The sequence below is a fragment of the Vicugna pacos genome, chromosome 5, assembly GCF_048564905.1.
Source record: "Vicugna pacos chromosome 5, VicPac4, whole genome shotgun sequence".
NCBI lineage: Eukaryota > Metazoa > Chordata > Mammalia > Artiodactyla > Camelidae > Vicugna > Vicugna pacos.
This window is the reverse complement of record NC_132991.1, coordinates 85054316-85342673: the sequence shown is the minus strand read 5'-3', so window position 1 is coordinate 85342673 and position 288358 is coordinate 85054316. Positions and strand designations below refer to the sequence as shown.

The following is a 288358-nucleotide window of genomic DNA, read 5'->3' as shown; positions in this document are numbered from 1 at the left end:
GCAGCTCAGAGATCACACAAGCGGCACAGTGATGAAGTCATGAGTGGGCAGAAGTGAGATGCTGGTGTCTCTATTTTCTCCTAGAAATTCCCTGACTCTTCCTACGTCCCCAGTCTACAGAATGGTAAATCTTTAATTCTTGCTTTGGCCAAAAACCAGAGGCAAGTTGAAATCATTTCTTACGACCACCATAAGCCAAGTGCCTGAGGCTGGATGGCTTAAAGCAACAGAAGTGTGTTATCGGTTTATCTGCTTCATATCTGCTATCATTATATTCAGTGGCTTGTAATAACCTGTAATGAAAAAGAATCTATATGTATAACTGAATCACTATGCTGTGCACCAGAAACTAACACGATATTGTTAATCAAATATACTTGAATAAAAATACAAAACATCAACCAACCAATTAAATAAGAAATTTATTATCTGACTATTCTGGAAGTTAAAACTCAAATATCAAAATGTTGGCAGGGCCGTGCTCTCACCTCAGCCTCTACAGGAAGAGCCTTCCTTGCCTTGTCCATTTTCTAGTGGCCCAGGCAATCCCTGGCGTGTGGCAGTGCAACACCATTCTCTGCTTCAGGCTTCACATGGCTGACTTCCCTCTGTGCTGTGTCTCCGTGGCCCCTTTCTCTCTCGTGTAAGGGCCCTCGTCATATTGGACTAAGGGCCCACCCTTCTTCAGTATGAGCTTATCAAAACTAATTATATCTGCAATAAACTTATTTCCAAATAAGGCCACATTTTAAGGTTCCAGAAAAGACTTGGATTTGGAGGGATACACGTTTCAACCCAGTACACAAGACTTAAGCTTCTTAAGGCTTAATATCTTTGGATATGAACTTGAAATAATAAGTTCTTCATAAACAAATAAGAAATGACCTTCCCTCTCCCAAGGTTGTTTCACTTTTTTTCCTGTGGAAGTTCTTTTTGAAGGCTTTTCTTCCTAACAAAGATACAACTGTCATTCACTTTAGGATTACCACCTTGCTCTCTTTGCAAGATTGAGCACATTCTCAGAAACCAGGGGCTCCTTCAGTACTTGTGTGCACGTACCTATCGAGAGAGCAGAATATAAAGCTCCTGGGAAGGCAACATTTCATTTTCCTTCACTTGCTAAAAGAAAAACTTTTACAGGGAAGGAATGAAATGACCAGCAAAGGGGTGAGGAGTAAGTCTCCCTAATTTTTTTTTAACCTTTTTTTAAATACTCAAGTCTGATGAGTATCACTCATTAAGTTTCAAAGAGTAAAAAGCAACGTTGATTCATAACAATCCTGAAAAGAGATTTTTTTTGAGGGGGAGTGGGGGGGACACAAATAAAAGAAACTCTAGAAAGTCCAGGTGATAATTTTGTTTCCTGAGACCAAGAGATCACAAAAGCCATGGAGAGTGTTAGACCCACGGAGTTCAGATCTCAGCTCTCATTTTCGGAGTAGAGAAGGGTTGTAATGTGTTTATTCAAAAACATGCATAAAAATTACTCAGAATTCAGATTCTCCTTGATCTTACCTCATCACCACATAACCTCCTGCACTTCATTCTTTTTAGGGAATAAAGTTCAAGTTTCATTTAACTCAGAGAAATTCCCTTGAATGGTATTCTAATTTCTGTAAGCCTAAAAATCAATCCTTTGTGCTCGAGTTTCTTCGGAGTCCTCAGGGCCCCCAGCCACGTCATTTTGACTCTCAGTTGTATTGTGTACGTAACATCACCCTAATCGATTAAATCCCAGCAATTTAAAAACTGCCCTAGAAACTCACTTTTTTTTTTTAAAAAGTGCTTTCACAATGATCTATCTTGAAGTTTCCAGGATATTTCTGATCCTGCTGCTTCTCAGTGTTGCCTTTAAAGGACTGGAGAGGCACAGATTAACTGTCACAACCAAGGGTTTATGAAGGAAATGGCTGTGCCCTTATAAATTGTTCTAATCATAATTTATAGACTTGGATACTGAAACGCTCTCATAATGTTTTCCAAGTGGTCAGAAATATGTGCATGTTAGATAGTTTAAAAATCATAGGTCCAAAAGCTGATCTCCCTTTACAGATACAAATTTTCCATTTATGGATAAGAGAGATGATTTGGAGTGTCTTTTCCATAAATATTCCACTAACTGTTTCAAGCCTTATCAATAACAGGAAGAGTTGGATGTATGTCATACCACTTTATTATGTCATTGAAAGAACATAGATTTTTAGGTAATGTCAAATAGAAAATAATGGTTAAGCAAAAATGACCCAAGGTTTCCATGTGCGTCAGATAATGTGGTCTATAGACGGTCTGGTAATTCTAACTTCTTCTACTTAAATCCTGTTCAATCAATGCATGCAAGCATGATAACCAAGGCATATGAAAGCATTTGGTAAAACATAAAGTAATCTTCATAATTAAGGTTCTCTGTGGTCGTGGTTCTTAAGCCTTGGTATGCTCTGCAATCAACTGGGAAAATTTTTAAAACTTCAGTGAATGAAGACACTAGTGAGTGGAGAAATGAATTGTGATATAAATGACCATACAGCAGAATACTGCATAGCATTCTCAATGGAGCATCAAGAAATGAACTTCTGTTATATTCGACAATGCGATGACTCTCCAAAATATCATGTTATGTGAAAGAAATCAGTGCCCAAGACCAAGTTCTCTGATTACATTTGCATGACATTCTGGAAAAGGCATGACTGTCGGGACAGAAATTACTTTAAAATGAATAAGTTTGATTGTATGTAAAGCATAACTCAAAAAATCTTGGGGAAAAATTAGATTCCCAAATCTGCCCCCACCTCCAGAGATTTGAATTCATTGGTTCTGGAACTCAGGCAAGCGTAATTTTTAAACTCTCCCAGGTGAGTCCAACGTGGGGGTTGAAACCTACTGCTCTGTGCTGTTCATATTAGAAGCCCCAGTTCCTCTGGGATATAGCGTCACAGTCCTATGCAAGGAAGGTTAGCTGCTCTACAAAGAGAACATAATGCAATCTCCTTTATTAATGAACGTCTATCTATTGATTCATCACTTGATTTATTTAATGCATTTATTACTCAATACAATGGTCTGTTTTTATCTTTTTTCCCTTTGAAGGTCACATTCGGGTATTTAACATCACTCAAGAGCATTGGTGAGCACAGGCAGTCAATATCTAAACACATTTACCTACGATAACACACAATTTTGGTTAAACTCGGGCTGAGGCCTCCATGAGTCAAGATTTTGATATGATTATTCAAATAGCTAAGGCAGCCTCAGTTTAACAGAAAATATATATGAAGAATGTACTGTTTAAAAGGCAGCACCACTGCCAAGGAATGTTCACTCCAGTGTGAGAAATAGGGCATGCGTATTCAGAACTAGAACACAGGGCGGGTGTGGACTGGTGCTGTAATTATAATCTCCACAGTCTGGCGAGGGAGGGAAAAGATCCCCCCACTTGTAACTCTCACCTAGTTGCCTTCCCCCATTTCTCCCGCATCGAAGTCACCCATTACATTGGCACCAGACTGAATTTCCTAATCTACAGATCTGGTCACGTGACATCCCCGCCTGAAATCATTCAACGGTGTTTCCTCCCTCACAGGATACACATCAAATTCCAGCACGTTGTATGAAGTTTTGCACAATCTAGTCCCTGACTGTGGTCCCGGCTTCAACCCTCTGCTGCCCACTTTCCCTCCCCCTACTTCTCCAGTTTGTGTTTCAAGCCCAGTGAATACTACCTTTGGGAGACTAGAGGGGAAAATTGAATGTTTTTTGATCTTGCACCATGTTACTGTATATCGAGACTTGTGCTAATATGGAGCTGACTTCGTTGGCAGGAATTTTGTGCGTTAGCACACAGTCCCGGGCTGAGAAAGACAGCCAGGCTTGGTTTAATAATCTCCTGTTGCCATCTTGAAATTCTTAATTATTTTGTCTTCGACCTTGTGTTTTGGCAATGCGGTCCCAAAGGACAATGGAGCATAACGGGGTCACCCTGGTGGCAGTGTGAGCACGGAGTTAGGGTCCAGCAGGTACACATAGCATTTGATCCCACGTACTTATGCAGACCTCAGGCAGTCCTGGGCATCCCTCTTTAGTTTTGAAACAACGTTTTCTCTGCCCGGAATGCACACTTGTAACCCTTTGCACCCTCACCAACACACTCTCCGTTATCTAAATATTGGAGAAACTCCTCTGCGCACTTCAAGGCTCAACTGAACGATCGTTTCTTATATGAAAGCTTCCTCACATTCTGCAAGAGCTCATCAGTTCCTCTTTCGAGCCACCACTAGCCCTAGCACTAACCTCTATCCAGCATGTGTCATGAATGTCGTACAATTATTCACAGATGCCTTTGCCCTCGGTAAATTGTAGACCCTAAAGAAAAGAATTCCTTTTCCTAATCTCTGGTATTCCCAACGCTGAGCACAGCACTCAAGTATCAATGGCTTTCAGCGTTTCCCTGAATTAAACTACAGGCACTTTCTTAGCAAATGTGCTTCCTGCTGATGGACAGTGAATGTGTGGTTAAAAGATCCTCTTTGTCAGCTGGGAATGGGGAACAGTGTAGTCAGAAGGGACACCCAATACATTTGGCATGTTCTAAACTTTCCATCAACCCACCAATGCCTACTCAGATGAACCTAGCTGGTTCCACGCTAATGAGCCTTTGCTTTCATCTGCTCTGTTCTCTTTGCTTTATCACTTATTCTCAGTCTCTTTCATGTGAAATTAAACAGTATCTCAGATACACATGGGAGTGGGTTTTTTCCCCAGATGACTGAGTTTAATGTTGCAGTGTTTACTTTTTGGCTTTCTGTTGAGGATTTAAATCCAGGTGTTTACAATATGGAGCTCTTCTCTAATTTTTGTTTTTTCCAAGTAGATTTTTCTGAAGCAGCTGGTGGCAGGTATGTAAACAAAATCAAAATATTTGTTTAAATTTTCCTAGGGTTTTCCATCTACTGGACCTAGTGACAGAAGATGTTTATTTTACAGTTGGCTGTGAATGATGTAATTGAGATCATATTGCCTGGGAAATATAAACCAACTAAAATAGGATGTATAAATGTACATAACTATTAGGGTGTATTAATGTAAAATAGGGAATAATTATTGATATGGTGGTTTAAATAAAGCTGAAAAAGACACATCTAGATATTACTAGCAATGGTGCATTTTACTGAGCATCCATTATGAGTTAGATGCAAAGTTCAACCAAGTTAATATACTGTGTGTTTTGTGGGCTAAGGAAAGCAGACACACTTGGGAGTAGATTGTACATTTGTAAATTATTTCGGCACAACTCATCTAGTATATTCTCTAACCAGTTGTTCTTAATAGCTTCTCATCATGACTGATTTTCTTAAATGTAATAAGTCAAATCCTCTTTTAAGAGAGATTTTTTGACTTAGTGGGAAGGATGAACTGCGCAGGAAAGACACAGGAAAAGAATCTGTGAAGGCAGAGGATGGGCATGAGGGAAGCTTCTGAACTCCACATAGCCCGTAACTGTGGGCTGCCAGGCACAGCGCTGGACCCTGGAGGACAGTGCAGGGTGAAACAGACACGATTCTTGTCAGTGAGGGCTAGATTTGTATTAAGCAATCACGTAATTCTATGTAAAATTGCACCTGGGGAAATGCTATGAAGAAGAGTCATCCGCTGAGGTGAACACCTGTTCCAGGAATTGATGTAATCCGGAAATCTGGGTGAGAGAATCAGATAAAGAGAACAACGTGTGCAAAGAAGAGCAGATTTAGGCTTCTGATTAGACCAGAGGGAGTGTTCCTTGAACAGGGAGGTAAGGACCTGCAGAGAACAAAGAAATTGGGTCTTTATGTGGAAAGTCATGGGAAGTCCTTGCATGTTAGCAATGGAGTAAGCCAGTCAGACCTGATAAAGTCCATCTGGCTTCTGGGGGTGGCGGGCAGAAGGAAAGCTTGGAGAAAGGGGGTCAAGAGAAGTCTCTCCACCAATCTTTGTTGTTTGCAGTGGCTGTCATCTGACCCCAGAGTCCAAACGTAATGGACAAGGAGACGGTCAATACTGGATACTCTAATATACCATATATAGTGTTAATTATTCAATACTCCCTTCTAAAGACCCAGAAGTGATCCACAATCATTTGTCAATAGTGAAAAATATCCACACTAACAATCTTAAAGCAAGTCCAGGGACAGCAGAGCCAGCAGGGCTTTGCAAGGTCACACAGCTGCTCAGTGGAATGGCTCTATCCCACAGGGCATGGCCCCGGCACAAGAAACAGAAACAGTTCTGGGCATTCCTTAGTTATTCTCGAGGAAGCTGGCAGCGGCGCACAAGGGCAGGCCAGCCAGGTTCAAGAAGCATCTGTGTGTGTCGAGGAATGTATAGAAACATAAGCCAGCTGAGCACTTGATTACTTTTCTATTCTGAATGATGGAGCACATTTCTGTGTGAATTCATGTTTGTGCCTCTTGCTAATCAAAGACACCTGAGTGGGAGAAACACAGACGTCATTTCCTAATTGAAAACCGTTTGAGAAGCTAAACACGGGTTGATCCACTCCCACCCTCCCTAATGAACTACTTGAAGCCTTCCCAACATGCAGAATGAAGGGTGGCTGTAAGATAAACTTCTGCTGGGTGAGATGTCAAACATCAGTCACTGCAGGAAGAACACGACCCATTCCCTGTGCTAGATGGCACAGAAGTCTTTCTGGGATAAATTACTACAGATGCTGATAATTTCAATTGAAATCTTCCTATAGGATGATTGAGCTTTGGGATATTTTCATTGAATACCTACAAAATAATTGCCAGATGTATCTTTTGAGTTCCTTCATTCAGCCTGCATTTCTTGTACACCACATCAAAAGCCAAATTTTCTGTTAAGTTCTGGAGACAAAAAGACAAATGACACACAGAACTTACCCTTAAGGAGCTTCTAAACTGATGATAGAGATGGACTTGTAAACAAGTAGGACATTTGATAAAAGTCTGTGCTTGATGTTGAGTACAATGAGGCACCAGTGAGGGAACTGTAGGCTCTCACTGCACCTGGTGGGTTTCCATTGTCTTCTGTTCTTATCATCTACTTGTCCCCTTGGGATCATTGGCCTTGTTTCAGACAGCTACCCTTGCATTTTGTTAAGACTCCAGTTGCTATTTAGATCAATGCACAGCAGCCTAACGTAAGATAAGGAGGCCCCTCCCCACCAACCTTACAGGGAAGCCCAAGAGATGATTCCATTCATTCTCCAACCCTTCTCATCCTCTATCCCCCCAACTTGAAGGATGAAGCATTATTTGAAAAGGAAGTGAAATCATATTAACAGAAAGTAAATTTAAAGCATCCTTCTCATGTTTTACAGGCTGTAAATTTTCCAACTGGCCCAGTACTAATGAAGACTTAATCTCTACCTCCTGTTTTAATCGTTTGTGTAACTATATACCCATATTGTTTTTTTTTTAATGTATCACTGTACACACAGAACCTAAAAAGGACAAATGAAATGATAGCCTCATTAATACAAAAGATAAAACTTTATTGCAAATAAACACCCACTTCAAATCATGCAGTGGTACCTTATAACCATTCCTTGGAAATAAAAATGTGAAAATGTGAATATCATTGATGAAGAAGAATCAACAATCATATACATTCAGACCTCTGTATCCACAGGTTTCACGTCCATGGGTTCCACCAACCACAGATCCAATTTCATTCACCATATTGTATAAGAGACTTGAGCATCTGTGGATTTTAGTATCCAGAGGGGTCCTGTGACCAATTCCCCACGGGTACAGAGGGAGTACTGCATGAGTGTGTGCATGACTGTGTGTGTGTGTGTGTACAAATTTTATGTTCAATTTTTAATTACTGCTTCAACTCTCTTGGCCCCTGTTTTTTATTAGCCACTCTGCTCCTCCACATAAGTCTCCAAATATATAGCAATCCTTCAGTACATTGTATTCCCTCCTACACCTTGAATACTGAGTGATGCAAGAGTCAGTGGCATTTGGTGTACAGTCTGGTGCTGACAGTTCATGGTTATCAGTCCCATCTGGAGCTTCAACGCCATTTGTCATTTGTCTTGTTGCAATGACCAGTCCCTCTTATTGCTGTTAAAAATTTCACATGAGCCTCAAATATCCTGCCAAATCCTCTCCTCTCATTGTAAACCAATTTACTCACCTAAATAAATGAATGGAGCATCAATGGTGGAAGCCACTTCATCTTATAATACTGCATTCTCTGGACCAGTCTCCTCTTCAATTTCTTCCTACTTTCTTGAACAGATTCTCCTCCTCTTCCTGCATCTTAAAGGTTGGCAGTACACAGAGTTCTGTTCCCCTCTGTCTTCTTTCTTCTCAGTTGACACTGGCTGGGAAGCCAACTCTGAGATGGAGATGAGTGGGCAGGGGCTTCACTAGGGTGTGATCTTCGACTCAGCATCCATGGAGGGGAAGAGAGCAGGAGTGGGCATGGAGGGCTTTTGAAACTCCCCTAAATTGGAGTGGGAGGGACAGGCTTTTATACCCTCTGGCTCATCCTGTCATCAGAGGCTGATGCTGGCTATCCTGGGAAGAGACTATGACCTTGGGAGAGGTGGGTCTCTCCTCGGGAGGCGATCTCCAAAAGTGGCTGCAGAAGAGGGTGCCAGCAGCACTCCCAGAAGTTGCATCATGAGCCCTTTCTTCATGAAGAAGGTTCTGAGCCGTGTCCCGTCATTGAGTCCAGACAGGTCCCCCTCCTTCCCCTGGATACACACACACAAACACACACACACACACACAGATACACAGACACACACACAGATACACACCAAGTCCTTGTGACTTTACCTCACATCTCTATCTCAGATCTAACCTACTCTACCATGCTTTTAGCCTCTTGGACCCTGAAGATGGAGAATACAAAACTTAGGAACTGACTTTCCTGTTCCTCTCTTCTTGGGGAAGGTGCATCCATGCTGATGAACTGGAAGCAGAGTCTGAAGGAGTGATCTGAGAGTGTTCAAGTCTTCATGTCCCAGGTGTCCCTCAAGTCCAACTCCCTTCCCATGGTAATAGGAAATTCCCGCCTTGTCTTCTTCTTTTCCTTCCCTAATCCAAGCAGTGGCTCTGAGGCTCGGAATGCAAAGAGCTACGACTAAGACTGGTGATGCCCAAAGGCTAAACCAAGCCAGATCCCAGTGGGTCATTGTGTCCTTCAGGCTGGGTAGCACCTGCCCGAGAAACTTGTCTTGGTTTTTGTTCTGTCTGGCTGGCTTGTGCCAACATGAATAAGCCCTACTGCATTTTACCTACCCCCATGCTTGCTTTCTTCCCTTTATTTTATTTTAATATGCTAGGTTTAAACAGCGCCTGCCTTTCTCATGCAGGTGACAGGGTGACTCATTTCCCAGAAGTGTTTATACCTCTTTTATCAGAAAGAAAAGAAATGGGGGTGGGGAGAAGCTTTGGAATTAATTTTAGACACTCACTTGTATCTCCACGCCCAACAGGTAACTGCTCACCAACACACTTAAAGAGCTGTCCTTCAACAGCACGTATCTGTCCCAGGGCACAGCAGAAGGGGAGGCGAGAAGAACTCATCTGACTCATCTTGTACATGACGAGAAATAAGGGGAATGGGGCGTGTATCTACCTGTGTGTGTGAGTTTGTACTTATGCATAAAATAGGGGCTTTTTAGGGTGAGGAGGCTGGGAAGTGAACTGGTTGTCTAAAGAAGCCTTCTCCACCCAACAGACCATCCATCCACCTCTTAGAGATTAACTGACCCTTGTGGGCAACCACTATCTTTAGAAACAAGCTAACTTTAAAGTAGCTAATGCTTCAATGATGTTGATTCTTGAAACAACAAAGTAAAAAGATGTAAGGAATATACAACTTAACTCATGGACTGGTATTTAAATTGTATTCACTTGTATATTCTTGCCTCCTTTGTCGAAGATGAGTTGACCAAAAGTTTGTGGGTTCATTTCTGGGCTCTCTATTCTGTTCCATTGGTCTATATGTCTGTTTTGGTACCAATACCATGCTGTCTTGATGACTGTAGCTCTATAGTATTGTCTGAAGTCTGGGAGAGTTATTCCTCCAGCCTCTTTCTTTCTCTTCAGTAATGCTTTAGCAATTCTAGGTCTTTGATGGTTCCATATAAATTTTATTATGATTTGTTCTAGTTCTGTGAAATATGTCCTGGGTAATTGGATAGGGATCGCATTAAATCTGTAGATTGCCTTGGGCAGTGTGACCATTTTAACAATATTGATTCTTCCAATCCAAGAGCATGGAATATCTTTCCATTTTTTTAAAGTCTTCCTTAATTTCCTTCATCAGTGGTTTATAGTTTTCTGTATATAATTCTTTCACCTCCTTGGTTAGATTTATTCCCAGATATTTTATTACTTTGGGTGCTATTTTAAAGGGGATTGTTTCTTTATTTTCTTTTTCTGTTGATTTATCGTTAGTGTAAAGAAATGCAACTGATTTTTGAACGTTAATTTTGTAACCTGCTACCTTGCTGAATTCTTCAATCAGCTCTAGTAGCTTTTGTGTGGACCTTTTAGGGTTTTCTATATATAGTAACATGTCGTCAGCATATAATGACACTTTTACCTCTTCTTTTCCAATTTGGATCCCTTTTATTTCTTTCTCTTGCCTGACTGCTGTGGCTAGGACTTCCAGGACTATGTTGAATAGGAGTGGTGATAGTGGGCATCCTTGTCTTGTCCCAGATTTTAGTGGGAAACTTTTGAGTTTTTCACCGTTGAGTACTAGGCTGGCTGTAGGTTTGTCATATATAGCTTTTATTATGTTGAGATATGTTCCCTCTATACCCACTTTGGCGAGATTTTTTGTCATAAATGGATGTTGAATTTTATCAAATGCTTTTTCTGCATCGATTGAGATGATCATGTGGTTTTTGTCCTTTCTCTTGTTGATGTGATGTATTACATTGATTGATTTGCGTATGTTGAACCAGCCTTGTGTCCCTGGGATGAACCCCACTTGGTCATGATGTATAATCTTTTTTATGTGTTGTTGGATTCTATTTGCTAAAATTTTGGTGAGGATTTTGGCGTCTATGTTCATCAGTGATATTGGCCTATAATTCTCTTTTTTTGTAATGTCTTTGCCTGGTTTTGGGATCAGGGTGATGGTGGCTTCATAGAATGAGTTTGGGAGTATTCCCTACTTTTCAATCATCTGGAAGAGTTTGAGAAGGACTGGTATGAGTTCTTCTTTGTATGTTTGGTAGAATTCCCCGGTGAAGCCATCCGGTCCTGGACTTTTATTTGTAGGGAGGTTTTTAATTGCTATTTCTATTTCTTTTCTAGTGATCGGATTGTTCAAGTGTTCAGTTTCTTCTTGATTCAGTTTTGGTGGACAGTATGTTTCCAGAAACTTGTCCATCTCCTCTAGGTTATCCAGTTTGGTTCCATATAGTTTTTCATAATATTCTCGTATGGAATAAAGACAGTCTCTTCAGCAAATGGTGTTGGGAAAACTGGACAGCAGCATGTAAAACAGTGAAGCTAGAACACTCCCTTACACCATATACAAAAATCAACTCAAAATGGATTAAAGACTTAAACATAAGACAAGATACAATAAATCTCCTAGAGGAAAACATAGGCAAAACATTATCTGACATACATTTCAAAAATTTTCTCCTAGAAGAAATAAAAGCAAGAATAAACAAATGGGACCTAATGAAACTTACAAGCTTCTGCACAGCAAAGGAAACCAGAAGTAAAACAAGAAGAAAACCTACGGAATGGGAGAAAATTTTTGCAAGTGAAACCGACAAAGGCTTGATCTCCAGAATATATAAGCAGCTCATACGACTCAATAAGAAAAAAATAAACAACCCAATCCAAAAATGGGCAGAAGACCTAAACAAGCAATTCTCCAAGGAAGACATACAAATGATCAAAAAGCACATGAAAAAATGCTCAATATCACTAATTATCAGAGAAATGCAAATCAAAACTACAATGAGGTATCACCTCACACCAGTCAGAATGGCCATCATTCAAAAATCCACAAATGACAAATGCTGGAGAGGCTGTGGAGAAAGGGGAACCCTCCTACACTGCTGGTGGGGATGCAGTTTGGTGCAGCCACTATGGAAAACAGTGTGGAGATTCCTCAAAAGACTAGGAATAGACTTACCATATGAGCCAGGAGTCCCACTCCTGGGCTTGTATCCAGAAGGAAATCTACTTCAGGATGACACCTGCACCCCAATGTTCATAGCAGCACTATTTACAATAGCCAAAACATGGAAACAGCCTAAATGTCCATCAACAGGTGACTGGATAAAGAAGATGTGATATATTTATATAATGGAATACTACTCAGCCATAAAAACCGACAACATAACACCATTTGCAGCAACATGGATGCTCCTGGAGAATGTCATTCGAAGCGAAGTAAGCCAGAAAGAGAAAGAAAAATACCATATGAGATTGCTCATATGTGGAATCTAAAAAAACCAAAAACCAAAAACAAACAAACAAACAAAAACAAAGCATAAATACAGGACAGAAATAGACTCATGGACAGAGAATACAGACTTGTGGTTACCAGGGGGGGTAAAGGGTGGGAAGGAATAGACTGGGATTTCAAAATTGTAGAATAGATAAATAAGATTACACTGTATAGCACAGGGAAATATACACAAAATGTTATGATAAATCACAGAGAAAAAAATGTGACAATGAGTGTGTATATGTCCATGAATGACTGAAAAATTGTGCTGAACACTGGAATTTGACACAACATTGTAAAATGATTATAAATCAATTAAAAATGTTAAAAAAATAAATAAATAAATTGTATTCACTTTAAACCTGACTTTCTCCCAACCACTGAGGAAAACAACTTTTTCCTAAAGCAGAGAATTGATGAGAGACACATCACCACTGTCTCTCTTGTTCAACTCTGAATTCCAGTTTATAATTGATTTCTAGGAATCATAAAACAAAAAACATGAGTAGCACACTTTACACTGCGTCATTCGCACACATTATCCCTTGTTTCTTTTCAGTGCTATATGAAGTTTTGAGGTGTAGTCAACTTTCCCAGGTTAGAAATTTACAAACTAAGACCAAGGGGTATGAAAAGAAATGCCCAAGGTGACATTACAAGGAGAGGGAAGAGTGGACATCACTTGAGTTTTCTGACACCAGAGACTAAAATTCATCTAACACTAAGTGGGGAATAAATGGGGAAGAGTTGGGTTTCTCTGAAATTACATACACACACACACACATGCGCACACACACACACACAAGCCCATTAACAATCCACTCATAATGAAAGGAAAAAGAAACTTTTCTGTCTCTAGAAAAAGAGCTGGAGAATTCATTCAACAAATATTTATTGAGCCCTTACCGCGTGTCTAGCTATTTTCCCATCACCCAACTACCTTGACCTGGCTTCTCTGACAGACTCTTCATAAAGTTGAGTCCACAGACCACTTGCTCAGAAATACTGGTAAAGTCTGTGAAAAAAAAAATTTTGTGTCACATCAGAATCCATGGGGTTGGAAGTGGAGAATATGCACTTTTAACATATGTGCTGGGTAGCATGAATTTTAGATGGTAAAGCTTGAAAATCCTGGTTTACAAATCTTGACTCAGACTCCCAAATAAGTTGGAATTTATCCTTTTCTCATTTCCCATACACAAGGTAAATACTGCCAGAGAAATGAGTGCCACTTTCACTCTCAATTATTAGCTTTGAAATAATATTTTCCAGGGGGAAGGTATAACTCAGTGGTAGAGCACAAGCCTCGCATGCACAAGGTCTTAGGTTCAATCCCCAGTACCTCCTCTAAAAATAAGTCAATAAACCTAATTACCACCACCACCACCCCAGAAAAGAATTAGCGAAATAACATTTTCCCTCTGAAGCAATGACATGATTGGTGCTGATAATTGAGAACCATGGGATCAAGTACCTAAGTATAGGAAAATCTGGCTGTGTTTGTTAGAGAAATCTACCAGGGTGGTCCAACTATGAGGTTTTTTTTTTTTTTTTTTTTTTTTTTTTGCTTTGGCAATCATCCCATCAGTTTCTCTGACTAAAGTTAGTGCCTATATTTTAATGACTCATCCTCTTCTTCTCTGTCCCATGAATTGCTTGGCAGAATTTCTGCTAATTTGGAACATCCCATGTCAAGGGGCTGGTAGTAGATTGTGTGCATGTGCATTTCAAGATGAGCAGATGCAAACTCTGAACTACTTGTTCTTTTATAGACCTCTCAGGGTGGCCTTATTTTCCCAACACCTTAAGTTTAAAATCAGAACCCAGACTTCACATTCTTTAATATCAACTTTAACCTTTAAACTTCCAGAGAATTAAATGAGATAGTAACAAGTATTGACAGAGATCCAGAGTGATGAAATTCTGTGTGCACCCAGAAGGCAAGGGAAGCTTTTCTTGTTTAGCTTGTGACTATGTGATCTGTGAATTCTGCTCACCAGGGATCTGTTTCTGTGGGGAATGAATCCTTCTTTAAGTCCATGTAAGGGAAGCAAGGTGCAAAGAATTCAAGAAGGTCAAGAACTTGTTAGGTCTGTAAAAAAAAGGCCAAATTGTTTTTTTTTTAACATTTTTTATTGATTTATAATCACTTTACAATGTTGTGTCAAATTCCAGTGTAGAGCACAATCTTTCAGTTATATGTGAACATACAGATATTCATTGTCACATTCCTTTCTCTGTGAGCTACCATAAGATCTTGTATATATTTCCCTGTGCTATACAGTATAATCTTGTTTATCTATTCTACAATTTTGAAATCCCAGTCTATCCCTTCCCACCCTCTGCCCCCTTGGCAACCACAAGTTTATATTCTATGTCTATGAGTCTGTTTCTGTTTTGTATTTATGCTTTGTTTGTGGTTTTTTTTTTTTTTTTTAGATTCCACATATGAGCAATCTCACATGGTATTGTTCTTTCTCTTTCTGGCTTACTTCACTTAGAATGACATTCTCCAGGAGCATCCATGTTGCTGCAAATGGTGCTATGTTGTCGGTTTTTATGGCTGAGTAGTATTCCATTGTATAAATATAGCACATCTTCTTTATCCAGTCATCTGTTGATGGACATTTAGGTTGTTTCCATGTCTTGCTATTGTAAATAGTGCTGCTATGAACACTGGAGGGCAGGTGTCATTTTGAAGTAGGGTTCCTTCTGGATATATGCCCAGGAGCGGGATTCCTGAGTCATAGGGTAAGTCTATTCTAGTCTTTTGAGGAATCTCCATAGTGTTTTCCCCAGTGGCTGCACCAAACTGCATTCCCACTAGCAATGAAGGAGGGTTCAAAAAGGCCAAATTCTTGCAATCAATCTGAGACAGAACTAATAGACTAACAACTATTCATTAATATTAGTAACCCTTACGTTCTTTTTTGCAATATGAAATATGGCTTCTTTTCCACCTCAGAGTTCCAGTTACACATCCACTGTTTGAGGTGGGAGGCGAGTTTGGCAGGGAGGGCTAATAGAGAGAAATACAAGAGCTGTTTACCAATGCACAGGATGCAGAATATTTTAAGGCATGGAGAAGGAATACTTTCTAAAGTTCTCCGTTTAGGGTCAGGAATTTATGTTGCATTGTGATATAATTGCTGATGAGCATATCCAACCTGGTACTTCTTAACCTCACTATTATTGCAATCAGATCATTTTTGGTTGCCGGGGGCTGCCCTGTGTGTTCTGGGATGTTTAGCAGCATCTTTGGTCTCTATCTATTAGATTCCAATGCACCTCTTTTCCCTCATGACAATAAAAAAAATCATCAGATATTTTCAAATGTCCCCTGATAGGGAGGTGGGAATCACCCGCTACTGAGAACCACTGAGCTAGTGGGACTGGATCTGCCACGTGCATCACGCTCCATATGTGAGGTGGCACCCAGCCTCTGCCCAGGCCACATTGCCCCACTCACAAGGGGTAACTGCTGGGATCCAGCCCTGTCAGTTCCATTGTCACTGCTCTGGAGCTCCAGATGGCATCCTCTTCACACTGTATTAGAGGTGAAAACTCTTACTAAAAGGCTGATGTGGGGGAAGTTATTGCTACAACTGAACACAAAACAGGAAGCAAATTAATATTGAACACTTGACATCAGAATGAATTAAATATATTGGCCAACTGTGTTACTCACAAGCTATTTTTCTCCTACCATGGTCTGGGCTCCCTGCCTTGTCCTGAGAGGTCTTCTCTGGCTGGCTCTTGTCTCCTGACCCAGTTGATGAATTGCTCCCAAATTTACTTGCTACCATCACATGTCTACACAGACCAATTTAGCTCTGAGCCTCAAGCTTCTGGACTTACCTTTGCTGTACACACACACACACACGCACAAACTTACGTTAGCATATATGTGTTAGCATGCATGCATTTGCATAGAAGAATATGTATGTGCACACAGTCGTACAGAAATAAAGCCATTTTTCTAAACCAAAAGAAAATATACCCCTGACCTTCACCTCCATGCGATATAGCTCAGGCACATTTTCTCACAAACCTCCATCTCCTATCAAGCAGTGGAAAGTTCAGGAATTAAGCAAGAAGTGATAAATGCTTGGGTTACCTTAGTGTGGCAGTTGGCTTTTTATCTCTTCTACACTTAACCCTCTGCCTACCCAGGTTAAGTCAGTAGAAAGCATTTTTTCTATGATTCAGTGTAAAGCAAGGGATGGAGACACACTGGTAGCTTCGTATGGGACAGACACTGTAGAAACAAGAGGTTCGTCCTCACTGTGTACAAGTTTCATTGTCACTTAAGTGACAATGCATCAAAGTCAAACTATATGACCTCTGTAAGTTCCTTATGCCCTTTTCCTTCTTCATATCAAGATCCAAAGTGTCCCCTCCTCCCATGGAGCAGGGCTCTGGGTGGGACTAGGAAAATGCCTGAGACCCTGGATGCTGGATAAGCTGGGGCAGGACCTCACAGAGAGGAAAGAGGCCAAAGAGAAAGATAGAGACACGCAGAAATGATGATCCCTGCTCACCACACGTCCTGCAAATGGTTTCCCTGCAATCAAATGCTCAGACCACAGATCTACCGACATAACTTAAGGAGAAGTAGTATGTAAAAATAAATACAAGAGAATAAAATTGAAAAAATAAGCAGACCTTGTATGGGTTGGATATATTGCCTCAACTGGAAATAAACTTCCAAATTTTACCTGGAACACTGTCTTCTGGAGCAATGTAAAACAGGTATTTTCTATAACTAAGGGTTATTTCTGGGATCATGTCAATTGACTTTACATTATACTTAGAGTATCCCAGGCTAGTCTGCAATTTCTTATGCCATATTGGGATATCCAAGAACTGGGACATTATTAACAGTCCCCATACTACTGATGATTAATTAAACAAATAATGAAAGGATTTTGATTATTTTAGGCTACCCTATAATAAATCCAGAGCGTAACATCATTTCTAATTGGGTCTAATGGCATTGACTTGAGTTTTATTGTGTCTTCAATAATTTTTTATTTGAAATGCTGGAAGAACTTTCTCTACTCAAAACAATAGTATGTGTTCCCCCAAGGAGGTGTGTTTTAGGCAAAGGAGAGAGGATTACGCCACGGATGTGAATTGGTCGGCGCAAATTTCCAGGCAGCTACGTCTGAGTCTGGTGGTTGTTTTGCCTTCTCATTTAGCAGACTACAGTTATTAAACTCAGGCTCTATGCTTTAGAACTTCGAAGTCCCAAATATTCCCTCACTGTTGTTGGAGAGGGGTCTAAACTGCACATTTGGAAAAAAAATCACAAATAAGCTTTATCTCAGACTAACTCACAGGTTAGCCAAGAAATTTATATGTTTGTGTATATGTTTATATAAAGAATAAATATATACTTGCATATATATGTATATAAAGCATATATTGTATATACACACATTATACATACATATTATATATGCATGTGTAATAAGCATATATACATAGACTTACATTTAAGTGATGTTTGTGCATGTGTAACATATGACAGCTGCATTTTGCTCGTATGATGTGACACAAGCTACTGTCTGAACAACTTCAAGTCAGAAAAACTTACACCAATAAATAGCCTGTGGGGTATGTACTCCTCATGGAAATAACCCAGAATCCCTGTTGTGTGAGAAAAGAGCCCAAGTCTTAATACAGTATCTAACAGTGGAGTACAGGTTGAACGTCAAGAACTATGATGAGCAGGGGTGATTTTAGAAGCCTTGTTAAGTACTGAAGTCTTTGACGCTTTCCCTCATTTCTTTCTGCTGTGTGTTCCCCTTCTTTTCTCTATGTTAGAGGTCCAGCCTGCCTGACGCCTTTTCTCCCAGCGCCTGCATCCTCCCTGCTTACAGGATCTCACAAGAAGACTAACTACTGGCCCTTTAGCTTTAAGCCAGAGCTTCCTGTCCTCAAACTTGGGAATGGTCCGTCCAAACGCCTTCTGGATCTCCCCATCTGCATGCCCTACAGCCTCCAAAATCGACTCTTTCAAGATCTTTCTAACCATGTATCATCTACTGCTCCCTTCCTAGAAACAGGCATCACCAAAGTCAGTGAAAGCTTGTCAAGGTTAATTTTAAATAGTACATGTAATGAAAATAATAAATAAATGACTCGCTCTCTAAAGAGCACAGTTCACCCCCTTCCCAAGGGAGGCTCTCCTGCCATGGTGGCCCTGGTTTTCCCTGGCTCCATGGTTGCCTTCCTTAATCCACTATCCATGTGCTGCCAAACAGCTATCAAAACTAAAATGAACAAATCTGTATCTTTCCTCTGCTTCAGCCCTTCCATGGCGTGTACATGGCTTAAAGCCTGGTTTCTCCCGTACCCAGCCAAACCCTCTGCAAGCAGGCTGCATACCCTCTTCCCTTCCTGGCTTGACCAAAGCAGTGTCCAGTTTATGGAAGAGGCCATTTTATGTTGCTACTACCAGCATAAAAGGAAAAGGGAAAAGACTCTTTTAGCGAAATGGTTCACACTTTTTCCAAGGACCGGCCACTCTTGGCTAGATAAAAGCTGCTTGAAATTGAGGAAACTCAGTAAACTGTTATTTCTTTGCCTCTTCTCCTTGCAGAGAGTCACAGCTGCAGAGTGTGGGATGCCCCAGGTCAGGGCAGGGGTGGAGACAGTGAGGAAAGGGCCCCAGAGGAGAGAGAGCCCATTTGGAAGCAATGCTGGAGGGTAGAAAGTTAGGCCCCACCTCAGGATCCAAGCAGTGGGTGAGGACAGCTGAAGAAGGTCCCTGAGAGATCCTCTACTCCCTGCCCACAGAGAACTCTGTCTGGTCCACACCTGAAGTAAAGTCCCATTTTCTGCATCCTTTGATAATCCATGTGTGAAAGATACATAGAGCATCTTTTTGGGGGAAAGAGGAGGTTGAGATATGCCACTCTATAGTGTCAAGGATACAGGAAAGGCGTGGTACACTTTTGAAATCATTCAAGAATCCTAAGATGCCTTAAAAAGCTTTCCATATCACCGTCTCTCTCTGCTTCTGAAGACTAATTTTCTGGCTCCTGCTGCTTGATAGTTTAGTGGCTCTCAATACACCTGAACTCCAGTGTTCAAACACCTGCTGTTATCTGTGCTTTTGCTCGTGTGTCCCTTTGCCTGAAATGTCCTTTGTTTCTACCCCCTGCTCTGTACTGCTAAACTCTGCTCATCACTTAAGGTGACAGGAGTGGTTACTTCACATTTTCTCTCAACTTGAGTTCAGTGTTCCCTACTATTCACGTCTCAATAAATACACATATTGTAATATAATTGCAAGTAGATATATTTATCCCTTCCACCAAGTTGAGCTATGAGTAGCTGTAATAACTGTATACTATTAATCTTTCAGGTATCTCCTCCAGCCCCCACTGGATAGTCAGTAAACATTTATTGAAGAAGAAGATACTAGTTATAAATATTCTGGGTTAGTTTTTCTTAGAATAAATAAATGGAAGTTTCTTTTCATTATAAACGAAGTTTGATTTTTATGGTGTTATGGCAGGGCAAGTTTTTTCTGGCACCACTAAAAAGTCGCCATGACACAGATTGATTGTTGATAAGGAGATGTCTGGCAACTTCAAGTGCTCTTCAAGTGATGCTGATTCTTTACCTGGGGCCAGGGCATCCCAAGATGCTCATGCTCCCCTTGGAAATCTGCCAAAAGCACACCTGAAACTGGGTTTTTGCCACACCTGCTTCACCTGCTTTCTGGGGCTATGATTAAAATCTTTGATATACTAAGAGTCAAGTGTAAATAACACTATGAAATGTGGGTGTCTTCAAGGAAGCATTTGTTCCCAAGGGTCTGCAAGCAATGTCTTTGTTCTGACAGCCTACAAATCTCAGCACAACTAAGTTATTTATGTGAAAAATTAAACATCTGGTCCCTAGGAAGAGTGATTTTTTTTCTGTCTCTTTATACAAGAAATGTATTTTTGAGCTTTCTTATAACTTAGCCCTGACACTGAACATTGTTTTTTCCTATGTTATATTATGAGCCCATGCCCGGTTGTCAAATTCTACTTAAATATTTAAGTATGGAATACAGCAGATTATGTTTGTTGCACACTTTGGTGAATATCACCTATCATATTAAAGTTACTTAATCCAATCCGATGATAAATCACCAGCTGCCTTCTTGTGGGATGAAGGTTTTTCTGGATGAGATCATGAACCTATGATTGGAGCAAACTGTCTATGTAATCCACCCTCAGATAGTTTGCATATTTGTAAATTAAGGAGTAGAAGCCTAGTTTAAAACATTGGAAGAGAAGTCACAGGGAGCATTCCCTGAGTGGCATCAGTGACAGTATCAGGGCCAAGGGGAAACAAAGTTGATCACTCAGTCACTCTGCTTTGATTCTCAAACACCAGCTTCGAGGAGTTTTCTGCAAGGCCTTGACAACATTGTAATTTACATACGGCTCATTTGTTCACGCACGCTCACCCTTACTATGTGTCGAGTGGTTTCCCAGGAACTGAAAATGTAGCAGTGAGCAAAACGGACAGGGTCCCTGCACCCGTGGAGTTTGAATTCTAGTGTGGGATATCAGAAAAATAAATGAAGAACAGTATTTCTGACAAGCACATTTAAGAAAACAGACACAGTGATGACGTAGAGTGTTACTCGGAGCAGAAGAGAAGGACCAAACATCAAATGAGACTCTCGGAGAAGGCCATGACGGTGACTCCTGAGCTCAGATCCGAAAGATGAGAACAAACAGTTGCTGAGAAGCATCTGAAGAAGAGAAAGCAGCAAGCACTAGTGCACTGAGGGAGAGTTAAACTTGGCAGAAATCGGATCACTACGACTGAACCTCAGTGATCGGGAACAGATGGGAAATGATAAGGGCACATGGAGATTTATGGATTTAAAAAAGAAATTGGATTTTATGCCAAAGGCAAGAAGCTATAGTAAGAGCATGTCATTCTGTGGCTTGAAGATCAGAATCCAGTTTTTGGCAGTGTAGAAGGAATTGCCTTCTACACTGGTGATCTTCAAGCCACAGAATGACATGCTCTTACTAGTACTTGTGAAAGCTCACTCTTCCTGCCAATGTTAAGGTCCAAACAGAACATCCAGAGCAATAATATTTTACTTTACTTTATTTCTGGCCGACTAATTTATAAACCCATGGCGCATTAAGTGTAATTAGTAGCTTGAATTGTGACTTCGTTTTTGAAAACTATCTTTGTATTTAATTTTTATTTTCAGTCATCATCATAATTATTAATGCTATCTATAATTATTAGGGAATTCCTTCTACACTGCCAAAAACTGGATTCTAAATAACTGGAGTTTTACTGTACTTTTGTTCCCCAGAATATGGGCCTTAATATCTTTAATATTTCAACTCTATATATAATAGAATTATATTTCTATTATAATTTCCCTTTTTTGCCTATCAATGGATGTTAATTTTTATATAAAAACAAAGCAGTATTTGAGCTAATATAAAATATTTCAAGTTTTTCAAAATCCTTTCAAAGTGACTGACCACTGAAAATACAGGGCTAACCTCTCAAATTGCCAAAGCTCAGACCAAGCAATAAACTTGATTCAAGAAAAAATAATTGACAGGGCAATAGGTTATACACTTATATAAAGAAACGTTATTCAATATTGGATTTTGTGTTGAAAAATGTGTGTAAAGTTCAGAAATGAAAAATACTGCTCTTTCACTGCATTTTTCTGTTTTTAATTTAAAAAATAGTTCAAACTTATTATTAGGAGTAAGGAAGAGCTAGAAAATGATACTGGTATGGAAGGGAAAAGAAAATAATACTAGTAAATCAAAGATATTTATCTTAAAACCTCTGTCACCTTGATCACTATATCCTGTAACAGGAAAGAAAATATCAGGAGACTTAGAAAGTCAAAAAGTAAAAGGTCCCAGGTTGTTTTGTTTTGAATATATATATTCATATATTGTTTTGAATATATATATATATATATATATATAAAGAGAGAGAGAGAGAGATTTATTATAAGGAATTGCCTTATATGATTTTGGAGGCTGACAAGTCCCAAGTCTGCAGTTGGTAACTGGAGACTCAGGAGAACCAATGTTTCAGTTCAAGTCTGAAGACAGGAAAAATGGATGTCCGAAATCAAAGGTAGTCAGATAGGAGCTGATCTTTCTTACTTGAGGAAAGGCCAGTCTTTTTGTTCTATTCAGGTCTTCAACTGATTGGATGAGACCCACCCACACTGGGGTGGGCAATCTGCTTTATTCAGTCTACCAATTTAAATGTCAAACTCATCCAAAACCAACCTCACAGAAACACCCAAATTAATGTTTGATCTAATATCTGGGCATCTCATGATCCACTTAAGTTGACACATAAAATTAACCATCACAAGTGATACTTAAAGCTTAGGCCAGAATTCACTTATCTATTCATCCTACCAACATTTATTGATACCCTGATAAGCATCAGGTCTACTCTAGATGCTGGGAATTCAATGAGATAAAATAAATAATCTCTGACTTCAATGGATTCAAAGGCCCTTGGGAAACAAGAAAATACAAATGCAACCAAAATGCAGTGAGAGGTTACCAAAAGGAATGGGTTGGAAATACAGCCTGAAATCACAAGCCTTGAGTGGGTATTCGAGAGATTTAACTTTAAAATTTAGAGAATGGTAATGAGGTTATCTTCAAAGAGGAAATAAGGCTTCCAGAAAGAGGAAGTGTTCTGTCTAAAGAAATGTGTAGCATCAGAAAGGACACAGTGGGGAATGCAAGGGGACTGGGGAGCCAAGAGAAGACTGAGTGATCAGGAAAAGTTCAAGTGGCTGTGGGAGTTTATGTCATAAAAGACTACATGCACTGAGCATCGCTCCTTGATTGTAACCACAAGCCAAGCATGGAGTTTTCACTGGATGAAAGGGAACTCAACAGCTCACACAGACTCTTACTCCATTTTCAGAAAACTTTAGCTAATTTTTGCTTGCGTCTTGCCAAAATCTTTTTTGTTGTTGTTGTCACCAACTGTTAACACTTATTCTGCCTTTTGATCACTTGTTTTGTCAAACAATCAGCCTTGAAATTTATTATCATCACTTTTTTTTTCAGCCCATTAATTAAGTGCCAGTCATGTCAGGTACAGTGCGATGAAGTGGTAGATTACAGTGGACATAACAGATGTGGTCCATGAGGAATATGAAGCTGAAAGTCTTCTAGGGAGGAAAGAAAATAGAGAACCATAAATACAAATATACAATTTTCAAAGTGATTCCTGCAATGAATGCGAAGTTTAGCTATGAGATGGTTATCAAGACTAAAGACAAGCCTCGACAACAGAATCCCAGGGAGACCTACGGAAATCTTAGGCTATTTCATCTCGCAGAACCAGTGACATAATTGCTAAGGTCCAAACCAACTCACAGGCCTGCTTTAAAGTACACATAAACCCATGGTCTTGTCCAGGCACAACCTATTATTGTAAATGTCATCTCCACCTGGAAACAAGAAATACATTTTAAGTTCTTTCTTGATTTCATGATCTGACTCATTCATTAATTGCTTCTGCTTGTTATCGGTCACTGATTGAACCACTCCCTCTTCTGCATTTTGTTTATTTGACTTAGAAATTATATCCTGAGCCTATGTTGTCAAAATCCAAGAAGAGGCATAAGGAGTAAGAATAAAGTTTGTCACAGTTTTCTGCCTCTAGGCAATTAGATTTTTATAGCATCTTCCTATAACTAAATGAGAAACATAAATTCTATAATTGAAATGAGATGAACTCATTTGCCTACCTGAAGACCAAGCTGTTTTTCTTCATTCCAATGCCACTCAGAGGCTCCCGACACCCCAAAACTCAAATGGAAAGCAACAGATGTGCACTTCCAGCCTTTAGTGAATTACCACCAAAATGATTTTAATTTTGAAAGGATGAGGGGGAATAAAAGAAACCCAGAAGCTGGCAGCTGATTCATACCCACCAACCTCTGGTCCAGTTCTCCTGGTTGGCCCTGGTATTAACAACATTTGCAAGCTGCAGTAATTGCAGCCCAAACAATGTGTTGAGGACTCCCCTTATCTGCCTTGCACATACAGTCAGATCTTGCCACAGAGTTCCTCTACTAGCCCTACTGCTGCTGCTGGATGGCAGCCAACACCACTCACCATCCCGCATTAATCACACACCCGCTTCCAGCTGCCGGGGCTTCAGCCCCCTCTGCTTTAGAAAAATCTGCCTTCACAGCATCCATGCCCCCCGGGTGATGTGACCACTACCCTTTGCAACTCCTGGGGAGCCGGGATCCTTGTATCATTCCTGTAGCAAGAACAAATAAAGGCTGAAAAGGAGACGAATGTTTAGGGATGAACGCTTGTAATAGAGAAAAACCCTTTCACACGGTGGATTATAATAGATAAAACATTGAATACCCAAGTGTTGGCTACAATTTTGCATTTGCCTATTACCTATTTTAAGATTACCTATGCATTTAAATATACTAGGGATTGAAGAGGTTAATTTTAAAATGAGAAAACTCAAATACTGCCTGCAGTTAAATTCAATTAACTGTGTTTAACAGGAGTTCTTGAGCTCAGAATGAACACATATTAATTCATTCATCCATTTAGCCATCCACGTATTAACTCATTCAACAAATATGTATTTAGAATCAACTGTGGGCATGACTCTATTCTAACCAGGGCCCCAAATATGCTGGGAAAAAATGTTTTTTATTTTTTCATCATATTGGATTTATATGGCATAGAAAAAGATTATATAAATTTTTAGATGTTTAGGAGCAGAATAAATACTATTTCTGGAATCAAACAACACTTATTATGGTTTTATAATCTCATTCATTCATTCATTCAATAAACTTGTGTTGAAATCCTGCTATCTATTTGGATCAGGCCCAATTTGTACAAAAAGGATTAATTATCTCAATAACTTATTTCAGTAAGTATGAAAGTTTAGCATGGCTTGTCTTGAAGATGTCAATACGGGGACACAATAGATGAGTCACTTTGCCAAGAAGTGGAAACTTTGATCTTAGAAAATTGGGAAGCACCGAAGATTTTTATGGAGAAGAGGGATCTGGCTGGGTTAGAAAGATCTGGAGCAAGTGTGAAGGATGATTTAGAGGACTGGAAGGCTGAGGAGAAGGGAGAAGCCAAGGAGACTGCTGCAATGGGCCATGTGAGAGACAAGAGTCTCAACCAGACACCTGCTGAGGCTGTGGGATGAAGAGGATGTAAACCACGCAGAAGAGAGCATGTCTCCATCAACATGGAGATTAAAAGCCTAACTGTAACCCAGCCATGGAAATGTGGGAGTCACCATTATACAGGCAAGTATAAATCTGTTAAGGGCCAGAAGCACTAGGCAATAAAACCCATTATTCACACAGCATCTACTAAGTGTCTAAATGCACAGTTTAATTTTCAGAGATTAAGCCCACAGGTTAAATCACTGCAATAACCCTAAGAGGAAGCTCCAGTTTCTCTCCCGTTTTACAGACGAAGAAACTAAGACAAGAGAAGTTAAAGAAAATTTCTCAAGCCTCTTAAATAGGGAGTGCTAGGTTTAAAATCCAGGTATGCGAACATCCATGGATTTAACCAGTACACTAAGTGGCATTATTGTTACCATCACTGAATCATTTCTGTAGTAAGTCTTGCTTCTAGTAACATCCAACTGCACAGAAGAATTATGATCAAGTTTGAGAATTCTCTTTTTTTTTTTCTTTCCTAATCTCATCATCTATAGATCCCTTTCCATTTTGTTTGTAAGTCTTGTGGTGGCGCTCCTTTTAATTTTAGATAATATGCTTTTTGATACATTTTAATAAAAGACAATACTATTTTGTCCACACTGTAATAGATGGTTATTTAGCTGGTATGCACTAGACCCATGTTCTCCATCCCTAGTCCCAATAATACCAGTACCACTACTGGGTTTACAGCTCTTGGTTTTCACATGGGCACTTTATGACATTAGTAATGAACATAAATCCCTGTTTCTCATTCCATAGGATTTTTATGGTATCTATCGATCTATCCCCACTTAAGATGAAATCACTACCCTTACTCCTCCCTCACTCTTCACTTCCCACCTTGCCAGTGAAATTTTTCCTTTTTAAGTAACTCACTTTATCAACTTTTACGCTCTGTTCTGCACCCACAGCCAAGGTGGCCATGCTTTGTCCACAGACGGACTCTAGAGATTTAGAGCGTATAAGTAGTCACCTTATTATCATGATGTAGGTAATTTTATTGCTTCTTCAAACACTGCATTCAAATTACATTCTCATCTCAGAAACTTAATGTCAAGACTTCTGTGAAAGCTGAAAGAAATGTGCCTACTATCAGGGTCAAGTTATTTTTATTTTACTTCTTCAAATCATACCCCATTTTATTTTACTTCTATATAAACTATGACCTTCTGTACATTTTAGTTCCATCATTTCCAATTGCCTTTTTTGTTTTCTTTTCCTTTTTTTCTATTCCTTTCCTTTCCTTTTTTTCTTCTCCTTTTGTTCCTCTGTCTTTCTTCCCCCTCCCTCCCTTCGTACTCTCCCCTCCTCTCTTTTCAAACTATGTGCCCTGATACCATCCTATGATTTTCCAAACCTCTCATCCAGAGAAACAGAAGTTACTTCATAACTTTCTCTAGAAATGTGTGTTTCCCCTCTCACTCCTTCTCCAAGGGAGGACTAACATTCTGGGGCTCCAGAATGGTCAGGGAACGGGAGGGAGGAGGTGCATTGGTCCTCTATCCACATCTTCCCATGCTGACATCAGCTGAGATGGCATGGCCCTATCTGGTCCTCCTCCCAACCTCTCATCCGCTGGTCTCCCATCGTGGATATCGGCAACCTTCACGCCTTCTCCAGCCCCACGCTGTGGTCAGGAAAACTCGGCAGGGCTGTAGAGGTCTGTCTTGAAATTCCTTCACATCTCTATTATACCCTTCCATTCCTCAGTCATGCATGAGGGACTCTGTGAGACTTGCCAGATTCTAAGGGATTTAGATATAAATGCTATAAAAATCTCTTCTGTTTTTGAGATCCCCAAACTATACGGGAAATCCATCCTAATGCCCCCGCCCTGCTGCCTTTCAGGAATTTGGCTTTAGGGGAGAGTGGAGGGCGGGAGCCTCTTTATCAGAGACCAGTATCAGTGATTTACTGTGTGACATTTTGTATTCTGAACTTTCACCCTTTTTCCCCAGGCCAAACCATTTTTATCTCCTCTGCAGCTAGAAAGACCCATTCTCAGTGATTCTTCCCAGTCTCTCATCTGGGTCCCTACTTCAATAAGTAGCTTCTTTTATTTCCCTTTGTTTTCTTCTTTTAATCCTACCCTGTAATGTAGGATTAAACCTCTCCAACAGCTGATCCTTTAACTGAACTCCTCATGATCCATACACTGCACTCCAGGAATGTCGGAATCTCAATGGACTAGTCTCTACCTGTGCGTTGTACCAAACACTAAACCTACGCATTTCCTAAAGCAACACTGGCCAGTCAAAACTATTTTCGAAACTGAATCTGACACAAACTGATAAATCTTTGAGGTTCAGTCCCAGAAATACAATTATTTTGAACTTCAACCTCATCTCAAGATATTTGGAGAAAAAACAAAGACACCGTGTCTATTAATTCTAACTTCAGGTCTCCCACCTATGGTGGGGCAGTCATCTGAGGACCCTTTGTGTTAATGCCATAACTTTCATCTCAGACCCACAGGGGATCTGATAAAGAAGAAAAGGAGGCAGCATTTCTGCCACCGAGGAGGCTGGCTCCCACGAGCTGCTAACTCCTGTTCCCTAGTGGTTCTTAAAGGCCATTTAGGTTAATGCCCAACCCTCAGGTGGCCTGCAAGTATCAGACATTTTGTGGGGTTTTTTTTTTTCCCCATTTGTTCTCCTCTTTCATTGGAAGAGCATTCAAACGGGTTCAGTATGAGTTGTGGTTATATTCAAATTGATGTTCAGCCGTCCTCATTAAAGTTTAAAGAATCTTCTAGAAGTCAGAAAGTACTTATTAGTGGGAATTTCATAAATTCTTGAAGTAAAGAAAAAAATGAATCTTTGAAGCACCTGAGTTGTATGCTTAAAGATATCAAGAACATATTTTATTATTTCTACCCACCGCCATGCAATAGCCCCTTCTGTAATAAATCCTTCAGAAATCCTGAGGGATTTCAAAATGAAAGATTCTTACAAGCTGGAATCATTAAGCTCTAAGTACAGGAAGTACGCTGGCTACATGATCTCGCAAACCCTCTAACCTTTTAATGCTTTGATTGATGAGTTTGATATCACTTTGTCTCAGGCTTCATGGGACCATTGACTACTAATCAGGTTTAATAAATGTAATTCCACTTGAAAATATTAAGTACCATAAAACTATTACCTTGATGATTTTTAACTAAGTGTATCCATAAAAATTTCTGGCAGTTTTTATATGAGCAGTGATCATGGAACAAAAGTGTTTTCTGGACACAATATACCACATCCAATTTACCTAGAATTATATTTTGAGGGATTTTTCCCATTTCAGCTGTAATACAGAATAAAAAGATAACTGGGCAATGAGCAATGTTTCTTAGTACGACTTCCATGAAACAGAAGTTTGCAAAGAAAAATCGATGAAGAGCATTTATTCTCTAAAAATGTAGATAGATACTCAAAGTAAGAAGTCAGATCCATTTTGATAAATATGCATTTGATTACTAGTTAGCCTATAGGTAAAAACATCCTGACTTAAATGAAAATTTAAGGAATCAGTTAACATCCTTAGTGCTTAATGCTACCCACAGAAATTTCAAAATAAAGTTTCTTGAAGCTTTTCACAATTTATTTAAGAATCAGGTTAATCACTGCACAGAGAACAAGGTAAATTAAACTCAGGACTTACAGATTCGTCGTAAGCATAGAACTATAGTTCCTATACACAAGTAATACATTTTTGAGAAGCTAAGACTGTTAGCTTATTAGAAGTTTTATAATCTAATTTTTAGAAAAATTTCCAGAAGCAAGTTTGCTGTATTACGAGATTTCTATGATGGCTAACTTTATGTGTAAATTTGACTGGGCTAAGGGATGTCCAGATATTTGATCATTGTTCTGTGTCTGTGAAGGTGTTTTTGGATGAAATTAGCATCTGAATAAATAAACTGAGTGAAGTAGATTGCTCTCCTCGTGTGGGTGGGCCTTGTGCAATCAGATGAAGTGCTGAATCAAACCAAAAGGCTGATCCCCGCCCCCCTCAACCCCCACTTAAGTAAAGGAGAATTCCTCTTGCCTGACAGCCCTTCCTCCAACTAAGACACCAGCTTTTTCCTGCCTTCAGACTTGAATTAAAACAAGCTCTCCTGGGTCTCAGGTCTTTGCACTTGGTGGACTTGAACTAGAGCTACACCGTCAGGTGTCCTGGGTCTCCAGCTGGACAATTTACCAGGCAAATCTTGGGACTGTTGGCCTCCACAATCACATAAGATAATTCCTTATAATAAATCTATCTTTCTATCTACTTACAGATAAACACTATCTATAGAGAAATATCTATATAAAGATGTTGCTATAATAAATAGATAGATTTTCCCCTGCTGGTTCTGCTTCTCTGGAGAACCCTGACTAGCATAGCTCAGCTCCAAAGTGCTGGCCCTGCGTCTGGTGACGATGGCATTCACTTAATATTTACTACGGGAAACAGCAAGGAGGTAAAAAGTGAGTGGGTTTTAAAGACAGTTTTAAATGCAGATCCTCGCTCTGTCGCTGACTAGAAGAGTGGTCCTGGGCAGATCATTCCACCACTGAAAAACGTGTGTCCTTATTAATGAAATAGACAATTTTAGAGGATAGCGCAGGGGCCGTATGGCTTAAGTGTTCAACATCTGTATACATGGAAGGCTTCGTATACGACAAGAACAGTCACTTTGCTTTTTCATCTGAGGAGGAGAAGATAGGATAGCTCCCCGAGTCTCCCCAGCACCAGCTCTAATAGTCCAGCTTTAGCACGGAAGAGGAGATGGCAAGGATTTACGGAAATTAATTCAGTGCCAAAGTTTACGGCTCTTGTTACTCTGTCGAGATGCCAAGCAAACCTGAATTGGGGGCAGATTAGACAGTGTCAAAGGACTTGGTTTTAGAAAGCATGTCCTTATAAGGTCCTGGATGTTCATTTTCGGGTGAAAACAGAAAAGCTGAGCTAAAGAAAAGGTACATTTTCCATATCTGTAACAAATGAGAAATTCACTGGCTTACTTCTCCTTCTGTCTGCTTCTCCCCGCTACCTGGTCCCTGAGGTAAGGTGAGAATATTTGAGACAAAGTCTCTGGAAAGGTCCCAGGAGCAGTGGGCTACGCGATGCTGAGCCCCTCTTTGGGGATAAGTTTAAAGGGCAGAGAAAAATCCAGAGTGATAAATGAGCTGGTGTGTGTAAGTGTCTGTGTGCCTGTAAGTGTGTCATCACCCGTAGCTAATGCATTTTCAATATAGAGTGAATCACTTTTTAATACGCTCTCCTCTATAGAAAAACATTGCTTCCAGTAATAATTATGTAATGCAACTAATAAAAATAATGTCTGTAAAAGAAGTGCAGACAGTAAAAAGTTTCTTTTACTGAAAATTCGCACACATAATTATGTTAGCCAAAGTAAGGTAAAACAAAATAAAGTGATTTTTCAGTATAAAAGCAAAAAAGCACATGTATTCAGTGGTTTTATATCTAACTGGCTGTTTGCACACTGAGCTTTAGCGGACAGTTCTATAAAGCTATATCAATAATTGTTCATTAACTTTTTATTAGTTAATATTAATGAAATATATGCTATTTATAGTCAAGCATACACTAAATTTTTCGCTAACGTAAGCAAAAAGGTACAATTTAGGCAATTACTAAATCATTCTGCTGTTGTAACATTTTATTTCTCATTAGGAACAAAAAAAAACCTAACAGTTAAGAAAGAAGAGTAAAATTTTTAATTTTATTTTTATGTATGTAAAATTAATATACATTTTATTCCTGTGAATGTAATGTATTATTTACATTCAGTAAAACGTTTTATGTGCAAATTAAAACTTGCCTTTATCAAACCGAAATACATGTACAAAGTACAAATACGTGTACGTAGTCCAGGCTGTTTGAATGTTTTACATTCCAAACAATGCAAACTCCATCTTGCCATATAGCCTTGCGTGGCGAACTGAAATAACTCAAATTCCATTTCTGTGTCTTTATAATCGCTGCACGAGAATTATTTATTTGGGATCAACTGTTGAATGCAGGCTTAGGTAGTACCATAGAGGGTGGAGAGACAAACTGGGTCCAAAGAAAACTCCAGCAAAGCCAGACCACTGTACATTTATTCTCCAGAGAAGCATCTGTAGCTGTGTCCATGCACGCTGGGAGCTGTGTATTCGGGGGTTCTCTGAATGAAAGTCCATGTAAAATACAACGTTCGTTGAATGTAATAATAATGGCTAATTTGATGTTTACAGACAGACGGCTAATAATCAAAAATAACCCAAGAGTGCTTTAGAACTTAGACCAACAAAACATTTTTTCAGGAAACAAGTAGTTCTACCACTGATATTGATCAGCCCCCTCCACCCCAAGCACATGGTGATAATACAAAGTAGGTCCATTGATTGATTAAATTACTGTGTATGCGTCGGCTACCGATGGCACCCACCCTTACTGCTCGGCCTGGTCATCTCTGCCACTGCCCCCTGGATTTGCTAGTGGTTGAAATCTATGCAGTTTACTTTCAAATCCTTTGGCATAGGGGGTGGTATCTTTGAGTTTGTTTAAATTTCCAGCCCGGTGCTGATTAGTAAATATTTGATTTTCCTTAATCAAGCGTGCACAGGTCACAAGAGGGCGATTCCAGACTCTCATCAGAACCCACATTCCAAAGGTGGTCACAACAGCACATCAGGCAGCTTTATCTCCACATTGGGAGGCTGTTGTTAATTTAGCAGAATGGATTTTAGAAATGTTCTGTCATTGCTGAGGGGACTCATGTTGGAGGTGTGATTGTTACCCTCAGTCTCAGAACCCAGCCGGCCCAGGAAACCAAGCTCTCCAGGAGACCTTGGACTTCAGGACAAATTCTGCATGTGGCCCTGTGTCTGGCCACTTTCATGGGACTGTGTCGCCTGGGCTGATGGGAGCAGCTGACACCTGTCCTTGAACATTGTCTCACCTCACTCTGGCCAACCTTTCCTGCAAGCTGCCCTTCAGAGAGCCAAGCCAAGAGATTGTAGAATTGAACGCACAAATTTGGTTCCACCTGCGAAGACCTGTTTTCAAGTCTGGCAAACACTAGAAACTTATTTAACAGATCACCCATTAAAGGTATGGGCAATGTGTGAGCCAGGGGCCCTCACTTGCCCCTAACTGCAGGAACTTATGCCTCGGGAAACAGCTTAATAATTGGGAAAGGCCACCAAATTAGCTTAAGACAGTTAACAACTCTGTGTGTGTGTGTGTGTGTGTGTGTGTGTGTGTGTGTAGGAAGTGATGACTATTAAGGAAAGTGGGCCATAACTTTTTTCCTAAATAAGTCTTTCGTTTTAAGAAGTGGTGGGCCACAGGGAAGAGGCTAAAGTTTGCGAGTAAAATACATTTCGGTCTGATAAAACTAAACATCAATGACTCTTTCATCTGGGAACAGCTAGTAAGACCTTGGCATCTTCACCAATCCATGTAAATATTGCTTGGACCATGTAAGATATAAATAACATGAATATTTCTTGGGACATACAGGATACAGATAGTAATCATTCATTGTTCTCACATCTTGACAGTTTCTCCCATCTGAAGAAGTGGGAGAAGGTTCAGGACTTGTGGTACTTTTCATTAATTTTTAAATCAAGAAAATAATGTGTTGATGCAGTCCTACAGTTACATTTTGGAAAGTATATTGAACTATACAAAGTAAAAATGAAAGTGCCCCTCACTGTTCTTGGCCAACAAAAATGCCACGTCCTCTTGTTAATGGTATATGATTTCAAAATTTTGTCTGTTTACACAAATGCATATGCACGTATACAAATATCTGTGTTTTCAAAATGGCAATGGAATTGAAATATACTGCAGAGCTAGAGGATTTTCAAATTAACGTATGAATATCCTTATCTGCCTCATTCTTTCTAGTTGTAATATTTTTTTATTCTGTTGCATGGTAGTTCCATAGTTTCCAATATTCCTTACAGTCACAACAGAATTTGTGATGTCCTTGAGTTTAGGGGTGTCCATATGAATAAAATATGAATGAGAGAGACCTGGGTCATTTTCAGGTGGAAGTTAGGTTGAAGTTAAACGGCCCAGATTGGCGTCTGCACCACCTGGCTGGATCCTGAGTGAGGAGAGCACAGGACAGAGCCCCCAGCTGACCTGAGACAGCCACATGTGGGCAAGAAATACCTCGGTTTTAAGCCACTGGGGTTTGGGAGTGGTGTATTACTCCAGCAGACTCCAGCCTTTCTTGACTCATACAAACAGTATCTGTAATTCAATCATTTCCCTAATAACAGATCTGGCATTGGTGCCTCCACTTGTTTCTGTATATAAAATAGTGGCACTAGACACGCTTTCATTTGTATCTTATATTTTTGTACCCAAGGCAGATTTTATATGGAGTCAGCTTTGACAGATATTGCCAAAAGTGTCCTATAAAAAAAAGCTGTCACAATTTATGCTGCTAGAAAAATAGTCATGAGGACACATTGACTCTCACTGTGGCCAACGCTGGATAAGACCTATCCATCGTTTAATTTGTGCAGGATCTGGTGAGTTAAAAACACGTAGCAGTGCGTTTAATTTGCACTTTCTGATTATTGACAACCCCTAAGGAAGGACTTCAGCTTTGCTGCAGTGGGTGCAGGCAGCAGGCATCTCCGGGTAGTTACCCCCCGAGGACCGGCCTCGGCTGCTCCTGCTGAGTGCACTGGGGTGTGCAAAGGGCAGGCCAGGTTGGCCCAGCACGGGGCCACCCAGGGCTCAGAGCTCCCTCCAGATCGCCTTGCCAGGTTGGCCAAGACTGGCCGGCATCACTGCCCAGTTTCGCTCTGCACGCAGTTCTTTTGCCTTCCCCTTCCCATCCCGTCTGTGGATCTCTAACAGGCCCCTTGCACCCCGAATCCTGTCTCAGCAGCCTCTTCGGGAGGACGCGAACTTGCGAAAATTTGGAAAGAAGGGGTATATTTACATTATTGGCTCTCAGTTTCTTAATGAGTGAACATTGTTCTTGAGAACAGTCAGTCACGCATCCTCATGAGAACAGGTTCCATGAAACGAGTCGGTGGTCACGGTGCTTATTCGTTCTGAGACTGTGCTCCATCGTAAAGGAAAACCACCAAGGCTCTGAAACAGGAAGTTCAAGCAGGCATCAAGCTCTTAATATCACTGAATGAAACGGGGCTGGAGGAAGACGAGAGGGAGGGGGAAAGCGTGGAACATAGATAGCGGAGAGGGTCAGCCTTGTCCCTAACTGCCTTGTAGACACGTGGGCCCGGTGTGCCTCCCCACCTTTTCCCGTTTCATTTTCTCAGAAAAAACCCTTAGATCCATATATTATGTAAAACGTCCTGCTGCCTGATCTAGAATATGCACAAGTATGTTTCCAACCAATTACTTTTTTCAAGAGGAAACAAGGTTTGTGAAGCAGAGAAGAAAAGACTTACTACATCAAGTGTGAATTAAACTTTAATTTACCTCTGACAAAATGCTTGTTTTCATCGTCGCGAGACATGAGATGATAATACATCATTAAAGCCAAACGTCTACTGCCAGGCTCACTGCGCTTCAAGCGGTAGCAGATCAGAATGTGCGCCGTGGCAGAGAAGGCACGTGAGTCAGGCTTCAGTCCCAAACTAAAAACCATGTGTCCTTTTCCCTTCACTGAGAAATGAGAGAGAGGTCCAGAGGCTACTGGGGATCCCTCACCAGGAGAGAAACATCGCCATGGGGAATATGTTTTTTTGCATCATGTTAATGTCATTATGCTCTCTGATATTTCAGAAAATCATGGTATGCCTCAAAATCTATAAGGTGTCAGAAAAGGCATGTTCACCTTCTGCATTTAAAAAGTGTAAGTAGTAAAAGATTTACTTTCCTTTATTTTATAGGAATCAACAATAACCATACAGTTCTTGGTACCATCACAGAGCTTTGTTTTTCTCCAAGATACAAGCTCTAACTAGAATATATTATCTGTTTATTCATTTATTTTTATCTTCTATAACAATTTACAAGGCATCAGGAAAGAAACTAACTTTATTTTTCTGTAGCGTAGCAGACAATACATGTGTACACCCGTCATTCTTTCATTCTCTGATGAAAGACTTTAATTCCCAAACCAGTTAGATTTGTTGGAGCAACTTAGAATGGTTGCTGTGAACTGAATATTTGAAAGCCTCTCTTCTACCTCAAGACCAATTCTTCCACCTGTGTTCAGTTTTTTAAAACATCAAATGTGTTTGATTTAATTTCAATTAATATTAACAAAAAATAATGAAACTGGGAGGGATGGAATCAAAGAACTTAATTTCAGAGAAGTGTTTTAACAGGAAGGATTGCAAATTCTAATAAAATATATTCAGAATTCATTAAGCTATTCATAACAAGCAAATGGCACCAAAATTGACCAATATTAATTTTGGCCTAAAAAGTCCAACACCAATTTCAATGTTTTGCAGGTACCAATAGTAAAAAGATTTATAAAGCACATATTTATTTTATTGGGGTACTAGGTAATCGTTCATAAAAAGTGTTCATAAAAATGAAAAACATAATAGTAGTAAGGAAGTGTTAAAAAAAATTGTTGTTCCAATCATGAGATCCAATCAGGCGATAGTAATCATGTAATAATTTGAATAGGAAAAAGCTGAAGTAAAGAAGTATTAACTGTAACAGAGAAAAATATATACAGCAGTAACAAGAACTCTAAAAATTACCCTGGGGCTAAGGGAGTGAACCCAAGGAAGGGACAAATTTGGAAGATGGGATTTTCTTCCTCTGTGCTGGGATTCAGACCTCATTGGAGAGAGTGTGGTGACAGCCCAATGGATGGCAGAGTAGTTTGCTGGTTGCCTTGTGACAGAGCTGGTCTGCAGACTCTGGGTAAGCAGGAAGCATCCTCCTAGACGCCGTTAGAACTTGATGGAGGTGAGCATCACTTACATTTGGAGCTGAAAGGATATAAACTGACCATTTTCACAGTTGTGTTTAACTTACTACCATCTTGCCATTTTTAAGTGGACAAATGTCCTTAAGATTCCAAGCACTTTATAGTCAACAAGAACCTGCTGTATAGACAGGAAACTATATTCAATATCTTGTAATAACCTATAATGGAAAAGAATCTGAAAAAGAAAAAATATATATATATATATAACAAAATTGCCTCACTGTATATGTGAAACTAACACAGCATTGTAAATCAACTACACTTCAATTAAAAAAAAGACTTCAAGTAGTTTCACTTTATCAGTTCTCATAAATATTACAATAATCATATTCTAAAGAATATGAGCATATCCAGGATTGGGGGCCACTCTAGTGATTAAATATAACTTGCTGTATGTAGCCTGTGGATCTAAGAGTTTCCTAGAAGTCTAAATCATAATTCTTTGAAATGGTTGATAAAGTGTCTCTAATCTCTTTATATTGTTTACTGTTTATTCTATTTATTTTTTTGGTTTGAAAAGTGAGGGAAGATCAGGGACCTGAAGTGTTTTACACTTTATGGTTGGTCGGTTGGTTGGTTTTCCTGATTTCTAGCTCGTACGCATGGCTTTAGCTGTTGCAGTTTCATGGAAATGTTAATCCTTTCAATGTCTACAAATACCTGTGAAAACAAGTGCTGCTCCAAATTTTGTGAGAAGTGAAGCTTATACAAATTGGGGAGAGGTACCCTTTAAGAAAAAAATATACAAATTTATGAATTCTGTGATTTATGTAAAACTAGTCTATGAAGCCTAAAGTGAATGTATATCCAGCCCAACTTTTTCTTAGCCAGATCCCAAAAATTCCCCCAGCTACCCCAGTGACCCCAGATGAAGGAGAAGTAAGATGGAAGGTAAATTAAAGTAGAAAAAGAAAAAAACAAACAAACAAACAAAGCATAAATACAAAACAGAAATAGACTCACAGACATCGAATACTAACTTGTGTTTGCCAAGGGGGTGGTGGGTGGGAAGAGACAGACTGGGATTTCAAAATTGTAGAATAGATACACAAGATTATACTGTATAGCACAGGAAATATATACAAGATCTTGTGGTAGCTCACAGAGAAAAAAAATGTGATAATGAACATATGTATGTTCATGTATAACTGAAAAATTGTGCTCTACACGGGAATTTGACACAACATTGTAAAATTATTATAAATCAATTTAAAAAATGTTAAAGAAGAAAAAGACATCACTCTGAACTGACCAACTATAGTCAAAATGTCCCACTTCTGCAAATTTTACATAATCCTGTGACTATGTGAACACATTGCTAAGGTTTCTCCCAGCATCTTAGACTGGCTTTTACCTGTGTCTGGTCATAAAATGTGTGTCGTTAGTTTCCCATTAAACCTACCTCTGGTGACCAACCTAACTGTAATTTATGAAGATCTACTCTCTGCTTTTCTTACCTCTTCTGTTGGAGTTTCTTTTATTCGTGCTGTCTGCTTGATGATTCTTGGTTTTCCAAGAGCACTTATCACTGAGAGGTGGGCTGATCAGTTTAGGGAGGTATCTTGGATATCCTTTTTAGTAGCTCCGTACCCTTTCACTCCACCTACACCTTTGCTTCTCAGACCTTGCAAGGGATATGCTTTGCACTTTTCCTGGCGTGTAAACGCCACAGCGCCTACGTGATGTGGTCCCTGCCTCTCTCCCTGACTTTCTCTTTACTATATCTGTGGTCAGTAGGGTCCCTCAGCACATCACCCTCATTTTATTGCAGCATCTTTACAATTCCCCAAACTCCTGAAACACTCCTCCAGGCTTTCCCTAGCTGACTATTCATTATTTATATGTCAACTCACCTCTTTAGATTTGCTAACTGATACAGCGATAGCGCAGAAGGAAAGGCTACGGGGAGTCATCAGAAAACACTGAGGTCAGCGGTTTTTTGCCTTATCCTTCCCTTGCGTCTGCCTTCTGACTTGCTTCAATCTTATACCTAGACTTCCTATCTTGTTTGCCTTTCTAACCTGCTCTCATCAGGTCCCCCACTGGTCTCTTTTGCAGAATCCTGATACAAATGTGAAAGAAAGCCACACGTTCAAATATAAAAATGAGGTAAATTTCTCTAAAAATTCCCACCCCAGCCATCTTTGGGATCAATTGCACTTTTTTTCCAAAATTAAATAATACTATTAATCTTCTTTTTAAGCTAATTATATCCCTACTCTTGTGTTTTTCCCTAGCAAACTCCTTATTCTCATGTTCACACTTACATTGCAATCTTCTATCCCCTCTTCCTCCATTTTTTCAAGTTTTACCTTAATCATTGAATTTTCCAATACTCGAAGGTAAAGTTTTTTTCTCTTTTATCCAATGTGCAATCTTTTGAATGTGAGATTGTTCATGTAAGATGCTGGAGTCTGGAAAGAGGCAGGGACTCATAGTATGATACGGGGTCTTGTGAACTTCTGGAACCAAGTGAAACTGTTTGGAACATAGACAATGTATTTGATACTGTAGACTATGAGCAGCCAAGAATTTTCTAGAGCAAGACAAGCATTTGGATGCTAGTCTCAGGTAAAGACTAGGGGGTCCTCAGGCATTCAGGCTATTTTGACATAACTATAATGGGAGGTGTCTAATCATCTCCAAAGTGGTCCTGTGTTTTTTCCCCCCTTTGGTAACTTTCCATTCAAGGAATCAATATGCCTGTGTGTGTGATCTCTGTCACTCAGGTGTCAAATCCCAAAGGAATGAGGAGAGTGAGACAGAAAAGCCTCCTCTGGCAGAGGCAGTGTATAAACTTCTGGTCTTAGAACAGCCAGGTTTCAGCCGTTCAAACACTTCTGAATATCGTGTGAATGCCACACCATGTAATCCTTGAGGTCTGAGCAAGGGGCTGACGTGATGCTACCAACTGCAACCTCAAGGACTAGGATTGTCTTTTATTCAAACCATATCCCCATCATTGGTAATAACAATGAATGGCACATGAGCTCTCAAGAAGTATTTACTCAGTGAAAGAAATCAAGTATTTTAATGTGTTGGCTTTATACTTTAAATGTACATAAACTTCTTAACTATTAAATAAAAACAGAATATTTATTTATTTTTCTATCCCAATGTCATGAGTATCATATTTCAAGGGTCTTTGTGAGGAAACATTGGTGGAGAACTGAGTATTGAGCTGTCACTGCCCAGTGGGACAGTGTATTTTAATTTAATACCAGATATTATTCTATAATTCTTTCTCCCCAACCCCTGCATTTTAAATAGGATCATCCAGTGTCTCCCTGAAGAAAGACTAACAAAATTTGGATGGATGCATTCTCTGTAACAAAGTACCTCCTTAAGCCAATAAGCCTTTTGTTGAATGTAGCTGAGAAGGCACTTTGAAACATACCAAGAAACTTAAATGATCACAGTGTGGTGATAATAGCTACCCCAAGGAAAATGTACCAGTAAAATCAATTTAAAAGCCAATTTACTGTTTGACCTTAGCAAACTCATCTGACCTTCCTTGCAACCAGTTAAAAGATTAATAAAATATGATCAATAATGGCAAAGAAAACCTACAGCTACCTACACTGAGCCGTAACTATGAACTTTGCTCTGTTGTAGGGGAAAATACTGCCTCTTTGGTGTTCAAGTCGATCGGGATTAGATGGGTTAGTTTCGTTCATGCTACATAAATAGGGTATAGTGTTTGCCTCGTGTCCAAAACACTTTGGAATCTCTGTAAATGGTGAAGAGTAAGCTGACAAAAATTAATTTAAATGAGAGGCTGCATGGGCATTGATTTTGTTTTAGAATCAGATAAGCTTAATTTAAGTTCCTAGAATCTGCAACTACTACCTGGGTAAGTTTGGTCAAGTTCTGTCAACTTCAACTACTTTATTTAGAAAATGGACAGCGCAGGATCTGGCGTGGAGTAAGCAGTAACTGTAACAGTCATCGGTATTATCACTGGAGTGCTGCTGTTACGATGAATTACGAACTTACAGTTAGTAATTACACGGGGTATCACTGTATACATTTTGTGAACTAACATCATTTCTGTCTGGTTTTAATCTCAAGCCCTTTTGTTTTCCTTCTTACAATTCTCGCACATTTCTAATGCATGTTATCTTGTTATATTTTATGCATTAATATAAAGTACTTTAATTTATTTGATAACAGGATGGGGTTTAAATAAATGTGTAGGTGGATAGACCTAAATTTTTAACTGTGTAAATAATACATGTATATACAGCAATCTTGGGCTAGAAATTACAAAATTTCACAAGATCTCATACAAATTTTATTTTCCATAATGAAAGAGAGGAAGTAGAGGAAATAATGTCAAAGGTAAACATAAATCAGCTAGAATTTAAACTTTACAAGTGTATGGACTTTGCCCTGTTATTGTCTGGAACGGTGCTTGATGTACAGGACTTTAATGAATATTTGTGAAATGAATACATAAATGAAGCCAATGGGTATGACTCAGTACTTCATGTACAGAGCAACGGGCCAAGCACCCAGGGGAATAAAAGATTTAAAACAAGCAAACCTAGCTCCCCTTTCTGGAACTTGCCATAGAGTATAGAAGACAAATTCCCAAAGAAATAATGATTGTAAGTCAGTTGGCATTGTGATGGAGACTCAAGCACATGGGTCTGCGTGTGTGTTGGGGTTAACAGTGGGTGTTTGAGGGGTGTGCGACGATTCCAACTGGGAGAAAATTTGACAAACTCTGAATACTGTTATCAACAGGGAAGATTCTGAGTAGCACCTGGATGCTAGTTTTAAGCAACATTTAGAATATTTTTTTAAAATAATGTAACTCTGATCTCATGAAGCACTGACTTCCTCAGATGGCAGATGGTCACCCCATCATAGGGAACTGATTTAACCAAAAGCTGAAACTTTCTTCCCACAGCACTCTTTGCTATAAGGTACCTATAAGCAATTTTGATGAGGAAGTGTATGAAATGACTTAAGTTTAGCATTTAGTCCCATGATAAAATGTTGTTTCTAAGAAATATGATACAATTTCCAACATATGAGACAGAATGGATTCTCTAATATAGTTTTCTCAGTACCGGCTGCATATCCTAAACACCGGGTAGGTTATGGGAAGGGAGGCAGAAAGGATAAAAAGGAGGAGGAGAAGGAGAAGTTTTCCAGCCTGACCCCAGGCTGATAAAATCAGAATCTGTGGGAGCAAGGCCCAGGCATGAGTGATAAATAAAAATCTCCTGAGATGAATGCAGGTTGCTTCCATGTCTTGGTTATTATAAATCGTACTATTACGTATGAGCACTGGGGTGCATGTGTCTTTTTGAATTGGAATTTTCTCTGGATATATGCCCAGGAGTGGGATTGCTGGATCACAGTGTTCTCCGTACTGTTCTCCATAGTGGCTGCACAAATTTATATTCCTACCAACAGTGGAGGAGGGTTCTTTTTTCTCCATACGCTCTCTGACATTTATTATTTGTAGACTTTTTGGTGATGACCATTTTGACTGGTGTGAGGTGATACCTCATTGTAGTTTTGATTTGCATTTCTCTAATAATTGGCAATATTGAGTATCTTTTCATGTACTTGCTGGCCATCTGTATGTCTTTTTTGGAGAAATGTCTATTTAGGCCTTCTGCCCAGTTTTGATTGGATGATTTGGGTTTTTTTTTTTCTATATTAAGCTGTATGAGTTGTTTGTATATTTTGGAAATTAATCCCTTGTCAGTTGCATCATTTGCAAATATTTTCTCTCATTCTGTAGGTTGTCATTTCATTTGGTTTATGGTTTCCTTTGCTGTGCAAAAGTTTTTAAGTTTAATTAGGTCTCATTTGCTTATTTTTGCTTTAATTTCCATTACTCTAGGAGATGAATCCAAAAGAATATTGTTATGATTTATGTCAAAGAATGTTCTGCCTATGTTTTCCTCTAGGAGTTTTATAGCATCCGGTCTTATGTTTAAGTCTTTAACCCATGGGGCTCTTCTTGTCATGAGCCGAGATGGATGGAAGTTTGAAGTGTTGATAATGGATAATGTGATTAGTTATTTCTTGTTCAATCAAGAGGTAGAGAGCACACAGAGCATTTAGTAGCTGGAAGAGTGGAACTAAATAATGGGAATGAATTGGATTCCTTTTAAGAATGAATATAAAAAGAATATAGAAAGAATTTATGAGGAATTGTGAAATAATAAATGACACTGAAATTGGACATATGGGAGAAGACGTAAGTGGTCAATGAAGTAGCCTTAGCAACTATTAGAGGAGGCTTTTTTATTACAGATGTACTTTTTTTGGAAGCTTGTTGAACTCCAGAAACTTGTCTTATGTATTTCAGATGCTCAAAAACATTTTATTTACTGATACCCCAGTAACATTAAACATACTGACTTGCTCCCTATTTAAACTAGATTAATTCTGGGAAAATGAATACATGAATGCGCTAAATATCCTTCAAATAAATATCTTATCTGCATACGTAAGTCTAAGATTGCTGGATTTTTTTAATGCCTTCTGCACACTTTAGACACACACTGAGTCATTTAATTAGAATTAGGTGCATACTGAAGAAAAATGTCAAGTTTCCTCTTATTTAGTGGGTTATCTGTTTGAAGCAGAAGCCAAGTGGTAACTGAGGACACTTGAGGGTCACATAACCCAACTGAAGAGTCCAAGACCTCACTACTCACCCAAACCAGCCTTCCACAGTACGTACAGTCTCAGAGGCAACTGTGAAAGTGGAAAAAATGTGTGTACTTTTCTTTGAAAGAGTTCTTACCAATCTTGTTTCTTGATGAATAAATACGAGCAAAGACAAAGTCAACTAATTTAAACTATTGCTTTTATTATAATTACACGGGAGCACAAATAAATAAGCACAAAAGTATTGCAAAATATTGCCAATGCACTAAAGAAAACAATTTGTTTTCAAACAACATCTGGTTACTTCAGTAGTATCAAAGTACATTTATAATTACATGTTACCTAAAAAAATCAAGTACAAAAATTAAAAGAAATGAAAACATCAGTGTTCATATTATTATGTATATAGAAATGGCTAACAACACATGAGTGAGAAATCTGTTATCTAATGCTTATTTGCACAACTTTTCAGGCACATACCTGACATTTTTAATGGGTTATGAAAAATGCAATATGACATTCAGATTTTTAGATACGGTAAACATGTTACGTTGGAATGGATGTTAAATGGTTTCTTTTAAAAACCCTGTCTTTTAAAAATGCAGTGCCATTATCCACTAAAAAACATATTATTTGATATCATTTTCTCAATAGCTATTTGTTTCAATTTCTTGAAAAGAGCAAGAAAGTAAACATACAATTGCTAAATACGTAAACACATTTTTAGTGCAAAATAACAAGACCTGTGACTTTACTGTGCTTTGTTTTTCATAATCACAGTGCACTTTACACAAACTGCTACACTATAAATGTTAACTGAAGGAGCTCCAAACAAAAGAAGTGCATACTAAACGTTTTCATATTTATTATATACAGTATGTATACTGTATGTGGATGTATACATGTGTAAATGTAGATGCTTTTAGGGTGGGCAAACCCAGTCATATTTGGGAACAATTGAAAACTTCAGAAAGATTTTCATATAGTTGAGTTGGTTGAGATAACTACAATAATATTTCTATAACAATATTTCCCCCTAAATTTGAAACTTTATAATATTTAAAGGGAAATGTAATAGGACTTTTATTTTTCAGATTACACACATTTTGCTATGATGTAATTGACCCAAATATCAATGGGTTTTAAATAAATCCAAACCCCAAGCCATAATGTTCAAGTCCAACATGGTAAAATGTGTTATCCTTTTACTGATTTACATAGACAGCATTACATACCTAGGTGTACATATAGAGGCTTACACTTACACATAGTTTATACTTAGACATCAATTTTCATATGTTTTAGTATTTTGTTTTGACTACACACTTGATTGAAAAAAGAGAATAGCATACATAAACATTAGTGATGTTAAACACGTGATGTTGTATATCTTCCTAAGAACAATTGGCTTTGTTTTGAAAACATTAATAATTGCATAACCAAGCTCTTTGAAGGCAGGGGCCATATCTTTTTGAACCCTTAATGCCAAATCCTTCAGAAATGTTTTAAGATAACTGATATAATTTGCTCAGTAAATGAACTGTTAAGTGAATAATGGATTAATAACAAATTGCTCACATTCTAGAGTTAGCTATGTATTTTCCCACACAAGGAAGATTTAGTGAGTTAACCTTAACTACGATAGGTACAATTTTTCTTTCACTTCCATTAAAGTTTGGGACACAATGAATTGTGAATTTCTATCCTATTCTATTTCTACTTCTTTGCAAGAGTGCATTATCTCTCAACTCAGATTACTTGCTGTTAAAATCATAAGGATGTTTTCTTAATTTCATAGGTAGCCCTAATTAGCTCGCAAGCTCTTTTTTAGTTTAGGCAAGTGACTCACCTTAACTTAGAAGTGATACTGAAATTGCGTTGTATGCGCATTGTTCTGATGTCTTATTTAATTAATTAAGACAATTAAAACCATAGGGCTGTTTAGTTTTGTTGATTTGATCACCAAATTTGCTCCTAAGAGTCAAACCAAATTGTATGTAAGGACAAGGCCTAAGCCAAAATGTAGCGAGAAAAATGTTTCTCTACTCTCCAGAAGCATTCAAAGAAAGCTATTTGGAACCTCAGTGCCTCCGAAGCCTCAGTGTCACCATTTCGAACAGTGAAGTTGTAACTAGTTGCATCCAGACAGTTACTGTGTATTTGAATGTGTATAGTCTTTAAAACTATAAATTTTAACCCCTTAATGTTTTATTTTGTTTCACTTTCATGACTTTTTTAAATAAGTGGACATTAACTTTTACACAAATCAATCGCTTTTCACTCCCATCTTGCTTCGACAGCATAAACACAAGGGAAACGTTTGGCAATGTTTACATAAGGAACTACGGTTACATCTCAGAAGATGCTGGCTCTGGAATTGGGCAGAAATGCAAAATTTGATTTTTTTTTCTCCTTCCATCAACTCTAAAGAAATTTCTCTCTTCTAAGAAGTTTTTCACACATAAAAGCATCTTTCTGACAGCCAATAAAACTCTGTTTCTATAAAATTTGCCGTGAAAAGATAATTTTTATAGGTATGAGCTCTTTCAACCTGATAACCATGCCATGATATGATTTGTTCTTTGGGACTGCTGAAAAAATGTGAGCTTTATCATTCCATAGCGTTCTGGCTGTAGGGGGAGATTTTCACCATCTGACCAAATTCATCCGTTGGAGTGTCCTGATTGACTGCCACCAGAGAGCAAACTTGTTTTTCTCTCTATCCTAATGACCTTTTTTGCTCCACATAAAGAAACACTACACAAAGAGGAAATTAATCATAGGATGGCTATTGCCACATAAGCTAAGTCACCATGGACAGCCATATAGGCACAGAATTTCATCTCTTGAGTCAAATACCAATTAAGCTGCTTTTCCAGATCTTTCAGCTACTTCCCACTGAAGACAAGATTTGGAGAAATTAAGTGGAAATAGTTGCTTAAGGTCAGATTTTCAAGCAAGTTACCTTCTCAGGAAATAACTGGCTTAAAAAAGGAGCGTATAAAACCTGGCAACAGCATGAGTTTGGCAGAACAAATGGAAATGGCTGAATCCAACACAAATCATTTTAGTAGCTTTTTGACAAGTGGCCAGTATTTAAAGAATTATCTTCTGCCTTATTCAAAGAGATATGGGAAAGATTGGCATTTGAAAAACACACTTGCATGTGTTACCTAAATAGAAATTTCAAAGGAATTCTCCATCATTATCATAATCAGCCTTATATATATAGATACACAGATCTAGATATATATAGAGACATATCTATCTGTTCATATAATATATCTATATATATTAAATCATCATAACGATGCCGAGAATTGATGGCTTATATATGACTGATTCATTAGCTAGAGTACACGTGGTCATAATAACTTAAATCAGGATAACAACTTGGGTCATAAACACATTTTATCTCAGTTCTGATTTTACGCATTTTCATCACTCTTAGACTTATACTCCACTGATCGTTGGGTTTGAAACATGATCGATAATTGGTGAAATTTGGCAGCACAGTTTATTTAGGCTACTTAACATCTCGCCATGATTTCCTGTACTTGTGGCGCTGCTTTTTTTTTTTTTTAACCACCTCAGTTATTCAAGCAAAACCTAAAACTTCAATAAGCGTTTTATGTATACATTTCTCGCACTGAGTTCTCCTCCACGCGTACACGCGCACACATAACAGATACACATGCTCCCCCTGACCTTATTTTCCTTATACTTTCAGAATTCTTGTTGGGCATCAAAATATACATTAATTATAAAATATTAAAAAAGTATTTTATAACATTTCAAAGGCTTGAAAGAAACTATTACTGATAAAGTGTTACTACGCCTTTAGCGATATAGATTACAAAAATTCCCTAACTCCTGCTATATTTGGTTTTACTGAGCAGCATGGTACTATTGCTGTCAAAACCCTTACAAGGAAAACCACTATGACAATAACTTCAAACACATACCTTCTCTCTCAGAAATATAATACTAAATTGATTGTTAAAGAAGAATCACATACTGTCAATTTCAGGAAGCATAAATAGTAATTTAAATATACAAAATATATGTGATAGTTTCCTTTTTATTCACCCGTGGGGATATTTATAGTCGACTAACAAGTTACTCTTAAAAGATATATATGATTTGTTTACCTTAAACTTTACCAACACATAAAATTGAATCCACCCCGGCTCCCATCCCCTGCATTTCCTGTTTCTTCCTTGAAACAAAATAAACAATCGGTCATAATTCTTTGGTCATGGTGTCATAATCAGTAAGAATGGGTGTGATTGATGAAAATGCACAGAAAGTTATACCGCAAAAATATGGTGATGACTAGTTTGAAAAATTAACATGAAATACTACTCCATTAATGGACCTAAATTTTAAGATTGGTATTGAGAGGACTAATATGTAAACTCGTCTGGTTGAAAGTTTATTGATCATTTTCTAGGGGAAACAGACATACACATGAAAAGTTACTTAAAAATAATGATTGCAGTGGCAACATAATGCCGCTGTTCCCACCTTCTTGAAAGTAGTCCTGCTATTTACCCTTTGATTCCTTGTTCCTTCCATTGTCACAGTGAACCCTGGTCTCCTCCAATCAGATCTACAATGCAAGGACAGGTATCCCTAAAGTCATTTCTGAAGGACATGTTTTCTGCTGGGATGTCCAAATATATGCTCACAACTTTTTCTGGAGTCTGACTAACCATTGCTTAGTACAAACAAGATGATACTGATGAGAAATTCTTATAAAGCCAATATAGCAAAAATATTGGTGTTGATGTGATGTGGACGTCCAAATTCAGCATCACTTTTGCGTTCATTTCCTGTCAAACCCTTAAAAACTTACAAAGCAACAGATGTTCTGAACAAATATGATATTCAACTGCTACATTACTAGCACCAGATCATATATTATGTGATTGAACATAATTTATATGTGAGCTCAGGTACAGAAACCAAATGTGGGCAGAAAAAAAAACACATTTTAAATGCAAAAATTAATAATAAAAGGCATCGAGGGATTACATATAAAAGAGATAACAAACCAGTTAATACCGAAATTGTTTCATATAGTAAAACTCTTGATATTTCTGTAATTTGTATACGTATAATGTGTATTATTTCAGGTGTCACCCATAAACCTGTAAAATATTTACATCTTGATATCTTCTGGATTCAAAATAATCCGTGATAAATAAGTGTGCCTTAATTGCAAGGAAATAGACGTTTTATCTTGAACTTGCCACGAATAGGCACAGCTTCCCATGGGTTTTCCAGGGAAGTGCTGGCATTCCATTCTGACAGGGAAAATGTGTAACAGTTACTTATCACATGACCGAGTCGACCTCCCTCTTCCTGTTAAGGAACGTGGAGCTCACGCCATCCTGCACACGGTCAGATGGCAGTGTCCCAGAACACCGTCTGCTGCTTACAGTAGGGTGGAGGGCTGTACTTCTTCGCACCCGCATTCTTCTTCCAGCTGGGGAGGGTAGGCATGCTATCCTGTTTGCAAAGGCCCTTTTCCGTTTTCTGTCTAGCCTTTATTTCCTTGCACAAGCAACGCTTTTTCTCAATCATCTCAAGCATTGTATGGTCTCCATGAAACCACTGCATGCATGCCACCTAGCAAAAAACAAAGAGTGAATACAGAAGGAAAAAAATGGAATGAAAGCAGGTTTTTTTTTTTTTGCACTGTGCTAGTATTTGTTTCAAAAAAAATGTCAGCTGATTGTATTTTCTGAAATTCTTAGAAAGCAAAATTAAAGCATGGGAACTGTAAATAAAATGTATACTTGAATTAGTGGACGTTGTGATATTATTAAATGATAACTGAGGCATGATATTGTTCCAATATGTTCTAAAAGCCCATGATACAGAGATAAAACCTTTTGTCAAAAGTTTTAAGCCAATTACCAAATATCTATCTATTATTTTTATGTTGACTTCATTGTCTTATGGGTCCCAATATGCCTAAGTTGAATTATCAGAATTACTTTTCAGTGAGATCTAATGAGTGAGATGTTTTAAAGATTTTAATGAACATTTTCATTCTTAAAATAAAACTTGTGTTTGTTCATAGCATAAAGAATTAAGACTTTCAATGGTTTTCTCCCAAATCAAGCTTCAATGTGCATCTAATGCTTGGAATTTAAATACTTAAATAATTATTTTGCAAAGAAGTTTTGCTAGACTGGTTGATGCTTCAGCAAATATCTAACTAGAATCATTGGCTTCTGCAATCATACTGACACAGATCCTAATTAGCTCCAGAACTTCAAAGAACCCAATTCGTCAGGTCAGTTGGGTACCAGGAGAAGGTTCAGTGCTGACTGTGTATTGATGCACATACATATATTTCTGGACAGGTAAACACTGCTCCCAGGTGTACAAGGCCATGTCCACCAAAAACTGTTCTTTGGAACAGAGCTGGTCGGCTGAGTCTGCCACAGGCACAGCAGTGTGACTGGGCCATGGACCCAGGATGGGGACGCTTACAATTAATTGTTTAAACAAATCTGCTTTATGAATTGAAGGGTTCAAATAGCTCACTTGGAGTCACTAAATTTGATGGAACAATTTTAGGAAAATAATCAGCAAATACTTCAGGTTAAGTTTTGATGTGAACAAGGCAATACCGAATTCTCACAATTCTTAATTCTTTCTGGAGAGGGCAGAACTCCGAGCTAGAAGACAAAGACTCGAATACTGGATGTGTCAAGTTTCCACTGGCCACTCCATTTCTGTTTCTTTATCCAAATCATTGACTTGATAATATCTTAATTTCAGAAATAAGTATAAGGATTAAACTGGATAATGAGGGTGAAGTTATTTTTACAAACAGTAAAACAAATCCCACCAATTATTATTCTAATACTGACATGTACCTGGCGACAGTTTTTCCATACCTGCTCTCTGCCAGGCATGTGGGAAGAGTTCTATATATATTACATTAAATTCTCCCGGCCACACTGAAAGTTAGAATTTAGCTACGTACAAATGAGAAAGCTGAGTCTCAGAAAGTTTAAGGTACTAGATCAAGGTCACAGCTATTTGGCTATGATACAGACCTATATCAAACTAAAACTGTCCGACTTCAAAGTGAATAGTCTTTCTACTACAGCATGCTCCATCTCCTGAATACGGTTTAGAAATTATAATAACAGTTATTGTTGTATGTACACCATTTCCAGAGGCTACTCAAAAATGCACATGTGTTTATAGGTTTATGAATGGATAAAAATTGCTTATCAAATAAATCAAAATCAATGGCTTGGACTTAGATTCCAGAAGACGATATTCTTAGGTAAATATCCTGTATGCAAGGTGCCTAAGTTGATATAAAGTTCCGTGAAAGAACAGGCTGTGTCTGATGCCCTTCGGGTCCTCTAGCCCTTAGCCTAGGGCCCTGGACATCAGTGCTCACTTTTTAAGTTAAGTTCTAGGGAAGTTCTACCCAACAGGTTTCTGTCTCAACAGGCGATTATTAAAGTGACTTGGAAATTTTTCAAAGATTTATAATGTTTTATAACATGATAACCTAGGCAATAAAAATACAGTAAGTCTATTTTGGTGGAAATACAAGCAAAATTTATTGAGTAACTATAAACTGTCATAAGTGGAATTTATAACACAATTTCCAGAGGGCCAACCCCAAATCGCATTCACCTCAGTAGCCCCAACATGCAGAACAGAGTCATTTCACTCTCAATAAAAGTTTTAGGAAGGCATTGAAGCCATCACCATTGAACAATTTTTGTTGCTTCTCAGAAACTCAGATAAGTTTTTCCTAATAAAATCTCACTGGATTTTACACATTCCAGGAAAATTGCAAAACATCAAATCTTTAAGGTAAGATATTTACAGCATTATTTCAACACTTGCAATATATTTACTTGTCCACAGAAACATTAAATCTTCTATTACCTAATTTTCTTTAATATTTTTAGGGTATGAGTCAGTATATGCAACTGCAAAATAATAATTTTCCGGGATTGCCCTGACAACAGTGTCATCAATATATTTCATAGTTTTCATCACAGTTCATAAATGCATTACATTATCTATAATAAGTATGTGTTTTCAATCAATTAGAAGTTTATGCTATATATCAATTTACTAAGAATAATCCATTCTTTAAAAATCTAAAGAATAGGTGTTTAAGAATAAAGAGTTATAAAATACAGTTTTTCATATCTTTACATTTTTATTTTAGAATATTTATATATCCACATGATTGCGATATAATGGCTCAAAATATAAATAGAAGAAAATCAACCATTTTTTCTTTCACACTGACCCTGCAATATTAAACTATCTTCTTTTGGGGGCCAGACGTATGGTCAATAAAAATACTGAGAGAAATCACTGCCCAATACATGAAAGAGGGCTAGGCATTCTAACAAAATTCAAATACAGGTTGTCAGAAGATAGCCAATTAAAATATTTTTAATTTTGATAAGTTTAACAAATATGTCCAGTTTGGAATAGAATCTTCTCATGTTAAATTTGCTGTCGAACTTTTTTTTCTCATTTAAAATAACCCCCAAAATTATTATGTTACAATGATATGAATGAATGATACATGGAATTCATTTGAGGGGAGATAAATCTGCTTTAAATATTTATTTTTAAAGACACATGTTTTTTAGTAATTTTTTCTGGAGGGTGCACATTCTTTTTAATTCCCCAAGTTAAACTCAATGATACTTCTATGCTTATTGACACGGCTAAATCCATCTTCCTTAAAGTGAGTCAAATATTATATCCCATTCTTGCAATAAGATGTTATACTTTAATTCATTACTTCAGATATAAGAACTAGAATGTTTAGTCATTCTATGAAGTGTGTTAAGATTACTACGCATAAAGGATATCTAGATATTCTGTGTTTTTATTTATTTATCACTAAATTCTTCATATATAATTTAAATTTAGCTGTAAAATTCCATTCCATTTCACCCTGACGTTGAATGAACTCAGTGAGTCCATCTACAACCAATTTGAAATTAAGCCTAGAACAGAAATTCTTTCAGTTTAGTTATTTAATCAAGTGGCCTGTTTCTTATCTTTAATCTGAATGCATTTCTTGGATGCCCCACAAAGGAAGAAAAACAAACAAACACAGGCAAGTAAGTATACATTGGGAGATAGTTGTTCAATTAATATGAACACACTTACATAGCTTGGATAAGATTTTCATATTATCAAGATTCAGCAGAGGCCAATTATCTTGGCTAATTTCATGGGGATAAATCAAGTGAAGTTCTTCCTCAAGAAGGTGAAACATAATAAATCTTCACTACATAAATGGAGTCTATACACAGTGACTTCTTTCCAAAGAGTATGGAAAGGAGGAGGAGAGGAACCTCACAGTGAAGAGACCTGGCGAGCACTATCTACACCACACTGGCTGATCAGCAGTGATGAGTGATGCTGACAGTACGCACCCTTGATATGATGTGAGGAGAAGGGCATTTTACCTCTGTGGTCTTCCTCCCCCAAATCGTAACTCTTGTCTAACCATGAGAAAAACACCAGACAACCCAAAATGAGAAACATTCTATGATACAGCAGTCCAGTAATCCCTAAAACTGTCAAGGCCATACAAGATAAGGGAAGTCTGAGAAGCTGTCGCAGTTTAGAGAGGACCAAGGAGACATGATAACTGAAGTTGATGGACGTGGTATCCTGGAAGAAATCTTGAAACTAATAATAAAAACCAAGGAAATTCAAATGAAGTATGGATGTAAATAATAATGTTTCAGTATTGATTCATTAGTTGTGACAAAAGCACCATGATAATGTAAGATTATCTAACAATAGGGGAAACTGGATGTGGGGCATATGGGAACCCTCTGTGTATTCCTTGGCAGCCTTTTTGTAAATTTCAAACTATACTAAAATATAAAAAAATGTATTTTAGAAAATAACATGATAGGATCATATTTTTTCCAAAGAATATGTAAGTGTGTATTTCATTCTTTATATGGAAGCAACATGGTAGAATGGATCTTGATTGTTGTATGGCATTGAAAAGTCATGTATCTCTCTGAATTTGTATATAATTCCTATATACATTATATATATGTGTGTGTGTATGTACATGATTTATATATACATAGATGTATGTACACTGGAATACTGTACATATATTATGCATATTTGTATACCACACTTCACAAGGTTGTAGGAAGCAGTAAACTAATGCATGCAAAGAGATTTAAAACTGTAAAGTCCCATACATTGATCATGATCTAATCTACTGATCCTTCAAAGCATCAGGAATGGCACAAATGAGAAGGAATTTTAATTCACTTCAACAATTACTTTCTCTAGGAAATAAACTGAGTACTTCCTGATATTGGGTATATTTTATCCAACAAACAAAGAAATAGTGAGATTTTTTTCCAATAATAAACCTTCCTAATATTTATTTAAAGTATCCAATTTTTCAAAATATGTAAAACATAAAGAGAAAAAAATACTCTGAAATAAGCACTTGGAGCATTTCAGTAATAAACATGATAGCAGAATAAAACTGATACAAGCATATGTATCTCTATTGGTTTTGACTTTTATGCTTCATGAGTTAGCACATGAAAAAATGTCATCAAAGATTTAGGAGGCAGGAAACAGTGCTGAGCTGGTGCCTCGTTGGCTTCGGAATTAAGTTTAGCTGGGAGTCTTACGATTTGAGAATCAAATTTAATTTCTGAGACAACAGACACAACACCAATACTCATCTTCAGATGCTCAGGGTTGGGCGGGGTGGAAATCTATGGGTTCCAGAAGTTGCTCTCTTTGTGCCACCTTCTCCCACCTGGATGGGTAGCCCATTTTATAAGACATCGTCATCCAGCAGAGGGAGTGTAAACCTGAATCTGGCTGGAGAGGAAGCTAGAGTTACCAAATTTCTCTGAATTTTCCCTTTGCCCTGAAGAAAGTTTCTCCAAGGGAGGATGCGCTGTGTTAGTGGGGAAACAAGGAAGACCAGGCCCGGAGCCCAGCTGGGGGTGGGGGTGGGGGCGGGGAATCTGAGAAGCAGAAGCAACTTCTTCAGGAGTTATGGGAGGTGGCAGGTCACTCTGACCTGCGCTTCTTCCTGTCCTTAGGAGTGAGTCACACACAGGTTAGCCAGAGGTGTTGGCGATCTCATCAAAAATGCTCTTCCTCTCCTATTTAGTGGGCAAAGAGATTGATTCTTTATTAACAAAACATACATAAAGAAGAAACAGGTAAGCACCATGGGTTTTTTTACATCTATCTTCAAGATCACGGGCAGGGGTTGGCCAACTACAACACATTTCCCAAATAAAGTCCATTGCTTGTTTCAGTACAGCCCATGGACAAGAACTTTCAAGTTTTTAAATAGTTGAAAAGAAAACAAAAGAAGAGTATTTCCACGACAGAGGAAAATGATATGAAATTCAAATGCCAGTGTATACACAATTTCCACTGGCCTCAGATAAGTCCATTTGTTCATAGATTGTCTCTGGTACTTTCACGCTATTGATTAGAGTTGAGTTATTGGGCCAGATACTATGGTCCATAAAGCCTAAAATATTTATTGTCTGTCCCTTTAAAGAAAAAGTTTGCTAACTTACTAAGTCAATAGCCAATTAACCCTTAAATTACGTATTTACTGGAACTGCCTGATAGAAGAACAAAGAGGTTGATATCAATATTGGTATTATAGAAGGTATTATTATAATATTGGTATTATAGAAAGGACTATAGAACAAAGCCAAGAGCATTGATTCATATACGTTCGCCATATTTTTCATATCAAGTTTGGTCCTTTAGATAAATCATAAAGGATGAGGCTTACTTTTAAAGTCATCTCTGACAATTGGTTTAGACTAACTGGGCATATTGACTACACGTTTTACATCTTTATAAGGAAAAACAGGAATGTTGGAATTAAAGAAATAAGGTAGATAATCTGGTTTAAAGTCTTAAGATAAGAGATTTAATACAAGGTCAACCCTTTCTTTGAGTGACTCTGCAGTGGTTATTTGCTTTCTGTCGTGTGTCACAGTGGTGATTTCAGCTCAATATAAAAGTTGTTTTGAGAATTAAAAAAAAATAATTTTAGTCATTTATATTGCTTTTCTTCCTTCCCGACTATATTTTGGAACGAAGGGGTCATCTTTGCATAATATACACAACAACACAGGCCCTCAACTGGCCTTTTGAAATTGACATAGCAGAGTGATGGAAGGGTTATAACTATCTGCACCTGTCAGCAAATTCACAAATGATTACCTAGTTATCAATAATAAGTGATCAAACCTATGTTCTTTGATCATTACAGAGAAAGAAAAATGTCTTTTTCTTTGAATGGGCAAGGCTTACTCTGTGTTTACGTGTGCCTCTACCTATCTATGCATGTATATTTGTATACAACAACTGATATTTTGAAAGTGCATTGAGGCGACCTAACGTCACAGTTTTTTCTATGGTAAAACTTAAAAGGCACAGTCAACTAATCCATGTGACTTTACAACTACTTAGAAACACCATTTCTTTCCAAAATACAGTATACACGTAACTCTTGAGTTTTACAGCAACGTCCTTTCTTCAAGACCCAGGTCACAAGTCACTTTCAAGGACAGAGGCTGGTTTTAACTATTGTCCTAAACAGTGACAATGGCAGCTGTTTGAAAGCTCTGCCAATACACTGCTCGTCTCTCTGCAATAACGACAGTCCTATTTTGGGGTGCAGCTTTGATTTCTTTCTATCTTAGGAGACAGTATAAGGTAGATAGAATGGGTATCATGACCTGGTTTTGCCACTTATTAGTTGTGAGATGTGGGACAAATCATTTAATCTTCCTGAGACCCTGTTTATCTGTAAAATGAAAATAATAAGACCTCAGATTTGTCGGGAAGATTGCATGCAATAATTTAGCGTCTACCACGAAGTGGAAACAAAAATATAAACTCCTCTACCCCAGCAGACTGAGTTTTTTTTTTAAGACAGGGGCTCTACAGTGAATGTCACATCTTTCCCTTTAGCACAAGGAAGTATGTCAAAATGCTCATGCAATGAATGAGTGAACAAATGAAAAATGACAGCCACTCAAACAGGGCAGTGAGAATATTAGTAGCATTAGCACTGAATTGTGTTACTGAAAAAACGACGAACAAATAAGCAAACAAAAATCTTACGCATTTTACGTGTTGAAAAGAACTCTTGGATTTCAATAGTTACTTTTATTAGCAGTGAGTTGAATGCATTTGGATATTTCACAAATGTTTAATAACCCAGAAGAGTGGATCAAAACCTTAGTTCCTTCTTTTTTTTTTTGCTAATAAGGGGATAATTGTACTTACAAATGTATATATTGTCTTAATTTAGGATATTTATACATTATTTATGTTAACAATTTCTAGTCTTTGACACTTTATAATTAGTCATTCAGGTTATTACTTAATAATAGATGTTTCTAATTTTTATGTGGTCAAATCAGTTGAATTTTTTCAAAATGTCTCCATGCTTGAATTCTTCAAGGTTTCTTAAACTTTTTGACAACTATAAATATAATTCTTTACATTTTTCGGGGTTTATGGTTTACCATACTCTTGAATTTACCTTTCACTTACTTTGTTTATATTCTTCCTTGTTGCTAACGGTACATTGCTTAGGAAGGGAAAATATATTTCGTAAGAAAAATTGTGTTTAAAAGAATCATTACATTTCATTAAAAGAAAATAAATGTCTGTTTTGAAGGCTGTCTGGAAGCCTACTGTATGCACACACACGTGCACCCATGAATACATACATACATTTCATATATACTCATAAACATACATATGGATGTGTGTATAAAAGTGTGCAGCATACAGAGTGTTTATATGTATGTATTTGCATGTATATTTGTGCGTAAGTGTATATATCGTAGAGATATGATTAAATTACTGATACCTCCTCTAGGTTTCAGAAAACAAAATTATAAAAGTTTTGCTGAAAGAAAATGTGTGTCAGTAATGTCACTGAAGAAGAAACAGTAGGCTAAAGCTAATAAAATCTCGTACCTTGAGGTTCTTGATTGACCTCAAGGAATACTACTCTCAAAACATTCTTGAATGATTTTATAAAAGTTCTGAAATAACTTAGCCTGTTACATTCACCTTTGACCAAGTGGCTTAGGGAGGAAGGATTGTCACAATCTGAGTAATAATCAGAAGAACATCAACAGTGTAATTATAGCAGCGACCGTGATTTATTGGTTATAAACCATGTTCCAGACACTCGACTGGCACTTAGCGTATATCAATTCCTTTAAAGCTTAATAACTGGATAAGATGCCTTATGGCTCTTTGTTAGATGATAAATGGAGGCCTACAGAAGTGAAGTAATATGTATAGAATCATATTCCTAACAGAAGGCAGAATTAGAATTGGAACTAAATATACCAAATGCTAGTCTGTGCCCTGATCATTGCACTGGATTGTCTCAGCTCATTAGGATTAAAGCGGCCACACTGAACACACAGACACACACACACACACACACACACACAACTGCCAGAGTATTTTCACTTCAGAGAGCCGACAATGAGGGTGAGTGTGCTGGACTAAATAAAAGGGGTAAAGTTTGCTGCTGAAAGACTGAAAGATTAATAGAGGATTTATAAGCTGTGAAAACTTTGGTGGCTGCAAAGCTTTGAACTTGTCATTACTGTCATCACACCATCCTCTCATCTTCGTAGTTGTCAAGGTCACGGGCACAATAATCATTGCAATTCCTCTCAGTGAGCAAGGCACTGTGTGAACACTCAGCCCACTTCATTCCATTTTAGCCTCAGCATAACCCTGTGGTCACCATATTCGGGATGAGAAAATCAAGTTTAGAAGAGGTTCAAGATCGCTTAGCTGTGTCTAGAGACAGATCCCGTACTGGGCGTGAAAGGGGTTATTAATAGAGCAGAACACAGTAATCTCCCTCCCTGGGTAACGCTCTCCATCCATAGCTCAAGTTTCTTACCTCCAACACACAAGAATACATCCCTAAGGCCCCACAATATTTGCACTTGATCATATTTAATATCCCAAGGTTAAGCTGCCAAGGTAGTGCTCTGTCTTCACTCTACCTCCTTCCTGGCTTCCTTCCTGAAGAAGTTAAACACTTCTAAAGCACTTAATGGACGGAGCATCCTAATGAGAGATGTGCCCGAGTGGTGGATAGTAGCAATCCCCAAAGCAGTAAGAACAAAGTGTCCTTTCTTACTATGTAAGAACACCTCTATCTGATCTCGATTTTGAACTGCTTACTGGCTGGTTGTCCTTCCGTATAATTGTGTGTGGATAATACGGTAATATGTTACCCGCACAGGATACTTCACCAAGGGAGCCCCTCTGAAGGTATTTTTCTTTTTCCTTCACCACCCACAGCTCAATCTCATTTCAATAAGTACCTTTTCCTCAGTTTCATGGCAGCAAACAACATAGTCATCCTCCCACACATATTTGCGCACCTCCAAGAATACCGACAAGTAGAGTGAGATGTTAGTGTCTCTCAACTGAGTTGCACAAAAATGTTAGCTGATTCAATGAGTGGCCTTAGGAGAAAAAGCCCAAGAAAGGCTGCCTAAAAGAAAAAGTCCATGGATGGTTTTCACACCACCATGAAAGAAGATGCTAATTGCATCAAACCACCGTTTTATCAACTCTTCACTACAGCAGAATTTTAGAGAAGAATCAAATTTCAGCATCTAGAAAAATGAAAGTTTTAAAACATTTAAAAATGCATAACATTTTTATAACACCAAATGACAACTAAATGCAAAAAGCAAGTTGTCAAAATAGAATGTTAACTTTGTATCTCTTGTGAACAAATGCAAAATGCAAATTGGCAATTGTACGTGACTTAGCACTCATTCTCTGGTGAAAGACTGTGATCAATCATACAATGGAAACCTATCTATTTAATAATGCACCATCCAGCCAGGTGTGAGTGGCATGGCATTTGCATCTCTATGCATGTACACAGAGCATATATATATATAGAGAGAGAGATGTAATAAGGAGATTTATCTGTGGAAGCATACAAATACAACGACTTTGAGGAATAATGATCAAATTGCATGAGAAAGAGTTGATTTATGATATAGTTCTCAAGTGTCTGAAATTGACTCAAAGTGTTGCTGCATTAAAATCTGTATAAAGTTGTGAAGGGCATAAATAATATACACAATGATATATGATATCCCTATGGCAAAATGAAAGATGAGGCTTTTCAGATGAATGTTGAACTGTGTTCAAAAATCAGAAATATTATGTCTATGGTATGTCTCCGCAGGCAGAACCATGTATAATTTAAAAATATATATATATATATACATACACATACACACACACACACACACACACATATGTAAAACTTGATTTGCCTTTTTGCTATTTGATGACTATGAGTATGAATTCTTTACCTTGGAAAGTAAAAAGACTATAGAAAAATTGTGATACATTTTTCCCAATAAAGAAGGCACAACATATTCCTCGGCAATTAACTCTAATAATGACTAAAGATACAATTTCAGCTGTTAATTGATTAAACTAATTGTTTGTAATAAAGAAAAAAAAAGACCTCTGAGCAGGTTTCAGAATTAATTTCTGTTTTTAAATGAGCAATATTTAAATGAGCAAATTTCTAAGTAGAATGCCTTAAAAAGACATTCCCTGAAGGAGCCAACTGTATTACAAGATAAAATTCAATTACAACAAATGTATTGATGTTTTCCATTAAGTATATTCTCTTAATCACTTAACATTAGCATTAATTTAATTTCAAGTTTAATTTCAACACAAAATATTGGTTTTTAATAGTGCAGATGGACTTGACCACAGATAGATTAGGGAGAATCACATCTCGATAAACACTTGTTTTATCTAAAGCAAGAGAGGGAGGATGAGAGACAAGGAGAATCAGCTAATCTTCGAGAAACAGGCTTTAATAATCGCTGGCTGAGCTAACAATTATTTTCAGATCTTGTAACTTTGAATAGAACTGGGAAAGTACATCAGATATATTTTTTCTCCACTAGAATGCATTGCCCAATATGAGCATAACTTGACTAGAGGATAAGGAATAAGCTGCTGATGACAGTAATTCTATTCTGAAACCAGCTTCGTTATTTACTAGGTCTAGCCAGTCACATCATTTGTCTGGGGCTCAGGTTGGAAAGGACCAGAGGGTACAAACTGGGACATGAGGGTTGCATCAGGCTAATACATGTATTTTCTATAAAATGCACAATATTTTAAAATTTTGAACCCATGGAGAGGAAAAAAAAAACCCCACAAATCAGTAGATTATAGAGGAAGAGAGAAAGAGCGAAGGAAACAAACAAACAAACAAAAACACAAGAGGGAAGGAGAGAGCCAGGGCAGGAATGCCCAGATTTTGGCTTCTCTTGAAAAATCAAAGAAACACGGCACCGACTGGCCAGAGCTGAGTCTTCGCTACCTGTTTGAATAGGCTTGTCTTTCCCGTTCAGCTTGGTCCCATGGAACTTGACATAGTGGCAAGGTGCCAGCTGCCGTTTTTCATTTCAGTAGGAATGAAATTTTTCATTTGGTAGAAAAATATTTTCATTCCTGCTGATTCTATCAAAGTGAGAAAGTACTCCTTTCCAACACCCCCTGGACAGCTGTACGCACTGCGGTCTGCATCTCCCTCAATGCACCGCCTTAATAAATTTCCTTCCTTTCTGCGATTCCAAGTCTGAGCCACATTGACCTAAAGTTTGAGGCCTTTTATCCTAACTCAAAACCAGCACTTATGCCCCAAGTAATCAAAATAATCCTTGTAATGTTGACCATAAACTAACAGAGTCCAATTAGTTTATGGTCAACATTACAAGGCTTTATTCTTGGACTCCAGTCCAGATGTAATTGGATTTCCTCAAAAGAAGCTGGACATTTTCCTTTTAGCCAAATTCATCCAAATGTTGACGGGGTCAGTATGGAAAGACAGGAAGCAATGAACACCTTACACAAGCAACCCAAATCGGCTTGAGAGCAAGCAATGTCTTTGTGCCCATGATCTACCAAGCAGAGAGTTTAACAGACAAGTTCCTTCCTTCCTTGCTGCCTAATTCATGTCTTCCATCTCAATTTCCTCTCTCTTGCTTCCTGTGCTGTTCCCTTCTGCCCAAGATGACACCCTTCAGAGCAGCTAAAAACAAGGTGTCATGGACTCATCTAACCGATGACTGGGAGAGGCAGGCCCTGTGTAAGATGTGCTTGACAGAGAAACCAAACAAGGATTTCCAGTTAGGTCTCAAGTTGAAAGTCATGGAATCCAGTTTCCAGAATTAAACACTTCTATGTGCTCTTAACCCACTTCTCATGAGGGCAACTTGATGCAGTTTGCTCAAGTTTAAAATATAGAATTTTTTTTATTAAATGGTAGTTAATGTTAAAACCATTGAGGATGCCAGCTCATTTAAAAATACCTTTTCTAAAGGAATACTCAAAACACTACTCTAGTTGTGAAAAACATACACTCTTTCAGCCTGAAAGTGATTAAGGTTACTACCTAGAAAATGGCTTGGCCATCCCAGATCCTCTCAGCATCTTCCTTTAGAAGAATCACTTACAGGCTGCAGTATCATTCTCCATCATACATAAGGGCCAACTTATGCTCAGAAGTGGAAGCAAAGCTAAGCTCTGAGGCAATAAATCCCTTGCTGGAAATTATTCTAGGATTGTCCCTACCATATTAGGCTACCCTAGTTCTCAAGTCACTATAGCACCTGCCATCACAGCGCCCTTCCGTTGAGGGCTTCAGAGAAAAGAAAGTGAGTCCGCAGAGGGATGATGCAGGGAACAGTGACAAGGAAGAGTAGAATGGGAAGGATATTCCTAAAAATATAAAACTTTTGTTCCTAGAGAACTGCGTTTATCATGTCATTTATCTTCCTAGAATGTCAAAGAGCTTCCATTGTCAACAGCATTATGTCAACATAACTTAGAGGGCGTTGAAACAGACAGACCTTATGACCACACCTCCTTCCATGATCCCATTGTCTACAACTCCCTCATTGGAACCCTCGGCTCCCTCCAGCTCGGACCACCATTCCTGAGCAGCACACAGCACTCCTGATTCAAATCGAAAGCTGGCTTCTCTCAGTCAAGCAGACTTGATGTCCAAGGAGATGACATGTCTACTGCTTTTGAAAATATGGGGAATCCCTTTTGGCATGCTGTTCCGGGCCTGGTTTCTAAGAGCCTGAGGAAGAAGCTTACACGACTTCACAAATCCATGCTTACATACAAACTATGACATACTTTCCTCCCTGCCAGTTTTCACCAAGACTCAGACCAGTAACCCACTCAGAAATAAAATATATTTAAGTGGGTGTAAAATGAAAATCAGAAAGACAACGGACGAGCAGGAGCCCATGGGTGTTTTGTGACAGTTTGTAGCTACCAGGATTCAGATGGAATTGAGGTGTCCAAAAACTTCTACTACTAACTTTCCTCTCTTCTTCTCTATTTCAGCTACTCATCCCTTGGCTCCTCACACCTGCCAACATAAAGATAACTCTACATACACTTGCTACATTCTAGTAGAATCATTCATGTATTACTTATAAAAGACCTTACAATTTCTCACGGCTATACTTAGGATCCTAGTGTTAAAAAATAAAGAACCTGTATATTTCAATAATCTTATTTTTCTTGGAATATCTTCCTTAAGACCAATACTTAATTTTTTTCTAATGAAATCAACATAATTGGTCCTCTAAGTTGGTTCATAAAGAAGAGCGCTCAAGCTCAAGGACATACCTGCCATGACTGGGTGGTTTGCCTCTTCCAATGTGTCCAGAGAATAATGGGTACTGAAGATGCTTCTTAGCAGTTGGGGGGCTAAAAACGATATTAACAAAAACTAACCTATGTGGAGCACACAGTGCTCTTCCAGATGCTTCCTATATGCTGACGTATTTACTCCTTGCACTCATCTAGTCTATAGAGTTGACAGTATGATGCCCATTTCACATATGGACACCTGAAGCTCTGTAAGATCCATGCCCAAAATCACTGAGCAAAGCAGTGGGTGGAACTAGAATCTGAACTCAGGTAAACTAACTGCACAGCCTCCATTTTTAGTTGTATATTGTGTGGCTCTGTTCTTGGGGTGGCTACGTGAATGCGATGAGATTATAAATATTCCCTATTATGTAGCTATCACTATTTCTGGAAAAGAGCAAGTTGACCAATAAGTGCCATTTTCTTTCTCTATTCAGAGAGTAAATAACTGTGGCTCAGAGGAGTTAAATCTCTTGCCCAAAGACAGGCCACTTGGAATGGGACAGCCAGGTCTAACTCGAGAATCTGCAAAGTTGTCCTGCATCTGTCTGAATGCAGGAAGCCACCAGCATGTCTTAAAACTGTAGACACTTTCAGGACTGTTCCCTCCACCTCTGCACCATCAGTACCATCACGATTTATGCATTTTTGTCACCAATAACGATTTATCAAGCAGCCATTCCCTTGCAGTTACACAGGTCCTTGGGACTGAATTCTGAATGTGTGTCTCTTTCAGGACAAACAGATAAAATCAGTGCCCTGCATGACATTCTCTCTTTTCCCCCACCTGTCAGCCTGAGACAGAGGATCTAACAGAAGGCTCAGAGGGTCTCAGGAATGACAGAGCCACGGGTTGAGAAGAGCCCAGGTCTGTCTCACAGTCAGGAACAGCCGTCAACCAGGAAGATTCACGTTGGATTTGTGTGACTAAGAAACTTTATTTAAAGGAACAAACACTAAAATTTGGGGTTGTGTCTGTTATAGCAGCTCTGTCACTCACCTAACTAATACACAATCACAAATGTACAGAAGTACTCAGGGTGTGAGGAAGTATACTGATATTGGACACCTAGTGTTCCATCTAATTTTTTAATATGACTGTAGCTGGATCTAGAGTGGAATGGATTAGGATGATATTTTCCAACATTTAAAATCCTATCTTTAAAAACACTCCTGTGGATACAAATCTAATTGCATGCACCATAAGTAATGAGATGACCTCTTTACATACAATTTTTTTAATGAACGTGTCGGTTCAGAATTATAAGACCAACCCTGGCCTTTTAACAGTCAATAATCCATTTCCAGTTTTCAGAAAATAGAACTGCATTGGAAGGGACATTGGGGAAGTTATGAACTGAATAGGAATACTAGTCTCTATTACAATTTGTTTATGTGGGGGTCAATGAAATAGATAATATCCTTATTATAAAGTTATCTAAATAGAAGATACTATCTCTATCATTCAAAGACTTATACTCACCATGAAATTCTTTGAATTAAAACCAAAATAAACTTCTTGAGATCACTGAGCCCTAGAACCCTAGAAAAAAGCAAATTATTGCCAATAGAACAAAGAAGGAAGCATGCCAGTATTTGGCATTCACGGTAGTGCAGAATTTACTTTACAAATCAATTACAACCCTTTGCTACATGTCTTATAGCCCCCGAATCAGCTCCACACTCTTGCCCTCTACTGGTACCCTTTCATAAGGCAGGCTTTTAGAGGACTAGAACTTTTCCCATACTTCTAAATTTGAGCAATGTTTTACTCTCTGTCTTCGGTTAACAGGAGAGAGATTTATTTTGTCAAATTCATCAAAATCACAGTTAGAGGTTTCTAATGACACTCTAACTTGAAACACTGGAACTCACTGAGTGTGTGGGAAGGACTTAGATGCCAAGAGAAAATGCCAAGTGGTAAACTGAACATCACAGCACATTAAGTACTGTGCGAGCTGCTTTATAAGCCACCTCCTCTCATGTCTCCATTTAAATTTACTAAAATAGCTGTGAGTGTATCTGTATGACAGATGAGGAGACTGAGGTTCCAGAGCCTGGTGATGGAGGACAGAAGTTTTAAGCCAGGGCTGATTGATTCTACAGACTGCCATCTTTCTACATGCCAAAGTGTTCCCTCAAATTAGAAGAAAGATAAAAATCAATAATAAAACAGATTTGGAAAAGAAATTACAACCATTAGAAATTTCACTCTTAAAATGCAAATGTATTATTAATATGTCGGCAACATTTAAAAAACTGCTTTAAATTACATTAGATAGTTAATAGAATTACTTAATTCAATATGTCAGGGAAGAAGAAATTTTCTCTCCCCTTCCAGGTTCTATTGGCTGATCTAAGACGTAAATTGACATGAGACAGATCAACAGTAGAAAATCAAACAGAAATTTAATAACATGTGTACACAGGAGAGACCCAGGAAAACTGAGCAACTCATCAAAATGGCCCAAGCCCTCATCTTAAAATACCTCTTCAGCCAAAAACAAAAAAGGATGTAGAAGGTAGTGATTTGGGGCTTTAAAGGGGGGCCCTATGGAGGCAATTCACATGGAGATGGAAATGCAATTGTTTGGCAAACAAATGTTTGCTGGGCCAGGCAGAGACAATGGGACACAGAGAGGAATTTTAACAAACATACTTTGCCATCTACACACCTACTTCATGCTATACTTATCTGTGGTGATGCTCCCTTCCTGGAATTGGTCCGCTATCTACATTCTTTTAGGCAGTTAGTGGGGAAGGTCAAAGGTTCTTCCTGAGTCCTTTGGGCTTTAAAAATAATCAACATAAATCAGTCCTTCTGCCAAAAAGACACAATTTTGGGTGGCAGATTTTGCTCCCCTACAAATATAATTATCGAACACTTATATAAACATGGTAGAAAATGTTCTAACATACCCAGGCACTTTCTGTATCATATGTATTACAATTAATGCAAAATATCTCACTTACTAGTACATATTGTTTTTCCCTAGGACAAGAATTTCAACTTATACAATGCTATTAATATTTTCTTTTCTACCTTTTTTTTCCCCTGAAATAAAGTACTTGCTTTTTAAAAGCATTCCTTAACAATGAGAGCATGCCTCCAAAAGCAATTGTAATCCTATCCATCCTTTTAAGCTACATTTTTCCCTGAATATACTTGCCAAGTTCCTCAGACAATATATATATAATATCTTTCTCTTAACTAGGATACAAATAAAATAATTTATGCATTGTCCTTTGAGAATTTGAATAATGGTAACAAAACCAATGATGTTGTCAAATCCACTTTATCATATATTACCATGAACCTATACTCTTGAGAACTATAATTACAGCTCATCTTAATTGCTACCATTTTTCAGATAAGGCACCCAAGTCAGAGAGGTTAAATAATTTGTCCATGAAACTCAGCCAGGGGATAACTGAACTAGGATTAAACTCAGAGATTCTGCACATCTGCACATTTACATTCAATCTCATCACATTCATGAGCAACGCATTCCATAAATTAGAATATTCCGACTGGGATTCCTCTAAACTCCCCAAGCTTACATCTCACACCTTATCATGCAGTTCAAAAATGTATAGTATTCAGGAAAGAAACAAAAGGTCTTTATTTGTATTTTTCCTCTCTTACAACGTACTCCAAATTGAAGGAAAGATTGTTTCTTTCCCATGAAAGTTTAGAAAAAGTTCTGAAAGAACTTGACTTCTGTAGACAGAAGCCAAGCCATACATTTGTTTTAAGTTTTCAGAAGAGCAACTGAAACTCTTTCATCATTTGTAAACAATGACTAATGAAAATCATTAATGTAACCCAGGTGGAGTGTAGGGGGAAGAAAGGTCAAATAATTTGAGAAAGTAGTAGTAGATAATGATACATTTTACTATGGAAATTAAGAATCCCATTATTTCTGTCCCATTAAGACACAAGTTGTGTCCCTTACTTTGCTAAAACGTAATCTACTCTAATATCAGCTTGTTATTAGAAATATAGCTTCCAGATTATACTCCCATTCAAATTCTCTGAACCCTGGTGACCCCTGTGCACTTGGCAAACATCAACTAATTTTCAGGACATCTCCCCTGGGACCAGATATAACCTCTAGCTTTCTATCAACAGATTGGTCCCGGGAGAATCTGCAAAGAGATCAGATTCTGGATATAGGGTGGAACATATGTTCCACTTCTCAGTTTACTAATGTCGAATATGCAGGGGCTTCCTGGTCTCAGATAGCAAAACGAGGCAGACCAACAGAGTAATAACAGGTCAGGGGTCATGGTCAGGGGGCGGGGCTTCTGGACCGCGGGCAGCTGTCCACCCTCCACTGTGCTCTGAGCCACTGTGCGTATTTCTGGTTTCTACAAGAACCAGCGTAGCACCGTAGCTCACGGCTGTCCTCCCACACGCACCTGTAACAGCCCCAAGGGGCAAATATGAACTCAAATATTCCTTGTCGATTATTCCAAATGCGCTAACCTTCCCCGCTCCTCTCCAAAGCTTCTAGATAAAGAGATAATAAACTGTCCTAAGAGGGAATCATAAACTCTCAGACTATTTTTACATTAAGTTCACAAAGAGTTGCATCAGCAAACACCAGAAAATACAGCCTTTCTTAACAGGGCAAGTCAGAATGCTTTTTATTAAACCTCCGAGTCCACACGCCACAGCCTGATACATATTCAAGGCCCCAAACTCTCTGCAAGCTACACTCTCTTCAAGACACCAGCCCCCTCATCAAAGTCTCGCTGGGAGAAGCAGACGTGTTTCATTTGCTTTCACTTCTTCTCTCTACCCGGCAGCTCTCAGCGCAAGAAAGCCAGTTACTGAAACTCTGCCGGACTCAACTCAGGAACATTACGACCCTAAGCTTTGCGGCTTCGCCTGACTTCCTCAGCCTTGACCCTGCTTTGTCATTGTGCCCAGGAGGAAGGGGAAATGGAGGACTGTTGGTGGCGTGTAGAGAGACACCAAGAGTTCCTTTGGCATTTTCAGCCCCCTGCCAAGGAAGAAAGGATGGGAGCGAATATCGCCGGCGCTCCTATTTCACCACACATCATTCCTCCAAGGAGACTGAGCTTCCTGACTCTCCTACTTGTCTAACAATTACTCATCGGTACCAGACTTCTCTTCCTAAAAAGGTTACATGACCATAGCATAGGACATGAATTGAATTCACAAGTGCCCATATGTCCGATCAGTGCCTGGGAAAAGTGGAGTTTTCTATTGATTCATAGTAATAATCCAAGGATCATGTTTATTTTTCTAAAATAAAATGGTTATAAGCTATTCGAATATATTTTAAGCAAACTGACTTGAATCCAGATCTCTGCCATCCCAAAATATATTTTTAAATTTTGAATTATTATTGGATGTTCCCAAAATGAATACTAACAGCCTACAGTAGGACTTTGACTTTTAGGGGAAAATCAGACAGCGTTTTCCGAGGAAGCGATGAACTAGCCAATAGCACCCCTTTGTGGCAGTACATTCCTCTGCAACCGTCTCCCTCGCCTTCGGCAGAGCCGCACACTGGTACCATCTCACCAACCTGGGAATCCACGGTGGTTTCAAAACGCTCCAAAAGGAAGGTTTCACGACCTCTCCTGGTAAAACATTCCAGGAGTTTAGTCCCAGGTCTAATAAAAACGCTTCACACAACAGCAGGCACCCATTGCCCCTAGTTAAACCTGCCTCTTTGGCTGAGATGAGAAAAAGAGATGTCCTGTATCCTTTATCCCTGGGTGTCTGTGTACATCGTGAGGGTCCTGGAGGGGGAACCACAGCAAGATTGTATGAAGCAGATTTGGTCAGAGGAACTCATCACGGCTCACCCCTGTAAACCCCGGCAGAGGAGGACTCGCACATCTAGGTCCACTGTTCAGGGCAGAGGGTGTGACTCAACGGGCAGGAATGCGCAAAGCAGAGATCCTCCTGTGAAGAGTGATGCAGGGGTCCCTCAGATAAGGTGAATCACCACTCCCCTGACCTCCGCACTTCCGCACCAACCCCTCAGACTCTTCTCAGAGGTGATCCACTCAAAACTGGCTTTAATCAACAGGTTTTGAATACCGGCATCTTTTAATGTTTTCACCCTTTGCACATCAGCTATAGACAAAACTAAAATTAAAATATTTTTCTCCTTAAAGACTAGCTTTATACCTTGTCCATTACTAAACTGAAGGTGACGTTATATTTTCCTCATTAAACATTTTAAATATTAATAAAGTTTTTTTTGGTTTGTTTTCACTTTAGCACTTTCCAGTGATTTTCAAAGTACAGGACAAGCCGATGTCTGCCCAGCGCATTCTGTCTTCATAGAGTTGACATGGGAAGACTGTTTCTGTTTTGTTTTATTTTCACTGAATACTTGCTATTTTATTACTATTACTTCAGATGATCTAGTAGGTAGGCTTCCAGTACACCCCTAGACAGGATTTGTGTTTATAATCCAGGCAGTGTTAAGATTAGTTCGCCCACGTTTTTCCATGGGAGTGTTTTTAAAAAATGAATTAAACATGATGATGTCTTATTTGTGGTTGTAAAGGTTTAATGTGCAGAGACACATCTGGGGGACTTTAATGTTTTAAAAAGCACAGTATAATAGACACCAAATTCACTTTTCATAATGACTTTTGACCTTTTCTATTATGGGAAGGACAGGTTCATGGAAGGTACTACAATTTACAGCCATTCCATAAGGGCAGATGCCATGTCTTACATCTCCAGGTAGCTAATGTATATTGTAAAAGAATAACCAGTTGCATAGTTTTGCTTAAAATCTCACTATACACTCTATATGGGCCGTATGCTCATTCTGTAGTTTGTCATCAGTCTTACTCAATAATGACTGTAGTTAAAGTATTCAATCTATTTTAATCTAAAATGAGCAAACAAAAGAAGAGAGGACATCAGTTGGGACAAAATAATTTTTTTCCCTTATTCACTCTTGTACGCTTTGCCAGCATTGAATTTGATGACAAAATATTTCCAGTCCAAATAAATGCAGTCATAGTAACTTTAAAAAGCCTCTCGCCCCCTCTAGTGGTGAAAAGCAGTATAGAAAATTGACAGAATGTGGTGGCCCTGAAATAGCCAGAGGACTGCAGCTGATACTTGCACGAAAGAAAACCCTCCTCCAAAAGCATCTGGAGAGGGGTTCAAGTCCCAGTTCTGCCACTAACACCTACGTGAACTTGAGGCTTCACTTAGCCTTTTGTTTTTCAGTTTTCTCATCAGACATAGATGATTTGCAAGATTGCATTTGTGTGACAGTCACAACAGAAAATGTTAAGTCAAATTTATTTAGAAATTGATCAAACAAAATTAGACTTTTTCTTTTTTTTTTAAGAAATTCAAGATACATAATACTTTTAATCAGTTGACTTGGTCCTGTGGTGAACAGACCCAGGGTGGCTCCCGTGGTCCCTCTGTCCGAGGACACAGAGCACTTAGAGTCGATAAAGAAAGAGCCTTTGCCAAGTGATCAAATATCACACTCCCAGTAACGAAGTAAAATGACACCACATGTCAGGTGATGATCCCCTGAGGAGGCCTCCACCTGTCATGTTCTCGCTCAAAATGCTTAACTCAAATCTAATCATAAAGGAACAGTCAGACACAGCAAAACTGAGGGGTTTTCTAAAAACAAACAAAAAAACCCCAAATTGTTCTGGAGTCTGAAAATTTCAGTATCTTGAAAAATCAATGAGGCTGAGGAAAATTCATAATTAAGAAGAGATTTATTTTTAAAACTATGAGAACTAATGATCTCATATATAAGGTCATATATAATCCTTGATTGGCTCTTGGGTTGGGAAGGGTCATGGCATTGGGGCCCTTGTAGAGATTTGGGCTTTATTTGAGACCATGATATTTAATCATTCTAATTTACTTGACTTATTTTTTTGAGTGTGATTGTTTAGAAGAATGTCCTTGATCTTAGGACGTATATGGTTAAATATTTAGAGATGAAGTACCATGATTAAAATAGATTTGTGTGTATGTGTATGTACATGTGTGTGTTTAAAAGAATACATTGTGCTAGTTTTCCAACTTTTTGCCACTGGAAAATTTTCAAAATTAAAAAAATATATATAAAACAAACAAATGAAGGCTCTTAGATATTCTACTAACTGAAGAACCTCTTGGTAATGCTAATTGTCTGGGGAAGGTTTCCCTCTGTAACCATGTCTACCTTCATCTGAGGCTTCTGGGCCATGATCTCAGGTAACTAAATCTGAATTATAAAGAAACAGCTCCTCTGCAAATTTCTGCCCTGGGTGGATCACTTTCCCTATTTGTAAAATGTGAATATAATAATCATGGTTCTGGATTCTCCAGGAACTTAACCATTTGCTCTTCATCCTTTTATAATTTTTCCCTTCAGATTTTCCTGCCTCAACATTTGTTACTACTGGAATGCTAAATTGCTTGCACATTTGTCCAAGTTGTATGGTGTCAGACACCCTGCTCCCCTGCAAATCCTCTTTCCCTTTTGTGCAATGGCCTTCCACCCTCTTTAATTACAACTTTGGGAAAATGTCACCACTTCCTCTTCTGGAAAATCATGCTCGACCACCTTCAGTGACATCCCTTCTTCTGTGCACTCTCCTCTTAATTACATTTATTGTGTGTGTGTGCGTGTGTGTATCCTTTACTGGGCTGAAATTCCCTTGGACACAGTTTGTGTCAACTACTGAGCATCAATTAGAACATCTGGTGCTTATCAAGCAGACAAAGAGCGTTTGCTGAGTGCATGTATAAGAGCGGTTTGCAAACTCTAAGGTGCAATGCTAATTACTGCAAAGTGTCAGTGGCAGTCACACATGCTAGTTATTAGTCATGACAGTTACACACGTGAGTTATCAGCATTTAGTTGGTGGTGCAAGAGATGGTGGGCTAAACTGGGGACGTGGGACATGGGCTGGATAATTCTGTGTGACATAGGATATTTAGAGAATGGAGGCTTTAGAAAGAGAAGGGGAAGGTAAAATGGCCAAATAGTAATTGTACCCACGCTATCTTTTTGCTCAGACCCTAGGTGACGTGGAGCCGTGCCACGTAAGAATGCCAAATCATTAGAAATTCAGACTTAGCACTATCTTCCAGTGAATCTTGTTTCCTTGGGTCCAACCACTCCACTCAAAGCCCCTGGAAGCAGCTAGGAGGCAGGACAAAGATGATGGACAAGATGGGTGGGGGAGAAAAGACAAGATGTGTTCTATTCTAGAGCAGCCCCTTGGCCACCCTCCTCCACCTCATTTCTTTCCATCTCCATGGAAGAACGTTGAAATGTGTCACTCCTGCTGGAACCACTTTTAAAGGAGGCAGAGGAAGATGAAGTGCTGCCCTCTTCTGGCAGCTTTAGCAAATCCTCACACTTACTTCATCATGCCGTTAATAAGTTGTGTTAACACAGTCCCCCTGCCGTGACTCATTTTGGGAAGACAGTTCAACAGGAAAGCAGACTTCCTTTTAATTCAATACACTACAGTAGCATATAGCTCTCTGTCACAGAGTTTGCACACCTTAAAAAAATTCTTTTTAACTTTTTGCCTTTGTATTTAAATTTGACTGCAGGAGTAGATTTAGAAGTTCTCTGGGTAGGCAGAAAGTGCTGAATCACCCAAGGGACAAGTTCTCCTGTCTTTAGAGCATCTGCTTAGCAATTCTGAAGCAAGACTATAGAAAAAAACGAGAGCGAAAGCAAGAGACAAAAGAGTTCACCTTCAGTAACCTTATGCAAAATTTTGTAAAGAGAAAATCAAAATGAAGTATAGACTGTGATTTATAGGGGAATAAAATCTATCACCCAAAAATGTTCCTTTGGCACGCAAATTATTTCTGTTTGAAAACAATCAAGGTCCAGAAGACTCAGGAAGAAATTTTGACTTTAACTCCCTAAAAAAAATATAATAAAACAGGTTTTTAAAAGAAGTTTTTTCTGTATAGCACGGGGGACTATAGTTGATATCTTGTAGTAACCTATTACAAAAAGAATATGAAAACGAATATATGTACGTAAATGTATGATTGAAATATTATGCTGTACACCAGAAATTGACACACTGTAACTGGGTATACTTCAATAAAAATAAATAAGTAACTAACAAGAACGTAGGTAGAGGATCTGTTCCAGGAAGGGAGCATCACCACAGATCACTGCAGTACTAATTAGGTGTGTCGACAGGGAGGAGTCCGGCAAAGTCTGTTAAAACTCCTCCCAAGGTCTCTACCTGGCCCAGCAAACATTTATTTACCAAACACTTGCTCTTCCATCTCCATGTCAGTTGCCTTCCTCCCCTCTGAAGTCCCAAATCACTAGCCCCAACATCCTCTTTCATCTTTAACTGAAGATGATTTTAAAGATGAGGGCTTGGCCTCTTTGATGAGTTACTCAGTTTCCCCGGGTCTCTCCTACATATACATGTTATGAAACTTCTCTTTGATGTTCTCCTACTATTCTGTCTCATGTCAATTTAATTCTTAGACCCGCCAGAAGAACCTAGAAGAGGAGAGCAGAATTTCTTCCTCTGACAAAATTGTGATTTATAAAGAGAAATCTGCACTTGGTCTTCTTCCCTGCTCCCAGCACAGTTCTCCAAAAACCTTTGCACTTTCCTATGATGAGAGCAATAAAGGTGTCTTTTGTTAATTTAAGGAGGTTACCTTTGAACAGCACCTAAAATGGGGGCTGGTTACCAGCAGAGCCAGCCTTATGGTTAGAGGGTTAGCCTTCAGGGAGGAGAGGGAGAATGAAGCTTGAATTCACTCCCCAGTGGCCAATGAGCTAATCAATCATGCCTCCGTAAGGAAGCCTCTGTTAAAACCCAGAAGGATGGGGTTCGGAGAGCTTCCCGGTTGGTGAGTAGGTGGAGATTCAGGGAGAGTGGAGTGCTCAGAGGGCACAGAAACTTCATGCTTTATCCTGGCACTTGCTCTATGCATCTCTTCTGTCCGGCTGTTTTGGGGGTATATATAACCCTTATATAACTTTTTATAACACACTGGTGGCCTAGTAAATAAAACGTTTCTCTATGTTCTGTGAGCTGCACTAGCAAATGCGTTAAACTCAAGGAGAGAGTGTGGGAACCTCTGATTTATGGCTGGTGGGTCAGAAGCATGGGAAACAACCTGGACTTCTGACTGGTGTCTGAAGGGGAGCAGTCTTGTGGGCAGAGCCCTTCACCTGTGGGCTCGGGCACTCTCTCCAGGTAGACAGTGTCAGAGTTGAGTTCAATTGCTGAACCCCTGGCTGGTGAGAATTGTTAGGTGGTGTGGGTGTAGGGGGAAATAAACCCACCCCTCAGAATCTGAATTGATGAACAGCATACATTGTGGTTGCTGTCAGAAGTATAAAAATTATGTGAATTTTGCATTATTTTAAAAGATAAAATTCATATTGAACTCTTCATGGGGAAAGGGGCTTTATAATCGCTTCTGTTAGAGACTTCAAGGTCTTCACTTGCTCCACTCCTAGTTTATGTTCTGTCCTAGTTACATACTCGCATCATTAGAGCTTATCTTTCTATAGTGCTCCCCATGACACACTCTTTCCTCCTTCCATTAACAAAGCTGATTTTTAAAAAAGTCAATTTGGGTGGAATGAGGTTAAGAGAGGTTTCCCTTTCGGTGGGAACTGCATTCATTGTGTTACTTCTATCAGTGGCACAAGCCTTTCAACTGTCTTTTCTAACATTTGTGTCTCATCCTCCACCAGAAGGTAAAACTAGTTCATTAACGAGCTGAGGTGGGCACATGTGATGATTATGTGCAAAGCCACCTGTCAGGAGCCCAAATGCTCCTGCGAATTATTATTACAACAGTATTTATTAAAATGAGATGCTTATGTGAATGGAAAATATTGCCTACCATATCAATAAGCAAAGGATGCTGCAGCCATCAAGTCATCAGCCACTACCACGGCTGACAGTGAGCCGAGGGAACTCAGGATGGGGACACGCAGGCAGCGCTGCCTCTGCTGCCACCCCCAACGCAGCCTTCTCCCCCACCCCCTAGGGAACTCAGGATGGGAAAGAACAGGATACTGGCCCTAGAGAGCCAGGTGCATATCAAAGGAATGATTTCAATGAGCCCAGACTTTAGCATCTTCCCATACCTAGAAAAGCCCTAAATTCCTTAACTGGAGATACCTGGTTTTCTTTAATTAACAGCAACTTTTGCTGTTCTGTCTACCCAGTCTTTGCTGCAAAATCTCCTGCATATTTTCCTGGCTCCTTCCTTGCCTCTTCGGAGCAGTCTCCCAGAGGGTCTGGGAGAGCATTCCCGGACTCAAGTCCTCAGAAATGTCTGCCAAATAAAACATTACTCTCCACCTTTAGGCTCTGCATTTCTCTTGAGTTGACACTTATCTGTTTCCACCTTTAGCATTAATTAATATATTCATTCAATATACACCAAGACAATTCGAGATTTCCAAGGTGAAAATATGCAGCCGAAACCTCAAAGAGTCTACAGTCTAATGAAAGCCAGTGTAGTCTGCATCCTTAGAAGCCAAAGAGCTGCTCCTTGGAAAAATGAAAAAGGGACTCTGTGGTCAAATACATTTGAGAAACTTGACTTATGAGAGCCTCCTCTTTGTTATTGCCAATGCACATGTACAAATGCAAAACTCTGCTATTAAAGGAATGTACCTAACCTGGCTTTCTCTAGACTGCTTTTCTGGGTAGCAGTACAGAGGATAACATTCTTAAAGACAACATCGTCCTTGGATACAACAATAAGGCTATTTACGGTTGTGCACAGTAAGTACAAAATCCAGAGGCGATGCGGAGACAGAAGAGACGCCTGGCAGCATTGAGACAGCCTCGTAGCTGGGAAAACACACTTGCTCCCAGACTTGAAGGATGAGTAATAGTTTTCCAAGAGCCCAGGACTTAGGAGGGCTATTCCAAGAAGCGGTTAGTGTCAGGCAAATCTTAGAGGCATCCCTGGGGCATTTAAAAGTGAAAAAGAACCATGGAGAATATGTGGGTGGGCATGACGTAAGGTGTGGGATATTGAAGCTGAGCAGGAAGATGGGGCTGACCATACAGGGCTTGAAATCCATGCAAAGCAGCTTATTTCCATCCTGTGGGCAGTAGGCAGACTTTATAGAATTTTGCATGAAGGAGTCAACACATGGTGACTCTCTTGTTGGTGTGCAGGATGCATTTGGGGACGGGGGACCGCGGAGGTGGGAGGTGAGGGAAAGAGTGAGAGATAGTGAGCTTCTCATAAAACTGCATGGTCATCTTGCAAGACAGTCCGGATCTAAGAAAAGCCACACCATAAAGCTGCTGGAGGGACCCCAGACCCACCTCCGTCTCCCCTCCTGCCCTGTGGCTTGTCGTGTTCCCCCGTGCGCCACGCTTTCTCAGAGGCAACACAGGGCCTCACACTTCTTCGCTCAAACAAAATGTTAAATAAAAAAGAGCCTAAGCTGAATAAATAAGTGACTGAAAATAAGCATTTACATTTAAACATTCTAGCTTAAAATGCTGCTGTCATGTGAATTAGCTCATTTCATATGGATGTAGAAATCAAAACACATGGAAGTTGCATGGAGCCCAGGAAAGCCATCATTGGATGTAAGTGCCTCCAACATAAGCTTATCAAGGGTTCCTGTTTCATTAGTGAGGTTTATGTCAGACAGGCGACAGCCCGGACTGTGTTTTTCCCCAGGCTGGCTTGTGAATGGTAAGTGGTCAAGCTCTGCTGACTTCTCCTGCAAAGCCTCTCCCTCTCTCATGTTGGGTAAGATGACTCCTGATACCATTTGGTCCTTCAAGTAACTTCCTCATTTTTCGGAAGGGAAGTCATTATATGCTGCCTTCCAAATACCATCCCCATCAAAATAACTGACAACCAGGGCTTCTTACCAGCTCTAATGCAGCCTTTACTTTAGAAAACAAAGGCTGTGACGTCATGGTATGGCTGTTTCTCCACCCTCCCCCAAGAAGTGTCTGCTCATGGGGTGGCTGGGGAACCCCAGAAGCCAGCTCAGTCTCTCTCTGTATACATTATTTGTCTTTTGTGTGTTGATGGTTTTAAATTTACACAAGTACTCCAGATGCTGGTATTTATGCCTGCATGTGTCTTCTTTTCAGGATGTGGAAAGAGTTAGACGTGCTCCAGTGCTGACATTCTCACGCTTGCACGCACACACGCCTGCAGCGCTGAGCTCTCAACACCAGCCCCTGGTCCACAAGAGAAGGAAGCAGCCACATGACATGAAGCTTCCTTCCAGGAGTTACAGTCCCACCCCCATCTCACCCTTGGATCCTGCCTCAGGTGGTGCCTCGTTCAATTGAAATCTGAGTTGAATTTGACCCTCTGCTACGTAGCTTTTAATTTAGAAGAGTTATAAGGCAAGACCTGGAAAACCAAAGAATGATTAAATGAACGAATGAAAGAAGTTAGGGAAGGTGAGTTTTATGAAGACAGCAGACTCAGAGAGACTGTGATTTATGGTAGAATATAAGGCAGAGGTTTAGTAGATAGAACATCCTTATGTCCATATAGGCACTTCCTAGCTATACTACCTTCAACAGGTAGCAAAAGTGGCCTCAGTTTTCTCATGAGTGAAATGGGGGTAATATTACCTACTCCATCAGTATGTTGTAAGAATAAAATTGCGTAACCCCACATTCTGAACACTGTTCCAAGCACATAATAACCCTCAAGAAAAACCATTTTAGAAACCTGCTTTATTTGGGAAAATTGCTTTCAACCCAGAGGGTAAAGTTCACTCGGAGCAGAGAATAAAGAACAAATTTTCTGGGCGGGGAAATGAAAGCTCTCTGAGAAACTTCATGAGAAAGGCGCTCACAGTGTGGATGTGCGCGTTCTTCTGAGTCAAGAGTAGCCTAACTCTGAACCAATATTAATATAATGTAAGCGTTTCTTCCTAATCCACATGTAACTTAAGTTAGAGGTAAATTTACTCACTGGCCAGGGAGATTGCTCTTTTCAGAAAAGAATCTTAAGGGATGTGTTTTAAACATATTAATGTCAATCAAAAGCTAACAAGAAGGAACGCTTCCATTCAGCCAGCCTTCTCTGCGCCTTTACTTTCCAGCCTGCATTTTCTCAGAGACTCTGGTTGGATTAGGGAATCACAATGTGCCAAAAAAGCCATAAACCCTAATAAAAATAGCTGCATCTATTCATAAATAATCTATAACCCTCAGAACTCGCTGGCTCTGATTCTTTATCCCCCTCCCCAAAGTATCAAAAGGTGCATTTAAGTTAGGCAGCCTAAAATTATGAAACTAAAGTAATGAAAAAGATCCAAAAAAATTCATCGAAAAAAGTTCGTCCCAGGTTTCCATAAGCATTATGCTTATTGTCCTAAACAGCATGTCATCTCTCTCATAAAGCAGTTTTATTTAATTCGATTCTGAAACCAAAGTACAGGTTGCAAAGCGCGCAGTTCAGACGCTAGGTGGCGGTATGGATCCACTCAATGTTCTGTTCTGTCCCTGGCGCTTGGTTGACCAGACCATCTAGAGCTTGCCGTGCATTTCAGTTAAAGCCTGTGATGGGGAAGCTTTCCAAGATGTGATGTCTGCTAATAACTGGCAGCAGAACACGATCATAGATAGCATTTAGTTCTCAAATGGAGTTATCAACCCGTGAAGCTTCAGTACTCCCTCAGTTGCTGTGTACAACTCAGACAAGACCTGGTTATAAATTCATAATTTGTCCTCTTGTCTCGGAGCCAAAGCTTCACTTTCAATTCTACTGACATTCTGAATAAATCCAGCAGCTAAATGGTTTCAACCGCCGCCTCAAACCTCTATTTTCTAAAACTCAAATTAAAGAAAAAAAAAAAGACATGGAATTGGAAACTTTAAAGAGCTGCTTGAAAACACAGGGAATAAACGAATGTGACAGTAAATGGATTTAAAATCTTCAGCTTTGCTTCCCCAGACACATCCATGTTACTGTTCGCTTAGTAAACTACACCACTTTTGGCATTTGAAGAGGAATAAATGAGGATTCCAAAAATTACGATAAATAAAAAAATAAAAGTTATTTCATTGATTCTGATTTTGCCTAAGAAATGCTAAGCAGTGGCAACTGATCTCCACACACTGGGACTAGATTTGGCAAGCGATCCCGTGGCCAGATGGAATGCTGTTAAAATTCAGTCCTCCCTGGGGGGAGGGTGCAGTTCAGCGTTAGAGAGTGTGCCGAGCATGCAAGTGGTCCTGGGTTCAATCCCCCGTACCTCCATTAAAAAAATTAATAATAATAAGTAAAGAAGCCTAATTACCTTCCCCCTAAAACAAAGTCAGGTATATCGCAATAAAACTGGGAAAAAACACGAAAATTTTTAAAAATTGAGGCCTCCGTTTTGACACCACAATTCAATATCACAATGCAATATCCTTAATGCTCCCTTCACTTAAAGTGGAAAAAAATAAAAATAAAAAACAAAAACAAGTTAAATTGATATAATGGGCATATAAAAATTAAACTGATATAATGGGATACAGTGTCCCGATGGGCATGTTTGTGGGTAAATACAGGTGCATGTAAGGAAACAGAGCATTTCAAACTGTGGTCTGGGGAGGCTTGAAGTAAATGCTGACGTTGGAAATAAACATATTTTGTGCCTCGTGTATCTTGGCAGATAACAGCCTCCGACACCGCCCTAATGTTTTCCAAAAGGTCCTTCACACTGGAACCCAGTAGGAGAGAAAAGTAGCGTGAGGGACAGGTGACACTTCTGAAATGATACCCTTAGTGGACTTCTGGTCACTTGGCTCCCAAACCACACGTGGGACTTATAAAGCAAGAAGAAATGTCAGATACAGACTCCATATTACATGGAAAATAACTGAATATCTGATTTCCTCTTTGGAGGAGAGGGAACAATGAATAAAATTATATCATGTCCCAAGAAGGGGTGGGGGGACTAATCAGTCTCGGATGCTGGCAGGCAGGAGAGGCTCTGCCAAGAGATTTAAAGTCAGTAACAAAAATGACAAAAAATCTGTCCGTGTTTTAATACCACTGTGCACTTGCCCTTCTATAAAAGGTCAGCGCTATCAGGTGGACCGAACCACGCCCTCCGTTCCCTTTCGGAATGCCACGGACTACGGTGGCTTTCCACCTAAGGACTTTTCAGCAAGCAGGAAAGTTGGCTTTTGGAAGAAGGAAAAGCCATAAGGGAAAGAAGAAAGAATCATTCCTTTTCTAACAGGGAATGTCTGTCCAGGACTTTATGTACATATGTTACCTTATTAACCCTCAACAACAACCACACAAGGCAGATAATGCTGCTCCCATTTTACAGATGAGAAAACAGACTCTGAAAAGTTGAGCAATGTAGTCAAGGTCACAGATTCTAACGAGTGGAGCCAAGACTCTAATGGAAGTCTTCCATCCTCCTCTAAACCTCATGTTTTTAACCAGCTGAGTAGATAGACTCATAGACTGACATTTATTAGGTATAAAACTTGGACACGGTACGTAACCTGAGTTCAGTATCCTTAGTGGTAAAGGGAGAGTGGTGGGGTAGGACTGTAGACAGCACACCTACAATGATGTGGGGAAGCTCTCAGCACCCTCCTGGCACATAGTAAGCCCATCAGAGATGGCAGTGAATGGCACATGGTTTTCATTATGCAACTGTAACCTAAGAACCCTAGAGACCTGCTATCCCTTCCCTGTGTTAAAGAAAGCTGGCCTGTAGACTTAACGCACCTTCACATTTCTGCCTATAGCCCCGAGGATTAAGTTGGCAGCATGATGCTGAGGAGAAGGGTGCACACGGGTACTGGGGACTGGGCGGAGTCAGAGGCTGGTACCCTCCAAGTCCATTTCCCCCATCCCCACCCTTACTTGTCACCTGGTTCAAGACTCCTCTGAGAACATCCCCTTGTTTTATTACATTTATTCCTATTCCAAAGGAATAAATGCAAGATTATCTGGTGGGCAGACTGAAACGAAGGCAAAAGGATGGATCTGTTTGGTTTCCTTTTACACAATATTGCACAATTACTGGTTGTGAGACTCCTGGCCTTTAAAAAGTGGCCCCAAATATTCTGCTACTTGAAATATACCAAGTTAACAAGCACACGATGCCTATGTAATATGTCAAGATTTCCAATCCAGACTGTGGCCGGTTGTAGAAAGCAATCTGAGTTCCCACCATCTGAATTCTTTGTATGAAGATGGAAATTAAATCATGCCAACATTTCATTACACCTATTACTGGATCTGGCTGTCATTTAAAGGTAATGACAAAATCTTGTTTCTCCTTTAGCTATGACACTAGTGACAGCAAGCCCCACAACGTACTGCAGCCTGCCATTTTTATAAATCCATCAGACAGGACTGAAGAGAGCACACACGTAAGGTAACACTCCCACTTGTTTACTTTTTGGCACTTGCGTTATTTTAATACAACTCTGCCATAATACATGGCAATAAATCAGTATAACCACTGACGTTCCTGTTGGTAACATGAATTTATTCCACTTTTCACAGGGCTAAATCCCATCTCTTTGGTAAGTAGCATTATTATAATAAATAATCGTAATTCTTTGTAGCATAATCTTTGTTAACATCATACTTTATTTTACAAGCTGAAGTTAGTACAGATAAACCCTTCTCCCTACATCACATTGTAAACTTACTGAGTTTTCCAAATATCCCTACTGGGCTTATATACATGGTTGAAAACGTATGTCAGGTTAACTTGTACACAGAATGCAACAAACAATGGGCATCATTTAAAAATCTATTGCATAGCTGGGAGGAAGCTCTGTTGTAGGGGTAGGAGGAAGCCATGTGGAAAGAACAGAAAAAGTTCAGCTTCTGCTGACTGGCTGTATGCTGTTTCGGCCTTTTTTTTTTTTTTCACTATACCCATAAGATGATGTAACCTGGCAAAGGTACAAACGTGTTGTACAACATTCTCTCAGTTCAAGTTTGATAGGATCTGGAATATCACAGGGTCTCAAACAGACAAACAAACAAAACAAGTTTGTTCAACATCTAACAAGGGATAGTAGAAAGGGGACCCCTTCATCATGTTAAGTTAGGGCGGAACACGTTCCCCAGCCACATATTCTGCTCCTCCCTCCTAACGCTGTTTTCTCCCATCTAACACAGAATCTTAACTACTGGATGGGAAGCACTTGACGATGTACGTACAGTTGATCAGATGACGCCTCATAACGCTTATGTTCCAGGACCCAGAGCTCAAAGCAAGTAGAGTCTTGGTTTCCCAAGTCCTATCTATGCTGATGGAAGTACAGGAATTCTAAAGAGAATGGAAGCTTCTCTACTCTTAGAGCTTGTAAAGCAAGGAATGTCACTCGCCATCTGGTTCTACAAGGATTAAGTCATTAGCCCTGCAGTTGCTGACTTGCAATACAGCCTGAAGGGAATTCAAGGCAAAGATCAGATCAGGATGAGGTGCTCTGCACCCTGGGGAAACAGGCCAAGCAGGCCCTTACATAGTTAGAAATATTTCAAGAGACATTTTCTATGAACCTGGATTCTTGCATCTTCTTGAATCTCAGAAGAGCTGAGACAGCTGTTTCTCATGACCAGCAGTGATGTTCAACTGAGACGTATGCTTGATCGCACATACCCCTTTGCCAAAATCACGTGGAGACTGACCTCTCCCTCTAGCTCTTTAGAGCAGCTCCTCAGAGCTCTCTGGGAAGCTATAGCTCCCGGGCTATAATCCTCAGTGAGCCCCCCAGTAAAACAGAAACCTACTTAGCTCTCACATTGTGTGTTATTTTAATTTCAATCGACAGGTTTGCTTTCATTTTTCTATCTGATCCAATGCTCAGAAGGCAAAATTAAATAAGAGATACCCTTTAAGGTCATGTGATGGAGAAATGTGGGCAGGTAATGAGTGGATGCAATTAGAATTCCTTTCTAGGTCCTGGTTTGAGCATTTTCATTAGCATACTCACTCTCCCTTTGTCTTTAGTCTTCCCGGTGCTCTCCAAGCTTCTGCGAGTTTTGTGTGCAAATGCCCTGGCTCTCTCCAATTTAAACAAAAGCCCAGAACTTGCGCACAGGCTGAGAAAGAACAGTGGTCTTCTCAAACTTCAAGGCAAAGCGTTACTGAGGCTGTGGGACAAACCAAGACATCCCACTACTCTAGAGGTATTAAAAACCAAGGGAAGAGACTAAATTTGATTGTATGAGGGAAACAATTTTCTCAAGGATATACAGAAAGAGAAATGTAAGGAGAGGGGTATTTAGAAAGTCAGCATCACACTCGAAGCCGGGCGCAGCCCTCGTCACAGAGTCCAGTTACATCCTAAATCTTCGTCTTTCATACATACGTACTGATCCCTAAATCCCTATTTTTGGATGATTTACCTTCCCTTTTTTACAGTGTCTAGAAAACAATTTTGACATCCAAGCATGTCCAGAAACACACCCTAGACACATGTCAAGCTACAGACACCCTAACACGTTCTTCCATCATCTAGGAAAGCTGGCCAGATGCGGGTGTGCAGACATAGGGGAGCCCAGGGGAGAAGAGGAGGCATTCTGCTCTGTCGGCCGCCCAGGCAGGCTCTCATTAGGCCCCAGTAGCCTCATCACGCTGAAGGAGGATGATAAGAGCTTGGAGGGAGTCCAGAGGACCACCTTCAGAAGGTGGCAACATTTGAGAAATAATCCTGAAGGGGCAAGTTGAAAGGATCCAGTCTCGTCTGCCTGGATAACAGCTTGTAAGCACACAGCAGGGACCAGTCTGGCGAGGCCTGGGCTGGGTGGTGAGAAGGCAGCTCTCAGGGCTCACAGGGACCAGGGACCGAGAGGTAATGGCTTTGAGGGCGATATTTGCATTTCTAAGGAGATCAGGGGCTGTCAGATTTCGCACCCTATGTTCAAAGGAAATTACTGCTGGCCCTTTGTTACCCCCCTTCCTAGAATCAAGGATAATTAGCGATAGTCTAGTTTAGAACAATAAACCTCAGAGAGAAAGTGAGCTCTCAGTTCAACACTTAGGTCACTGTTAGTTCTGTGGTTCCCTGATTTGACACGGAGAGCTGTCACTTTAAAAATGTCAAGTGTGTGTTTCTGAGTGAGTTTGTGTGTGTGTGTGATCGTGAGTTAAGTATGTATGTGTACATGTGATTATGTGAGTCTGTGTGTCTGAGGTTGTGAGTGTGCATAAGTGTATTGTCAGTGTGTATGTGTGTGTGTGTGCGCGTGCTTGTATGTGTGTGAAGTGGACGATGGGGCTCTCATCTCCTTCCTTTCCAGAAAAAGAAGTACAAACACTTCTTGGGAACATTTTTTCAATGAAAGCTGGCACTTCTGTCTGGAGATACACCCTAGCTGCTCCTTCCTTGAAGGAAAGCCTGCCTTCCACATGGACATGCTCATCAGTTTCTACCCCAGCACCTGCCACAACAGGACTAGAGATGGCGCCGTCTGCAATGGAACGGGGATCCCTGAGGCCATGGGCCGCAGATGGAGGAACCACACGGATATCACTGGCTGTCTATAAAATCACTCACACATCTTTCTTCCTAGCTCGTGGCCTTCTACTTCACCAGAGAAGGAAAAAAAGAGACAGCGACTTGCTCCAAGTTCAAAATACAACTTTACACAGTTTTGCTTTCGTAACTAAGAAAATAGCTTTCTCATGGCAGCCGCAGAAACTCAGTCTAACCTCCAAAGATCCGCATTATGACAAATGCCAAAATACGTGGTTGCATTGCTATAAAATTTCAAAGAACTGTCACTTTCCCCTAATTGCCCTGTGCCTGCTCTATTTATTCGGGAATGAATTAAGAAAGAAAAGATCTATTTTTCATCTCTCTGAGTTTCAGGGAGTATTACGTGTTGTGTGAGACACTCTAAACGCTTTAGACCTCATGCTTCTTTCCTGGGCTTCTCACTTCCTCTTACCTGGTTTAAAGTTCCAGGCAGATGAGATTCTACATGTGCCTGCCGCATTACCTGCAGCCAAAATAGACGGCAAAGCCAAGCAAGCAATACCTCCACTTTGATTTTCACACGGATGTCCTCGGTGGGCAGTTGGTTCTCTAGAAGGGGTCAGACATTGTTGGCCTAGTCTCCCGGGGTGAGGGCCAGTCCCTTTGGGCTACCTCTGCCCACCTCTGCTGCAGTGACACCAGACGCTTTCACCTCCCTCCCCTGCAAGCCTTCTTGGAAAATTCCAACTATTGGACGAAGCGCTGAGTGAAAAAGCTAGTGCTGAAGGAACTGGAAAGAGACATGATACGAACAAGCTGTAAAAAAGCACGCGGTTCCTTCTCCGCGAGCAGGAGGTCAGACTCCTCAACAGATAAGCGCTACTGGAATTATCTCAGGGTTCAGGGATTGCTGTTGTTTGTTTTAAACAGATCGCATGATCTTCCAGTGATTTCCTGGTACCAAGTCTACTCATCCTCAATGAAGCATCCTGTGTTTTAATAACTGTTGGGAAAAACTGGTATTGGAATAACACTTTTTAAAAAAAGTTACTAGGGTGATTATTTGTTTGATCACTAGGTGTCCCATATCCTAGTTTGTGTATGACTATTCTGTCTTAGATTCAAAACAAGTTTAAAGGTCTTTTACCATTGCCTTGGGTTACTGAGCAAAGGGCAGTGTAACTTAAGGCGACATCGCAGTCAGGAGCATGGGGATGAGGCGGGAAGAGGATCTTCAGTAAGTGCCCGTTGACTTTAGTTCAATTCCAAGTTGCAGGAATGCACAGCAAAGGTCTTCTGAGCCATGTTTACCCCATTAGCTACAGGATGTAGGAATAGGTGACTAGTACATCAGAGCACAAACCACAGAGGAGAGACTCAGGCCAGCCTTCTAACCCGTAGCCCTGGCAGCCCATCCACAGTGGGGATGTGTGCCAGAATTTCTGCTGGCTGGAGGGGAAACATGGAGCCGATCAGTGACTGGGGGCTGGGGGGTGGCTTTCTCATGTTGCTGTGTTTTCAAGGAAGAAGGACATCCCAGCAGGTAAGAGAAGGGTTGATAACACAATGGCACAAAGATTATACTTTGTTTCCATTCTAGAAGTTACCCCAGGAACCCGCTCTCACTGCAAATTGAAAGGGCTTAGGATGAAATAACTATAAGAATCATTAGGGGGATAAAGCAAAATAAACAAGGTGCACAAAACCTCTCTGCAACGCCAAGGTAACGTAACAGAAAAGCACATAGACTTGGAAAACGGATTGTATTAATGCTATCCTCCGCCAGCTAGCTAAAGTTCTCTCCTCTCTGTATCTAATTATTTTAAGCTTTAAAAATTAGTAAATGTAATATTTTGGAACAGCTTTCATCAACTAAGACGGCAGCTTATCGTGGTGAGGTTAACTGGGTTATATATGTCTTTATCCATTGTCTTCTGTTTTCTACCTCTTTTATACCCCAAAAGTGTTTGAGGAGGATTCATTTCATTATGAAGGCATTTACTATTTTAAATTAAGACACGAGAAATTCTAAATGGCACTTGAGATACCCTTGAGAGAAGTCTCTCATCTCGTGTTTGTAGATACTGTATATCTTCATAAATCCAGTCCTGTGAATAGTTAAGCCAGATCAAATGAGTAAAAAGCACCGTATCTCCCATTAGAAAAATAATGCAATCATTCTTCTTAGTTATATTTTTAAAATGGCTTGACATTTTAAAGAATTGATGAATATGTAATTTGCTAATCAGTAATGGGCAGTTTCCACGGAGGAATCATCACTAGTCATATAATTTACTATTTCAGAGGAGTTTTATGGATGCAAAGATTAAAGCTGGGAAACAGGGAGAAACCACTCCAGGAATGACATTACCCTATTTTACACCCATAATATTGAGCAGAAACAACAATTAAGCTTCACAAATTACGTCAATGTATTGAATTCCTATTGGACGCGTTATAGATAGAGCATTTACGTGTGGTGATTTTTCCCCAGACTGAATTCCCTGTACACAACCATGTACCCAAATGAACATCAGAGCAACATATGGTCCTATGAAGCATTAAGTGATATGGTAGCTTATGCCTTTATTTCTTGCCTTTGCTCCAAATGATAATAGAGATCTCATTTACCATGCAGAAACACTTAGCATTCCCTTACTGAGAGCATTTCTGATATTGTTGGCATAAGGGAGAAAAGTCTTTTATTTAAAGACTGCCTTATTCATCTACAGTTTTGGGGAAATATCTAGCTTATCTGGTTGGTCAATTTGTCTTTATGGCCTAAGGGAACAAAAAGGACTAGCTGCCATGTTCAATCCAAATGAGGTGGTATATGAATATTTATAAGGATATCAATATTCACAGTGTCTTACAATCATGCTCCAAGCTAAATAAAATTAAAAGTAAAACGGCCACAAATATTGCAGTATAACAGGATAAGAATTAAACGATATGTACAAAGTCACTGACAACGTCTGTGCAAAGGCTGTGGACAAAACATTTAAAAAGAAATCTACATAAAACAAAGTAGATAAATTTATCAAATGTTGATAAATTTTCGGAGACAGTATAAAAGTACACAAAACATGGAAGGGAGAAAGAATTTTAAAAAATAACCACTAAGCCAATACATAGAAGTACAAGTTTACTACATTTATATTACAGAATGATGCAAATCAGAGACAAAAAAAAAAAACGATTTGGTAACAAACAGCAAAGAAAGTTGCACCAGTCACAGGGAAGAAGGACTTTCCTTTTCGGATGAAAACACAGACTGCCACAGCTCATCCCCCACCCACCCCATACACACAGAGAAAAACAAAAGCGAATGCGAACGCTGTTACAGCAACACACGACAGACAGAGGTGGAAAGCATTTGGCGTGTCGCATCACAGGAAGTCAATCACGATTGGCTAAGGATGATGGTACCTGGCTCTGTTGCAGGTCACTGGCTTGCCTGAGAGGAGTGACTGATGGAGGGGGCACGCCGGACGTGGACGCGGACCGGCCTAGCTTGCAGCTGGCTTTCGGTTCTGTGGACAAGGCGGAAAGACAAAGCGTTAGCGGAGCGAAGTCTGCAGCGATGAACCGGCTTCCAGGCTTTCTTTTCGTTTTGCTGCAGGTTCTTTTAACGCCCTGAATGCTTCTGATGTTTGCTAACCATTGGCAGGGGATGGAGCAATTTCATAACGATTCTGAAACGAGCTACATTCACAGATCGGCTCCTGGGAATAAAGAACAAATCACTTAAGCTCAAGACCTTGTTCCCTTACACATTTTACCCCATTTAGTGCAAGTTCCTATACGGTGATTATTGGAGCAACAACGTCCCACTAGGGAAAAAAGCCAGTGACATGACTATTTCTGATGCTTCGTTTTCAGCTTTGGTCCATGGGTCTCCTACGTCCTAAAATGTCCTTTCCACCCTCTCCAGATTGTCCTTCCATCCCTCCCTCCTTTCATTCTTTCTTTCTTTTTTTTTTTCCTTCTTTTATTCTCTTGCTCTTTCCTTCTTTTTTCTAATTTTCAAGTCTATGTTGTTGTGCTGACTACTTTTATCGTGTTTTGAAAGTAACATTTCTCTAATTTAACCTAATTTGCTTTTAGTTCTAAGACTTCTACAATCTTTCATAATCATATTATTTTTCAAAATTAAAAAGACTCCCCTTAAACCTTCCTCTATTTAAGGAGCCTAAACGGACTGCCTAGGTCATTGTCAGGATGCTCTGGAGATGAGAATTTGAGGATGGATGTGCTTCTTGCCTGTTCATCCAAGAAGCATAGAATTTTGGTACACAGAGGACACTGATTTTCAGATTTACTTGAAGGTATTTATAAAGGAGAAGAAAATAAGGTATAAAAAGATAAGTTGACATCTGTGCTTTTTGTCACAAACTTTTACATAAGCTGTCAGTTTTTGAGTGCCTTGTATAGCCCAGCTTCTGTCTGGGCTATTCCTAAATTATCTCTAATCTAAAAGATGATCTTTAGAACTACAGACTTAGCTATAAATGCTCCCAGTTTATGCGTTGGAAACCTGAGGCTCAGCAAGGTTAATATTTACATTGCAAATACACAAGCCCTTTTCAAAAAGCCTTTCATTATAAATTTGACTTGAAAGATTAAATTCCCTGAACACCTGGCTTCAAATGATATTACATCACTAATTTACTAAGCGGGGACACACGGATGCTGGAGAGCCGGAAGGTGCCCGGTTCTGCTCACGTGGTGGGTAGAAATATTACCTTGATGCCACTTTTATACAAGCTGCACTTCAGAGTCAAGTGTTGCTACGTCTGCACCAAGGAACTTTTCCCTGCCGACTCTAGCCTCTGCCAACTGCCTTCCTGTCACTCCCTCCCCATCCCTCACAGACAGCAGCTACAGACACACAGAGTAAGTTTACACCCATTCACGCAGAGATCCTTACACACATCCCCCAACACACACACCTTTCCTCTCCTACCCTACTTCCCCTATTACACAATGCCTCACATCCATATCAGAATTATCATCTCAAAGGGTACCAAGAGCCTCTTTCTTGGCAAATTAGTCTTTGCTTCTGATTTAGTGGGGGAAAAAGACAACAAACAGGCTTTGGACTAAGATGATTTTGAATCTGACTCCACGAGTTATGTAATCTTAGAAGTGTTTTAATATCAGTAAGTTTTATTTCTTTTCAAATAAAGTGAATAAAATCACTTACTTGACATTCAGCATTATTTATTTTATACCGTGTGCCAGGGACTGGGCAGGGTATGGTCACCAAGAAAGCCACTCCTGCCCTAAGAGAGCTTCCAGTCTATCCAGGAACATAGATACTAGACAACAAATTCTGCATTTGATTATATAAAAGCAGTTGTGATCGGCCCTCCTGCTGGAATTATCAGTGGTAGAAGAGCGTTACTGGAGGGAACAAGCAAGCCTTGGAAGGACACAGACATCTTCTCTGTGGTCAGGAAAACTTCAAGAGCTCATTTGCTCTGTGTTCCTTCAACAGAGACTTCTCGAGGGCCCACTACATGCAGAGCACTGCAGTAGACGCTGAGGATGTGGGTGAGGACCACACCAATTACCCGTATTTTAACAAGGTTTGTGTTTTCTCAGGGGAAACAGACATTATGCCAAAATTGTTTGCTGAAAACTGGTGAAAATTAGGAAGGAGAAGTCCAACGTGCCACGGTATCACTTATTGAGAATATGCCTCGTATTCTGGGAGCCAGGGGAGGCTGGGCCCTGAAAATGCTGCGGAAATTAACACCTGCCGACAGCTCTGAGCAGGTGGCAAAAGCTCACGTAGGGAGGACCCCGGGTGCTTAGATTTATTTTTCAACCTACCCAGAAGCCAAAAGTATTTCAGGATAGTTGCATTCACTTTATTTCTTATACATTATAGAGAAATAGTAATAAACAAAATATTCTAGTATCCAGGAAAGTAGGGGCGAGGTGAGCTAATGATGGATAAAGGATGGAACCTTTTCCACCTGTGATGCTTACAGCCTCATGTCTCTTCTCTCTGTTCTTTTCGCGTTGTCTCTTTGTCTTGTTTTGTTTTCTCTGCACTTTCTCTCTCGGGACACATGCATTCTCATGCTTCTTATATAATCTTTTCCCTCTTGGGTCCCTTGGAGGTTCCTCCAGCTCTGTCCTCTCCCCATGGTCTTGCTTGATTTTGAGCCCCAGTGCCTTCCAGACAGTAGTCCCTCATGTTGCCTATTGTTGAAAACCAACTTATGGCTTTTCCTCAACATCTTTGGGGTCCTTCTGGTTTCCCCATTTCTAGGAGAAATATCACCTCCATTTTCCTAGAGTCTGAAGTCCAGATCTTGTTCCTTTTTAAATTCATAGGTTTCTTTTCTTCTCTCTGTACTTAGTCCGATCGGTAATTTTTTTTTCTTTGTGATTTAATCTCAGCTCACAGATGCTATCATAATTTTGGTCTCAACAACTTGAGCGAAAAAAATCTGTATAATATATGTGATGTATTATATATAATATACACTTATAGATTAATTATAAATTGATTACATATTATATATATTATATAATGTATAATTTGAAATATGTATATTTATATGTAAAATCACTTAGCTGGTCCCATACCCATAATCTCTCTGCTCAAAACTAGCTTGTATACAATGCCAAGCTGAGCTTCCTAGCTTGCTTTTAGGTCACTCACCTTATGCAGAAATTTCAAATTATTCCATATTCCATATAATAAAAACTTTAAGCTCATTTGACTAATTTTTTTCTGTATTATAATGTGAAGGGCTTGCGATTTTTTAATTGAAGTATAGTTGATTTACAATATTGTGTTAGTTTCAGGGGTACAGCAAAGTGATTCAATTATACATATACGTGTGTGTGTGTGTGTGTATATATATATATTCTTTTTCAGATTCTTTTCCATTATAGGTTATTATGAGATACTGAATATAGTCCTCTGTGCTATACGGTAGGTCCTTGCTGTTTACCTATTTTATATATAGCAGTATGTAGCTGTTAATCCCAAACTCCTAATTTATCCCTCCCCTCCCAACCCCTTCCCCCTTTAGTAACCATAGTTTGGTTTCTATGCCTGTGAGTCTATTTTGGGTTTGTAAATAAGTTCATTTGCATCAATGTTTTTTAGAGTCCACATATAAGTGATATCATATGATATTTGTTTTTCTCTGTCTGACTTACTTCACTTAATATGATCATCTTTAGGTCCATCCACGTAGCTGCAAATGGCATTTCATTCTTTTTATGGCTGAGTAGCATTCTATTGTAATATATACACCACATCTGTTTTATCCATTCATCTGTCGATGGACATTTAGGTTACTTCCATGTTTTGGCTAATTTGACTAATTTCAAAGCCCTCCCCATGATCTGGTCCCATCTGATCAGAGCCAATGTATCTTTCACTGCTCTCTGCTCCTGGAAACACACACAACTCAGTCTCCTCCCTCAGTCTCCACACCTGACCCTCCTTCAGTCCTTCACAAGGTGTCCATCAAACCAAATTTCACCTATTTTCCAAGGCCTACTTCAGTGTGCACAGCCACTGTAAAGCACCCTGTGATCTCGTTTACCTCCTCTCTTCTGAGCGCCCTTAGCCCTCATGTACCAAGTGCACTGCCTGCGGCAGCTCTGAGCATTTCTGCTGGTGAAGACCACACAGTAAGTGCTCAATTAATACTATTTTTCTTTCACCAAAGACACTAAAATTAACCTGGAAAGGGTCAGTGCAACTTCTAAAGGCAAACAGAGTGGGTGACCTTCAGGGATACACATTCGTAGATTCCAGTCTGGTTCTAGTGTTGAAGGTAAGATAGAACATGTTTTAAAACCCGGGTTCAAGGCCTGGCTTCCTGTTTCCTCAGGCAGCAATTGTCATTCAAGGGTACATCACCTTCTACGGGTCCATTTCTGGGGAGGCATGGGGTTTGGAAACTCTCCCTAAGTTGTGTGCAGGTGATTCCATTATCCACCCATCCACTCTTGAAAGACGTTTAAATATAAAGGTGTCCCAGGATGACACAGGTAAACTAACACTGCAACTTGACTTAATTTCCCAAGAGGCATAAATCCTCGCACACCTTAAAGAATCATCTTTTATTATAAAAGGCAAAGGTAATGCATCCCTCAGGATCCTGGCTGACATGTTTTCTCGAGGAGCCAACGTTTCCATGTGTCCCTTGACTGCAGTAGCACATTTAGCCACACGGAGTGAGAAAATCCAACCTCTTTTCTTAGGAAAAGATGGCAAATAATATTTCTTTACTGTCAGGTTCCTTTAAAGTTTATGCTGAGGAGATTATCGGAGGAGCGACACAATCCAGTGCCTTTTATATTGCCTGTGGATTAATCTCCCCTGCTAGGTTTCCAGCCAGATCTGACTTCATCAGCCTCTTTCAGACACAGATGCTGGTATCTCTAATGGACAGGCTAAGCGTTACCAAAATCCAAGCAAACTCCCAATTTCCTCATGACCTGAGGAAGCCTTGCTTTACCCTCATTGGACAGTGGTCCATATCAGGCCTCTGTCCATCAGCCCCCTTAGGGGCTGCAATATAACTGCTCACCACTCATTACCTGCCCAGCAGCCACCCTGTGGCTCTGATATCAGGTCAGCCAGTGGGTGACTGTTCAAACCCAACAGGGCTCATATGGGGTATGACTTCCCCTGCAGTGACACTATTACTTATAAATTCATTACACACACGTGCATACACAGGCAGGTGAAAATGCACACATCTGTAAGTGCGCGCACACACACACACACACACTCACTCCATAGCATTGCTGCTTAGTGGTCTCATGTCAGAGGCACATTTTTTAAATTGTGAGGTTATTCTTTATCTCTATTACACTCATTTTGGCTTTTCTTTCTGTTACATATGATCCTTAACTAAAATGCATTACGGTGTTTGTTGGGACCAGGTTGGTGAAATAAATTTTTATGATGTTGGATCCACCAAGCGTTCTTTGGTCAAAAGAATGCTCTAAAAAGTCTCAAAAATCCTAGGAAAGATCCTGTTATTATAACCAAGCCTCTTAGAGATACTCCCAGGCTGTGACATCAAAGTTTACTTTGTCCAGTTCACTTACCTTTGGAAATAGTATACTGTGCTTGGAGCCTTAAATAGTGAGGCTTAGGAACCATGACACTAAAATCAGTAAGCTTTCATCCTGAACGTTGTTAAAGTAAAAACTGCCAAGGCTTTTGTGTGTGGGGGGGTGCCAAAACAGTGGAATTACCCCTCAAATGGGATCTAAGATAGGGCTCCACCCCCAAGAAAAACTCATTCCACTAAAAGATTAATTATGAGCTAGAAAGTACCTGTTCTTCCTACATACAAGGAAAAACCTCTTCTTTTGTAATAAACTACCAATAACCAAGTGAAGTAAAAGTTGATGTTGTTTGTGCAATTTCCGTGAAGGTCAAGTGTACAGAGAACAGAAACTAATGAGAGAGAAAGAGGGAGAGACACAGAGAGATAGACAGAGAGGAAAAGGAAGAATGGAAAAAAGAAAGAAGAAAGAAGGGAAGGGAGGGAAGAAGGAAGGAGGGAGGGAGGAAGAGAGGAAGGAAGGAAGAAAGAAGACATTAATTTTAATTCCTTAAAATAAATCATCGTCAAGATACTACCATGTGACATTTCCAGGGAAGTAATTCATCATCATCTTAACGTTTTTATTAAGTAAGTACCCATTGGACTTCGTTACTTAGAAAGAACTATTAGCTTTCTTTTTATTCTTATTGCATATGATCTTTCATTGTTTGTCTTTTTTAGGTTTATTTACTTATTTGTTTTTATTATTTCTTGTTTTTTATTTAAGTGTAATCGATTTACAATGTTGCTTTCATGTTGGTTTTTTTTTTAACATGGTAATTTCTCAATCATTTCCCATCTTCCCTTTAAGGTGAACTGAATTTCTGTTCAGGATTATGTCCCTTGGTATGGTTACAGGAAAATCTCCAAGGCATCCACAGTTACCACTGTGAGCTCTGGCGCTCTCTTTGCTTTCAGAAAACAAAGACAAATGACTGTTCTCGTCCTCTAGATCCACGCAGCAATAACGGATTAGTGCATTTTCACCAAAGGACACACTTTCATCTAGCATCAAAGAAGTAAAATCAGTCAAATTCTCCGGAGACATAATTTTTTTCCTCCGACATGTTTTTGTTTTTCAATACACGATATTTTTCTGTACCAGCAGAGACATACCCTAATTTTCCCTAGTCAATCATGCTGCTGGAAGTTTCTAATCAATGACTTATGGCTACTTGGAGGTCACAGAGAGGCCTTTTATGTAACACACCGAGGTATGCTTATTGCGGACTCTACTTTCCCTCCTGGGGAAGGCACTTTTTTGAAATAACACATATGCTATTTGAGATAAAGTGGCGCCTGGGTAAAAAGGCGCAGTTTTGCCAGCACTAGGTTAAAACCTTCACAGATTTCAAACGTTTTGTTTCAATTATACATCACAGCACATCCCAGCAAACATACAAGATGCCCTCATGTCCCACATCAAAAGTAATTTTTACTGTACATAATTTGAATACTTTTTTTTATCATTTTGCTTTGAAATGATTGGATTGTGAATAATCCAATTAATTCACGATTGGCCATGATTTCTAGGCAGTAATCATGCACACCGAGGAATTCTTACAGGATTAGACAATCTAATCTAGAAATTGTTTTCAGATGTAATGGAACTGTTTTAATATTAAATTTAACAATTAATTAAGTTGACCTAATGTCACACGTTGTACTGATTTAATTAGATATTCATTAATCGTAATGTGGCAGTTTCTTTTGGAATTTTGGTACGTCTATTTTTTTGTTAAATATCAAAAAATTTTATAGATCTTGGAAGGAGCTCAGAGGCCTAGGTACTGTTGCTATGATGCTGAAAGACGAAATAAATCTGATCATTTTGTGACCATGGAGAAAGAAAATCAGCAGGATGCAGAAGTCTACACTGGGAACAGACATTTTTCTCTCTCTCCAGCTTCTTATGGGATATTCCTCCTGGGAAGCAGCTGAGACGTACGAAGCATCCTGGAGGCATGGACCAAATCCTAGTGTTACCTGAAGGGTCAGCTAGAAACACTGTTGATGCTGGGATAATTGGTAGGTCTCCTTGGGAACACCGGAATTCTGGTTAAGATCTAAAACCCAGAGAAAAGTGAGGTGGTAACGTAGTGGATAAAATTCATGATCCAGTGATGGGCCTAAGAATATTAAAGAATCCTTAAAGAGAATCACACGCATGTGGAGTCAGGAGTACCCGCTGTATTCCTTCTGAATACCTGAGGGCTGGGATTTCCCTTGCCTTCCAGTTTCTTATGTAAAGAGAGTATAAATCACACTGCTCACTATGCAGGGATGTCCTAGACGCTGTAACATAGGGTTGGTTTCTTACATAGCCACATAGCATAGTGCAGCAGTAACAGGTTTTTTTTTTTTAATTTGACAGCCTCTTTTGTTGAAATATACAATTTCTGAAATGCCCTTAAGATCTTCTTCACATTCGCTGAATATGAAAATGTACTTTTCGCAAAAAAATAGTTGATTTCCCATTAAAAGAAAGTACTGTCTACAAAGAAACTTTATTCAGCAAGTAATATATGCTCTTTGATTATTTCTAAAACTATGACATAAAAAAATCCATCTGCCAAGATATACAGCAAAAGACAGATGATTTGTGTCAGGATCAAATGTATATTGCCTTGGGGATAAAATTTAACTTTCTGCTACGGTGTCTAAAATAGAATAAACAAACAAACAAAAAAACCCAAAATTCTCTCGTCCAATGATATTAGGGATGAATATATGGCAAAAATAATTTAACTTATTTCAAAAATAGTTCACATTTTACTTCTAAATAACAAAATAGAAAGAAAGAAATGCCAGGCTTGAATTTTATATAACTCCCACCTTATTAATGTAAATGACAATCAGAACTGGACATAATGCTAATGATGTTTCCTCTTTATACCATTCATTTTGTGGTTTGTTAAAGAACAAACATCGTGAGACAAAACGTAACCAGATGTCAAATTTCTGTATGGTCTTTGTAGCACGTTCTGCTTCAATGGCTGTGGTCCTTATGATTCTACCCTGAACCACCTATCATAGACATAAAATGAGCAGCATGTGTGTCTTGGAACAAGACCAGTATAAGACTACAGATGGAGAGCCCCCATGGTAAGGGACTTCAATCTGATCTCCGGTAATGGCCATGTCCATTCATTTTACAGCAGAACTTCTGGGTGGCTCTAAGGCCCTTTGGGGAGGTGGTGACGTTAGCTAGAAACTATTTTCATAAAAATACTAAGACATTCTTTGTTTTTTCCACTGTGTTAACAAATGTGCCGAACACTTAGAAACAGGTCTGGGTACATCTGCTGTGACCTCAGCACATCAAAGCAACGGCACCAAACTGTGTATTTTTCGCTGCCACGCAGACTTGGATATTTGGCAGAAATCTGCTCAAAAGGGAACAAAGTGAGCTTACTTCTTTAAGGAAGACAACTGGCAGTATTTGTTGACAACGATGAATTTGAGCTTCCAGGCAAAAATTAAAAATTTGGAAAACTTGTATTTACCACTGTGAGCTTGACAGCATCCTAATGTTTAAAGACATTTCTTATGAGATCAGCGGTGATGGTAATAAATGTGCTGTATTGACTTTTATAACAAACTGTGTCAACGTGTGGAAGATCTGCATGACTTAGTGAACTGGTATTTTTTAAAAGCACAGTATTATAAATCATTCATGGGAAAGATACATTTAAAGTCCAAATTAGACCAATGAATTTTAGTGTAACAGAGCATGATGAGTTTACTGATGTGTAACTAATGCTTACGAAACTGTTGCTGGTTGAGTTTGGGAGAACAATTTTAAAAGAATACCCACAATTACATAAAAAAACTATTAAAATCTTCCTCTTTTTTAAACTATGCATTTCGTGTAAGGCCAGATTCCCTTCATATATTTTAACCAAAGCAACATATCACAATAAATTGAATCCAAAGCAGGTGAGAATCTATGTTCTGCTGAGTCAGACATCAAAGAGATTTGCAAAAACGTAAAACAATACCAATCTGGTAACCCATTTGTTACAGTTTTAGAAAATATAGTTATTTTTCGTGAAAAAAACTATCGATGTCAATCTATAGTGGGTTAATTATTTTTTAATGAATAGATAATTTTAATTTCTAACATGATAAATACTGTTGGGCTTCACCCACATAAAGGAAAGCTCTTTGGGGTTCTCAATAATTTTGAAGAACATAGGGCTTCTATGACTGAAGAGTTTAAGAACTGTTGCTTCTACAGACTCTGGGTCCCCACAGAGTTCTCTTAAGTTTTTATCCAATTAATTTTCCAGTGGAGTATTTAAAAAACAAAAATTGAAGCAGAGGGAGATACGATGTTGAAGCACGAGAAACATGGGAAAGCCTTTGAAAACTCCAGAGGATTTGGGAACCACCAGTTATTAAATGCTGCCCTAGAAAAATCCGTACAGCTATGTCCAAGAAAAGCTATTACCTGCCTGGGAGACCTGAGGGAAGCCATCCAAATTCTCAGGGCACTTTTCATCACTTATAATAAGAAGTAAGCTCCAAGGTTCACTGACTCTTAGATGTTCATAAGTGAAATATGTTGGAATCATTGAAATGACCTTAAAAATACTCTTGACTGATCACGAGCTAGTTTACTGAGGTCACTGCTTTTATTTCTCCTTTTTGTGCTTTATTCACTTAGTTATTTTCAAATAAAGCTTAGTATCATATATACATGGGAGAGACCCAGAAGAACTGAGGGAACCCTGTGCTTTATTTTTGTAACAATATTGGTAGGATTATGCAGAACTCCAGTTTGCTATTTGCTAACAAAGTCTAAAATTGTTGATACTAAATGGTTAAACATAACAGTTATTTTAAAATGAAATTTAGGAGGGGTAATGGTCATTTTTCATTTTCACCTATCCAGAATCCATTTATTCTTTTCTTTTTTTCTCCGAATTTCCTTCGGAGAACAGTATCACCGGTGATCTCAATTTTCATGGTTCCAGAGTGGGGGCTGACCCCAGCTTCAGCTCCAGAAGTGGCCATGTGATCAGGCCTCTCCAGTCAATCCTTCTGCCCCCTTGGCTTCACTGACTCGCTCAGGATTGACCATGTGACCCAAGTCCACCAATGAGAATTGCCTTCATGCTTTTGCTGGAGTTCTTGAGAAATAGGTATATTTTTGTGTAAGAGCTGCTAAACTCTCATTACTGACTGGCTGAATGACTGTGGACACCTTGCTTGACCATTAAGCTTCCATTTGTTCTCCCATTTGTAAAATGGGAGAAGTAAAGGTAGCTATCTTGTATAATTATTATAAACATTAAATAAGACAATAAGTGTAGATTTCACCGCAGTGGCCAGCATGTTGTAAGAGCTCAAGAAATCTTAGCTGCTTTTATTATTTAAAGGCAAATGTGATCTTTCAGCTCCTCTGCTTATAATATAATGAAATCTAAACTGCTTCCTTATGATGGTACACATGGTTCAGCACACATAATCAGCCTCACCTGCGGCCTTGCACCTGCCACACTGCATTAAATTCTCCTAACGCTCCATGCCTTCTCTTACTCTAGGATTTTAATGATGCCACTCATTCTGCCCGACACACTTATTCCTTCTCCCTTTCTCCCCTTCCCTTCTTTACTGAACTGTATGCTTTGTGAGGACAAGAGCTAGGCCTGTCTCATTCTCCACAATATTCCCCCTGAATAACATAGCAAATCCCTGATAAGGACTCATGCAGTATTAACTGAATGAATTATTTTAAACCGTATTTTGAAGAATAAAGCCAGTGTAAAAGATGAATTATCTGTATAGTTCCCATTTTTTTTTAAAAAAGAATCTTCCTCCATTGCTTCATCTTTCCCAAGATTCCAGCAAAAAGGCAAAACTGCATTGACTAGACTTTAATTGAATTTAACATATTAAAAAAAAAAAAAAGTGGGGAAAACTGCAGCGCCTGTCTTGGACAGCAGATGGCAGTGCAAATACAGGTGACACGTACTCTGGTCCTCTTACAAGCTTCCAGAACTAGTCTCTGTGCATGCACAGCATAAGTCAGACAGAACCTTCTTTTCTGCAATGTCTTCTGTGGCTTTTCACAGAAACAAAAAGGGCATTCTTTGTGAATATTGGTGGTGTGATGTGCCCACAGGGCCCTTCCAAAGTAAGCCTACAGCTGTCAACCAGGAGCAATGCCACGGCCCACTCTTCCCCGAGATGGGAACAGGGTGGGGCCACGTTCCCTGCAGTGAAAGATACAAGGAGCAGGCAGGAGAGTCAAAACTCAGGCCAGCATGTTGTCAGCATGATTCTCAAACAAGATTCATCTACAGAGAGGGGAGTAAGGTGAAGGTACCTTCCGTGTTATCTGAATTCCCCAAGAGGATCACACAGAGAATAGGTGGAAGTTCAGAATTTCTCTAACAAGAATGAAATTACTATCAAGTTGCATTTTTTTCTATCAGTTTTCAGGGCATCTGTAGGTTATACAATGTCCTAGTTTATCCATGTGCTTAGTAGAAATCAAGTTTAAGGGACTGTGTGAGTATATACACCCACACATAGAGGTATGTACAGAATATGATAGTAAGTTAGCTGACGGCAAATCAGATCACAGAAGACCGAGCTCTGACCCATAGGTGGCTAAGATACACACACACACACACACACACACACACACACCAGTTAATATCACCAAACTCCTTGACTCCAAAGTGCTCCCATAGCTTTAACCAATCACTTTGCTATAAGAAAGGTGAGAAAAAGAATATAAATAGCTTAGAGAAACCCTTACAAACCACTGGAAAACAAAGTCTAGCATCCTTTCTTTCTGAAGCAGGGACAGTGACACCCTCTATGTATGTGTGTGTATAACTGAATCACTTTGCTGTACACCTGAAGCTAACACTGAAAATCAACTACACTTCAATAAAAATAAAGTTATAAAAAAAAAAGTCAAGCACCATCGCAGACCCACATGGGCTCCTTGAAGGCAGAGGTCACCTGTCCTCACCTTACGGGGCGCTGTTCAGGACAGGTGTTCTCCCAAGTTCGCTGCATGAGTAAACGGCTGAACCAAGGACAGACAAGCACACAGAATGTTGCTCTTTTATTAGGGGGGAAGAGTACATGTGACAAGATTGCTCAGGTGCTGGAGAATTAATTTTTAGGTATAGCAAAACAATCGGTTACAAACAGCTCTCCCTCAGTTACAGGAAGAGGGAAATTTCACGGGTCAGAGAGCGGAGAAGACTCCTCTCTGAATTCATGAGGCAGGTAATTGGGGGTCGCTTATTTGTCTTCATAATTCCGTTTCCCATGGTTTAGGATGATAACGCATTAGCTGACTTGGTAAATCTGATCCCTGAGTTTAAAATCCATAAGGGGCTTTCTGTCATTTCAAGGTGAGAATCACGGACAGGGCCGGCTCAGCCTCGCCCTTGTCAGGTTTCCTCTCCAAGCCACGCCCACACACGCCCCACCCGGAGTCACAGGGTCATCACACCTCGTGGGTCCTTCCCCTGGGCTGTTCTCTCTCCTAAGTCACCTGAGGTCTCAATTCCCAGGTGGTTAGCAAGCTCCTGAAGAGACAGTGCAGTGTCATTTTCCTTGGTGGCTTTTGTCACAGATTGTAATTATATTTTTAACTTTTGTGATTAGTAGCCATCTCCCCCACTGGCATGTGCTCAGTGCCTGATAACTTTATATTGGAAAAAAGAAATAGAAGAATAAAGGAATGGATGAATACCTGAATGAATTCGTGAACATGGAGGTAGAAATAGAGAAACTCAACCCAATTAAGTCATGGGAAGAGAGCTGTGCTGAGGGTCAGAAACCTGACATCCTATTTGAACACATTACTTCCCAGTGAGTCTGAGCCACTTCACTGGTTCCTTTTGAGCTGCAGCCTGGTCACCTAGATAATCAGATCGTAACACCAGCCCACAGATGCACGGGCTTTGTGTGAAGATCTCACTCTCTGGCCTAGTGAGAAAGGAGAGACAGGTGAATCTTCTCTTCTTGGGTGCTTTCAAGTGTGCCCTGAAGGCTCCTCATACTGGCCATCTCCCACCTGGGGGTTTCCTGGCTGTCTGCCCACTGGGCATCCTGTGGATGGACCCTGAACCATGTCCAGCAGAGTCCTTGCCCCTCCAGGACAGTCACACGACCTAAGCCACCTCCAGAGTTTCTCTCCATGGTCTGGTCTGGTCCATGGGAAACATGCACCCTTAACCCACCATCCCTGGCTGCAGAGTTACTTGCCATGAAGTTTTCTGCTCTGTGGTCACAGGCCATTCAGCTAACCTCCTGTGCTTTTTATTTTTGATGTCCCTTCAATGACTAGAAACAAATAATAAGATGTCCAGGGGGTCCCGTGAAAGTCTCCCTGACTTGACTTCTCACTGGGGGAGACAAGTGTCACATGAGGATCTCTCTCTCTTTCTCCCCCTCCCCGCCACCTCACACAAACACCCACACGCACGCACATTCATTCACACACACAGAGTTTATCTCAAAGTCTCTCTAATATCTGGTTTCCAGCTTAGCCTCTACCCCCTCTCCTAGGCTAGAGAAGGGAGCTCACTTAAGGACAGTCATTCACTTTGATCACTTCCCTTGCAGGTCCTGCTTCTGTAGTCCAGCTTTTTCCCTTGGAATGCGAGAGGAATTACCTCCTATCATTTTGTAACTAACCTGCTGCATTTTGTATCCTGCTGGGTTACATCCAAACCCTGCATAAGCTACTCTTTGGCTATTTAAAATGATTAAGACCAAAGCCTCTTTTTCTGGCTGTTTCTCAAAGCTGTATCATCAGAATCCGGAGAAACACAAATAAAACCATTTCTCTGGTGAGCACAAATTGTAGCAGCCAGAAGTCACAGTTTTCCGCAGAGAAATAAAAGTGGGACGATTGGGGAATGTAACTTCCATTACTCTCCAAAGACTCTCCAAGTGAGAATTGTGTTACGTGTTCACTGCTAGAATTCAGAAAGGGAGAGTGAAACTGGAGAGTGTGAAATTAGGAAGGAGAGCCTAGCAGCCAGATCTGGCCAGTGTTCCCTGAGGAAATAACCCAGCACCCAATTAGAGCTGGCGTGGAGAGCAGACGCAGGGAGCTGAGTTCTGGTGCCTGAGCCCACGGAGCAGAATGACAGCCTTGAGGGTCATAGACACGAAGCCCCCAGCTGCCTGAGGCTGATGGGGAGCCACGCAGGAAGTTAGTCAGTAGCCTCCAGCGAAGCCCAAATTACAGAGAAGGGACTTCAATTCCACCAGGCTGGTTTGGTGTTCCTGTTGCGTAATAATATGAATACACAAGCCCCAAATGGTGAAACTATGACAGTTAAAAATGATGCTCTGGAAAGCGGGACAGTGAAGCAAAAAATGGAGATGGGTTTTCACTCTTTCTTTGACTTTAGTTTTTCAATGAGCATGCTTCACTCATATAACAATAACAACAACAACAACAATAATAATAATAAAATATTTCCATTCGAGGGAAACAAGCAAAACTCAAGCAGACCACGGCATCTATAATCAGTTAATAGTTTCACATGACACCCAAACTTAGTGACTGATAAGGACTCTCGCTCAGCTTTGTTCATGAGTCTGTGGGTCAGCTGGGTGGTTTTTCTGGTCTGGGCTGGGCTCACTCATGCATCCGTGGTCGGCTGTGAATCAGGGAGAAGCTTCTGCTATTTCATGCTGTGCTTCCTCATTGGTTTGCGGGTTGGCTGGCGGAAGACCCAGGACTCGTGGCTTTCCTCTGTGTGTATCTCATCCTCCGACAGGCTAACTCAAGTTCATTTACATGATGCTGTCAGGGTTGGAAAAAGTGAGTGGGAGCGCTGGTGGCCTCTCGCGGCTGAGGCTTGGAACTGACACACAGTCACTTCCATCTCATTCTATTGGTCAACGCAAGACACAAGGCCAACCCAGATTTAAGGGGTAGGAAATAGATCTTACACCTTGACAAGGAGCTATTAAGCATGTTTGCAAAAACTGTGGCTACAGGGAGAGGGGACTATTACTACACTAAGCATCCCAAAGGCGCCAAGCCACATGAAAAAAGGCAGAGGGAGAAGAGGATAGGGTTTGGGAATTATGTAGTCATGTTAAAATGTTTAATACTAATCAGGTTCTAAGAGTAAATCTTTTCCATCCGCACTTCCATGAGCTGCAGAGAATGCTCCATCCCCTCCTACTTGCCTTGTTCCTGCTCATGTTTGTACCAAATTTAATATCACTTTCTCCAGGAAGCCTGTCTGAATTACCTTCCTTCTAGACAGGGGATAAATGATGTGACTGTGCCCAGCATTTCCTCCTCATAGCATTTACAAGGATCTGTTATTTTGCCTTCCATCTTCCTCGCTAAACCATGAGCTCTGGGAAGGCAGGGTCAGGTCCACCACATCGACCTTGTGCCCCCTGCACCCCCAGCACCTAGTCCCTGCGTGGCACAGAGGAGATGCTGAATACATTTTTGTTAAGTAAATACAAAAGGAATGAATGAATGAGTAGATGAATGAATGTCTAATTGGGCATTTACTAAAGGCGTGTACATTAGTGGATATCGATATTTTCCTGTGATGCCCACATCCTTGCTAACGTGGTTTTAAAGCCCGCTCATTGCCGCCCAGCAGAAAAGAAACACTGCGAGAGGTTAAGCTTAGTTTTCATAGCCACGTATAATGAATGCACCAGCCCAGTTCTAAAGCCTGCCCCTGACACGTTCTCCAAATTTCATAAATACAGACTTGAGGGGATCCAAAACTGGCCTTTACACTCTCCTAAAATCCTGGTTGGAAAATGCTCAAATAAACAAAATATTAATTTACTAACATTTGGAAAGCAAGGTTTACTTGCACTTGAAAAAGAAGAAAAACTACATTGATTTATTATGGTTTGCAGGAATGATTGTCAAAAATACTGTTCCGCAATTCCCAGTCCTGCTGCCCGATTCGTGCTGCTTGTCTGTTTTTCATTCTCTGAACGTGTGTGCATAGGGGATGCTTCCTAGATATGGGTATTTCTGAGTTACAGTTGCCAGGAGGTTTATGGGTAAAGTCAGCCAGTCATTCCAGCATTATTATGTAAAGTATGGTAAATGTGTTTCAGAATTTCAAGAGGCAAGCATCCTTCTTATAAATCAACTGATGATAATCAGTTTTCAAAGACTACACTCTTGAGTTCCATTGCTGTTCCCTCTCCTGAATCCCAGTTTGCTGCTGCTTCTGTGAAATGGCCCCCGTTCTGCTAAATCTTCTTCCCAGGGATCTATGCTTAGGTCTTTGGATAACATCCTAACATTTCTGTAAACTTTCCAATCTTTAAGGCATGATTAGAATATGAACTGGAGTTGAAAATATCTTACGAACCATAGTGTGGGGTGTAGGTGTGCTAAGTACCACATTGGAGGTGGAGATCTCACCGTCCCCAGCAAAAGAACCCGTAGAACCCGTGACTCCTTTTGCCACCCTTCTGCTACCTTCTCTGCCTAAATTCTGCCCAGTTTAGGGCCCAGCTCAGATGCCACTACTCACAGGAAACTTTCTTTCATTACCCCAAACCAGTGATTCTCTCAGCTCTCCTGCAAAGATATCTGCAAAAGTATCAGAATCACACCCAGAACAAGTATTTATTTAACATTCATGGTGTTCCAGACCCCATGGTAAGTGTGCTAATATGTTATCTCACTTAATCCTCACCTTTAATTCTCAATAGTATCTGAGTTAAGTATCATTATCATCTATGAGTTAGGTATCAATAGTCTCTATGAGTTAGGTACCACTATCTTTTTATGGATAAAGCTCAGAGAGATAAAGGGACATGACCAGTGTCATCACTAACAAAAAACAGAATCTTGACTTCAATTCGGACTTTCTGGATGCGCAAACCTCAGTGCCCAAAGATTATATTATAATTTATGCATGCACTTATAATTAGTATAAAATGTATTATTCTATGAATGTGAAGTACTAAAAGTGGCATATTTCTTTGCTTTCTTCAAATAAAATTAAAGTCATACATTTCACTTCTCTGAACTTGTGTGTGCACAGGACTTCTCTTGGATATGAATGGCTGATCCATGAATGGTGGTGGAAAATGCTTCCTTTCAATAGAACAGGAAAAGGGCCAGAAGTGTTCTGCAGATCAGAATGTACCAGATGGCCCTCTTAGCCTTCAGCCCACACTAGTTAATATATGGGACTCTATTTCCCAAGCATCAATACCCCATTGAAGGACAAGATTCCATATTCTGGAGTTTGAGATCATAAAGCATAAAGTCCAGCCTCACTGGAAATCCTTTGCCAACTTTACCCCATCTGTCCTCTCTCCAGATCAGAGGCTGTGCCTCTTTGCCAGGAGGCTGAGAAAGGATTTGGCCCTTGGTCCTTACTACTCATGGAATGCCAGTCTCTGTTCCTCTTCCAGAGTCAAGATATTGTCCCTCCCTTCTTGATCATCACAGGCCACGTGCCTCTCTCTAATACCCGCTCCTATTCTTAGCATAGCTTTCTCAAGGAGATGCAGCTTCTGGAAAATAAAAGCCAGGAGGGCAGGATGTTTACTGACACCTGCTGCTTCTGCTATAATCCAGCCTCTCTGTGCTTCAGGGTCAAATGCATGCCTCCACATAATGGTCATCAATTGATTTTTCAAGCCAGAAAATGCACACCGACGTTCTTGATGTCTTTTCCAGCCAGAGGAGGCAAATTCTTTGATTCAATGTTTTGTTTTGTTTTAATTGAGCTCTGTTTACAATTTGAGAGATTTTACATTATAGTCATTAAATCTGGGAAATTGAGGTGAGCATGTCTCACAGTGAGCATCAACTCTGTCCCCCTGAGATGCTCCTGTGCTCTACAGGTCACCTGCATTTCCATCATTCCATCCTAATGTTCATCAGCTGGCAATAGATTTTCTTTGTAATGCAGAAATATTCCCTGTATTTATGCTTCTAAAAATGTGGAAATATATGATTTAGACCCAAAGGATTTCAAGTTTCAAGAAAAATGGGGGAAGTATTTTCCTTTGTAGGAGCAAAAACCATTCCTATATATGTAACATATGTCTGATCTGAAGGAGGCAATCTCCTAATTCACTCACTGATGTTCCCTGCCTATCACCATGCTTCTCAGTTAGCACCCCTGGTAGACCTTCGCAGAAGAGCAGAAACACACAAGGTTGGACACACAGAAACTGAGGTATTTTTAAGGTCATTTCATTTATAGCATTAACCCAAGGCCTTCTGAGTCTACTTCCAAAATTGCGTTTATAGTCAGGCTCGCCTGGTAGGACCAACTCAGGAGAGGTCTGCCTCAGCATTTGTTCACCTTCCTCATCCCAGATAGAAAGTTCTCTCTCTAGATTTCTACTCAATTAATAATAATAAATGATTTTTTAAAGACCTGATAGAATCCTGGTCTAAGACTCAATGTATCCCATTACACCTTCCATTCTTTCCCTAGCCTGCACTAATTTTCTATTCTCTGAATGATTTTAAATGCATAGTGAAAAGTAGACAGTAATGAAAAATACATTTAGCTATAATCTGATTCATTTATGTTCAATATTTTTGTGTCATAAAGAAGCATAGTAAGATCTTTGAGTGGCAGAGACTGTGTTTTATGTGTTGTATACTATATTGTGTGTGTGTGTGTCTGTGTGAGTGTGTGCGTGTGTTTGTGTGTGTATCCCCCAGAAACCATAACAGAACTGGATACAAGCTGCTTGGAAAATTTATTTATTGATTTAGTGATTAAACTCTACATTTTTGTTAATACTATATTTGCTTGTATACTTTTTACTCTTTGCCATTATTTTCACGAGCATTTGGGTCCCAGTCCTCCACCGCCTTCAAGAATCACCCCCCAGGGAATCTCTGATTTACTAAACAGCAGTGACTTTAATAAAGTACCAGAGCAACCAGTGGCACTGTTAATTAGACCGGAGGTCTCCTGACACGCTCGCCTGCTTTACTTCAGCACTTCCTCCATTCCTCAAAAGAGCTGTTAAGAACTAGCATTTCCAGTAGCTGAACTACTTTTGTTAAAGCAAATAGTCTGTGACTGGTAGTAGCTGGTGTGTGTGTGTGTGTGTGTGTGTCTATGTCTATGTGTGTGTGTTAGTGACAGACAGAGAGAAAGAGAGAGAACCAGAGACAGAGAGGTGACTGTCAGAGAGGGCATGCTCTGAAGGTGAAATTAGTGGAATTTTCAGGGTTAGGTGGGGAGTCGAGTAACTTCTCGTTTAGGGAAGGGGGTTAATGATCACAGTTCTAGTGTTTCTGGTAGCGAATTCACCCAGTGGCCCCACTTGGTCACTTGACACTTGGTCAAGTGTCAAGGAGACAATAATGAGGAAGTATAAAGAGAAAAGGGATAAAGAGTAAACTCTGACTTAATCTCTTCTGTTCCAAAAAAAGCAAGTCCAAGCTGCTCTCTTCGTGTAGTTATTTGACTGTTCTGAATGAAGGCCATTTCACTGAGGAGTATAATTCTTTAAGGAGTGCACCATTTGTTTAAAACCCCAAGGTTGAGTGAACTTCAAATATTATACATTTTTGCTAGTGGAATCATGGCATTTTCTAGTATAGAACTGGCACATTTTTGGTTCTTTCATTTTAGAAAAATTAAAACTACCAATGTAAGAAATATTTTTCCTTTTCTCCTTTTCCCCTCAAAATTGGTAGAAGGGTAGTCTCAAGAGATACAATTGCAGTGATATATTTGCAAGGCACTGACTTCTAAAAGTTCAAGTTCTTGTGATGCTCTTTTGAGTGTTCAGGCTGACCTGTTTCCCTTTCACATGAAAAGCCCTAACTGGCACAGACATCATACATGTGACTCCACATTTGCCCCTACATTTCACACTTCTTTTAATATGGATACAAAAATGTCTTTATCAAAAACGTAACAAAAATTTTTTTCTCCTTCCACATTTACCTACCTCCCTCATAAGCTAAGATGGAGAATGCGAGGAACTAAAGTGTGTGTGTTACTTCTTCTGGTCAGTAGACAATTTACTGCTCTACAAACAGAGCTTAAAAACCCGGCGGAGCAGATTGTAGATGACATAAACCAAAAGAGATGTTCTGGGAGTTTGCAGTGGGAGAAAGTGAAAGTCGCGTATCAATTCTGTTTACACTCTCAATTCCTTAGAAGAATCACGTCAAAGAATCAAAGATGCCTTACAGTTCACCTATTTTTACGCAACGTACTAAGAGTTTGGTCAAACTTCACTTGTAGATCATCTCATTGTTTCATTTCCATTTGTATCACAGGTTCTCTCCCTCTGCCCACACTTTTCATACAATAGATATTATTTTACTTTATTAAGCATGTCTGTATGTAGTCTAATAACAGTGTTTTAAGTGAAATGAGCCAGAAAGAGAAAGAAACATACCATATGATATCACTTATATATGAAATCTTTAAAAAGACACAAATGAACTTATTTATAAGACAGAAACATATTCACAGACATAGAAAACAAACTTATGGTTACTAGAGAGGGAAAAGGGTGGGAAAGGATAAATTGGGAGATCGAGGTTTACTTATACTAACTACTATATATGAAATAGATAAATAACAAGCTTATACTTATAGCACAGGGAATAATATTCACCACCCTGTAGTAACCGCCGCTCACACTTCAAAATGTTTGGACTCCCCAGTGTTCAAGTTCACTTTCATCTCATCTCAGGTTCCTGCCTTCCTAGGTTAGAATCATCCAGTCTTAGGATACCAGCCCTGCCAAAGGGCCCTATTCTCAGTCTCTATTTCCACTAAATCTCTAGCTCCAGACCTAGAATCCCAACTGTCCACTAGCTTCCCAGTTAGGTCTCAGAGCACTTCCAAATTAACACAGTCAAAATTTAAGTCCATGCTTTCCTATCCAACATGAGATGTTGTTTACCTTTGTCTTAGTAAATGGCCTCCCAGTCACCCATGCTTGAAGACTTGGAGTCATCATTGAAACTTTTAAGATGAAAACTGGACTACATTAAATCTATCTGAAAAAAAGTTAAATGACTACAAAGTATCCACCCTATAATGTCTAAAACTTAACCATCATGGGGCAGGTAACTGTCCATTGCTTATGTGGCAGCCCACTTATCCCTGCAAATACAATTTTGACGTCATTTCCAAATATAAGGAAGAGATCCCTTGATGTAAGGGAAAGAAAGGAACTCTGTAAGCTCATGGGAATCCCAAACCTCTTCACTCAGAGACTGATCTAGAGGACGTTCCTCAGGTATGACCAGCAAGATGAAAGAGAGAGTCTGCCACATCAGCTCGTGACCACAAGCATAATCGTCGAGGGGAGCAGACGAGAAGAGTTAGGAGAGGAAGTTTCTGGGTCCTCAATGACGTCCCCTATCAGTTACAAGATTCCTGGAGCTGCCTATCTCCAGATTCAGTGCTATGGGGGGTTAACAGAGGCCACTATTACTTTAGCTACTGTCAATTGGTACTCTGTGGATGAAAGCATTTCTGTTAATTGTGTGAGGTCCTTCAAGATTCTTGCTACCTGATCCCAACCTACTTTGCAGTTTCTTCAGTCAACCTTCCCCAGCCTTTCACACCAAACCCAGTAGGATCTGACCCACAGAGTTTTAGGTTTCCGTTTAGAAGGCAGATGCCCTTCTTCTGCATCCTCCTGGTGAGCAGCTCTTGATGTTTCAACTTCTAGCTCAGATGTTGCCTCCTCAAGCAGTGACCACTTTCTGTTTCCCCCAAAACCCTCTGCTTGTTCTTCCTGAAATCATACCCTCCCAAGAAAAATTAATTTCTCTCTCCTCTGTTCTGCATGCTATTTGTATATAATACATTCGATTGCCACGATCCATCCATCCGTCTTGCACTTACCTTTGAGCACCCGGATGTGAGGATGTCTCACTCATCATTGTGCTCACAGATCCTAGAACAGTGGCTGTAACGTAATAAACACTCAGCTAACACTTCTGAGTTTAATAAAATATCTGTGATCACAACAGGAGCAGATGCTGTTCATGATTTTTGGACAGAACTGGTACAAACTTAGATAATCATTAACAATATACTGATAACAGACCTAAAATAGATCATAATTCCCAAGTGACTAATGATGTCAAAGTTCTTTGAGAGTAGCTTTTTTTTCCCCCACAAAATACTATTTGTTCCCTACATTCTTTTCCTTTTTGACAAAATGCACAGATATCTTCTTCTCATGTATCTATAGCTATTTCTACTGTATTATCATAAATATATTTTTAAATTTCTGCTAAATTCACAGCACGTTCCTTCCCTGAGATTTGAACTCGTACTGTTTGAGCTCATGATCGGTGCCATCACCAAAGCTTTAGGTTACACTTTAAGTCTGAGGAAGCTATTGCTCTGCCCCTGTGTGGGTACTGTTCTAGAAACATCCTTTCCCCAGTGCAGAGATCATTCATCCTGTTCCAGTTTTAACTTGTGCACGATTGTCAGAGAGACCACAGGCTAAATTCACGTTAATTGCTTTCCAAGATGAATATCAGAGTTGAAAAGAACACTAAAGGATTGGTCTTTTCTTCAAAGCTCTAACGCTCTTAAAGAATAGAAACCTGAAAACTACAGGAGGTTGCTTGATTATTTGTTGTTTATCTCAATCGACAGCTCTCTGTGAGTCTGTCATGTAGATTCATCAGTTCAAAGCGCACATAGCCTGCTTTTTAAAAAACTGATGTTTAATAACATTTGTCTACCAACAGTGCAAAATTGCATTTTTGCTCATTACATCACATGCCTCACATTTACTCTCTCTACTGCCTTCAGATGGTCTTTGCTACACTTTTATCCTCAATTTTAGTTTCTATTCATTTTCCCAATTGCCTAAAATCTTTTTAAATTTATTTCTTATTGAAATGTAGTCAGTTTACAATCTTGTGTTAATTTCTGGCATACAGAACAGTGATTCAGTTACACATATACATATTTATATTCTTTTTCATTATGGGCTATTACAAAATATTGAATATAGTTCCCTGTGTTATACAGTAGGACCTTGCTGTTTATTTTATATATAGTAGTATCTACAAATCTCAAACTCCCAGTTTATCCCTCCCTCCGCACTTACCCCTCTGATGACCACAATTTTGTTTTCTGTCTTTGAATCTATTTTACAAGTAAATTCATTTGTGTCATTTTTTTTTGGTATATTCCACATATAAGTGACATCATATGATATTTGTCTTTCTCTTTCTGATTTACTTCACTTAGTATGACAATCTCCAGGTCCATACATGATGCTGCAAATGACGTTCTTTTATTTTTTATGGCTGAGTACTATTCCATCATATAGTCTGAATCAAAGGAGGCATAAACTCTAAATCACTTCAACTTTATACACTGAAACTGCTTTAGATGAGATGCTAGGATTTTTTTTTTTTGGAAGAAATTTAGTAGCAGATGGTCAGAGTTGTCAGGGCTGCTGTGTTGCACAGCTCCAAAAAGTACCACTCACTTCTCTGTCTCCATGTGAATAATGTTCCCTGGAGTGTACCACACACTGTGACCTCCTTTTGTGTGAAGGCTACTTACAGTGTCTCTATGAGTAGATACAGAGATATCTGTAGTTACGGTTCTCAAAGTGATAATTGCATAAAAGCATTTTCTAGAGACAAGAAGGACTTACTGTCCGGGAGAGCATTATCTTTCTTACCTGAGCTGTGGTTTCCTGCTAACAAGGTGGGGCTCACAGAGCATCTTCCCATTCTACTTGTGACCACAGGTGGCCCAGGTGTTCCATCCCATTCCTGAGCTTTGATAGGCTCTCTGGAGGAGGATGCCCCATGGTGGCCTCTCTCTTTGCCGTCCAACTTTGGTATAGGCTCCGTGCTGTGGCTCCGGACTTTCAGCTCCTCTGTCGATTCTGCATATTAACCAAATTGTATTCTGTTAAACGAAAGTCAAATCCTTCCCAGATTCCTTAAAAGAAATTAAAGAAAGATTTTCTAAAATATTTTTAGTATATTTTTGGAAACTTGGACCTGTGTTGGAGATAACAATACTTAAATAAAACAGGGACAGAGACCATGGATTTTTCTCAGCTGGGCAGGTTAATATCCCTGGGAAATAGTTCTTTTTTTGACAGTGGAGAACCTCGATGAATCTCGAGTATCCTTTAGAAACTCTTCCCTTGTGCTCATCTTCAAGGAAACTTCTAAAAGAGCACTTTACACTCGTTCTCTCTACTTTGACATTTTTCTTTCATTCTGCTACCCACTGTGACATGAATTTAGCCCCATCACTCTGCTAAAACTGCTTTTGCTAGAATTGCCCAGTGTCTTTTAGTTGGCAAATTTAGAAGACATGGTTAAGCCATTTGATAACCCTTTGATGACTCTCTTATGTATATCTTCAGTTCTCTTGGCTTCTCTGATGGTGTGTTCCGTCTTATGCCACTCTTGTGTTAGTCACACCTTCTCCTCCTCCGTGTGTCCCTTACATGCTGGTTGTCCCCAAGGTTCCACCCTCATAACTCTTCTTCTCATTCTACATCTATCCTCCAGGATTCAACTAGCAATCATCTGAAGGCAACTGGCTCCTAAGTAGTGATCACAAGCCTGGACCATTCTCCTGAGCTTTAGACTCAGTTACCCAACTGCCTGCTGGATGACTCCATCTAGATGCCCCCTGGATCATACAAATTTAGCATTTCAGATACTGGACTGACACCATGTCTTACTAAACCAATGGTTCCTTCCCACCTGCCAACCATCCAAGCTAGAAACTTACCTGTATGTTTCTTTCATGGCTACTCCTCAAATCCATCAATCTGCAAGTTCTACAGATACTATTTCTGCATGGTTTGCCCTCCCTTCTGCTGCCCTTTGTATCATGTCTATCTCAGCCATTCTGGTTTGAGCTCTCATCGTCACCCTTGACTTATTGCAACTTGTCTCCTTGCTTCTGTCCTTGGCTCCCCAAAATACAAGCTCCATATACTGTCAAAGTGCCCTCTTTCAAATACAAATCTGATCAAGTGTTTTGGGTTTTTTTGTTTTGCTTTTTTGGGAAAATAGACACCATAACCATTCTGTAAGGCATGTATGGAAGCATGTATTAAATTAAGATGACTTAAGAGTGATACCCACTTGCTACGTTCAGAACCATGTTATTTCAGAGAACCGATGTGACAGCCATTCTGGAATGCATGTAGAGAAATGTTTAAAAACACATGTATATAAAAAAATATGTATATAAAAGCCTGCTTGCTTCGTTGAGAACAGTGTTATTTCAGGGAATGGATATGATCATCAATCTCTAATGCACATAGAGAAGTGTTTAAAGACAAAAACAAACAAACAAAAAAATCTGTTCATAATGTGACCCTGACTAAAATCTTTCCAGAAGCCTCCTGTTACCCACAGAAATACGTCTAAGCTCCTTATGACCCACAAGTTTCCCTACCATCTCTCTTCCAGCCTCGCTAACTTTTTCACTTCCCACCTGCACACTGTATTCAAGAAACGTCAATAAACTGGCGGTAGATTCCTCCTCTCCACTCCACCTCCAACAACAGTGCAGTTTTCTGTAGCTGTGTTCTCTGATCTCACCTCCTTTGAATACCCTTGTATCGCATCTTTAATTGAGGAATCCTTGCCTCCATCTTGGTTCCTCAAATTTAAGTACCCTCTGAAGCCTCCCCCATGCAAATCCTCACCCTAGGTTGGGACATGGTCATCTCTGCACTGATGCTGTGTTAGAGCATTTTTCTGTGTATCTGCTCTTCTCAAAGGGCCCTGAGTTCTTTAATTGCAGGGTCTAAGTTTTGTTTTTTGGTTTTTGGTTTTTTTAATTTCCATTTGGTGCCTCCAGCACTCAGCATATTGCTCAGTAGGTATTTAATTAATTCACGTATTGAGTAGTTTTCCCAACTCCTGTGGCATCTTTCAGATGTGTGTAGGAAATGCCATATTCCGAATAGAACAAGGGGACCATGAGTGTTATTAATGCCTTAAAGTGGCACAGAGCTGTGGTATTTTCCAAAATCTGATTCTCTAACAATCACAAGTGGTAAAATTCACCACAGCTTGAAAGTTTAATTCAAATACAGCATCTCTGAGAAAGACTATGGTAAAAAAATGACAGAAATGGTTCAGAGAATCTGTATTTTGTTTTCTTTGCATGTAGGTTCAAACACTCATCAACTCTCAGCAGTGTAATAAGACGCATGTCACACTTCAGTTCCCTAATATTTGAAACTGTGGGGCAGAGATAGAATAGTTTGTAATACAGTAAGCAGCTGGGAGAGGGATCTGAGAAGCCCAGCTTGGAGCCCTGGCCATTGTGGCCTTATGGCTGCTGACCCAGGACGCTGAGCCCCTGGTTTCTCCTCCTGGAGTTTCATTTTACTTAACGACAAAATGGAGATAATATCAGTGTTGCCTAATTTTCCCAAAGTGTGAAGGATCTAATAATATCCTACATTTTAGAATATTTTAAAAAACTAAACAGTGCCACACATGTCAAAAGTAGTATTTTTTTTTCAACTGTAGCAATTTGTCCTTTATGAATTTATTTAGTCTTTATGCATTTGTGTTAGGTAATCGCTGAGGGACTACGTATACGAATGGAAAACTGCCAGACCACAGATAAAAATAGAATTCTAGAGGGGAGAGTGTAGCTCAGCGGCAGAGTGCATGCTTAGTGTGCACGAGGTCCTGGGTTCAATCCCCAGTATCTCCATTTAAAATTTTTTTAAAGTAGAATTCTAACCCAGTATCCACAGTAGCCAGCCCAGGAAGCCAACCTACTATCTATAAGTCAGACTTACAGGAATTCAGACCACTATCTCTAGCAAACAATCCAGGAAGCCAAACAATATTCTGTGTAACAGTTGGCCCAAAGCAGCCAGGATGTAATTAATCACCGACAGCTCCCCTAAGTTTTGGCCCTGTTTTTAACACAGGACCAAGCACAAGAGAAAATCAAATATTCCTCTAACTAATGACACAGGATGCCCTGCTTGTTAGGCTGCCTGTAGCTTCCCTTTGCCAACAGCCTCCACTAGGGGGCGTATATGAAGCCTTCCTTCTCTCCCCACTGTATGAAGCTATCCCACTCTTCCTGCCTTGAGTCCCTGACAAGTGGAAGTGATGGTGGCTGACTGCCTGGCTACAGCAAGGTCTGAATTAATAGCCCCATGTGCCCTCATTTGTTTCGTCTTCATTTATTTTCACATTGCTGTGGTCCCTTCCAGCTCCAAGATGCTATGCAGTTGTGCAAATTCATGTCAAAAATACAAGTCCACGAGACAGAACTTAAGCCGGGAGGGCAATACCACAGTAACACCCTCAGAAGGATCCCTGGGTACATAAGCTGAAGTCCCATTTATGCTGAAATCAAATATAAGAAGTCAAAATATTTTTAAACTAACACATTCCAGCAAATAATTACCACAAGACAATTTAACCAACACTTGCTTTTCTGTGCCCTGAGTCAAATGGAATCAAATCAGTATCAGAAAAGAACATCACAGACTATTTCCAAGCTGTTTATTCACAGTTTCAAAGAAAATGTAACTCTGGCTTCCACATGTCACAGCCTCAGAGCCTAATGACCCATCTGTTTCACCGCACCTTCTCTTCCAGATTTAAAACGAACCATTGGGATGTTTGCTTGATTATCAACCTCTACAGTTTCTTCCACTGCCATCATTAAGCAGTTACTGTTTCTCTTTTCCCTTCCCTCTGTCTCTGTCTGTCTGCTTGTCTCTCCCTCTCTCTCTCTCTCTCTCTCTCTCACACACACACACACACACCCAGTGTCTTTTACCACTGGAATTGAAACTACCCAAACTGAAAAGAAAAAAAAAAAAGGCTCTAACTTAATACTGGGTCCAAAACTGTTCCTGCAGGTTTGGACAAGATTTGAAATATGAGAGGCACCCCCACCAACCTCATTTCTTTGTTCTTATTCAAATTACCTGCATACACAAACCAAGGAAGTGTCATTCAGGTCCCAAACCTCAACTAAATAAAAGCCCAATACAGTTTTGGGAACAAAAAGGAGTCTTTTTTTCTTTCTTTCTTTCTGCTTTGTTTTCAAGTCCCACAGGTTAGTCTTCAGTGAATTTTGGCAGGTGTATCTAGAGAAACCTGAACAAAAGGTTTGAAGAAATCATGCTACTCAGACTTGTAGCTTAACTTCTGCCTCCTAAAAGAAGGCAGAGCTGAAAAATCTGTAAGAAAATCATAAACGTATTATTTTATTGGAGAATAAGCCTGGTTTCCCATGTATATTCAAGAACAGCTTCCTACAAAATGCGTTTTCTAATCAAAATAAATATGAAAACCTTCAAAACAGCTGTTGAAAAGAGGCCTGGAAAGTGGACAATTAGACTAAGAAATATTTCTAATCAAAATAAATATGAAAATCTTCAAAATAGCTGTTGAAAAGAGGCCTAGAAAGTGGACAATTAGACTAAGAAATATATACAATAAGAACTCTTGAAAGCGCAGAGAAACCTATTCAGAGGAGTAAGGATGTACTTAGCCATATTCACATATGTCAATGTTTTTTCTTAAAGCCTGTTGAAAATAAAATTGATTTTAGTAGCATCAACTTTCCTGAACAAGAATAATTTTAGGTACTGTGGGAAATTTTTACGTGGAATTGAAGTTCTTTCGATGTTCACAGTTAAGCCCCAGCATGTGACACAGGGCCAACTACACAGAAATTGCTCATCCTCTATTCATCAAGTGTTGAGTATTGATCTAAAATATGATTCTCGCACTGAAATCTTATCTTGCTGTGAGAAAAAAAAAACATATAATTGCATTACATTTGCCTTTCAGATTGTGTGTTTTGCTTATCATTGTCTTAGACATCTTACAGTGTTTAAGTTGAAGAAGAATAAATAAGGACAAAAGATCAGGAGTCATCTTTTCATGACCAAAATATTCTCTACAGGATTCCAAACCACCAGACTTCACGCTGCTAACTCTGAAGTCCCTTCTCAAAGTTCTCCCATCTCCAGCCTGCTTATGCTGCTTCTGAGTCTACATCTGTCTCTCCAGCTTCTAACTCAATCTTCTCTCCTTCCTTGTCCTGGGCCACCTGCAACTGAGGCAAGAAGGAAGTGGGCAGGGTGCAGCCATTCAAGGAATGACACAGCAATTAACACCAAGATGGCGGGAGATTCAACTCCCCAGTAGGCCTTGAGGCCCAAGATGGGGGATGATGTGACTTCCAGTAGACCTTGAGCTTCATTACATGCTCACTGTAATATATTAACATGGTAAATGGCGCCATGACAGTTCCAAGGCTGACCTTGAAAGGTCAAAAAGTTGGCGATGGCCCAGTTCCTGAGAATCCCAGCCAAGCCCCCTTCCCCAGAGTAGTTGGAATAATCCTCCCCTTTGTTAGCATATGAAGTTGCTGAGGTCATAAAAACTTACAACCCTCACACCCCGTGGCCACTCTCCTTTCTGAGTGCAACAGACCTTACTTTGTCTATGGAGTGAGGAACTACTTTTACTTTAAACTAAACAGTCTGCACTCTGTCTAGAAGTACGTGACTCACTGAATAAACCTACCTTTACTCAACTGTGGCTCGCTCTTAAATTCTTTTCTGTGCAAAGCTAAGGGCCCACACTTGGCGGGGCATGTTCCAGCGACTCACGCGAGACCCGAGTCTCAGCCATCCTCTCGTCCCACATTTATTCCTGTATCACAACCACTTGGCTCCCCAGGTGTCATGGTTTACACCATCAGATCTGCTGCCCACCCAGATACTGAGTTTTCCAGAATCTTTGATCCACTTTTCCTCATCAACATTCACTCTCTCAACAGTGAAACAGTGACTCATTCTTATAATGATTCTTATCAATCTCCATGACCTAAAAATCCCTCTCAAGCTCTAGAGACAAAGAAAACAATTTGCACTGATGGAACTTTACATATGGCTGTCTGGGGAACCACACCAACTTACAACTGACAGTATTATCCTCTCTCCAAACTTGTTCTCTTTTTTTTGACTGGAAAGATCATGTAATTATTGATTAATATGTCTAGCCTTCCCACCAGATCATAAGCTTCTTAAGACTAATGACTACATCCTTCACGTTGGTACCAAAATCTGATAGCGTCCTCAGTGGAAATCAGCAGGATGAGTGGATGCATATTGCTTCTTCCCGCAGGACAGTGAGCTTATTAGCTTTTGCTCCAGAATGTAACCATATCTTTGACCATGACTCATAGCCTTGCCTCCTGCCTCTCCAATCTAACTAGCTCATGGATCATGGCATGAACCAATAACCTTCACTGACAAACGTGAGTTAATTACTGTACCCAAAATTAATTTTTTGTTAACCCATACATGTTTCTAATTGACTTGCTAATGATAGACCAGATAACAAGTGATATGTCTGAGAAAATGAATATTATTTGGAAATATGACCAGTAACATGGGGTTTTTTGGGGGGGAAGGGAGACACATAAGATTCCATTTTCCTTTTTTTTTTTGAAGTATTTAAAAGCATTAATTTACCTTGTCTTTTAATTGCTTCTAGGAACATCTACATGACTCAGATTGTAATGGAGAAGGACCCTGTGGGGCCTTCCAGGGGTCAGCCCCTCCCCAGTACCCTCTGCTGGAGCTCCTCTCTGAAGTGCTCAGATAATAGTATCTCATGTATATTTCCTGAGTGTTTCAGATGCTAAAAACCGCCACCACAAGGAAGGAATTAACTACTTGATGATGGAGAGCACATGGCCCCAGACCTTCTGGCGCCTGCGGGTTGATAGTGTTGACCTCCCTGTTACCTAAACATCAACCAATCAAGAGTTGTGCACGAGCTGATCAGGTACCCTGTGACAAGCCCCCACTCCCCTCATCTGGCCTTTGAATATGCTTTGCTGAAACCCTTCGGCGAGCTCGCAATTTTCTTGGGCATGAGCCGCCCTGTCCTGCTTGCTCAGCCCTGCGGTAAACTCTCTGCTCTAAACTGCAACGTTTCCATTTGTTTGGCCTCATGGTGCATCAGGCACATGAACTTGTATTTTGCAACAGGATGACTCAGACAGAGGGTTTTGTATTTGTGGTTTGTGACTGCTGTTGATCTCAACGTTTCACACTCTCACGTAAGGATCCCTTGGTTACAAAATACGGACTTAATTTTGCCTGGCAATATAGGGACCACAGCTCATGCCGCTGATGAGAATTCGAGCTTCCTGTGGAAACAAAGAATGCTTCAGAATTGTCCCCTCATATTGGTGTAATCATCAAGACCAAAGTCTCTCTATTCTGTTCCAGCGGCTGAACCATGGAAATAATGAAAGATGATCAAGGCAGGTAAATTAGGCAGAAAAGACAAGACATTTGAACTCTAAAGGAGGCACTGCACAAAACTGCATTGTCAGGTGGCTATTAGATTCAATCAGCAGATTTTAGGGCTGAAAACGACCTTGGAAATTGCAATCACAGCAGCTCATCAAAAGCAAGGTGTGAGTGTACGTCTGTGGATGGTCATCCCACCTTCGGGAGGATAGTCCCACGGAGCGAAGGTCTGTATCTCATGGAGAAGCTTGACTCAACTGAGAACATATTTAGTTGCTAGAAAGCCCTTATACAGAGCTCTCGTTGGCCTCCCTCCAAGCGCCACCATGTGTTGGTTGTTGGTAGTCCTGTTTCCGGAACAACTCAAAACTAGTCTATTTCTGTTTTTAAGTAAACACCCTTTAGAATCCAGAGTGAGGGAGTCTGTCTCCCCTTGGTCACATCATCTTCAGAATACAAATCGCTCTCTCCGTCACCCTGGCCTGGACACTAATTGCATGTCATGGTGCCTTTTTAAAACTGTGATGTCTGGAGCCAATCAGAGCCAGACACGCTGGCGTGGGTTACCTCCAAGTCCAGGTGGGTGCTGGGGTCCTCAACTTGTACTTCTCTTACTCCATCTCCCGAGGCCCCAGGGAGGAGAGGGCACAGGCTTCCCCATCTGCACAGTGAAAGGGCACCAGGGAGCAGGGGCAGTTTTTACATTTTTTAATGATTGCTTCTGTCTCGTGTGAACTCTGTCATTTGAGGTCAGTATTGTCCATTCCAACATCTCAGGGATGCCTTCTCATCAAATAAATACAGTGAAAGAACAACGGCTCAGGCGTCTAGAGAGTCCATGGTTTTAAATAAAATAAGAAAGAAAATCCAGGTTTGTGTTAAGAAGGCAAAGAAAGTGAAATCTTGTTGTAAATAAAATAGATGAGGCACATTATTTAATAAATAATAAAATAGACGAGGCACATTGAAGCGGAACAGACTATGCAAAGAATCCTAATCGTTTTACAGCTGTAAAAACTGCTCAGAGCTTTTACACAACTTGCTCCAGGTCACACAAGTGGCCATTAGTAAAGATCTGACAGTTTCCCTGACCACCGCCCAGCGTGTACCTCTCACCATTAGACACGGGAACCCACATACTGACTTAGATTCAAAAGTTATTTTTCATGGTTGCAAACAATGACACTTATTCATAGGGCCAGAATAATAAATAGAATTTTCAAGGCCGTGCCTTTAAAAACTCTCAACCAAATGTCCACAAGATTTAATTTCTCCGTTTTTATCATGGTGTGTGAGGATTTTAGAGATATTGCCAAATTCTCCCTATCTAAAAAATCTTCATTGAAGTCAGCGGGCATAGCTCAAATGCTGACACATTTTAGTCACACTCTATTAAAGAAATTCTAGCATTGCAGGGCAATGAGAGACCATACGATTAAGGAATGCAGTCTGTATTTTTGTTTGTTCTCGTAATGCAGAAACCAAGAGGACCTGTGGGCAAAGACTAGCTAGATGCTGACCAATGCTGTTTGTTCTCTCTGAGCACCCAGGAAAGTCATACTTCCCAGCATTCCTTGCAGTCAGGGAGAGCCACATAACTGAGTCGTGGCTGTCAGAATGTGGGTGGAAGTGACGTATGCCACCTCCAGGTGTGGTCATAAAACTTCGCACAAAACCCTCATCTTCTTCCATCCCTGTCCTGCTGGCTGGGAGTGTTTGAGGTCCTAGGTGCTAGAAGAGCCATGAGATGGAAAATCTCCCATAACTAGGTGGAGAAAAGCCCATTTTCTGCTGGAGCCATGAATTCATTGTCACATATCTGTGATGTATGTTATGGACATGAACGAGATGTAAGTCACACTGTATTAAGCCGGGGAGGTTGAGTTGTTTGCTATGGTAGCTGGACTACTTTTACACAGATGTCAATAGATAGTATTTCTCATTTTCTCTCATGTAAGATATATTCTAAATAGAAAGTCCTTGAGTCTCTAATGGGGACAACATTTTTATTGACACACTGACCGAAAAATGAAGAGTGGAGAGATGAGTTAAACTGACAGATACGGTACGCCAATTCAGCAAGCAACACTTTTCTCTTTGCTCTAGCTGTAGTAAAAATACTTTACAAAACTGATAAATACATCTTTATTGGGTATGTAATAAATATTTTAAACACTATGACTTCAATAATCATGTGCTAAATGTACTAATGGATGAGCCCCTGAAATGACCATTCAAACAGATTATATAATTATTTGTATTAATTTGAATGAAGACCATGTCATTTAATTTTTTTCCAAATTAGTTTTTCATCTAAAATAGTAGCAAAGAACAAAATCTTTAAGAAATGATTTTAAAAATCAGCTTATTTTTAAAATAGTCACAAGGAAAATACTGACCATTTCTTCAACATAAAAATAACTTAGATATAAATTAGATATATTTAGAAAAAAATTCAAAATAAATCAGAATATTTTCCCAGAACTACAAAGCAGTAAACCATTCTGGAAGGTGGTGGAGATGATTTAGAAGCCATTCCCAGGTCCGTTCAATAAAATCTTCTTGAGCCTTGACTTTTTTTTTCCCAGATAAAATTATAAATTTGAAGTAAATTATTTCTAAGTATCCTCCTAAGTCTAAAATTGTATACCCCTATGTTACCAAAGTTCCTACAAAGGGAAAAATAGTTCATGAGACTTCAATAATACCACTGTGTCTGTTCTAAAATACACCTCTACTTTTATTTCAGTGTTTTACACTCTTAAAGGTGACTTTTTTGTAGTTTCATAATTCCTTTTTCAAGTAAAACAAAGTGAGCTCTAAAATAAATTAAGAAAGTGAGATCTTAAAAAATACCAATGATTTGTTTCGGAACATTTGCCAAGCTAGTATCTAACTTTTTTCTTGTCACCTGATTAGAAGATTTGAACTATATAAGGACCCTGGTAATACACACACACAAAAAAATGCAGATATATCCTTAAAATTCTTCCTTGTCTGTGAAAAGGAACGTGAATGTTTCCTAGTTACTATTGGTCTTAGGTCTTTTTATAAACGATTTTTAGTGTTTATATGTAATGTAGATGAATTTGTGACTACCTGCCAGATGAAGACCAGATTTTTTTTGGAATTCAAACTCTATCATCTGCTCAATGACAAGATAATAATTTTTTTATGCACCAGCCTCATTGTCTGGTCTTAATCTGATGTCAAGATTTAGAGAGAGAAACACCAGACGAGGTTACATTGAGATTTCATTAAATAACTACCCTGAACCCAGAGTCAATTCTCCGCATATTAAAAATGGAACATCATTATCGAAACATCCTTATTGTTCACCAATCCTTTTTACTTCAAAACACTGCAGAAAATGCAAATGTCTTCCTATAATTTACCACATTGAATATTTATGCCCGCATTCTCTAGGACCCCCATAATGCCAATGGTGGGCTTTTCCCTCTTCCTTCCCATTTAAAATCCGACAACACTTTGGCTCATCTTTCTTCCCTCTATCTCCAGTTCTTCACATTATTTGATAGGAAGGCCACCAATAAAAATCTCTTGGACAAAGAAAATATTAAAGCACTTGACAATTCTAACAGAGTTTCAGGGTTATAAAAATCTTTGAACCTGGATCAGTCGCACATTTTGGCTTAGGATGTTTTAAGATACATCTTTTGACAAATTCCAAAATCATATGCAAACAGTTATAAAAGACCTGACACTGGTGTCATGCTTAAGTAGGACACAGGCAGCACATTAACACGAAGCTAACAATCTAAAAAAGAATCTTCTTGAAGAAAGGAGGCCACAGGGACTTGAACATATGTGAGCTTTACATTTTTTCTCCTCCTGCCCTCCCAGTCACAGTACTGCTGAGTAGAGACTGGCACAGTACAAAGATCTCTGGATTTAATTATTTGGGCAACTTGACCCTGGTAATGGTTCCACCATGATCCAGGTGACACTGAGTATGTTGTTTTACTTTCTCTAGTTCTGTGTACTCCTGTCTCAAAGAAGGGATTTATACCATAACGGCTCTAAGATGCCCTCTGGATCTGAAATTCTATGAGGGGGGCCAAAGACTTAAAATCGTATCTTTTGTTTCCTTAGTTTAAAGTGAAATGGGATTCACGTCCACTTTAAATACACCACAGAAGTGGTATTTGATGAAAATTTCCCGCTACCGAAGGACAATGTTCTGAAAACTACAATTTTGGCCTGTTTTAAAGAGATTTTCAAGCTAATTAATGATACCTCAGTGTAGGACAGAAGAGGGATAATTTTACATACAAAATGTCCTTAGGTGCTGCTGACAGCCTGAACAATCACAAAGCCAAAGTGCAGAAGGAATGATGCCAAGTCCAAGGAGAAGTAGCAATGGTATGAGCAGAATAAAGAGACCACAACCATCATCTGAGTCGCCCTTTTCCAAGTTAGTCCAGAGGATTTGGCTTTATGAGTAGAATCACTGCTGACTAAGGCCATTGGGAGAAAGTAGACCAATTATCTATTGGATGCAAGGAATCCAAATTAACTTTTGCCTTCCATAGGAAAAAGACTTTGGAATTCTATTGATGCCTCTACCGTGTCTGTTTCCATCTATTTTTTTAAGTGGTTATGTCAGAATGACCCTTTGAACAATAAGAAAGAAAGAGAACAACTAGAAAGATCCAAGCAATACTCTGTTGCCAGACACATAAAGATTGGGAAGAATTTTGTAATGTAGAGCATTTTTATGTGTCTTCAAGACTGAGTTAATGGGCATAGGAAATTACTATTAGACATTTGGGATCACAGTTGAAGTTCCTGTTGCATGGGTTATTGCCACATTTTTATAGAAATGGCCTTGATGTTTTTGGAAGATATAAAATCAGTACTAATAACATAGGAGATGGATTCATACCAGCAATTTGGAAACCAAGGGCAGAGTGTTCATACCTCTTAATGCCGTGATCTGTGGAATCCCAGACATAGCATTTTACAGTGTAAACAGAGTTGTCTTTAGGGTTATGAGACCCTGGGTACCAGTTCAGACTTAGCCCCGATTAACTGTGAGGTCTTGAGCAAATTGCTTTCCCCTTCTGAGTCTTCATTTGCTTATCTTTAAATGAGGCATCCGGACTCAAGGATCCTCAGGTTTAGGATTCTATTGATAAGTACCAGAATACATGCTGTACTGGAGGTTCCAATCCTAGCTGCATGTTAGAAACACGTAGGTAGGCTTCCAAAAGTATCCATGCCTGGGCCACAATTATATTATATCACTGAGGGTGGAGTCTAGATGTTAATAAATTTTGAAAGCTCACCAAGAGCTTCTCAAGTAAAGCCAGTGTTCAAAATCACTGTTCTATACTTAATGGAATGATTTTAGCAACATTTAATATAATATTCATTACTCTTTTTGTAGACTGCCTGGGTCCTTTATTTCCCCAGCTTTCCCTATTTTAGCTGAAAGCATTTTAATTATCCTTCTTTACCCAAGAGAAAGAGAAAAGAGCTGGGGACAAAAGATAACTAATCTATTCTATATTTTTTTAGAATTCTTTGGAAAAAATTTTACAGGTGGGGAAAATGTTTGACCACCTTAAGTTTTAAGATGAGCCCCATAATTTTATGTACATATATATGTATGTCATGATTATTTCCCCATCTTCATAAGCAAGGACAGATTGAACTGCCAATGCTAAGAACACACACAAGCAACCAGTGAGTGGGTGAGAATTTGTTGTTGAATTTTTATTCTTTTACTTGGCTTCTTCAGTTGGGCTGCCTTATAAATGATAAGGAAACTCGCAGTTTAAGGAAGAAAGCCAACTTCTTTACATCACCCACCAAAAGTCATTTGAAGATAAAAAATCTTTGATCTAAGATCTCCAAAGAACACCATACTTACTTCTCAGTGTTGTCTGTTAGTTATGCCTACGATTTTTTATAAAAAGGTCATAGTTCCCTCAATTTTTCAAGGAAAGACAAGCTTTTTCACTCACTCGTAGGTGGGAGGTGTGTGGGTTGTCGAATATATGCACAGGTGCAATCAACTTTAATTAAGACTCAAATCATTTTCATAGGCAGATGGAAAAATGTTTCAATCTTCTTTTAAAGTAACAGAGGCATTCAGGCACTAAAAATATTAATGCATGGGAAGAGAAACATCATTTCCATTCTTCCTGAAAGATGTAATTCTGAAAATACATTCATAAATGTTTCTGAAACAAATGCTCAATGTTAAGAAGAATAATCTCTTCATTGTAAAGGGTAATCAGAATAATTCATTTCTATCAAGGTAAATGCAAAACTTAGCATTGTGAAATCACACTAATAACCCGATTTAGAGGATTAAAGAAGTCAGCTATTAAAGTTTCATAAAAAGAGCATCCTTTTAGGGATAACTGATGGCTACAGAAATGAATGTATACAGTACATTCTTTAAGATTTTAAATCACAGTTTCTTTAAACATGGTTAGAGAGAGAAATAGTGTTTGGGAATTGCCATTGGACAACTGGCATTTTTCATAGCATTCTTGGAGAAAAATACACAAATATGTAAACGTGGCTTTCTTAATGTTGCGAGGACACTTAGGAAAGCTGGAACTCTTTTCAGATTGTGTTTCTACACGTTATTTTTTTTCTCAAGTAATTGAATCTCTTTGCAGTTCAGTTTGTAACATGAAGGAGATAAACAAGACTATTTCTAATGTCCAGCAAATCTGACTGGGCTCCTACTGTGTGATTCATGATCTAAGGACAGAGAGTAGGGGGTCAATCATTCCCTTCTCCACTTGTTCTTTTTGAAGCTAAGGAAGATAAGATATAAAACTTCCTCTTTGGAATTTTCATGCGGAAACATCATGCTATGTCTCACTCTACCTTTCTCACCCTCCGTCTCTCCCTCCCTTCCTCCTTTGACTATCTTTCTTTCCATTTTACACCAGTCTCAACCTATCTAGTAACCAGTATTGTAGTTGGACCAGTTCTTGTGGTTCTTCTTATGATTACAAGACACCCTCAGCAACAACCATCAGGAAACTTTGGGGGAAGAAAAAAAGACTTATCACTCATAGGTCCTAGAAAGCACATGGTACCACACAGACAGAGAATAAGCACTGGCTTGGGTTTGAGGGTAGGGGCCTAGGTTTTTGTGGGCTCACTCTTTATTAGTGAATTTAAAGCACAGAAGCAGGAATTTGAAGCTCAGGAAGAGAAAAAACAAGTGGACCCAAATGGTCAGTTATGAAATCAACCAAGATCTCTAAAACAAAGGAGCTTGGGTGGGGAGCGGGCCACCTGGCTCTTTAGTCCTGTGACTGGCAAAATGTTAATTCAAGATAACCATCTTTCTAGTGGATGTTTCTGCAATCAAAGCTGGAGTCAAGTTCCTGTCCCCTCTTTTCAATTATTGTCATCACCTTTTCTTCACACTCTTTTACCTACACACACATATGAAACATGTATGAACTGTTTAATCACAAGTGTTAATTAAATTTAAAAACCCCTTAATCTGGATATCATTCCTTATTTCCGATGTTACTAATATGCTTTATTACTGTGATATCTTGTTTCATAAGTTATCTGGTAGCAGATTTCTTTGTGGCAAAAAGAATCTGAAGAATGAAAAAAGCCTCAGAGAATTCCAATATCCATTGTTTTGGGTTAGATTCATGTGTTAAAAAAGAGGAAGGGAAAAAGGCAAAAAGAAAATGAATAGGAGGAGGATGAGGGGAGAGCAGTATTTGCAATACTAGATTCTTTAGATGAGGCTATGATTATGCCTCAAACAAAACCCACCTGTCTCCTGAGGGTCACCAGACCCAGCCCACTGGGGTGAATCAAGGGTGACTCAAGGGTGAATCAAGGATGCCCAGGCCTGTGTGAGCTTCAGAACCTAACGAGATGCTGTGATGTGGGCCAGGAGGGCCAGCCTGGCAGGGTGCAGAGGAAAAGGAGAAAGAGAAACAGACATTTTTTCTAAAACACTCAGCCCCAAAATCTGCCTATCTCCTTTACTACTTATGTCTTGTAAGAACGTGTTTTTGATTGCCAAGTCTTCTACCAGAAGGTGCCTTTCCAGTAATAAACGTATCTTTCATCCTCACTTGACTTCTTGGGTTTTCTTGTTCAACATTTCAAAATAAAGATTCTAGCACCTGGAATCGTGCCTGACTCACAGTGGGTATTTTATAAATGTTCACTGAATGAATGAAAGATTAATGGCTGTATATACATGGTTAAAATGCATATGTACTAATAGCATCAAAAAGAATAAAATATTTAGGAATATATTTAACCAAAGAAGTAAAAGATATATACCCTGGATGCTACTTCTTCCATCAGTTGTACCAGCTCACCCCACCCTAGCTTACTACTCTGGAATTTAGCATGAGGCCAGCTCTCCCTTTCCGTCAGGGTGCATGGTGACTTCTTATGTGGGTGCACATTAACACGTGATGGGAACTCACCTGAACTTTAATAGGAGCCCCTCTCCAGATGGAGACCCAGTGTGCTCCTCCATACCCTGATGACTCAGCCTCTCTGGTTCTCATTCTTGTACTTATTTCATGCCCTACAACTCAGGAATATAATGTGCAAATCTTCAAAGAAGCCTGCCATATACCCTACGTTCTTACTTTCAAAATCGAATCATGGTTGTGTGAAGACCTTTATCCTGGTGAATTCAGTTTTGCTTTTTTTGTGGATTATATTTGAGTGCAAGTGGGTGCCTTTTAGGCCTTTCTTACCCTTCCTCAGTCCCAGACCTAGGGGTTTCTGTTAATTTGAAGCCACTACACATGTCGCTGAGACATGAGCCCACCATCTCTCAGGGGCACAAAACCCAGGGCGGGTTTCACTTATCTGGCTCAACAGCTTCCACAGTCTTCTCTATTCTTAGAAGAACTTTTAAAATGAATAAAGAAACAAAGAATGTGGGAGCCCAGGGAAACATACATTTTACACCAACATGGATTATGAGCCGGCCTCCTTAAATGTCAGCTACTAGTGAGTTGCTCTAAGTCGTCCATTGATTTCACACGGAAGTAGGTCAGGACGGCTTTTAACTGGAGAAGCCTCACGCTGCAGGTTTCATTTAACTATGAGGAGGGAATATTAAAAATTGATGTGCAAAGCAAACCTCTGCTTAATTAGCATCTGGATAAAGACTTTACTAAGAAAGCCATGGAAGTTAATAAAAAATGAGAAAATTGGCGAAGTATTTCTACAGCTATTTTTGTGTCTGTAGCCTTTCATTTATGAGAAGTCGAGGGATGGTCACCTCATGCCTTGCTTATTTCTGCTCGTTAATCTGTATTTAGGAGGTTGGCATTTTTTTCTCTATCTGTGCTTGCACACATGTTTTTATACAAAATTTGTGTGTTTCTTGTTGCTTTTTCCATTGTTGCATTTTTCAAACACTAGCTAACCTTAAACTTTGTTTGCATGTTGACAAAGCACTTGAAAAGGAAAAGAGAGTCTGTTTGAATCTCCTTAGAAACAACACTTTACAAATCACCCTTTTAACAGTCCCCCATCCACGTACTAAATATTTTTCTATATTAAGCACTTTGAGTTTTTGGCTTCTACCTAATACATTGGTTAACACCGCCACCTATTTTGGAAGCAAAGTCTTTATTTTAAAAGATAAATGTGTCACCAGAAAAAGGAAAATACTCATTACATGTGAAAAACACATCGACAACCCAGTTATATTGAATTTGTTCTTCTGCTGGTGACTCATCTCTCCCAGTCACATCGCCATGTTGCCCGGCCCTTCGTACAGTGAGATGGGCTCTTTGTTCTGGGAGCTGCTCTTTATAGGGTCAGGGCAGCTGTGCTCTCTCAGGTGCGATGTCCCTCTACCCTCAAGGGTTAGCTATCACCCAGCAGCCGAGAAGCAGCCCGCCTCCTGAGGGAACATTCTGCCCCATGCTTCGTGCTCCTCACATCAGGTATTGGATGAGCCACTTAAGATGTCAGATCCTTTACCCAAGCCCAGCTGAAGAGAGCCGTGTGAACAGTACGGCCTCCCTGAAAATGTAATTCATTTTTGGCCTGACTGCATTTTTAATAAAATATTTATTCTTTCCCCAGATATCTAAACACCAAATAATCACCCCTTCAAGTTGCACAGAAATTTCTATTTTACAAAGTCTTTTCCTGAACACAATTTTCTTTCATTTTACGCAAGAATCCTCTGAGGTTAATATGAGAAAAAAAAAAAAAAAAAAGCTGATACTTGGAGAGTTTGACTTGCCCTAAAAGCACAGCTGGTCAGTGACAAATCCATCTTTTGACTCCATGATACTTGACTCCTGTGTCATTTTCCATTTATAAATATCAAGTGATTCCCCCCTACATATATCTTTCATTATATTGAGATGGTTTTTGAAGTGGGTCAAACAAAGGAATTTTAAAAAACAAGCAAAGGTATTGAAGTGGAGATACATTCTAATACTCTTTATCATCTTCTGTAATTTAGACACTAGAAGGGCCATATGCAATACCAGGTACCATCTAGCTGATGGTTTTCTATCTACAACATAACATCTCTATACTACTTTCATAGCCATTTACTGAGAATCTATGCTGTGCTATTTTTTGAGGCCCCTACTTTTACTCTTTTATAAAATATCTAGATTAGATTATGAGTATTTTCATTTTCCTAGCTGAGGGCTGCCTGGTTTCCCCAATCAGGAACAAGACTGATCTCCTTTCTGATTATTTTATTTTACTTTATATTTTATAACCTGGGTTCTCCATGGACATTCCTTACAGCAGTTAGTTACTAAATACTTTAATGAGTGTTGATCTTGGCACCCTATGCAAAAGTCAGATTATAATCAGTACTTGGGAATCATGGTAATTCTATTGGACTCTGCCATTAAAAAAAATGTTATCTTTGAAAAAAGCAATATAACCATAAATATAAACTGATTATGTAAAAGTACCGTCATAGAGGCCGTGGATGCTTAAATACAATATATAATCTTGGCTCTCAAAAATGCACTATCCAGTTGTGGAAGTTAGATACATATTCTTTCACTTTAGTCTGTCATTTGATTATTCAAGGAACACATTTTGAACCTGTAGTGTGCACCCAAACATGTGCTAGTTGTTGCAAAAGAAACAAACAGTACTATGTCCTGACAATTTAGTTGGAAAGGCAAATATTTAAAAACTAATCACAGCACTGGGTCAGTCAGGTGTCTGAAGAGCTGTTTTATGTAAATGGAGGAGCAGAGCTCCCAAAAGAAGGAAGCAGAAAAGAAAACGTTCAGAAAGGATCATTAGTGAGGATATCACATTTCATGAGACCCAAGAGAAATGTCTTCAGATGGAGGAATCAACAATGTTAAATGTTCTGTGACCTCTAAGAGAACCAAGAGAGGGCCAGAGACCAGTTAGGAAGCCCTCTGTGACTGACTCTGGCGTGGGCAGAAGAGGAAGTTAGGTTGTAGGAAATTAAAGACAGGGTGGAAGGCAGGAAGTGGTGGCAGAAAGTAAACATTCACTTGAATTGTTTGGCCATGAAAAGAAAATGAAGAATCATGGTTTGGGGTAGAATCAAGCTGTTTTTTTCTGAAACATCAATGGACAATTTTATTATCGTTCATATTCAATGATCATAAGCAAAGCATGGGTTAGAAGCCAAAGTTGAGTGCTGTAGGCTTTGAGAGAGCGTATCAATCAACCAAAGAAAGACCACTCTGAGGCAATCTGGTTTAATTCCTTAGATTTGAAATTTCTCTTGAACAAAAGCTTGGACAAATTTCTTTGCAAAAAGCATTCATCATTTTGATACAGTTCTCTTGTCCTCCATCATTTGAAAGTGGTGAATAACATACCAATCAAAGAATGAAAGAGGCACTTTGATATTTAGAATGATAACGTAAAGAGAGACACGCGTCCCTTCAGCTCTGCTCCTTCTGTTGGGGACTGCTAACATCTAAATCCTTTCCCAGCTTCTGAGTTCTTAGAAATCTGGATTTCGTACTATGTCATGGGAACAAAAACCACTTTAGAATTGCCCACTCACAGCACAGTGGGCAGGTCTAGGGTTCAACAATACATGGACACCCCCTATCTCTACTTTCTGACTCTATTGTTTTTTCCATCCTTTTTTCTTTCTTTGCTTAATTATATCCGTTCCATCTATAACAAGGGAATAGATGTAAAAAATAGAAAAATGATATTTTATTCCATGTAACTGAAACTTGACCAGCAGAAAATGTAGGGGAAAGTATTTCTTCCATCCTCAATTGTCAGAAGGCTATTACAGACTTCTGTATTTGAAAATTGTCCTTTATATTCATCCATTTGGGGTATACCTGGCTAGACAGGATATGCTGCTTCAAAATCCATGTGACTAACCCTTCCTCCTTCCCTCTTTCTTCTTAGTATTTTTCTCTTCTCATTTGGGAATAGCAATGACCCAGATTCTTCAGTTGATTGGTTATTCTACCAGGAGTGGAACATTTAATTAACCTAGCTCCCATCAACTAACAACAATAATGAGTTTGCTTTAGTGGAGAAACACCATGCGCCACTACAGACACTTCATTAAAATTGGAATTGCCATCCATTTCCTGAATTCTGAAAACTGATCTTTTTGAAAATTGAAAATTGAAAATATTTTATAACTTAAACCCATTTTTACCTGGGAACACACACAAAAAGGTCACTAGTCACACAATAATAGCTCCCTGGATTTATGCAGTACTTTTTCATTGAAGAGGTTAAATGACTTAGTTGAATGCATTCTTATCCTCTCTACTATTTGAGTTCAATAATGCATAATGTTAAGCAGATTGGAATTCCTTCTTTAAAATATTAGTCTCTATTATTTCTTCTTAAAAAATGCATCTTTCTATCTCTAAACGTTGAGAAGTGATCAATCTTCACAGCAATTCATTTGTACAGAAACTGGTGATGATTTGACATCTACAAAATGATCCACATTTAAATGCTTTATGGCAATATCCTTTACATCTTTCCCCTAATAAATCTGCCTAGAATGAAATGGGCATTCTTTTAAAAACAGGGCATTTAAGAGCAGAAGCAATGAATTCAGCATTCGACATGGTTCCTTTTTGTCTGAATGACTATATGGATTTCAATGTAGACTTTTCTAAGTCATAGGATCTGATTTTTTTTTTTTTACTTAGTGGTCAAATATGTCTTACATGGCTTTTCTTTTCTCAAGTTCAATAGCTCTCTCAAGTCGTTATGACATTAATTCAGCAGGTTCAATAAATACTTATCATGTATAAACTCTGGGAAAGATTGCATTGGGCCAAGTGCTACATGAAATAAAATGATGAAAAGGTATGACCCTTGTCCTCCCTGACCATATGTCTTATTGGGGAATAAGACAGAAAAAAACTTTACAATATGTCAAAATAAGACACATTCTATTACAGAAGTACCTAGGGCTCCCAGAGTTTGAAGGAAAGATAATTTGTAGACAACAGCATAAGAAAAACTCGATGAAGACTGTAAGCAGGGATCCGAGCATTAGGCTTTGTTTTATGGAGTTCTGGGAAGTTCTTTCAGCAAGAAAGAACAACATCAGACAGAAAGCTTCAGAGGCAGGAAGTGGTCATTTGTCTGGGGATCTACGGCTCATTCAGTAATCCACAGATGCACCAAACAACAAAGCCATTAGGGACTCACGGTTTTAGCACCTAATATTTTCATTTCAAAAGTGAGAAAACTCAGGCATTAAGAGATGAACTGACTTATCCAAAGTCTCAAGGCTTCTTAAGAGTTGAGCCAAGATAAAAGCCATGTCTTGTGACAAACTTTGCCCCAGCCTTCTAGATTGTATTTAATTAGAATGTAGGACAAAGGTAGGGGAGTAAGATGCGGCTGATAGGAGCTCCTTTACTTATACCTAATATGAAATTACTCATAGATGTCAAACTGTGGAAAACACATGATATCAAATACAAATCAGCAATTGAGTTTCCTGTTTGAGGTAATTCAACAGAAGGGAAAGAAATCAGCTCTAGTACGTTCACTTCAAACTGAGGAAATCTTGGTTTAAAAAAAATAGACTGGTGTAGCTTTATTTTTGAATTGAAAATGTTTCTGTATTTTTTTAAATCAAAAGCAGGGAGGGTGCTTCTTAATGGAGAGAATTGCTGATTAAATTGCCGGCAAGAAATTGCACTTAAAGATTCAGCAGCCAGAGAATATAAACACAGGGGATAAACACGTCTGCCTGCATTAATCAAAGACAGCTGCAGTCTACCCCCAGAAAGGTGAGCAATTATTTATGAAATTATGTCTTCTTCAGTGATTCTATGTTGTAATCCTAAGAGAAACTAAATGAGGAAAACAGACAATGTCATGGTCCCAATTAACCAAGAAGTCACATACATTTTCAAAATCAAAAGATTTTCCTTACACTTTATTTAACCTCACCATCTTGAAAAAAATTTTTTAGCTTTAAGATAGTAATAATAATTATATAAGTCTGGGTGCTTTTGAAGAACTCTGTGTGTGTGTGTGTTTTAAAGACCAGTGTCCGACTCTGTCAACTCCATAGTAACATGAATCTAAAGAGAAAAGAGATGATGCTTCTCTTAAGAAGCATTTTGCACAGGGCTCTTTTGGAGTTTTTGTTTGTTTGTTTCACCAAATCAGTTTCTAGGTTAGTAATGCTAGGGCCCTCATTGCCTTTGGGCATCGGCTGATCTTTCTTTTTTCTTTTTTTTTTTGATCCACTGAGTATTTTTTCCCTTGGGGTCACCACGGGCCATCAAGATACTGCCCAGTTGGATGAGATGCAAGGATCTGAGGACAAAACCCTACACCCCTGGAAGCTGAGTCATCTAGTTGGTAGCTCAGTGTTAAAAATCTCTCAGACCAAAGAAATGTGCACGGATATCCTTAAGGTATGCGTAGAGGCACTGAGGTGAGCACCTGTGGCCTCTTTGCCCCCGTCATTCAGGTGATGATGAGGCCACTGGGAAGACTACATGCCTTCGGGGCAACTCAGAAGCCTGGAGTACAGAACAGCTTCTCACGGTGACTTAGGACATTCCAAAGTGAATGCTGGAGGGTCCTGAAAAGTTTTCCACCCCTTCCTAAATTGATGACAACCATTAAGTAGTCCATGCCATCTAGGTACAGATCCAGCTTTCTCTTATGAAGCAGATATCCCTGGGAGAAATAACTGTATGAGCCATTACAGGTTTTGATGATAACTGGTCAATTTTAATGGCAATAGGAAGGGGAAAGAAGCTGAGGAGATTGGTCAAGTGTAGATAAAGTATTATTAAGACCAGCTACTCTGAAGCCAAGTAAACTGGGTTCAAGTCTCAGCTCTACTCCCTAGGTGACTCTGCTAAGTTGTGACTCAGTTTCCCCCATCTTTAAATTAGCAATGTTAATATCACCTGCTTCCAAGTATTGCTATGAGGGTTGATATAAGTAAAATGCTTAGCACAGTGTCAGGCATAGAGTAAATGGCATGAAAGTAAGCAGATGCCACTGTGTTGTGGAAGCATTCTCAAGGCAAAGGTTGGTGCTGCCTTCTTTCTCCAGGTCCTCACCACTACTTCTTGGATGAATCCCACTCTGGACTTAGCTAGTCTTGAAATCATTTCTGAGGCAAACTTATTTGGGGCAGAAGCATTTTCCAAGAACCTCATCACCTCATTTCCCCATAAGCATTGTCAGCTCCAGCTACTGAGATCCTTGACAGTCATGACAGCCAGACCTCCTCTTTGCTCTCAGAATCCCTGCCAGCGTCCGCGGGAGGACTCCCATTCACTTGCACTGCTCGCCTACATCGGCTAGATCACGGGGCTGGGCATCCTCTCCAGACCACACACCCTTGCTCTGCATCATGGCTCCATCTGAGGGCCCCACGCTGCTCTGGCTCGTCCTCCCCCTTAAAGGGCCTGAACAGATCTACACAGATCTCTGGGCTGAAGACTGCTGTTGGCCTGAGTCCCACGCTCCCCAGCCTACCCGACCGACAGCACCAGCTCCTGCCTGAAGCAGTTCTTACCAGTGATGCTCAGACTTAACCAGTGAGGATTTCTGAGGAAGGAAAGGGCACAGACTTGGCGTGACTAAGACAAAGCTTCTGTCAAAGAACAAGAACGGACATTATTCACACATCGCCCACCACAGGCTACAGTGTTAATCTCTCAAGGTCTCGGGAAGAACCTGGAGGCAGTGAAATCATTTTCCCTGCTGATCCATCCAGATGACCTGGATGGTCCTTTTGCCAAGCTGTCAACTAATCAGTAGCTTAGTCAAGGAAAGAAAAACAGCATCCACTCATTTCAAGCTGGCTGTATTTGACTCTCCCCTCCCTCTTCTTCCTCTTACATAAATTCTGATTTTGACTTTCTTCGATGGAAGCGGCATGGTATAGGTTTCTCTTGCACACAAGTAGATGGTGTTGCTAATATTTAGCTATGTATCCTTGGGTTGTCGTTGGATCAGAGGCATAAACGTTACTAAGGAATGTCCTTTAAAAAGTCAACATTCCAGGCCCAACCCCTGAAATTTCTCATTGCACAGCTGCGGCTGTGATAAAGCCCAGGAATCTACGTTTTTAACAGCAGGCAAGTAAATTCCATGCAGAAGGTCCTCCGCCTGCTGTGCTCTGAGTGACCCAGGCCTGGGCATGTCCTCAGGGTCCTGGCCTTAGAGCATCGTCATAACCCAAGTCCGAGCTCAACTTATCTTCTGAGCTGCTGGAAGAAGTCTTGCTAAGATAGAAACCCCCAGTCTGAGGCCGCAGTGTGAGACCCTGAGCAGGACGGCAACCAACACACAGCAGGGGAGGAGCCTGCCAAGGGCGGTGTCTTTATCTCAGGAGTTTTGCACGACCTATAGGCCTTGGTCTTGCCAGGCCCTGTGATAGCCTCGGAGATATCTTCAGCTGTTCCAGGTGGAGCTCAAGTCCCAAATGTGTCTGAAGAATCAGAGCATTTCGGATGCTCTTGACCCGGCCCCCAACTCTGGCCTGGTGGCTCCTAGTCACCATCACCCAGAAGGTCTGCTCGAAGTCAGCGTGCTTGGCAGTGGGCACTCACAGGCTGAAGGCTCACCCGTTCCCAGAACATCCAGATTCCTGAGGTCTTCTCCCCACCCTTCCCCTCAGTTTCTCAATACCTGCTTGGTCTGACCTACACTGTGTCAGCCCTCCGCCTTCATAGGAATAAAAAGAAGGAAAATAAAGACCTTATAGTTAGTATGCTTGCTAGGTTTTACAGAATTTTTTTTTCAAAGGGCTAAACAAAATGTGTGAGTTCTCCCAAAGTAAAGTAGCATTCATTCCATGTTTCCCAGGACAGATTAGTTCTTGGGAAGTTGATATTCCTGACTGTCTCAGATAGGAATCCAAGAACGTCATCCAAGATGTGGTATGTGGATTCAAATGGCCTTTGAAAGAAAAGGTCACTAAGTCCCTACACTGAAGGTCAGACACTCAAGTCAGCTGAGAGGCGCCTCAGACAAGTCTGGGCATCTGGTTTCTTGGTCTTCGGCTGATTAATGGTGTGATAATACAATGAGGAAAAGAGTAAAAAGAGAATGGAAAAGAAGGGGAGGGAAGGAGAGGCCAGATGCATCAATACAGCATCCTGGAAGAAAGAGAAGAGGCAAGGAAACAACAAGAAATAGACAGGAGAGTTTAAGTGGATTTAAATGCTAGATCCGTAGAGGGCGAGCAGACAGCTCTGCAGGCTCAGACAGCCCCCTGAGGACATCCCAGTGGCATAAACTCACAATACCATGTCACTGCTATTACAAATGATGGGACAATGATAGCCACTACTGTATGAGACCTCCCCTGTTCGGGTCACCATGCCAGACACAACATGTGCTAGCACACAGTAGGCACACAACAATGATCACTATAATGACCTAAATCATAAAGATGGCTACGTGATGTTAGTTAGTATACCCATCCTTTTTCCTGAAAGTGGGATACATTATATACATGCAGAAATGTGTTTTGAGATATTTCCTTCCCAAATCATTATTTTTTTCATATAAAATTATGCTTTAATTAAATTAGTAAGAGTAAGTCGGATCAGATGTTTCACCAACAATGGCGAATGTTTTAGACATTGCTGAACCTTAAGCTACTGAAAAAATGAGAAAGCTATATGTATGGGGGGCAGGGGCCCTGGGGTACTTATTTGGTTTTATTTTGTTTGTTTGCATGGTTGTTTTGGGTTGTTGTCTGTGTGTTTGGTTTTAGGTTTTGGTTTTGGTTTTAAGAAAGGGAACAGGAAGACAAAGGTTGCATCTGATCCCCAACTTTATGTCACCAGATCCATAGGACCCATTTATATCCACAGCTGTAAAAATTCAATAGAACATCTAAAAGTCTTAAGTGAAAGTATTTTTATAGGCTGAAAGATAAGATCACAATTAACAGTAGAAAATTGTGTATCTCCATTAATGGGAAACGTCACTGATATAAAGAAGCTCTTTGGTGATGCCAACCAATTTTTTTTTTTTTTTTTAAGAAAAGTACCAGATGCGCGGGCTTACATCTTTTTTTCCTTGGCTCCTCCTTTGACCCCACTGTGTCTTGATCTGTGGTTCTCTGTGTACCTTTGTATGTGCTCCATGTGTGGGTACCTATATGGGTTTACATGTCCATTCAACCCTGTGTGCATTTATTTTGGTATTTTTCTTGGTACCTTAGTTTCTTAGTTTCTTCTCTTTGCTGTCTCATGCTTCTATTTTTTTCTTTAAATTTTCTATTTACATTTTCCTACTTTTAACTTTTCAATCACATGCTCTCCCTCAAGGATATTATAAAGTTTAATTATATTCTTCATTATGCCTTGTACATTTTCATAGGAGCATATGTTCATGCATTTCTCTTAAATGTAGGCTAACCTTGCTTTTTAAAATATTTTTTATTTGAGGGGATTAAAGGGTTTTCCCTTTTTCTCATTTGATTCTGGCCAACAATTTCTATGATTTATGAGTCCCGATTTATTAAAATGAAATGGCCCATTCATGACCTAGGTGTTCTAAAGATTCCAATCAAAGGATGTATAAAATAAGAACTTGTGAAATGACGATAAAACTATTAGGCAGAAAATTACCACTTGAGTCTTCAAATGCACCACAAATGTATTTGTACTTCACCTACTTCTCATAATAGACAGAGACATTTACAGCAATAAAATACGTGTGAACCACTTACGTGCCTTATGTCTTCTGTGTCTCTGCATGAGTTTAAAAAATATTAACAATAACCAATTCAAATAAAATTATTATGGTTAATGACCTCATATACACTTAAACCATGTTACAATGTCCCATCATCTAGGAAAAAAATGCTTCCTGGAACAATGACTGTGAAGGCCATATTTAGAAAATTGTGAAGGGAAATGAAATTGATTCCTAGTCTACCACTATTGTCTACGTTCATCTCTTTCCTATTTCCCAGTCTCCGTCAATAATTATAAGTCTTTAAGATATGACATTATTAAATTAGATGTATCTTTTATAGATTTCAACACAATAGTTGAAGGCATAAGTTGTATTTGACATGGATTTTTAAATAAAAGCAGAAAGATTATACTCGCCTTGAACTGAATACCGGAAAATTACCAAAATTGGCATTTCCAGTAAAGCTAAAGCGGTATGGAACATAGAAACACCAGCCTTACTTTTATTTCTGAAATGTAAAAAAATGCCACGTGTGATGCAGGGGTGATGAATGTTCTACTATTTCATATCACTTATTCTGTCCATTTGTTATCAGCAGGTGTCTACAAATCCTGTCAAGAGTGAAGGTGACAGCTGTGTCACTGAGTGTGCTGCAGCAGTAATTGAAGGTTAACTCTCAATTGTCAACAATTTTGGATCTACTTTTTGGATTACAGAAAGAGTCTCAGAGCCCCTATGATTTTGTTAACATCAGATAGTGTTTTTCTATTTTCTCCCAGAGTCAAAAGTAAATAGAACTGGGTTATTCATTGATACTATGTGCATTTTTCCTCCCATCTGTTTGTGCAAAGTAAAATATTGAAATTCATGTAACTCAGGGCATGACCTTTCTCTAAAGAGCTGATACATGGTTAACAGCATATGGAAAGGAATTTAATCCTCAGATCCCTAAAAGCTATAAAGAGCCTGGATCACTTCTCCATGTATAAGCTTGGTTTTAGAAGCACACAAAGCTCATTTTGGAGTCGAATGGAGAAGTCTGTGACATGTAGCACATAGACTGATTCTAACAGATGGATTTTTCTTGAAATAACTTCATTAGTTAATCACTTTTTTTTACATATACTTTTTCTAGCTAATTGGTATAGCTTCCAGCTGGAGCTTTTAAGAATCCTCCAAAGCAACTGATAGGTAGAGAAAATACTGGCTAATTCCATCAATTCTAGGATGGAATGTCTACTAATTCCATACTATCCATTACGTATTTGGAGAGCAAATTCTTTTCCTTTAATTTTTTTCTTCAATTTACTCCAAAAACCTTGCTTGATCTGTGTTTCAACTAAACCAATCATCTGGAAGAAATTTAAAATTTTAACAAATTATCTAGATCAGAGTTTCCCAAACTTGACACTACTGACATTGTGGGTAAGATAAACCTTTTTTTTTCTTAATTTCTTTTCATTAAAAAAAAAAATTTGTAGCAGGTTGTCCTGTGCATTGTAGACTGTCAACACAGCATCCCTGGTCTCCATCCACTTGATGCCAGTAACATTGGCAGTTGTGACAACCAAAAATGTCTCCAGATACGGCTAAATGTCCCTGGGGGCAAAATCAACCCAGCTGAGAACCATCCACTCTAGAAATAAGTCGTTCCTAATTTTAATTCATTTTTAAAAATAATTTAATGTATGCATGTATGTATTAATTCCAGATATGTCTAAAATATGAGAAATTTTTCCCTTTCAGTCAGGTACATAAAATTTTCTTAAGAGGGGATTACTTAGGTAGTTAATGCTTTCAGAAATCTCTCTAGTTAAAGGGGAAAAAGAGGAGATAAGTGGTTTATAACCACCATTGAATATTAATTATCTAAGGGGTGTCATCATCATCTTCATCAGACTTGCTGAAGGCTTCTTTTCCTTTAAGGAAGATCCTCAGTGTAACTGTATGAGTAGATAAATAAAATCCTATGGTGGGATCGTTTGAGATGTGAGTGATTCATTTCAGCTAAGCTGCCCTAAGGCATTTTTAAATAAGGGAAAGCAGTGCAATTTAATGAAATGAACATGGAGAAAACTGGGATCTGTTTTGACTTTACAATGTCATTATGCAGTTATGTGGGACTCACAAAAGGATTAGCCATGCAGATAGAGACATTCCTCGATCTTTGAAATTCAGTGGTGACTATAAAGTTCACCACCTATTTATCACTTAGGATCTTCCTGTAATTTACATATTGATGGATCTAGCAAGAGTACCAAAGGAATAAGATGCTAATTACCAAGAGTTTTAAAAGAGAAACAGTGAGCCTTCTCTAGCTTAGCAGGAAGGTGAGAATGTAACAACGTGAGATATGCGGAGAGAATCATTCCTTGTTTTTTTTAAAAAAGTAACAGCTATTAGAATGGCTTTCTTTCCATCAAAGGTTTTCTAATACAGATTTGCTCATGCAGACTTTTAATATCAGATAAGCATAATTTTAACATGTACCAATTCCATGTTTGAATGTATAATTTTACCTCAAATCGAAATATGTACCTAAAATTTTTATAGTGATCTGTTTTCTTTGTTAGACTTTCCAGAGTCATTTAAGAATTTAGATCTTCTGCTTTGTTTTAAAAAACGATTCCTCTCTTTAATTGGGTGTGTTATGTTGTGCAGACTGTCACTTTCAGTTCTTTCCGCAATGTACTATTTCCTTTAGCTATAGCAAAAGTACAATCACGCATCTTGAGATTTCAACCAAAAGGACTAAGGCTCCCATACTACGGGCCTCACTGCATCCCTAAGTCACACACGATCTGGGCACTGTGGGCCGCATTGCATTCCTAAGTCACACACGACCTGGGCACTTACTCTCTGCGGGCTCTTTAGAACGGCGGCCGCTGGACGACGACTTCCTCAGCAGGCTGCGTCCCGAGGTAAAGAGGCTGGTTAGTTCCTCCAAAGGACTCGTGGGTGTTCTGGACCGGGAGCCGCTCGGAGCCGACCCGTAGGTATTCACCGAAGCATTGACCATCTTGCTCCCATCTTGCGACACCGGTCTGGGGGTCGAATGAGGCACTGATGGAGAGCTCCTGGAGAGGCTGCCCGAATGCACGGCGTCGTAGGGCGGAGGCCTTTTGAGGCTGAGCGGGGTCAGCGACCGCCCCATGCTGACAGGTGAGGGGGAGGCGGAGTGACTTTTGGGGTAGCCGTGGGGAGACTGCGTTCGGTACAGAGTGGAAGGCGGCGGAGGGGACGAGGAGAGCACGGAGGCGGCAGGACCCGGTCCCAGGGCTCCGGCCTGGTCTTTCTCCGGTTTAGGGTGGCCGGAGGCGTGGGACGGCAAGGCGGATGGAGATGCCCCGGCCTGCTGCTTCATGTAAGACACGTTCTCCAGCACGGGAAGCTTTGTGACCTCCAGCGGGGTGAGCGGAGACTCGTCGGAGTTGGGGGAGCACTGCACAGGAGCCGGGGGGAAGACCAGCAGCGGGGGGCGATGGGAAAGCAGGTTGGGGAAGGGCGGGGGGATGTCACAGAGCAAACCCTTGGGAGTGCATGGCACTGAGGCCTTGGCGAAGTCCAAGTCAGGCACCGTGGGAGTAGCACACTGCGAAGAACAGCTGTGATGGTCGAGGTCACATTTTGAGTCTTGGCCTAAATCGTCAAAAATGGGGTATTTCATTTCCTCGTAGACGGCCTCACTCTGGTCGTCATCGTCCTTCCTGAAGTCTCTGAGAATGTTCCCCACCATCTCAATGTACACGGGCTCCTCCTCCTCGGGGTCCCCCGCGGGGCTGCCGACCTGGGAGAGGGAGGAGTCCCGCGGGAGCGACGTCCTCCGGGGCCCGTGCTTTTTGATATACGTCTCGTCAAACGATGTGCTGAGCTGAGTGTTCGGGTTTCTTTTCGGTTTGGGAGGAGGAATCTTCTTTGAATATTCATCGCTGTGGGGTCTTGGTTTGGTTGTCACTAAAAGAAGAAGAAAAGGTAGAATAAAAACGACAATAGGAAAGCTTTCCAAAAGGACTGCCCCTGGGTTAATGATGCCAAACTACATTTCTAGCAGGAGGCATAGACTAAAACTCCAAGCAAAGTCAAACATCTCTGTATTCAGAAAAACATTGTGTGAGACCAGGAGTAATATTTATCTTCAAATATTAATAAGCCAACACTGATAAATGCATTAAGACCAGAACAATTCATCCCTGCGTTAGAAGTTCTAAGTAGAAACTTTCAGATGAAACAAATTGGATAAAAACAATGACACATTTAAAAAACAAACAAACAAGAAAACCTTCAAGAATTAAGCAACACAGAAACTTAAGGAAAAAAAAAAAAAAACTAGAGTTTCTGTTAGCACAAATGGTTACAAAAATGCCATGGGGATTGAGCCCTTTCAATGATGTGGCTATCACAAGTGATCACATCTTGCTTTCATTTAGGATAAAAATGTTCCAGTCGGCTAGACTTAATCTCGTCTTGGTTCAGATGGGTCTGATACTTCGGGGGAAACTGATGTGAACATCTTATGAGGCTAGACAAGTTAATCTCCAGATCTCCAGGTATTGTTGATGGTGGAGTATTTGTCTGTTTTTGTTCATAAGATCTCTCATGATATCCCAAATGCTGTCTGGGAAGGATTTATTAAATGTGTTGCTCTAACACATTAGAACCCCCTGGAGAGTTTTATAAGAGAATAATCCAGAGAATGCTGTGTAAGCTTCAAGAATAACTTCTGGAAACTCATGACAGGTACAAGTATAAACGCTTGTAATGGAACATAAACTTCTGACACCATGCAGTAGGGTGGAGCAGGCTGGCAATGTGTCTGTGACTGAAACCAATTGTTTAGCATGCAGGGAAGGTACTGGAATCTTATTATTATCACGTTATCTCATTGTGTTGATAGATTGTTACAATGACTATCATTTTTATGCAATGTGGCAGAATGTCATTGCTTGTGGCAAACGGTAGCATATAATGTAAGTTGACGGTATAGCTTATAGGTGCAAAGCTATAAGAAAATACCCAGCTTCTCTATCATTTGCAGCTTTAAAGGGAAGGAAGATCTCAAGGCACAAGTCAGGAAACACTCAAAATGAGCTTTTTTTTTTTTTTTTCAACTAATACAACATGACATAAGAGCTTTTCTAAAACTTACTCTAGGAGAAGCCAGTGCTTTAAGATTAGTTAGAGTCTGCCCTACACAGCAATCATGCCTTCAAAGAAAGGGAACACATCAAATATTTTAACAATGGCTGTATCTCTCACTTTTCTAGGTCAATCCTGCTTTCACATATTTGGCTCTGTTCTGCCCATGACGATGACTTCACTCACTACGATCAAACAGCTTTTTGAAGGGAAGTTTCTTAATGTATGTGGACTTTTTCTTTAACTTCTAATAGGAAAAACTGGATGTCATTTTCCAAGGGGGCGGGACAGCAGTACAGCCTGTTAGTATCAAAAGGGAAAAGCTGAGGGACATAATGGGGTGAAAACTACCCAGATAATTCTTTAGGCAGTAGCTCCTCTCTGTATCTCCTACTGTTCCTACATTTTACTGGTTTTGAAATCTACCAGGCATGTTAATTTTCATAGGATTTAAATCAGTCATCTGGTTATGTACAAAAATCTGTACCCAAATAAAAACCACAAATGAATGAATAAGATTGGGAACTAGAGGGACTGTGAAAGAGCCAGGACTTAGGAGAACAAAAGTCCACCCAGATTGCTCTTCTGAACCTCTTTTCCCCATCCCCCACCTTGGCATGTCACCTAGGCTCAGTAACTCACCCTCTCGGAATATCTGCCCCTGGTTTTTGAGTTCTGGGAATTGAACGGAGTGGGAAGTAGCAAGGTGTTCTGTAAATGGAGGATTAACCGAAAGCTAGGAATTGACGGGTGTGCATGAGATGCATAGCTTCCTTATATGGGAATAATCATGCTTAGAAAGAGATTTTCATTTTTCTGCCTCCTAAATTATAATTCATGGCTTCTTCACTAAAGTCTAATACTGCACCACAGACTTGGGTGGTTTTACGGGGAGAAATAACAGCACAGACAGGACACAAGCGTCGACGGGGCCCAAGCCTAGTTCACAGCCCTGCACTGAGGGAAGATCAGGGCCCAGGATTCCCAGAAAGTGCGAGGTCAGTGGTAGAGCTGGGAGAGACCAGCTGCCTCAGCAAACCCCTGGAGCCAACATCCCACTTCCTACCTAGATTAGAAGGTGGCTTCTGGAATGAGCAAGACCAATGCTTGGGTTGCACTCAAAATAGGGGCAAATGACACTTTGTTTGTCCAAAGAAACAGGAAAAAAAATGAAATAAAATAAAGATCCGTCATATGCATGAAGTGATGGAAGAAAGCAAAAGGTTCTAGTCTAGAACACAACATAGTTAGAATTAAGACAGAACAATTATTCGTTGTGAAGGAACTCAGACAATCCATTTGTCCCATGAGGACAGCTTCAATGCCAATCCTAGTGGAGATACTGTCTGATGAGAGGAATTAAATATAATATGTGACTCTTTCGGCGATTCTGAGGTAAGCATAATTGGCAGTTGCTATGGACTGACCTGTGCCCCTCCTTAACTTCATATGTTGAAACCTTAACCCCCAACGTGATGGTATTTGGAGGTGGAGCTTTGAGGAGATAATTAGGTCATAAGGTAATGAGGTCATGAGGATAGGGACATCGTGATGGAGGAGATTAGTGCCCCTACAAGAAGAGCCACCAGAGAGCATCCTGGTTATCTCATTCACCGTGTGAAGACAGAGAGAAGGTTGCCACCTGCCAGCCAGGAAGAGAATTCTCACCAGAAACTGACTACACTGCCATCTTGATCTCGGACTTCTGGCCTCAAGAACTATGAGAAAATAAATATCCGGTGTTTAAGCCACCCAGTCTATGGAATTTTGTTATGGCAACTTGAGATGACTCAAACAACAGTCTATTTATTGATCCCTATGTAAAGACCCTATATAGCTGAGTCCTCTGGCATTGCAATACATTAATTAGCTTGGTTACTTTAAGAATTACTACAACTCTTTTCCAGTCTTTTAAAAGTAATTTGCACCTGCCCCTGCCTGGTACCTCCTCACGCCCTGAAGCCACATCATAGAGGGCACATTACAGCTGAATACAAGGATGCTGATCCCAGGGATCCACCCAGGAGCACCCTTCCTCCACACCACCTCTTATTCTGGTTCTCCTTGATCTGACCCTCCAATCTGTGATATGTGCCGAGGCACATGCCATGCTACCTACCTAGACCCATTATCTGGGTAGCTTTTGTTTTCTATTGTCGTTTGCTTGGGCATGTAAACTCCCTGCTCCACGAGGTTGTGCATGTCCTACTGCCCGCCACTGGAGGCAGTTCTCCAGCCAGCACTGCCCAGGGATTCCTTCATTACCTGGGCAAGCTTCTTCCCTCTCCCCTTCCCTGGGTGATGAAAAGAACCTAATGCAGGCAGAGTCATGTGATTCCGACACATTTTGTTTCCTGCTCCTCTTCTTTTGTATTAATCTACATTTGAAATGAGAGCATTGAGGATTATTTACAGAGTAAAGTGTTAAGTAAATTACACACAATTGGGATGGATAAACAGATTCATCCCGTCAATACTGGGCGGCTTTTATTCCAGGCAATGTCTGCTTCTCGTTCTGTTGCCCCCTTGCAATTTCATGGCTGTCATTAGAAAGTCAGAGGAGGGAGCAATTCCATCTCTAAACCGATTTTTCTCTGCATTTACCATTTATCATCTGATTTCACCTTATTCCACATATTGAGTGAATAATTCATGGAGTAATGAAATTTAGTTTCAACTGTCATATATGCTTTGTTTGGTTGTTTGTTTACCCCAATAAGAAAAATGTCTGAAATTTTTAGCAACATTGTCTCATCATTTAGTCTACTTTAACATCACTCTAGGAAATTAAAAATTAAGGAAAAATTCATGTTTTGAAAGTTATTTCTTTAGAAGGTGCTTTAAAATAGCCTTGGTCGACATACATAGATGCTGAAATACTGCTAATAAAAGATAATAAAAATTGCATTGCAAATTTCAACATTTAACCAAATTCAACTACAATAAAAAGGTGACTTTTATGGCTCTTGAATGAATTTTAAATTATTTCTAATAAGTCCAAAGATAGAAGCAATAATTCCTGCTCAGCTCCAGAACACAAATTTTAATGCTTAAAATAGTATAATGACAGTGGCATTGAATAAGCAGAGTGACATTTTTGAAATGAAGTATCTGAGCACAAAGGTTATGCATGGCTTTCAGTCATGCCCAGATGATCTGTCTTTCACAGTTAATTTTGGAAATTTACCATGTTCCTTGTCAAGCCATCCTTCTGAAATATTTTTTTTTCCTTGTTAAAAAAAAAACGTGATGTAAAACCAGGCTTCAGTATCTGTGCACGTTCCTGACCCAAGAAGTGAAAAAAGAGACAACACAGGTCAGTATCTCTCCTGATGGAAAGTCTCTTTGGCCCACAGAATCCCAGAATTTGAAAGGCTCTTAGAGATTATCCAACCCAAACTCTAATATTACTGATGAAGAAATATAAATTCTTTATCAGTTACTTTAAGAAAATCTCATCATGTCAATTCAATCTTATAAAAAATTTTAAAGCAAAGGAAAGCTCTGTAATTAATTATTTTGTATATGGCATAAAGTATCATTTTAAAAGTCTTCTCGGCTCATGCTATGATGGTAGGAGCATAACTTTGTATCTCTGATTATAGAGGTATATTTAAATAGGTGATGCAAACTGGGCAACGAGAGTCCAGTGAACAGAAGTAATGGCCACACTACATGATACTGAACTGGCTGATTCTGGAAGGTGAGAAACATATTTCCCACTTTCAGCAGAATTCTGCTCATAGTAACTCTCTTTTCACAACTCACAATTCCAGGGGTTTGAGGACTATTTTTATTTTCAGAGTCACAAGTCCCATAATACTATCCACAAAATTGTTCCTTTCTCATTTTATTTTTTTTTTAATTAAGGTCTTTGTAAAGGGATGGAAGTTGCAGATACCCTTGGTCCATTTACAGTAGGACCAGGAAGGTGTGGTAACGTGCAAAAAGGATCAGATTTGGAATTGCAGTGCATGTGTTGTAATACTGTCCTGCAACTGTCAACAGTGAAAACAGAGAACTCAGATCAGAGTGTGGATGGAAACAAACAAGGTAAGACATCCAGCTGTGTCCACAGGTTGGTCTTAAAGTTGAGTGGAACTGAGTCTTGCCTTGAGCTAGATATAGGCTATTTCTTATGAGCAAGAAAAGATGACTCAGGGGGCAGATTTCAAAGCTCAGAGACTAAGAGCCACAGAGAATGAGAACTAGGGAGCAGAACTGGGCCCTAATGAATAAATATTATCTGTCCCAGAATAGGGAGAACTGGCCACATGTATGCAACTGGACTTGCGAATGGCAATGAAACAGTGGTGTTTATGTGCCTCCCCTCCCTCCAGCCCCCACTGTTTTGAACTGCACACTGCAGTTCTTCTGCTCCAGACCTGTCAGTCTGTGTCACATTTGGTAGGGCAGATGAGTTGTACTTTTTAGTTCAAAGACCTTTGATTATGAGGAATTGCTCCCAAGGAACTTGAGAGCACGTGGGCATGATTTAGATGATGGAATCCTGGATTTCAAGCTGACAGTGTAAGGCAATGAAACTTTTGGGCAGTATGTGCCTGTTGGAAATATTGCAACTAGAAGGCAAGTTGTGATAGACAGTCTTGGAAGACAGCCACCATTAATTCCTTCTCACCATGTATCCTATCCACCTATCAATGCTAGTCTATGTCTCTCTCCTCAAATCAGGGCAGGCTCTGTGACTTACGGTGACCAACAGAATGTGATATTCTGAGTCTTGGACTTAAGAGAAATGACAGCTTTCACTTCCTCCATCTCAAAAGCCAATTGCCATGTAAAACCTCTTAGATCAGCACGCTATGAAGAAACTCAGCCTAATTAAATGAAGAGAGCATGTGGAGGAGAAAGACATCCCAGGCATATGAGTGAAGCCTTGTCGGAATTTCCAACCCATCCCCACGGCCAGCTGCACCCAGTTAAATGAGAGACCCACCCCCCCAACATCACAGAGAGTAGAGGAACCACCTATATAAGCCAACTCAACTCACAGAATAATAAGAAGTAATAAACTGTTGCTGGTTTAAACCATAACATTTTGGGCTGGTTTATTGCACATCAATAGAGAACTGAAAAAAAAATTCCAAAATTAATTTCCTGTGTGTGTGGATATCTCATAGAAAATGCTATTGTTATTTTCATAGAACTAAGATACAGTGTGTACCCTAAGGAAACATAAAGCATCCTTCCAGAATAGAGGAATTAAAGAAGTAAGATTGACTTCTGAGTACTAGAAAATCGACACATGATGATTCAGAGAAATGATACAGAAAGAGATTACATCCTTTCTGGTCACAAACACTGGACTGAAATCAGAGTGGAGGTATTAACACATGTAAAGGAAGGACAGAAGGATGCTCACAGAGCAAAAAGGTGGTGCCCAGGGGACCTGGTCCTCTGTGACATCCCTGTTGTAAGGATGGACCCAACATGCTAATAGAACCTAAAGCCCCTACACATATGATTCTTATAAGTCCTTCCTTCTCTAGCTTCAGCTTCATCAAAAGACTTCTTTAATAAGGGCGATTTCCAAAACATTATGTGCATATTTCACATTAGAAACCAGCAAGGTGGAATTCTGGTTTCACTCACTGCGATGGCCTGAATTTTTGTGTCCCCACGTGGTGGAATCTTAACACCCAATGTCATGGTATTAGGAGATTCATGAGTGTGGAGCCCTCATGAATGGGATTAATGCTGTTATGAAGCAGACCCCTTAGAGCTCCCTAGCCCCTCTGCCATGTGAAAATGCTGGAGAGGTCAGCAGTCTGCAGCTTGGAATCTGATCATCCTGGCACCCCGATCATGGACTTCCAGCCTCCTGAACAGGGAAAAAGAATTCCCGTTGTTTACAGGTTACCCAGTCTCTTTTATTTAGTTACAGCTGCCCGAAGAGAGACATGGAACCATCTCTTTTGAGCTTGGCTACTATGACGTTTTGGTTATTCTAGACACTTAATGATGGATTTTCCGAGTTTCTAGATTAAAGGCTGGTACTGTACCAGGCCAAATTCACCACAGTAACATCATTTCATGGGAATCTGTCCAGGAAGGAAGCAACCCTGTATTGATAATGTTTATCACAAATCTCTAGTTTGATATCTTCATCTCAGGGCAGTATCTTGTTTCCCAGTCTCCTCCTGCACTTGTCTTGGGAAGCCCTTTACACAGAGCCCACTTGTAAAGAACAGAAGTGGTGGCTGGATTTTGGGCATTTCCTTGGCTACACGACTGCACCCTCTCAGATTCCACCTGCCGTTCCGTACCCTGCACAGATCTAGAAGGACTGGACAAAAGAACTGGAGGAAATGTTTCCACCCAGGAGAGGGACTGCCTTGCAGGGATGACCTCAGTTGGGCAATATCCTAAAATGCGAGGTTCCATAAGGGACAAGAACTCTCCTCTTGATAAAACAGCAGTCAGGCTTCTGAACTTTCCTCTGGACCTATCTATGCACTTCCTTGTAAAACCAGTTTTTGTAATAACCCTGCCAAAGTCAGTTTTACCAAGCCCCCACCCTTAGTATCTGATCACTCCTGATCTCTGATTGGATTCTCCATCCTCCACCATCTTCCCAGTGAGTTCTGATCACCCTGGCCTGTCTGCAAGAATCATATTAAGTCAGTTTAGCCAGAAACACACCTCCCTTTACCCCTGATGTCTCCTCTGAGTAATTTTCCATCCACCAACTCCCACCTTGCTTCCTGACTATAAATTTTCACTTTTCTATAGTGTATTCAGAATTCAGAGGAGTTCACACTGAGTTTTCTTTTCTCCTATTGCAATAGGCCTAAATAAAATCTGTTTTTGCTTCTTTATCATCCAGCTTTATTTTCTGTTTCATATCCCTGAACTACACATGGCTGGCTGGCTTCCTGACACTGTGATCTCAGCATAAAAGTCACTTCTTCAGAGAAATCTTCCATGACCATCCAATCAGTACTTATCACATTGGATATTTCTCTTGTTTGTTTCTCAGTTGGTTTATTATGTAAGTTTCTAAGCACCTCTGTAGGCATTTTCCCCACTTGAGTACAATGTCCATGAGATCAGTGTTTCCCTGTTTGCCTCGGTCTTTGCTAAACCTGTGTAAAGTAACTAGAACATCACAGGTTCTTGGCAAACATCTGCTCACTATTTAGTGAACAATAGACTTATGACATTCTTAGAGTCAGCATTCAGGATCTAGTATGCTCCCTAAAGATCCTAAAGAGCCATGAATGGTCCTATAATGTGCCATTTCCTTAGGCATTATTTGAATGGAGAGGCATGTTGAGGCCTGTGAAGGCTAGTAACAGTGGTAAAGGAAATGAAGGTGTGGATGAGAGAGGAGTCAATGAGGAATATTCATTATTACCCACATGTAGAAGTTGAGGCAGGTTAAATATTTTACCTGCTAAAAAGGAAAGACAGAAAAACTGACTAAGGAATTAAAATGGTCCTCTTTCAAAATGCTGGAGGCATAAACCTCCCAGATTTGACACAACACTACAGAGCTACCATAATCAAAACAGCATGGAATTGGCACAAAAACCGACACATGGATCAGTGGAACAGAATAGAGAGTCCAGAAATAAATCCACACACTTATAGTCAATTACTCTTCAACAAAGAAGGCAAGAACATACAATGGAGAAAAGACAGTCCCTTCAACAAGTGGTGTTGGGAAAGTTGGACAGCTGCAGGTAAATCAACGAAGTCATCAGAACACTTCCTCACTCTATACACAAAAATAAACTCAAAATGGCTTAAAGACTTAAATATAAGACAGGATACCATAAATCTCCTATATAAGCAAAACATTATCTGACATAAATTGTAGCAATGTTTTCTTAGGGAAATCTTCAAGGTAATAGAAATAAAAGCAAAAATAAACAAATGGGACCTAATTAAACTTATAAGCTTTTGCACAGCAAAGGAAACCATAAACAAAACAAAAAGACAACCTATGGGCTGGGAAAAAATATTTGCAAATGATGCAAACAACAAAGGCTTAATTTCCAAAATATACAAACATCTCATTTCAATTCAATAACAGCAACAACAAAAAACTCAAAAAAAAATATGAGCAGAGGATCTAAGCAGACATTTCTCCAAAGAAGACATACAGATGGCCAAGTACATGACCAGCACATGAAAAGATGCTCAGTATCACTAATTATTAAGTACAATAACATATCATCTCACACCAGACAGAATGGACATCTACAAAAAATAAATGCTGAAAATAGTATGGAGAAAAGGTAATCTTCCTATGCTGCTGGCAGGAATGTAGTTTGGTGCAGACACTATCTAAAACAGTATAGAGGTTTGTTTAAAAACTAAAAATAGAGTTACCACATGATTACCATAGCAGTCCCACTCCCAGGTATATATCAGGAGAAAACTCTAATTCAAAAAGATGTGTGCACCCCAATGTTCATAGCAGCACCATTTACAATAGCCAAGACACAGAAGCAACCTAAATGTCCATTGACAGATGAATGGATAAAGAAGATGTGGTATATACACAAGAAAATACTATTAAGCCATAAAAAATAATGAAATAATGCTATTTGCAGCAATATGGGTGGACCTAGAGATTATCATACTAAGTAAGTCAGACAGAGAAAAACAAAGATCATGTGATATCACTTAGATGTGGAATCTAAAATGTGATACAAATGAACTTATTTACAAAATAGAAACAGACTCACAGACAGAAAAATAAGTTATGGTTACCAAAGAGGAATGGTGGGGGAGGGATAAATTAGGAGTTTGGGATTGGCAGATACAAACTACTACATATAAAATAGATAAACAACAAGGTCCTACTGTATAGCACAGGGAACTATATTCAGTATCTTGTAATAAACTATAATGAAAAAGAAAAAGAAAATGGTCCTCTTTCAGTTCTCTTGTACTAAGGAAAGATCAAAGGCAGAAATGAAGACATACAGGGCAGGCAAAACTCAAAAGTTAGATCCTGTGATGTATAAAACATTTAAGTTCTGATGGCTTTGTAAGCATTATCCTTGACCATGAAATTCAGAGGTATAACAATCATTTTCTGAAAAAATGAACTTCCCTTTTTGATACAAAACTTAGGCCAAGATAGCAGAGTAGAGAGACTCACAGCTCACCCTCTCCCACAAATACACCAAGAATTACATCTACAAACCCACTGAATCACACAGAACACCTACTGAACTCTGGAAGATTGTCTCTGACTTCAAAATACAGTAGGATTCTCACAAAACCCACCAGGAGGTCCACAGGGACAGATGCAGAGCTTCCAAGGCCTGCAGGAGAAAGTGGTAGCCACTTGGCAGACAGAATTAAGATAAACTGATAAGGAGGGTCTCTAAGATCCCCAGCCCTAGCTGGCAGGAAAAGGCTGGGATTGGCTGCTGGAGATCCATGAGGAGCCTGGGGAGAGAGTGGGGCCCACTGCACAGACACAGCCTCAGGGGACTGGAGGGTGGTGTGAACTCTGGCTGGGGGTGTATGTGGAATAGAAGAGCCTGGAACCCTCATAAAAAAGCAACACGGCTGGTGTGCATGGATGAGAGGGGCACAATGCAGCCGTGCCATAACCCCTGTCTCTGTTTGGCTCTACTGTTGGTGTGTTCTCATGAGAAGAGAGGTGGGGCTTGGTCATAATCAGCACTGCTGCATGGAGGCTGGACTGAAAGCTGAATTCACACCCAGTGGCCCTGCAACTTCAGAGGCGGGACTGAGATTTATTTACAGCCCCAGGCAGAGAGGATGGATTTGCTCTCTCTGGATCCTTTGTGGATCTGCACCTCTGGGACAAACAGGCAGTGAGCAGAGTTCTGGCACATGGCAGGAGCTAGTACAAGTATTTACAACAGGCTAGCACACCATATGATACCATATGCAGAGGCGGGACTTGGGGTCAGTGTTGACCTTGTGGCTTGCCACAGGTTCAGCTGCGTGACTGCACATTCACCAAGGTGGGTCCTAGCATCTGATGTTGGCAATTCTGCACTGGTGGCTCCTGGGGCCCAAAACCTGGGGGGACACCAGAGCCAGTGGCCGATATTTCCACTCTAAGGCAGGGACAAAGAGTACTTTGTAAGCCCACATAACAAGTGACAGACAACACCACAGAGGGCACTTCCCAGTGGACATCTCCTTTGGAGGTACACTCAATGACTCTTCTTTCCAGCTGAAGTGCTCCAGCCCTGCCTCACACATCACAGCTCAGAAACAGGTCTAGAAGCTTCTATTCCAGCAACAGGGGAGCAGACTGGCCCCTGTCAAGGCTCTGACAAACACAGAACGAAAAAGGAGGTCCCGCTCAGCAACAGTCAGGGCAAGTTCTGATCAACACACCACCGACCACACCCCCAGTCAAAGGGATAACAGCCAACACATAGGAAAGATGTGGCAACCATCCATACTAAGAACAGCCTTCTCAGCAAAACTGTTAGATGCACACAGTCCACACGGGAACACTCCCACTTCAAATAAACAAACAAATAAAAAATAAAACAGCCCTTCAAGACCAAAGAAGATAACTAATACCCCTAAATCCATAGAGCCAGAGAAACATAAGTAAAATGAAGAAGCAGAGGAACTACTCCCAATTAAAAGAAGTCCCCTGAAAGAATGAACAATGAGATAGACCTCAACAGTATACTAGATCATGACTTTAAAAGGGGAATGATGAAAGCACTGAAGGAAACAAGAGGGACTATGAATAGAGACAGAGAATACTGTGAAAGGAAATAGAAACTACAAAGAGGAGCCAATTAGAAACAGAAAACTCAATGGCTGAGATAAGAGCTGAGCTAAAGGCAGTCAAGGCAGACTAGATAATGCAGAGGAATGAATAAGTGACTTAGAAGACAGAATAACAGAAGTCATCCAATCAGAATAGTAGACAAAAAAGCAAGGAACAACCAATGAAAGCAATAAAAGGGACCTATGGGGTAATATAAAGCATGCCAACTTAACACATAATAGAGGTCCTAGAAGAAGACGAAAGAGAAAAGGGGATTGAAAAAGTATTTGAAGAAATCATGACTGAAAACTTTCCAAACCTAAAGAAGGAAACATATCCAAGTACAGGAAGCACAGAGGGTCCCAAACAAGAAGAACCCAAACAGACCTACACAAAGACATATTACAATTAAGATGGCCACAGCCAAAGATAAACAAATGATTCTAAAGGCAGCAAGAGAAAAACAAAGAGTCAGTTATATGAAAATCCTCATAAGGCTTTCAACTGATTTCTCTACACAAACACTGCTAACCAGAAGGGAGTGGCAAGATACAGTCAGTCCTGAATAAGAAAAAGCTGCAACCTAGGATACTCTATCGGCAAGCCTATCCTTTAGAGCAGAAGTAGAGATAAAGAATTTCACAGACAAGCAAAAACTGAAAGAATCCAGCAACACTAAACCCATCCTAAAAGGTCTACTCTAAATAGAAAAGAAGCAGGAAGCTATAGACATGAGAAAACCACAACTGGAAACGTGATAACTACAATGAGTTGCAAGAGAATAAATATGAAGATGTTAAAAAATATATATACATCAAAATCATAATAGGTTCAAGAGGGGAGTAAGAAAATACAGATTTTTTTTTAGGAGTACTGAAAGACTAGTTTTATTTAGGAAAACAACCTAAATAAAGCTGTATGTCCGCATTTCTGCAGGTTCCCCAAACCAAAAACTCTCCTGGTTTTATCTGTGCATACCAGTCACCTCCACTCAGTGGTCAATCAAATGATACTTAGGACTTGCAAGCCAGGGAATATATGTATATATATTTAACTGAGACATAGCTGAGTTATTACACTACTGGTTATAACCCTTTATCCCTTTGCTCAAATATTTTGAAGCCATCAGCTTTACAAGTTCCCAGTAGCTATCACTTGTATCATCACTACCTGCAGAGAAGGGAAGCAAATAAGTTAATTTCCTGAGTCTTGAGGGGGGAAAAAACGTAATAACCAAAAAGCAGCCATGGCAAATGCATGATGCCGAGCACCCAATAGAAGCTCAGTTGATTTGGATTCAACCCAGGGGGATATTATGCTAAAGGAAAGTAAACTGAGAGAAAAATCCGATTAACGGTTGGAACATTCCCCGTGTCCCTCGGGAAGTTAACTTTGTAGAAGCTGAATCCCTGCGGTTCCACAGATACAGTCTACTGAGGATTATCCTTTGTAAATCTGTCCTGGTTGCGACAGAAAGATAGAAATGTTTGTGATCTTCTAAAGTATCTGAGATCACAGAAGCAGTAGCATGGGATTACAGAGCCATACATCATCTCGTTCAATTTTATTGACGTTGTGTTGATGTGTGCTAATGTCTCTAATGAAAACATAGCACCACCACCACCAACAACAACAATAATAATATAATCATAATAATAAATGTGATAATAATAGCATTAAATGCATTTTTGTATCAGGCAACGTGCTTTCGGGAGATTGTTTTATTGAATCTCCACAACATCCCTATGAGGCAATACTATTTATAAGCACCACTTTGCAGGCATTGAAATAACATTATAGAAAAACCAAATTATTTGCCCAAGTGGTAGAAACTGGCTTTGAACCCAGGGGATCTGACTCTAGTTGCCATATTGTCAAAGAGCAATTTGCCGTTATGAATAATGGTGCATTTTTGTTTTACAAATATACAGTTAATAGGCTCTTAAGCCTTCTTTTGAATTACCAATACTCTTCCACGAAGAGCTCCAATCCCAGTTTGGTGGCTGTGTAACCTTGGGTAAGTCAACTCTAACCTCTTTTAGCCTCACTGAACTCAACTGTTAAGTGAATATAATGACACTTGTTCACAGGATGCTGTGAGGATTTAAAGACACTCCACTTGAAGAGTTCAGCATACTGCCTGGGCCATAGGGAGGGCTGAGAAAGTAAAACCAATATCATTATCAGTTACCATCAGTATTCATAAAAAAACTCTCTATGTTGGAAGATACATAATGGGAGCGGCTGCTTTCACGCATACTTCACATTTATTTAGCACTGAGCTATAAAAATTAATGGTGCTGATGCCGGAGAGCCTACCAGTTCTGGGAAATTGTAAAATGAGTGATTGCCTAAATAAATATAGATTTTATGTTCAGTGAACTATGAGATCGATATTTCAGTTTCCTTTGGAATCAGGGTGATATCTTATGTATGGCCACACAGTAGAAGTAAATTTATTTTGAAAGATGTAATCTTTCCTTTAGAGTTATATGGGCTTTGGGGTTTTCTGGACCTTCCCATTTCAGTGGTGACACTCTTAGTTTCTTATCAACTTACATTAAAAAGAAAAAAGATGATTTTCCTCGAGTGAGTTTTAATTTTAAAATTAAAATCAAAACAAAAGAGTCGAAGAGTCAGTGTAGGATGGAAGCACAGCATACGTGGGCAACGCAGAAAACTCAACAGATTAACACCTTTAATTCAAACCCTCCTTTTCCCAAACCATAGATGTGCCCTTTAGCGTTTGCAAAATGACATCTGGGAGCTGCCTTCTGGGCTTTTCAAACTTAAGAACAGTGTGACTAGATTGTAAAAAAAGAGGAAGAGAATACTTTCAAAAGATGAGGTGGGCTCATCTCAAGAACATTCTAGTGTTTTATGCTTTATGCATATAATGAGCATGTAAATTTTTAATACTTATGCCATTCAGTTCTGGATACTACAGATACTCCATTATCCCTGTCTAAGTCTACCTTCCAGTTTTTGCAGATGGGGATTGGAAAAGGGAAAGAATTTCCTTCTGTTTGTTTACAATTTTTTAGTCTTGATGACCCCATACTTCTTCTTCAGCAGACCCTCTATATACGCTCCATTTACCTTTCCGTAAATTCAAATGAGGGAAATGGTCTCATTCAGGACTGGGTGGTGTGACCCAGGCCAGAACTTCATTGACCAGGAGGAACAGACACAGGTCATTTTTGGTACTGAGTTTTCAGGGATCACCAAAAACACAACCCAAACTGAAGGAGCATTGGACAATGGGAGAGCGTAAGCCCTGGCTTTTGGACCCGAGGCCTCAGATCAGCTTTGCTCTCTTCTTTCTCATATTATTTGGCAGTTATGTTTAATCCACAGTAATTCAGAGCTGGGCTCCAGACAGGCCAGGAGTGGACCGTGGGTAGCCGCATCCTAGAGAAAACTGCAGCCTTCCTCACCCTGGATGACTTCATGGGCCATGTGTGAATCTGGCCTTTAATTATTCAGAAACTTATGACAACCGTAGGGGTTATTATTTGGTTTCAATTTGAGCTTTGGGTTTCTTTTCTTTTCTTTATAGTGAAGTCATCAGGATGGCATGAATTCTGAACCTAAAATGTAAGAGATAAGAGGGATTATGGTATTCCCAGTCTGCATTGTTCTCATACTATTGTCTTCAGATTACTTCCCCTATTTTTAATCTTTTTTTTTAACCCCCAAATCATACTTTAAACATCTAATTTAAACATCAGCCTGGAATCTTAATCTGAAAGTTAAACTTCAACTCATAGATATTTTGTGTAATAATACTGAGAATTTAGAGACATGCTCTAATCCTAGACTCAGAGTGTATTTTCAAACTCAAATCTGAATTTCTGTGCATGTGTACACATATACACATATGTAGGTATATACACACACACTGTATGTGCATGTATGCATGCGTATGTGTGTATGTATACTCATGCACATATGTGTGTGTGTAACATATGTATTATGTATACTTGTGAGTTTATCTATTCCCTGTGCACCCAGAAATGCCCTGCTTTGTGATAAAGAAAATGCCTGATCAGATCCTTTACACATGAAGCTGTAATTACTACAGTCAGTTAGCTCTGACTGTGTCATGGATCCACTCTCCAACCCTTGTTCAAAACCTAGCGATGACTTCCCATAATCATTATGATAAAGTCTCCCACCACAAGGCTGAGGTCCCTTTCTCCAAACACATTTTACAGTGCTCGTCCCTTTGAGAACTCCTTTCAGCCAGAAGGTTTTTTTTTTTTTGGTGATTAGGGCCGAAAAAGTGCTTCCTCAACTGAATGCAGTCCCGCCAGGTGCTCCCTACATCCAGAAGGCTGTTCCCAGCGCCCTCTGCTCCCCTCGTTATGCCTTAATTGAAGTTTAAGTCTTGGCTTAATTTTCACTCAGGGATCTCTTTCTTAGAAATTCAATCTAAAAATAATCTCCCCTGGAACCCTCCTCTTTTCTGTGCCCCCCATTTCTAGGTGCATGTTTCTCTGCATTACCAAATTGATGGTTTACCGTCCTATCAACGTGAGGAAAATCGTGTTCATCCTCCTCACCTCTGAAGCCCCAGCTCACAGCACATTGCTTGTATTAGAACAGAATTTAAAATGTTGCAAAGCTACAAGGGAAAAGATGTATTCCTTCTAAATACCTGTGATGAATTTCATTTCAGAACTACTTTGCTGTGAAGTCGACAAGTGGGTAGACCTTGTCTCACCATCAGACGTCTTATCTGTGATCCAGGTAGGAGGAATGAATTGTAGGATGAGAAGCAGTGAAGGCTGTCACAACTAAAAGAGGAGAAAAGATGGGGTCCAGCTTTACCCAGGCTGAGAAGGTGGTACAGGCAGAGATATGACTGCTACAGAGAAGCTTGATGCTGGAGCCGTGCAAGATGGGACATCACATGGTGCGGGGGAGTCAGTCCTAACAGGAAGGAGGTTCAGGGTGGTGTCCTGGTTCCTCAGCAGGCACAAACTATACAGAACAAGCACACAAGGTAACTGGGAACATCGCTGCCTCTTCCATTTCCTCGACTCTGAACGTTCTCAAGTAAATTTGCTCCTACTGTGCTTTTCAAATAGCACAAAGAGCCAAACAGGGAAGACAAACTGTTCTCAGCCAATACAAATGTTGGTGTTACCTTGGAGATAAGGATCCTTAGCAATCAAACCCGTGTCCTAAAAACCTCCCACAATCACCCTAAAGTACACAGCACTTAGAGCAGAGAATAAGAGCATTCCAGTGGGGTCTTCTGGCATGCTGCTTGACGCTATAAAGGAAATTTCGGAGTCACGGAGATAATTGAGACATTGGACACATATGGTAAATACCCTTAGATTGAGCAGGAAGCCACATGCCTTGGATTTCTCACATTTTTCTGTGTATTTCTGTGAACAGATTCGAAGGAGAATTGTTTTCCTCGTTCATGTATCATTTGTCAGACTCCCACACAAAGCAAGAGCAGAGGCTGTTCTCTCCCCCAGTGACTTTGCCACTTACAGGGGAAACAAAACACGTAATAATTTCGAAGTATTTACCAGCAAGTGAGACTCAAAACTGACAAAACCAGCAGGAAAAGCACCCGTAATCCACGTGCCGGGCCCCCTCTTTCCTGCCCCACCCCGTCTTCCACATTTCTAGGGAGCCATTCTTCACAATCTAATCTTTTCACGAAGGTCCCTTTCTGCCCACAGCTTTTCAAAAAGCAGGAAGCCAGACTTTAATTATTTCTTCTGCCTTATACGTTCACTGCCACAAATTTGGTGAAAGCGTGTTCCAGACACAGAGCCAAATTGAAGGAAACAGATGACAAGATGTGGCCCCTAATCCCAGGACCCAGTCCTCTGGGGTGAGCAGATGACAACTTTTAATTTCTAAATAACGTAATATGTGCAACAACAGAATGAGATATGCAGGTAACTACCCTAGCTGGCAGAAGGAGAGTAATTCATTTGATTTATTTATTTACTATTATTTTTTTTAATGGAGCTAGTGGGAGTTGAACCCAGGGCCTTATGCATGCTAAGCACGTGCTGTACCACTGAGCTATACCCTCCCCCGCAAAGCTATACTGATTTTTATATTGCAGCTACCTAGGGGAACTGTCCCTGAGCTCCCGCTAATGGTCCCCCCTTCACTCGTGGTGGCACTATCACAGTAAGCCATAACCACTTCTATGCTTGCCTGTGTCCTCCCCGGAATGTTCATTAGATGAGATCCCTGCCTCTCTTCACCTCCTTACACACCCAGCGGCCAGCCAGGGCTCTGGGATGTCACAGGAGCTTTAAGATATTTGTTGAACAGGTGATTGCAATGAGTCAAAGTTGGAGACGTTTTGGCATCCTTATTCACCGTGTCGTAACGCTGGGCACTAACACACACCTGTCTAATTGTCCATCTTTCCAACTTCTTCTCCGACCCACATGCTTCTTGCTCACCCTGCTCCCGCCACACTGACCTCCTTCCTATTCCTGAGCGCCAAGCACGTTCCCATCTTAGGACCTTTGCATTTGCTCTTCCCTCTGCCTGCAATGTTCCTCCTGCAGACATCTGCAAGGCTCGCTCCATCGCCTCATTTCAATTCTCCCCAGAGGGTTTTCTCCCACCTTCTCGTCTAAAATAGTCATTCCCCTGCCTCCTCACCCCCTCACCACTGCTCACTTTCTTTTTATCTTCATAGCACTTATCATTAGCTGCCGGCATATCACAGATTTATGTGCACTTGGGGCTTGTCTGCCTCCCCACCCCAGGACAGAAACTTCGTGATGTTTCGGACCTGTCTTTAGGCACCACTATACCCTCCGGGCCTGCAAAAGTGCTTGCCGTCTATTAATTGCTCAAAAAATATTTATTGAATTGATCATTCATGAGAAGCCACACACACACAAAATGTTTTGGTAAGGGACTCCCTCGTAAACTGCATCCATGCCATCTTGAACTTCTACAGAAAATCTGTTCACAGACGCTGGGACGAAATGTGTGGACAGTTTTAAAATAATAAAAAATAAGAAAGGATACTAGAACGGATCAAGCAAAAAACAACATGGATGATAATCATTTTTTCTGCCCCTTGGTCCACCAAATCCCCTCGAGTCTGCTGAGCCGAGGTCCACACGTGAAATTCTGACCACATGGCAAATCTCCTGCTAGTTCCTGCCTGCAGGAGAGAGTTTCTGCTCTAGCTGAACAATTACACCATCTAAAAACATGCCCGATCATCTGGATACAAATGTAATATTTTATTGGTAGAAAGATACCACTTAATTACCCAGATCCTTTCCAAATTTTGCTGTGATTATGGCTTGTTGAAAGAAACCATGCAGTTTTGGTGGGCAGTTCAGCGTCCTGTATAATGCCTTGAAAAGTTCATTTGCTTTGCCTGGAAGATTGCCCTGGTAGGCGTGGATCCCAAGGAAATATTCAGTCATATATAAAAAGATACATACAAGAATCTATACTGCAGTGTTGATTTCCTCAAAATAAGCTAGAAACAACATAAATATCTGACAAAAGTATTGTGTACCTAAGTCATGAGACATTATAGCTATATAATGGGCTTTGCAAATATAAAACCAACATTGTGATAATATGCCTTTTGACATAGAAAGATGGTCATGTCTACAAGTTATATTTTTGTATGTATTATACCCTCTATATTTATTTTTCTATGACTTGGAGGATTGCGGCTGTTCTTTATCATTGTTTTTCCATGTGTATATATTCATGTCATAATCAGGTATCACTTTTTAAATAATTATAATAAGATAAAAACGGGGACAAGATTTTTTTAAAGTGCACCCTTTCGATGGATATCATGCATCTGTAACAGCAAGGGGATAGACATTGGTTCTCAAGGCAGGAGCAAAATATTTTTTTCTTTTCATGTATAAAGCACAGATAAAATACAGCACATCAATGGATATTCAGGGTATCAGTGTAACCCAGCAGGACCCTGGGGGGCTTCTAGGGACAGACCTCTCCCCCATATCCTTTGCTGTAGTCCGTCTCAGAAGTACCCAGGTAACAGTATCTCATGTATATTTCCTGAGTTTTTCAGAGGCTTAAAACCACCACCAAAGGGAAGAAATTAACTACTTAATGATCGAGCCCCCAGACCTTCTGGCGCCTAAGGGTTAATAGTGTTCACCACCTCGTTCCCTCAGCATCAACCAGAGTGCTGTGCACGAGCTGATCAGTACCCTGTGACACCCCCCTCCCTTACCTGGCCTTTAAATATACTTTGCTGAAACCCTTCAGGGAGCTGGGGTTTTTTTTGGGCATAAGCCACCCCATCCTCCTTGCTTGACCCTGCAAGAAACCTTTCTCTGCTCCAAACTCTGATGTTTCAGTTTGTTTGGCCTCATGGTGCATCGGGCACATAAACTCGCCTTCAGTAACATCAGTGGTGTTAAAATATCATGGGAGGATGGTGAGGGAGCATATGTCTAGAAAGACTCCTCATGGAGGTGATGATGAAGAAATGGGTGAGAAACCCCACTTCATTGCAATCCCAAATTCCTAATCTTATGTTTCTGTATCTTTTTGGAAATACTGAAGTGCCTTCCATTTGTTTTGCACAGAATTACTCCTCCTCTCTTCCAGTAAGTGCAGGCTTAAATCTAACCGAAGGCACTGAGGGCGGGGCTGTGCAGAAATTCACGAGGAGTTTCTGAAAAGAAGTACAGGAATGAGGTTACGAGATCACTAACGGCAAAGAGCTCCAGCTTAGGAGAGAGTTAACTGCAACATCCAGCCAGCCACTTTGGGCATCTCGAAAGCAGTCCTCAGACATAGTTCAGCTTTTTTCTAATTGAGGTCAGACAACGGGAGGCTTTCACTAACTCCTAGACATAGCGTCTTTTTTTTTTTTTTTTGGCATTTGTACAATGCCTTCATTTAAGACCTTCCTTAAAAGCATCCTCTCGGTGATAAACGAGCGACAGGGTTGGCAAGCCTTTCCTCCGCTGACACTCATATTTCAGAAAGTCAGGATTATGATTAGAGGAACACAATATCAAAGCCAGGGCCCAGATCAGTCCCCAGAGCAAGAGCAGCTGAAATTAGAATTCTCACCAGAGTTTCCTCCCAGGAACAATTTGGAATCCGTCAAACGGACAGAAGGGGAGGATGCTAAAACATAAACAATGAAAGGGGAGAAAAGACAGCCTCCACCGCCCAGTATAATAAAAACAATTTCTCCAGGTTGTCACAGAACGTCCTTGTGAGGGGATTCAAGTTCCAGCTACAAAAACCAAACAGGCGGGAGTTTTCCGGTAACAAGTCATGAAGAGTCCTCAGCCCCCAGATGCACTGAGTCCTCGGTCAGAAGCTGAGTGGTGTCACGGCGCTAAGAAAACACTTTTATTATCCTTGTGCATTCCCAGGAATCAGTATAGAGCACACATTTGTGGAAATCAGTCACAGATTTAAAGTAAAGCTGTGGTAGGGAGAAACATGGCGGACCCACAGATGCCCATGTCCTAAAATCTGGAAGTTATGAATTCATGACCTTTCATGACCAAGGGGACTTTGAAGATACGATTAAGGCTAAGGAGTCTGCGATGAAGAGATGCAGCAAGTGCATCTAATTAGATGAAGAGATGCAGTGAGTCTCATGAACCTTTAAAGCAGAGGGTCTGTCCCAGGGGTGTGGTCAGAGAAAGTGATGTGATGATGGAATATGGTCAAAGAGATGTGTCCTGAGGACTCGCCAGCTATTGCTGGCTTTGGGGATAGAGCAAGAAAGCCACAAACCAAGGACTTTATGTGGCCTCTTGAAGCTGGAAAAGTCAAAGAAAGGGATTCTGCCTTACGGCCTCCAGAAAGGAATGTAGCCCTGCTGACACCTTGATTTTAGCCCAGTGAGGCTGGTGATGGACAGAGTTATCTGAGAATGAATTGATGTTATTTTAACCACTAGGTCTGTGGTCTTTTGTTACAGCAGTAAGAGGAAACTAATATGAAGCCAAGAGTGGAAATCTCAAATCCTCATTTCATCATCTACCACACGAGCTCTTAATCATAATCCAAAATACCTTGAATGTTGGTGGGGGAAAGTTAGTTCTCCCTCCACAGACGTATTACCCTCTTGAAGAATCACCCCAGTCAGCATCCAAAACAGTATGGACACAGGGCAGGAAAATCAGGGTAAAAAAGAACACTTCTGAGAATCCTTGTTCAGTTTTTCCTGGATCATTTAAATTAGTACCATTTGTCTTGTTGGAGGTTTACAGGAACATCGTGACCTGACCTAGTAGACAGCTGCAAGAACAAAGGATTCCGACACCAAGAGGTTTGCAATAACCAACCACACCCCTCCCCTTTTTAGTATGAAAGGAGCCTGAATTCCAACTCAGGGAAGATGGTTCTCCAGGACATTAGTCTGCCATCTTCTCGGTCTGCTGGCTTTCCAAATAGAGTCATTTCTTCCTTGCCTCAACACTTCATCTCCTGATTTATTGGCCTATTATGCGGTGAGCAGAATGAGTTTGGACTTGGTAATAGGGTGAGTGGAAATGGTGGGAGAGAAGACCATCCCTCACTAGCTCTCAGGGTGACTTCAGAAACTCTAGGGCTCCTGTTGTCCTCATGTCAGCCCTAAATGATTCTGACTATTGTTATTAGGCAGAGGAAGAAAGATGACTAATCAGACTTAGGCTGGGTTGTATGGCAGTGTCCCCCGTGGACAGGACCAGGTCACACTTCCACGCCCATGCCTCCTGTGACATTCACCAGCATATGTGTCAGACCTGTTAGTTGCACCATTTATCACTGATAACCAGAAGGATGAACCTTAAGTCTGGAAGTTCTGGCATCTCCTAAAGATCAAAGATGTCATTATTAACCTAACACTGTAATTAGAAGATTTTAACAACAAAGATTCTTTGGGTGTAAGGCCAATACTAAAAAGGAAGGAAATGAAGGTTGTTAACTCATCAGCCCAAAATTTGAACCTGATCTTGTTCTGCATATAATTTGAAAAAGAGGAGGGACAGGAAATAAAACAAAAATCCAGCTCAGGTGCATGAACTGTATTTGTAAAATGTGAGAAACAGAACGCTTGCTTTTCCCTCCCCCTACCCAGCCCGTATTTATTTTGGTTGCTCACACCTCCTTCCGAATGGCTGGTCAAAACATGAATCCTTCTGGAATAAGGCCTTGAACACTGTTATTTTGGTGTACAAATTATCCTCTAAAAATCATTCTAAAAACATTCACGTATTTTGTACAGAAAAATAAATAAAGACAAAAATTTGGAAAGGAAAATTAGAAAATGCTTGCAGTTTCTGTAAGCTGCTCTACTGTCACATTGAGAAAACTGATTATTTCACAGAGGGTGCTCAATATTCCATGGTCTGTGCATTTGCTGTTATCAAGGGAAGTGTTTTCCGATGACAATTTTATAGATGATTTTGGATATCAGGGAATTTTTGTCTACTACCAATCGTTTCTGTTAAGGCCACAGGAGAACACCGTGAAAGCCACTTTAGACTGTGTATTGTTTAGCTTATTATTGTGAAGCTTCTGGGGTTTCATAGCCTCTTCCTTTTGCTCCCAAAGGATGGTAGCTGTTTCCTGCCATTACTTCTGGGCATGTCTGAGCCCTCCCTTTGCCTTTCCAGTCCCTCCAGATCTTTTGACTCCATTCCTTACATGAAGTTCTCTGGGTTTAAACAGCAAGTATAATTTCCATATGTGTGACTGGACATTGACTAATGCGGGAGCAAGTCAGAAAGTCTTAAAACGAGAGGGAATTTTGAACAAGCTTCCATTGAAAAGGGCGAATGGGGCAAAATTGCACGGGAAATGAATGAAAAGGTGAGAGGCAACAAATGCCTATGTAATGGAAGAAGACAGTCCCAACTACTTTACAAATTGCTTAACCTTTAAAATGAACGTGTTGATGCCAAAGACAGGGTTTAATACCTCTCCTTTTTAACCTCCAAGGGCTTAACATATTGGTTTGCCTATAGAAAATATCTAAATCTATTGTGATGGATTGATTAATTCTTAAAGGAGAACAGGAGAGTCTACGAAGGAAAAAAGGATGGATATTACACACAGTGTCACTTTTCTGCTGTCTACATACTTCCTCCCAGAGTTGGACATTTGTAAATGACCTTGCCAATCTGTCTTCTCCCAGTGTGCACTGGAGAGCTGCTGAAGAATATCACACAAAATCATAATAAGAGAAGGTCAATGTTATTTTCTATTATGTTCATGAATACAGCTCATCCAGGCTCTCAGCACTGCTCCCAAAATATGTCTTTCCAGTTCCCATAATGACAATCAGATTTTTTGTATCTCTCTCCCAACCAACTCTTAAGAGGTAGCATTGCTTTCAGAATATAGAAGCCACCTGTGATAGTTACTTGAGTGGCCCCCAATGAACTTGATCTTCTATCATGCATGACCTTGTATAGCCTCTCCGACGCTGACTCTCATTTTGACCAATGATTGGCCAATGCGGATATTAACAAGTATGATGCAAGCAGATAAATACTTGAATGTCAGCTATGTTCTCTTGGAAATAACTGCTCTTGGGAGCCAGCTGCCAAGCTATAATGATAGACCACTGAATTGTAAGAACCCACATGAAGCAAGACCCTGGAGAGTGAAAGACCGTCTTCTTGCCAAGCTCCCAGCTGAAGACAGCACCATGAGCGGCCTCAGCTACACTACGTGGAGCAGAGCTACCCCGCTGAGTCCAGTCCAACCCCAGAATGAGAAACAAGAAATCACTGTCAAGCCGCAAAGTTACGGGGTGGTTTGCTGCACAGCCATACATAACTGGAACACCACTAGGGAGAAATTTCCTTAGTCTCAGGACCAAATTAAGACACAAACCAGAATTTATGTTCATTTCATAATTTTCTATTCTTTGAGTACAGAAGAAACAGCCCTAATCCCATCCAAGATCTCTGTCTGGTGGGGGACCTCCCCCCTCAGCATCATCAGTCTTCCCCTCTCTTCTGGATCCTGTTCACCGCCTTTCCTCTCATAATCATGCAAGTATGTGCATACATATCTTACCCCAGTCCCTCGTTTTCTTCCAGCTACCACCCCATTTCTCTGCTTCTTCTCATAGCCTACCTTCTCAAAAAATTACATTTACCCTCTCTCCACTTCCTCATAGTCCATTTTCTCTTCAATCTCCTTTCAATTTGGTGTCTGCCTCCACCAGTCCCCACATCATTTTTGTCCTGATCACCAGTGACCTCTATATTGCCAGCTCTAACAGGCACACTTCTGCCCTCAACCTAGCTAAGCTCTCAATGGCTTATTGCCATTTATCACTGTATCTTTATACCTTATCTCCCCTTGGCTTTTAAAGTACCTCCTGTTTGACTCTTACTTGCTGGCTACTTTTCCCATCTCCTTTCTTGACTTCTCTCACACTTAACTGAATCTCAGTTACACATGGATTATTTCTAGACCCTCTGATCTTTTTCTGCTCTCTCTCCCAAGGTGATTCTGTCTAATCTAGTAGCTAAATGTCACCTTCATTCTAAGGACCACCAAAACTATACCTCTACCCCAATTCTCTAGAGAATGATTTCCGACTGTTTACTTTTTTATCACCGCTTAAATAGTTGACAAACATCTCAAGCATGTAAACCTGAAACTCAGTCCTTTTCTCATCTTCCCCAGCATGACAATACCTCCATCATATATTCACTTGCTCAATTTAGAATCATAGGGATCATGCCTGACTCTCTTACTTATTCTTTCAATCAATATTTTTAATTGAGCAGGTACTAGCTCCAAACATAGATTAATACAATTCTTGCCTACAGGGGTTCACTGCTTAGAGTCGGAAACAGACACGAAGGGATAATTACAACAAAACTGGGGAACTGTGATAGTAGAGGCTAGATAAAACATGTCTGTAAGCAAACCGATAGGGCTCCAGTACTGTTCTAGGAAGTGGAGAAAACTATTTCAGATGTCCAGGTTCTGAGAAATTACGCTCTCCTTACAGGAACCATTCAGTATCGCATTTGGGTTATTACTTGAAGGGAACCAAACAAGTCAGCTCACAACGAATTATCCCTCAGGACAGAGTTCTTAGGTTTGAAATAAACGTTCTCGGAAGCATTTCCTAAGGTAGAGACTTTTGTCATGCTGTGAATTCTCATTGTACCACTCGATTTGGATTATTCCTGCCCCAATCAGATGTCTTTAAGTTATTTTTTCCCCTCAGTATTTTTACAGAATATCGTTAGAAAGCCCACTTCATTTCTTTCTCTCTGCATTTTTGTTTTGTTCCAACCTAGCATAATTTTAGAGTTGCAGGAAATTTGACAACCCTTGTAAACCTCCTACTCTCCGGAGACATATGAGCATTACATAATTGAATAGTGAGGTACACTGCTTAATACACAGGCATTTTTATTTTCAGTGTTTGCATTTGGTGACAACTTGAGTGTTCATAAAACTATATGCAAACTTCATATATCATAGGATCCTATATCATAGGATCATATTTCACTCAGGAAGTCCTAGTCCTTGTAAACAATTTCGTCTTCTAGTGTGATAGTCTCTGGAAGTGTGAGAGTTAATGGAAAATAATTGTGCTTGATATGAAAAAATATTAAAGTTATTAACAAAGTGTGGCTCTTATTGTACCTGCAGGGGTGGAAAATGTCACAGTTAATATTGAATATCGTAAAGAATTACTCCCCAGTTCAATAAATACTCCAGTGGAGTAAATAATTACTGGTCACAGACCTGAGTTGGCATGGAAGAGTGGAAATGAGTGTGTGAGAATTATCTCAACTATTTTTAGATAATATATCTCGAATTAGTGGATTTAATATTAATCTTCACAACTTTATTTCCAAAACAAGGTCAACTTCAGTACGTATTTATTAAACATAGCATGCTTCAGGAAACTTAGTAGGGCTATAAAAAAGAGTAAGACCTTTAAGAATACACAGTTCAAAGAGGAAGACAGTCTTGCAGAAAAAAAACAGCAATGCGTAGTGTGGCAACACACTGTGGAAGGGAGCACTTTAAAACAGGGTGCTTATGTTTTATAGATATGTTCATTAGTGTCTTTTCTTTTTTTTAGATTCCCCATATGAGTAATATCATATGGTATTTTTCTCTCTCTTTCTGGCTGACTTCACTTAGAATGATGATCTCCAGATCCACACATGTTGCTGCAAATGGCATGATTTTATTTATTATTTTTTATGGCTGAGTAGTATGTACACCAGAAATTGACACCTTATAACTGACTATACTTCAATTTTAAAAAAAGGTGCTTACTTTCTGGGAAAACACAGTCCTGGGAGGACCTGGGTAAGTCGTCCCTCCAAGAGGTTTGAGGCAGGAGTATGAAGAACATGAGGAATTTTCCCAGGGCCCTCGCAAAGTAAGCTGGCTTTTCAATACAGACAAAGCTAGGAGCAATGGCCCGGGGCCCGGAGCGGGTGTGTTTGGACGGCCAGAGGGAACACTGAGCTCCAGGTTGTGGGCCCAGCCTGGGCTGAGTGGGAAAAGCGAGGCTGGTGCAGCCTGAGAGGGCTTGCAGGCAGCTCTCAAAGTGGGCCCTTGGAACGTTATCTTACAGGTTCTAAACCAGAATTTGTGTTTTGGAAACATGAACGTTAAACACAACCTTTTGCGTGTATTTACTTGATGAACTCGCTGCGGCTGCTCTGTTTATAATTTAAGCATCTATAGATCTTTTATGGAAACTCGTTCTTGGCTCACAACATTTCAGATTGCAAGGGAAAAATGTAAATGCAATCAGCAGCCCACATTTAATGAGTTTTCATCTATATGGGGTGCTAGCATCCTTTTCGCAAGGAAAAGTTTTCACAGATAGGACAAGGGTACCCTAAATATATCCAGATATCTATATCTACCTCGATATATCTATGTCCGTAACTACATCTATAGCCCTGGTAAGGAAGGAATGGAGGTAGGGTTTTGAGTAACTCTTCCAACCAGAAAGGTAATATTTTTCTCTTTCTCACCAGTTCCACTTCCACCTTGGTCTAAGCAACCCTGGTCTAAGCAATCCTCCTCTCTCATCTGATTCACTACAGTGGCCTCCTGGGTCTTCCTGATTCTGCGTCCGAGCCCTCGGGGCCCATCCTCACCACAGTCACCACAAAGACTCCTCTCAGACGTACACTGCCGCTCTTCTGCTCCACCACCTGCAAGGGCTCCCTCGTACGCAAAGCCCTGGATGGCCTCCAAGGAAGGCTCTGCAGGGTCTCACACTTTTTCCTCTCTAACCTCATTGCTGGTCTTCCCTTTTTACCCACGACACTCTCCCCACCCACACTGCCCTCCTTCCTCTGCACCCCTTGCCTTTGGGTCTTTGCAGCAACTGTTTTCTCCCTTTGGGAAACTCTATCTCGAGCTACCCACCTAAGTCGCATCCTTATCGCCCTACTGGCCATGCAAGTTCTCTTTTCCTGCTTCTGACAAGGGATCGCGGTCCTTTGGATAATTTCTTCTGGGCCATCTAGCACAACGTTAAGCTTTGTCAGTAGAGGGCGCAGGAGAGACATTACAGCAGAAAAGGGTTTTACCTCCTGGCTCCAGGGCCAGCTCTTGCCTTTCAGGTAGCTTTCCCATAGCTCGCTCCTGCGCTGCAGAGCATGCAGTTTCACTAGCACTTGGCCCCTAAAACATCCCAAAACCATCGGCTGCCTGCAACAACTGCAGCCCCCAGCAGTGGAGTACCTCTGATGAGAAACTCCGGTGAACACCTTTCCCCAGTGCCTTAGAGGGTGATTTTTCAGCAAATTCCAGAGGGAAAATTTTGGTCAAGAAGAACGCCATTCCACCACCGCGATGTCTCTGCCATCCAATAATCCACCACTATGACTCCCAACGAGGCACGGACCTCAGTCCTGGCTGGGGGGGCTCGATCTCAGCCCTAGGACCGTTGACCACTCTTCACTCTCATCCTGTATTCTTTGCCATTTTCTTTACTTCTTTCTAGCTCATCCCCTGTTACTCTAATCCTCAGTTATAGGTAACAATTCTTTACAGTAAATATTCCACGTTCACATGACTGTGTGGTTTTTCTCTCCTCATTGGCACTAGATTGATCCAATATCTTAGCTCGAATATCAGGACGAAGTCTTTTCTATCCTCTCTTCTTAAATGTGCCCCAGCCTTTCGGATCTCTTTGCCTTGCTCTAGTTTATTCTTCCTTCCATAGCACACATAACATCCCAACATACTAGCCAATTTATGGATTTATCACGTCTACTGTTTATCAACTGCTTCCACCTGCTAGAATATAAATCCCTCAAAGGTCATGCATCTTTTTTCCAAAATTCACTCATGGATGTATCTCAAACTCCTAGAATAGTGTGCAGCACATAGGTAGGTACTCAAATAAATATTCATCGAGGGAATAATCCCATAGAGCACAAGCAGCTGCCTCTTTGAATATACTGGCCCATGTTGGAGAAATTTAACTTATTTTTAGTGGCTACAGTCAGCATATTTCCATATCCTTTGGAGACTAAGAAAGCTGTGAATCCTTCTATTACAAATTACAGAAGTTGTTTATCACTCTATGCGTAGCCCTTAAGACACAGGTTTTGCTCTATCACCGTATTAAGACTGGGTTTCAACACTCTCAAATTCATTCTGTGTTTGCACCAAATCAACAACTTCTTACTCAGTTATTTTTTTAATGTGGCAATTAATTTTATATTTAATCCAGGATTCACCATCAAGCTGGTGAGCATATGTTGCAAAAACAAAGGTTCCTACAGACAATGAAATCCAAATTTTAGTTAGGAATACAAGAGAGCACCCCAGCTAAGGAAGGGATGGGCATGGCTCTGGCTTCATGATCTGATGGCACAGAGATAGAACATACATTTCCTCTTTTTCCCCCAAGCTTATATCTCACGTAAACAATCATGGCCAGCTTATCCAGACACAGTTAGAAGAAAGGAAATTGAATGGAAACATATAAAAACAGGCAAGGGACATAATTTTCGTGTCTTCTTGTTTCTACTTAACACGTGGGTGCAAGGTCTGTGCATTCTGTGGGAGTATCTCAGGTTGAACTGCATCTCTGGGTACTCTCGGCTGTCTCTTAAAGGTAACGCAGCCCTTCACATCTCAGAGAGATGGAAGATTCTATAAGATAAAATAAACATCTGACCTCCCCCAAATAAAGATTCTATATGGACTGTGGGTCCCCAATTATCTGAAAGCACAAGGATGTAACTGTTTGCTTTGTCACATTTTCTGGAGGAAGAACATTCTCATTCACCTGCAAATGCACTTTTCATTTTGAGCATTTTTATAAGGGACATTTCTAAAATATCTTGCATCCTCATTTTCAGCACTTCACGGTATGTCCTCTGAGAAGCCATCCCTGACTCCTAGCTGGGGTAGGCGCCCTTGATCTATGCTCACACAACAGGCCCTGCATGTCCCCCACCAGGGAACTGGTCCCACGTCACTGTGGCTGCCTGTTTAATCATCGGTGGCCCTCCCTGGGTCGTAATGTCTTTTAGGGGAGATAACGTACCTTTCCTGTTTCTCCATTACCTAGCACAGTGCCCGGCACGTAGCACATAATAAATATTTGTTGACTAGTGACATTCTCAGGGCCATCATACCAACACTGAAAATACCAGGAGGCAAATTATCATCAAGGCCTTTTAAGAGAGCGGTGCTCTTTGACTGATGCTAAGTATATAAACTCTTAACGTTTGGTTTCTCTACCCTTAGCATCAGTAAAGCAATCCTTGCTCTCCCTTTTCCCATGCTTATCCATTGCTTCCAGCAACAAATTTATAAGTTTTTTTTTTTTAAAGCTGCAATTGATATTCTGTAAAATCCATGAGGTTTAGTACGCGAAGGAGTTTGGCTTCCCTAAACTGAACTCTTTTTTAATTCCTCTTAATTTTCAGCTGTTCTCATTAGATGGAGTTGTCAAGAAGCAGAGATTTCCAAAGGGCAATGTGTTCCCATGTTCTGCTTCAAACAATCAACTTACTTGAATACGTATTAATAGCAAAAAAAAAAAATTTAAAGAGTTTGTCTTCAATCACTGCCCTCCCACTTAACAAGCAAAAGCACAGAAAGCAACACATATTATAGACACTCTCAGTACAGGCGTAGGGCCATAAAATCGAAGCATTCATTCTACAGTAAGTATGCGCTTCATTGAGGTCAATTAAAGGCAAGATTTATGCACACAGGCAGTCACTCTGCCTTAAAAAATGGCTTGACACACTCTTCTGGAAGGCAGAATGAAGAACCTCTCAGAAGCTGGATGCCTACAGAATAGAAAAACAGAATTAACCTAGAAGAACATACCAGACCTCTAAGACTATGACATAAATAGCTAAGGGGAACCCTAAAATCTGTAAGAATAGGAAAGCTTAAAACTGACTTCCAGAAGACATTCTAGGGAAAGTAGTCTCTCTGTTGCATCTCAATTGAGAAATTGTGGGGTTTTTTAAAACCTTATCTAAAGGGGACAAGCAGACTGTTCTTTGACTTAAAACATGAAGATAAACTAAAAGGGACACGGTGCCAATAACACATTACAGCCTTGTCAAGAGTATTCTTTGCCACGACCCGTAATTAATTTGTGGACGTACCAAGATTCAGAAATGTTAAAAAAAAATGGAGGAAGTATATTATAAGGTTTTACAAACCTAAGAGCAAGCAGGACAATCTCATCCTTTAAATCATTCAGAGTGGTTACTGCATCGTAAACAAAGCTGGGGCTGGAGTGATGGATGGACGGCCGACACACTTGCTCCCTGAGGGTCATCAATCACCACGCTTTTCCTCTAAGCTCTCCAAATGCCTGAACTTCTTTCTACACTGAAGATGCTTGAAAGTGCATTAACTCTTCATAGCAATTAGTCTCCTGGAAGACTCATTTAAGAAAGAGCACGTTATTCAAAATATGCGTCTTCAACATTAAGCCCTACTCTGTGGAAGGCATGGTGCAAAGACCAAGAGAAGAGGTCTGCGTGTTTAAGGAGTGCTGAGGCCCATAAGGATACAACAGTAGGTAAATGTTTAGAATACCATGTAACCAATAGTATAGAACTGGAGTTGTACACAAAGTACACACACACAAAAAATGTGCTTCCAAACGTAATCACAGAGAAAGTAGTGAGTGCACTGCGATCTTGATATCTGAGTGGAAATTTGCCATAGAGACTAAATTGGAGAAGACATTCCAGAAAGAGGGGATTTCACATTCAAGGCCACAGAGGCAGGAGCAAGCTTGGCTTGTTCAGAGACAGTGATACAGTTTGGGAATGCTGTGAGAGGCATGAACGGTGGGAGACGTGGCTCTGCGGGCTGGCAGGGGTCAGATGACGGTTATGTTCAAGTGTTGTGCTTTGATCAGATGGATGAAGAACAGGACACAGTCCCATGAAATCATGAGCTGAATAGTGACATGGTTGGACATGCCTAGGAGAAAAGCCTCCCTGAAAGTCATAAAAAGGCAACTCATGGGGCCAGTGAGACGCCCGAGCAGTTGTCCTCATGAGAAATGACGCTGGTCTGAGAAAGCAGCGTAAGAGTGCACATGATGGAGAGGGTCAGACAGGAGAGGCTGAGAAGCAGAACTGCTGCACCTGATAACGGATGAGACGCCAGGAGTGAGGTAAGGAGAGCAAACCGATAAGGCCCTCACATTTCTAAACTGAGTATCAAGATAGGAAACCCTCAGGAAACTGCTGGGTCAATGGGCACATGATGAGCTTGAAGATTCTGTGACATCTACAGATAGATGTTGGTCCAGAGATGCAGTCAGACATTCGGAGAGTGTGTAGAATTCATCACTTGCTTATTCAACAAATATTAAAGTGGAAGATGAGAGTGAAGGACAGAGTCTGGAGACGTCATCATTTGGGAATCTGGAAGAACAAGAGCCACCACCCTCACCGTGCATGAAAAACACAGGAAGAGAGGCTTTAGGAAACACAGGAATGATCAGTGGTCTAAAATGCTGAAGAGAAATAGCAAAGGACAGGCGTAGAAGAGAGCCAGTGGGACCCAATGGGAGCCAAGATTGGGTTCAGTGGCTCAGTGAAGGTGGAGTCTGCAGTAAAGTGTGGATCTGGAGCGAATGAGAGTTGAGACCAGGGAGCAGGGGCATGTAGAAAGCCTTGTACAACCAGGTAAACAGAGAAGGAGGGGTGCAGGCTTGTGTCTTGAGGAGACCCCTGGGACAAATTAGAAATAGGTGAGATTAGTGTCAAAGTTAGATTCCTCTGAAATGAGCTAATCCCATTTCCCACATGCCTTGGGAGTTCACCCACTGGAAAGATTCCTGCCTGTTACTGATAAATCTGCGAGATGCAGAGCATGGGTATAGAGGAAATCACACACTTTCTTAAAATTAAAAATGACATTTTAACTGTTTGGTGAAAAATCAAATGCTTTATGTAATCAAATGGCAGAAAATGCTTTTTCTTAAATCAGAAATACTCTCAGAAAGACACCGACTTGGGTTAGAACGACTGGGAAGGGGCTGGGTTAACTCTCAGAGAGCATGCTTCTGTAGGTGCAGGAAGGCTCTGAACTGCCTTTTATGGATGACGTTCTCTGTTATCTTCAGGGTGTAGGGGCCAGACTAAAGTCGAGAGAAGAGAAGAGGTGATGGTTCTGCAGAGAAGAGAGCTAAAAGAGATAGAGATCATTTAAGGAAGGCAGGCTATCAACACTTTTCCCTCATTGTCCTTGCAAAATCTTAGTAATTTAAGAATTTATTACATTACTTCCTAATGCTTCCATATAAATGCGAAGAAGAGATAAATCTCTATCCAGATTTGAGGCCAGACAAAAAGAGAGACCACGGGGACTTGCAATGAGGGTTCCCTTCAGTACTTTCTTCTTCACTGGAGGGCATACGCTTTCTGAGGTCTATTGACACCTAATTGGAAATTGATGTGAGACAGGAAGGGGGCGGGGCACAGCCATTCAAGGAATGCTGCAGCAATTAACATCAAAATGGTGGAAGAGTCAACCCCCAGCTGGCCTTGAGGCTCAAGATGGTGGCAGATTTAACTTCTAGCAGATCTTGAGCTTCATTATACACCCATTGTAATTAATTAACATAGTAAATAACATGCCCACAAGCACCATGGCAGTCCCAAAGCTAGCCACAAAAGGTCAAAGAGTGGGAAATGGCCAACTTCCTGGGAATCCCAGCCCCTTCCCCAAGCTAGTTAGACTGGTCCTTCCACTTATTAGCATATGAAGCCACTGAGCCCATAAAAACTGGCAACACAGTGCTCTGTGGCCACAGCCTCCCCTCTCTCCCTCTTCGGAGACCCCACACTCTGTCTATGGAGTGTGTATGTACTTTTAATCTGAGCATCCAACCCCCATGGATGGCCTTTCTCTTGCCTTTCGATGTATCTCTCTAAAAAATCTACCTCTTCTCAACTGTGGCTCACTCTTGAATTCTTTCCTGCCCAAAGCCAAGGACCCACACTTGGTGGCACACACCCCAGGGGTTCAACCAAAGCCTGGGACACGGCCCTCCTCATACCCCACATCCGTTTTTCCTGCACCAGATGTAGGTGTTGCAATTCAGAAGTCACATAATTTGGGAATGTGTAGTCCCATCTTTACTTGTTATAAAAATGCTACCCAACAGGTAGACAAAAGAGGAAGGGTACTTGGTATAAATTACCACTGCTATCCCTACAATGCTGGAATTCTGGAGAAACCAACAAAGCTCTGAAAAGTATCTTTGCCATATCAAAGATGCTGTGTATTATCTAGCCCACATCCATCTGGTGTTTTCAGGGACAGTGACTGCTGGGTTAAGTTAACCCACTGAGTCAACAGAAGAGCTCATCAGCTAGGAAAATCAGCAATGAGGATCAAGTAGACATTTATGCACACTATGATTTTTTATATTTGTACCACTTTGGTGTCAATAATTTACTTGGATCTTTATGCAGCAGAATGCCTTTGCCCTGGGAGCTGCTGGACTGAGAAGTGTATTTTCTCATGTCTTCCATATAAAGCTGAGGCCAAAAGAAATGAGATTTTTCTTATTTTCAACTCAAAAATAATAAACCAGGCATTTGACAGCAGGAATGACTTCCTTTATATAGAAAAAAGGAAAGACAAATTAAAAAATGAGAAAAGGAGTTATATTTTGCCCTATTTATTTACCAATTATTTATATGTCTTGTGATATTTATATTATTCTACTGATTTATAGTTTACTTCCTACATTGCTAATTAACTTTCCACAAGTTGACTTCTTAAGTATCTAATCCGATAGCTAGATAGTTTTGGGGAAAGCAATATATGCTGAGTAGGCAGAATTCTAGGCTGGTGCACAAGACTCCTACACCCTGTATAATTCCCTCTGCTCGAGTGTGAGCAGGACTGTGAAGATGATGGTATCTCATTCCCGTGAGGGAGTTACAGTATATGGGGAAAAGGTGAAAGGGTTTTCCAATTGTAATTAAGGTTCCTAATCAGTTGATTCTGCTTTCATCCAAAGGGAGATTATCTCTTTAAACAAAGACCTAAGCCTTCCCTGAAGGGAGGGAATCAAAGGGAGGGACACTCTCGCCTTCTGTCTTTAATGAACTAAGCAACCATGTGTTCTACAACCACAAGGAAATGAATTCTGAGGACACCTACATGAGCATGAAAGGACCTTGAGCCTCAGACAAGGACCCTCCTGGAATGTGGCCTTGGGAGACCCTGAGAAGACTCCTGACTCACGGAGATCGTGAAATAATCAACATGTATTGTTTCAGCCACTAAATTGGTGTCAGCTTGTTGCACAGCAATGGGACACCTTCAAAATCAGTGCCCTGATCACAACAGACACCTTGGGCTTACTGGTCTCTCCTGGAAGACTCCATCTGTGCCAATAACAAGGATGCAAATCCTCTTATGAATCTAAGATATCGAAACAAATGAGGCTAAATCCAGATTGTTACTCAAAGGGGGTTGGGTGAGCCATAAAAAGGCAGGGTAGTTCTTTGGACTAGAATCAATAACCATGGCAAGGACGGAGAGAAAGATGATTTGACTCACAAACGGTTTCATTCATGGGCCTCAGGGCATGTTCAGGAAAAGATCACACACTGTTTACGTACAATTCTACCCCTGCCTGAGCAGCCTGGTTTGACAGATGGCTTTTACACCAGGAAGCCTAGCAGTTTCTGATTCTGTCAACCTGGAAAGAGAAATCCAGGAATGTGGGCCTTCGATGACAATTCCCCACGTCTCATCCCATAAAACAAACAAGAATACACACTAGACTGCCGCCTGAGGCCAAAACGATGCCAATTTTGAGAGCTTGTTTTCCGCGTTCCTTGAGTTGTGAGTCTGGGGCTAAGTGGGGCTTTGAACACTTCTAGAAAGCACACTGTGAAGCACAAGAGCCACTTGTTATGTGAAAAAACAAGGCACAAAGCAGGCAAGTTGCAGTAATTTAAATGAGTCATTCAGAACACCACTGAAAAGCCATTGCTGAGTCCTTTGAAAGGAAAAAACCGTTGGTAAGAAAAGAAGGGCCCTCTTAGGAAAAGATCCAAACAAATTCTGAAAGAGCTAAGCAGACATTCAAGAGGACTAAAATGTCAGCTTCTTCCAAACCTCCTTCATTTTGTTTACTTTCTAGGTCTGGCCCAGGAAGTCTGGAAAGCCACTGGCACTGTCTTAGCCTCTGAGAACACAGCCCAGGGCCGAGAGGAAGCACAGCCAGGTTTCTGAGCATCTGTTAGTCTCCAGGCTCTAAGCTATGTGCATGGCTCATGGATTTTACCTCAACTTGATAAGATGCCCAACAACTTGATAAGATGGATTACTTTTCCATGGCTATAGAACAAGGTATCACAAACGGAGCAGCAGAAAAATCAATACCTTTCTATCAGTTCTATAGATCAGAAGTCTGGGCGTGGCCAGGACCCAGATGGTCGTGTTCTCTGCTCAGGGTCCCCCGGGCTGAAAACAAGGTGGCAGCCAGGCTAGGTCCTTGTCTGGAGGTTTTGGAAGAAAACCCACTTCCAAGCTCATTCATGTTAGCAGAATTCAGTTCCTTATAGGATTGAAGTCCTGTTTCCTTGCTGGTTTTTGCCAGAAACTACTCTCAACTGTTAGAGACCACCCACATTCCTAGCCACATGGGTTCCTCCATCTTCAGGTCACCAATGGTGTGTCAGTTTCAGGAAATATACATGGTGAGTATAGCAGGGAGTGTGGAAATCTGGATAAAAGTCTTGAATACGATTCCACCTGCCACTTTAGAATAGCAATATTGCTATTCCCATTTTACAGATGAGGAAAACGAGGCCGTGAGAGAGAATGTGTTAAATGTTGTCAGCACTGATATGAAACCAACGTCTGTTCGTCTCTAAAATCCATGTTTTTTTAATATGTCATGCTGAGTCATTAAAGGAACAGTCTTAACATTTTTTTATGAGTATGCTGTGTGCCAGAAATCTAGGCTAGTCACTGAAATAGCAAAATGAAGTTTCTGGCTGGCCCTGACTGGTGCTGATTCAGGATCCCAAACTCAAATTCTGACCTGGGAAACCTGTGAATTCCCCACGATAAATAAAATAGTGTCACTTGTAGCCACATAGATGGACCTGAAGATTGTCATTCTGAGTGAAGTAAGCCAGAAAGAGAAAGAAAAATACCATATGATATCACTCATATGTAGAATTAAAAAAAAAGGAAAAAGAAGACACTAATGAACTCATCTACAAAGCAGAAACAGACTCACAGACATAGTAAACAAACTTATTGGGGGAAAGGGGGTGGGAAGGGATAAATTCGGAGTTCAAGATTTCCAAATATTAACTACTAGATATAAAATAGATTAAAAAATTTTTTCTTCTGTATATAGGGAACTCTATTCAATGCCTTGTAGTAACCTATAATGAAAAAGAATATGAAAACGAGTATTTGTACGTGTATGTATGACTGAAGTATTATACTGTACACCAGAAATTGACATGTAACTGACTATACTTCAATTAAAAAAAAAAGCACACTTAACTTGTTTCTCCTCCTCTCTCCTCAAATGCCCAAGGTTGCTTTAGAAGCTTTACCTTGGCACAAAACCAGATTCGGACACTTTTAACTTAATAGCACGGAACAATGAAAGAGCAGCAAAAATTCTTTGAGGGAAAAACACATTCTTAAAATACCTTTAACTGTTTCTTCCAGAGCTAAACAACTAATCACATGGAAGATGCTCACATGGTTGTCATGCCAGATTTTCTGGTTTCTGGAAAAGATTCCTGTAAATTAGTGCTTGCTTCGTGACATGGATAGAGGGAAACAAGCTGAGCCAGAGAATTGGAAATAAAATTGGGCATGGGTAACGTGAGGGAAAGGATCACTGTTCACCAGCGAATCCTCAGCACAGCAAGGTAGGTGCTCAAAGTATCTGCAGAATAAATGGTGGCACGATAAACAGCATTGCTGTAGGCTGTAACCTACTTTGTTTGGTAAACTTGAACAAAAGGCATTTGTGTTTGGTTTGGTTTTGGAGGTGGTGACCCTCTGATGAACTTGGCTTTACTTTGGTTCTGGCACAGCCACATGGTTCAAGTTTTAAGGACAGTTCGTGATTCCACCTGTTCCCGCAGTATCCCAATTTTTGACTCAGATCTGACTCTACCAAACATCTCGAGACGATAAAATCAGAAACCAGAAAAACCATCCCAACACAAGCACATTTCTTCACTGCTTTGTAAGTAGACAACCTTGAAGTAATATCATACATTGAGTTGGAAATGACTTGTAAAAAAGAGTTTAAAACAAATAGAAATCAATCAATCAATCAAATAAAATAAATGGAACTTCATTTTGGCAGCTGGGCAAAATAGGTGAAGGGGGTCAAAAGGTATAAACTTCCAGTTATAAAATAAAAAAGTCCTGGGAGTGAGATGTACAACATGGTGAATGCAGCTAATAATACTGTCTGGCATATTTGAAAGTTGCTAAGAGGCTACATCTTTAAAGCTCTCATCACAAGAAAAAAAATGTGTAACCATGGATGGTGACAGAAGTTCACTAGACTTATTTTGATCATTTCACAATACACACCAATACTGGGTCACCATTTTGTACAGCTAAAACTGGTATGGTGTTATATCTCAATTACACCTCAAAAATACTTAGTTATGTTTTTAAAGGAGTGTAAAGTGTACAATTACTTGAAGTTTAGTAAAAATATGTTTTCCTCATTATACTAAATATATTAATATCATAATATTATTAAAAGGTTATTATACTTGGAGGATATTTCTCTGTTTATTTGGGTCATTGTATAAAATTATTAAGCCTACCATATAGAATGTGAATCTGTATGGCTTTTATTTTTCTCTTCTATTTATGTTGAATATCAATGCTACACTAACCCCAAAGTTCATGTTATTCAGGCCTCTTCATAGGTGGTAAGTACACATTTAAAATTGTATTAACTTATACTTTTATAGCAATTTCTTTTTACCGTGCACCGTTGTGGGCATCAGCCCTCTGGCTTGTTGCAAGGCTGTGAGGGAGACAGGGTGTGATCAGTTTTCAGTGATTTGTAATCCTTTTAAAGTTAAAGAAACAGTCCCATTAGATCACTTGCCCAAAGTCAACATTTGCCCGCAGAGTCTAAGAATAGCCTCTTTTGCCCGCACCACAGAGCATCTCTAGGAATGATGCTACTGAGAAATGGGATGTGCCTTTACCTGAGCAATGGGAATGGAGGATGTGAGTTAGTACGGTCCCTGCTTTTTCTGCATCCTACATGAGACACACGCAGCTTGTCAGCCTCTCATCCTTTTAGTTAACTCCCTTATTTCATCTAATCTTTCCTCAAACTAAGCAGGTATCACAATGGAACAATAGAAAGGGGAAATTAAAATATTTTTGCATATTTATTACCAGTTTACCTTCTCCAGTGTATAAATTTTTAAAGGTGTTATTATGAAAGATCTTAAAATAAAATAGTAAATGTGTATTTTTAATACGACAGAATTACGATTTTTAAAAACGGAATTATACTTTCTTAGTATGTGATTTTTTGTATGTGTGTGTTCATCATTAAACTGTATATATATTTTTCCTACTCTGAAAAGCTGTCTTGCTGCAAGTCCAGTTCTGTTTTACTTTTATCCACAGGGAAGTCATAATCCCCTTCTTAAATAGAAGCTGGTTACCATGGAAATCATTCTAATGCCAGTGAATCAATATTTTGATTTTGCTGACATTTAATGTAAAAAGAAAAGACAGACCAAGATTTATAAAAGTCATTTTTCATCTTTGTTATAATTTTGATAGCTAGAAAAATTGTAAAGAAAACATATGCTCTGTAATGAACTCCAGTTAACTCACAATTATAAAGGACTGAGAATTCATAAAAGAACAATCTACATATTTATATAATTTTGGCTTTGAGTACACACATATGCATGCACGCCTTCGGACTCAAGATTTTTTTCATCTCTGAACTAAGCCCTGATTCTCTCCTGTTATTAAAGTCATAACTTGGTAGAAGAGATTTGCATGTATCCAGTTTTTCAATTGCTTTTTGATTAAGCGTTCTGAAGAGAAGGTGAAATTTGCATTGAGAATCACTCTTCCTTAGAAGTCGACCATCTCTGCACCAGATCTTAACAGTCCGTCTGGTCCACTGACCATCCACAAAGACGCACTACAGCTGAAGGCTCCTTGCCCCATCCTTAGAGCTCCTTTTGAGGACAGATGTTGAAACTGAACCGAGTGTTTAATAAATCTCACTGCCCGTAGTTTTCCAAATCTGAGATAAGACTTTCTGCTGCTGCTGTAATTTAGTCTCTGTCTCCTCTTCTGTCCTCAGAAGAAATAAAGATAACAGAGCTGCTGTCTTCTGTTTGATAACTAGTTGTTTAGAACCTTAGATCTTTAGATGGTGAGGGATCTGGAAGAATTCTGAGCTTCTCTACTTCAGGAATTGGTTATTTCAAGCATCTCAAAGGAATGGTAATCACTTATATTTTTAAGACAACCAAATCACCACTCAAATGTTTCTTCTGTGGAACAGTCATGATTTTCCACATGTGTCCACTTTGAATACCCCAGGTTCCCCTCCTTGGAGGGCGGGGCTATTCTGAGACATGTATATTGCACTGCATCCAGGAATGTTTCCAGCAACCTCACACACAGCTCCATAACACACTTCTTACTGGCTGCTGGTCTTGGCTGTTTCATTTTACACAATCCCCCCACCCCACACCCGCCACATGGTTATTTTATTCTTGAATCATTCTAGAGAATATTCAGACCCTCATCATTCTGAGACCACTGTTCTAAATCAGTAATCTGCTTTTGAAAACAATCTAATGTAATCAATTATGTAGTTTTCTGGCAGTAAAAATAGAAGAGGGGTTGCTTCTGGAAACAGGATTACAGAATATGAATTAAAATGAAAGGCACCATGTATCACTATCCGAGGAAACTTAGGAACAACATTTAAAATTTACAAAAGGCAGATCTCTAGAGCTCTTTAGCTTATTAACAGGTAAATAAAGCACCTAAATTGTTTCTAAAACGTCAGTGTGTTATAAGCTGAAAGACATACTGATGACCCTGAATCACGAGAATAAAGGATCAGATTTCTAATCCATTCCAAGGCAGCCGAGGAGCAGTAAAAAGAGTTACCCAAATAAACAGATGCACACACACACACACACACACACACGCATTCAAAGCAGTGCCATTCATTGTAGCAAAACAAACAGGGACCAACCTAAGTATTCACCAAAGAGATAATGATTAAATAAAGCACCACGATGTACATGCCCCTCCTTAAAAACGGTGTTCCCCACAACAAACTAAATGCTATGGAAAGCGTCACAAGAAAATAAGGGAAAATACAAAACACAAGATTCTATGCACTAGGACTTCAATTTTGAAAATATGCATACACACGTTATTCACATATGTAACTCACCTCACGTACACGCATATACTCATGATGTGTTTTCACATATATGTGAAGTAGGAAAACCTGAGCCTAAGTGGAGATTTTCCCGGGAGAATGCAAGGATTAACTCCATCTCCAGGAATTTATTTGTATTCTTCAATAGGCTATGAAGTTTTTGGTTTTTGACTATATAGGCACTTGGATACCGATTTGGGAGAAAGGAGAGATGACGGTATTGGAAGAGACGGGACATGCCTCGTGGGCAACCATCTCATGCACTAGGTTTGAGCTTCTGTGAAAGGCTGAGAGGAGAGGATGAGGGAGCTTTCGTGTGGGACCCAGGAGCCCAGGTGACAAAGCAACCTGCCCAGTTGAGGAAAGGACCTGCCTTCCACTCTCTGCTGCAAGCCACTGGGAACCTTGGAACGCTGTGGGCTCGGGGGAGCCAGTCGGAAAGAATGTTAGGGACAAACAGGGTAAGGAAGCACTATGGGACCTGGCAGAGCCACGCTCTCAAGCTGGCCACTGGCAGCACTGGACACCCTGAAGCATCTTCCACACCTGATGCACAAAACTCCGAACAGGTCTATATCAAAGCACACATGGGACTTCTCGCCGACCAAGAGACTCCTCGGAAAAAACTCAGGAAAGCTGAAACTTATTTATTCAAGCAAGGCTAAAGGGCTGGTGACTTCTGGGGTTAACCTGACCTAACTTATAATCATAGACCAGCAAGGAGGTTAAGATATACTTTATGCATGTATTTCATAACTGAGGAAAAATATAAGTAGAAATAGAAGATACCACTCAGCCATAAAAAAGAATAAAATAAAGCCATTGCAGCAACATGGATGGACCTGGAGTTTTTCCTACTAAGTGAAATAAGCCGTAAAGAGAAAGAAAAATACCATGTGATTCACTTACATGTGGAATCTAAACAAATGACATAAATGAACTTGTTTATAAAACTGAAATAGACTCATAGACATAGAAAATAAACTTATGGTCACGGGGCAGGGGGCATAGAGGGATAAACTGGGAGTTTGGGATTTGTAGATACACACGACTATATATAAAATAGATAAACAACAAGGTCCTACTGTATAACACAGGGAACTATATTCAATAACTTGTAATGGCCTATAATGAAAAAGAATATATATATATATATAGAATATATATATGGTATATACATATATATACATATATATGTATATATATGTGTATATATATATATATACAGCTATATACATATATATATATATATGGCTCTCCCTCTCTCTCTCTATATATAGATATATGTATATAGCTGAATCACTGTGCTGTACACCAGAAACTAACACAACATTGTAAACTGGCTATACTTCAATTAAAAAAAAGATAAAAGAAATTGAAGTAGAGATATGAATATATATATATATATATATATATATATATATATACACACATACATACATGAATGCATGTATGTATATACTACACACACATATCTGCATAAATCCATATTCACTGGAAGGAAGTATACCAAAATGTAAAACAAAAAATTTATTTCTAAATTTTCCTTCGTTATATTTTCCCACATTACAAGGTCCCCCTCATAATCACATGATATGTCTATAATTATACAAGTTAATAATAATAAAAGCAAGAAAATATAAATTTTAGATTTATTTCTAGGCAAACTAATTTCCTAACGATGCATAACTTTAAGGAGGGGGTCAGAAAACTCACATATCGCCTTTCCTTTCTAATGATACAAACGATACACGTTTTTTGGGTTGTCACTGGACAACACCCCAATGAATAGCCATCGCCCTGGATTCTTCTTTCCTAAGACTTCAGGGAGGGGGAGGCAGGGTTATGGGACCCGGGGGGGAGGCAGATGCGGGCTAGCACGCGGACCCGAGCGCGGGGTCTGAAACCTCCTTCCCGGCCGGGCGGAGGCGGGCTTTACCTTCGGTCCGCTCGGCGCCTTTCCCGCTCTTACTGGCCGCTGTGCTGTTGACCGTCTCCGACGACGTGCTCAGCTTGGTGCTGGGGTCCCGCTTGGGCTTGGGCGGTGGCTGTCTCCGGGAGCCACAGCTGCTGTCGTCGTCGGTGCCCCCGACCGAGTGCAGCGACTGCGACCTGACGGAGAAGCCGCCGGAGCAAGGATGCGCGAGCCTGTCCTGCGGGGCGGGCATCGTCATGAATCCCATGCGGAAGTGTTTGCCCACGTAACTGCCCTCGTGGCCTCGCCCCACGTCTCCACCGATGCTGTAAGAGAGAGACGAAATCCGGGCGGAGTGAGCCAGGCTGTGCCAGGTCCTGGGGACGAGCATGTTTGTAACAGTGGCTAGATCACAATTTAACCTTAGACTGGTGAGGAAACGCTTCCATTAGCATGAAAAGGTTCTGCACTTTTGCATTCAATAGGACAGTCAAGCAAGTGTAACTTGATTATAACCAGAAATCCTGATCTACGTATCCAGATACTCTCAAAAGAGTATGTAAAGGGGGGGTGGGGTGGGGGTGGGAAGCTACCACAAAGCACATCTTCAATTGCTTTTCTTTGCTTGGAGGTAAATCTTGTCGGTGGTTGAAAAAGTGAACAAGAATTCCATGACAATGACCCATAGACTGCTTTTTGACACATGACTGAGGTCAAGTGGGCACTTGAAACTCCTCTGCTGCACTGCATCAAGATCCTCCCTACTTTTACCTGCTTAATATAGAGGGAAAACAAGACACACAATATCAAAGGGGTTCTGGTTACCAATACAGGGGGTGAGGGGATAAAGAGAGGAAGTGGGAGGGAGGGGAAGGAAGGAAGGGAGGGAGGGAGGGAGGAAGAAAGAGGAAAAATATTTGCTTAATCAGTAAAAGAATTGTCCATCTCTCTTAGGTTTCCAGAGTTCCTTTGGTGACACTAGTAACTTGGTTCTACTAATAAATTAGCCTCGCAGAATAAGATAGCAACATCTCATGAAGAGGTGTCGTTAACATATCACCTGATTCAGGAATAGTTCTAAATACTTCATAAATATTCAGAGTATGCAAAGTTTCCAAATGTAAGGCTCTTAAATTTTACATAGGAAACTTTGAACAAAAAATTTAAAATATGTAAGAACTGTCTTTCAGTTTGAAATTCAGCTCATCGTACAGGAAATGACTCTTGGGCCTTCCTCTATGATGCATCATGTAATGGTGACTCTTTTATGAAGAAAAGGAACATGAATGTAAATGTGAGTTCTTACATCTTTCTAGAGTTTTCCACACTTATGCTCATTCACCAGTAAAAGAAACAAAATGAAGCACTGTTAGAAATTATTTGGTTAATTTTCTTAGACATGTATGAAGTGTAAACATTATCTCTGTGTATATGAATTTTGGAAGCCTGTTGAGTCTACCTTTCCAGACATGAGTTTGTTTAGGCTTCTTTTTAATCTTAATTTATTTGGCTCTTCATCATAGCTTTCATGTCACTATAATGTTCGTCATACATGTTAGATTTCAGTTGGAACAATAACGGTAAATGAGTCTTTTTCCCCTCTTCAGTTAAGGAGTTATGACAATTCTATGACCATTGTGAATAGAGTCAGAAAGGATCCAACAAGAACGTGAGACTTTGATTCTGGCATTTAATTCTGATCACAGCTTTGCTGCTTAATCAAAAATGGTTTTTATATTTATTTTTTTCCTGAATATTTTGAATTGATATTCAGATACTAGGTAGACTATCTTTGGAAAAACTAAAATAAAATAAATAAAGGACTCTCAGTGTACTAACCAGAGCAGTGGGTATCCAGAAGCATGAATGAAATCAAGCCAATGGCTAAGTGGAGGTTTCCACATCTTCATGGTCAGAGTCCTAAATCTGTGTAGTGGTTTTCTGCATTTCATTTTCTGTACTTTCTTCAAGAACATCAATCAAGAAATTTACTAGAAGCTTACTCAAATGGATTGATTTGTGAAAAACTCGTTAAGAATTTAAGGCAAAATGGGGTGGTGGAGGTGGAGATGGCTGTGATAAAATGGGGAGGTTTACCATTGATTGGTGGTAATTGTGATATTTTATTTCCTCTAGCTTTGTCTCAATCATCTTGCCTGTCTTTTCCTTACTTCTGCTGCCCTACCACTGAACAAAAGGTGCTTGGGAACTTATGTAGACAGTCACTCTCACATATCAAATCCACATGAGGGGATTCATGCATGTGTTAATGCACACATGCATTTATGAGAGACTTACTAGGAATCATTGCATCAGCAATTTCTCTGTTATTTTTTACCTAAATAGGAACTTGCTGTTTTTCCCAGACAGATAATTAGCTCTGCTGCTTCATTTCAAAATTACATTTTTTCCAGCATCAGTTTCATCCTTTTGTTCACATATGTAATGTATACACACACAGATGCACACATACACATGCTTTTTCCAAAGAGAAATGCAACGTATGATTTAAAGAATAGCAGGTCTTGGGTACAAGTTTCATTTGCCCAGGCTGTGGATGCAGGATGAAGAAATGGTTCAGGATGATTTGGGTACAAAGGCCCTTATTTAAGGCTAGGGGTGAGCAATAAAGATTATGGCACAGCTGGGTCCAAGAGACCAGCAAAGACAATTAGTCCAAAGCAAACTGAAGATTTTGAAACATAGCACACAACTAATTCCTGAATTTATTGTAGGACCATGTGGAGTTTTTAAAATATGCAAATTCTTGGACCCATACTAAGGACAACCACCAAATCATATTTGTTGAATCAGAATCTTTGTAACCGATGAGTTTGTTTCTTAAAAAATGATATCCAACTATTTCTGATGTAGCCAATCCAGAGACACTGCCCCTGCTCCCCCGCCAGAAACGTTAAGAACAACAGTTAGAGACGTTGATGAGGAGACATCTGTTAGTGAGAAACAGCCAGGGAGACTCATCATCAGAAAGTGGGACAAAGGAGGCTTGTCAGAGATCAGGCAAAATATCACAGATAAGAAAAGGTACAATGTATTAGTCAGATCTTGTGAGGTTATCCTGGAGTAACAAACAATCCCCAATTCTTAATGACTTTCAGCAACAAAGGTTTATTTCTTGCTTGAAATCTTTGGGTTGATTTTGCATCAGCCGTGGCTCTATTCCACGTGCTGTCTTCATTCTAGGATCTAGCCACCACTGGGGTATGTTCTCACAGAAGGGAGAGAAAAGTACTCACTGAAACACACAGTATCTCTTAAAGCTTCTGCTCAGATGTGGCATATAATCTTTTGCTCACATTTCATTGGCTAAAACCAGACTCATGGCCAAGCTTGATGTCACTGTGGTGGCGATAGATTGTCCTCCAACAGGAAAACCCTGTAAGTTACACGACAATATGCGAGGAAGCATAATCCTCTTCCAGGCAGGTGACCACGTTCTGGTATGGCAGCTGTGGCATATGCCTCTGAGCTCTCCTTTCAAGAGGGAACTTGACGTTAGGAGTGAAGGTAACCAACAACCAGTGACCCACTGGGGGAGTTTGTGCTTCCTGTCCTCATAATTCTGGTCTCTACCAAGTTAGAAGTCCTGGTCCCCTACGAGGGCACACTCTTTCCAGAAGACACAGCAAGGCTCCTATTGAACAACAAACCTATAGCTCCCCTCTAAGGAATTTGAACTCCTTTTGTATAGTGGCCAGCAGGCAAGAAGACAAGACTCCACTGTGGAAGAGATCATTGACCCTGATCAGTAGGAGAAGGCAGAGCTGCACTTATAAGATGGGGCAGAGAGAAAGATGTGCGGGGCCCCTCTTGACACTCCTTCGCCCATCTGGGACTTTGCAAGGTCACAGGTGGCCACCTGGCTCAAGAAGGCCTTTTTTTTTTTTTTTTAACCACAGGTTCCAACCTCTCATAAACTGAGCTAACCCTCACCACCAAGTAAGCCACTGAGACCAGCAGAGATGTCAGCTGAGGGTGAGAGAGAGGGGAATTTGGAATAAATGTTGGAGGAGGGAGATGACGAGTATCAGCTGCAGCACATATATGAACAGTAGCGGTGGGGGTGACAGTTCATCACACCAGTGGCCCCCTTGTACATCTCCCCTCAGGAAGCGTCCGACAGGAGCCATGAAAGAGCTGGTCCCCAGACCTGCAGAAGAGCTTCTGCTGGGCATAAAGGGTGAAGCTGTGTGGATCAGATATCCCTAAACAGAGAAACTTCTTTAAGGACAGGAGTTAGCTGACAGCCACCAGCCACAGAGTCTTCCAGTCTGGTTCAGCATTTTAGTCAAGGCCTGGGGAGCTCCTAACCAGTAGCTGAGCATGAGGAAGTATAGGACCCGGCTACTTCTGCCCAGCAGGGAGTCCTTTATGGGCCATCTTCGTGTCTCTAGTTCTGCTGTTAAGCTGGCTGAGACTCTCCCACAGCTACACCATGGTCCGAGACTCTGCCATCCAACTATTTTTCCCTTCCCCCTCTTCTTTCACAGGTGTCATGCTGCCTGAGGCCTGAGGCTCTTCCTGCCTATTCCTGCTCCCTCCTCGTCCCAGACATCCTCCTCTCTCCCTCAACAAATCTCTCACTCTTTAAATTCCATCCAGCTTGGGGTCTGCTTTCTAGGGGGCTATAAATGGACATACTTGGGAACAATCATACAACCTATGACATCCAGAAACCAAAGAAGCAGGGAAGAGAAAGCCAAATAACAAAAATGAGACCCCAGAAATAAGAAATGCCTGTGAAAACAGGGCATTCTCTTGCTTCAGACTGAGCACTTAAATGGTGGTCGGGGAAGCGGGACCAACAACTCCACTACAGGAACACTTGGCGTGCAGTGAAATTTATGTGGGCTGGAGCAAGCGGAGCCTTTTTGCAGTAAGACTCTCGCTCTCAAGATAGACTAAGCCTGACACAGCTCATGTTATAAAAATAAAAATAAGTTTCATAATCCTGAAGTTAAACAAGTACACTTCTCCTCACAAAACGAAGGTAAGGTTCAAGATCTACTTGTCTGTTGGATGTTTTTTTATTACAAAATCAAAAATAAAGTATCGCTTAAACGGAGGGAGGTTATTTTCCCAGAAGGAATTGATAAAATACTTGTAAGTGTTTCCTCCAAGCAAGCTATTGGCTAGTGGGCAGGCCTGGACCTTTGTGCTCTGGAGTCACTGAGTTGTGGTTCCTTTTCTTAACTCAGTCCTTTAGTACTTCTGCGTTAGCTACTGATCCCAAACACCATTTCCTTAAGTCGTAAATAGTAGTACTGCCCTCGCAGAATTGTGATCAAGTTTACCTGAAATGCTACATATGAGTCACTTAACAGAGAGTCTGACACATAACACGCCATCCATAACTTTGGCTTTACAATTCCTACCTTTAAGTCCTGTCCTCCTGAATTTTGTTTCCGGGATCATCATTTGCAATGTAAGGCCATTTCTCTAAAAAAATGATGCATGATTCCACATAACCTCAAAAAACAAAGTCAAAACAAAATCCCGCATTTCATTCTAGATAACCTAGGCGAGCCGAGTCTTCATGCTCTTAACTTTCTACGGTATTTGGTTCAGTTTTTCAAAGTACCTGTTGATCAGAACTGACAAATAAAGGTGCAAAACAAGAACTCTGGAACCGCGCTGACAAAGCTATTCAACAGAGATTGTTACTTGTCTGGCTTTCTTCTTGAAAATCCATCAGCGTTAATGTCTCGTGTCTCCTTCTGAGAAATGCTTCTTTTCAGAAATGAAAACAGACCCCCTGAGAAGGGTGAGCTACCAAGGTGAGATGTCAGAGCTGAAAGTGACAGAGATGAGGCTTCTGTGTGTAATTCTGGAAACCAAACATGCAAATATCGCATAGTAGTCTTGCTGGAAAGAAACAAAATCCCAGTTCATATATAGAAACTCTTTCAAGCATTATCTAGGAAGCTGGGATACAAACTGAAGGGTTACCTAGGAGTTTTCTTGTTTGGAATTTTTTTTTTTTTTTGGTGACAATTCTGCAAAGTAAAGCTCAAAAATCTATCTCTGATTACTCAGCCATAAAAAATAATAAAATAATGCCATTTACAGAAACATGGATGGACCCAGAGATTACCATATTGAATGAAGTCAGATAGACAAATATCATATGATATCACTTATATGTGGAATCTTAAAAAAAAAAAGATTCAAATTCTATTCACAAGCCAAAAACAGACTCATGGACGTAGAAAATAAACTATCGTTACTAAAGGGGAAAGGGCAAAGAGGGATAAATTAGGGACTGAGGATTAACAAACACACATTACTGTATATAAAATAAACAACAAGGACCTACTGTATAGCACAGGGAACTATATTCAGTTTCTTGAAATAATATATAATGGAAAAGAATCTGAAAAGAAAATATGTATGTATGTAAATGTATAATTGAATCACTTTGTTTTACATCTGAAACTAACATCGTAAATCAACTACACTTCAGTAAAAAAAAATGTTTTAAATCCATCTCTGACACTGATGCATAATCCAGTATATTTTTACCTTTGCAAATTTCTAAACCACCTGGAATTTTTTTTCTGTTGATTTTTCAAGAAGGTGTATTGGTCTGGTATTAGGGAAAGGGAATATTCAATCATAAAGTAAACGGGGAAAATCTGAAAGGAAAATGGAGGCTATGGCTGTACAGGAGATAATAAAACTTGCCTGTGGACGAGTTGACCACTGGCATCTGCTAACCATTCAGATCCTTCATGTCAGGCATTTTACAATGAATGAGTAAAAGGAAATCAATATTGAGATTTTATTCATTAAAATTATAATTTATAAAGTTTATATTTGACACTGCCTCCCTCTTGCCTTCTCTGCAGATACACAAGACTGAACGCTGATGGCACTGTGCAGCCCAGTCAGTCTCCTTCGCCCACTTCACCGGGGAGTGGGGGGTGTGGGGGTGGGGAGGGTGTCTGCTCTGGAACCTCCCTCTTTCTCCCCTCGACACTGGTCTCTTCTAGGTATCACTTCCAGCTAAAACAGTCTATGCTTATGAAAAATTAGATCCAGAAAGAGCCAAGAGATTAATATGTTATACTTCTTTCTATTTTGACAGGCAATATGCTTCAACCCATAGTTGGCCTTTCAAGAAAGAGGCATGACTCATTACATCCTCCGCGATTTTTGGCAGACGGAAATCGGCACACAATCCATCATCCCAGCCCCATTAGGCCCTTATCGGTAGAAGTGACTCTTTGCATCCAGTCACCTTGAGCTGGAATCCCGTTTCCTCGCATACTGCTGGAATCACGGTCACATTATAGATGCTCAAAAATACTTGCTTTATAAAGGAAAAATGAAGAAGGGAAGTAGGTCCACTTTGGAGATAGAATGATTGATAGATATATCAATCAATCAGTAGATAAATAGATAGAGGGCTTAGAGAATTTTGTGGATGTTTGCCATTTGTTCTTTGCAGGGATTCATTCTCCCTCCTCCTGGCAGTGGTAATTCCTGTGGGGAGATCAGACTTTCTCCTCTCAGTCTAGCGTGGAACTCAGACTCAGCCAACCAACCACTAGATCCCCGTGGCCACCATGACTATTGGGGGACTGGCAAATGCCTCAAATTGGTTGAATCAGAGTAAACAGGGATGCTATGTAGCCGCTCAGACATCCCTCATCCTTCTTGCGACTTTCAAAGGGAGGATAGTAGGACCAGGTCTGCAGCATCATAGAAGACCTGGATCTAGATAAGCCTGCAGCTAGGCCAACCCTAGGACCCTTCAGTTTTGTCAAATACTAAATTCCAGCTTGTTGAAGCCCAATCGAGTTGAGTTTTCTGACACTTACATTGGAAAACAATCTCAAGTCAACCAGTACAATGCAGCAGTTACTGAATAAATGCTGTTGGCTAACATGTCAGAAAATGTGGTTGATGTCAGGAAAGGACTAGGAATGTTACATGGCATGAAATGAACGCATCGTACTATTTATTGCTTGAAAATATCCTTCCTATTTAACAATCTAAGTGGAAATAATTAACTGCCATATACATTTGCCATATATATATATGTATTTGATCATACAGTACACTTTGATGTGGAAACATGGCTCCAGTAAAATCAAACTGTGTTCACATTTTCTCCCAAATTGTTCACTCACCATTACCCTTAATGTCTTCCCTGAGCCCCACTTGCTCATTCAAAGCCGTAATTTGTGGGTTTCTTGCCTTAGGCTCAAACGCTCATTTTCACCACTTCATATCCTCAATGATATCTATTTTCTACTTTTGTGCTCCTAATATCTAAGTCTCCTAGATATTTTTTTTTTCCCAGACATCAATTTCCTGTGTCTGGCTGTTCATTAATGCATCTTAGATCTTAAGGTCAAGTGTTAAAAATGGGATCTTAACACACCTTTTTATTACCTGCTGTGGTGAGCTATAATAGCAAGACAAAATAAAACAACAGGAAAAAAATAAACCTGTCTCAAAGAGAAGGGAGTCGGCTTCTTTTAGCTCCACATCTTATATTTAAAATTGATATACTTAAGCATCAAATATGGTATTTCTCATGCTAAGATATTTCAACTCTGCCCAAAACTTGGTATCTCGGAAAAAGTATTAAATATGTAATCAACCATTGACTAAATACTTAATTTTAGACAGGAAGGACATAATTTCTGAGATTTCATTATCTGTATGTTTATATTGAAGGAAGTACTTTCCAGAGTTGCTATAACCAATTAAAATAAGATTAAAAAAAGTCAGACACTTAGCAAGGTGGCCAGTACAAGTGGAGGCTAGACAAATATTAATGTAACTTCTCCGCTTTCCTGGTTTGCCAGGCAACTCTGCTCCCAGCTGTAAAACAGACGTTTTAATGATAAATTTCCACCCTGCAGCACCATAGGAAGACAGACTCTAACAATATTAATGTATTTTGATTATTTCTGTAAGAGGGCTTTGATAATAATTGTCAGGTAATATACTTCTGAATTTAAATTAGGGGGGAAAAAGATCTTGCTTGAAAATGAAGGAAAACTAACAAAAATAAATCTCTGTTATAATTATCAGTAGAGTATAATATGGAGTTGGACAAATGTTTTGAATGGATTTCATGGTTATTTCTGCCCAAAACTCCACGATAATTCAAGATTTTCATGCAAGTTAGGGCTTGGGGTAATCATGGCTACTGAGGTATGCTTGGAAAAACAAATACTCCATGATTTATTATAAAGTACTTATTGCCAAGAGTTTGAGGTTGATATTTTGGCCCATTGATTTGATGCTTAGTAATAAAAATAAAATGAGAGGTTACAGCAAGGAGTAGAGAGTTTTTTTAACCTTTATCAAAGTTCCTTTTATTCACTTCTGAGGTTCTAAAGAGGCAGAACTGAATTATAAGGCTTATTAAAGCCAGAACAAATCCTATAAACATCTTTACGAGACTTATTTTTTCTTAAAACATGACAAGTGTATGTAAGATTAACATATGTTATTATCTATGGTACTTTGGAATCTAAAATTAAAACACTCATTTCCATACACAAATAAGTCTTCTCTACTTCTTGAAGTGTCATGGCTTGAAGAAGAGAGGGTACATGGAAAACTCAAATCAAATCATGATATTCAGATTCAACTGAGAATATAGTTTGCAGAAGTTCACATCAGGGGAGATATTTTTCAAAAATTCAACCAAAGGGGAGGCTCTGGGAAATATATTTTCTAATTTATGTCTTCAAAGCGAACATAAGCATTGAATACGGTTTGAAAACAAGCCAAGTTTTCACAAATGAATTTAGCTAACCACTTCTACGTTTTTCCCTGTAGAAGTAGAAGCTAGAGATACAGAGATACAATGGCCTTGAACTTCCTGCATAGAAGGCTAACAATACCAGTTGAAAGTATAATGACTAGTTTGGCTCTCTAAAGGTTATCACTTTTATGGAGGAAGAGATGATTCTCTGTATTGATGTGTTTAATTCACTTACTCACTATTTATTGGCAAAGAATCCGAGTGCCTACTCTTTGCTGGGCAGTGACCCAAGCAGAATGGTCGGTGTCCTCAGGGAATCACAGGCTATTGAACCAGCATGATTTCAGCATCATGTGATCAGATGCTCTCAGAGGAAGTACCAGGCAGGTGCAATGCACAAGTCCTGGGGCACCAACCACAGCTGAGAGTCTGGGAAGTCCCAAGGGAGGAAGTGGCTTTTCAGCTGATGCAGAGCATGAGTAAGCCTTAATCAGATAACAGCAAGAAGTGGAGAGAAGAGAATTTGTGGGCTGACGGTTGGAATCGAGAGAAATTGAGAAATTACAGAGATATTTGGAAAGAACTTCACTGGACCTGTTTGCTCATATTTCCAAGGGCTGAAACTGTGCTTGGGTCAAGGAAATGACACAATAAGTATTTATTGAATAAATGAATGGAGAAAAGTATGTATGATTGGGAACAGTTCAAGAATAACTATTGAAGACACCAGGTTGGATGATAGTTGTATTTAATGCTATTCTGCTCTATTCCGCCTTTCCTTCACTTGCCATTTTCTTAATTTATGATGAAGAAGAAAGGAAAGATCTGTGAATACTCACACACTACTAATTCTCGTCCTTGTTATAAGAGTAATCTGAAAGCAGGGATCAGCTTAATCCCCTCCTCTCCGTCTCCACTGGTCTGCCTGGGTTTAGGTGCCCATCATGTCTTGGCTAAATTAATGCAATTGCCTCTTAGCGCAGCTTTCTCCATGGTGCTGCCAGATTTATCCTTGTAAATGTAGATTTGCTCGTGTCACTCCCGAAATTAACACCCTTTGATAGCTTTTTCCATCCCTTGAGACTAAAAATCCAAACTTTTATGTGACATTCAAGGTCTTTTCAGCTTTGGTTGCTATACAAAATCTCATTGGCAGCATTTTCCCCCCGGACCTTAAGATTACCCTAATATAACACGTCCCCACCTTAACTTGGTTCTAGACTACCGATTCAAGAATAAAGTTCAAGACTGACCACATGCCAAGGGAGACGATGAGTCTTGAGGAGACAGGCAGGTTATACTCAGTTATGCTGTTCTGTCTGCTTGAGCTTCTCCTTTTGGCTAAATCCTGTGTAAAGACCTAATTCAGATGTGGTTTCATTGAGGAAGGCTTCTATTATCAGCCAGGCTTTTTCAAGGTTGACCTCAAGGCCTCTCCTCTGGCTGTCACAGGGCTCCGTGCATCCCCGTATCAGAGCACCTCCTGATCACACTCTAGGGTTGTCATCTGTGAGGTGATCTCTTCTTCCGGTCTGTGAGCGGCTTGAAGGGACAGACCATGAATTATTTGCAGCAAGTGGAAAGTAAGTAGAGATAATGGAAGGGAGGGAAAGATACGAGCCATGACAAATTGCTTGATATTTTCAAAATCTTTCCTCTCTAAAACTCTTTTGGCTCAGGTGTTTTCAAACGATCACTAGAGAGAAAAGCCGCAATGTCACCATGAGACGCCAAGTGTCCCATAACTATTTTTACTGTTGAAACAAACTGGAGGCTTCTAATAGCTACCTGCCATATCTATAGATAATTTGGGTGCCTGAGATAACACAGTGGAAGCCTCTAAACTAACTTTTTATTTAACAAATTCCGAAAGCTCTAGTTCTTTAACTTTGTAAAACATTTTCATTAACAGCCAGGGCGTTCTCAATACCCACGGCCAACAGACATGCTCAAGCATTAACACTGAATCCTAATTGCATGCTTATGAGAATCAGTTATGCTTGCTCTCAAAACTGCTAGTGTCAACTACGCTAGTTGCTGTAATTATGTTATCAAATACTCTAGAAACCAAAGAAATATGAGTTTGAAAAATTAATGAGAATTTCTCTGAAAAATCTGTTGAAAATTTATGTCAATGACTTGGAAGATACTCAATAAAAGGAGGCTTACTGGGGGAAAAAATGGTCTGGTTGAGTGTGGTGAGATTTGGGTAAATCTGTTCAGTCTAAAAGGAATCTAAACTATGTTTGTTTGTTTATTTTTCCAAACCGTCTTTAAATTCTGGCTTATCTTTAAAGAAACTGAAACTAAATTAAAAAGTGAAAACTAATGGATATGTTTTATGCATAAAGATTATACGGAAGCCTAATTAGGAAAAATACACACAGATAAAAGACTATTTCAAAATTTGGTAAATAATGCATATTTGCGACGTTAAATTTTAAAAGCATTTTATACGTGCTTGTGCTTTTCTTTCTTAAATATTGCTTCGATTTCTTTTACATTTTGTTTAATCAGTCCCAATTATGTTAGATCTAGATCGTCTACATTTATATCCTATAAATAAATCTATTAGCAAAGAGCCTGACACACAGTAGAGGCTCAATACGTCTCAAAAAATGTTGGATTTATTCCTTCTTGCTAAGGAAAAAAAAAAACCACAAAATTATCTCCAAAGACTCAAAGAATTGATTCAAGGAACGTTGTTTTACAGACAGCTATTGACAAACAGGAAAGTCATATTTTTCTTCAGGTAGAATTACGTTCAGTCAAAAAAAAAAAAAAACCAATGTTAAAGTTTAATTTACTTACAGAAAACTATTTGAGCAATTACATCCTAAGGCACTTCGGAATGGACCCTAGTGAGGCTAACATACACAGCAATGCCCTGAATTCAGGAAGGAACCAAACAATTCCAGAAAGCAGCAGACGCCACACTCTTCAGTACCATATCAGTATACTGTCTCTTCTGAGAAGTTACAAATCAGCAGTTGGGAACCTAGTGACTTTCCCAGCCCAGGCCATTATCTGTGCTACCACATTAGATACTGACATCACCAATGAAAGCTTCTTCTATTGTTTTCTGTGCAAAACCAGCAAAAATATGCACCCCACTTTGCAGAGTCTGTATTACCTGTAATGCTGACAGAAAGGGATTAGTGTAGCCCTGAGTTATTTCTGGCATGAGTTTACATCCAGAAAAATGAATCTTCCTTGAATCGGTAAAGCTCATAGCTACCTATTTATTTACCTGCTGGAAGAGAGATGTTATAATTTGCCAAGCAAAATCAGCAGACTGGAAGAAAAAAGCTTTAGTGTCAGCTCTGTCTTAAACATAAGGCATTCACCCCCTTCCTTCCCAAATACTTGAAATATGCTCTTCTCTTGATAATGGCATCTTAACACTTAATGGAATGATGCTGTGAATTCTTTGGACAAAAAGAAATCGCAAAAACTTTGCAGAAAGTTCCTACAGATAAAGAGTATTTGAGCACAGTGAAATGCTACTTGCAAAATATTTTGCTCAGGTCCAGAAATATTTTGCAGTTTAAATAGAGTTATTGGGGTGAAAGGGAATAATACACTTTGGAAAGATCAAGAAATTCTAAATATTTATTTATAGAATCATTGTGAAAAAATAAGCTCTCAATGAATAAAAACGCACTGCTGTTTCCTCTTCCATATCAACCCCCAAATCATCGTGTCTTTCTAAATAATATTTTTAAATTATCTGAATGCACTAGGTTTACCCTCTCTAAAAGTTAAGGTAGTACTATATTGACAAATGGTATACAGCATAATGACCCTTTCGAAGCTTTAGACACCTCAGTTTTGGTAAATCCAAGCTCGGCCCCTCAGTAGAGCACCTCAAAGTCTTATTTCACTAAGAAGCTTGGAGAGGACCCTCTCTCCTTCATCTTTGAATTGACCGTCACCTCTCTCTGGTTTTCTGACTCCATCTCTCTCACTAGGATTTCCTGGCCTACACGGACCCTTCTTCTTTACTCTCCGTTGGCTTATTCTCGTAAGCAATTCAAAACATCCCAGGCTCCCCTTTCTTAAGGATCCTTTCCATCAAACTCTTGCAACCTCCTGCCCGTCTCTCTCATTCTTTCTCTTGTTTCCTTTCACTTTTCTCCTCTCCCTCCCTTCCTCCTTCCCTTTCACCCATCCTTTCTTCCTTCTCTCTCTCTCATTCATTTATTAAATCATTCATCTCTAATTCAAAAACACTTATTGAGCATCTCTTTTGCACCCAGAGCATTGTTAGCAGCTGGAGATACACTTTTAAACAGGACATCAAAGTCTCAAACGTCTGGCCTCTTCTGTGTCCACCAAACAAGCTCTCTCTGTGTCTGTTGCTCCCTGACTTCTGCCACCAAAGTCTGCTGCAATGGTTTCCTTAAAAGTCACCTTGTCCTTGCTAATCTCATAATCTAGGAGGCTTTCTTTTTCTCTGTCTAGATTCTTCTCAATCTCTTTAGAGCTGTTTTCACTCTTCTAGACCACAGCTTCTTTCTGGAGTGTCCCAGTTTCCTTGGCTTCCCTGAAGCTGTCCTCTGTTATCTCTCATCGTTCTAATGGTTCCTGCTTATCTTCACCAACTTCTCTCCTTGCCCTTCATGTGTCAGTAGAGGTCCAGGTTCTGTTTCCATGATTCTCCCTTCTCTGTACTTGTCCTTGCCAACCATCCATTTTTAAGACTTCAATGCTCTATCCTATTCACATGATTTCTGAATCTAAGACTCCACTGTTTCCCATATCCTGAGACATATATTTGTCTTCCCCCTAAAGGCTGAATATTTCCAAATGGATGTCCCTTTGACACTCAGGTCAATGTGTTCCAAAACAAATTAATCCCCTACTTCCTGCTATTGAAACTTTGTCTTCAGAGGCATCCTCATTCTGCCAGTCACAGAGAACAGAAACTTCCAAGTAATTTGACACTTACATTCTTCCCATGTATACACATTCAACAGGTCAACACACTCTTCCTCGTCTCCCTGGATCTCACATCTCCTATTTTCCAAACTACCTACAAGGCTTTTACTAAACTCTTTGTCTTGGCTACTAAGTGATACTCTTAACTGGAGTCTCTCTCTCAGTTTCCCCAGCAATATTCATTAACCTGAAAGAATAGTCCTAAACAAGAAACAGGATTACCTCATTCCTCTTCTTTAGAGCCGTCAGGATTATCCAAAATAGAGTCCACTTTGTCTGTAAGGTGATTCAGCCTTTGTACATGTGACCCAACCTCCTTTCTAGCCTTGTCATATTACCCACTCACGTAATTCTGTCTCCCTGGGGTCTCTTCCTCTTTGAACTACATCTCTATTTGAAAAACATAAATCTCATGTTCAGTGGAGCCTAAACTGAATGCCACTTTCTCCACGAACCTTTTATCAATACTCTCTTGCTTCTCTAGCTTAAATCTCTTGTGTTTGATTTGTCACTTTCTGTCTTATATTATAACTATCATCCACAAACATGAGATTCTAGAATTTTTGAAGATGGGGAATCAAATTTTGCACATTCCTTTATCTCCCATAGCATCTGGTATGCTTCTTTGCACATAAAACGTAACATGTAAATGTTTAGGGACTCAAGGTAAATTTAGACAAAAATTAAATATATAGTTAATTCTTTTATCTAATTATTTCCAGGTATATAGTAAATTAAAGGATTATAACTGTCTAGAAATTTTGCTTCACTAAGTTTCTGGCAGATCAAAAATTTTTTGAATGGGAATTTGGTTTGGAAGGAAGTGAAGAGATAAAATTAAATATAGAGAATAAGTACATTATGTCATCCAGAATTTCCCAAACTCTAAAGAGGACTGAGCTCAGGATCTACAATTGAATGAGCAGTCAAGCCATTGTTTTTCCAGAAAGGGCTTGTAAAATGGAAAAAAATTATAATCTCTTCATCTATAGAAAGAGACACTAAAGGTCTCACAGAGACAGAAAGGCAGACAGACAGACAGATACACACACACACACACACACACACACACACTGCACACATGCTTTTTCCACCCTTGTTAGGAGATTCTGTTTCTGGCTCTGACATGTGACCACTGAGGAAATCATTTCCAAATAGAGTCATCCATGTGTCGCTAGGGTAGTAACACCTTACCCAACGACCCCTCGGGGTATTTGTGGGGTTAAAATGTGGGTGTGAAACAAAGTCAAGTTTTATTCACGAAGTGTTTTTAACCATTTAACAACAGAAACCATTTTACACATTTTTCTGTTTGAACACACATCTTGGCAAACTGGTAGGGCTGAGATCTGCACTCCTTGGCATTTTTAAAAGTCCATTAAAAAATGCCTGCCGTTCTAAAATTCAGCCTTCTATCCCTCGTCCCTATAATCAGAGTGACAAGTAAATGTGAATCGCTAGAGATACTGCTTAAGGACCAAACATTCATTCATAGATGCGTTTGTTACTCTAAACGGAGTGGCCAACGTGCTGTCTTCTTGCACGGTAGGTTGCACACCTGCCTGCTTAATGCACCCAAATGTAATAATACGAAAGACTGAAATTTAGACGGCCTACGCAGAGACCAGAAGCTTGGCTGTTTGTCTAGGACGACTTTCCGGGAACAACTCACTTTTCCCTGATTGCTTTCCTTCAGACCAAATGATTGAGCCTGATGCTCTGCGTCAATGCGTGAGTTTAGATTACTCACTTTAAGGTGCTGCCCTCAAGGGCTTTCAGGGTCCAGTGTTAAAAATTTGCCTTTGATCAAACCTCATCCTCTCCTCCACATCTTTATTCATTAACAAATTAGAGGCTGTTATCACAACAGATTAGCAACAGTTTTAATGCCCACAGTGCATCTTAAAATAAAAAGGAACAATTTCCCCATTACAATGGATGCGGTATCTTAGTTGGCCTCATTATAATATTTATCATCTGTTATTTGTTGCCTGCGCTACACAATAGTGAAAGATACACAGCCCGCAGGGTTTAGGGTTTAATGGAGAGCACATTTGAATTTAAGATCTACCGTATCAAAATAAACCCTTCTTATGCACAGCTAAGAGGAGCATGGAAATGTGACTTCGTGACTGCCTAATGAAAAAGGGAGTTTCTTATTTACTAAAGAAGGACAATTAACTTAGTGATTCTTTGGCAAAGGTTGAATTTTTCCCCCATTTGTAACTGTCTCTTGTGGACATCTGTTTCAATTTTCTCTTAAGGCGTTTGCAAACCTTGGGTTCCAGATTGGAATCACCAAAAGAGCTTTCCTTATCACTAATCTAGTTTCAAAAATGGAGGGTGAAAAATTGTAAGTTTTAAGTTAATTTAGGAATACAGAAGACACAGTGTTAAAAATACTCTGTCCCTGGCCACTCAGTTTCTTGAAACCTTCTCCTGAAAGATATCTTTTATCTTTTCTCTTCCTGTCTCAGTCACCTCTCTCATGGTCAGAATCTAGCCTTTTGATTACCAGTATCTTCACTCTCTCCAAACCTTAACTTTAGGCATCTGTCTTGCTGACCACCCGACACCGGTCCTTTTGGCTCACTGCCTCTGTTTGCTTAACCTCAAGTCTCCTTTGACACTTTTTTGAAATCTCTTAATCCCTATTGGTCTTGCAGTCTTCTAGGTGTTCCTCTTGGATTGCTGTGAAGTTTGTCTTTCTGCACGCAGCTTAAGTTTTATGATCGATCATTATTAACACTCCCTGGCAAATACCCTCAACACCATTGTCCTTGTCCTTGTCCTGTGGTGTTAACGTGATGAATACGGGTGTGTCAAGTGCAGAGGTCATGATCAGTCAGTTCGGGGTAATAGCAGGCGAGGCTGTCATCATCACAGGCACAGATGACCTCAAGCAACAAACCAGATTTGGTCTGCAGCCATCTCCTCTCACCAAGCTGCCATAGCATTACTAGGTCAGTCTATTAAAGATCCATTTAAGGGAACACTTCTTTGCTCAAAAGTCCCAAACAGTATTTGATGTTAAAATATCTTCTAATGTGACAACACCAGACTCTTTCAAAGTCATTTCCTGCTACTGTACTTACCAACATCCATTCTCTGCTTATGATCCCCCCTCAAAAATACAGACCGCTGAGTAATTAACACTTAATGAATCCATTAGTTAAACTTATAATTGTTGAAGACGTATCTTTGCCAGATAGTGTGCTGGGTCCTAGCCTTTCAACAGAGAACAAGATGTTTGTTTTCCCCAAACTTAGAGACTAGAGGCAGAGCCAGGTAATGAAGACCAAGGTGACAAAGAGAATAGCGTGAAAGAGAAAGATAGAGATAGAAATAGACATGAAAAAGGCAAAACAGAAAAGTGGAGGGGACCTTCTTCAGACAGAGGGGTGAGTGAATAACTCGTTCTTCCTAGAAGATATTCTTTCCATGTCTTCAAATTCTACATAACCTTTAAAATGCACCATTAATTCATCTTTCAGTTTATTCTCACTTGGAGCTGATTTCTCTAAACTTCTCTACTTCCTCAGCCCTCCGAAGTGCAAATAGAACGGATTTTTTTCCCCAGTTTATCACACAAATTTAATTCTTGGTTCCGCAATAAAGTGAAAGTCCCTGAAGTGGGAATGAGGGAATCAGTGCCTTTCCTTACATTTGTGTTTACCTCTCGTGGGCCCAGCAGAGTCCTGAACATTTAGAAGACCACTCTGACAGAAAAACTGACCTATTAATATTTCCATATAAATTACCAAAATAAGCACATGTATAGACTTTATGGCAGTGAAAGATTAATTTAAGTCTGCATGATATCGGCAAATAAAGTCTTTGAAATTTTTTTCCCCTGGCCAAATTTAAAGAGTTTAGATAAAGTTAATGCACTGTTTTGGGTTGGCATTATTAGCTTTGACTAATAATAGTATAAAACAGACATAAACAAGCTTCATAGTTTTCTCTTGTCTCACATTGAACAGTCTTGTGATGTCCAGGCAAACAAGACTTGCCCGTAAGAATGAAGGTAAAAATGTCATTGCATTGTGTGCACAAGATCTGTAAGATCCTTCCTACTGTACCTCAATTCCCAAAGCGTCATTTAGGAATTCATTTACTGAAATAGTAAATAACATCCCCCGACCCAATATGACCAAGTTCAGATAAAACACAAAAACAACAAAATCATACCTTGACAGATACATGTGGAAGGCTGCTTTGCAAATCATTTCTTTCAAACCTCTTTTAGCTTCTGGAAGGAATGGAATCTCATATCTCAATGTCTGGTATCTTCGTTCAAGAGCCACAGGCAGGCTCTGGAGCAGAAATGAATGGCTAACTGGGACAAGAAGGTGAATCCAGCTGAACTGGTCACTTCAAAGTCAAGTACCTGCACAACGGACAGGACTTGACATGACTGAATGCGTCAAGGCAACTGATTCATTCCTGCCTTTTGAAGTCATCCTCAAAATCCAGCAAACTAACACTTCCCATTTCCACACAGAGATCTAGAGACTATTCACAGAGAGTCAGGTGACAGAAACTTTGGTTCACATCCAGTTTTGTGGGGAGACACAGTCATTGAGTAATTTGTCTGGCTCAGTGAATGTCAGTGAGCTGTGTGTCACATTCCCTCATATGAGGGAACTGCCAGTATTCCTACTGACTTGGATTTATAAAATATTTATCCTCTTAACAGTGTTGAATGCTGTCATCCTTTTCATGTGATGTGTTGCTACAAACACATCCCCATTTTACGAATCAAATAACTGAGTAATAAAGAGTGAAATTACCAAGAAGAGAGTAGCGTTGGAAGTGAGATTAAAAAGGTAACTGGAAATGGGGGCTTGATTCATGGTGATTGTAAGGACTTCACTTTGAGTGGCTTGAGAAGTCACTGGAGAATTTTCTAGCTCCATGCTGGGGCCGATCACGCTGGCTTGGCAGAGCCTCCCATGAACTTATCTTCCCAACTCCAATGTGACTTCACATTGGTAGCTTGAAATCAACCACAGCGGAACTGTTTACACGGGGGAGATCAGCAAATATCACCAATCAAGACTCTTTTTTTCTCCCTGCAAAAGTGATTGTTAAAGTTTTTGCTGCTTTAAACAGAAGAGTGACATGGTGTGGAGCAAGTTCCAAGTTAATACTAGGAATAAGGGGGGTAAGAATAAAATGAGAGCGATTAAATGGAAACCACTACATTAATCCAGGGCAGACTTCCAGGAACCTGGAACTGGAGTGATGACCGGGGAGATAGTAGGGAGAGTTTCCTTGCAAATCTGCTGTCAGAAGAACAACTCAACTAGTTGTTTTGGGAATGTATAAAAATACTTTAGTGTAAAATCTCCAATTATTTTTATGTTAGCCTCATCGTACATGTTACACACACATACATACGATCACCTATCACTCTGCACCTCCCAGGGCAGCACCTTGTACCAGCCCATGATTCTTCCCGAGACAAGGAATAGCGACATCACTCTTTACCAATATATGTTTTGGGTATGCATTTTAAACTTTCTTTAAAAAAAAAACATAAAATTTGTTATAAAAATGTTCTTTTTTTAGCAGCCACTACTTTATACTCTGCACCAAACATGACCAGGATACAGCATGGAAATAAGATCGAAATGATCAGAGTATTTTATATTTATCCAAAACACATTTATTCCTCAAGTGATATGTTTGTCACCATGTCCTTGGGATTACGCAGTGTAGCATGAATATACCTGCTTTAGGAGTGAAGAACACATCCTGATTGGTAAATTGACTGGTAGAGTCAATTTGAAAATGTTCCATTTCTGCAACAATCTGCCCCTTTGTGCTGCATCACATGGCTCACATTTGAACTGAGGGCTAATGACCCCCAGATACTTCATTTCATGAGCTGGCATAGTGCACGAATTAAATTACTCATAATTATGATGATAGCGATAATATAATTATAATCATCTATATATGAGGCACTATCCTACACACAAATTGCCTTCAAACAGCCCTGTGAATTAGGGACTTTTATTATCCTTGTTTTGCAGATAGAAAGATAAATTGTAAGGAGCTTAACTTGTCCAAGGTCTTACAGCTTGAAACTCAGCTGATTTTGAACCAGGCCTGCCTATCCCCAGAGCTTGTGCACCATCTATGGCTCATGGAATATGTGGACTTTTTTAAAAGAAAAAAAAAATTCTAAACATAGAATCTGAGAATATAAATATAATGCTTGACAAGATGGCTTAGTTAAAACAGTGCTGCCTCTGATGGCCCTGACACAGATTCTTCTAAAAGTCAACAGGCAAAGGGATAGCCAGTGTGACCAGGGGACACAAGAGGTCTTCCTGTCACACACCAGTCCCATGGGCCACAGAACAGCCAACATGCGAGGTGGCACAGGGACCTGGCCTTAACTACTCAAGGACACATCTCTGCCCTTGAACTGCTCCACCCAGGTCCTAGTCTCAACCCACATCTTTTTGATCCTGACCACCACCTCCTCCATTATTTCTGTTCATCATCTTTTGTTCCAAAGCTAGACAGGATACAGGCTTCCAATCTTTTACAACCAGAGAATATGCAGCCAATGCATAATAAAAATAAAGGGTTAAGTCATGAGCTTTCACAGACTAAGAAATATTTTATTGCTTTAAAAAAATGTGTCATAGTATCAATGAATTTTATAGCAAAGATAAGCCTTCTTGAGATCATACCCAATCTGGAAATGTCTTCCGCCAAAAGTCAGGGGGACTGTAAACATTTCTCGTGACTTGAAACATCACTAACTGTAGAGTAAAGACCCCCGCCCAACTCACTGGGGAGTTTGGCAGCACATGTATTGGAGGACAGGGAAACTTACTAAGTTCTTTCCAAAGACAAATAATTGTAGTCAAAACTATTGAACTACCTTTGGTAAAGACTCTACAGTTACAAATGAATTTCAAGAAGCTGCTGAGAGATTGCAAATTCAGATGCTTAAATTCTCTGATTTAAAATCTGTAATGAAAGAAAGAAAAATATTTCAACAGAGACAGGTAGGGTGACAGCGTTCAACAGGAGATGTGATTTGTGCATAATAAAAGATGGTAGGACCAGGGTACCTAAGGAAGCAAAGATGGGTTTAACCAGCAATGGGACTTCTCCTTCAACTACAACTCAATCAAGAGATTCACTCTCACTAGCTCCTTAGAAACCAAGTTGATCAAAATTTGGTTCTTGTGTTGTATCTCATAGAATATAGTTATTTACTACTTACATAATTATGCTTCAAGTAATAAACCCTACTTCTCTTCCGCAATGTGGCACTTTTATTTAAACTTTTTTTGCCCTCTTGAAGTCCTATATTAAGAACTCTTCGAAGATCATTAGGAAAGGATATTAGATGGTTTTGGATGGGATGGGTGGCATTCAGAAGACCCCAAGTTTTGTCCATCTTGATCCTCATTCTGTCCCCAGCATCTGGTGCATTATTTGGAATATGAACACCTTCAAGTACTGGTTAAATAATAAACCAAACGAATACTGTCATAAAAGCTGTCAAGAGTATAATGTTCCAGGTGGGCGAGTCTGACCATCAACACCTCTTAATGGGAACTTGTCATGCAACTCACCGTACAAGCACGCAAACATGTTCCAGGTTGTTTGGCCAATAGCAAACTTCAGGACAAATTTGGCAAGTCCACATTTGAGACAAAACAAAAGTACATCAACATTTTAATTTACAGAATTAGTTCTCCCTGTCTCATCAGGACCTATATTGTCTACGGCTCCTTCCTCTCAGAATCAGCCCTGCATGAAATCCCCTTTTAGTCTCTGGATTGGTAATCCTGGTTTTAGATTTCCCACTCCTGGTTTCAGATTACCTCATCCTCCCAAGCATCAGGCCTTCTTCAGTCTCCTCGACATTTGTGTCACCCAGGAGACTGCAGTGTAGAACTGTACGTACTACTCGTAAAATTTAATTTACAAATACGGTCAAGGAGAAGTATTTACATCGCCTAGGAAAAATCCCCAATCTTCCTCAAAACTAATCTTCCCCTTCATTTAGCAACAAGCATCCTAAATCACTGTTCCAAAGCTTTGTTCATGGAGAAGCCTCAAAAATTTCTCTCCAAAGGATAATGTTTATGGGTCTCATGTGTTGTTTCTAAGGGAGTAAAACAAGAGTTTTACGTTGTAAGTAATCAAAGGGATACCTTTGGGACAACACTGGATGTTGAATGGTAGAGAACAGAAGAGGATAGAAAGGAAATTGAATCTCAGAGCCAGACGCTGCCCTAAATCCCTAGCGTTTGGTGCTTCTTGAATTGCTCTGACAAAGAGAAGCTCATCTAATGGGTGACGTGTGAGTTAAAAGAATTTCATAGTCAAGTCATTAAAAACAGCCAAGTTAAAGAGTTCAGTAAACTTCTTAGCTGCAGGTCCCAAGGATGAACAACATGCCAATGTGCATTGTGACCGTCCCAGAAGCTTTCACAGGTTGCCGTGTTTCCCAAACTGTTTTTTAGGGAGTCTCATAGAGCGAAGAGCATCCTTTTGAGAATGAACTTGTAGCGAGTGATTTTCAAGCTTGGCTGCCCACAGATCCACCCGGGGAGTTTCTAAAAATGCTGATGTTGAGATCCATCGCCAGAGAGATCTGTTACTAGGTCTGGGTCAGGGTCTCAGGCACTGGTGTTTAAAATGCTCCCCGGGTCTCACTATGGGCAGCCAGGGCTGAGAAGTCTTGTGCTGTGAGAGTGAGGAAAACCAGCTGACTTGCATCTCCAGACCCTGGCTGCATGACCCCACCATCTTTTCACGAGCCCCATAAAAGTTGGAGAGTTCAGAACATGGTAAATACTGGTGCTTGTTTCATCTTTAAAGAAGGCAATACATTATTTACTACACTTTGAATAAGAAAGAAAAGCAGGAATCAATTGTCATGCTTGTTTTACTTTATGATTAATTACCAGCTACTGGTGACTGGGACAACTCATGTTTGAAAGGAAAAGCGGAACCTCTCGTCTATGAGGAAACAACTACAAAACCAGAAGTAGGAGGCCGACTTTGGAGTGGGCGTGCAGCTGAGTGAGGGAGACCGTTCATTTCAACCGAGAGTTGATGTCGCCAGTCATCAAACAGTTCTGTAGCTGCAGTTGGAACCCCTGGATTCTTGCCCCTGGAATCTTTGCAAAGCTATGCTGGAAAGCATTCATTTCCTTACCTGGCTGGCATATTTCCCGTTTCACTGTGTGGTTTTGAGCTAATTTGATCTTTAAGGGAAGTCCTTGTTTCAGTACTTCAGTACTACTGACCAACTCACACTCAGCACCCATTGTGGTTGAATCCATTTCACGACAGTTGTCTCCCAGGGTCTGTAGACCCTCGTGGCAACTGGCCAAGATCTACCCTGTAAGAGTGTCCCTCACGGGAGGAACAAAGAGGCAAACTGCCTACTCGGAAAGTTTGGGAAGTAAAAGTCATACCAAAGAGATGAAATAAAAATTCCACTAAGTTTCCATGATTGGCTTCCAAAATGAGCAGTCTGATTTTTTTTTCTTAAATTAAATACACCAAATCTGTTTATTCTATTTGTAAAGGCCAAGGATTATCATTCTTCTCCTGGCACTTATGACTTCATAAGGCATCTGTTGCCAAGCATGTTTGTTCTCCTTCAAGCTCTGCAGAAGAACAATTAAGATTTTTCTCTGTCATTCTTTTTTCTAAGCAGCAGCAGGATTAGGGGATGTAAATACATACATTTTGGTTTTAACCCTGTGACAGTCAATCGATAGAAGTCAGAAGAAACTTTTTTAAGAGAACAAAGAGAGCTTTGTGGCTGCTGAGTCCAAATTTTATTTTCTGGTCCCCAATGGGATCTTTCCTTTCCACTTATTCCGACCACCCTGGGACTGTCAGTCAGGTGTCTACCAATGCCACCAACAGATGTGCCACCATACATAGAAACTGACAGTCTAGGATCTGTTGAAAATGCTGTCTGTGCAATTGTGGATGTAGATGTGAGTATTGGGGGCACAGGGGTGGGGTGGGAGGTGAGGTGCACATGAGGGTGATGGAAAAAAAACTGTTAAAATATCTGAAAATGCCTAAGGATAACCAGTACCACCAGAAATACCGTAGGTGATCTTACAGAGTGGGGTAAAACTGGCTTATCAAATTCAATCAACAATTTGTAGACTACCAAGTTGAAGGTTACCTATGAGAAGCAGAAGAGAGGCTCTAGATGAAACATGTCAAGGGGAGCTGGGAGGGGTCTCGGGGCCCGGAGGCCAGCACCTCTGAGGGAACCAAGTGTGTGTGGTGTCCCCTCCTGTCATTTTTTTGCCGAAATCTGTGTCTGTGGCCAGGGCCAGGCCAAAATGTATTGACTTCCAGTGCAAAGCAGAGAATACGCCGAGATGCTCATCCCCAGAGGGAAGTAGAAGTCGAACCAGAAAAATCCCCTCACCCCCCCCCCCCCCAGAAAGAGTCCAAGAGGACAGAAGACAGAAGACAGAGAAGCGAGAGGTTGGCCTTGAGGACCAGAGGCAGCTGATGATTTTGTGTGACTTTGTAACCGAGCAGGACCCTGTGGAGCCTTCCAGGGTTAGACCCTCCCCCATGTCCTCTGCTGGAGCTCCTCTCTGAAGTACCAGGGTAACAGAATCTCATGTCTATTTCCTAGCTTTTTAGATGCTAAAAACCACCACCAAAGGGAAGAAATTAACTACTTGGTGATGGAGAGCACAGAGCCCCAGACCTTCTGGCGCCTGGGGGTTGATAGTTTTGACCACCCTGTTCCTTCAACATCAACCAGTCAGAGAGTTGTGCACGAGCCGATCACATACCCTGCGAGACCCCCTCCCTCACTTGCCTTTACATATGCCTTCCTGAGACTCTTTGAGGTGTTGGGGGTTTTCTAGGGCACGAGCCACCCCGTCCTCCTTGCTTGGTCCTGCAGTAAACCTTTCTCTGCTCCAAACTCTTGACGTTTCAGTTTGTTTGGCCTCGTGGTGCATCAGGCACACGAACTTGCCTTCAGTAACAATTTCAGAAGTGCTGATCGCCTTCACCCCAACCCCAGTGTGGCTCTTCTCCCACACCACTGGCTAAGGTTTCCAGCTATATGGATTTAACTGGTTCCAGCTGGTGAACATTCCTTTAACTGGTAAGTCCCTTCCCCTCAAAAAAGTTTATATGTAGAGATTCTGAGGAACAGTGGGAACTCAGATGTGCGAGGGGGAGGAGTGTCAGATAATTTTCTCAGAGGGGAGAGGCCAGAGAGAGTGCACTGCGGAGGGAAAGAGGGGAGTTTGGTGGGGGTGGGGTGGGCAAGAAAATATCACAGCAGAGCCTGAAGGGGTGCATCACCTCCAGCCAACTCACTTCCAAAGTGGGCTCTGATGGCGTTGCTTCTTCTGTATTTTAAAACAGCCATTATTGCTTTGACTGGGGATGATGAATTTACATGAGCAGTGCCGGGAAATAAACCCAAAGGTTATTGCAAAGGTTATTTATGAGAAGCAAACGTCTCGGTGGAGGAAATCTGTAGCACTTGGAAGCCGAGATCGTGTCAGCCTAATACCTTAAGCCCAGCGCGGCAGCAGGCAAGGCTCAATGCCTGTGTCTGCTGGCTCCTCAGGCTTATACACCGTGCTCTGTGCCCAAGACTTCAGAGATTCCTTGGTAGCATCAAAGCCTGAAACATTTACTTCCTACAGAAATGCTAATAGCTGGCAGTTTTCTATTGAAGCTCATCGACTTCCAGAGCTCCCACCCACCCTTGGTTACTCTTTCAAAGTCAGTTGTTATCAAGAGCATAAGAGCAGTGAGCCCCCTCTTGGCTGTACTGTTTACCTCTCCTGATTTATTTCCCAGGCACAGCCACAGCATTTCTCAAGAATCTGGTCCTCCTCTTTGTACATTGATCCTGAAATACTAGCCAGGAGAAGGAGGGCTCAGAGATGGTGGCTAGTCCAGCCGGGGTACCAGGCACTTTGCTCAGGATGGCGCTGTGAGATGCAAAGAGTGAGAGAAGGGATGCCCAAGGGTACTAGGTCTCAACCAAAGCCCGGGCAGTGTTGCTCCCCAGGGGCCACTGAACAATGCCAGGAGGCATTTTGGACCATCATGAGGCCAGCACAGATGATGGCCCCTGGCACCTAGTGAGCAGAGGCCACGGATGCTGGTAAACATTTTATAGCACGTAGGACAGCTGTCTCCGCAACGAGCGATCCAGTTCAACACTGCCAGTGGGACACCCTAACTTCGTGGCTTCCAACATTTTTCGAGGCAATGACATGTCATTCTCTTCTTATGCCCATCACTTCCTCATTTAAGCAATTTGGAAAATATCCATCTTCTCCTTCCCAGTGTTGCCCTGAGTGTGGGGCTGTGGGGTTCAGTGAGAGGATGCCCAGGCCAAACGTCCTGTGTGTGCTTTTCCTAGCCGAGCGTGTGCCCCGTGTACTAACACACACTGCTCCCCACTGCCTTGCTACTTTTAAACAGCCCTCTGGAAAATATCAAAAAGCCAGAGACTGAATAGAGCAAGTTCATCTTGGAGACCTCCCACCCCCGCGTCCCTCCCCAGTAACCTTTCTGAAAAAGCTTTCGAGTCAAAGCAAGCACAAGCCTAACTTAGGAGAGACGTGACTAAACTGGTTTTGAGAGTCGGTGACCCACTGCGGCAAGCACATCTATGCGAGTCTGAACTGACCAGGCTGGTGATCCTAAGCTTCGTTCAGAGAGCCCCCAAACAGGACTGAATCAGGAAGCAATAGAAAATATGAATCGACCAATTGTCAGTTACTGAAATTGCATCAGTAATTGAAAAACTCCCATTAAACAGAAGCCCAGGACCCGAGGCCTTCACAGGCGACTTCTACCAAACATTTAGAGAAGAGTTAACACCTATCCTTCTGAAACGATTCCAAAAAATTGCAGGGGAAGGAACAATTCCAAACTCATTCTATGAGGCCACCGTCACCCTGGTACCAAAACCAGACAAAGACATCACACACACACACACACACACACACATTACAGGCCAACATCATTTATGAATAAAGATGCAAAAATCCTCAAAATACTAGCAAATTGACTCTAGCAATGCATTAAAGGGATGATACACCATGATCACGTGGGATTTATCCCAAGGGTGCAAGGATTTTTCAATATCCACAGATCAATCAATATGATACACCACATTAACGAACTGAAGAATAAAAACCATATGATCATCTCAATAGGTGCAGAAAGAGCTTTTGATAAAATTCAACATTCATTTATGATAAAAACTCTCCAGAGAGCCCCCAGATCCCCTGCAGGGCTTGTTGAAACCCACATGAATAGGCCCTACCCTCAGGGTTTCTGATTTGGTAGATCTGGTATAAGGCCCAAGAACTTTCATTTCTAGCCAGCTTCCAGGCGGTGTTAAGGCTGATGGTTGGGGACCACACATCGACATCCTAGGACGACGTGGAAGACCAAGTTTGCTTCCAAAGCTCAGGTTCAAACATTAAGATTCACAAATAGCATTTTTAAAGCAGCAATCTACCTTGGCGATGACTCTTTGAGGAAATTCAGTATTAAGCTAGTCAACATTAATGAGCAGGAGGCTTAGAGTCCAGTAGGAAGAGTAAAGAATGTCACATGGTAACACCTGGATTTTAGACACGAGGGCTCACTCCTTAGCCTATGAATTAGTGGAGCTAAGTAGTCTTCGGGAAATCGTTGAATTTCCGATCCTCAACCTTTCATCTTTAATAGAGAAAAGATACTTGCCTTACCTACTTCACAGTGTCATGGTCACTATTAAATAAGATTTTCACAAAGGATCAATGGTAACACTAGCTGCAAATGGATGTAAGAATGCTTATGATCACCGAACCTGAAGCCACAGATGCAAGCAGCCGAGCCCTGGCGAAGGGATGTGCTCCCTGCCCAGCCTTGATGCTCATTTGGGATTTACAAGCTGGAAAAACTCCTACTGGAGGACCATTCTGTCTCTAGTTCTGCAGCCTGGGGCTCCACCCTCCCTCTTACAGAGCTAAGAAAAAGGAACAATGGGAACAAAGACATATAATTGTTGTTTGCTTCTTAGATGCTATAATAGAGTTTCTTAGAAAACATGGCCACCCGGTGCCTCCCATAGCAGAGTTGAATTTCTATACACATAAAGCACTATGCTGAAAAGCTGATCCCCGAAATACGTAGTGAGCATTTATTATGCCAGCTGGAGGGAACATAACTGCTTCTTAAACAAAATCCCAAGACCCTCAAATCACCCCTGTAAACCACAATCCCAAAACACATCTTGGCAGATGGGAGTCCTGCGATTTTAAAAATTATTTTAAAATCTATCTATTAAAATTTTTTATTTTAAAAAGTATTTATTAAAAAAAGTAATATTACATTCCCTACATGTATTGATAGTTTATCTGATTCTTTAAGCAAAGAAAGAGTTTTCTCCTTGATAGCACTTAAAATAATTTAAAGCACTCTTTTCAAGAGAGTTATTTCCCCAAGCTTGAAATAAAGAAATGGCTACAATATTTTCCTTTGTTTAGCAATTGTTATCTAATTATTTCCATATAAAACTCTGAGGGACTCAAATAAAATCATTTCCATTCACCATATAAAACTTATAACTAACAAATTATTTTGAGCACTCAGTTGAATATTTACTTGGAGGCAATATTCGTCTTAGACGTACTTTTACTCGTAATATCATTTTATTAGAGTGTGTATGTTGTGTACACCTGTGTCTGTGTACTTTTCACACCCCTTCTATGAGTGCCTTTGTGAAAATTACAAATAAATATAAAAAGAAGTATTCTGACCAGTGTTCTCACCCAGTGTTTACTAGTTCCAGAAACAGTTCTGGAAATAAGCATGAAACAAACATTCTTCCTTTAAGTCTCTGTTCAAACCAGGACAGAAGTGTTGGCTAATGGGGAATTAACTCAATTTTTAAACAATTAACAATAAATGAAAGCTTTTCACATTACTCATATCTGCATAAAAATTACCAACGTGGAAAATTTGCACAGGCGCACTAAAGCAACGCATCTTTTAGGAAAACGTAAGCCAGTGTCTTCTCAATAGAAAATACGGAATATTTACCAGCTTTCTGAAGATGTCCTGAACAGTCCGTGGGATCCCTGAGCTAAAGAGTCCACAGGTTTCCTCCTTCCTCCAAACACCATTTCATCCATTTCCCTCACTCTGTTGTTTTTCCCATTTGCAGCAAGACTGCACATTTGTTTACCTAAGTCATTTGCTCGGGTAGGGCCGGCTGGGGAAAAGAGCCACCTTAGGGATTCCAGCTAAGAGACTCAGAGGAGGGAACTTGAGTTTTAAAGAACTGATGATCCTAAAACAGGAGGAGGGGGCGACCACAGGGAGAACAGCCGTGGTGGTAGATGATGCGGCAAATACATAAAGTAACCTTCTGGAAGGTTTGGGATTCTGCTGCCTCTGAGTAAGGAGGATTGAGGAGGGAAGTCTACGTGCATTCCCAAACCTCTCAGGAGACTCTGCACCTTTCCCTCAAAATGACTTATTTATCCAGCATTAGGAGCTACATTTTCCTTTAATATTCCCTTAAACTGTTGCTAACATACAGAAGGAAAAAAATACTGACTAGTCTCCTGGTTGAAATGATGCTGAAAGCAACAAAGGCTGAAAAGGAGAGAAATTACAGAAAGAGCCAGTGTGCACTGGGGAGGGACAACTGTCTACCACCCCAGCATGTACATCCTGTTTTCAGTCCTTTCCTTTCTCGGACCAGACACCATATACCATACATAAAGAGCTGAAGGGCAGCGCAACAAAACTGCCCCCAATTTGTATATGCAAAAGCAGACAGAAAGATGTTTCAGAATGAAAGAAATTTCTAACACATCCTTTTTCTGTCAAATTGCACGTAGTGATGTTTAGAAATCAACTTAGCCAGTCACAATCAGAATTTTGTTTTAAACAATTTTTTTACTTTATTTTTTAGGGAGCAGGTAATTGAGTTTACTAATTTATCTTTAGAGGAGGTACTGGGGATTGAGCCCAGGACCTTGTGTAAGCTAAGCATGCGCTCTACCACTGAGTTATAACCTCCCCATAAAAAGACAGAAAAAATGGAATAGGAATGATCATCCTGCTTCTCGTGTAAGGGTGAGAGGTTTTTGTATGCTGTTGCTTTATGTAATTTTACTTTTATTATGCTTGTTCATAACTCGATGTACCATTGCTTTTTATGAAATACCACACAGTTGTCATTGTGTGTGTGGTGGGGGGTGTGTGTGTGTTTGTTGTTGTTACTATTTTCGTATTTCTCCCTTTCAATTAAATCACAAACCTCAGGGGCTCTGAGTTTGCCTCGCTTTCGTCTCCAGCACTTACACAAAGTTTGGCCAAACTATGAACCAAAAATATTTATTGAAGAAATGATAGATGAATGCCTTTGAGGCAGAATCTTGCTCACCAGGGGCCCACTCTGAGTCAGAACATCACAAACTTTGTGTCATATATTTGGCTCCCAGGATAGAAAATATTTAGCGATTTTAAAGTTTTGAGACATACTGCTTTACATCATTGCTTAAGGAAACAAGTGGCTCATTCATAAACACTATTCATTTAAATCAGTCAAGAGAGGTTGAAAAGTTAGTAAGTGTGTACTGGCCACAAAGCTCTGTTTTCCCTATTCTTGTTCTCAATCCATTCAGCTCTTTATTAGGACATCACAAAGTTTTGCATTCAAAAGTTAGCCTTGAAGTTTAGAATAAAGACATAAATGCAACAAGTGTATTAAATTACTACATTTAAGACAGTATTTTTTATTCTAAAGCATTTGCTAGTGAATACAGTGGGCATTAGATGAATTGACAGTGACTATTTGGAGAAAAGAAGTAACAGCCATAATTTTCCCATCTGGTGTGGAGAGTTTGACCATTGATAAAAACATTGAGCAAACAAAGTTCTAAGAGGTATATGGATGACCTGTTTCTTGAGATATGATGAATTATATATAAGGCAAATCTTTCAATTAACAAACATTTCTGTAGAAAAGACATTCTTGTAGAAAGAAAAAAAACAGAGATCAATAGACATCATCCAATTCTGTCCTGATTTAGCCCTTTGATTTCATGGTGCATAAATTAAAAATAATTTTGAAATTTCAAAGAGATGTCAACTTAAGGGAAGAAATGGGAAGAAAAAAGGTAAATTTCCATTTTTGGGTTTCTTGTTGAATTCTAAGACAGTCCTTACATCAAAGGGATTATAAATAAGCAGAAGGGTCGTTCACTCTAAACTGAAGATCACTAAGGCAGAAACAATACCTGGACTGTGCTATTGAGCAAAATTACAGCAAACTCTTTTTAAAAGAAATTTTGAAATTTCAAAAATAACATTGTAGAGAAAACCAGATTGTCTTCTCACTGTTCTAATCATTCCAAGCAAGTTTTAAGTCATCTTCTCAAACACAGCTCTGTGTGTGCAATTCTCCTAATTAACTATCTTCAGTGGATAGTTATTCTATCCTTTTTCGTTCTTCTATTTTGCCGTTCTTTTTTGGTTTTGCATTCAAGAGCCTTCTTGATATTCTCTGGGTCATCTTGGCCTCACAATATAGTCTATGTATCGATTATACAGACTACTTGAGCTACAAAACCTGCATTCTTGGACCTCATTATTCCTTCGCACTCTTTCCTTTCCCTTGCAAGTCCTCCTAGCGTAAAGTTCACCTATCCGACTGAAAACATACATTTCTTTAAGAGCTAGCTCAGATGCCCTTTCACCTGAGAAATACTCCTTAAACTCACTGAGTTGGTTTTCACCTTTCTCTCCACCGTATTTCCACCATGCCTCCGATTTTTAACCATACATTTTGTTCGGTATTAGAATTTCCATATAAATGTTTGTCTTCCTTATTGTACATTTATACATCCTGGAGGGAAGATATCATATTTTGTTAATTTCTAGACACCTTCTCTGCACCCCCCCCTCCCCGTAACAACTGTAATGATACCCGCACATAGTAGACATTCAGTAACGTCTGTTGAACTAAAAAATTGTCTTAACAAGGACATAACGTTTAGAAAATCATTTTATAAAATTTAAAAACATCTTAGACTGTCAGAAAAGGCTAAGTTAGGGATTTATATGAGACTGATTTGGATTTCCTTAGAAAGTTATACATGTTTTGATTGCTTTAACTTTTACCAAGGTTACATGGCTGGTAAAGTCAAACACTGTCAGTAGATAGGTAAAGAACCAGAATTTCTTAATATAGGTTCACTTTTGGGATCAGCTGGAAATTGAAGAGAGGACCATGGAGATGGAATATAGCTTTGCATTAAGAAAGATATTTTGTAGAAAACAGGACTGGGGGAAGGAAGTCACTGAGGGGAAAGTGTAAGGAAATTCGATTACATATTCTGCAAAATTGAAATGCTTCTCATATTCCAACAACCTAGCTAAATTTAACCTCTGCATCTTCTAAAGTTTGCCCTTAAGGAAATGCTGATCACACTGCAAGATACACAAAGTGACTGCGTAAGCAAATAACCTTTGCTCATTGCTGGCGGATTAAAACAGGAAAAGAAAATCATGGTACTTTGGAATTGTGTTTTCATAATGCACTGTAACAGATCCAAAAAAGCTATTAGAGGTTATTATTTTGGCTGGACTACCAGACCCATGGAAAGTTGAACCTTTGGCATGCCATGCTGTTGTATTGGGGAATTTTTGATGTGCATATGGAAACAGTGCCTTTTAACTATCCTGACGGGTCACTTAGGGTAGTTCAAATGGTCTGGATATTTTTCATGAAGTAGCCTCTCTGAGATTCACTTAATAAGCAGATCACGTCAGGATATTCTAATACACTGAAGTAGAGTATTAATTTAGGACAACTCGGATTTTAATTTAAGAATAATTGACCTGATTTTATAACAATTAGAAATCCCCATGCAAATTATTCTGAATTCAAAAGGATAGATTTTTGATAACAGTGATTTTATTTAACTGAATTCCTCTTCTGGCTGCTGGAAGACTCACTCCTTCCTTAATGTATCCCCCATTAATTCTTCCACCTTCTTCTTTTTTTCACTGTTTTCTCCTTCAGTTCCCACTCATCGGTTGTTCCCTGAATCATCTGTAGATTCATCTCTCTCCATCTATATTCAACCTGCTATCATAATTTTAAAATAAATTGATACCCTAGTGCAGGATCTCTCATTTCTCTATGAGGTTTGGATTCCCTGATGGCATCTTAAATTTAAACAAGTCAAATGCCTTTACTCCTTTTTTCACTATTTAAGTACTTTTCTTGGAAACTGCCCATGAAACGTCATCCTCAATTCCTTCCACTATTGGCAGACCATGTTTCTGTTAAAAAAAAAAATCACAATCACAAAATAGATATTTTGAAACTCCCTGTAATATTGTTTTAAAAAATGCTTCCTATATCATGGTTTAAAATATGCTTTTCTTCTCCATCCTTCAGTAAGGTCCTTGGTCGCCTTTTCCTGAAATACTCTAGCCTCGCCTTCCTGAATCTTTCAGAACCACTGCTTTTCATGACAATGTATTGTCATCTATTTAAATGTCTAGATTCCTCCTGAAAAAGACTTAGGGTCAGATCACGAAGAATGAAAACAATATAAACAATGACATAAATAGAAATAAATATCCCCACCTGCAGCTTAAAACTGTAACTCACTGTTTGGTTTTGTTCCAGAAAATTTACTTTGTTATAAAAGGCAACCTAGTAGTGTATAGGATTTCTCACTATCCCATGAGGTTTACAGTCATGAACTTCCTGATTATCACGCTTCTAAACCTGTCAGGAGTTAGGCCTTTAATTATTCCAACCTTGAGAAAAATGGATTAACAAGCAAAGTTCATGTCTTTGCCTTTACACTCCACTGAAAAGAGAAAAGAAAAGAATGAAAAGGAAAGGAAAGGAAAGGAAAGGAAAGGAAAGGAAAGGAAAGGAAAGGAAAGGAAAGGAAAGGAAAGGAAAGGAAAGGAAAGGAAAGGAAAGGAAAGGAAAGGAAAGGAAAGGAAAGGAAAGGAAAGGAAAGGAAAGGGAAGGGAAGGGAAGGGAAGGGAAGGGAAGGAAAGGAAAGGGAAGGAAAGGAAAGGGAAGAGAAGAGAAGAGAAGAAAAGAGAATAAAGGAAAGGAAAAGAAAAATGTTGTCTTCTCCTCCTCCCAGGACTCCTGTCCAATCAGCTGGACTGTCATGTTCCCAGTCACCGTGCTTTAGTAGCTCAGATTCTCCACTGTCCATTCCTGGGACCGAGATTCTTCCTGGGTTCTTCCACCCTCTGACACAGACATTTATCACTTGCCCCTAGTTTATGACAAACAGCTTCTCTGCACCAAGTCTACAGTGTCTCCAGTTTGGAAAGAACCAGACTAAGCTTCCTAGGGCATAATATATTTTTTTTATGAATTACTTATGTCCATATAAATGCCTACAGGATGAATTTCGAATGTTCCTGGCTGAAATTCAAGGTTTTCTTCCCCCGCTGCATCCTCACATCTCATTCAGTTTGAATTGATTCGGTTGTTCCTTAAACATTGTCTTTACTACTAGGATTGATAAGCCTTGACTTCAGGGCTTTAAATTTGATTTTCTGACTCCTTCCTGAATTGTTTATCCTACTTGTCCTCAGTGCCAGTTCCTCCTCTTCGGCTGGGCCATTCCCAGCACTTTGAACTCTCCTTTGTCTCCCTGTTTTCTCTGCAGAGTGACACTTAATTGATTACTTACTGTTCTGTTTTGGGCAGATGGCGGGGCTGCTTTCATACCACACGTGCGTGTATTACATATCCACATCAATCTCTCTCTCTATGTATAGATAGAAAATTAGTCGGAGGCATACATATATCAACAGTTTGACTCTTCTACATGGCAGAGCACTAAGGAGATTAGTCTGAGGCTTTGTTATTCAAGTACGGTTCAGAAACTGGAGATCATGATTCTAAGTGAAATGAGCCAGAAAGAGAAAGAAAAATACCGTATGATATTGCTTATACGTGGAATCTAAAAAAAAAAAAAAAACACAAGTGAATTTATTTACAAAACAGAAAGAGACACACAGACATACAGAAGAGACTTAGGGTTACCGGGGGAAAGGGGATGGAAAGGGATAAATTGGACATTTGAAACTTGCACCTCTTGGGGAATGAAGGAAATATTAGACATCTTGAATGTGGTGGTAGTCTTATAGGTGCATGCATCTATTACATTTCACCAAATGTACATCTGAAATATGTGTCGTTTACTGTACATAAATTATACCACAATAAAAAAGTTGTTTAAAAAAACGAAAAACAAAACAAAACAAAAGAAAAAGTGTATGGTCCCTGGACCAGAACAGTGGACCGGCAGCATCACTAGCATCTGGGAACTTGTTAGAATCTCAGCCCTACTAAATCAGAATCTGAACTTTAACAAAATCCCCAAGAGATTTACACGCACATTAAAGGTTGAGAAGCACTGATTTAAAGTTACACTTCTAAACGTACCTTTATAGGTTATATACCTCACAAGTGTTCAATATGGTGCGCATAACACATGACACATCGTGCACTGTGTAGTTTTTTATAGCCTCCATCCTCTGAAGATACAGGTAGTGATGGCTAAAGCTGGCTTACACAGGCTGGCAAAACACAATTACTAAAATTGTAGTAAGTTTCTGAGGTTGCTGTTAAATATAGCCATTTTTTTAAACATTAAATGATACAAACTTACAAGTGAATCATATTGGGGATAAAAGTAACACACTCAAAACTCATCACTTCCCAATTATTTTACTCATTCTACTATTATATCTTGCAGTGACTTAGGGCTATTACGTTTGTCTGGTGAAATACTTTGTAATGATGTGTACATCTCTCTGCAGCTCCGCATTAACTGACCTCTGGTTGGTTGCTTGATCCACAAATGCTACAATTCAGGGCTTGATTTATTGTTTTGATCTTCTGGATTTATGAAAGCAATGGAGAAAATGAAAATAATACAGGTTAAACTTAAAAGTATCTCATAGCCATCAGCAGATACGTGGCTAAAGAAGATGTGGTATACACACACACACACACACACACACACACACACACACACGCAATGGAATACTACTAAGCCTTTAATAAGGATACAATTTCGCTATTTGCAGCAACATGGATGAACTTGGAGGGCATTATGCTAAGTGAAATAAGTCAGACAGAAAAAGACAAATACTGTATGATATCACTTAGATGTGGAATGTAAAAAATACAACAAACTAGTGAATATAACAAAAAAAGAAGCAGATGCAGATTTAGAGAAGGAATTAGTGGTTACAGGCTCCTGAGGAAGGCCTGCCCAGGCCCACCGTGTTGCAGAGGGCCCAGGCCTGCTGCCTCCCTGGCAGGACAAGGCAGGGGAAGCAAACACTGCCTCTGTCCCAGTATCCTCAAGCTAGAACACACAGAAAACCCCCAGCCCCCAGCCCCCAGTAAACACTTCTAAGGTAGTCAGCTAGGACTTGCAAGAGCAGCTGGCCCCAAAGCTACAAAGCCAGACCCTTAGGCCTCCAACCAGAAGGGGTTGCCATCCTCAGCCTGCATGGAGTAGTAAACAAAGAGCAGGAAGGCAGAAGACCAGGAACAGGATCATCTGTCCCCAAGTGAGACTTGGTGATCCCGGCCCAGACCAGCCCGAGGGACCTGGTTTTCTGTTTGGATGGCACAGTGGGTGGTGGGGAAGGTGAAGATGAGGACCCTGAAGAGGTAGAGGAGGATGTGGGGTGATGGGGAAGGCCCAGGGAACTTCTGGAAACATTGGAAATGGGGTGGTAGTGTGTGATGCTCTGGTAGGTACTGCCCCAGCCATGCAGAGGGCGGGAGAGTGAGAGGTTCAAACTGCTGGGTATAAAATAGGCTACAAGGATGTATTGTACAACACAGGGGAATACAGCCAATATTGTGTAATCACTTAAATGGACTGTAAACTTTAAAATTTGTATAAAAAACCATAATAGAACAAAACAATTTTTAAAATATTTTTAAAGTACATCATAAAATATACACTTACACACATTTTCTTTCTCTAAAGAAGCCTGTTGAACATTTACCAGCACATGGCTGGGTAAAGACACCAGAACTAGAATGTCCCTACAATGAACAGAGGTCACAGATCTGCAAAATGCAAAAACATTTTTGGACATCTATTGAAACTAAGGTAAGCTACCCTGTAGGTTTCCATCAATTCATTTAGACTGTACACAAAACTTTCTCGGAATCTATGTTGATCTTCTCTAGAAGCACCAAGTTATGAATTATTCCATTAAACAAGCTCTAAGCCCACACATTTATTGGAAAATCACCCAACATCCAGGTTCTTCTTTTCTTACCATGGGAAAATGAGGGTGCCATGTTCTCCAGGACTATTTATGCCAGGGAACATTCTGAACGTGTACTGTATTAGAGACTGGGATGAGAGTCTTTTTCAGTTTCTCATTGGGAAATCAGTTCAGTATTATGAAAAATAGACCCAACAAACTGGACCAGGAGATTTGAATTATAAATGAAATATTGATTTACTCTCTAGCTCTATCTACTCAATAACCAAAAAGCTGAATGAAATCTGAAAAGGTTCCTTATTAAGATATGCAACTAGCCGACTCAAATGGCAACTCTCCCATCTGAATGTCTAACTAAATGATTTCTTAATCGAGATTCCTCGGGGTAACATAAACACAGAAAAATGTCAAAACATCATTCTTGCTTTTCAGATTCAAGCAGAACTGTTTTTGCCCTATCCCATTGGGAATTCATACTCATAATGTATAAATCAAATGGAAATTAATTTTACTTATTTCCTTCTGTTTTGTTTATGTTTTCAGCATCAGCATTATTGTTAACAATACAGAGAGAACTTTAAGTGTCACAGGAACAGAGAGAAGATGGTATCTTTTGAAAAAAAGAGAATGAAGTTACTCCATGCACTATAATGTGAATGGCTTAGTTTGGTTTAGTTTAGACCTTGGCCAGTAAAAAAATCTTGAAAAACCGTCAACTTGGGAAAGCTCTTCACAGTGACGTAGTCCAAAATGCACATAGTGAATACATTTTTCAGTTCATTTATAACTTCTTTCTCTTATGCTTTTGCATATATTTTTCCACACTTTCAAAAATTTCTACCAGAAGCATGAATAAATTGAAATAGAGGTAAAGAGGCTTCCACATGAAAGTCTGAAGAGTGAGTAGACCTGTATGAATCTCAGAGATATGACACTGAATTTGGCTGATTTTCTTCTTGGGAGGCAGGTTCTCAAGATTCAAATCCTGGCTCTACTTCTTGCCAGATACGTGACTAGGCAAATTACTTCACCTCCTTAATCCTTACTTAATCCGTCCCTGAAACAAGGTATTAGTGTCTCCCTTAAAGGTTGGCAGGGAGATGACATGAGGTTAATACACATCCAGCAGGAAATATAATAAACACTCTTTAAATGGTATTTCTTGTCATTATTTTTGACCTCTTGGTTAAGTTCTGTATGTTAAAATCAGCAGCTGAGGGACGGCAGGGTGTGTTTAGGGTTGCTATGCTGCGTTTTAGTGGGTTCCAAAAGCACTTTCGCCATCACAGAGAGAGGTGAGTCTGACTTTAAAGGCAAACAGAGACGGGTCAGTCCCGGATTTGCCATTCACCTTGCACGATTGTGAGCAACTTGGCCTCTCCCAGTCTGTTTTCCCCAGCATCAGATGAGGCAACACGTTTCACAGGGGCTGCGTTGAGATTAAGGAAGATAAAGCTTATACAGTGCCTTCACCCATAACCTGGAACCTTGTAAAAACTGGCTACATGTGTTCACCAAAGTCAATCGCAGCCATGCAGGTGTTTCCATGGGGTGTCTGCCCGGGATACTTCTATCAATGTTTAGAGACCACTCTAAATTCAAGTAAACTCAGTTATACAAAATATGTATAAATGCTACTGTGCCTCAGTACTTGCTTGCATGCAGAGGATAAAAAAAGTATTTGAGAGAAAATACTACTTTTCAAAAGTCTCAAGTATATTTTTCTTAGTCTATCACCACAGCGATATCCAAGGATCAAGGTTATAGAGGCTTTTTTTTTTAAGCAAACAAAAAATTAAAACGTATCCAAACTGTTCTTCTGACACATTCATTCAGGCATGGAGATACACACACATCAGGACACAAATAGCTGTTCAGGCCTGGTATTGAAACTGACCATTGCATCCTTGTTTGGGGACAACTATGTTTATAGCAGACGCAAAAATACAGACATGATTTCTGGCAGACATTTTTTTTTCTTTCAAATGGCTGGAGTCTATTTAATTTCCATGAACAATGGAAGCTTGTATAAATTCCTCTACACTGAATTGAAGGTTGACCCTCCATCTTGCTTGAACATTTATTAGGGGCAAATTTTCAGAGGCATGAATGCATATTAGTAAGATTCAGCAGTGTTTTTGGCATAGCCGTATAAAAATCATGTTTCATGTGAGATGCATGTGAGATTATCCACATATGTGGTATATACATATATAAATATATCTGTAAAGTCTTACTTAAAATACATTTCTGCAGTCATTACAAGCCAATGCGACCATATGTGCTAAGTTTTTGTTTTTGTTTTTTACTACTGTCTTCTAAAGTAGCTGGCTATTAATATTTTAGAATGCGAGTGAAACAGAACAGACAATGCCCTGAATTCCGTGGGAAAGGAGAATTTCTCAGCAGGCTCCCCTCCCATCCAAGCTGTTTTTATTCTGATTGCTTTTACCCATCAGAAATGCTGAGTGCACTTTTCCTCAAGCATGACACAAATTTTAGCAAGACTCAACAGAAACTCCAAAGAACCGTATATGCCAGACTTCGCTTCTGTCCTGAAATCTGGGGTTTCAATTTATGCTGATGAATAGGTCAAAGTGAATCCTAATGGGAATTTACTTTGATTTCTAGTAAATGCAAGAATAGATGTGCATGTGTTTGCCCGTAATATAGGAGTAAGGAGACGTGGAGACAATAGGGAAGGACTGGCTTTTTCCACAGTAATATTTCGAGAGAAGAATCTTACCAGATCCATTACTTCAGGCATAAAAAATTTGGGTCACAAGTAACGTTAGAAAAACATACCAATTTTTAAAACTGTGAGTGGGCTCTAAAACAGAAGTGCACAATGCAATCACTTCCCATTTATAGGGTGCCTAATAGGCAAAGAAAGCTGCATATTTTATTGTGAAATCTGTAGAATTACATATTAGCTGTTAACCAGCACTTTTTCCCTTATTTGATCTGACTGAACTCAGAGTTTTGAAGTACCGTCTGCCCAACTGACAAGAGAAATTCTAAGCATCAAAGTTAGAATTCAAATATGAATTCAAACTGTTACATTTATAGGTTACATGAAATCATTCCTTATCTCTGTTAGCAGGAGCCATCTTTTTTTTTTCCTTTTTATCTTCTGCATGTCCTCAGTGGCTTGCTCTGCCCTCTCATTAGGATGGTGGGTGCTGTCCAGGAATTTGCTGGAATGACTGGGTTATTTGAGTCTGTGGGTTCGTGTATGGCTGATGGATTAATCTCCTAAAAGTCCTTTTGTTATACCTCTTCTCCTCTCTGATTTTTTATTGTCCACATCTCAGTTTCTCTATTTGTCATTCAATCACATCCTTAATCTGAATGCCAATGGCTTCTAGAATATATTGCCCACTTGAATTGAACCTGTGGTTTCAGCCATCTTATTCATTTCCCTACTTGCTCTTTCTGTTCCGTTTCTTTATCTTTCCTTTCTCACTGTCCTGTTTTTGTTTCTTGTGTAAGTTTCCCAGGGTTGCCATAACAAATTAGCACAAATTATGTGGCTTAAAATAACAGAAATTCCCTAACAGTTCTAGAGGCCGGAAGTCTGAAATCTAGGTGCCGGCAGGACCACGCTCCCACTGAAGCCTCGAGAGGAGACTCTGTCCCATGCCGGCCTCTTAGCTTCTGGTGTCACCAGCAATCCTTGTCATCCCCTGGCTTGTAGACACATCAATCCAAGCTCTACCTTTGTCTTCACAAGACTGTTTTTGTGCTGTCTGTGTTTCATCTCTTCTTACAAGACATCATTCGCATTGGATTAGGACCCACGTAATTTAGCGTGACCTCACCTTAACTTGTCTACATCTGCAAAGATCCTATTTCTAATGACTGTCACATCCATAAGTGCCAAGGGATTAGGACTTCTGCCTATCTTCTGGAGGGACACAATTCAACTCAACAAGATACCCATCTCTCAGTGCTCAACATATGCCCCAACTTCATCAAGAAGATGACTTTCATTTCTTTAGCTCGTATTTTTTTCTGAATTTTTTAAGTCTGAATGATTCACTGGGGGCACTAACTCTAGCTGGTTTGGTTCATCCTTACACTCCAAGAGCCTGGACTAGTGGCTGGTACACTGTAAGAATTCAAATAGTCCTTGTTAAATGAGTGACTATATTCAAAAAGTGGATAAACTTATACCATATAATTCAGTTCACTGTTCTCTACAATGGCATAGTGTCACTTGTTTTATTTAAATTAATTGCTCCTCTAAAAGAATGCAAAGGATACTGTTTTATCCTTGTACTCCAGACGCACAGAGTCCAGCATGGGATTCCCACGTGGATAATAATCTGATAAATGCTTTGTTAATTGATTGGGCTAGAAAAATCTGATTGAAAGGCTCTAAGACATCAATAGTCTGTTTAGAGGCATTAAAAAAAGTGGGAGGCTATTTCAGGCAGGGAAAGGCCTACTGAGATTAAAGACAAATCAAATAGATTGGTGATTAATTAACCTGCTTTTGGTAAAGCAGGTTTGCTTAGACCAAACACAACTCTCTCAATATTATAAGAGTGTCCAGATACCTAGCTGATTAGAATCGTTTAGATACCATCTGGACGTAGCTTTCAGACTTCAGGTTTTGAATTTTCTTGGTATGTTTCTCTTTCCATTTGTACCTTTTTTTAGGAAAAAAAATACATATACATGTTTATACACCCAGTTGACTGCTAAATAGCACTTTAAACTAGAAAATCTTAAAAGCAACTCCTGCAGTCTTGACTGTTAACTTTTCATAATTCCTAATCAGTTTCACAACGGGGAGCAGAGCAAGGCTCTCACCTGGGGTCTTAACTATGACAAAGAATACTTGACATAGGAGAATTAAATAATTTCCATCTCTCTATTAATGTTTTTACTTAAGTAGACCCTTTATTCCCAAAGTAAGCCCAAATGTTCATTTTCTTAACCTTGATGATTAAATACCTGGCAAATTTAACAGGCATCCATTCCACCCACAGAACATCAAGTAAAGAAAAGAAACGGCACAAGTTCCCGTAAAAAATCACCTATGGGGAAAGGGAAAACATGGTTTTCCAAAAGGGCATAAATCTCCCTCACATGTTTGAAGCAAAAATGTTTTGGGGAAATGGTACATTCAGGAAACGTTGTAGATCTGTTGTTTTTTTTCAGTTCAGTAGCGTGTGATAGCACACAAAGGGGGCAGGCTCCTCCCTGTGCCAGGAAGCACTTAAAGTGCTCATGCCCTACAAGGGCCCGGTTAAGGCCCCCAGCCCCACATTTGCAATGTAAATTAACAAGCCCCATCGTGCCTCCAATTGCAGGTGAACCTTAATAAGCCTGCTGATTGCCTCTTAAGAGTGCAGTCATTTTGTGTTTCAGGGATTGCTGAATGTCTGGAACACAGCGCATTTCACAAGAACCCTCACAATGGGCAGAGGTGACTGAGTGTGGAAGGAAAAAGGAAGTCTAGTGATCATGGCTGAGCAGTGTTCAGGTTTTTGTCTGCTGAGATGTATTCACAGGATGTCAGACATGTTTTTCCACAAAGCCCTCAAGGACACAGAGAATAGTTTTAGCATGCGTGTTGGTCTAGGAAACACCACTCAGTATCAATTCCTTCATGAGTCTGATCCAGAGGTATAATAATTCTTGCAGAAATGTAGGGGCCCAGATGTTGATAGATTATACAAATGAGCCCACCTGCGCCAGGTAGAACCCGATTTGAAAAAGCCATCCCACAGTTAGGCAAACAGACTCCTTTCCTTCCACTGGTGGAGAAAATCCACTCCCCACTGCTCATTCCTTTGCTCTTGATTTTACAGAGAACCTAAAGAAACTCATTCTTTTATATACTTGAAGTAGTATATTTAATTGCCTTCTACATTTTGGATCCCTAAATTTGTACCCTATCTAAGGGTGAGATGGAAATACAACTTGTGCCAGTAATGGGATTAACAGTCTCTAAATAACTCATCCCTTGCTGAGTTTGCAGCACACATGCTATCCCAAATGATCTAGCACGTTTCGGAGGACAGGCAGCACAAAGGGGAAAGAAGCATGCATTGCAGATGCAGATCAGACCGTCTGGGCCCCCGCACACGTCAACCAGTGATCCTCTCTTCCCTTTTGCAAAATGAGGGTGCAACTGTGTGCCTCATGGCCCATGCTCTTACCATTCCCCCAAACCACCTAAGGGACGGATAAATGCTGAAAGACTAAAACGGACCACTTTCTCATCATCTGTACCCTTAAAAGAATGTCACATGAATAAAATTTTGGCTCCTCCTTAATCCAGAAGATGTGGCAACAATACATCACATGGTCCTGAGGCAGAAATAGGATGGAGCTGAGTTTGCATGAGCTCCCCAGTGGACTGCAGACAGTACCCCTCCCTGCTGAGTTAGAATCGCAATGCTTCCATCATCCGTGCTACTTTCCTGGCCCCTTGAGGTTTTTCGATTTTGTGTTGTCTCTGCTACAGCAAATGTTTACCTATTTCCCTGCACCTGCTCCTGACCCTGTCATTCTGCTTTTCCCCAAAGCCTCATGATATGAGGTCATGACGGTGTAGCTGCAATACAGTCCTAAAGAGAGAGCTGTAACTCAAATGGCTGTTGGAATTGTCCTAAGCTTGGCTTTTAGACCCCTGCCTCTCACAGCTGCTGGATGCAGGCCGCCCCCTGCTGACTGTAGTCCCTACAGCTGGGAAGACAAGTCTTCCCTTGACTAGTCTCTGTCCATCGCATCCAAGAACCAGTTTGCTCCCTCCTCCTCCCTCAGCCCCTCCCACCTGTTACAGCTTTTAAGGATGGATCTTTGCTGCCCACTACCTGTATTAGGACAACTGCTGGGAGGACTCAAGCTTCTTTAACTCAGAAGAGTCACCAGGATGACCTATCCAGCTGTCTCTCCCTGTAAGCAGAGCCCTCCACGGTTACTGAAGTGCATACTGCTTATAATCCAGAGCCAGATAAACTGCTGTGCTTAGCCAGCTTCTGTTGGCCACTCCATCACCTGAGAGCTTTCTGAATTTCCAGGAAAGGATCTGGAGAGGGGTTTGGGGGGCAGGTGTAGAGGAAAGGGCAAGGTGATGTGAGAGAAAATGGTTCCAAATGATTGACTGAAAACAATTTGTCCAAATGGCACAACTAGGCATTGGGTTACTTACTTGCTGTTAACTTTAGAGCGCCCCGGGAGCATGGTCCCATGCCCTGGAGAGTTCACTATTACAAATAAAGCTAAGTTACACATTTTTTAAAGAGGAAGATTTCTGAACAACGGACAAAATTATTCACAAATAACATGCTAATCAAAGATACATCAAAGTTACAAATACTTTTTTTTTAAAAAAGCATGATTGATTGACTGACGACCTATTCAGTTTGACAATAGTATTTCTGCAGATTTGTTTGGCACTCAATAATCTGCTGCAAAATCATCCCAAATGCCAGAGATGGAACTGGGCCTGTCTGTATCCCACACTTCATCCCACACCCCAGCACTGACAGCAGGGCTGCCCAAAGGCTTTTGTCCTGTGACGGCAGCTGAATTCAAGTCCAGGGTTGGTGAGGTGCAAGTTTTAGGCTGTTCTTTGCAACGCTGATTTGGAATTTATGGTGTTAAAATGTGCTGAGGGGCAATTGACCGACTTAAAGGGGGTGTTCCTCTCTAGATCACCAGTCTCCACCTATTCATGTCCAAGCTGGCCTGTTTCAGGACATAAGTTACACGTCTGGTCACAGTGGGTTAGTGAGTTTGAATCTCTGGCTCTGGATCACTATTAAAGAGGAACCATTTGATCACAACCACTTAAAGACATACAAATCACTAAGATCGCTTGGATGAAGCCATCTAAGTCAACATTTTAAAGTGCCCTTGATGACTACAGTTACAGGGTACTGGAGCATGAAGTGGGTCTTTTTTTTTTTTTTTTTAATGCACAGCTGAAGCTACTTGAGGGGCTTTAAATAATATTCTGATCTGACTAGAATTCAAAAGTGCTAAAAATACTTCTATTGTCTTACATTCTGATTCAGGTCACCCACCTTCGCAATGTCAGAGATTTAGTACGGTTTAGAGGGAATCACATTTCTTTGGAGCTGGCCGGGGAAGATATGATCTAATGAGATCAAGAAGATGAATAGCAGACATGTTTGTCCTCTGACCCGAATATAACATCATCCAAGTTACAAAGCCATTCATTGGGATGCAAGAATTGGACACTGGAGTCTTCAAGTCTGAGTGGGTGCTTTGGTCAGGAAAACGGGTGAAACTTACCAAGACACAAGGGAAGGGTGAAGTCAGGTCTTGGGAGAATGATGATGGAAGCAAGAGAGAGATTGGGGAAAGATCGCATGGCAGAAGAATGAAAAATGAAAAGAGAGGCGATAAATGTATCCTTCATTTCGTTCTTTAAAACCAGTTTTTAGTAGTTTTTATGACTTAAATCTTCAGACCTTTTTTTTTCAAGTTTGGTAACAATCACTGCCTTGTGCATGTATTTGAAAATCTCTACAGAAATATATGTAGAAGAGCAAGTCTAATTAACTAAATTTGCATATTAATAAATAAACCTGTGCAAATATACAGCATATGTGGATACACCATACACATTTATATGTTCGAGATTATTTAATTAGATATTAGATTTTTTTTACATGACAGACATACAAACTTTAGGGGGGAAATCACTTTCTAATTAGGATCAAGCATTCTGGAAATTTACATTTCTAACTAATTAGTGTTGATGTTGAGACACCCACATTAATTACACAGCAATCTGTGGCAGAAGAAAATACATGTTTTGACTCAAATAAATGATACAACAAAGGTACATAAATTATTGTCTTTCCTGAGTTAACAGTAACACTGAGCTTAAATTTTTTAAGCCTATAATAATTGCTATTATTTTTGTTAATGGGCTTTCTCCCATGTCAATCCATGTAGAGTAATGGAATTTTAGAAGTATCCTTGGTAGATAGAAGCATTCTGGGATTTCCTTACTACCCTATGATGGTCCTCAAATTAAATATGGTAAAAGCTATGAAGCCAAAAGTAGGACAGAGACATCTGGGGCCCAGTGATGAAAGGTGAAGGTGGAAGTTGCAAGGTCTTCCATCTCTATAAGCATAGAAGACTAATTTATCTTTCAAATACACTCAGCTTTCCACTCCCCAAAGTCTCCTTGTCAGGAACAGATTTTTCTCTACTAGTCTATTTTAACTATATCAAGCAATTAATTCTTTCCTCTATAAAATGTGTCTCACTTTCAGTTAAGTGTTCAAACACTGATCTACAAGGTCGAATTGCTCCATTTATGTACAATGGTCTGGGTGGCAATTTCAGAGCCATGCATTATGAGAACAAAACATGATACGTTCTCAAGTCCTTGGAAGAGTTTGCCACAGACATCTTAGGGCCAGAATCTAAGCTAAGCCAGTGAGATTCCTTATATAGAAAAGCTGGATTAAGTGCATCTGGTATTTATTTAGAATGAGTCATTATTCAACTTTAAGAAGTATTTGCATGAGAAAAATAATTTTAGTGAAATATGTAAGCATGCAAAGGATCACTGATGCTGGCTTTTGAAAGAAATGTTATCCACTTAATGGATAAGCTCGTTTCTCTTTCAGTCACCAGATCAGGTTTTGATCACTTATCATGGATGCCATGAATCCATTCACAGGAGCAAAATACCCATCCTCTGTTTTCTAAATGCCAATTTAAATTCCAGAGTGAAGGTCTAGCACAGAACACCTTCTCCTCTGGCCGTCTTAACTCGAGAGAGAAAACAAGGAAGCGCTGAAATGAGCATGCCCAGATTACTCCTTCCAAACGGAGCCAGCAGAGTACCTCCTCCTCGCCTGTGTTCAGAGAGAGCCTAGGAGTGTTACACTGATAACTCTCCCTCCACGTGGGAAGAAATATGAGGATTAGAGAAGCGTTACCACCCACCTTCCAACATGAAAAGGTAAGTACATAACCAAAGGCAGCTTTATCATATAACTTAGTAAGCCTTCTACTGAAGTCAAATCAGAAAACGAAAAACCAGGAAAATTGGTAGGTTTAGAGTTAAGTTTTTTGAGATTTTTTTTCAGTCAAAGTGAATCACCAATGAAAATAATCCACCACTAGCAGTATTAGTAGAAACTGTCATTTAAAATAGATCAACTGAACTTCAGTAGAAAATAAAATATAACAAATTGACTAATAAGACATTACTGCCTTATTAATTACAGATTGTCTGTAAGAGAGCTTGGTATCTTCTTGGAGTGTCTTAAAAGCTAATACCATGGGGGATAAATAGTGTATATACAAGAATATCATCAATCGATTGGTTAATGGATTGATTAGCATCTCGTCTACAACTAAGGAGGGGTGACTAAGGGATAATGCCACCCCGAATCTTTTCACCCACCCCAATTGTTAATATGCTCTAATTATAATCACCTACCTCAGAGAGAGTTTCCAGAGCACCAAGTCATAAACACGAAAGGAGAATTTACCCACAACCCATTTTTTATTTAAAGCATGTATTTTCACCTTTAAATGGGTATTGCTTAGTTATTTAGTTTAACTGTCAACGTGTTAAAATAGTTAAACGGAGGTTTATGTTAGCCTGCAGACATAGTTCATCCATTAGTGGAGAGACACATTTATTTTAGTTTAACATAAATTCTGTACACCTAAAAACAGTGTTATGTGAGAATCTGGTGAGGAGGGGCGGGTTCTACACTAGTCATTGGAGGAGAGAAAGAAGACCGGGACACCTTAACTCTACCGTACTCTTCACCCTAATCTCAACACTACATTGTACATAAATTTTTGTAAGGAAGAAGACATATATATAAATAACAATAGCACATGTAGAATGACACAATAAAATAAACATTAAAAATGCACATAATTTAAAACCATTTCTATCAACAGGTTAAATTGTTCAACTATGTTGGATGAATTTTTCTTTTTTAGTGAGTCTGGTACAATAGAGCTGAGTAACTGTAAATCTCTCTTTCTTCCCTTGCTCTACTCACTGCCTGAAACTTTGAGTGAATATCAGTCTTTCTGTTTTTTTAGAGGATTAAAGAGAAACCGAAAAGAGACTAAGTATGATGTTGTAAAACCATAAGTAGAGATAAATGACCAATGAAAAATTTAATAATGGAAGTCGATTAAAATGTGTTAATAATATCTAAAAATGGGACTCTTCACTCTCTTCATATGAGTCTTCAGAGAAAGGAGGAATGGATTTAAATTCATCAGCAAAGAATTAGTTTAGAACTAGCTTGTACCTTCCTGACTAATTGGTAAGAAGAAATTAAACATTTATATATCTCATACACCAAATATTCATAAATTTAAATTTGGGGTTGCTCAAGGTGGGACACATTCAGTGGAAGCATTTAACTGAGCTCCCATTTACCAGAACATTAGCATAAACCCGTGAAAAATTGTGAAATGAAGCAGAGGCTTCTGGTCTGATGGAACACAGAATCAATGCAGAATTTTCTCCCTTAGTATGAGTCAGAACTCAGAATTCTTTTTTCCCCAACAGAAAGCAGCATTACGTTGACATTCAATAAATCAAAGCCTTTGTTATGTTCTATTAAAGTAAAACAATTGAAATGATTTTCTTTGCTAAGTAAAAGGATTCAAGCTATACTAACATGAATTTGATTAAAAACTTAAAATCAAATCTTACCTGTAGACTGGCCTGTATTTTGAAACCTTAAAGCTTAAGAGAATGCCTAAGTCTCAGTGTATTTCCTCCAATGTCCCATGAAGTGAATCTCCTTTGTACTCTGCATATTTATTTTTTCTTAAGTATTAGTGGAAATTATTTCCGTTGTAACACTTAATCAGGGAACTAAAGTAAAACAAAAGAAAACTAAAGCTCAAGAAAACTAAAGCTCAAAGTTGCCTAAAAATAAAAAATCTTAGAAATGATTCCACACTATTTCTGCCTGATCAAACAATTTTTTTTTCCTGGAAAACTTCATGTAGGAGCACTGTTGCCGCTGTGAACTCATCTGGGCACAAAAAATGTTTTCCTTTCGTGCTGTTTAACACAGAAAAGCAAATGTTGCACTAGGCACTCTCTTTTTCCTACCTCCCTGCCCCAAGACCTTTGGTCTTGATTAACATAATAATGAATTGCATTTATCTCTGTGAATTCACAAATCCACTCCCGGGGCCAATAAAATGGCATATGGCATAACTGAGTCATCTGTTCAATCATAATTACTAGTAGCTAAACACATTCAGTCTGGTGGAAGTTCACGGAAGTCCACCACCTTCTTCGAAGGAGAGGTTAAGATATTACTCGGTTCCTTGTTTTAGGTTTAATTACATTCAGTTTTTCCTATTTTCCTTAGAGTATTTACAGCAGGGGTTTCTACAACATAGGGTTTATATAATATAGAAATTTTGTTCCTTTATTTGATTCACAAAGGTAACCACAATAAGAATTAAAGTGGGATTACTTAGAGGTGATTTTTTTTCTCTTTTATCAATAAAGGGCAGCGTTAGGGAGGGACTGGTGGACCTTCTATACTTTACCAGTGAACATTAGCATGCCTTCTAGCAATAAATCTGGGAGACTCTATAAAAGAATGTCAACAACTGGCATTAAATCTATGTAATAAAATATTGTCCTGCATTCACTTCCGAGCTGAGTAGAGACCAACACTGGGCACAGGACCATGACTGGTATAGGAAAAGCAATGGATGTGCACTGCAACCAACACTCTGGAACAGTGTTGGGCCAGTGCCTGGCACAGAATAGAGTCTTGATAAGTGAGAACTGAATCAATGGAGAAAGAAGGAGAGAATAGAAGGCAATGGCAGAGACAGAAAGCAAATCCAAAATCATGTTTTCAGCTTCAGAGTAGAAGAGGTCCAGATGCAAGTCAGACAAGTGTTAGATCTTAGGCTATGAATCAAAGCCAGTATGAGGAACTCTAAGTGGCAAACAGTTCATCATGAAGCAAGTGTGGGCAAGAGTGACTCAAATTCACTGAGTCACGTGTGATTGGCCTAGAGTTTTGTTTTGGTTTTGGTTTTGGTTTGTTTTTTTAAAGGAGCAGGGAAAGCCCATTGGTAATTAAATGGTAACTCTTCTGCAAATGTAACGTGTGGCAAATGGCTTTCATCTGAGAACTCCACCAGCAGAGTAATGAACGTGACTGCTTTCATACACTTAGATTCTAGGAGGCCAGCCTGCCTAGTGACAAGCATGGTGGTTCTCACGAGGACTGGTGCTGCTGGAAATCCTAGGACTACTCATATGACTTCTGATTAAGAGACTGAACCTATGTTGTCTCTTTAAAAATTATTTTCTAAAGATAGGTCTCCGCATCACTTAATCAAACTGGAAATTTAAGAACTTGTTGATAATCTTTAATAAGTATAATGAAAGCTGGGCATCTAACCAAAGTGAAGAGGCGGAAAGTTTCCCTCAAGCTTCTTAGGGTCCCTGACCATGTCTGAAAAGTAAACTGACAAAGAAAAAAGAGTATAAATTTATTTAAGTTTTATATGACTTGGGCCCTTCATGAAAAAGACCTAAAGAAATGGCAAAGCCTATTTGCTTTTATATTAAGTAGAAAAAGGGAGACTAATGTAAACAAGTGGCTATACTATGTGGGGGGGGGTGCTCAGAGAAGAGAAGAATTATTTTAACAAGATCTGTTTGTACAGAATTCTTTCAATTTCAACTTCTCACCTTTAAGGATAAGAACGTTCATTTGTATCACATACATAGAAAACAAACTTATAGTTACCAAAGGGGAAAGGAGGCAAGGAGGAATACATTGGGAGTTTGGAATTAGCAGATACACACCACTATATATAAAATAGATAAACAAGGTCCTACTGCATAGCACAAGGAACTATGCTCAATATTTTGTAACAGGAAATGAAAAAAAAGTGTATGTATAACTGAATCACTATGCTGTACACCAGAAAGTAACACATTGTAAATCAACTGTACTTCAATTTTTTTTAAACGTTAAAAAAAAGAAAAAGATAAGAGCACCTCTTTTCCTCCCAGTATAGGAGAGCATCTTGCACTGGGAGTTGTAGCTCCTGCTTCTAGGAAGGAAATGGAAGGTCAGAATGCCTTTCTTGCACCTGCTGCTTCTCAAGTGCCTTTAACTCAAAGTAACCAATGTGCACCAAAGTGGCGTATTTTGGGGTGACATTCTCTGAACACCTTCAAAAGCAATCTGCTTCTCAAACATTTACACCAAGTTATCCAAGAGCAGCAAAGTATGAAAGTGTCGTTCTAGAGAAGAGGTGTGCGAGGACACCCTTCAACCTGCCAGGGTCTGACTTCCTCTTAAAACCTATGGTACTATCTCATCTTCTTCATAACATATCCACTTGAAAATATAAAAACAGTAAAGTGCTTTAGGAAGATATACCACATTTATTCTCACGTGACATGCCCTAGTCACGTGTGTGTGTGTGTGTGTGTGTGTGTGTGTGTGTGTGTGTGTGTCTGTGTGTGAAATGAAGGACATTTATACCTCAGTTTCAGAGAAAAAGCCATTGGCCATTTCCTCTCTGGCCCATTGCTAAAAATTGTATGATTAATTATGAGGAAAACTTCACTGAAGAGGGGTCTGCCACTCATGATTTCTCAGGCTTTTGGGCATGAAGCAGAGTCTTGCACAAAGAATGGATAGCTGAGAATGTGGGTATGTTTACTATGAGAGGCTCATGCCTTGGATGTGTGCTGCATGGCCGGCCAAGTGTTAAAATAAGTATTCAGCCAACGATGAGTGTATTAGTTTGCTTTTGCTGCTGTAACACATGACCACAGACTGAGTGCCTAAAACAACCCCAATTCATTTGCTGACACTTCTGGAGGTCAGAAGCCAGAATTAGGTCTCACTTGTTAAAATTAAGGCATCTGCAGGTCTTTTTAGAGGCTCTAAGGAAAAATCTGTTTTGTTAATTTTTCTGACTTCTCAAGGCTGCCCATCGTCCTCGGCTTAGAGCCCCTTCCTCCATCTTCAAAGCCAACAATAGGCAGTTGAAATCTCTCTTAAGTCCTATGATTCTGACTCTTTTGCCTCCCTCTTCCACCTTTCAGGACCTTTGTGATTACATTCTGCTCACCCAGATAATACAGAATAATGTCCTTATTTTAGATTCAGTCAATTCCACTTTGCTGTAGAATGAAACATATGCACAAGTTCCAGAGATCAAGACATGGACATTGTTGGGGAGCCAATATTCTGTTGACCATGCTATAAAGTTCAAGACAATATCACCCTCAAAACTGAACTCCTGGGACACTAGAATAAATCTGTAATTTTATTTTAAAAAGATTTTTGAAATTCATTAAGAAAAATCTATTAGTCAAACTTTGAAAGTCTTAACATTATAACACAAAAACGTTCATTTATTTGTTTAAAAAAACTGCTATATACAAAATAAACAACAAGGACCTACTGTATAGCACAGGGAACTGTATTCAATACCTTCAATAGCCTATAATAAAAAAAGAATATGAAAAGGAATATATATATAACTGAATCACTATGCTGTACATCAGAAATTAATGTAACACTGTAAATCAGTGAAACTTCAATAAATAAATAAATATGTTAAATAAAAAATAAACAGCAAGTCCCATTGTATAACATGAGGAACTATATTTAATAGCTTGCAATAACCTATAATGAAAATGACTATTCAAAAGAAAATATATGTAAATATATATGTGTAACTGAATCACTATGCTGTACACTAGAAACTAGTACAATATTGTAAATCAGCCATACCGCAGTCAAAAAGAAGATGTGACAGACTGGCACTTTTTCTGGCCAGTGTTCGATGTGATCAGAAAGACATTATGTAGCTGAAATTTTAAAACGAATAAAAGTTATTTTATTGGCAGTAATATTAAAATAATTCTCTTAGAATTTTCATATCTCCTTTTGTTTTTCTGCTGTGTGTTTGTATTTATTTTTATGATCACTAATTGTCCCTAACAGGATTTACTATTCTTCAATACAATCATCACTTGGAAGTTTGTTAGAACTAACAGAATCTTAGGGTCCACCAAACTGAATCAGAATCTGAATTTTTACAAGATTACCAGCTGATTTGTGAGCACATTAAATTATGAGAAATGCTGATAGAGCAGCCTCTTATTAATGTAAACATTTATATTAGCTGTCGATATGTTTTCCTGTTTAAGTCTCTGAAAAGCCTTCATTAATGTTTTGTGCATAAAATTAACAGCCTTCATAATCATAATTTTATTTGTACAATAATAAATAAACATACTTCACATTGCTGACAGAATTTTCAGTCTATAAAGAAAGAAAAAGACAGGCTGTGGGTTAAGTTACGTCTAGAATGATCACCTATGGTTGAAAGTGAATATTCAGAGTAATTACCCAGGCGAGCTGGAAGACATGCTTTGTTTTATTACTAAGCTGGGTGTGTCGACTGGATTCGAAAGTATCCTGAAAAAGCCTTGCAATGGTCGATTACACACAAATTTACGAATTCTAGGGATTATACTGAAACAGGTATCTTGTTACTCGACCTTCCAAAGGCCAAGGGTAAAGTCAAAGCTAGAGCAGATTTTAGGGTAACATGAGGCTGAAACTGAACTCTGTGTGTGTATGTGTGTGTGTGTTGGTAGATTTTATCTTTTAACACTGACTTGGAAAGGAAACAAATCAGAGTGAACAATAACAAAAGACTGATCAGTCTAACACCCGAAGGCGCTCTTGGGTTGCTTAGCTTAGAACAAAACAAATTCAGTGAGAAACTAGAAAGGTGTCCTTACATATTTGAAAGGCTGTCCAAAGGAAGAGGAATGAGAAGTGTACAATAGCGCCCTAAGGGGTAAAACAAGAGAACAACGTGAAGAAGTTACAGGGAGGGTTTATTCCTCATAAGAAATAATTTTCCCACCATTCAAGAATGCTGTTTAAAGATTAAATGGGCTGGCTTGAGAGCCGGTGAACTCTCTGCTGCCCTAAGTGTTTAGCTTCACGCAGAATGACCGTTTGAAATGAGCACCACAGAGGGGGTTCAAGTTTCATGTGGATGATTGCCAGTCAGAGATAACATTTAGTGAGCCCTTCCTAAGAGCTGGGTGCAACGCAACTGACAACCTTAACTTCATTACTGACAACTCCGTAAGGCAGGTGCTACAGTTTTCTCCATTTTAAATAAAGGCTCAGAGAAGTTAAGTCGTACAAGTGACTGGCAGGGAGTGGCAGGGATAGGGTTCGAAGCGAAGTCCCTCAGATTATAGAGCTATGAGACACTTCAAACGAAGCAAGCTAGATTGGGACCCCATTGTCTCCTCAACTGGAATGCTTCCTGCTTATCAGTGCTGAGCACAGGATGACTCTTAACTTTCAAGAACAACACTTTAATATAAAACTAGATTTTTTAAAAGTTTCTTCTGTATAGCACAGGGAACTATATTCAATACCTTATAATAACCTTTAATGGAAAAGATTATGAAAATGAATATATGTATGTATATGCATGACTGGGACATTGTGCTGTACACCAGAAATTGACACATTGTAACTGACTGTACTTCAGTGAAAAAAAAAGAATAACACTTTATCTTTTACCCCTTTTCAGTTATTTGATACAGGATAAATCATTGAATATTTCTCACTACGTGAATATGTATACGTATACATGTGTGTATATAATCTGAATATGTATATATTGTATATGTGTATGAATATGTATATATGAAAATGTATATGCATAAATATGTATATGAAAGCATATGTATGTATATATGAATGTGTATATGTATATATGACAATGCATATGTACATCTACAGTGTATATATGAATATGTGTATATATATATATATATATACACCTACAGACATACATATATAAATAGATAAAGAAGAGAGTTGGGGTTGTCTACCTACAGCACAGTTATTGTGAGGATTAAACAAGTTAATGTAAAAAACTCAAGAGCACATGGGTTAGAAGAAATTCAAGAACTATTATTAACATTCTTATTAACATATCATATAGCATAGTTTTGAAGCTAAGAACGATGCTATTTGGTTCATTACTTTTATCTTATGTTTTTTAAATGCCACAGAAATATGTACCTGAGTGAAATGAGAAATGTGGGTCCTGTGAGGTTTTGTGATCAGTCTGAACTAGAATTAGCCAGCCGTTCCTCTCTACTCTAAAGTGGCCCACCTATTACTTTAAATTACAATCTTGGTAATGATTTCCGTAAAGTACGTATCTTCCGCTAGGTAAACGCATTCATCCTGTATTTTATATAGACATATATATAATTTCCAGCCTCGAAATGACATTTACACATAGTGATGGAGTTTTGCCAGATCTAAATCTTTGTAGTGTGATTAAAAAAAAAAACCTTCATTTAACCTCAATGAAATAATTCTCTCCATAAAAAAAAGATACATTTTGTGGTCCTTCGTATATAATTATTAAAACAAGAAAAATATTAATAGTGAAATATCAAGGGCACTTAAAATCAGATGAAAGCTTTTGTCATTCGCTGTGGACAAGTACAGACAATGAGGAGAATTTCAAATTGATCCCTGTGATTTCTTACCTTTCTGGCGTCTGGCAGCTGTGGTTGGATCTCCCAGTGTTCCCTCACTCTGTTCACCTGTTTTCTCCAATGCCAAAAATCAAATCCTTTCTCAACCTAGTTCCCACCTTCCTTTTTAATTTAATTTCTTTCCATTATTCCCTTTGAAGCCTGCAGAAGTAACATTGTTTTTGCTGCCTTTTTAGCTATCCTTTATATGGTCGGGGCATTCCTATTTTGCTTTTTGGAAACCCCTTCCTCCCCTATGTGGTATTATCTCACTTATTCTAAGAATAGTCCACGCTGAGCACTGAGGGTTGGCCAGAACGTGGGGGTTTTCTGGCCATGGTGATTGGTTTAAGGATAAAAAGTCACCGTAAACTGGAGGAAAACATACTTTTTCTGCTGGTCCTCATTAGGGAGGTTTTAGACACCCCATGGTTCCTAAGAGCCGGCAAAGATCTGGAAAGATTGGGTCTTCACAATTACAAGATGAACACTTGCGAAGCATTTACAACACAGCAGGCGTTATTATAAGCACCATACACGTGTAAATACCTTGTGTTGGTGGTTGCAAGGATCATATTCCTGTTTTACAGCTGAGGAAACGGAAGCACGCAGTTTTTAAGGTGTGTCCAAGGACACACAGGTATCAAAGGACAGAACTGGGGTTTGAACCTGAGATGTGTGGCTCCAGGAAGTGCAGCTTTAATCACTATCGTCTGCCTCTTCAAGTGCTGTCATTTGAACTGAAGCCAGTTCTGTTGCTGTGAATTTCACATCATGGAGCTAAAAATTCCCACCAAGACGTTTGGAGCCGGTTTGGCCATCACTGCCAAAATCCAGACCGGTCAGTCCCCTCGGAGACAAAAACATGTCTCATGTGTTTCACTCTTCATATTTACTGACTCTACAAATATTCCATTAAGTCTGTTCTTTCCAACTGAGTATTATCGACCGAAGTTACATTTCCAGCACACAGCTCTCCTCACCCACTCTGGTCTATGAGATCTCTCCCTACTGTACCCTTACCAAACTTGCACCAAAGTACGGCATGTAGCATTTTCCTTGATGGAGCTGAATTCTTTATCTGTAATGTCTATGTCACCTTTTCCCCAAACAAAACTATTTGTCCTTAAGGTAAGGGCCCAAACTGTATATGATCTTTCTCTGATTTCGCAGGGTCCATCCTTCAAAATTGGTACCTAAAGGAGTTTTACTAGGTATAAGACTGTCAGAACTAGTTGTGGTGCGTAGAAAAATGTGCGGTGTGGTTTAGGTGCTCTGAATTAAGAGAGATCTCCGTCCCTTGGGTCCAGGGTAGAAAAGGGTGTTTCAACATGAAAATGCATTTTTAAAGAAACTAGTCTAGATTTTTTCTCACTTTTGCATCCCATGCACTAAGTGGTCTCGTTGGACTATTGCTCCTCAATGCGTAGTTTTTTTGCTATGTCAAGAACCAGTTCTCATGTCCTCAAATATACAGTAAGGCTTTCTTCCTGGTGGACCATGCCTCTTGCTCACAGTACTGTGAGAGCGCTCCATGTTGGCAGAGTGTATTAGAGTTTATACTATGCAGAGTATGTATTGTTTCATTTGGTTCTCACAACAACCTTGTAAGGTTAGTACTGTGATTTATTTTATATAGTCAAGGAAAATTAGATTCAAGGATAAGTGACTGCCAGGGCACAACACCTACTATTACATGCAAACCTTTCCCCTCTTCTATTTTATTATTTTATGGACTGCAGAGTATCTGTCATATAGCAGCTGCTCAAGAAAGATGTATTAGTTTGACTGGCTCTTATTTTTCTTCATTATTAAGAATACCTTCAGTGTGTTACATTGAATACTACAAGATGCAAAGAGATGCTGTAACAAATCGACATTTTTACTGTCCCCAAGGAATTCACCAGGCAGTTTGAACCGCAATGCTCTATCCTACACACACGTGTCTTTTTCACTCACCAGAATTGATGCAGATCTGAATGAATATCAACCACCAGGGCAATGAACAGAAACAAAGCTCACTTTTTGCCAACCAATTGGAGAATGAACAACCTAAACTTAGGACTTGCTCATTGAATCCCCGCTGGCTAATTCTGATTCCCGAGCATGACAAACACAATGGCTTGTTACCACATTTAGGGCTTCTAAACAGTGATGCTAATTTAAAAGCGTGGAAGGTGTAGCTTAAAGTGTGAGCTTGGGAAGAGAGGAGAACCAGCACTACTGGGAGTATTTAGACCTGGTCACATCTCTGCCCATTCACAGGAGAGGTGAACACATACATTAATTGAATTCTAAAAATCAATAAATCAGAAGCATTCATTTCCTCTAGCTTTAGTATAAGAGCTTTCTTGAAGGACTAATTTACTTATATACTTCTTTTCTAAATTGAAACTCCAAGAATGAGCACATTAATTAAGTATTTCATTAAAAGAAAGGTAACTAAACAATCTAGCATCCTTCCCTACTCCCCATCCCCTGAATATTTTGATTTAAATAAATCTCCCTCTGCTTCCTTTCATTCCTCTGGTCTCCTTCAAGTGTGAACCTCCAGCACCACAGCCCTGTCACTTTCTCCTGATCTTTAACGATTATTGATGACTGTCATTGGATTACAGCTTGTGTTCTCAAAAGCAGGAGGTGGAGTGTTAATTGGCTGAAAAGATTCCAACGCCTCCACTTGGCCTGCTTTTTATTTTTTTCTACCAACGCGCTTTCTTTACTCTGCTTCTGTAGGACTGGATCTCTCACGAACCAGCCATAGCCATGAGCTTGTATTTTGCCAGCAAAGCTGAAAAGGCCAATCTCAGGTGGTAACAAACTGGGACAGCGTCCCAGGCTCATTTGCCTTTTCATCGCATAAGTTCGGTCTTCCTAAATTCCACTTCAAATGGGATCCCCCCTGAGTTCCCTTTAAACTAAAGATCAGACCCAAGAACATCAAGTACAGTCACAGAAATTACATTTGTTTGAACAGCTGTGTGAAACATCTCTCACTGTATTCAGAACCTTCTTTTATAATCTCTTGGTCAGGGAGCCGCAAGTTCAAATGACTAATATTGAACTGAGCATAAATGATGCCGTGGAATGCAGAAGACGTCGATTTTACTGTTCCCTGGCCATTTCCAAGTTCCTTCTAGATTAGTGCTCTGAACAGCATAGATTTATTGTATTTGATCTTTCAACCTCTTTTATCTAATCGTTTTGTCTGATTTTTTTCATCCGTTCTATATAATTTAAAGAATTGACGATCAATTTGTGGTTCTCACCTTCAAGTTTGGAAAGTACTCAACATCATTCTTATTTACATTTCATATGTATAGTTCCTCTTAGCTACTAGCATTTTACAGCAGGTTTCGGGTTTGCAGCTCAAGTTAATTTATTCTTGGACAATTTATATTGTCTTAATTTGAGTTCTCTAGGTCAGGGAATGAAGTTAACATTTATTCGATATTAATATCAAAAGTTAGAATATTTTAAGATGAACATGTTTAACATAGAAATTTAACATAAATAGAAATTACAAGAGGACACCATGAACTTATGTACAAAACAGAAACAGACTCGCAGACATAGTAAACAATCTTATAGTTATCGGGGAAAGAGAGTAGGAAGGGATATATTTGGGAGTTTGAGATTTGCAAATGTTAGCCACTATATATAAAAACAGATTTTAAAAAAAAACAAGCTTCTTCTGTATAGCACAGGGAACTATTTTCAGTATCTTGCAATAGCCTTTAATGAAAAAGAATATGAAAGCGAGAATATATGTACGTATATGCATGGCTGGGACATTGTGCTGTACACCAGAAATTGACACATTGTGACTGACTGTACTTCAATTTAAAAAAAAAGAAATCACAGTTATAAAAATGTTTTTAGCCAAACAGGAGGGAAGTTGGATTATCTATTATGGGAATCAAAGAACAATGGGATCAACCTGGGGATGAAAGGGAAGAGACCCAACAGGAGGTGCCCAGATGACCTTGTATGTCTCCATTTGGGCTCCATGGGCCAGGCTGGACCACAGGCTTCCCAGAGTCTTGGCATGACACCCTTCAGTTTCTGCTGCAGCCAGGGGAGGTTAGCAGTCTGGTGGGAAGCTGCCAAGAGGCAGTTTCTCATCAATCTGGCTCCTTCCTCACTGACCCCAGGCTAGAGCTGTGGGATTATGCGCAAGTCGGCAGAGCTGCTTGGCTGCAGTGAGGTGTTGGCTTCTCAATGGAAGAGACACCGCTTGCCCTGTCTCTCCCATGGCCTCGCTGGTTCAGGGCTGTCCTGCGGGACTAGGGCATGCGGAGCAGACACCCTGCTGACCTTGCCCTTGCCGTGCGTGTAAGTCATAAACTGTCTGAATCTCTTTGGGCTCCCTTACCAGCCAAATGCAACAGCTGCAGTTGTCAACCCTCTGGCCCTGTTAGCCACCCTGCTGCTGTGTATGGACTGCTTTGCCACTTAACAGGGGCATTTCAATTGCCTGGAAGTATATGCTTTTTTTAATAAATCAATATTACTTAATTGGATCTTGCAATGAATTGCTAATCACTAGAAACTGTTAACGTCTGCAGACACCACGGCCTGAGTCTTCTCGCTTCTGACCCTTCTTCAGCTCGCACTTCCGTCCTCTGCGGTTCTAGGTAACTTCAGATTTTCTCATTTTCATCTGAGTTGGTTTTGTTTATTTCACATCTCTGTCTACGCAGTAGAATTAGTTCTTCATATCAGAGAGAGCGATTTGTTTCTGGATTCTGGATTCAGCAGAGCATAACTGATTCAGTGAATTAATGAATAAATGAATGAATGAAAAATAGTGGAAGCTAATATCCATTTAATGCTCTCCAAGCCATTTGATTTCTTAATTATCATAGTAATTCCATAAGCTTGGTATTAATTTTATGGAATAGGAAATTTGGACAAAGAAAGGTCAGATAGCACAAGGTAAGGCTGGATATTATTACTAAGTAAGTAAATAAATAAAATATTTTATGAAAAAATACTAGGAGAAATATTTAACTTGGTTGTATATGTCTATATACCCCTTTAATTAAAATGATTTATTCCGAATATCTTCCTTGCAATATTTTATAAGGCACTGTTACTCTAATTCATTCTTGCTTTAGCCCGATATTAAATTGGGTTACTCAGATTTTGTGTTTTGTTTTGTTTTTCCTTTTTCAGTTTTATTAGATAGAATTATCACAGTTTGACTGCATCAGATTTTGTTTTAAGTCATATATATATATATTTTTTTAAGTCTTATTTTAAGAGATTTCACAGGCCACATAAATCATATGTCAGCCATTCATATCAGAATTCAGTGAACTCAAATTCCAGTATACACGATTCAGTGGATTAAAATACATAAATATATACACACCCAATGTCAAAAAGTGGAGTGAGAGAGAAGTAAAGTCTTTTCCAGATGGCACCTCGAGCTTGGTTTTTCTGTAATTCTGATCTGCTTACTGACTTCACATTAATTCAAATGCAAATTAAGTCTCAGAAATATCCGTGAATGAGAGCCATTTTCATGTTCAACTGACACAAATTTTTGTTATTCTTTAAAATATTAAAAGAACAAAATTTGGATGCATTTTAGCAATCTGGGGTAGGTAGTATTTTGGCAAAACTGTGTATGGAAAATAAGTCAACATTTTTTAGTTAGAGTGGTTGAAACATCTCCCAATGTTATGAGTAACTCAAACACGTTTCTTACGTTTTACTACAGAAAACATCAGGGATCTACCTCTATATTTTTTGATGAAATACATCACTTTCTATAAATTAAGTTTTATGAGCATAAGTGAAGTGAAATGTGACAGAGCTCATAGCTAGGTCAGTGACACAGAACGTGGGATGACGCTTTTTTCATTCAACATGGTTTGTGCCACCAAGGGGAGAGGGGAGGGGAATGTCTCCAATTTTAAGTATTTCTTTCTGTAACGTTATGGAAGAAGTTGACAAATAACATACATAAGTAGTATCAGTTTTGAACCTGTATTACCAAGCTAGATGGGAGGAATACCTGTGTTTCTAAGGCACCATGTTATTTTATCAAGGCATTATAACTTGGCAACCAAATGACAGGGAGATAATATTGTTCCAGTAACACCTGGCCTGTGATGCCGTTTTTCCCTCCTCACCTCCATCAAAGTTCTAGATATCCTTTCTTATCACATTTCTCAAAGAGCTTACTTTAAGTAAATTAATTGAACACATATTAGTCTCTTAATTTTGACTCCTACATTTTATATTACTGCATCATCTTTATGTGTGTGTGTATATATATGTGTTTAGAAAAATGATGAATCAAATAATTCAGGTGTCTGCGGGTTCCTATGCAAATCTTTCTGGGGAGATTTTACTCTTTAGAAGTGCTTCAGTCTGGATCACAACCTTACACTCATATGTGTTCACATCATTTTAAAATACCACAGATGGCACGGGGCACAGACAACGCGTGCGCTAAGAGAGAGAAACACTGAATTCAGGGAGGGCGTGGTTGCCAGTGCACAGAATTTAACTCATATTGATTCTGGCTCTGTTGGCATTAGACCACATACACTGAGTTTTCATAAGAAGTGTTGATGCCATAATGAGGAGAGGAAACCAATCTCTCTGGGGATCCATGGCTGGAGCAATAATTCTTTCTGAGTAGTTGGCTGCCATTTGACTAAATCTAGTTTCAGCCTTTTAAAATAACTCCAAGGTCATCTGAAAAAATTATGCCAGGAGCAGATCATTACTGCTAAGTGTTTAACTCATTCAATATGGAACCACACATTGAGATAACTTGAACCCTGCTAGCAGCTGCCATGTTGGCTGGGCACAAGACTACGCAAAGAATGTGTTAAATGTCTTGGGAGCTGGCAGATCGCACAAGACCAAAAATGTAATCCCTGCAGAAGATTGTTAACTCACTTACATCTCTCTGTGGTTACTGAGTATTGCTTTTCAGTCTGAGCCAGCATCTCATAAAGGTATTTCACCAATCCAAAGGGAAAGAGATCTGAGTTGTGTGGTATGATTATTACGTAGCTGTTCCTCAAAAGAAACTCAAAACTTTAGATATGATATTTGCATATAATTCAAAGGCTGTATGGATGGTCTAATATTAATAGGGCCATCTCATTATAGTTTCTTGCAGATCTAGTTCTGTTTTTAATGAGAATACACGTTTCTTTCTTCTTTTTTTCTTGCCATGGAACCATACATATATTAGAACCATCATTCTGCACCAGACCAAGGGATTGGTTCTACTCAAGCAGCAAGGACTGCTTAAAGAATGATGCGTAAAAGAATCTTTGTTTGCGTAAGTGTCAGAGCAGCCCTTCACTTGGCACCTTACGTCCCAGAGCTGCGTGACTGGAATCTTAAGATGCTGCCTGAGCATGCACTGGGAAGGACAAGAAGGACAGGAAATAATATTTAAGTACCCTGGGTGGAGGCTTTTATTTATTTTTTTAAATCTCATTTAAACCTTACTACAACTCCATCAGATTGATAACTACCTCTATTTCATAGGTGAAGAAACTAAATCACAGAAAATTAATAACCTGCCCAGAGTCGATGGCAGAGGTATGACTGGAGGCCAGGCTTTTCTCCCTCCAAAGACTTTTCCAGAAAGCAGCATTGTAGGCTTGCTCGTTGGCCAACCTGGGCTCTGGCAAGTAAGTTTGAGAAATGCTAGGAATACAGGGCAAAAATGAAAGGTTTGTTTCCTGTACAACTTCTCAGAGCTTCTAAGATGAGGAAGTGCATGATGGGACATAACGAAGATGGGAAAACATCTGTCTTATTTCCCAAATGTAAAGTCAGAGAGCTTCGATAGGCAAGGAGTGTCTCTGAAGGACTAGTGTCTCATGGAACACACTTTGGGAAATGATCTCTTCTTGCTGTCACATCAATTAGGGGAACCTCCTTGGGAGGCTGGATTTACACAAACTCTAAAGTTATTCTGTCATCGAGAGGAAACTGCACTCAGCAGCTTAGACATACTCAGTTCTTGTGTCAGTAGAAGCTATGTGATCACTATCTCTGCCTGTTACTCAGTCGCCTTGCCTACATTCTCCTCCCTGGAGTCCCACTGGACATATTGTGTACGCTTGTTCCTTTACTTCTTGGGTTCTGAGTTCCTTCACACTCATTCTTTGCCTTAGCAAGTCTTTATAATTTGTTCTTTGATTTACAGAATTTTGTAGGTGTGTGAAATGATTCTTCTTTCTTTTTGAAATCTCAGTCCTAATTTCATCCAACTTATTGCCGTTCAAGTCCTGTTGTTCCATCCTGCCCTTTAATTTCTGTTGACGTATGGTCCCTGACTATTCTCTAAATGCTTACTCTGAGACCTGTCAATATTTGTGTCTTTTGGACTCTAACCTACCTGGCTATCTTCAACCAATCATTTTCCTTTGACTGAGTTAGACGTATCTAAGGCTCCAATGTCTCTACTCACTCAAACCCTGATGACCTTTGATATACTCTGGATTTCTGTTCTGCTCTGACTAACCCTCCACTCCTAGTTCATCCTCTACTCTCTGTTTCAACCTTAGCTTCATTTTCTGGTCCGAGTTCCCTGCCTTGTGTTCCCAATACATCATGTGACATAGTCCTTATGTAAACATATGTATGTCCTTTTTTATATCTTTCATTAAATAAATGATCTTCATTAGAATTTAGTATTAGTAAAAAGTTTATACTTTTAGAAAATTAATATGCACTGTAAAAGCTATAACTTTCTTAAATGATCATGTCTGCATAAAGTTGGTTATTCATCAATGTGATCATTGGGATGTGCCTTCCTCTATCCGTGTCAGCTCTGGGAAGTACGAGTCTTGTCTTGAAGAAGAATGAAGCAACTTCCACAAGGACTGCCTTTTCACTGCAAGCCCAACCCCTGTGCATGAGGCCAAGCACCAGCGGGGCACACGGTCGCCTTTTCCAGCATGACATTGACTTCAGCGAACTCAAATTATTGTTCCTTTTTTAACTGCCTCACTTGGCAGGAACAACCCATTCACATGCCAGTTTGAACAGAGACAGGAGTTGAGCAAAGGAGACTTTAGGGAGAGGCACCTTACAGTGTATCAAGCCGTAAGCATCAACAGCTTACATTTTTAATCTAAAAATCACTTCCCAAACTTGCTACATGACTTGGAACTCATACAGATTACATCTGTAGGCATTTCAAAGCTGAAAATTCCTAATGAACACCCAGCAATCCAGAAGGGTATCATCCCAGAAAAACCTGCTGGTTGCCCAGACACATCCTTACAGGGAGGCATGGTAATGCTTGGTGAATTCCCAATGGTCGTGAGCAAGAGTCCTTTTCATATGGCTCTCCTTAATAAGCAAATGCAGATTTTCAGCTTGAAGTTGAAGCTGCCAGTGGCACTCAAGTCCTGGTCATACCATAGTTCCCTGCACACTGGTATGGACCTGCCCCTGGTGAGAGGTTTTGTTCCCAGCCTAATCTAATCTGTTTGTACAGGAAGTGGATTTGTCCCTCAGTGATGGCTTCAGGTTAACCAAATTCCCATAGACTTCTGTATAAAACAATGGGACATGGGAATCTCCCATTGTTTTATCCATAAGGAGTTTCCCATCAGAAGTACAATTTACCCAAACTGGGCAACATTCTTAGTATTCTGGGCAAATTTGCCAATATTGACCTGGAAGAACTAAATCCTTTGGCAATTTTGAGATCAGATAAATTCCATCCAGGGGACCTCATAGCTCAGCTATCCTTGGCCACTGCCTCAGATGTCACACTGCCCCCCAAAACAGTCTTTTTTCCCTTTCTCCCAAACGTTGGGTCTTTCCTCAAGCCTGTGCCTTACATTATGCATTTCAATCTATTTCATTCTCTCCTTGACCTTATCCTAACTTCACATAATTTTTCTAGTTCTTGTACCATTCTACCCTGTACTCTGTTACCCATTAATAAAAACCTATTAATAAAAACCTCTATGCATGAAAAAGTCTGTACTATTTTTTACAACTCCTTAGCTGAAAAAAAAAAGCAACTCTTTGTAGAAAAAGCTTTTGTTTTGTTTTCCTTTGCTGATATTTGAAACCAAACCATCATATTCCTGAGTCCACTTGTTTAACCCTACATCATTTGGTCAAAACCATATTTTGCAGCATTGCCAAAAATTATCGAGTAAGATTTTCATTGTCATTCATTAACTGTTAGTGTCAGATGAAACTCTTCATTTACTCTACCTGATGGGCCCCATGATCGGAAGGTAGCATCAGCAGCCCCCTAAGGGCACCATGCTGCTCGCATTCAGCCTGCCATCCTTACGCAAAAAACAAAACAAAACAAAACAAAACGCTGGTCCCTAGAGTTTCTTTTTAATTGAGGATGAGTCATGTGGGTCACCATGTCCCCATCTACTCCACATCTTGTCATCATTATGGGAATCTTCAATGTCCAGTGGAAACGGACTCATTCTTACCTCTAATTTCCTTAGTGTCTTCATTTGCAACAACTTTTGCTTCTGTTTAACATCAATGAGCTACCTCCATGGCTTTAGCCTGAAATCTGTGGTGACCCAGAACTCTCTACCACTGAAAGAATTAATTCAGATAACCTATTCTGTGATCACAAATTTCCATCCTTTCAGATCCCTTTTTCACTCTTTTTCTTACTCATGTTCTGCTCCCTTGTACTTTAACTTCAGTGAAATTCCAAATTTTAGCCTTTCTACCTTCTCTCTAATTACGAGGCCATTTCTGTCTTAATGTTCTTTTTTATTTGGCTTAGATTCCATGATCTATCTCTATAACTATACTCTTTCCCATATCTTCAACTTCTTTTCTCCCAGTACATCATTTAAATACAACTTTCAAAAACCCAGCTCATAAAAATTTGTTCTTTTCCATAGCCTAATCCAAGATCCTGGGCACAATGAGAAAACCCATCACTGGTTGGGTAATTTGTTGACATTGTATGTTCATGGTCTCCAACCTAAACTCAACCTTCAGTGATGCTGGCACTCTCTGTGCTTCTTCATGTAGCTCCCTCTCCCAATCTGCCCATCAACAATGCCACACCTTTTTCACTGTCCTCAAACCCTCAACTGTCTTCTCCACATCCCTCAAACACATCAACTCACTCAGACTCATACAAGAAATGCATCCATCATCTCTCCCCTGCTTCTGTCTCCAGCACGCCTCACTCACCCAGTACATTTTCTTTCAGTCTCACTAAACTTCTTTGAGTTTCTGAAACCCATTATTCTTGGGAGCTTCTGATCATGTTTCTCATTTTGGCTTAGAACAGTCTTTTCCCTAATCTTGTCCTGGGTAACTTCTACTCATCACACAGGTCTTAATTCAGTTATTACTTCACCCAGGAAGCATTACTGACACTCTAATTCTGGTTTGGGTGCACAACCAAAAGTCTTCCAAAGCATGTGCATCTTCTATCATAATACTTTTTTTTTTTTTTGAAGAACTGAAAGTTACATATTAAAAGGCACTAAAGAGACTTGGCAACTAAAGTCAGTACATGATCTGAACTGCCTATCTGCACTATGCTGTTCTATTATCTATACTCTTCTGGCATAATTCTTAGTATCAAAAACAGGTCAGGGTGCAATTAATATGTGTTGAGTGAAAGAGTAGATGGATGAACAAATCATTTAGATTATCTTCCTGTTTCACCCTTGGACTTGAGATGAAAATATTTTAAAGATACCTACCATGTTTAATTCTTAATTCTTTCACTTAGAGACAAAGAAAGAGATGTGAGTCATTATCTACCATAACATTTTGGTATTTTTATCTCTAGAAATTACAACAATGCAAAGGCCTATATAAAAACATCAGTCATTTGTCAATGATCTTGCAATACTTGCCAAATAGGGTCTGTGAATTCGCAGTTCAGAGCCCAGAGTCTGAGCCTGCCACTGTGGTGTCATGGTGGGGGCAGCACTCTGTGAAGAAGGTGAGTGTCTATCTTTGATAAAGCTAAGGCACTTGCCAGAATCTTTGTTCTGTGTCAGGCTCTTAAAACCACTATAATAGCACTGTGTGTGTATATGCGTATGTATATATATACATAATCTCCAAGTTTATCTATGGCATTATTTAATGTGTTTATTTTCAGACGAAATTTATCCATGCGCATTAAAACACATCTGTCCCCAGTAAAGTTGAATATTCAGAGCCAACTAATAGTTTTGACACACCTACTAATTACTCAGTACTGGGTTGATATAGAAAAGGGTCCAGGACACATAGACTAAGATTTGATGTGAAACCTGCTATTAGAAACATACTCAGGATCTAAAGACAGGCACATGAAATAGCAGGAAAACACATGTTTTAAGCTGCTTATTTCAACCATAAGTATGTTCTACATTATTTCAGAAAGAAGAGGAAAGAGAAATAATTACCAGCATTTCCTCTGTAACTATCTGAACTGCAACTCTCATCCATAAATTTCTTAGGGAAAGAGAGTTGAGATGAGGCAATGGTGAAAAGCAGACAGATCTAGGCTGGACATGACTTCTGACACGTATTAGCTCGTGAAGCAGGTGGAAGTTGACCTGAGAACTAGAAATACAAAAAAGGGCACTCTGACATCTTTTATACTGATAAAAGACAGGGAAATATAGAGGTCAGCAAGCATTTTTTTATTGACTATATGGAGGGAAATGATCAGAGTTAGATTAAAGAGTCAGATTTGGGGCCAGATTATGGCATGTTTAATGTTATGAATTAAATTGTTCCCCCTCCAAATTCATATGTTGAAGTCCTGATGGCCAGTGCCTCATAATGTGACCTGATCTGGAAATAGGGTCATTGCAGATGTTAAGATGAGGTCATATTGGAGTAGGGTGAGCCCCTAACCCAATATGATGGGGGTTCTTATAAAAAAGGGAAATTTGGACATACACACATGGCAAACACCATGTGAAGACAAAGGTAGAGATGGAGGTGATGCATCTACAAGTCAAGAAATGCTAAAGGTGGCCAGCAAGTCACCAGCAGCTGGGAGAGAGGCATGGACCAGCTTCTTCCTCACCGCCCTTGGGAGGACCCAACCCTGCCAACATCCTGACATTGAACTTCTAGCCTCCATAGCTGTGAGACAATAAATTTCTGTTTTTTAAACCATCCAGTTTACTGAACTTTGTTATGGCAGTCCTAGCAAACTAACTCATTGTGAATGTTGATCCAGGGATTGTTTGACCTTTATTTTATAGGCAAAAGGAAAGCACAAAAAATGTCAGGGAAGAGACTTCATCGGTCCCATTAGGTTGGCTGTTGCATGTTAAATTGACTAAATGTGGGTGTAGGAACTAGAGACAGGGAGACCAACAAGAAGTCTGCAGCACAACCGCACGTCCCAGTGCCTGGCACCTCATAGGTGATCAATAAATAATTATATTTTACATTTACTAGTACTTAATACCTGGTACATTACATGCATCACCTCATTGAACTCTTGGAACCATCCCACAAGGGAGGTATTACCAAATATCCTCTTTTACAAATGAGCAAATTGATGCTCAAAAGGACTGAGTGGTGGAGCCAAAAATTAAATCCACATCTGTCTGTTTCCAAAGTCCAGGCTCTTTACCACTATGCTATTTGGTCCTATAATAAATTTAAGTTTAATAACTGAATGAGTGCACGTTATATGCTTGTGTATGTATGCATTACCTAAGTGTGACTGGGAAATACAGCAGCGAAGGGCCACTGCTGTAATATAAGTCTATCCCTTTATGTTATCAGAGTGGATACTTTACAGGGAAATTAATTAGTAAGAGGAATATCAATGTTTAGAAAATTAATAAGCATTTCAATAATTAGTAGTGATATACAATTTATTTTGCTAAAATAAAACTAAATCAACAAGTAGATTATAGCTATAGGTCTAAGGAGATTTGGGTATTTGACCAGTTGAGTCAAATTAAACAATTAAGCCCATTTTAACCTCGACCTTGACTATGACTTTGAAGGCGGAACACAGCACTTGACTTTCTGGGGTCTCCATTTTAATTCACCCTCATTTGTATTTATGATGCAAGTACAGTCAAGTTTCGGAAAACTTACATATTTATCTCTTTGCATAGGTCACTTTCCCTTTCTTACCTCCTCCTTTACTGCCATTTATATTGAATAAAAAATGATACTTCTTAATGACCCCTTTGCTTAGTTTACTTCTAGTGTTTATTTTGATTAAAGACTATTTTTGAGGGCAAATGACAACTATCAGGGCTGTAAATTCAAAGGAGAAATGACACTAACAAAAGCAAAACACAGAAAAAAATATATATATAAAAGTCTAGTAAAGAAGTTACAAATCACGCGTCAGGATGCAGGAAGAGCAGGGTCATGAAACAACGACCTTCTCACATCCCAGGACAATTTCCAGGCTTGTCTACGAGAGCATTCTCAGCTGTTTGTACAACAGCTTGTGAGAACAACAGTGTTCCCCCCAGTGAAGGATGGATTCAGGGTTGACGTCTGGCACAGACAGGCAAATCAGATCATATCTGCAGGATGTCAAGTTGCTTTTTAATCGTACCAGTCCGTTTTTCATCTATATAAATGTATGTATATATGTGTGTGTATATGTGTGTGTATGTTGATTTATGTAAAGAAACACATCAAATATGTTAAATTATAATGTATAGCTTTGTACTATCTGCAACAACAGCACCGTCCATTTATTTATCTATTGTGAAATAACATGGTATGTAGTTTTCAGAGGAGCAAGTTCACAAAGAAAGTGCATTATCAGGAAACACCAGCTGGTCTAATAGAGCACCTCCAAGTTCATGCTGTACATTCCAGTGCTTGTTATTCATGCCAGGGACAGAATGGACAATCAACCACTATTGGCTGAATGCATGAACAATTTCAAAATGAAGAAATTGCTTCTTCCATGATGGAAACGTTAAGCATTATGTTTTTTAAGTATTTCCTTTTAACACATCATCACACTTTCTAACTCAAAGAACAGCCCTTTCTAGCCCCTAAGTACTCAAAGTTCTGCTGGAATTTTAAGGAAAAACTAAGTTTATTCTCCTAATTTATGTGTGGAAAGACTAGTCCTACCGTGACTGTTGGCTGATGGAAATTCCTAAACAGCTTTCAAGCCCCGTAGGAAGCTACTGTAGCAGGGGGCAGAGGGGCAGCTGTCCCGGAGGCCAGCAAACACGGCTCCCAACACACCCCTTGAAGCATCCTCACTGGGCACCCAGTTTTCTTTACGTGGTGTCCTATGCATCACAGAAGAAAGACCTTGCCCTGTTCTCCTCCCTAACTCTTCTGAAGGCAACACAAAGAGCATTTCTCCTCAATATTCACACAAGCCCTCCCTTATCACTGAACGGGGGAAACTCACAGGCAGTTAAATGACAGTCATCCTTTTATTAAAATATATGGGCTCACGGTTTGATAGTTATAAAGATACATGTTTTTCCCACTCATTCTATTCGCAGTCAGTTCTACATCCCACAAATACTGATCTTTACAAATCACTATTTAATGAAACAGCTGACATTTTAAGATTCGTACTGCTTGACTCTTACATTTTTTAAAGTCATTTATTCAGGACCATTTGGAAAAGCATTTGAAGACCATTAAATCCCAGAGCTTTAAGACTTTGCTGCTTGACTCTTAGGAAACAAACTAAGATGTGTACACACACCACATTTAATACAGTATTTACTATGAAATTTTAATATTTTAAAATTTGCTCTTTGAAACTTTTAGCTACACATTTATTGTTTAATTTATGATTGACTATAGTTTTTCAAGAATTGTCCCTATTCTAGGGTTTTGACAAAGGGAGAAAATCCAATGTTAATATTGTTTTCAAAAGAAATAGCTTTTTATGAACACTGAATTAAATAATTAATGAATTTGCTCTAATTACAAATCATGGATATGTTATTAGATATTGATTAAATTATAGTTTGGAGGGCTTGTTTTTTGGTATTTTGGGGGGAAATAACCTTTTTATAATTTCAAATATTCTTCAGAATTTTATATGTCCAAAGAACTGGGTATAGAAAGAACATAAATATCTGTGTAAAACTTTGAGATGTTCTATCAATATCCCTTTTTTTTTTTTTTTGCCCAGCTAAAAACTGCGTTTTCCAGCATCCCTTGCCACTAGGTGTAGTCTCATGACTAGGTCATTGCTCATGGGTAATGAGTGAAAGGGAATCATACAATTTTAGGCCATGCCTTAAAATAAAGGAACCTGACTACCCTTTTCCCTTCCTGGTGTCTAAAATACAGATATGGCAGGACAAGATGCAGCAGAGAGTGATCTTAGATCACAAGGGGAAATTTGCATGAGAAGACAGATGAATAAAACTATAAAAATATAAAGGAGTCTAGATTCAAACCATGGTGGAGATGCCGTATCAGCCCCGGAATGTTTATGCCTGGACTGTCACAGAGGGACAAAGGAGGGAAAGTCCTTAACCTTACTTAAATCAAGATTATTTCTTCCTTGCTATAAAAGTTGAACTGGTATCATAAGTGGGATTTTTGGAAGACGCAAGACTGAATCAGAGCTGGCTCCAGCTCTTAAGAAGATGTTCTGATAGAGAATATACATAGATACAGATACAGATACAGATTATAGATTATAGATCGATATCTTAACATAGGTAGCAAAATGATCTCTGTTACCTTTTTTTCTACTGACCAAATATGAAGATATACGTATAACATGATCTGAGTGTATATACAAGATCACTGATCAACTTCAGTAAAGACCTTTAAAAACTATTAGTGTTCTAAATTATACGGCGTCACATACACATTTGCAGTATGTACCTTAGAAACATGATTTAGTATCGTCTCACATTTAATTCTAGTTTTCATGAATGTCAGATTTTGCTCACTGATGGGAACTCTTGGTCAATCCTTCCTATGTTCTGCTCCTCAACTTTTTTGCTGTTTTCACACTGGATGCAACATGGCCCTGCTTGTCTTCTAAGTGGGCCTCTTAATGCATAAATCCATTTGCAAATGAGTTCCCGGAACATACTAATGATATTTTGTTCTGGGTCATTTCCAAAATGGTTGTAAGCAAGCAAGCTCATTTGAGAGAGAGAGAGAGAAAGAGAGGGAGGGAAAGAGATAAGAAAGAGAGTTAGTTTAGGGGCAGGCAATTACTCAGTGGCTGTTAACTAAAAACATTTGCACATAAACGTGATTACTTGGGAAACGGTAGTGGAGTCTGATTGACCGGCACTGGAAATTGAAAATGAACTCCCCTGAAGTTCAAAAGCTTGACCACAAATCACAAGAGTCATTAATTACCCTACGTAGGATCTTGGGATCATGGGGGTTGCCTGGTCTGCTGTCTTTATATTCTTGAAAGTAGAGGAGGAAGGTGGAGTCCCAGCAAAGAATTAAAGCACAGAATTTAGTCAATAAAACTGATCCATAAACTGAAACTCTGAAAGAATGCCAAGAGTATACGATTTGTTGACGTGATTTGATTCCTCTATAGCAGAAGCACATGGAGAGCAGGTAACTGTGATGTGTTTAATTCAAATGGCTTAAAATGCCAGTCTGGGATTTGAAATAACTTTTGAAAAAGATGGAGCCACTGTGTTTTTCATCACTCTTTTCAAGAGATAGAATTGATATGCATGATCTAAAAATTTTGTTTTCTTTTATTGGCTTTGTTTTGTTGCCATTTATGCCTGTATTTATTTTTGGTTTTGATTTTAATCAAATGAGTAAGTCACTTTTTACTTAATAAGTAACTTTGATTCTATTAAAATAATGGCTAAGCAAACAATGTCCCCACATAAAATTGAAGAGGAGACTTTAAATCATTTGTGCACATTTCGACGATTTATGCTATGGGCATTTCTGATTTTTTTATCAGCTTTGGAAAGGCTGCATGTTATTCATATTCTAAGACACTGATAGGGAAATCAACAAGGTCTCGAACATTGCAAGACTTTTTTTTTTTCCATTCATGGAGATGTCAAGAGAAAAGATTATTTTGAGACAATCTGAGATGGTAAATAAACCTTTTAACTATTGCATTCCAATTCTATATTGCATTCTACAATAAGAGTAAGTAACTGAGAGAGGGAGGGAGGGAGGTAGGGAAGGAGGGAAAAAAAGAGACACATACACACAAGAAGATGAGTGAGCAGATCTAAAGAAAGCAGGGAATTGTAGGAATCAGAATAACTCGGGGTTTATCAGTTTACGCTGACACATTCCCTTGGCAAAGGCTGCTGACTGTAGGCAAAGTCACATGGTCGGGAGTCTGGTGTGTGTCAGCTTAAGAGCCCGTGAAGTTATTTGCCTCCAGACTAGCATGTGCACCATGTGATGCTGGGGTTGCCATGGTAAATACATAGAGTGCAACTGAGGGTTTTTTTTTTTTTAATATGCTGCTCTAGCATAGATGCACTAGAATTCAAATTAATACTATAAGGAATTCACTGGAAGAGGAAGTTTTAAGGGGATTTGGTTAAACATTCAGCACTTACACTAGATTCTATAAGCAAAGGTGCTATATCATTTATTATTTTCTCACATATGAAGAGTTTATTTTAAAATGGTCAATGGATTCTCAGCATGCACTTAAAAAATGTATCAACCACAGTTTCATTGTTTCCTCTTTTTCTCTGTTGAGGCTTAAATTATTGAGGACTTCTTGTTACTGGAATATTTTTTATTTCACAAGAAAATGATTCTTTCTGTTTTTGTTTTACAAAATGTCACAGACATTGCAAGACATTCCAGGTGGGCTGAACTTTGTGAAAACAATGACATCATTAAAAATTGGACATAAAAGCTGCTCTGAGAATCAGATCATGAGTTTGGAGCCTGCATGGTTCTTTCTGAGAGCTCAGAGGGTCCTGTCTGCTCTCTGCAGTGTCACCATGTAAAAGGCAAGCTTAGCATTCAGATCTTAAATTTGGAATCTGGCCTAAGCAGCCCAAGTGACCTGCCAAATTGGCTCAGGTAGAAGCAACTGATGGGTGGACAATCACCCGTGTCTAAATCTCACCACCAAAATAATGCATTATTTCCCCCTCTCCTTATTCTCTTCTTTTTCAGAGTTACTTTTTGAAGTCAGTTACACCTGAGCTCAACCTCAATCCTGCACCTCACTCTGTGATCTTGGCAAATGTATTAAAGTCTCCAAGACTCACCTTCTCTATCTGTGAAATGGAGCAAGATAAAATCTAACTCATCTGGATTAAACAGACAGTGCATGTAAAAAATGTATAGGATTTGCTATGAAATGAACACTAAATCAGTATCAGCTGATTCCTTTATAACTGTTTATATCTTTCTTATATTGTGCACATTCTTGAAAACTAACCATTCTAGAATTTCAAAAATCCCCCCAAAGGGCCCTTGAAGCTTTATTTTACATCTGGATCAATAACCCACCTAGAGAACTTGACTGTGAGTACAATTCTAAAGCCCAATTTCTTGTTGCTTTCAAATCATGCATTTGGGGAGGGCAGAATACCTGTGAAATTCCTTTCAGAAGAACTGGCCTGAGGGATTCCAATTAGGTCAACAAAAACCAATGGACGGACCATGGCTTGGGAAATTATGGCCCACAGGCCAAATCTGGTCCTCCACTTGTTTTTCTAAATAAAGGTTTATTGGAATGCTGCCATGCTCATTGTGTTAATTATTAATGAAGGTGTTTTCATGCTTCAGTAGCAAAGTTGAGTAGTTGCCACGATGACTTTATGGTCCTCAAAGCCTAAAATAACCACCATCTGAAAATGCTTGATGACTCATGGACTAAAGGGTACCTGAGAAGGAAAGTACAGGTAGAGGGGGTTCCTAATAAACAAGGCTGCAAAATGATGCTCAGAACTCTGATCTGTCATTTTTCCAAACTCCATCTTGATCCCATATCGAGAAGGAGCCCAGCCAAACAGTGAAGAGAGAGGAACCGTCGACTATATGACTGGGACAAAAATGAAAATTTTAAACTATAAATGAGTATAAACTTCATCCCCTTCCTCACTTCCCAAGGAGGAAGAATGCTGTGTGGCAGGGCCAGCCCAGGGACCCCCTGTCTCGTGCAGAGTTCAGGTACTGCACGAAGAATGGAGGAGAAAGGATGAACCTCTTTTGTTTCCTCATCAGACCCCAGTATCAGAGTTGCCTTGATCTGCACAAGAAGAGCTTAGCCAGGGAGGAAGGGGGTGGAAAGAAGAGAGCCTGAGTTGTCTGGCGAGAAGACAATTAGGAGGTTAGAGACAGGAAAGAGCATCGCTTTGTTAGGGTTTCTCTGGATAGAATGACCTGTTGGCTACTCTTTGAGAGTTTTCAGCAAAGATCTGTACCATATGAGCATCCCCTCAAATTACAGGAGATTAGAGACAGGAAAGAGCATCGCTTTGTTAGGGTTTCTCTGGATAGAATGACCTGTTGGCTACTCTTTGAGAGTTTTCAGCAAAGATCTGTACCATATGAGCATCCCCTCAAATTACACCGTATCACTAACTTCCTATGAATTCATGAGTAAGTTCTCATGATATCAAACATTCACTTAAATATAATTATTGAGCATCTACTGTTCCAGGTGCTGCAGACACAGCAAAGCGAAGCTAACTCCTGCCTTCATGCTCTACGTATTTCAGTGGGCAAACTTAACTTTCCTTTGCTGCTGTGAGTTCTAAGTCCTCTGCATACCTGATGTCACTAGTTTCCTATAACATCACAAGTATGTACTATTATTATCATCACCACTTTGTCATGGAAAAAACTGCAGCCTAGAGAGTCTGAGTACTTCGTCCATGATCACACAGCCAGAAGGAGTTAGGCACAAAATCTGACCTGGAAAAAAGTCTTCACACTTTTACATGCTATACTATACTATGGGTTCAGATGGAAATATTAAATAAGTAGAAAAACAAAAAGAACAAAGAGATGAGTATAACATGAAACTAATTTTCCAGAGGACACTCTAAGTTTCTTTTGATTTCAATTATTCAGAATTTATTCCCAACAAACCTCATTTTTCTTCATCTGTATGTTTCCCACTATAACAAATTTAAACTTGAGCTTAAATTTTCATATCCTCTCTCTCTCTCTCACATAAACACACAGGCACACACATAATTCCACTTTCTCCTAATCCAGTCATCAAACTGAAGATTAGACATTTATGTAACATGTATGTTGAATTAGTCCAATTTCATTATTATTAACAGTATTTGCATATGAAATTACCTTCATTAAAGTGGCTGCTAAAATCTGTTATAATACAGCTCTTACTGGCTGTATATAATCCAAAAATAAAACAAATCTAACACCCCAAACATTTCTCTGTTTTTGAATTATTTTCTCCATGGCAGGTAGTTTCCTTTCTACCATAGGGCAAAAGATGTGAATTCTTAAAAGTATTAGAAAGTCCACTTTCAAACAGACAATAGAAAGCCTCCTTTAATTTTTTTCTCCTTCATAATTTTTCCCATTCCAAGAGTATGTCAAGAATTTAATTGCAGCATGAAATTCACCAGTTATAAAATACTATATGTGTGCCCTTGGCTTCTAAAGCAGGATGCATAAATAATTTGCTTAATGGCCTCTAACATGAGACCTCAATTTAATAACCAAAGTGCCCTTACTTGCTGGATAAATTCCTGGTGAGAAACGCTCTGTGGGTCATCCATCAATGGCTCAAACACACACACACACACACACACACACACACACACACAGAGAGAGATAAAATAAAAATAAAAATTCTGATATGTCAAGCTGACTAGTGTGAGTAAATCATACAGATGACTATACCATTCACGGAAGTACACGAGCTCCCTTGTCCCGTAGCTGTGTCGGACCTGTGCCTGGTTGACGGTATACAGTGGACGGTATACACTCCACAGACATGAATTTGCCACGTACTCAGTTTATTTGCCTCCATTTTATTAAAATTCTCTCCCTTAAAAAAAATCAATTTCTATTGTGTAGGTGGCCAAAAGTTTGGCTACTAGAAAAGCAATGTTGCCGTAGTGATTAAGGGCCAGTTTAGACATACAGCTTTCAGTATGATGGAAATAGCTTGAAATTATCTTCAGCTTACTTTGGAGGATTCTCTTAATGACTATCCTTGACGAGCATTTTGCAAACTTACTTATAAATTCAGAGACTGGAGAAGAAGAGGACGAAGTCTGGCATTTTAGTGACCTGGCTAAGAAGCCCCTGACCTCTCTGCTCCCTTTTTATTTTTCTCCTTACTTTTTATCTAATTTATTTCCATTTGCTGCTTTGGTTTTAGAAGGACTAAGTCTTGCCCTGTGCAACAAAAGTATCTACGTGCACTGGTAGACAATGCAATTACTTATATGCACCTTTAAAGTTACCTGTCTAAACTACAGAAGTCAAGACCAGGGGCTTTAGAATTCCCTCAAATTATATTTTCCTCTCTTTTTGCCTTTATATTTATTTTACAGTCCCAATAAAATAATAATGGAGCATGATTTTGGTACTCTAGGTCTCAAAAGACATTGCTCAAAAATTTAAAAAATCCCTCTGCTAATTTATAAGCCATGCACAATAGAGGACTCTTCCTATGGTTTATATAAGTGTGGGCTGTATCATTTATGTGGCTATTGCTTTGCCCAGAGAAGGTAATTAGGGTTTAAATAACACAAATTGAGATTGGAGAACATACACAGAAAGTATGCAAATGGGACTTTTGATGAATTTGAAGTACATATACCTATGAAGAAAAATAATTTGATGAAATTTTAATTCATTGCCCCACTCTCATTTTGAATATTTTCGTCATTAATTTTTTAAAATCTATTTTTAACGAATTTAAAAGGAGTGAGGGAAATGCCCATTTTCTTCAAAGTTCAGACATGACTATAAACAAAAATTAAATAAAATGTTGACTTTAAGATACATCAGGTTGGACCTTAAATGCACAACATTGCATTTCATCCAGAATTTTAGGGACTATATAGGATCCACGAGAGGAATGAAATGTCTCCAAACCATCCACTTGGGAAATTTTATAAAAAGATAACTTATTTCCATGATTGATAACATCTTCATGATCCATACAATAAAAGGATGAGATTTTCATTAACTAAATTGACTACTGGAGGGTTGAAAGCAGTTTTCCCATCACATCTTACTTCCTCTCTGCCAGAATTAATTGCATCCTTATCAGGAGCTAAGAGCTGGTAGTTGGCACGTGGAGATAGTTTTATTGCATCAGGTTGATTGTTCTGAGTCTGTTCATTAAAGCGAGTTTTATCTGCATGACTGAGGTAACACAACATGCGTGCATTATTAACGCACATCTTTGAAAGACAAAGATGCACACATTTGTCTAGAAGGTCAGGCCACAAGAGGAACATTCTTCCCCATGTTCACTGAGGCCACTTTGTTTTGTTCCCAGGTTATCATTCACACAATAGTTCATACCTGCCATCCAGCTGGACTGAGCTTCTCATTCAACTCCAGGGGACAGAGGTCATTCCGTTTCCATGTTAACTAAATCAGTCTGCCTCAAACCAAGATTGCCAATTGTGTTAAATTAAAGATAGAGGGTCTTTGTTGGAGGCAACATATACAGGGGACTATGTTGACACCTTTAAGCTGACTTCTTTTTAGAATTCTAAGTCACGTTGAAATGGAAAGGCTTGGGCAGATAGGGTCACTGCATTAATGACAAATCCAAAGGCAGCCTTCCTTCCTAAAACCCAATCCCTTCCTAATCTTTCATTCTTTCACTCTAACGCAATCACAGACCAGCACGGGCTTAGTGTTCCCATCTCATTTCAAAATGCTCTCTTACATGCACGATATCTCTTTAGAGACTTTTGATCTTGTAAAGAGTAATCAAATGCTTTCTCTTCTTCTATAGGTTGAAAAGCATGTGCTTTTGTTTTCAGGCCATCTGTGAAACCAATGGAATTCTTTAGAAAAATCCTTCAAACCAGAGTCTCATAAGGGCATATTATATTGTCTCTTTAAAAAGTATCTGACTATAATAGTGGATGCTCTGGCAGCTAGCCGTGGGGAAGGATGTTAGCTATGGTATCCATCAGTAAACAGAATTGTCCATGGGTAGAAACCAGACTAAGATGCTGTAATGAAAATATTCATGGAAGTATTTAGTTACTCTGTTTCCCGTTCCTGTGCACCCTCCTTGTCTTGTGCCTGTTTCCCTGTGACAGATCCTGCAGAGATCTCTCCGCACTAACACGACACTCTCATCTGGCTTTGAGAGCACTGTATTGACTACCCACTTTTCCGGTTGTATTTTTAGCTGACACTTTTGGCAATGATGTTTAATTGGATCACTCCCTGCCAGTTTATTTTTGGTAGATTGGTTCACAGGGTCCTATTCAATGGCTTGGCTCTCCAGTTATGTACCCTTTTGGCAGTTGGTGGTGGTGTTCATTCAGACAGACATTATTCTTTCTTTCACCTGTGTATACCAGTCTAACCTGGTGAAAAAAATCCATCATGAGTCAGGGGAAGCTCAGCATGGCATGTATTATTGGTATTGTGATTTGAGTGGCAGCCAACCAACAATTTATCTACCTGAATTGGGCGAGACATCACTAATGCACACGGCAGATTGATTGTACATCTCTCGCAGACGTATTCTTTATTAATGAGATTCAGTATGATTTGCTAAAAAGGCTTTTACTGGGCAGTCATTTTCTGTCCCCCTCCCCCATCTCTCTTTATTCCATTTAATCTGTTGGACCACGTACCATGTTTGGAAAATGTGTTTCTCTCTTCTATTTTTATTTGAAATACCTAGGCTCTTTGAAATAATTGTGCACAGTTGAACAAAGCCAACATGCACGTGCACACACACACAAACACACACACACACACACACACACAGAGCAGATTGGAATTGAAGTCTATTACTTAAACACAGGAACTAAGGAAAGGAATTAAAATCCTAAAAAGATCTGAAAGAGAAACAAAAGTGAAATTATACGGAAAAGAAGACACAATCTAAGAATGGAATTTGGCCTTTGAAAGAACTAATTTCTAGAAATGAATGTGTCTGTACTAACAAGAGTTGAAAGCACATGGGGTTTCCTTCTAAATAAGATATGTTACTTGTATTGATCTGCTGAGACTTGGGAGTTGCTGAGGTTTGGGGCCTTCAAAGAGAGCTCAGTAAAAATTCAGAGAAAAGGCTTAAACTCCTCACCTCTTAACCTTTTGCTTCATTATCCAGAGGCCACAGGGCAGAAGGGAATAATTTACATCAATCACAATGAGTTTTTTTTCTAAAACACTTTAAAGGGAACATAAGGGTAAATTATTTCAGATTCTAGTCTCACCTGGATCAAACATTCTCTACAATATAATTTCATACTTGGTTTGGAAGGGGGATAAAAAAGGAAATCACCCCGCTTCTCTTGAGAGAAGATTCCACACGTACTCTCATTGCACTATAGATATTTCCCCATTATCTTTTTTGAAACTCTCCATTACTGTTTTTTTTTGTAAATCACCAAATGTCATCTCACCCCCAAACAAAATAAAATAGCATCTGCTGAAAGAATAACGTTTCTTTAAAAATGATCCATAAAATAACTTGCTTGACAAATGATTTCTAGCCCTGTTTTGTCATTTATCTCCAAAACAAATACTATTTCAATTGTGTATCATAACAGGCATCACAGACATCGGGACAATTTTTTTAAATTATATGTGACAATCTAAAAGCAAGCATCCTAGGAGGTTAAGAATCCCTCTAGGAAGATTCTTAGAGGCTCAGGTTTCTCCATGCAATTCTGATTCTCTTTGAAAAAGAGCTGAATAGGTCAAAGTTACAATTACTGCATCAAGTAATATGAAGGGAAGAGCTGTTTCCTGGTGCAGAGGGCAGTCAGAGGCTTTTGTGTGGCTAGCCTCCCCTCAGAATCCTCAAAACAATATGAAGCTGAAATCTTTTAGTAGCATTTACACTGCAATGTGGAAACTACGTTGCTCTCCAGAAAAGAAATCAAATCACAAAGAATTTTTTACCATCATTTTAGATTGTAGCTCCTATAGATATTAAGTAGTTATTTCACCTTCCCGAGTCTTTATTTCTTTCTCTGTTTAGCTTTAGCCTAAATGTTACAGCAGTTCCCTCCCAGAAAGCATACATTTCCACAAAAAAGAATAAAAAATTTAGCAGCTCGTGTGCCAAGAGAGAAAACTTTCAGGGTCGTTCCCTGAAAATATCTGGGAATTCATTAGTGAATTACATTTGAAATTTCACATGCTGTGCTAGCTTATTTACTGTCCCTTCGGGAAATCCATCATCAGTGCATTGAGTGAGTTCGATACAATCTGATCTGACAAATGTTTCAAAACCTACTATGCACAAGAGGCAATTTCTCTGCTCTTGGAAGCCAGTTTAATAATTAAGATGAAAACTACCAATTAGTGCATCCTTTTAAATCTATTCATGTGCCAAAATTCTTTCAGTCCTCATGTAATTTTAACTATTTTAGGAGAAAGCACACAAAAAGAAATGTGTACACAGAGAAGATGAAACTAAATGATAAAGTAAAAAATTCACATTTAGGGGCTGAGCGCCTGTGTCATTTGCAATCGCTCAAAGCAAACAATCCAATCTCTTTCCTTGTGTTGGTTTCTACCTGAATGGAGATAAGAGTTTTTGGGCATGGTGACATACGTCATTATTAATGTAGCCACATTATGTGATGAAGATGAAGGCAATAATAATGACAGTAAAAGCAATAAAAGTAATAATACTAACAATAATGTCAGCTACTAATTCTAAGCAGTTATGATATGCTGGCTACTCCACTGGTCATTTCACTTGTGCTGTATCTTTATTTTTCTTAACAATACAACAAAGTGAATATTATTATTTCCAACTAACAAGTGAGTAAACATAACTTTAAGAATTAAGGACCACTTTATGAATCCCACTAAAGCTAGGACGTGGAAGAAACCAATCCCACTTTAAGTCCAGGGACTAGGGTTGTCCCACTACTCCGTTATCCTCTCCTGTACCCACACATACACACACACTGTTGCTCTAAATTTCCATCTTGCAATAGGATAATAATCTATGGATTTACTGAAATACTCAAGAACAGGAAAAGTACCCAATATGCATCAATTAACGAACGAATTATCTCTGTCTCCATCATTACATAAATGAACATGACCAATGCCAATAACTGAATCTACCCATCAGTAGAGCATTTTTTCCTTCACAAAAATGTCAAGTATTCTGCAGCCCTACATCTGCCTTTGATCTTGCTTCTTGGATTACAGGACCAGGATGATTATCTCGGCCCTAACTGGAAAGCATCAGGGAGTGCAGATCATGTAGCTCTTAGAATCACAATCACTTACTCCACTAACTCTGCACAAAGGCAGAGACCTCCGGGCAATTGTGCATTTGCTTTGGTTAATCTACATGCTTGTCCTTTTCTGAATAAACATTTAAAAAAAAACTTTCCTCAAACTTAAATGTGTGTATGTGTACAACTTTGAGTTTTCTAAAAGTATTTCAATTTTCTGTAAAATTCTTTAATCTCATAATACAACATATGAAAAATGAAACATAAAATTCTTATTACAAATATCAGCAAATCATTGAAAACCTAACAGACATCTGAATACGCTCCAATGAGAATACGCTTTCTCATCAAAACCCTTTCTCCGCCGTCTTCCTCCTCTCAGCAAATGGAAATTCCACTCTTCCTCTTGCTCTCACATCTCTCATCCAGTCTGGCACCGAATTCCATCAACCCTACCTTCAACATGTATCTCCAGTGCCACCACTTCTCCTCCTGCCCAGTGCTGCTGCCCTCTGGTCCTTGCCACCATCTGTCCTCCTCACGATCGTTTCTACAGCCTCTCAGCTGATGCTCCTGCCTTCCTGCACCACGTAGCAGCCAGAATGATCTCCCTCTGAGTTACAGAAGTCAGATCATGCCATCCTTTTGTCTCCAAACACTGCAGTGAGTTCTTGTCTCATCTCAACCGAGTAAAAGCCAAAGTCCTGACAGTGACCTCCACGGGCCGTGTCTGGACAAGACCTGACCCCGTTACTTTCAGCCTGACCTTCTGACCCCTTCCGGCAGCCACACTGACCTCCTTGCAGTGCCTCCGACATGTCAGAGATGCTCCCTTCTAGACTTCTTCTCTGGATGCTCCTTCTTCCTGGAAATGTCAGCCCCAAAGATCCACACAACTTCTTCTCTCACTTCAGGCCTTTACTCAAACGTGACAGCCCTAGTGAGTCTTTTTGTGACTCATGTTTGTAAAGATTGCACTCTTTCCACACCCCTGACCCTGCAATGCCCTGAGTTAGTTTTCTTAGAATCCGTAACATTTTAACTTACTCTCTGCTTTACTTGCTGTCTGTCTCCCTCACCCACCCACAGCAGATTGGAAATCCCATGAGGGCGAGTGTCTATTGCTATTCTGTCCTCTGCTTTATCCCACGCACCTAGAACTATGCCTCATATAAGAGATGCTCCATAAAGGCTTAATGAAAGAACCTATATAGAAACAAAATGGCCACGCAACACATATAAACATCACTGTAACTGAAAATTAAAAAGTCTTCTTGGTAAAGCTCTTCTTCATGGCTGAACCGCTTCATTTCTTGTCCAAACATCAGGACACACGGAGTGGTCTACCAAGTCCCAGATCAAAGATTAAAACGCAATTTACTAATTAAAATAATGGATTTTCAGTGTCTTCCTTTTATTTTTTAAAACATCTTCCTTGTACATCTTAATGAAAGTGCCTTTCTTTAAATTTTTTCCCCCTCTGCTTCCTGGCAGGCTATGGACATGAATATTCTGTCATGTATTTCCAAATATGAACGTTATCGAGAATAAATTTTCTCTCGAGGCATGTGTTTCAAGCAGAGATTCCTTTCTGGAGAGGGTCTTGATTTCCCTTCTCTTCATGATTAAAATTACTTTCAAGGTGACCCATACATTTATAATGAAGATGTTTCCTTCAGGCTACGTCAAAGTTGGACCGAAGCCTCGGAGCTGTTTTATTAGCATGCTCGGCCTCTGTTCTAGCAGCTTCATTTGTTACGTTAGACACGTTCCCTAAGCCGTATCGCATTTTTAGTAGTTAAAAAAATCCCCTGACTCATAGCCTTACTCCATAATAATTTCTTTTCCTTATCTGGGTTTTGAACATCTTCCAAAGGCCATGTTCATTTAAAGATTGAGAATATCCTCCAACAGCCCGAAGAATATAAAAAAGCAGCCCAAGACTCAGTTCAAGACTGTTGCCCGATTAATCTGCAACCATCCCTAAACATTTAACACTACTTCTGAAAGAAAGATTACCTTCAATTTTCCAATGGGGTTCTTTTCAGTAATTCAGGTTGCCATAGGTTTGGATGTTCGGAAGGTCTACTCTTTGCTGCGATTTCCTCGGCATTAAAACAGCTTAATTCTCAGGCTGACTGACAGTCTCCTACGGGGTTGCGTTCTAAAAAGCCCCTCCTCTTGCCAACATCTGTCTGTTTATTTCAGATATAGAACAGACACAGAGCTTCTTTACATGTAAAGTCAGCGCTAGGGTCTGGATAGAATTAAAGTTGAAACAACCAGAAATATAAATAGCCCTCAAACAGGTATGTGAGAAGAATAAAGGCTTACCTGAGCCATTAAGGGTCCCTCTTTATGTGGCCTCTAATTGGCCTGGCAGGTGACAGGGAAAAATCTAAAATCACCTCTATCACAAACATAGATATAATGTGAATGGGAAATAGATGAATGCTGTAGTTTGTAAGAATTCTCTTAGGACCGTGGTGACCCTGGCTGAAAACAGTAGACCAGCAGGACAGACACCATTTTGACTTATAAACACACAACAGTTAAAATGGGCGAATGTGGCGTCCTTAGGCTAAGTGGGGAAAGTTAATATTAATGAGCCTAAGTGGTGTCCTTAGATATATGCTCATTAATATTAACTTTCCCTTCCAGCACTGAAAAAAATAGAACATTTTTAATAAATCAATTCATTTAGGATCAGCCTTGTGGATTTGGCTTCTGGCCCAATAAAAAGCAGTGAGGGATGGACAAGGAAAGTTACTGAATTCTCCCTCCTAATCGTACAGTTGAATCTCCCCATCCATTTGGTATTCTAATAAAAATTACTCCAGTGTCTGGATATCATTTTTAGCTTTCAAAAAAGAAATCTAGATGCATAATTTTAACCAAAAACAAAAAAGCAAAGCAGCTTGTGGTCCTCTGAAATGATTAATAGAAAAGTGATTGGAATTAATCACAAACACAAGAGGAAGCTGAAATTAGAGAGGGTTATTGAGACACTGTCTGCTGTTTAATCTCACCCCCTTATCAACACATTAACCTTGTTTTCTCTGCCTGAGCACTGAGTCCTACAGCAAAATTAGGTCAGAAATTCACATCAGATCGGATCAGCTGATTCATTCCAGCAAGACCCTGACAAGCTGCAGATTTGGGTTTCACTCCACATAGGAGGATGGCTGAGGGCTCTCGGGGTTTGTTTCCGTGCTCCAAGCATGGGAGCTAGAGCACGTCGCAGAGCGATTTCTGCGCTTGTTGCAGAGAATTTCTAAGTAGTTTAAGGCTCGCTGTGGAGTATTTCTAAAAGTTGACATGGTTGTGTTTCTAAACCCCGGTTCATTTAACTGTCCTCACTTCACCTGAACAAAATGAGCATCCATTCTGATATACAAATAGAGCGTTGCATTTTTCTGCATACCTCCAATTGAGAAGAACCCGGTGAGACCTATTTGCAGCCAAAGTCGCCATTCATGTTGCACTGAACGGATCTATCCGCCCAAATGCACTTCAGTAAATGCTCCCTATTTCCATAAAGTCTTCTGCCACAAATCATGAGTATGATTCCAGAAGCCATAACTATCTAAAGAGGATTTATGTAACTGCTAACATTTCTCCAATAAGAGCTCTCTGTGTAATTATGTCTTTGGGTGATCATTTAAACTATTAACCAATGCTAAACTTTGGTATCACAGCCATTTGTTTTCTTTTGGTAGCAATGTTCTAGTAAAGGAAAAGCCAGTATTTATTTTTCTTTTTGCTTTTTTTGTTTTCTTTGTGGTCTAAAGGATGGACTTTAGTGGTCCTTTGTTTCTCTTTGACTAACAGAGATACTGAAACCTTCAAATACAAACAGTTTCCAAGTATACATCCTAATATACAATTGCATGTATGTTTTAAAGGAGCTGCAACTAATCTAATTCCATTTCTGACTGTCACTTTTAAAGAGGAAATATAACCTCATATAGATCCCTTGAGGGCATCCACAGGGAACAGAGGCGCTCCCAATCAGCTTAAGTAGTCCTTCGTGTCACAACCACTTCGCTAACGTCGAGAGCTGTCTTCCAGACTTGCAGTGTTTGGGAGAATTTCACTAAAGTAGCATTTGTTTTATTAGGAAAAAAAAATTAGTTCCATAGTAGAAAACATACTCAGAAAAGACATATACTGGGAACGATTTTTCTTGTTGCTTTTTACTTAAGGGATATGAACTATATCGTTTTCAAAATACTGTGGCCACTAGTAAAACAAGACAGTGCAGGGAATAGTTCCAGAATCCAGACAGAAAAATTCACATGAAGGGCAGCCTCAAACCTGAGCATGCTTTTGGTATACCAGATGATCTTTATATGGCCCATCCTCTTCAGTGATTGTCTTTACTTGATGTCCTAAATAAGGTGTTACCTGCAAAGACTGAATCTCCACAGCAAGCTTCAAGTTCACAGGTACTGCCTTACAGGTTGTTTGTAACCAGACTGTTCTCACTGGCGAGTTGCCTCCTTCTTAATGGCTGGTGCCTGGGTTGCATCAGTGGTTCAATACCGCCATCATCCCTGTGTCTTAAACATCCCTTTTCATCTACGCACGTGACAAACTAGGGTTTTGTAACCCATCTTAGGCGATCTCACTTGTCTGAAGCTGTAGGTTTTGCATGTTTGTTTTCTGATAGGCAAACAGAAATAAATCTCATTTAACAGTGCCTGCAGAAAACTATTAGAATTTAAAACAGCAGAAAGGATGAGCTACTGAAATATTAACTTTTCACCTTTGAGTCTTTCTCTCTCTTTTTTTCTCACCAAATGTCATTTGGAGCTGTTAAGAAAAACACTAACAGTATCACTTTTTATTTATTTAAAATTTTTCACCCAATAAGCCTTTTCAGTAAAATCTTATTTGAGAGGTGGAAGTGATGATACAAGAAAGTTAGTAGTGATGAGGGGCTGAAGTTAGTTTAAAAATAAGAAATTGGGCTCAGGAAGCCTGAATGACTTAGAACACTGAGACAGTGGTGAGGGCATTCTTTTTCGAAGAGCTTGGGGTTTTAAGCTTCCCAGCTTCAACACAAAAGGCATTTCAGCACATATGTGATCTAGAAGGTCAATCATATGAAATCCTATTTCCATTTTTTAAGCAATCCCTGGCAGTCTGCACATTTGTGAAATTGCAACTGGCATATTTCACAGAGAATTATCATCAATGCCTTTTCAAGGTCAAACATGCCCCATCTTTAGATTTTCAGCATTTACATCCTATATGTTAAACCACAGCATATATTAAAGAAGGCATTCTGCAGACATGATAAAGAATTTTAATTGATTAGACTGCGTTCATTAATGTCACATTGAATTTTCTCTACAACTTGACATAATTGCATGTTAAAAATATTAAAATGCATGTGAGATTCAGATGTGGGTATTCCAAGTCTGTTACCATCCCTGAAACCTCAAAATGCCTGTGTGCCCAGAATCTTGCTCTGGAGTTTTAAAAAAATGTAAAAAATACACTTGTTATTAGGAAATTTCAAGCCATTCTAAAAATACTGTGAGGATATTCTATATAAGTTTAAAAATTATCATAATTTCTAATTGTCAGAATCACAGAATACTGGTCACCACATGAAAGAAGTAAAATTGAACTTGAAGATTACAATGGCTACTGAGATGGGGTAACACGAGATAGCCACAGCCAGCCCAGTCGTTATGTCTCCTCCTCCTGCCCAGTCATGACTTTTGGGGCTCCTTTCATGTTTCTCTCTCCAACTCTCCCCATAACAACATCCAGGGGCTTCTATGTCCCCCACTGTACATGGGCCCTGCTTTTGGAGGAGAAACTCATCTGAGCAACACAGATGGACCTAGAGATTCTCATGCTAAGTGGAGTAAGTCAGACAGAGAAAGACAAATATCATATATCACTTATATGTGGAATCTAAAATAATAATAGTTATACAAATGAACTTATTCACAAAATAAAAAGAGACTCACAGAAATAGAAAACAAACTTACAGTTACCAAAGGGGAAGCAAGGGAGGGATAAATTAGAAATTTGAGATTAACAGAATCACACTACTATATATAAAATAGATAAACAACAAGGACCTACTGTACAGCACAGGGAACTATATGCAATATCTTGTAATAACCTATAATGGAAAAAAATCTGAAAAGGAAATACGTATCTGTATATAAAACTGAATCACTTTGCTGTACACCTGAAACGTTGTAAACCAACTATACTTCAATAAAGCAAAACAAAATAAAAAACTAACAAACAAAAAGTCACCTGAGAAGTGTCTCAAAATTTTACTAGCATTTTGTTCCTTCCAATGATATTCACACTTTAAATTAAGATTCCCGGAAAATATTTGGGAGGAAGGATATAAAAAAGAGGGAGGAAGAGCTATTGATGGCAAGATACGTACTACACCTTTTAGTTCCTAGCACATGTGACAGCTATGGGGCACAATAATAAAATGGTATGCGAGGAGCCAGATTTGGGGCCGTTTCATGCAAGATTAGTCATCTGTTCATTCATCGTTCAGTCATCCATGCATTGTGGCTGAACAGTCTGTGCTCCTAAGATTCTTTAGATTCCATCCCTTCCCACCTACTCAAACACATAATCACAGTAATTTTTCCTTCCCTCTCCTAAGTCACTAACATTTCCCTTCCTATTGCAATCATTCATATCAGCATCTCAAGTAAGCTAGTTTTCTCTCTTCTTAAAGGAAAAAAAAAGAAAAAAAACAGAAAAACAAACCACTATAGACCTCTCTTCCCCCCTTCAATTACTCTCCATATTTTTGAATTTTGTTTAACCTCAAAAGTCTTCAAAATGATTCTTTATTCCTTTCTTCCTTGAATCGATTCCTGTCTTCCCATCCTCTCATGAACATAATCCTGATGAATTTTGTCCCCAGACCTCCACCCAAATTGTTCTTTTCAGCAACACCAATGTGGTAAAAGGTGTTGATCAGTGTTCAGGCTTCAATATATTTGATCTATCAGTAAAATTTCTCTCTCTTCTTTATCACTTTTCTCGCTTCTCTCTGAGGCATCACCCTCCTTAGTGGTTTTCTTCTCTTATCTCATTAGCTGTCTTTGCTGGATTCTTCTACTGTTCCTAGCATGTAAGCAGTTAGGTGCCCCAAGAAACAGTCCTGGGTGCTTTTGTCCTCCCTGTTTAATTTTAGGTCCAAGGTATCCTTAACCAGGCTCATGACCATAAAATCTACAACTATGACTCTTATATTTAAACCTCCTGCTTTGTTCGCTGCCATGAGTCCTGGATCCAACTGCCCATCCAGAATCCCTACTTGAGTCTCTAAAAGGACTCACAACATTGGTATGTGAAAGCTGAGCTCTTATTCTTCCACTGTTTGACCTAAATTTACTCCTATTCTAGACTTTACTATTTCATTAAGTGGAAACACCATTCTAGTTGCTTCAGGCAGAAACAAAAGAAAACATAACATAACAGCAGAGCCCAGAACAACAGCAAACTTGAGACTCCTTTCTCTTACTCAACCTCCACATTTCATCAATCAGAAAATTCTAATGGTGCCCATAATTTGAGCATTGTATGCCACCTTCACTGACACCACCCTAGTCCAAACTATCATCATCTCTTAGCTGAATTATTGCAAAAGCTTTCTCTCGGAATTTCCTGCAGTCTATTCCGTATCCATCTATTCAACACACAGAACCCAGAATAATCCTTGTAAAATGTTTGGTTAGGGCATGTCACATCTCTGCTCAAAAATCTTCAATGAATTTTTCCCCTTATGAATAAAACATAAAATCTTACAAGGTTCTACATTACCTGATGGCCACAGCAGTCTGAACTTACACCCCCACCCCTAATCTTTGCTTGGACCCTACATGATGTCTTGATCTCTCTTTGGAACACATCAAACCTGCTGTTCCCTCTGCTGAGAATTCCCTTCCCCGCAGACAGTCATATGGCCCCCGTCTCTGGCAGTAAGCTTTCAATGTCTCATGTCTCTGCTCAAATGTCACTTGACTTCAGAGGTCTCCTCTGGCCTCTGTTTTTATCTCCTTTACCCTGCTTTGTTTTACAATGTGGAAAATTATCACCACCTTTCATATATGTGTGTGTTTGATTCATGTTGTCTCGCCTTCATTCTTCTCTCAGAAAGTAGTTCTTTTATAGGCAGTGACAATGTTTTGTTCATTACTGTCTCATAAAGGTCTAGAACACTTTCTGGCACTTAGTAAAAGTTCAATAAATATTTCACCAATCAGTGACTACATTTTACAGCAAGTTATTTATTGATCAATAAGTGGGCTTAAGACTCTGTTCTAAGAACTGTATAGAGAAATAGTCTTCCCATGAAACTTACATTGTAGCTTAAACATTAGCAACCAGGTCACATACTGTGTGCACTGTTTGCTCGTTGTCTCTAATCACCTTGACCTCAGGTGAGTGATGCCCTAGCTAGCTCCCTTGGCTCAGTGTCAGTCTTTGCTTCCAGTATTAAAGTCTCTGCCTGACCCCTTATTGCAGGAGTGGAATCAAAGTTCAGCTTGAACATAAGCTCACTTTGCAAGCACCTGGCCTTCTGCTTATTTCTGGTAGGTGTCTCCATGCCTGGGAAGTTGGTTTACTCTTCAGCCACACTCACATCCAGGGACAAATTCCAAAGGGCCTCATCACCATCACTAAGTCTCTCTGACATAAAGTACTGATTTTTAACTCTCCTGTGGTTAACACCAACTACTATGGCAGGAGCAGCCTTCCAAGCAACATGGTTATGGATCATGAAGAACATCCTGGCTTCAGGCATGCGTGTTCCCAAGTCTCCGACTTAGGTTTTGCCATGGAAACAAGGAATGTGCACAGCAGCTGAGTATCTAGCTCATCAAATGCAAGATCCCAGAAGATGCTTGCTTCTTTCTGCTACCAGTGGGTTTTTCATTTTTTTCCTAATCTGATTAGAGAAAGATAAACTGAATTTCAAAACCATTTTTCTCCCCTCTTTGAGTCCTTACTCATTTGTTACAAGAAAGACCCCATATATTCAAGAGAATGGCTTCAAATAAATCATCCATGTAGATTAAACACACACACACACACACACACACACAGTGGGTGCCTTCTCCTGCCTTTCCTCTGTCCTTAACCAGGGCTAAACTGCAGTTTTATCTCTTGTTGATGGGCTGATGTGGGAAGCAAATGTCTCCAGATCATCTGAGACTTCAGTTCAATGTGTGATCTAAACCACCTTTACTTTTATGCCCGGTAACATAACTCTAGATGACATTGCTTTGTTAACCTTGCAGGAACTAACTCAAAGTTTACTTAACTGAATTTTCTGGACCTCATTCACTATGCAATGACAGGATTTCGCTGTGTCTCCACCTACCTAAATTCCTGCTCCTGCCCCTCGGACTTTAGACTTCTTAGAATTCTTGGTTGTGCCCCTTGGAACACTTGAGCACCTAAAAATAAGTCATTTTTGCTGTCTTAATGTCTATGGATCTTTAGATAGAAACCTTCTGAAATCCGCTGATGAAACACAGAAGATGACAGCACAGCGATAAGCTCATGGGGTGCTCTGTACAATCTAACAGAACTATTCAGCAAATAAGTCTGTCTATGTGCTCCTAGCAAATGAATCGTTCAGTTTCAGTGGCAAGATTCAGAAACTTTAGACTTTAAAGGTGAAGTTATTTTATAAATCATGTAGGATATCCTTTTTTATTCTGAGTGTTAGAGAACTTAGACTCACAAAAGTCAAGTAAAATGCTCACGTATGCACAGAAGTGCATCAGAAGTACTTCACAAGGAAAAAATCTGTTCTAAGGAAAAGCATTTAGTGACTCTTAGAAAGAAAAACTGTGATACCAACTAAAATTAGGTAGAAATAAAAAAAAGTCTTAGCATATGCAGTTATGAACGTGTTTATCAAGCACACCATTTTGTAAATATTTGTATATCTGGTGATAGAATCGATTTGCATTTTAATCATCCAGAGAAAAATGATGACACTCTTTCAGAATAATCCTCTACAAAATTTCTTTTATGTTTTTATTCCAAATCTCTCTCCCTCTTTCTGTCTCTCCCTCTTCCTCCCCAGCCTCTCATACACAGTTGCTTGCCATGACATGTTGGAGGAATGCATCCTCACCTAGCTTCTTTATAAGAATGAAAATTCATCTTAAAAGAACGTTTTATTTTCCTTCATATCATAATGTTCACAGACAGTCAGCAAAGGATTAGTGCCAGATTAGATGAAAAATCCACGACTATCAAAATAGCTTAACTATTACCATTCAGTTATCCGGGCAATTGATATGGACTTAATTTCCTAAATTCTGCTTCTTTGCACTCAGTAAATGGATTCCATTGAAGAAACAGGACTCCATCAAACACGTGTTTCTACTTGTACCCTCCCCTCAACACATAACACTCAGGAAATATTGTAACCTGCTTTGGGAAAAATCAAAAGATAATGTATCTCTCTTTTGGTCTCAGTACCCTAGGAAACCTAGCCTCCAATTGGAAGCTGCAATCTGAGACTCATTTGCTTATAGCTGGTAGGTTTTGCAGCATAAAAGACATTTCATTTGAACAGACCTGAAGCACTTACTAGCAAAGATATAATAACTACAGAATTCTGCACAGTGAGCACACACTAAAGATTCCGCCTCACTAGCTCACGTAGTTCTAATTATCGACGAGTTTTTCATAATTTAGGGAGAAAATGAACTCTAAGGTAAGAACGATAAACAAGAACCATTAAAGGTGGGGATTTTCATTAAATACTGGCTGTTAACAGTGTTTGTCGGTTCCCTTACGCTTTTATTAAGAGATTGTTCAATATGATCGTTTATTTGGAGGAAACTGAATTATTTCTCCATCCCATCTGCATCACCATATGCACAACACACAAGTAAACAGCTCTTGTTAACTAACGCGAGGGTCCTGTCAGAAGGGTGGATTCTGTTTTTGTTACAGTGAAGGAGACATTTTCACTTGGTCTCCGCAAGTCTAACCTTGAAAGAAACCCCTTCTTGACCAGGTGACAACTTTATAGGCTTTGCTCACAGTTTCCCTCCGGTGCAAAAAAACTTTCATTTATATTTACCGTTTTATTGCTTCCTCTTGTCTTCGGCGTTTTTCATTCTTCTCCTTCAAGTAGGCCAGGTTTGTTTCATTTCTCAAGCGATCATTCTCTCGCGCGATGTCTGATGCGTTCTGAATCACCAAGCCATCATATGCTTTCATCCCCATATCCTCGATATACTGGAGGAATGTGTCCAAAGGGTCTTCCTCGGGATTAGAACTCATCATCTTGGAGGATTTCATGTAACAAGGAACACTTCCTGTGGGAGAAGAACACATTTATCAAAGATGGGGATAAAAGCAAGGGACTGCTTACTCTCCCTAACATCTCATCAGCTCCAAATTCCAGTGACTATAGTGGAATCTACATGGAGAAAATGTCTTGTTAGAAATTACAAATAGAGTATTTGAAGTAAATGTTAAATGAATATTTGAGTAGCAAACGCTTCCTCAAAGCAGCAAAATTAGCAAATCAAAGGCCAAAGCCCTTACACTGAAAGGCGATGTAACAGTGCAAATATTTTGTGGGAGGATAAACATAGGTTTATGGAGGCAGAATCATGATTCTGTTTCTCAAAAATGTGTTACTGTACTAATAAGATATACCAAGCTTCATTTGTTTCTGATCACTATAAACACTATCCTGTTTAATTTCAAATAAAACGATGTAATTACTGGGAATGAAATTTCTTATTGTGTGTTTTCCTTGCAATTTTAAATTAAGATTTATGAATCTGAACAATTCATGCAAAATATAGCAGTAATCAAGGAAATTCACATTTCTAATATAATTTGTCATAGAAATAACCCCTTTCTGACCCTCCATTATTTTCCAAAATTGTGCTCCACAATGGCTTCATGTTGTAACTCAAATATCATACATCACCAGGACCACGTTAATCCTTCCAGCTGGTCATTCAAGCAGTGACAATTGTGATTATCATCACTACATGAAGGTTTAAAGACCTGAGCCACAGAAAAGAATACTGAAAATCAAAATCAAATCAAAACAACAACACGAATATAGGACTTAAAAAGCTCATCTATAAAATGATGGAAATAATAGTGCCTACCTCCTGCTGATGTAAAAATTAGGAGAGTTGATGACTGTGGAGAATTTAGCACAGAGGTCAATGGTAGTAAGCATATGCATAATAAATGTGGCTAATATTATTAGCAGTGATAATAATGTGTAATGTGTATATGTGTATGGATGGCTGGGTGGATAAATCAGCACACCTTGAAATAGGGCTATCCCAAGAATTATAGAAATAAATAAAACCAGGGGACAGAGAAATTGTGTTTTAATCAATCAAAAAAAGAACTAAAATTTAATTAATTACATGCAAGGTAAATCTCTTACCCTTCTAGCTTAATAAGACTCACTGTCCTCAATTGCATATTCGTTGTGGTGAAACAAAATCAATTAACAAGGGGAAAATGTTGGCAATTTAAAAATTGTGAATTATCTTTACATTTTTTACTTTCTTCAAAATATTCAGAAAGATATCTCCTAAAATACCAGTCGAACTTTTTAGTGTAGACGTCCTAGACCTGCATGTTTAGCATGACGAGTCATTTTCATTTTTTTTTTAACAAGAATAATCATGTTCCATAATCTAGATGGTAGCTATGGAAACTTCACTTCTGATCAGAGTTTATTAGCATTTCAGCTGCCAGTCAATCCATACATTACTTGAAGCTCCTGCTGAATTTAAGGATTTATTCCACAATATGTAAGAAAACGTTGAAACTAGAGGAGAGGTGAATTGTTTGTTGACCCATGATTTTCTGTTATGAGAAGCTTTCTTATGTTTGTTTGGTTTTAAGCCATGATAGGCTGGCACATCAAATGGGCTTTTAATTTTAACTAACAACTGTAATTGTTTTTTGATATCAGCCCATCAGATTAGAGGCTGAAGTGGTGAACATACACAGGAATAAAAAAATTGCAGCTCCAAATGATTGTAATTGGAGGGGGAAGGGAAAATGCAACCTGATTCTCAGAGAACTAAAGCATTAATATGACTGAGAATTCACTTCTACCAAGGACTTCCGTATTAGGTGTGCTCAGATAAAAAAAGATCTGCATAACTTTATAGCAATTAATTCTACCATAGTTAAGCAAGCCAAGTCAGTATTACAAGGATTCTAGAAAGAATGCCTCAGGGTGGAAGATGATCGCTCCTACTCTGCCTGGAGCAAACCTGTCTATTTCCCATTGTGTAAGGCATTACCCAAAAATTTTTACTTCTTCCCTTAAGCTTTCCTCCCATCCGGATGACATCAGTGATTCTTTACAGTTTATATATTCCAAATGTTAACAAGGTTAATTGTGTACCTCTGAAAGTTAATTGTCTTGCTAAGTGGTGTTTCAATTGGCTGGAGTTTAAATTATGTTTATTCTGAGAAAATATTAAATAACAACATCATAAAATATTGATACCACGAAGAGTCATAAGATTTTTTTTTAAGTTGAGACGAAAATTTGGGGGGTGGAAATCAGCCATAAACAACATTGTAAATCAAATCTAGCTCAATTTTTTAGAAACACATGCCTTAATCTGTATCTCAAATTCTCAAATGTAGTGGGGATAGCAAAGTGCTTTACAATGAGGTACAGCATGAAGAAAGAAAGAAAGAAAGAGAGAAAGAGAGATAGAAACATAAAATCTATTAAAACCTTAAAGCAATGAAAATTGGCTGTCGGTGAACATGCTTATGCCGTCCAGTACTAGAGGATATTTGTTTCTACAATCATTCATTAATTCAAGTGTTTCTTAAGCACCTATTATGAACTAGCCACTGACACAGGCAGAATTGTGTCCTTCTAGACAGGCACACTGCAGGGATAGGACACAATACACAGACCCCTGCACTGCAACGTGACAAGGGTACTGATTCAGTTGGCAATGATGGCACTGACCAGTCTGTCATGGTTTATGGTCACCGTTTTTGAGAATGAACAAGAAACCCTTTTCAACAATCAGATCTTGTCTTCAAAAATAAAAATAAAAAATGGACTTGGGCTTGACCCATGTTTAAGGATCATATGTTTTTGTTTCCTTGTCCACATTAAAAAAAAAAAAGATAGCTGGTAAGATAGAGGGAAAGTGAAGCAGTCTTGAAGAGCACATAGCTGAGCAGGTGACCAATATGGCCTAAAAGTCCAAAATACTTGAAGGTGTTCAAATAAATGGGACCGTAAGTATTAGTCACTAACATTACTATTCGATGATTTGTGGCAGATCTTAACTGTGGCAGAGATTGCGTTTAATCACAATTCCTCCAAAAGTATAGCTTTACATAAGTGAATAGAACGCTTAGTGTTCAACTTCCTTAATGACAGGTGAGCAAATGGAGTCCATGAAGGGACTTAATGGATTTGCTCACTAACTGAATGCGCATAGACAGACCACTTATCCATTCGGCCCCATTTTTCACATCTAGAAAATAAGGGCTTTGGGGCAAATGAAACAAGAAGCTTATTCTGTCTCTCAGTCACTCGGGCTCCACCCTTCCAAGCCCAAGGGTGTTTCTCAGGAGACTAAACTAGGAATGAACAGATTCACGGCCTCATCAAAGAAAAGCTGATCTTATGTTAAGTGCTTACTTCGTTACAATTGCTACTATTCCCATGAGTGAGAACCCACAGGCAAGTATGAGCTTAAATCTGCCTTTCAGAAATTTATATTTATAGCTTAAGATACATGTTGAATCAGATGTGTTTGTTATCACTAAAAAAATTGGCTGCATTTTGATTGCTGGATATTAAATCAAGTTCATTTCTGGACCTTGAATGACAAGCCAGTATGCAAACATTTTATAAAAGCTTGCTCTGTGCACCTAAGTCCTAAAGTCAGCATCATAGAAGAGCATAGTTAAGAAGAAAGTGAGCCCCTTTCTTCAGGTAGCATCTTTAGATACATGGCAATTAATTAATTAATTGATCTACCTTACTAGATCACAAATTATTACATAGGGTATTTATAACAGAGTGTGTGAGATTGAAGGGAACTTTTGCATTTCTCCAGGCCTCCCCTTTATTTGAACCATATGTCTACAGTCATTTTTGCTCAAGACAAATTAGATATTTTAGCCCTCACCCTAGAGCTTTGGTTGAAGGGTGGCATCCATGGTCTTCATCCACAAAGCAGGGTGTTGATTCAAACAGCCACGATTTGTGTGTGTGTGTGCTCTTTTTCTTTGAAGTTGTGGTCAATACTTAAAATTTGTGTCAGGGATTCTCCCGGGAAAGCACCTAAAATAATTGCAATCAGAATTCCCATACAAATCACTGATAACTTCAAGTATTCACTTTCCACCTTTCTTGTATTGCTATATTCTGCATTTATGAGAGACTCCTTTTGTTTAATTTTTGGATTACTCTATTTAGAATCATTGCACCCTAATAAAACCTACAGATGTTGCTCTAAATATAACTGGATGTTTAATGGCTCAGCTTTATTTTTTTATTTCACTTTTGTTATTTATTTCCTTTTGACCACACCCTTTACAGAGCTGACTTTGTATAATGTGATACTCCCCAAAATTTGAAATTTCACTCTACTCAGCTAAGCTGCGTCAATTTAAGCTGGTGGGATTCAGGTCACGTTTAAGACAGTAAGCGTTTTATATTTTAATTGAATTAATCGTTTCCTCATTTTCCTTTGTGTGAAGTCATCACGATACCTTACCAATGCTGAGCCTAGAACTGAAAGTATCATTACATTTCTTCACAATTGTTTCCACTGAAATAAAACTATCCAGTAAGTATATATGCAGAGTAGAAAATATACATAAAGTTATCCAAATGGAATCCATAGAAAAATTAAAAATGCCCTTTTCAAAAAAATCTTCCTGTAACTACTGCTTACACCCAAGGAACTCAAGAAGCTGAGACTTTGTCAAAGTCAAAAAAATATTTGAGGCACAATTTGGAGAAGTAAGTGTATGCAAAAACTTTAACTAAGATCATACATTTGCATGGGTTATAGCCTTTGTAAATTAAGGAATAAATTTTGTATGGCTTCAATTTACCAGAGGATATTTAATGTCTCTCTGTCAAGATTGGGTTACCCCATAGTCTAGAGGGCTTTGGTTAATTATGGGCTGTTTCTGAAAAAAAGATGTACAAAAGGAGTCAGATAAATATTAGGCATACCATCTTCTCATACAGGTTAAAGTATTTTTCTTTTCTTAAAAGTGAAAATAGATTCCTTCTTTAGTGTAATTTCATGCATTGTGACATCGACCACTCTGGCTCCATAAGGAACGACTCGGTGGATGCACACACTGACTTCTCGGGCAGAACTTTCCTTATGGGTCATTTATCACCATTTACCAAAGCAGGGTTCTAGTATACCACCATCATCTGAGTGAATTTGTCCATCAGCCTGCATGGGTGCTGGTTCTTTTTTCTCTCCTTAAGTGTTTACTCAGAATTCCTGAAATGAAGTTGTTCTCCAACTAAAACTTTGGTTTTCCAAGGTACAAAGTTGTGAAAATTCCACTCATCCAGATGCTTTCCAGGTACACTGAAGAACAGACGAAGAAAAAGCATAGAATTGGAGAGAACTGCTCCCCAATTCTCAAAGCTCTGTAAGAAGCTTCTTAAATTTTAGGTCACAATTAACCTTACACAATACTGTTACAGCTCGAATAAAGTAAAGTTTATTTTGTGCTATTATTATAATGCCATTTGCTTTAACCCAGAAAAACAAAACATGTACAAGGGAATACATTTCCTAGTGGAAATCCTAGGCATTTTGCCTTCATTTCGCATTTATATTTTTTATTTCATTTATATATAGGAAAATTTCCTAGTCCTCACTCCCTATTCACCTCTTAGTTCTTCAAAGTACACCTGTCTCAATGCTTTGAGGAAGTTATCAGAATCTGAGTTATTAAAATTCAATTTTCCCTCCCATTCCAGTCATTGCATCTTCTCCGAGACAGAGAATTCTGTTTTGCCCAGTACTATCTATTCATCCAAACTAAAGTTTCCCAAGGCAATTTTGACTGTATATTTTGTTCAGCAGGAGAAAAATATCTTTTACATTTTTTGCATGTACTCAAATCAATTTGAAAACACATTGTGAAAATATAAGTATTTAAATAATCAAGCTTCATATACATATGTAAAATATGTATGCAAATTAATATCTGGAATTTGCTGACTTCACGTAGGACCAAATCAACAGACTAGATTGCCTGGTTACAGTCTATAACCCATGCAAACCATGTCAGAATTGTTTTTCTGACAAAATCTTATAATGTGTCAAAAATGAATCCTTTAATTTTACTTTGATTATGCTTGAAATCCTACCCACAACCCCACAAATGGTCATGCTTATTTTTTCATTCCACTGTCATCAAAATGCAGCTGTTCTGCCCAAAATGGGAAGTGTTAGAGTTAAAACCAAGATAGCTTGTTGAAGTGACTACAAAGACACTGATTGCTTTTTTTTTTCCTCAAGAAG

At 39.6% G+C, this 288358-nt stretch overlaps 1 protein-coding gene across 1 annotated transcript; it reads right to left on the bottom strand.

The window, feature by feature from the left end:
• Nucleotides 1-48701: 48701 nt before the first annotated feature.
• On the bottom strand, nt 48702-282119 carry NYAP2 (neuronal tyrosine-phosphorylated phosphoinositide-3-kinase adaptor 2). The gene is made up of 6 exons (XM_031677940.2): nt 281899-282119; nt 186896-187197; nt 141980-143077; nt 112343-112552; nt 88005-88108; nt 48702-48929 (listed from the first exon to the last, which is right to left on the bottom strand). The coding sequence occupies exons 1-6, from the start codon at nt 282117-282119 to the stop codon at nt 48702-48704; spliced, it is 2163 nt and encodes a 720-aa protein (XP_031533800.2).
• Nucleotides 282120-288358: the final 6239 nt, after the last annotated feature.

What these genes read in the sequence shown, in the direction of transcription:
- NYAP2 (XM_031677940.2), bottom strand. Translation starts at nt 282,119, where the DNA reads ATGAAATCCTCCAAGATGATGAGTTCTAATCCCGAGGAAGACCCTTTG. An exon ending in CAAGAGGAAGCAATAAAACG is followed by an intron (nt 187,198 to 281,898) that starts GTAAATATAAAT and finishes TCTCTCTTACAG; the next exon opens with CATCGGTGGAGACGTGGGGC. An exon ending in GTGACCTGCAACAGAGCCAG is followed by an intron (nt 48,930 to 88,004) that starts GTACCATCATCC and finishes GTTTTTTGCTAG; the next exon opens with GTGGCATGCATGCAGTGGTT.